This window comes from Bufo gargarizans, unplaced genomic scaffold (genome assembly GCF_014858855.1).
Source record: "Bufo gargarizans isolate SCDJY-AF-19 unplaced genomic scaffold, ASM1485885v1 original_scaffold_1345_pilon, whole genome shotgun sequence".
Lineage (NCBI taxonomy): Eukaryota > Metazoa > Chordata > Amphibia > Anura > Bufonidae > Bufo > Bufo gargarizans.
Window position 1 is genome coordinate 175,205 of NW_025334318.1, and position 285,611 is coordinate 460,815.

Sequence of the window (285,611 nt, forward strand, 5' to 3'; positions counted from 1 at the left end):
TTTTGCTTGGATCCACCACCAGAGGACACGGGCAGCTCTGTAAGTAGCACCACACTACACTACACCCCCACCCTCCCCCTGGTCACTTATTAACCCCTGATCACTCCATATAGACTCCCTGATCACCCCCCCCCCCCCCCTGTCATTGATCACCCCCCTGTAAGGCTCCATTCAGACGTCCGTCTGTGTTTTGCGGATCCGCAAAACACAGACACCGGCAATGTGCTTTCCACATTTGGCGGATCCGCACATTGCCAGAACTATATAGAAAATGCCTTTTCTTGTCCGCAATTGCGGACAAGAATAGGACATGTTCTATATTTTTGCGGAACGGAAGTGCGGATCCGCAATTCCGGATCCAAGCGGGACAAAGTCTGTCCCCATAGAAATGAATGGGTCCGCAATTCCGTTCCGCAAAATGCAATTATATTTGAACAATTTTCCCAGAAAAAGTTAAATACACTTTTGAGAAAATTGCGGTCTATTTTGATTAATATCAGAAAAACGAAAAATCTCAGCAGCAATTAAATACCACCAAAAGAAAGCTGTATTTGTGAGAAGAAAAGGAGTTAAAATTAATTTGGGTGCCAAGTTGCCTGACCGAGCAATAAACCGTTAAAGTTGTGAAGTGCCGATTTGTAAAAAAGGGCCTGGTCTCTATGGTCCTTAAGTGGTTAAAGGCAGAGGATACACAGCAGTCATTGGGTGCATGCCAGTATGGAAATGGGACCATGACTGTTCAAAGGACCACAAGGGCATCCATAACATTCTTTAGTTGTGTGCTGCTGATATGATAAATGACGGTACATAACTATTTATAATAATGAACTTTTTTTAATGACTTAGAGAATAAGACAGCATATCTGTTTTATTGCATCCATTGCTATTCATTCTTATGACTCTGTTATGCCATTCCTTTATTATTCCTGCTAGAAGTTATGCATTGCCCCCCCCCCCCCCCCCCCCCCCGCTCCCCAAACTGATGACACCCATCTTGAACCTTCATTGCAAATTGCTAGCAAAGCATTCATAACTCATAGCAGGAATAATAAAGGACTGGCCTAATACAGTTATAATAATAGATGCTCCTGAATTGTTACATGGGGGAGGAATGATGTTATTAAAACACACCAGGAGAGTTTACAGGTCCTATTTAATCCCAAGCACTAGTATACTATTGTCTTTGTGGTAAAAAGCCTACATGGTAAAGGCAAAAAGATATTCTGCCTGAAGAGTTCTTGTGGGGCATTGAACTAGTGAAAGGGGAAAGTACATGACCCAGTGAAACGTTAAAGTGGACATGTCTTTAACTGAAGAAGTCGTAGCCGGAGAAGCCAGAAGATCTTCAATGCTGACTGCTTTCCAACAGTGTGCAATGTTGCAATGTAACTGGTAATGTCTCAGACTATCAGTAATAAGTATAATCCACGGATTACGCCGATCTTCATTTGGATTTTAATCTCGGTGATGTCTGAAATAGAGACAGATCGATAGTAATGATCATGTACAGTAGGTAATGGTCTTTCTTAAAACCTTAACGGGACTGTGCCATCAAAACAAACTCCTTCGTGATCTGTGGACATCTTTGAAGGGGATCCCCGCTGCAAAACCCCCCCCCCCCCCCCTCCCCCCCAAGACATTGTAGATATATCTGCTAACAAGCAGTGGTGTTTCCGTGTTTGAGCTATCCATGTGTTACATGGATGACCATTCATCTAAAGGCTTTGTGTAATGTAATGGCTACTGCAGGGAAAATTATCATCTGACGGTGCTGATCACTACAGCAGCTCTGGTGTGACAACCCCTTTAATGGCTCAGTCACACTTACGTGAATTTTAGCCCACAGTAGGGGCACAGTACCAAGCAGAGCACCAAATATGGTTCCTTATAACAGTGCATTATAACTTATAACTAGTACACTACTTAAAATGGTGTCCAGTTGACCTTGCTTTATACAGATAAAAATATGTACAAAATGGAATTAATCATCTGCCCCCCTTGTCATTTTTTTTGCCACCCCATTGAAGTGAATAGGTCTGCATCCGGCACGCAAAAAATGTGTAACAGAGGACAAAAAATAAGTTTGTGTGCATGATCCCTGAGAAAGAGATAAAACTGAGGAGCAATTTTTCAACCCTTCAAAAACTGATGAAGAATGACTCCCAATGTGCATCTTACCACGGTGAGGTGCCCATTCTTGGCCTTGTACACCTGGGACTCTGCTGCTGTTGTGAAATCGATAACTGCACTCTTGCTTTGAAATTGAAATTTGATGCTAGAAATAAAAGTAATAATTCTTTATTGTAGAATACACCTTAAATTAACACCAGTACACAGGATGTGAACTGTAAAAACAGTGAGGCAAACCAGCACTGATCTTAAAATTTCATCTTAACCTCTTCAGGACACAGACCATTTTTTGCAAATCTGACATATGTCACTAATAATTTTGGAACGCTTATACTTATTCAAGCCATTCTGAGATGATTCTCTCGTGACACATAGTACTTCATAACAGTGGTCAATTTTAGTCAATATATTTCACCTTTATGTATATAGAAAAATCTAAAATTTACCAAAATGTTTCTCCTTTTAAGGCAAATAGTGATACCTCATACACAGGTCCTTCTAAAAAAAATAGCATATTGTGATAAAGTTTATTTTCTGTAATGTACTGATAAACATTAGACTTTCATATATTTTAGATTCATTACACACCAACTGAAGTAGTTCAAGCCTTTTATTGTTTTAATATTGATGATTTTGGCATACAGCTCATGAAAACCCAAAATTCCTATATATAAAAATTAGCATATCATGAAAAGGTTCTCTAAACGAGCTATTAACCTAATCATCTGAATCAACTAATTAACTCTAAACACCTGCAAAAGATTCCTGAGGCTTTTAAAAACTTCCAGCCTGGTTCATTACTCAAAACCGCAATCATGGGTAAGACTGCCGACCTGACTGCTGTCCAGAAGGCCATAATTGACAAGCAAGAGGGTAAGACACAGAAAGAAATTTCTGAACGAATAGGCTGTTCCCAGAGTGCTGTATCAAGGCACCTCAGTGGGAAGTCTGTGGGAAGGAAAAAGTGTGGCAGAAAACGCTGCACAACGAGAAGAGGTGACAGGACCCTGAGGAAGATTGTGGAGAAGGACCGATTCCAGACCTTGGGGGACCTGCGGAAGCAGTGGACTAAGTCTGGAGTAGAAACATCCAGAGCCACCGTGTACAGGCGTGTGCAGGAAATGGGCTACAGGTGCCGCATTCCCCAGGTCAAGCCACTTTTGAACCAGAAACAGCGGCAGAGGCGCCTGACCTGGGCTACAGAGAAGCAGAACTGGACTGTTACTCAGTGGTCCAAAGTACTTTTTTCGGATGAAAGCAAATTTTGCATGTCATTCGGAAATCAAGGTGCCAGAGTCTGGAGGAAGACTGGGGAGAGGGAAATGCCAAAATGCCTGAAGTCCAGTGTCAAGTACCCACAGTCAGTGATGGTCTGGGGTGCCATGTTAGCTGCTGGTGTTGGTCCACTGTGTTTTATCAAGGGCAGGGTCAATGCAGCTAGCTATCAGGAGATTTTGGAGCACTTCATGCTTCCATCTGCTGAAAAGCTTTATGGAGATGAAGATTTCATTTTTCAGCACGACCTGGCACCTGCTCACAGTGCCAAAACCACTGGTAAATGGTTTACTGACCATGGTATTACTGTGCTCAATTGGCCTGCCAACTCTCCTGACCTGAACCCCATAGAGAATCTGTGGGATATTGGGAAGAGAGAGTTGAGAGACGCAAGACCCAACACTCTGGATGAGCTTAAGGCCGCTTTCAAAGCATCCTGGGCCTCCATAACACCTCAGCAGTGCCACAGGCTGATTGCCTCCATGCCACGCCGCACTGAAGCAGTCATTTCTGCAAAAGGATTCCCGACCAAGTATTGAGTGCATAACTGAACATCATTATTTGAAGGTTGACTTTTTTTGTATTAAAAACACTTTTCTTTTATTGGTCGGATGAAATATGCAAATTTTTTTAGATAGGAATTTGGGGTTTTCATGAGCTGTATGCCAAAATCATCAATATTAAAACAATAAAAGGCTTGAACTACTTCAGTTGTGTGTAATGAATCTAAAATATATGAAAGTCTAATGTTTATCAGTATATTACAGAAAATAATGAACTTTATCACAATATGCTAATTTTTTTAGAAGGACCTGTAATAGTTAGCACTTTACAATTCATATATACATATCTACTTTGTTTGCATAGTTTTGTAAATGTCATTTTATTATTTTAGACCGTTAAAAGGTTTAGAATTTTAGAAGCAAATTGCAAAATTTCCAAAACCAACTTTTTTAAGGACGAATACAGTTAAGAAGTCACTTTGTGGGGCCTACATGACAGACACCACCCAAAAGTAACCCCATTTTAGAAACTACACACCAAGTTATTCAAAACTGTTTTTACAAACTTTGTTAACCTTTTAGGTATTTCATAGGAATTTCAGTTTCCAAAAACACTCCATATTTTGTTGTATAGTCGTGGCAGGGATGAGAAGGCAAGGAGCGCCTTATGGTTTTTGGAGGCCAGATTTTGCTAGAATGGTTTTAAGGTCCTAGGTTGCATTTGACAAGACCCTGAGATATCCTTGCAATGAAACCCCCCCCCCCCCCCCCCAAAAAAAAATGACCCCATTTTGGAAACTAAACCCCTCAAAGAATTTGAGAGGTGTATTGAGTGCTTTGACCCCACAAGAGTTTCATGTACTGTAATTTATAAACACTTGGAAAGAAAAATTTGCTTTATGCCCACATTTTTTTTACTTTAACAAGGGGTAACAGGAGAAAATATACTGCACATTTTGTTACCCATTTCCCCCTGAATATGGCAACATCCCATATGTGGTCAAAAACGGATGTATGGGCACATGGCAGGGTTTAGAAGGGAAGGATCACCATATGGCTTTTGGGAGCTATGTCGCATACTATTACAACCTGAGGTACCCCTCCAGTGGAAAAAAGTGACCCCATTTAGAAAACTACACCCCTCAAGGAATCTTTAAACATGTAGTGATCTACACCTAAAGGTGTTTCACAGAATTTGGAAACACTTGGCTGTGAAAATGAAAAACGGAATTAGTCTTATAAGTAATTCCTTTTTCACGAAGCCTCCATGATGGCACCTTACTTTGAGATTATCCACTCCTACCAGGCAGGGACAGGAAGCTTCAAAAAAGGCCCACCTCCTTGCTACCCTCAGTGTCTTCTGGACTTGACAGGCCCTAAATTTCAACACTCACACCACAGAACTTCCATTCCTTAAGTTTAAAACGTAGAACAAAAGTCAACTAGGTTATACATATTAAATTTCATATATATAAATTACAGAGCCTTTTCTTGACGAAGGACAGCGTACTGTCCGAAATGCGTAGATAGGAATTGTGGTACCCACGACTCGCCGTATTCCGTATAGTGACATCACTATCCGCTTGAGAACAGCGCGAGGTACGAATTTTACACTCGGCATCACACCACCGGCTGGGGCGTGAGCCATAATCTAGTAACCTTAGCCTAACATCCAGCACCACGATAGTTCACACGAAAAAAGAAGGAATAGACACAGAGGAAGCGCTACGGAACAGGTAATTACTTAAAGCCTGTGGTACTTATCGGCAAGTGTGTCGGTGACACCTTTATTGTGTGATAGTGGACTGGCAGAGGCTGGGGAGCGCACGGTGTCATATATATTTATATTCACAGTCTACAGTTTAGCAGCGGTTAGTGCGGTGCCGCTGCGACACCTGCAGCCAAGTGTGTAAGCAGGAGTAAGAAAGCGCCAGGGGTGTTGACTGCTAATTAAGTTTTTCCCCTCGCCTCCATGACGACACCTTACTTTGAGAACTAACAGATAAATAACAGGGTGGGACAACCGCTTGAAGAACCTTTCTCCCGTATGAGAGGTCCCTCCCAGCATCAATATCCACCCTGTAGTGTTTGACAAAAGTATGTGGATTGGACCAGGTTGCAGCTTTACATATTTGATCTAACGAGGCAGATGCCTTTTCCGCCCAGGATGTCGATACTGCCCTGGTAGTATCTCGTATCCTCAAATGGCAATGATGTACCTTTCGCCAATCTGGAAAGGGAAACATCAACTTTAGGACAATTCAAAAATAGATTTAAATCCTCATCATCAAAAGGCAGTCTCTTTTTAATAGTTTTTATGTATCGGGAACACCCTCTTTTTCTTCTTTAATTTCCATTAAAATCGCTATCAGTATCAGAATCACTAATTTTTTTCCCCCAGGTCTGTCTGAAAAATCTTCAGAGGATGAGGATGAAAAAGAGGGTGATCCCTTCCTGGATCCATACTTAGAAGTAGATGGGTGACAGGAAGCTGGTGAAGAAATCCGCCAAAGCGGAACTTATCTCCTGCCTTATTATGCCCTTCATTTTGTCTCTTAAAGAAGGTATTCCTCTCTAACTATGTCATCAGTACATTTTTTACATAGTTTTTTAGAGTATTTATCTGGAAGCCTAGCTGCACACACACCACATCTAAGAGACTTAGATTTTTACAGACACATCCTTGTCATTCTTATACAAAGGAAAGAGAGAAAAGGCACATTAAAGAAAAAACTCTGCAGTTCAGTATTCACAACTTCTGCAGTTCTGAACACTCACTGTCAAGCTGACAGGTTGCTCCGCACACTCCTCTGGTTCCATGTCTCCAGGAGTAGATGGCTTGAGGACTGCAGGAGATCCGCTGGTCAGAGGGTGACGTCCACCTTGATCAGCGCGCCAGAACTTAAAGCCCATCACTGGAAGTAACAAAACCTCTGACGTCATCCGACCAGCGTTCACCCAGGCCAGCCCAATCAGGACCCAGTATGACGTCACCTGCCGGAGCCGAGATTCTCGGGTGGCCAATAGAATTCGGAGGAACTTCATATGAGTGTCCGGATGCCGCGGCAGGCACATAGAGACGGAGCTTACTTGCCCAAGGTAAGCCCCCCAGCAACCGCAAATGTGGCTGCAGCTCCAGCTTTGCCCCTCTTCTTTATGGCCCCTGAACTGAGGATGGCAAGGAGGTGGGTCCTTTTTGAAGCTTGGTGGGAGGAGAATAATCTCAAAGTAAGGTACCATCAATAGAAAGTCACGTTAGGCCCAAATTTTTCACTTTCATAATGGGTAACAGGAGACAATGCACCCCAGTATGTGTTACCCATTTACTCCCGATTATGGCAACACCCCATATTTGCTTGTAGCCTGCTGTATGGGCGCATGGCAGGCAAACTGCAAAATATGGATTTTGCAGGCCTGAATTTGCAGACATGGATTTTAGGTGCCATGTTGCATGTAAAAAAAAATCCTGAGGTCCCCAGAAATTGAAAACCCCAAGAAGCGATCCACTTTGGAAAGTGAACTGCTGTGTGAACTTTTTAAGGGGTGGAAAAGGCACCTTTGGCATAATGGGTGTCTCACAGAAGGTGGAAACACTTGTCAAAGAATTTAAAAGCACATGGCTGTGAAAATGGACAATTACTACCAGACCCCAATTTTTCACTTTCAAAAGGGGTAACAGGAGGAAATGCACCCCAGTATGTGTTACCCATTTTCTCTGGATTAAGGCAACACCCCATATGTGCTTGTAGCCTGCTGTATGGGCGAACAGTAGGCAAACTGCAAAATATGGATTTTGCATGCCTGAATTGGCCAGCATGGATTTTAGGTGCTATGTCGCATGAAAAAAAAAATCCTGAGGTCCCCACAAATTGAAAACCCCAAGAAGTAACCACATTTTGGAAAATGCACTCCAATATAAACACTAGAAAGGGCCCGTTTGACCAAACACATGTTTCATGGAAAGTGCACCCATGTACGAACACAACCTTTAAAGGGTTGAAAGGGCACTTTTGAGCAAACAGGTGCCTTGCAGAAATGAATATGTAAGCTATGCGGACTATCTGAGAAAGTAAGATGGAAAAATTACTGGGAGCATAAAGGATAAAATTAATACTGAATGGATGAGTGGTAGACAGGTTTATCAGGACACGTTTCCATTGATAAGTGGTGTCATTTTGTATCCCCCTTTTGTAACAAACTGCATCTTTTTTAGGTCCTTTCCTTCCTAGCTGTTTGGGGGATTACACCAGGGAAATGTTGCCCTGGTACAACACAGGCCTTGATGACAACCTCTTGGAACTGAAGGAAATTTCCTGTGTTGCCTGCAGATCGATTTAACACTTACACATTATACAGTGCCATCTGTACAATGTGCACATCCAGATTTTTGTACCACACCTTATTTTTTCGTGTGGCACTGTATGGTTTTAGAACTTGATGTGAAAGATCAACCCCTCCCATGTGCCTGTTTTAGTCTGATTTGGTGACAGTGGTAGTGGTACCTTGTATAGGGGCAAGGGAACTGGTGTTAGGGTGAATGTTGGTCAGTACAAGGACTACCCTCTTGTCCTTGTACTTAACCGCCAGCATGTTCTCATGAAGGAGAGCCCTACTGTCGCCTTTTCTGAGTAGTTGCCCTACCATGGATCTGGGGAGGCACTCTGATTTTTGCGTACTGTGCCGAAAGCCACAGTACCTCTGGCAGTTAAGGCTCATTCACATATCCATCAGTGTTTGTGAGCCAAAACAAGGATTGGAGCCTCCACTACCACACCTGGTTTTGGTTCAAAATCACTGATGAAAATCACTGATGTGTGAATGATGCATTAGGGAGTCGGGACATGAATAGGGGGATACTGGTATAATAGTTGTCCACATAGAGGTGGTAACCCTTATCCAGCAGTGGGTTAATTAAGTCCCATACTATTTTTCCACTAACTCCTAGGCCGGGGAGGGGGCATTCTGGGGGTTCAATCCTGGAGTCTTTCCCTTCATAAACCTGGAACCTGTGGGTGTACCCAAAGGTACTCTCACACAGCTTGTACGTTTTAATGCCATACTTTGCCCGCTTTCTGGGCAGGTACTGGTGGAATTTTCACCCTTCCTTTAAAATGTACAAGGGACTCGTCTTTTTCATGGGTGTACACCTCTGCAAATCTGGAGTTAAAATGGTCCAGGACGGTAATTTTAAATAGATGGTCATTTTGGGAGTGGGCATTGTGCATTATCATTGTAATGCAAAAATTTCAAAATATATTTAGATCTTTTGCAGGACATGGCCATATTGAAAATTGGAGTCTGGTACAAAACATCAGAACTCCAATATTGTCTAATCTTTGGCCTTTTAACAATGCCTATATGCAGCACGAGCCCCCCAAAAATTATTATCTCTGCTGCATTTACAGGGGTCCAACCAAGGGGTCTAGCATATGAGGATGTGGGGTTCTGGGTTATAAATTATTGGGTGTATAAATTTGTTTGGGCCACCATCAAAATTATGAACTATTCAGAGAAAAAGACTTAGAAAAATCTACTTCTCTGCAGCCCGCACAATCAATCTGGATTCCTGAGCAGACAACAAACTCAGGGGCACATATTCTTCAGGGGGAGGGGTATATAAGGAATCACTGGGGGGCTACCTCAGCTTCTCTCCAGGGGCGGATGATGATGAGGGAGCAGAGGAATGTGGCATCCTCTTCTCCCTCGCTGGCAGACTCTGTATCAGAGGCAAGATACTCGTATGCCTCTTCAGCTGAGTACATTCTCTGGGATAAATGGGCCATTTTTATTGGTGTTTATGTCATGTATATCTGATTTAACACGTGTAAAGTGTATAGACTTTATTGCAGCCATGCAGCAGGTATTACTGAGTAGGCGTCTTTCACACGAGCGAGTTTTCCACGTGGGTGCGATGCGTGAAGTCACCACATAGCACCCGCTCTGAATCCTGACTCATTCATTTAAATGGGTGTCACCACCAGACATCTGAGAAGCTTTGACAGATGCCTATCAGAACCTCCTCCTTGACCTTACTTTGTTTTGGTTTTCAGTTCCTCATCTCGTTAGCCTCTCTCAGCTGTCATGTAGTTGGACTGATTGCATCCCTTTAAATTCCTCCCCATAATGCATTAGTGTGCGGTTTATACAACTTCCTGGAGTGTGTGTGCATGCTGATCCTATTTCCCAGTCTTCTACAAGATAAGTGTTGTACATTCATTTGTGATTTTCTGTTCGCTGGATCCCAGGTGACCCTGACTTCCTCCGTGTCTTGTGCAGGGAGCCGGTGGTCGTGTCCCCTCACTATTATAGGGTGTTTAGGTGTTATACAGTCGAGGTACGTGGATATGCGATCATCTACCATTGGGATTTTCGCATAGGCTGAGCAGTCAGGGAGAGTGCCAGGTCTGATGCAGGGGTCTCCCTTTTTGTTCCTTAGTTTTGGATCCAGTGAGTCATATATTCATTTTGTGTTGTCTTGTTTCCTGTACACCTTCCGTGACATTATAAACCGCCAAAACCGTCTCAAGCATGGATCTGGTTTCACTTTTGACTGAACGCTTCCAGGGTCTTTCATTGGAGGTAGCTGATCTCCGCAAGACTCTTTCTCAGTTTCAAGTGACCGGTTCAGCTTGCGTTCATGGAGTTTGTTCTGAGCCTAAGATCTCGTTCCCGGATACGTTCTCCGGGGGTAGTGAGAATTTTGTGCGTTTTAGAGAGGCTTGCAAACTCCATTTTCGCCTTCTTCCCCATTCCTCTGGTGATGAGGAACGGAGGGTGGGGATCATTATATCGCTGCTCAAGGGTAACGCTCAGTCGTGGGCCTTTTCGCTGCCGGTGGGGGCACGGCCCCTCCGTTCAGTGGATGAATTCTTTTTAGCCCTGGGTCAGATATATGATGATCCGGATCGTATTGCTTTGGCTGAGTCTAGACTACGTCTGTTATGCCAGGGTAAACAATCCGCAGAGATATACTGCTCAGAATTTCGGAGATGGGCAGCTGATACTGGTTGGAATGATGCTGCACTCCGAAGTCAATTTTGCCATGGTCTTTCAGAGGGATTGAAAGATGCATTTGCCTTTCATGAGAGGCCTATCTCCTTGGACTCTGCTATGTCTCAGGCCGTTCGTATTGACAGGCGTCTTAGAGAGAGGAGAGAGATCACTCCTTCCTATCATACTCAATCCCAGGACAGTGCAGCGGTCTCATTCTGTGCGCAGGGGTCTCAGTCGCTGTCAGCCCCTTCTGAGCAGGAGCCCATGCAGCTGGGGTTGATTGCCTCTGACAATAGAAGAGTCAGCCCTCATGGGAAGGTTTGTTTTTGTTGTGGAGGTATAAATCATTTGGCAAATGTTTGTCCCTCTAGGAGATTCAGGCAGTTTTTTGGGAGTAATAAAGAAACAAAAAGGAAAGAATCTTTTAAAAATGTTCCATCTGTTACTATTGGCAGGGTTGAGGCGGAAATTGAAGGTTTTCCGTTTGCTTGTAGTTCCCGTTTTGTCCTGCCTGCTAGAGAGCAAGAACATTTTTTGTGAGATTTTTGTAGATAGTGGAGCAGCTGTCAATCTCATTGATAATCAATTTGCGATAACTCATGGTTTCCAGGTATGCACTTTGGGAAAGGATATTCCTGTTTTTGCTATTGATTCCGCTCCACTTTCTCAGAAATCATTAAAGGGCATAGTTCACAATATCCGTTTAATTGTGAGTGATGCTCATGTTGAGGATGTGTCATGTTTCGTCCTTAGCGGATTGCCTACTCCCCTAGTGTTGGGGCTACCCTGGCTCACTAAACATAACCCCACCATTGATTGGCAAGCGAGGCAAATAAATGGTTGGAGTGACTTTTGCAGAGAGAATTGCCTCACGACATCTGTTTCTGAGGTTTCTACTAAGACTGTACCATCTTTTCTCTCTGAATTTTCGGATGTCTTCTCTGAGAGTGGAGTTCAGGATTTGCCCCCGCACAGGGAGTACGATTGCTCTATTAATCTCATCCCAGGCGCCAAGCTGCCTAAATCTCGTTTATACAATCTCTCTCAACCTGAGAGGGTCGCTATGCGTGCTTATATCTCTGAGAGTCTGAGAAAAGGACACATATGACCCTCGAAGTCACCTGTTGCCGCTGTTTTTTTCTTTGTTAAGAAAAAAGATGGTTCTTTAAGACCTTGTCTGGATTTCAGGGAGCTGAACAGTATCACTATTTGTGACCCTTATCCGCTTCCTCTGATCCCGGACCTGTTTAACCAGATTGTTGGGGCTAAAGTATTTTCCAAATTAGATCTAAGAGGGGCATACAACCTGGTCAGGGTCAGAGAAGGAGACGAATGGAAGACGGCCTTCAATACCCCTGAGGGCCATTTTGAGAATTTGGTTATGCCTTTTAGTTTGATGAATGCCCCAGCCGTTTTTCAGCATTTCGTGAACAGCATTTTTTATCATTTAATGGGAAAATTTGTATTAGTGTATTTGGATGACATTTTGATTTTTTATCCTGATTTCAAAACTCATAGTGAACACTTACGTCAGGTCTTGCTCATCCTGCGGGAGAATAAATTATACGCGAAACTTGAAAAATGTGTGTTTGCGGTTCCAGAAATTCAATTTCTGGGGTTTCTTCTCTCCGCTTCTGGTTTTCGCATGGACCCCGAGAAGGTCCGCGCTGTGCTTGAGTGGGAGCTTCCTGAGAATCAAAAGGCGCTGATGCGTTTTTTTGGGCTTTGCCAATTATTACAGGAAGTTTATTTTGAATTATTCCTCTGTTGTTAAACCACTCACTGATATGACCAGAAAGGGGGTAGATTTTTCTTCCTGGTCGGTAGAGGCACGTAAGGCCTTTTCTAATATCAAGGAGAGTTTTGCTTCCGCTCCCATCTTGGTACAACCTGATATTTCTCTACCCTTCATAGTTGAGGTTGATGCTTCTGAGGTGGGTGTGGGTGCGGTCTTGTCTCAGGGTTCCTCTCCTGCCAAATGGCGACCGTGTGCCTTTTTCTCGAAGAAACTCTCCTCCGCAGAGAGAAATTACGATGTGGGAGATAGGGAGTTGTTGGCCATCAAGTTGGCTTTTGAGGAATGGCGCCATTGGCTAGAGGGAGCCAGACACCCTATTACCGTGTTTACTGACCATAAAAATCTGGCCTACTTGGAGTCAGCCAAGCGTCTGAACCCGAGACAGGCCAGATGGTCTTTGTTCTTTTCAAGGTTTAATTTTGTTGTCACGTTCCGCCCTGGGGTTAAGAATGTGAAGGCAGATGCCCTGTCACGTTGTTTTCCGGGAGGTGGGAATTTTGAAGACCCGGGTCCCATTTTGGCTGAAGGTGTGGTGGTCTCTGCTCTTTATCCTGAATTGGAGGCAGAGGTGCAGGTAGCCCAGTCAGAGGCTCCTGATCTTTGTGCTCCTGGGAGGTTGTTTGTGCCTCTCGCTTTAAGACACAAGATTTTTAAGGAACACCACGATACTGTCCTTGCTGGGCACCCGGGGGCAAGAGCCACAGTGGATCTCATCGCTCGGAGATTCTGGTGGCCTGCGCTTCGTAAGTCGGTTGAGGGTTTTGTGGCAGCCTGCGAGACTTGCGCTCGTGCCAAAGTCCTTCATTCACGGCCATCAGGTCCTCTCCTTCCCTTACCCATTCCTTCCCGTACTTGGACACATCTGTCCATGGACTTCATAACGGACCTGCCTCGTTCCTCGGGGAAGACTGTGATTCTGGTGGTGGTGGACCGTTTTAGCAAAATGGTGCATTTCATCCCTTTTCCTGGCTTGCCCAATGCTAAGACGCTGGCGCAGGCATTTATTGATCACATTGTCAAATTGCATGGTATTCCTTCAGACATAGTCTCTGATAGGGGCACGCAGTTTGTTTCCAGATTCTGGAAGGCTTTCTGTTCTCGCTTGGGGGTTCGGTTGTCATTCCCTTCTGCTTTCCACCCGCAGTCGAATGGCCAGACAGAGCGCGTCAATCAGAATCTGGAGACATATCTGCGCTGTTTTGTGGCGGAGAATCAGGAGGATTGGTGTTCTTTTTTGTCCCTTGCTGAGTTTGCTTTAAATAACTGTCGTCAGGAGCCCTCTGATAAGTCACAATTTTTTGGTGCATATGGGTTTCATCCGCAGTTTGGGACATTCTCGGGAGAGGGGTCTTCTGGTTTACCTGATGAGGACAGATTCTCCTCGTCTTTGTCATCTATTTGGCAAAAGATTCAGTATAATCTAAAGAGCATGAGTGAGAAATATACAGGGAGTGCAGAATTATTAGGCAAATGAGTATTTTGACCACATCATCCTCTTTATGCATGTTGTCTTACTCCAAGCTGTATAGGCTCGAAAGCCTACTACCAATTAAGCATATTAGGTGATGTGCATCTCTGTAATGAGAAGGGGTGTGGTCTAATGACATCAACACCCTATATCAGGTGTGCATAATTATTAGGCAACTTCCTTTCCTTTGGCAAAATGGGTCAAAAGAAGGACTTGACAGGCTCAGAAAAGTCAAAAATAGTGAGATATCTTGCAGAGAGATGCAGCACTCTTAAAATTGCAAAGCTTCTGAAGCGTGATCATCGAACAATCAAGCGTTTCATTCAAAATAGTCAACAGGGTCGCAAGAAGCGTGTGGAAAAACCAAGGCGCAAAATAACTGCCCATGAACTGAAAAAAGTCAAGCGTGCAGCTGCCAAGATGCCACTTGCCACCAGTTTGGCCATATTTCAGAGCTGCAACATCACTGGAGTGCCCAAAAGCACAAGGTGTGCAATACTCAGAGACATGGCCAAGGTAAGAAAGGCTGAAAGACGACCACCACTTAACAAGACACACAAGCTGAAACGTCAAGACTGGGCCAAGAAATATCTCAAGACTGATTTTTCTAAGGTTTTATGGACTGATGAAATGAGAGTGAGTCTTGATGGGCCAGATGGATGGGCCCGTGGCTGGATTGGTAAAGGGCAGAGAGCTCCAGTCCGACTCAGACGCCAGCAAGGTGGAGGTGGAGTACTGGTTTGGGCTGGTATCATCAAAGATGAGCTTGTGGGGCCTTTTCGGGTTGAGGATGGAGTCAAGCTCAACTCCCAGTCCTACTGCCAGTTTCTGGAAGACACCTTCTTCAAGCAGTGGTACAGGAAGAAGTCTGCATCCTTCAAGAAAAACATGATTTTCCTGCAGGACAATGCTCCATCACACGCGTCCAAGTACTCCACAGCGTGGCTGGCAAGAAAGGGTATAAAAGAAGAAAATCTAATGACATGGCCTCCTTGTTCACCTGATCTGAACCCCATTGAGAACCTGTGGTCCATCATCAAATGTGAGATTTACAAGGAGGGAAAACAGTACACCTCTCTGAACAGTGTCTGGGAGGCTGTGGTTGCTGCTGCACGCAATGTTGATGGTGAACAGATCAAAACACTGACAGAATCCATGGATGGCAGGCTTTTGAGTGTCCTTGCAAAGAAAGGTGGCTATATTGGTCACTGATTTGTTTTTGTTTTGTTTTTTAATGTCAGAAATGTATATTTGTGAATGTTGAGATGTTATATTGGTTTCACTGGTAAAAATAAATAATTGAAATGGGTATATATTTGTTTTTTGTTAAGTTGCCTAATAATTATGCACAGTAATAGTCACCTGCACACACAGATATCCCCCTAAAATAGCTAAAACTAAAAACAAACTAAAAACTACTTCCAAAAATATTCAGCTTTGATATTAATGAGTTTTTTGGGTTCATTGAGAACATGGTTGTTCAATAATAAAATTAATCCTCAAAAATACAACTTGCCTAATAATTCTGCACTCCCTGTAAGTGTGTGGCAGATAAGAGACGTGTGCCTGGTCCGGACCTGAATGTTGGTGATCGATCTGGTGTGGTTGTCTACCAAGAATATCAAAATTGAAGGTTCCCTCCTGGAAGTTGGGTCCTAAGTTTATTGGGCCTTACAAAATCCTGTCTGTCATCAATCCTGTTGCCTACCGTCTTGATCTTCCTCAGACTTGGAAGATCTATAATGTTTTTCATAAGTCCTTATTAAAACCTTATGTTCAACCCATTGTACCCTCGCCTTTGCCTCCTCCTCCGATTATGGTTGATGGTAATCTTGAATTTCAGGTCTCTAGGATTGTGGATTCTCGTGTTGTCCGCGGTTCTCTCCAGTACCTCGTTCATTGGGAGGGTTATGGTCCTGAGGAGAGGATGTGGGTCCCAGTGACGGACATTAAGGCCACTCGTCTCATCAGGGCTTTCCATAGGTCCCATCCTGAGAAGGTGGGCTCTGAGTGTCCGGAGTCCAATCGTAGAGGGAGGGGTACTCTCACCACCAGACATCTGAGAAGCTCTGACAGATGCCTTTCAGAACCTCCTCCTTGAGCTTCCTTTGTTTTGGTTTTCAGTTCCTCATCTCGTTAGCCTCTCTCTGCTGTCATGTAGTTGGACTGATTGCATCCCTTTAAATTCCTCCCCATAATGCATTAGTGTGCGGTTTATACAACTTCCTGGAGTGTGTGTGCATGCTGATCCTATTTCCCAGTCTTCTACAAGATAAGTTTTGTACATTCATTTGTGATTTTCTGTTTGCTGGATCCCAGGTGACCCTGACTCCCTCCGTGTCTTGTGCAGGGAGCCGGTGGTCGTGTCCCCTCACTATTATAGGGTGTTCAGGTGTTATACAGTCGAGGTACGTGGATATGCGATCATCTACCATTGGGATTTTCGCATAGGCTGAGCAGTCAGGGAGAGTGCCAGGTCTGATGCAGGGGTCTCCCTTTTTGTTCCTTAGTTTTGCATCCAGTGAGTCATATATTCATTTTGTGTTGTCTTGTTTCCTGTACACCTTCCGTGACAATGGGTCTGTCTACATGAGGGTTGTTTTTCACGCATCATTTCTGCGTTGCGTGAGAATTGCAGCATGTTCTATATTCTGCATTTTTCACTGAGCCCTCACCCTATAGAAGTGAAAGGGGCTTCCGTGACAAATGTATTGCAGTCTGGTAAAATGCGTTTTTTTAACTGAAGGTTGCTAAGAGATGTTGTTTGTAAATCTTCAGTTTATTTTCACGAGTGTGAAAAACGCATCAAAACGGATTGCACCCGCGTGGAAATAACTGAAATACTGAATGCAATTGTAGACAAAACTGACTGAACTTGCTTGCTAAATGGTACAAGTTTCACTGAACGCACCCTGACACAATCTGTATCCTTCGTGTGAAGGAGGCCTAAGACACAGCTTATTGTAAATTGTTATTTTTATTGAGTCTACACATAGTCCTTGCTTCTTTTTTTTTTTTATAAATAGGTCTCTGAGCTAGTTAGACCCAGCAGCATCTACCCTACAGATAGTAGGCTATACAGAGATGTTGACTATCTTTGTGTATTTACCATCCTTTGCATATGTTGACAGCATCTTGTTTCGAGGCCAGCATGCACAGCTTGGTGACCACCTCAAAGATATGATCGCATTGTAATACAACATCCCCCTGTAGTCAAGAAAGTGAAAAATGTTTAAATTCTCCTACTCAAGTACTAATTCAGACCAAAATATTCTTAAATTGTATTTTTTTTCCCCACAATTTAGAATTTAGAGCTGTTTTAAATCCACACAAAAAGCCATTTTACAAAGCTTTTTTTCTCTGCATTTATCTTGAGTTCAGTTTTACCTCATTAATTTTGGCTTATCATTTATTCTAAAATTGAATTCAGATCCTCCTCCAGTGGCTGTAACCATTATACATATGTAGGTCCTTGACTCTCACCAGCAGCAGTCAGAACAAGGGGTACGCTAGTCATGCACACACAATGGGGCTCATTTACTCAAGTAGATTTGTGGTTTGAGGTTTTTGTGTATATGTGCTAAAAACAGGCTTAAAGGAGTTGTCTCATCACAGACGATGGGGGCATATCGCTAGGATATGCCCCCATTGTCTTATAGGTGTGGCTGCTTGGACCCGCACCTATATCAAGAACGGAGCCCCGAAAGTGTTGGAGAGCGCACTGCACTGTGCATGCACAGCCGCCTCTATTCATTTTCTATGGGGCCGCCGAAAATAGCTGAGCTCTAGCTCGGCTATTTCTGTGGGGCCCATAGAAGTTAAACGGAGCGGTGCTCTCCCAGAGAGCACTTGGTGGTGGACCAGCATCTATAAGACAATGGGGACATATCCTAGCGATATGTCCCCATTGCCTGAGATGAGACAACCCCTTTAAGGGCCCTTTACATTGGGCAATTCTCAGTCAGATGGTTGCTAACAAGTGTTCATAGGAATGCTATGTTAGTGATGATCTGGCAGTGTAAAAGTTCCGCCATCATTCATGCGGTCACAAAAATAGTTGTTTGGTGGTGGCATGTTGTGCTGTGTAAACAGCATCTGCTGCTAGCAAATAATGAGTCTGTATGGAGAAAAGCGATGGCATTAGAGATCACGCCTCCCCATACTGTGAAGGAGATCTCTGCATGTAATAGCAGCGGTCTCCTCCAGCGGTCTCCGAGCAGAAGCTTATCGGGTAGGAACGCTTCCTTCCTGACATTTGCCTTCTAAATTTGCCCTTGTAAAGGGGCCTTTAGATCCCGGCAGCATTTTACTATGCAAAGAGATGCCATGAGAAGCCATGCTGATACCCCTTTTGTACTTTCCTCTTGCAGTAGAATGGTGTTACTGTAAGTAGTTAATTAGTAGAACCAGAAGCAGCAGCATAAGTGCCATTGTTTGCCGTCTGTGAGCTCTGATGCAGAAGAGGGGAAAAATGGAAGCATCAAACTATAGAAACTCTTTCGAAAGAGTTTTCCCAGTTGCATTGGTGCTTTTGCCTGATTGTTAACCTTAGGCCTCTTTCACACTACCGTTTTTTTTTTCCGTTTTGCGGTCCGTTTTTTGCATTCCGTATACGGTCCGTATACGGAACCATTCATTTCAATGGTTCCGCAAAAAAACGGAATGTGTTCCGTATGCATTCCGTTTCCGTATTTCCGTTTTTCCGTTCCGTTGAAAAGATAGAACATGTCCTATATTTGGCCGCAAATCACAGTCCGTGGCTCCATTTAAGTCAATGGGTCCGCAAAAAAAACGGAACACATACGGAAATGCATCCGTATGTCTTCCGTATCCGTTCAGTTTTTTGCGGAACCATCAATTGAAAATGTTATGCCCAGCCCAATTTTTTCTATGTAATTACTGTATACTGTATATGCCATACGGAAAAACGGAACGGAACAACGGAACGGAAACGGAACCACAACGGAAGCAAAAAACGGAACAACGGATCAGTGAAAAACGGAACGCAAAACACTGAATTCAACATACTGTAGTGTGAAAGAGGCCTTAGGGTTCTTTCACACGACTATATGTATTTTGCGGAGTCTGTGCTGCTTTTTTTCTTTTTTTTTTTGCTGACCCATTATAGCAATGACTATTCTTGTCCGCAGAACGGACAAGAACAAGACATGTTCTATCTTTTTTGTGGAACTGCGAAACGAACATATGGCGCGCTGTCCGTAGATTTTGCGACCCCATGGAAATGAATCTGATCTGCAAAACATGGTGGATCGGATGCGGACCAAAAATATGGTTATATGAATGGGGCCCTAGAAAGGTAACTAGAATGATTGTGTCTTAAAGGGGGTTGTCTATTTTTTTTTAATCTATCCTAGCCTCCCTGGGGGTGCCTGTGGAGAAATGCATGCTCACCTGGTCCCCGCCACTCGGTTCAAACTCCTGGGCTGTCTTCCATGGACTTCCAGTTCCAGTCTGTCAGATATGGTTACATGCGCCACCGCAATCAATGACTTACCTCAGCTGTGATATGTCCCCAAATGGCATGTCACTGCTGGGTCATGTGCTACTTGGGGACACGTTAGACTCAACGCTGAGGCCAGTCATTGGCTGCAGTAGTGCACTTGACACCACCTGTGTGGAAGTTGACAATCGGACACCAAAGGTCCAGTAAAACCCTGAGAACCTGGGCGCTGCAACCAAGTGTTGGGGAGCAGAAGAGAATGGATTTTTCCACATGTGACGCTGACTCCATCAACATTTTTTGCTGGTTCGCATTATTGCCGGTGAAGCGTTTATGCAACGCAAGATCATTCTAGTATAAGACAGTGAATTGACATAGTTGCACCTCATTCTAGATAACATAATTTCTACATGTAAAATTGTGTTCAAAAGTAAATGAAGGAGTAACATCTATGACTTTTTTCCTACCTTCTGCTTATTGTCTTCTGGAGATACATGGACGACTAAGAATCCATCACTCAAGTTACTGACAGATATTTCTAGAAATATATATATATATTATGGTCAATATGATCAATTTTACAGTTTACATCATTACACACACTTGCATCCTATTCTTTATACTAGGTAGGTGAAACAGGGAATCGGCGGTGCGCTCCCTCCTTGCAGCACCGCCAGCGTCCCGCTGATAAAGAGGGAGGAGCCAGCATCGGCGCGGCCGGCGTCCTCATCTCCCTGGTAATATCCCCTTGGCAACGAGCAGGGGCAGGAACGAGCGCCGACGGGTATGAGTGGGCGCTCAGGGTTTTGGCTGGGGCTGACGCAGGGTTACATGACGCTGGCCACATCACAAGTTGCCTGTGATTGGTCTTACTACACCACTAGCGGTTTGCTGCATGTGTGATTTTCTGTATTCGCCCTCGGCTTGTATTTGACCTTGATCCTGTGTTATTCCTGTGTACTGACGTGACCGTGGCTTCTGACCTCGGCTTGTAGTTGACCTTGATCTTGTGTTATTCCTTTCTGCTGACGTGACCTCCTAGCTCTTGACCTTGGCTTCCATTTGGTTCTGGTTGTTGCTTATGGTTGGTTATTTGCTTATTTGGTTTCTGACCCAGCTTATGTTTGCTATCTTTGTCTATTGTTTTCTCCCACCTTGTTCCCTCCCTGTAGACCCCTGCATGTACGTAAGCTAGGGACTGCCGTCCAGTTGCGCACCATTGGTTAGGACGGACCGTGCAAGTAGGTAGGGATAGTGGTCTTGGTGGAGCTTAGGGCTGCACTATCCTTATCGGCTTCGTGCACATGACTTTATTTCTTTCGTGGTCCACAAATTGCACATCCACAGATATTGTTCATGTTGCATACGCATTTTTTGCAGAACATTTGATTTTAATGGGTCCGTGGTCCATTTTTTGTGGCCAAGTATAGGACATATTCTATCTTTTTGCAGAACGGACATACGGATGCGGAAAGCACATGGATCATACATGGACCCATTGAAGTCAATAAGTCCACAAAAAGAATGCGGATGGCACACGTATTTTGTAGATTCATGGTTTGTGAATTGGAAAACAGACACGGTCGTGTGCATGAGGCCTAATTATAAGGATACTTAAATTTTTTAGTAATTCCATTGTAAGACTTGCACTAGCTAATAATTTCTAATTATTTGTAATCACACTACAAAGGCCCAGTTGGTTTATTTAAGTGAGGGAATTGTTTAAAAAGTCAATCTATTACAATGAACAGTGTTACAAAGCAGGAGTAACTATGCAGATTGATATATAGTTTGGTGGGAGAAGATTACTTACATTTTATAAATCTAAATCTATTTCATCCTGGGCTCAGGAGTCCAGTGGACGGTCCTACTCAGTGACTGACAGCTCTCTGTATGCATGCTCATACAGGAAATGCTGTCAATCATTGAGTAGCACCGCCCACTGGACTCCTAGGCATAGAAAAAAACAGGAATTTCAACCAGTAAGTTTCATATTATACTGAATCAATTTTCATAAAACTATATATCTGTTCATCTCTTCCTGCTGTATAGCATGATGTCTGTAAATTAAAACAGCATTTTCATGCCTTTAAAAAAATCATGCTCACTCTTTGAGGGAGACTAATCAATACAATTTGCATTGCATTGCATGCGTTCAGACATATTTACAAAGCCTCCCAACATAAAACAATTGTCTATATAGGAGACAGGCCCACATCACATGAACCTTAATCCTTCAACATGGCTTCCAAATGTACAACCAACAGTACCACTGAAATGAGTATATAGCTCTAATCATATGAAATACACCGAAATAATCTCTCAGTATTATCATCACTGTACAAAATTAGCAGAAAAGACCACTTAAAAGTACTCACTAAATCACACATTTTTGGACAATGCAGTGTTCAGAACAAGACAAGGCCATCCAATTAAACCTCAGTCATTATGAATGCTGAGCATGCATCAATACCAGAATATCTATACAATATCTCATTGTAGATTGTCAGTCCATTACACAGACCATCAGCTACCCACCACACATTATCCCGGTGTTCAGAGGCAGACTGGTAACTTAAAGTAGCCCTGGAAAAAATACAATAAGTGGCCCCACTTTGTAGTTCGGTCCAAATTAATGTAAGGCAGGGCCAGCAATACCATATTGGGGCACATTATACCACCCTAACAGAGCCAAATACCACAGTCCATAACAAATACTGCCAGCAGCACAAAATACACCCCCAAAAACTTCTACTGGCCGGCCCCTGGGCTTTGGCCCACCGGGAAATTTCCCTGTAAGGTCTATGGCCAATCTGTCCTGCCGGTGTTCATCACACGTTTTGAATGTGCTTCACCTTGATTAAACATGGCTGCACATCATTCTTGGTAACATAGTTTCTGCACTGCACAGCTACAAATGTAATAAAGTAAATTATGGAAGTAAAAAAAGAATCTATTCAGCGGTTTTTGTAGATTTCAACTGTGGATTCTTGTAAATTTGATGCAGAGTTTGCTGTATATTACAATAACTTATTCCCTCTTGTAATCAGATAAAGATTTGAAACCCAGACATCCTTTACCTTTCAGGTTTGTGTATTCAATCTTTTGCTTGATCTTGGCTAGCTCGGTGACATATAGTGTTGTCTGTGTCAACACGAGATTCCGAGGTCGAGCTTTAAATCCATTCCTGTCGTACTTTATTACTGCAGTGCCATACTAAGATATAGGGACAAGAAGGTTAGGCAGATCTCTAGAATAGACAAACCTGCAATCTGATTCTCATTTACAGGAGAAAGTGTAGTAGGGCTTATGCACACGACAATATGTTCGGTCCATATCCAATCCGCATTTTTTGCAGATCAGATGCGGACCCATTCATTTAATTGAGGTTGCAGAAGATGCAGGCAGCACCCCATGTGCTATCCTCATCCATATGTCTGTTCCGCGGCTCCTCAAAATATATAGAATATGTCCTATTCTTGTCCGTTTTGTAAACAAGGGTAGGACATTTCTACAGGAGTTAAGAAAGAAAAGGAAAGCACGCGGCTGGCATTCGTGTTTTGCAGATACGCAATTTGCAGACCGCAAAATGGGTACAGTCGTGTGCATGAGCCCTAAACCAGCTAAACTGTAACGACTGCTAACTTCCCAAGAGATAACCATGTATGGGTGACTTCACAAATGGCAGATTTTGAAGTAGAGATTTTCTGCAACTGAAAATCTATTCCTTAAAGAGGACCTGTTACCACTCCTGACATGCCTGTTTTAATAACTTCATGCATTCCCCATGTAATAACAATTCTGGCACAACATAGAGCCATAAGAATAGATGTTCCAGAATTGTTATTGTAACACCCCAGAGTTGTGTTACTACACATCTCTACCCCGCTACTATCTTCTAAGAGCCTGTATATTGTCATGTGATATAATTGATATTATGTCTTCACAAATGTGCATCTAATTGTTCAATTGTTCCTGTAATTTTCCAGGTTCACCAGCAGGTGGCAGCAACACTTTGGTAAGGTACAAGTCCCAGTTTAGTGTATCTAGGCTGGAATGGATTATTCCAGCTTAGCTCCCCCTCGTGAGCGAGGTGGGCTGTTCCCACATCCTGCAGCATGGGTGGAGAAGGAAGTAAGAGTTAGTGTAGCCTCCCCCCTGTTAGGGGAAGGCTGTGTGATAGCGTTCAGGAGTTCTCCTGCATAGGGAAGACAGCAAGGATCTAGTCTCGGCTGAGATGATCATATTCCCAGTCTGAGCACCTTCAGCCTCAGCTGGGAGAGAAGCAAAAACCACAGACAATCTCCATAATTACAGGAATTACAGGAAGAAAGTATCCTCTGAGAATCATCTGTGAGTTAAGTCCAGAGACCTAGGAGAAGCCATTCCTCCTCAGCTAGTCTGTCCCCATACAGCAGAAGTTGCAGAAAAGTGCAGAAGATTAATACCTGTCACAATTACAGAGCTACCAAGCAGACGACTTATCCTGCAAGCTCTAAATTGAAAGCAGAAGTATTTATTCCTGCCAATCCTTGCTAAAACCAGCTGGGACCAGAGACAAAAGCTGTATACTGCTTGGATACAAGTTATCTTCAGTAAAGAAACGTTTGAACTTCATCTAAAGGTCTGGACATCGATCATTCTGCAAAATTTCTCCTATCACTACACTCAAATTTATTGCAAGTGAGCCAGGAGTCCAGCCGTACCCAGGTAGGAGACACCGTTGACACAATTACCACTACCCTATAGAGACATTATAGGCCATTACACCACTCTAGCATTCCTAATCTGGGACGTGCTTTATAACACCTTGTAAGGGCCCTGGGACAGTACCCTGTGCACGCTGCAATTGGCGTCACAAACAAATACAGACTATTATCCACCTAACCCGGACACTGCATAAAGTGGCGTCAGTGTACCCGTATCCTGGCCATTGCATTATCACATGGAGAATGCATGATGCTATTAAAACAGGCATGTCAGGAGGGGTGAATGGTCCTCTTTAAATCTGGATGGGGTTTTCTTTTGGCGGGAAGCACATGGATCTCTGCATGTCCCATTCAGGTGAATGGGGATGATTTTCAGTCACACAAAATTTCTGCATCAAAAGCTTCTGCGTGTAAAGGCACCCTAATTGTACTTTTTAAGCATCACGTTAATAGGTATTTGTAAAAAAATAAATAAAAATTTAACCGTTAATGCAGTTAATTTCCTACCTTCATCTTGTCATATAACATGAGCTGATGGACTTTCGGACTGATATCCTGTTCAGCTAAAACATAAAACGCATACAAAATTCAGGTTGATGGCATGATGTTTCTAGTGATGCCCCTCATTGTCTAACCTTCATTATTGTCCCTAATGTCCATATTAATCCCCCCCAAATGTTTAGAGCCGGTCCTGTTTTACTGTCTCACAGAGCCTTAGCCTTTCTCATAACCTCTACACATTCCACGTGAAATGAAATGATTGAGGATCACTACAGGACTACTGTTCACATACTCTGCATGGTTCTGTTTGGTAATGGTATTTTTCCCATTACAAGCGTCTCTCGCAAATCCTGCCTATTTCAATAAATATATCAAGAGGTAGACATTGAGGAGGCCACAGGAAAAGCAAAATGGCGCCTCGGCCTGTTATTGATTCATGTCCCTCAAAACCCTTGTAACAGGAAAGTGTGGAGTTTGTTGATGCTACTACCTTGAGCTGCTTTTCCACCAGAAGCATGGGACAACCTGATCTTGGCTCACATTCCTTCCTGCCTGGCTGCCTCTACACTATATACAGCCTTGACTATAAGCCGCTATAAGTGAAATATATCAGAAACACATCATTTATGTACTATCACTTACTCAACCGCGATTCTTCAAAAGGTTGGCTAATACTTTGCTCATAGCCTTCCTTCTTCCCTTGGAAAAGTTCACTGGCCACAACTTTCTGGCGCATCTGCATATATATAGAAAATAAATAAAAATTCCTAAAGACATTTAGGCAGATTTATGAAAACTGACTTAGTTGCCCAAAGCAACCGATCACAGCACAGCTTTCATCATTCCAGAGCAGAATTTGAAATGAAAGCTGTGCTGGGATTGGTTACTATGGGAGCAAAGGAAAATTTTTTCAGTTTGATAAATCTCCCATAATTAACTTTAATGAAAAGCGCTGCAACTGCTATGTATTAACATGGAAACATGGACAATACCTGGGAATAAGATTATTTTGCAAAGAATACTATAAACCTGGCTATGTCTCCTTCCTAGAGAATAAGAAAAATAATACAAGAGAAGGAAAGTGACCCCTAGTTCCTAGCCCAAAAAAGAGATTCTGTCTTATTTGACTGGAAAAATATCCCTGCATACAGCACTATATTTCACATGAAAACAATGGACCTGATGGACCCCATTTATAATTCATTGGTGACCGTTAGGCGCTCCTGGTGTCTGTCATGTTATGGGTCCAACAGAGCCTCAAAGAGCTAAGTAGCATTACAGCAACAAGTAGATATGTAAAAAAGTAATCATGCACACGACCATTGCCTGTTTTGCGGTCTGCAAATTGAAGATCGGCAAAACACAGATACCGGCCGTGTGTGTTATGCCTTTTGTGGGACGGAACATCTGGGTAATAATAGAACAGTCCTATTCTTGTCCATTATGCAGACAAGAATAGGACATGGTCTATATTTTAGCGGATGCCACAGAAAGGAAATACGGATGTGGACAGCACACAGTGTGCTGCCTGCATCTTTTGCGGCCTCACTGAAGTCAACTACCCTTTCCTCAGAAGCCCTGCCCATTTTTGTTAAGCCCCACTTCCTTGTCAAGCAAGTTGGAAAAAAGTATAGAAATCCTCGATGCGCCAATTAGTATCACTTTTAAGGCCTCTTTCACACTTGCGTTGTCCGGATCCGGCGTGTACTCCACTTGCCAGAATTACACGCCGGATCCGGAAAAACGCAAGTGTACTGAAAGCATTTGAAGACGGATCCGTCTTCAAAATGCTTTCAGTGTTACTATGGCAGCCAGGACGCTATTAAAGTCCTGGTTGCCATAGTAGGAGCGGGGAGCGGTATACTTACAGTCCGCGCGGCTCCCGGGGCGCTCCAGAATGACGTCAGAGCGCCCCAAGCGCATGGATGACGTGCCATGTGATCACGTCATCCATGTGCATGGGGCGCCCTGACGTCACTCTGGAGCGCCCCGGGAGCCGCACGGACGGTAAGTATGCTGCTCCCCGCTCCCCGCTAAACTTTACCATGGCTGCCAGGACTTTAGCGTCCCGGCAGCCATGGTAACCACTCTAAAAAAGCTAAACGTCGGATCCGGCAATGCACCGAAACAACGTTTAGCTTAAGGCCGGATCCGGATCAATGCCTTTCAATGGGCATTCATTCCGGATCCGGCCTTGCGGCAAGTCTTCAGGATTTTTGGCCGGAGCAAAAAGTGCAGCATGCTGCGGTATTTTCTCCGGCCAAAAAACGTTCCGTTCCGGAACTGAAGACATCCTGAACGGATTTCACTCCATTCAGAATGCATGGGGATAATCCTGATCAGGATTCTTCCGGCATAGAGCCCCGACGACGGAACTCTATGCCGGAAGACAATAACGCAGGTGTGAAAGAGCCCTTAGATAGATTCTAGGGGTGGACCCATTAGTAAATCTGTTTCAAGTATTTCAGTAAAGGGGTTGTCCCACGAATAATATTCTACAGTTTTCAAACTAGCAGCTGGATCGGAATTCTTCTGTAATTGCATGTAATAAATTACATCTGTATAGCGCCAACTGCTGTTTGCTATTTTTCTCTGTCCACCTCACTGAGAAGGCCACACATGCTCAGTTCCATTCTTCAACTGCCACTAGCTACAGCAGACAGGACACAACACCGAGAAAGGCCCCTACACTGCAGCTTGAAATAAATATAGCAGAACAATTGGAGCAATGAATAGGGAGATCTCTGGATCCATGTGAGGTACACGGCTGGTTCTAACTTTGTTAGAAAAAGGTTGTCATGTACTAGAATATGTATGATTTTCATTTTTTACATTAATCATGGGATGACAAGCAAACAAACTTTCACACAGTAAGGCCTCTTTGACAGGTACCGTTCCATGATGACATCCATGCCCAGATGGTCAGTGGCACATCCATTAATAACCTTTGTTTGGTCCATGTGTCCGTTTTTTGTTTTACGTGTGTCATCCATATTCCATGGATACTGGAAAGCTGAAAATTTAATTCCAGAGCTTCTCCTAAAAACAATCTATGAAAACTGCAGACCAAACATGGTCAACAAATTGAAGATCTGTGTTGTGTCTGTAAATTGAATTGAAGATTGAATTGAATTGAATTGACAAATTGAAGATCAGGCATCCGTGTTGTGTCCGTGTTTTTAACTGACCCATAGACTATAATGTGCAAGAGGGATCCATAATCACAGACAAAATTGGGCATGCTTCCGTGTTGTCACCGTGGAAAATCAATGATGGAGACCATGGACAGCACACTTGTGTGAATAACTGATGTGTGAAAGAGCAAGGCCTGACATGTAAGGTGCTTAGTGCAAAGTCACACCACACATGATATATAGTTGTAGGCCAAAGAGTGATTGATCTGGTTGTCATACCTGTTCTGTTCTTTGAGGAGTAATTGATCTGCAGTATTTCCTCACCAAATTTCTGATGCACATTTTATGAAGCAATTCTGAGGTCTACAACAAAGGGAGGAAACTTTATGTAGACCAGCAGAGGACCAGTAAGGCATCATCCAACACACGTAAGAGGCGATATTATAAACTACAGTATGCATACATCATAAATAATGTTAGAAATCGAGTAAACTGAGTCTCCTTATTAATTTTCACCTATTTCATTTAGTTCTGTACAGTTACCTGAAATAACATGCTGCCTGATTGTTGGATTTTCTTGGAAGTTCTTGGAAGCTCATCTCAAATATATGTCAGTATTTTTCCTAACTATGTGATAGGATTTTTCTTACCTTTGTCATAGCCATCGGCGGCTGTAGCCAAGTCTTGTCAAGGACATTTTTAGGCACATGGTCCTTCAGTTTTACGAGGTAGTTATAATGCATCATGCAAAGAAAATCTCTGTTTGTGTCACTAGACTTTTTATTCCGGTTTATGAATCCACTGATGAAACTAAAAATTGAGAAAGTGTTTGTTTAGAAAGGTCACAGTGTTGCCGGTAGGTGATCCACACAGTTAGCATTTGGTTTTATCTGTCAGCTGAATATGCTCCCCTATGGCCATTCTCCTATTAGGCAAAACTTCACACAAATATGCCTATTGTCACTCATTAAGGGGTATTCCCATCTTAGAAATGTATGTTATATCCACAGGATATGCTATAAATATCTGATACATCTGAGTCCCAGCTTTGGGACCCACACCTGTATCCAGAACAGGGGATCCTCCCACCCCATTACCCCTGATGAGGTAATTGCAGGCTTCTGCAGTAGAATAAATGGAAAGGTGGTCGTGACACACTCCATTCATTTTTATGGAAACAGTCACGCATACTTGCTTGGCTAATTCCAAAATGGAATGGAGAAAGCCGCATGGTCAGCTCTCCATTCACCGCCTGGATGCTGTGGTCAACAGCCATCCCACCAGTGGGATGTAGGTTGGAGGACCTAATTTATAGAAATAGATGGAAATGCCATAAGTTCAACAGGCACTGTGTAATACTACATTTCCCATTTTTATAGAAAATATTTTCCCATAGAAAATATTCAGCCACCCCCAGTTCCCTTTATTTACTGTAGTGGTTGTTCTCATGGACCTTGGCCTCTTAAAAGGGTTATTTGGGAATTTGATACTGATGGCCTATCCTCAGGATAGGTCATCAATATCAGATCTGCGGAGGTCTAAGTCCCGACACCCCCACTGATCTAGCTGTTCAAAGAGGCTGCGGTACTCCATAAGTCCTTAGGCATCTCCCTAGGCCAGTGACCTTACTGTACATTGGTCGCATGGCATAGGTACAGCTCAGTGGCATTCAAATAAATGGACCTGAGCTGCAATATCAAGCACAGCCACTATACAATGTACAGCTCTGTGTTTGGTACACTGTATTACCGGAGCTTTGGTGGGCTCAACAGCCTCTTCAAAACAGCTAATTGGCGGGGATCCCGGGTGTCAGACCCCCACCAATCTGATATTGGTGCCTTATCCTGAGGATAGGCCATCAATATCAAAATCCTTCAAAATCTATTAAAGATTATAAGATTTTTTTATACAAATTGTTACAGCAACAATTCCCTTACTTCCGTATGATTTGTGCAGCCCATGCTCGCTTCTTGGCAGCTTTACGGCCCATGACTCCTCTCCAGCATGCTTCCAGTTTGATAGCTATGAGAGGTGTAATAGAAATGGTTTGATGAAGGACTAATGATATTGGACATCCATTAACAACAGAAAACTGAGACTCTTAATATGTTATGAAATTACCTTACCGGTATCCTACAGCTCAAAGTTTTATTTTTCCTCTGCTTCTAGCACCATGTCAGCACCAATATATCTTATTTACGTAGTGTATTTAAAAGGTCACTGTCATTCTATAAAACCTCTGACATGTCACAACGACATAGTAGAAATGGTAGTTGATGCGAGTCCAAATCCTGAGACCATCTACCGCTCCAGTATTATAAAATGCACATGGGGCCCCGTTATGGATCTTGCACTGAGAGATTCCAGGAGATTCCATTTGTGTTTCTGCCTGAAAATACCACCATATGCTTAACCACGGGGGCCAACCATTCTACTGGGCACTTTCCCTCTAGCTCTCATTTGTTGTGCACAGCTTTTTGTGGAAAGCCTATCAATGTTGTTGGGAACTGAGGGGGCAGTGTACTTACAGTTGTGTTCAAAATAATAGCAGTGTGTTTAAAAAAATGAATAAAGCTCAAAATCCTTCTAATAGCTTTTATTTCCATCCACACAAATGCATTGGGAACACTACACATTCTATTCCAAATCAAAACATGAGGAAATATTACATTTGTTTTGGTTCTCTAATTTTTTTAAGAAAAGTGAATATTAGACTGTTTAAAAAAAATAGCAGTGTTTGTATTCTTCTTTACAAACTCAAACATTCACTATATAAACTGAAAAATGTCTGAAGATGTTGCTTTCCTTTGAATCACTTAACTACTATTTAGTTGTATAACCACTGTTTCTGAGAACTGCTGTACATCTGTGTTGCATGGAGTCAACCAACTTCTGGAACCTGTGAACAGGTATTAAATCCCAGGATGATTGGACTACATTCCACAGTTCTTCTCTATTTCTTGGTTATGCCTCAGAAACTGCATTTTTTATGTCACCCCACAAGTTTTCTATTGGATTAAAATCCAGGGATTGGGCTGGCCACTCCATAAAGTCAATCTTGTTGGTCTGGAACCAAGATGTTCCACGTTTACTGGTGTGTTTGGGGTCGTTGTCCTGTTGGAACACCCATTTCAAGGGCATTTCCTCTTCAGCATAAGGCAGCATGACCTCTTCAAGTATTCTGATGTATTCAAACTGATCCATGATCCCTGGTATGCGATAAATAGGCCTAACACCGTAGTATGAGAAACATCCCCATATCATGATGCTTGTGCCACCATGCTTCACTGTCTTCACAGTGTACTGTGGCTTGAATTCAGTGTTTGGGGGTCATCTGACAAACTGTCTCCGGCCACTAGACCCAAAAACAACAATCTTACTTTTATCAGTCCACAAAATGTCTCTTTAGGCCAGTCAATGCGCTCTTTGGCAAATTGTAACCTCTTCAGTACGTTTTTTTTTAAGCAGTGACACTTTGCAGGGGGCTTCTCGCAGATAGCTTGGCTTCACATAGGCGTCTTCTAATTGTAACAGTACTCACAGGTAACTTTAGACCTTCTTTGATCTTCCTGGAGCTGATTGTTGGCTGAGTCCTTGCCATTCTGGCTATTCTTCTATCCATTCGAATGGTAGTTTTTTTGCTTTCTTCCACGTCTTTCAGTTGCCATTTTAAAGCATTTGCGATCATTTTAGCTGAGCAGCCTATCATTTTCTGCACTTCTTTATATGTTTCTCCTCCCCAATCAACTTTTTAATCAAGGTACGCTGTACTTCTAAACAATATCTGGAATGACCCATTTTCCTCAGAATTTCAGAGAGAAATGCAATGTAACCAGCATGTACAACATTTGCTGCCTTCCTTTCTTAAATAAGGGTAATAATTGCCACCTGTTTTTCAAAGAATAAATGACCTCACTCATTGAACTCCACACTGCTATTATTTTGAACATGCCCCTTTCAATAAGTGATTGAATGACAGAGAATCAGCAGCATGCATGTCATGACTGTTGGGTCTGTTGGGTTTCTATTACTCTACTACACCTGCTAGTAAATAATTTGCCATGTAGAAATATCATTTCTACCATAAACAGTGATTGATCAGGTTAGTGATGTCTGACTGCTATTATTTTGAACACAACTGTATATCACTTCTTTCTTGTGAATTTTCTGTAACCGCACCCTCAACAATCACAACTTCTAATGTAAGAAGTTTCATAAAATGCCAAAGAAACACATGTACTGTAGGTAGACCAAAAAAAAATCAAAGTACTTGCATTTTATTTTGTTTTGGGGAGGAGGGTGTTAGATAATTACTCAATGCTTTAAGTTTTCACAGTGTTCAGTGGCCCTTTCTTTGGACAGTTTTTGCTCATTTTGGTTTTCTGGGAAATTTTGAATTATCCTCCAGCCAGAGTTAAAAATTAATGCTATTGTGTCTTCACCTTTTAGTTTAGAGTGAGTCACCAGGCAGGGTTGTCCACTGTCCCCTCTGCTTTTCTCAATTATAATCAAACATTAACCAATATGATTTGGGATAATAGTTCTAGGGAGCTTTGATCTCACTGCTTGCAGAGTGAATTAGATGCCGCTTGCTGAATTTGGGAAGCAGCAGAAGATGCATTGCTCAAGCGCTGAGTGATTCGGCGTATGGATCTGAAAGCACTGCTTTCCGAGCTCATCAGATCTACTGCACAGGCACTGGCACGAGAACGCAGGGCTAGACTAAATGTCTAGCCTTGTCATTCAAAGGGGAGGGGACAGTATACAGAGCACAGGGATGTTGCACTAGCGGTGCACCTAGCACTATGGCCAGCCCTTGGTGCTCCAAATAGCTAATTATAAAATGAATATATCTCATAATTTATTACCTCTATAGAGAAAACAAATATATTGTTTTACTCAGCATGATTAACCCTACTAGGCAATATGTCTGGCTCAATAGAGTTGATCATGCTGATGCTCTTTAAATTGTGGGAAGGGTTAGCAGCAAACAAAACTGTTGTTCAAATACTTGTATTGAAAAGGACAAAGAAAACAACAATATATAACAGCTTTGAAGTGTATCAAGTTACTGTCATGATACAGCATTGTATAAATACTAACTGTTCAGAATAAGATAGATTATGCATATCTTACATGAAGCATAATAATAATTGTCATGCATGAGAGGATTGTGAAATATATCATACACTTCATTGTGGGGGTGGGAGAAAAGTGGGAGAGGGGGATATACTTCCTGGCGTACTGTATGTTCTAAAAATAAAAGGAAAAAACAAAAGCATAGGACTTACGTCCAAACATCAGCCTGAGCCAACCTAATTGCGAAAGGCTTGTGGACCTTTAAATAGAATCCAAGGGGTCCACGTTTTAAGGTATCTCTCATCTACTCTCTCATCTTCCGCAGAAAATTCCTCGATTCTGCGGGTCATCTCAAATGTGTTTAGCCACTCTCAAAGGGGTGGTGTATCGGGCGATTTCCAATATCTAGGTACAACCAGGCGAGCGGCCTGCAAAAAGAATCTCAGGAGGCCCTTTTTCAGGGTAGAGATGGAACCTGAGAGAATAGATAGCACAACCTCCTCAAGGGTCCATTGCAAGGCGCTGCCACTAACCTGGTTGTACAAATCATTCAATGCCCTCCAGAAGGAATGCCACACGATCACACTGCCACATAGTACCCAGTTCCTTGCCGCAGCACCAACACAGATCCGGACATGAGAGGTAGAATGAGTGAAGGAGCGCAGGGGTCCTGGATAGGATCTTAAAGTTCTTCTCCTGGAGTCTACAGCTAATGGACAACTTGTGCGACAAAATGAATGCTTTCTCCCATTGGTCCCAGGAGAAAGATCTCCCCAACACTCTCTTCCAGGCCGACACATTAGGCAGGGAAGATGGGGTTCCCCCCAGGGGGGTAGCTATAGGGGAGCAGAGGTAGCAGTCGCTACTGGCCCAGGAGCCTGAGGGGCCGCAAAACCCTTGTGCAGCATGAGAAAATACCGCTATTATAGAAAGTTTATTCTGGTCAAGTAACACCTCTGGCTGGGGTTAGGTCAAGAATTTGGCATTGGGAAAGGGTGGGTGGGAAACATTTAAATTTTTGCCTCAGGCAGCATGAAGGCTATGTGCTTCCCTGCCCCTGGCTACAAAGCTGAACTCTTGCACCGGGCCCAAGCTGAACTCTTGCACCAGGACCAAGTGCCTTTAGCTACACCGCTGGCTCCCCCGTTCCCCTGGATAAATCCGTAGACCAGAGACACCTGATGCATGGGTGGAGTGGATTGAAGGACAGATAGATTTAAAAGGGGTGAGGTCTCTAGAGAGAGTCGAGAGGGGGCCCAAGGAAGAGAGAAAGCTTTTGAGTCTGGCATATTGATAACATGCCCCACTACTGCTCCCTCCAGGGAATGAGTCAAGGGGGCGCACAGCTGAGTCCCTGAGAAAGTGATGTATCCGAGGATTGTCCCCTTTCAGAAGACCCAAAATGGCCGGTTGCCCCACTCCGAGGGGGAAGTGCAGGTCATCTCTAAAGGGATAGTTCTAAAGAAATATAATATCCTTGGAAGAATATTCATTTTTAGTGTATGAAGATGAAGATAAAGGTATTTTCTTCCAAGACTGGAGATCTTTCTTAATGTTTTCAATAAGGGGGGGAAATTTGGTAGAGTAAAGATCAGCTAATCTCGAGGGGATAGCCATGCCCAGGTAAGTGATCTGTCCCTACGGCCACTGAAAGGGGAAAGACGACTGCAACATAGATACAGTACTAGGAGGTATAGATACGTATGTTGTGTATCTCGGATTTGTGGAGGTTGACTTTAAAGTTGCTAAGGTCTCCAAAGGTCGAGAACTCCCTCAAAATATTGGGGAAACCAATGACCGGGTTAGAACAGTAAATGAGGAGGTCATCTGAATAAATAGCTATCTTGCACTCCAGTTCCCCCATTTTGTCTCCTCTGATAGATTCATTAGCCCTGAGGGCCCTAGCCAGGAACTCCATGACCATTATGTATAACAGTGGGGAGACGGCACCCCTGCCTGGTACCATTATGTATCAGGAAGAGGGAGGACAAAGAGCCATTGACTTGAACCTGAACTCTAGGGTTATTATATAGAGCGAGAATACGGGTTCCCATGCAGGGTCCCAAGCCAAAGGATCTCAGGGCTTCTCCCATGAAGAACCAATCCACTCAGTCAAATGCTTTTCAACATCGATCGAGAGAAGACAAAGGGGGAAGGCGGTCGTATGAGCCCGCGCAATAAGGGCCAAAGAGCAAATTGTGTTGTCTCTTGCTTCCCGTTTCGGGACAAAGCCTACCTGCTCGCTATGTATTAAAGAAGGCATATAGATCTTCAGTCTATCGGCCAGAATTTTAGCATAGATCTTCATGTCTATGTTGATCAATGATATTGGCCGGTAGTTACTACAGACCAGGGGATCCTTGCCCGATTTATGAATTACACATATATGTGCAGTCAACGCCTGAGGGGGGAAGGAAGAACCATCAGTGAGAGAGTTTCACATTCTAGTAAAAGAGTTAGAGACACCCTCCAGGAACATCTTGTAGAAGCAGGGTGTGAATCCATCGGGGCCTGGACACTTACCGACCTCCAACTACCTTATGACCCCTGGACCTCTGTGTCACGACCGTAGGCAGGGACACACACACACACAGTGAGCCCTAACTTGAACCCAGCCTACTGACCCTGCCTACTTGCAGAACAAGTCCTAGGCGACAAGTCCACAACTGGTCGACGTTCCCTATACTGGTAAGTGCAGAGATACAATCCAAGTGCCCGCAGAAATACAGGTACCTGTTCACACACAGGACACACAAACGCCAAGGGAAGTCGAGCCAGAAACAGTCAAACCAGGAGATAAATACCAACAGAATCACAAAGCAGAAGGAGGGAGCAATAACAAGCCAAAGGTCAATACCGGACAGGAAAAGGTACAGAATCGCAAAGCAGAAAGAGAGGTCAAGGTATAGCCAAAGTCAAATCCAAAAGCAAAAGTTCAATACACACAGGTAGCAGAGCACAGTAAGGAAAACCTATAACTGGCAAAGGTGATTGCCAGTTGCAGCCTTAAATAGGGAGCTAATCACCAGAGCGCTGACATCACCGGGGGGCGTAGTTCAGGTGTGACCTAAGGGGGCATGACCAAAGTGGGCAATCGACAGGCAAGTTGGTGACACTCCTGCAAGGTTATCTCCCTTTCCAGGGTATCCCTATCAGCAGTGGCGTAGCGTGGGTTGCCAGCACCCGGGGCGAGCCATTTATTGCGCCCCCCCTCCCAACCTGTGGACACGCCCCTTTTACAGATAATGTAGTAGACCTATGTAACACCACAGATAACATGGTGGTAACTCTCTAAGTACAGATGATGTAGTAGATGGGTATAAGGCCCCAGAATTCAGAACACACACACAGTGTGACCTGAAGTCTGGGGCCAGGATGCGGCAGGGTGGGCCAAATTCTCAATCCACCCCCCCAACCCTACCGTGAAACAAATATGTGTTTGGACATTACATACATCACTACAAAATATACAGGAGAATACAGCACCACATACCTCATCCATCCAGTGACGTCTCCTGTGATGTAGACTTTCCTCAGCGTCTTCATTCGGAGATAAGACCGCCATGACACCTTCTTTCAGCCGCGTCTCATCTCTGCAGAGTTTTATTATTATTAGTTATTTTTATATATAATGGCCCCCTCTGTATAATATATAATGGCCCCTCTGTAATATTAGGATATATAATGGGCCATTATATATCCTAATAATACGGAGGGGGCCATTATATATTATAATAATACAGGGGGGGTCATTATATATAGTAATTATACAGAGGGGCCATTTTATATATAATAATAATACAGAGGAGGCCATTATATATCCTAATATTACAGAGGGGTCATTATATATAATAATTATACAGAGGGGCCATTTTATATATAATAATAATACAGAGGGGGCCATTATATATCCTAATATTACAGAGGGGTCACTATATATAATATACAAGGGGGGCATTATATATTATAGTTATACAGAGGGACCATAATATATAATAATTATACAAGGGGGCCATAATATATTCTACAGGGGGCCATTATATATTATAGTTATACAGAGGGGCCATAATAAATGATAATTATACAAAGGTGCATTATATATTATACAGAGGGGCCATTATATATTATACATAGGGGCCATTATATATTATAATTATACAGAGAGGCTATTGATAATGGGCCCTCTGTATAATTCTAATATACTGTATAATGGCCCCCCTGTATAATTATAATATATAATGGCCCCCCTGTATAATTATTATATATAATGGCCCCTCTGTATAATATATAACGGCCCCTTGTATAATTATTATATATTATGGCCCCACAGTATAACTATAAATTATAGTTATACAGTGGGGCCATAATATTTACGGTAATAATTATACAGGGGGGCCATTATATATTAGAATTATACAGAGGGCCCATTATTAATAGCCTCTGTATAATTATAATATATAATGGCCCCTATGTATAATTAATGATGGCCCCCTTATATAATTATTATATATTATGGCCCCAATGTATACCTAGAAGCTGCCACATCAGAACCATGAATGCCAGACTGCCACACCACCTATTTGGCCTGGCAGAGATCTGGCACTTCACTCATTGATTTATTACCATTATTATTGCATGCTGCTCAGTCTGGCTAAGGCTACTTTCACACTAGCGCTTGATGGGATCCGTTCTGAACGGATCCGATCATATTAATGCAGACGGAGGCTCCGTTCAGTACGGATCCGTCTGCATTAATAACTTAGAAAAATTTCGCAAGTGCGCAAGTAGCCTGCGCGGATCCGTTCAGACTTTCAATGTAAAGTCAATGGGGGACGGATCCGCTTGAAGATTGAGCCATATTGTGGCATCTTCAAACGGATCCGTCCCCATTGACTTACATTGTAAGTCTGGACGGATCCGCACGCCTCCGCACGGCCAGGCGGACACCCGAACGCTGCAAGCAGCGTTCAGCTGTCCGCCTGTCCGTGCGGAGCGGAGGCTGAACGCCGCCAGACTGATGCAGTCTGAGCGGATCCGCTCCATTCAGACTGCATCAGGGCTGGACGGCTGCGTTCGGGTCCGCTCGTGAGCCCCTTCAAACGGAGCTCACGAGCGGACCGACGAACGCTAGTGTGAAAGTAGCCTTACATGGCCACCCAACTTAATCACTACACGTCACTACTAGTGCCACTAACTCCCTTTCTACCTCTGCTCTGTAGTAGTCTCAGTCTGGACTGGACTCCACTCTGTCACTCTGGACTCTTCTAGGGCGGCTCAGGGCTCACTCATCAGACTCAACAGTTCTTTGTCTTCTTGACTGGAGTCTGGAGTGACTGTGTGTGACACAGTGCCCACTGCTGCTAGTCACACTGCTGCTGTGAGTGACTCTGACTGCCGCGGCGCCGCCTCCTGCTCCTGCCTCCTGGCAATCTTCTGCTGGCTCTGGCTCCCGCGCTCCGCACTGTGTTTCCCGCCTGGAAAGTGGGCGGAGCCGGAGGGAGCCAGGCCAGCGGCCAGCCTAATGACATCACCCACTAGCACTAGGAGAAGGAGGCGGCGAGGAGAAGGAGGCGGCGAGGAGAAGGAGGCGGTGCCAGCTGCCAATCATGTATGTAATGACTCTAGCTGCTAGTGTAAGTAGTGCGCCCGCCGCGACCGCACAAATCATGAATGAATCATGATCTGCATCAGGGCGGCAGGGCCGGGCGGGCGCGCACTAAACAGCTGAGCTCTCTGGCCGGCCGTTGCGCCGCATGCCACAACGGCGCAACGCAACCTGAAAAAAAACTTAAAACTTACATTATAAAATCTTTCAGCCGGCGCCGGAGCGCCCCCCTGCAGTTTGGCGCCCGGGGCAACGGCCCCCCTGGCCCCCCCCACGCTACGCCCCTGCCTATCAGCAATAGAGAGCTTGGGACCTAGTAGATTCGAGATATAGTCTCTGATTTTTTTTTCTCTGAGTCTTAAGCTCTGTGGAGAGATCTGCAAATTTCTCCTTCAGGTCCTTCGTAGTAGGATTGGAATTCCTGCAGCAAACAAAACTGCACATTATTTTAATAAGGGGCTTCAACCCTATACAGTGTTTCAAATTTTAAAAGCGGGACACTCAGTAAATCACCTTATAAGCATGCTGGAATATCCAAGTTGTGCATTGGCTTTGCGATTTATGAGGAAAAGGCAGATATTAAACCTTTCAGGACCCTGCCATATTTCAGGACCAGGTAGTTTTTTGAAAAATTTGACATGTGTCACTTTATGTGGTAATATCTTTGAAACGCTTTTACTTATCCAAGTCATTCTGAGACTGTTTTCTCATGACACATTGTACTTCATGATAGTGTTAAATTTCAGTCAATATTTTTCATTTTAATTTAAATTTACCTAAAAATTTGAAAAATTTGCAACTTTCCAAATTTCAATTTCTCTGCTTTTAAAACAGATAGTGATACCATATATAATATCTATTACTTTACATTTCCCATATGTCTACTTTATGTCTGGATCATTTTGTGAATGCCATTTTATTTTTTGGGGATGTTAGAAGGCTTAGAAGTTTAGAAGCAAATCTTGAAATTTTTCAGAAAATTTCCAAAAAACACTTTTTTAAGGACCAGTTCGGTTATGAGGTCATTGTGGGGCTTACATAATAGAAACCACCCATAAATGGCCCCATTTTAGAAACTAAACCCCTCAAGGTATTCAAAACTGATTTTACTTTGTTAACCCTTTAGGTGTTCCACAAGAATTAAAGGAAAATGTAGATGAAATTTGAGAATTAAACTTTTTGGGCAGATTTTTACATTTTATTAAAAATAATTCCGGTAATAAAGCAAGGGTTACCAGCCCAAATAAAACTCAATATTTATTACCATGATTCTGTTTACAGAAGCACCCCATTTGTAATTGTAAACCGCTGTAAGGGCGCACGGCAGGGCACAGAAGAAAAGGAGCGCCATATGGTTTTTGGAGGGCAGATTTCACTGGGATAATTTTAAGTTGCCATGTCACATTTGAAGAACTTCTGATGCACCCCCTAGGGTAGAAACACCCAAAAAGTGACCCCATTTTGGAAACTACAGGGATAAGGTGTCAGTTTTGTTGGTACTATTTTAATGTACATATGATTTTTGGCTGCTCTATATTACACGTTTTTTTTGGCACTGTTTTTATTTTTTGATTTTTATGATGTTCATTTAACAGGTTAGATCATGTGCTATTTTTATAGAGTAGGTTGTTACAGATGTGACAATACCAAATATGACTCATTTTTGGGGTTTTTGTTTTAGTTTTACATAATAAAGCATTTTTGAAAAAATATATTTTTTTAGTGTCTCCATATTCTGAAAGCCTTAGCATTTTTATTTTTTGGGCGACTGTCTTATGTAGGGGCTCTTTTTTTTCGGGATGAGATAATGATTTGATTGGTACTATTTTAGGGTGCATATGACTTTTTGATTGCTTGGTATTACACTTTTTGTGATGTAAGGTGACAAAAAAGCTTGATCACCACTGATAGATTGCAGGGGTGGTCTGTAACCATGGAAATGAGCAGTGTATAATGTAATAGAAAAATGAATCTAGCCAGCAAAGGAAGCAATATGGATAATAACAATATATTAGTAAGTGGCTTGTATTAACTTTCTCTACATGATGGATGCCACTTACTGAAGTGAGACAACCCCTTTAAAGGGGTTATCCCATCTTAGACAATGAGGGCATATCGCTAGGATATGCCCCCATTGTCTGATAGGTGCGGGTCCCACCTCTACAACGAGAACGGAGCCGGGAAGAGTTGTGGCTGGAGGACCCCGGGTTTCCCAGGGTCCGTCCACCACCAGGCACAGCTCCCCGCCTCTCCCATTGAAGTGAATGGGAGCGCACCGCTATTTTCGGCGGCTCCATAGAAATGAACGGAGGGCGGCTGCGCATGAGCAGTGCGCCCTCCTCCAGTTTCTCTGCTCCGTTCTCCTTGTGGGTGCGGGTCCCAGTGGTGGGACCCGCACTTATCAGACAATGGGGGCATATCCTAGCGATATGCCCCCATTGTCTAAGATGGGATAACCCCTTTAAGTCACGTCCACCAGTGCCGTACATGTACTGTACTGGTTAACTGCTCCTTATCTTATACACAATTGAAATTCACAAACTTTTAAACTTTTTTTGGAACTCAGTAACAGAAGGCATATTTATTTCTTTTGATGATTTTAGGCAGTTTTTTGTTCATTCTACTGTGCATACAGTTTATTTTATCCAACTCTATCATGCTCTAGGGATGAACACAGGCTCCATGTTGAATTTAATAGTGCACTGGAATTTATAGTTAAGGTACCTATTAACAAAGACATACTGACACTCCAAAGACATACTGACAGGGAACTTAGATTGTGCTTAGATTAGCTCCATTGGGGACAGCTTAATGCTAATGTTTGTAAAGCGCTGCGGAATATGTCAGGGCTATCTAAGTGCATAAAATAAAAAAATAAATCAGAAGTTTTATCTCTTAAACGTATTCAGCTTTGTTGAAGATGGATTTATCAGATGTGAAACCCATATCACAAGCTAATTAGGTAGGAGATAATTGAAGTTATATGTGTTTAACCTGGTCAGAATCCCCTCTTAATTCTACTAATTGTTATATTATTAACCTCAGATTAACCCCTTAGTGACCACCCATACGTGTTTTTATGGCGGTCACTAAGTGGCCTTAGGCTGGGCCGCCGTGTTTTTACGGCGGCCCGGTCTAAGCGCTGCACGGATCCCTCGTGCAGCGGGGAGCACGGACCCGGCTCTCACATTAGAGCCAGGACCCTGCTCTCACATGAGAGTCGGGACCCTGCTCTAACAGCCCGGACCGGCAGAAGTGCCGATCCGGGCTGTTTAACCCTTTACATGCCGGGCGCAATGGCGCCCGCTGCATGTAAAGTGGTGACAGAGGGAGCGGACTCCCTCTGTCTCCCATCAGCACCCCGAAAATAAGATTGCGGGGTGCTGATGTGTTCGGAAGCTTACCTTGCTTCCGATCAGGGCCCCGAGCCTGTCTTCAGTTCTCTCCAGCAGGCTGTGCCTCTCTGGCGCAGCCTGCTGGTCAAGGTTTGAATAGCATTGCTATTGAAATGTAATGCCTTATAGAGATAATGCATTACATTTTAAAAGCAATCAAAATACTGTATATTATAGTCCCCTTGTGGGACTTTTAAGTAGTAAAAAAAATTATAAAAAAATACACATTTATTAAATAAAAAAATTCCATAAAATAAAAAAAATGCTTTTTTTTCCATTGAAAATACGCTTCTCAATGAAAAAAATTGCAAAAAGAAAATATCCCCCATATGTTTGGTATTGCCGCGTCCATAACGACCCGGACTACATAAATATTACATAAATTATCCCCTATGGTGAACGCCGTAAAAAATAAAAATAAAAAAAAGACTGAATTTCTAATTTATTCTTAGTTTCCACCGAAAAAAACGTAATAACAAGCGATCAAAAAGCGCCATTTACTCCAAAATGATACCAATGAAAAATACAAGTTGTCCCTCAAAAATCAAGCCCTCACACAACTCCATAGAAAAAGAAAAAAAAACGTTATGGGTCTTGTGAAGTGGCAATGCAAAATCATTTTTTTGGTTAATAAAAGGGGTTTTATTGGAAAAAAGTAGTAAAACGTAAAAAAAATTATAAGTATTTAGTATCACTGTAATCGTACTGACCCAGAGAATAAAGATATTATGTTATTTGTACCGAAAAATTTACGCCGTAAAATTTATAATGTAAAAACGCAGTGGCAGTATTGCTATTTTCCCCATCTCCCTCCCAGAAAGAGTTAATAAAACTTAATCAGAAAGTTATGTGTACCCCAAAATGGTGCCATTAAAAACTACAACTTGTCCCGTAAAAAACAAGCCCTCATAAAGCTATATAGACGAAAAAATAAAAAAGTTATAGCTCTTGGAACGAGACCATGAAAAAAGAAAGAAAAACGCTTGGTCATAAAGGCCCAAACAGGCTTGGTCACTAAGGGGTTAAATAAAAAATATCCTATTGAACAAGTTAATTGGCTCTCCAGGACTTATTCTAAATGGCTTTTCTAGAAGGTGAACAGGATGGGTTTAATCCACTTGTAAATCTTCCTGGAAGGTTGGTAGTGGGGGCTCACTACACACTGCTTTCGTTACCTTACTACACACTGCCTTCACTCTACAAGGCTGAGATCTCCGGGGTTGCATTATTACAATCTACACTGCCTGTCCAAAAAAAAGGTCGCCACCTGGATTTAACTAAGCAAATAGGTATGAGCCTCCTATTGGATAATTACTGCATTGGCGATTATCTTTCAGCTGGCAACAAGTTATTTAACCCCAACTGGTGCAATGAGTTGCTTCTCATTTCTTAAACAACCATGTCAAAAGACACATCCTGTGGTCGTGGAAAAGATGTTAGTCTTTTTGAGAAGGGTCAATTCATTGGCATGCATCAAGCTGAGAAAACATCTAAGAAGATTGCAGAAACTACTAAAATTGGGTTAAGAACTGTCCAACGCATTATTAAAAACTGTAAGGATAGTGGGGACCCATCGTATTCAAGGAAGAAATGTGGCTGGAAAAAAATCCTGAATGATCGTGATCGGCGATCACTTAAACATTTGGTAAAATCAAATCGAAGAAAAATAACAGCAGAACTCAGGGCTATGTTTAATAGTTAAAGTAAGAGTGGGAACGGAACTCAAGGGAATGGGACTGAACAGCTGTGTAGCCATCAGAAAACCACTAATCAGTGAGGCAAACCAGAAAAAAAGGCCTCAATTTGCTAGGGAGCATAAAGATTGGACGCATCAGGGTAAGAAAGAGAGGCAGATAAAGTGATGCACCCATCATGCCTAGTGCCTACTGTACAAGCCTGTGGGGGCAGTGCTGTGATCTGGGGTTGCTGCAGTTGGTCAGGTCTAGGTTCAGCAACAGTATGTGCTCTAAGATTTAGGTCAGCTGACTACCTGAACATACTGAATGACCAGGTTATTCCATCAATGGATTTTTTCTTCCCTGATGGCACGGGCATAGTCCAAGATGACAATGCCAGAATTCATTGGGCTCAAATTGTGAAAGAGGGAGCATGAGACATCATTTTCACACATGCTGTTATAGCTGAGCAGCCTGCAACCTGTCACTCACCATCTGTTGTACTACAACTCTTACCATCCCATGAAAGTTGCAGGCTAGTTGACTATGTTCTATTGCATTCTGCAGGCATTTTCAATTTCCCATGTGCAACAGACATAAGACAAACGTTGCATGACTTTTATCCTCCCCCCATGGATTAATATTGGTGTATTATGTAAATGCTGTTTCCATGTGAGCAGCATGTGCAATCCAAAATGAGCAGTATGTACAACTTAAGAAACCCATCAATGCATCTGAACTTTATTGGTAGGCTGTGGCTAGCAGCCATAGAGAGGAGTTGCGCTTATAGGTTTTGGCCCCTAATCTCATCGAAACAGAGCACTACTTGTTTCACTGCAAATAATGAAATCCAGAACCACTTACCAGCACACTAATATAGGCATCTATAAAAGAACAAGTTACTGGAGTAAGGAAATAAAAACAGAATCCAGGGGTGACTGTACCTGCTTTCTTCTTTTTCAAAAAAGCTCTCTTTCCTAAACACCCTTTGTATTTGGCTTGGATTTTAGAAACTAAAAATTAAAGAAGAAAAGCATATTGAGGGCAGAAATACAAAAAATACAAACGAAAATGTAAAGTATAGTAATCATTCTAATAATGGTGTAATATAGCCAATGATGAAACTTATAGTGAGAATGACAGGTTTTAGTGACTATTACCCAACTGATGCTTTCTCAATTCAAATGCATCCACGGTGGAAAATAAAGTACGGGGAAAGCGTATGAAAAGTTTCGTCCTGAAAAAGATTGCAACACACAACTCATCAGGACAGTGATTTTTCATTTTTTACTCCCTGCCTTCCATGAGCAATAAAATTTTTATTTTTACATTTACATAGCTGTATGAGGGCTTGTTTTTTGTAGAACAAACAGTAATTTCTAATGTCAAGAAATTATATTGAGATGAGCGAATAATTGAAAAGTTCGATTTGGCTGACTTGCCAAATTTTACAAAAAATAAATTTGCTTTGTGATGAGTTACTTTGTCACGAAGCACATTTTTTTTTGTAAATAGCAGGTACAATGACCGGGAGCTGCAATAGCGCCGCCCCCGTCATTGTACCCCTCAAAAATCAAACTTACCACCTCGCGACAGGGCAGCCGCCGCCATCTTGCTTGAAGATCTGGAGCAAAAATCTTGCGGAAAGCGAGATTACGTCATCACGCCAGCCAGCGTGGTGACGGCATATGTCACCACATGTGGGATTTTGGCCGGGATCTTCAATCAAGATGGAGGCTAGCTGCCTATTGCGAGCAAACGCAGGACGTAAGTTAAAATTTTTTTGTTTTTTACATTATTTCAGGTTAAATCAGTTTGCTAACACGAAGCACGAGGAAATTCGGCTTCGAGGTGAATCTAATTTATTCTGAAATTCGGATCGAATTCCACTTTGTGGGATTCGATTCGCTTATCTCTAATTACAGTGATACCACATACAGTATTTATAGCTTTTCCTGTGTTTTAATACCAAATATAAAAATGTAGAAAAAAACTAATTTTCTGTACGTCCTATGGCAGCACAGTCATGAATGAGGCCGCTAGCCTAGGTACTACTAGACAGAGAAGTCAACATCTGAAGGGATCCATGAATAGGAAAGCATATTTGTTGTATAAAAGTCTTATACCCCACCTTTGGTAACCCGTAAAAATGGCCCTGACATCTATTTCTAGGACAAGGATACTGTGAATCTGACTGAGCCATTGGTGTAAAGATGCGTAAAAGAGATGTCTAGGCAAGCGATCCTACAGAACTTACCCTTATTGAAACTGCACTGAAATTTCTCTGTGATGTGTAACACCCCTGAGTGATGTTGCCACTCCTACACCCTGCTACTGTCCTTAATGGTCTAACATAAAGTAATCTTATATATTTATTCCAGGTCCTCCACACTGTGCATTTCTAATGTTTATAACATGTAATATGCCTGGTTCACCAGCAGGTGGCAGCAAACTAATACATCATACTAATAAGGGGGGAGCTAGTGTAGACTGGGCATAACTATACACCAATGAAAAATAAAATTGCTGGTAACAAGAACCTGTTACATACAAACATCAACCAAGGTAACCCAAAAATCCTAGATATTCACTTTACAGGTAATAGTAATTAAAAATGTATTTTCACAAATGCCAGAAGTCTAGCTAGCAAAATGTGGGAGCTGGAGGCTATGGTACTAGAAGAACACATAGATGTAGTTGGTGTGGCTGAAACATGGTTGGATTTTTCGCTTGACTGTGCTGTAAATATTGAGGGTTTTACACTATTTAGGAAAGACAGGGTCAATACAAAAGGTGGTGGCGTGTGCCTGTATGTGAGGAGTGATCTGAAGACAAGTGTGAAAGAAGCAATTGTGAGTGAGGATGGTGAGGGTGTGGAAACCTTATGGGTGGAAGTTCAAAGGGATATAAACACTGAAAAAATAATATAGAAACATTTTTAGCCCTATAAGATGCACATTGGTCTTAGAGTAGAACAATAAGAATGTATTTTTTTTCAGTACACCTCAGGTCAGACCAGCAATCAGACTCCCAATGTTAATCAGACCTCAGATCAGATCCCCAATGCCTCAGATCAACCCCCAAACCTTTAGCCATCTATCAGCCCCCATGTCAGCTATCAACCCCCCTTGTCAGCCATCAGCCCTTATATCGGCCATCAGCCCCCCATGTGAGCCATAAGCCCCCCATATCAGCCATCAGCCCCCCTATGTCATCCATCAGCCCTTATATCAGCCATCAGCCCCCCAATGTCAGCCATCAGCCCCACATGTCAGCCATCATGCCCCCCATCTCAGCCATCATGCCCCCCATGTCAGCCACTAGCCCCCCATGTCAGCCATCAGCCCCCCATGTCAACCATCAGCCCCCCCATGTCAGCCTTCAGCCCATGTAAGCCATCAGCCCCTTATGTCAGCCATCAGCCATATGTCAGCCCCCAGCCCTTATGTCAGCCATAAGCCCCCATGTCAGCCATCAGCCACTTATGTCAACCATCAGCCCCCCATGTCAGTCATAAGACCCTTATGTCAGCCATCAGCCCTTATGTCAGCAATAAGCCCCCCATGTCATCCATAAGCCCCCTATGTCAGCCATCAGCCCCCCATGTCAGCCTTCAGCCCATGTCAGCCATCAGCCCCTTATGTCAGCCATATGTCAGCCCCCAGCCCTAATGTCAGCCATAAGCCCCCATGTCAGCCATCAGCCCCCCATGTCAGCCATAAGACCCTTATGTCAGCCATCAGCCATATGTTAGCCCCCAGCCCCTATGTCAGCTATAAGCCCCCATGTCAGCCCCCAGCGCTTATGTCAGCCATCAGCCCCTTATGTCAGCCATCAGCCATATGTCAGCCCCATGTCAGCCCCCAGGTCAGCCATCAGCCCTTATGTCAGCGCAAAAGAAAACACAAAAACACACCTCTCCTTCTCCTGGTCACCATCGCGATCCTCTTCATCCTGCTGTCTGCTGTGTATCGCGGCACACAGTGTGAGGTCACAGAGTGACCTCACGCTGTGTGCAGCCCTGCACAGCCGATAGCCGAGCCGAGGACCAGGAAGCGGTGAGTACAGATCCTTCACCGCTTCCTGGTCCTCCTGTACTAATGAAGCGCTTCCATAATGGAAGCGCTTCATTACCACCACATTAAAAACGGCCCTGATCACCGCGGTCCGGCAAACAATCTTCCATGGCCTGGTCCTTGGCCGCGGCCAGGCGGTTGGGGACCGCTGCCCTAAATAATGGTAAAGGAAGATAAGGAAAAGGCAGGGTTACTAAATGGGTTTTTAGCTCTGTATATACAAAAGAAGAGAAAGGAGCTGATATCTGTGGTGCTTGGGCTGTTAGTACATCCAGTAATATACTCAATTGTCTAAATGTAGAAATGGTCCAAGATAAGTTAAATAACGTAAATGTGAACAAGACTCCGGGTCCAGATGGATTACACCCAAGAGTGCTTAAAGAGCTCAGTTCATTCATTGCTGTGCCCCTGTTTATGATTTTTAAAGATACTCTAGGTACTGGTACAGTGCCAAGTGATTGGCGTAAGGCAAATGTGGTGCCCATATTAAAAAAAGGATCTAGACTAGGACCTTCACAAGTAATTATAGACCAGTTAGTTTAACTTCCGTTGTGGGAAAAATGTTTGAAGGACTCTTGAGGGACTATATACAGGAATATGTGACTGTAAATAATATTATAAGTGATAACCAACATGAGTTTACCATGGGACAGAAGTTGTCAGACTAACCTGATTTGTTTTTATGAGGAGGTGAGTAGTAGCCTGGGCAGAGGGGTGGCTGTGGATGTAGTGTTTCTGGATTTTGCAAAGGCTTTTGATACTGTCCCTCATAGGCATTTAATAGGTAAAGTAAGGTCTATGGGCTTGGAATGTATAGCTTGTAATTGGATAAAAAACTGGCTAAAGGACTGTATCCACAGAGTTGTGGTCAATGATTGCTATTCAGAATTGTCTTGAGTTATAAGTGGTGTGTACCCCAAGGTTCAGTGCTGTGCCCTCTATTATTTAATTTACTTATTAATGATATAGATGATGGGATTAATAGCACCATTTCTATTTTTGCAGATGACACCAAGCTATGTAGTACTGTACAGTCTATGGAAGATGTCTATAAGCTACAAGCTGACTTGAACACTCTGAGTGATTGCGCATCAACTTGGCAAATGAGGTTCAATGTGGATAAATGTAAAGCCATGCATTTTGGTAGTAATAATCTCTGTGCTTCATATGTCCTAGGTTGAAACACTGGGAGAGTTACTTACAGAGAAGGATTTGGGTGTCCTTGTAGATGGTAGATTAAATAACAGCATACAATGTCAATCAGCTGCTTCTAAGGCCACCAGGATATTGTCATGCATTAAACGAGGCATGGACTCATTGGGCAGGGATGTAATATTACCACTTTACAAAGCATTGGTGCAGCCTCATCTGGAATATGCAGTTCAGTTCTGGGCACCAGTCCAAAGAAAGGACGCACTACAGCTGGAAAAAGTAAAGAGGAGAGCTGCTAAATTGATAAGGGGCATGGAGGGTCTTAGTTATAAAAAATGATTAAAATAATTGAATTTATTTAGTCTTGAGAAGAGACGTCTAAGGGGGGACATGATTAACCTATACAAATATATACAGTTGCAAGAAAAAGTATGTGAACCCTTTGGAATGATATGGATTTCTGCACAAATTGGTCATAAAATGTGATATGATCTTCATCTAAGTCACAACAATAGACAATCACAGTCTGCTTAACTAATAACACACAAATAATTCAATGTTACCATGTTTTTATTGAACACACCATTTAAAAATTCACAGTGCAGGTGGAAAAAGTATGTGAACCCCTAGACTAACGACATCTCCAAGAGCTAATTGGAGTGAGGTGTCAACCAACTGGAGTCCAATCAATGAGGTGAGATTGGAGGTGTTGGTTACAGCTGCCTTGCCCTATAAAAAACACACACCAGTTATGGGTTTGCTTTTCACAAGAAGCATTGCCTGATGTTAATGATGCCTCACACAAAAGAGCTCTCAGAAGACCTATAATAAAGAATTGTTGACTTAGGGCTCTTTCACACTTGCGTTCTTTTCTTCCGGCATAGAGTTCCATCGTCGGGGCTCTATGCCGGAAGAATCCTGATCAGAATTATCCCCATGCATTCTGAATGGAGAGAAATCCATTTGAAGACGGATCCGTCTTCAAATGCTTTCAGTTCACTTGCGTTTTTCCGGATCCGGCGTGAAATTCCGGCAAGTGGAGTACACGCCGGATCCGGACAATGCAAGTGTGAAAGAGGCCTTACATAAAGCTGGAAAGGGTTATAAAAGTATCTCCAAAAGCCTTGCTGTTCATCAGATCACGGTAAGACAAATTGTCTATAAATGGAGAAAGTTCAGCACTGCTGCTACTCTCCCTAGGAGTGGCCGTCCTGTAAAGATGACTGCAAGAGCACAGCGCAGACTGCTCAATGAGGTGAAGAAGAATCCTAGCGTGTCAGCTAAAGACTTACAAAAGTCTCTGGCATATGCTAACATCCCTGTTAGTGAATCTACGATACGTAAAACACTAAACGAGAATGGATTTCATGGGAGGATACCACAGAGGAAGACACTGCTGTCCAAAAAATACATTGTTGCACGTTTACAGTTTGCACAAGAGCACCTGGATGTTCCACAGCAGTACTGGCAAAATATTCTGTGGACAGATGAAACCAAAGTTGAGTTGTTTGGAAGAAACACACAACACTATGTGTGGAAAAAAAGAGGCACAGCACACCAACATCAAAACTTCATCCCAACTGTGAAGTATGGTGGTGGGGGCATCATGGTTTGAGGCTGCTTTGCTGCGTCAGGGCCTGGACGGATTGCTATCATCGAAGGAAAAATGAATTCCCAAGTTTATCAAGACATTTTGCAGGAGAACTTAAGGCCATCTGTCCACCAGCTGAAGCTTAACAGAAGATGGGTGTTGCAACAGGACAACGACCCAAAGCATAGAAGTAAATCAACAACAGAATGGCTTAAACAGAAGAAAATACGCCTTCTGGAGTGGCCCAGTCAGAGTCCTGACCTCAACCGGAATGAGATGCTGTGGCATGACCTCAAGAAAACGATTCACACCAGACATCCCAAGAATATTGCTGAACTGAAACAGTTCTGTAAAGAGGAATGGTATAGAATTATTCCTGACCGTTGTGCACGTCTGATCTGCAACTACAGGAAACGTTTGGTTGAAGTTATTGCTGTCAACGGAGATTCAACCAGTTATTAAATCCAAGGGTTCGCATACTTTTTCCACCTGCACTGTTAATGTTTACATGGTGTGTTCAATAAAAACATGGTAACATTTATGGTTCAATCATTATTTTATTAAAGCGTACAAATGCAAAACGCACATATATATCCAATATGTATACATGCACACTACAAAGGTCATAAACTGTTCACATAAATAGGTCTGAGGCAGTGGTACATACTAAGGTTAGCGTTACAGAACCCTTATTGCACATAACAAGCCCGTGAGGGCTTCCGGACATGAATCCAAGAGCACACACCGCATATGTTCTCCAAATTTCAGACCCGTAACCACATAGGACAGGGAGAGACATCACAAGACACAACAGACCAAGACAAGACATAAACAGAAGGAGGAAGGGAAGGAGAAGTATAGAATAGAGAGGTTCTGCTTAGTATAGTATTCAAGAGCCGTTACCCGGTAAAACACCCGTCGTCAGCCAGTCATGAAACGATGTGGAGGAGCGAAACTGGTTCCATGGGTCCCAAGTCCCCCAGAAGGCCGAAGCAGATCCCGAATCTACAGCGCCTAACTCATCCATACGGACTAGTGAGTCCAGAGCAACATGGTAACATTTAATTCTTTGTGTTTTATTAGTTGAAGCAGACTGTGATTATCTATTGTTGTGACTTAGATGAAGATCAGATCACATTTTATGACCAATTTGTGCAGAAATCCATATCATTCCAAAGGGTTCACATACTTTTTCTTGCAACACAAGAAAACACATTGGTAGCCAGTGGGCCCCCCTCCTCCCTCCCCTGTAGTTAACTCGTTGGTAGCCAGCTCCCCCCCCCCTCCCTCCCCTGTAGTTAACTCGTTGGTAGCCAGTGGGCCCCCCCTCCTTCCCCTGTAGTTAACTCATTGGTGGCCAGCCCCCCTCCCTCCCCTGTAGTTAACTCATTTGTAGCCAGTGGGCCCCCCCCTCCCTCCCCTGTAGTTAACTCGTTGGTGGCCAGCCCCCCTCCCTCCCCTGTAGTTAACTCATTGGTAGCCAGTGGGCCCCCCCCCTCCCTCCCCTGTAGTTAACTCGTTGGTGGCCAGTGGGCCCTCTCCCCTCCCTCCCCCTCCTAATTAAAATCTCCCCCCCTATTATTGGTGGCAGTGGAGAGTACCGATCGGAGTCCCAGTTTAATCGCTGGGGCTCCGATCGGTAACCATGGCAACCGGGACGCTACTGCCGCTTGAGGTGGGCTAAAGCACATTTGGACAAGCCAGCTTCATTTTGGAATAAGGTGCTGTGGACTGATGAAACTAAAATTGAGTTATTTGGCCATAACAAGGGGCGTTATGCATGGAGGAAAAAGAACACAGCATTCCAAGAAAAACCCCTGCTACCTACAGTAAAATATGGTGGTGGTTCCATCATGCTGTGGGGCTGTGTGGCCAGTGCAGGGACTGGGAATCTTGTCAAAGTTGAGGGATGCATGGATTCCACTCAGTATCAGCAGATTCTGAAGACCAATGTCCAGGAATCAGTGACAAAGCTGAAGCTGCGTCGAGGCTGGATCTTTCAACAAGACAACGACCCTAAACAGTTCTCAAAATCTACTAAGGCATTTATGCAGAGGAACAAGTACAACGTTCTGGAATGGCCATCTCAGTCCCCAGACCTGAATATAATTCAAAATCTGTGGTGTGACTTAAAGAGAGCTGTCCATGCTCGGAAGCCATCAAACCTGAATGAACTAAAGATGTTTTGTAAAGAGGAATGGTCCAAAATACCTTCAATCAGAATCCAGACTCTTATTGGAACCTACAGGAAGTGTTTAGAGGCTGTAATGTCTGCAAAAGGAGGATCTACTAAATATTGATTTCATTTCTTTTTTGTGGTGCCCAAATTTATGCACCTGCCTAATTTTGTTTAAACAATTATAGCACACTTTCTGTAAATCCAATAAACTTCATTTCACTTCTCAAATATCACTGTGTGTGTCTCCTATATGATATATTTAACTGACATTTTTTATCGTAACAACCAACGATTTATACAGGAAAATCATGACGATTAACAAGGTTGCCCAAACTTTCGCATCCCACTATATATATATATATATATATATATATATATATATACAGTACAGACCAAAAGTTTGGACACACCTTCTCATTCAAAGAGTTTTCTTTATTTTCATGACTATGAAGATTGTAGATTCACACTGAAGGCATCAAAACTATGAATTAACACATGTGGAATTATATACATAACAAAAAAAAGTGTGAAACAACTGAAAATATGTCAAATTCTAGGTTCTTCAAAGTAGCCACCTTTTGCTTTGATTACTGCTTTGCACATTGGCATTCTCTTGATAAGCTTCAAGAGGTAGTCACCTGAAACGGTTTTCACTTCACAGGTGTGCCCTGTCAGGTTTAATAAGCAGGATTTCTTGCCTTATAAATGGTGTTGGGACTATCAGTTGCATTGTGGAGAAGTCAGGTGGATACACAGCTGATAGTCCTACTGAATAGACTGTTAGAATTTGTATTATAGCAAGAGTGGCCATCATTACTTTAAGAAATTAAGGTCAGTCAGTCCGAAAAATTGGGAAAACTTTGAAAGTGTCCCCAAGTGCAGTCACAAAAACCATCAAGCTCTACAAAGAAACTGGCTCACATGCGGACCACCCCAGGAAAGGAAGACCAAGAGTCACCTCTGCTGCGGAGGATAAGTTCATCCGAGTCACCAGCCTCAGAAATCGCAGGTTTACCAGCAGCTCAGATTAGAGACCAGGTCAATGCCACACAGAGTTCTAGCAGCAGACACATCTCTAGAACAACTGTTAAGAGGAGACTGTGTGAATCAGGCCTTCATGGTAGAATATCTGCTAGGAAACCACTGCTAAGGACAGGCAACAAGCAGAAGAGACTTGTTTGGGCTAAAGAACACAAGGAATGGACATTCGACCAGTGGAAATCTGTCATGGTCTTACCTCCTTGCTGTTCCCTTCGTTTGACATGTGCTGGCGGCCATCTTGGTTTCTGGGTTTTCTTGTAGCCTCCCACCCTGCGGCTCCTCCTTCCCACTGGGAGGAGCTGGATGCCCAGCTCATATATATAGGAGGTCTGTGGCTTCAGTTCCTTGCTTGGTCCTCCTGTGTTCACATGCTTCCAAGACTGCTGCTGCTTCTGGTTCCTGATCCTGGCCTCGTCTGACTACCCCGTTGGTTCCTGATTCCGGCTTCGTCTGACTACCCCGTTGGTTCCTGATTCCGGCTTCGTCTGACTACCCCGTTGGTTCCTGTTCCTGGCTTCGTCTGACTACCCTTCTGGTTCCTGACCTCTGTCTCCGCAAGACCCTGCTTCGGTTTAGCCATCCGTTCGGACTTTGCTTACGGCTTGCTCTTCAATAAAACCTTCTTATTTTCCACTTATCTCTTGTTGTACGTCTGGTTCATGGTTCCTTGACATTAGGACCAAGCCATGAATTCTGACGGTACAGGGCCATCCTCGCTACCTACGCTGGTTGCCAGACTTGATCAGCAGGATCACCTGTTGGTTCGGTTCGCTGTGGCGTTGCAAACCCTGCTTGAACGCACGGCTCATTTAGCTTCCGTTGCCGATGGGTCGGTTGTCGCTCCTGGGCCCGCTCCTACTGCCGCTCCGGTTGTTGCGCCAGAGTCTACCCTGACACCTGTTGCTGCGCCTGTGGTGTTTCAGGGTATGACCGGTTCTGCCCCCCTTCCACAGCGCTTTGGGGGAGAGCCAACTCAGTGCCGAGGTTTCCTTAACCAGGTGGGCATTTACTTCGAGTTGCTGCCACATGCCTTTCCTACTGAGAGATCAAGGGTGGGCTTCTTGATCTCGCTGCTCTCGGACAAGGCCTTGGCCTGGGCCAGCCCTTTATGGGAGAACAACAATCCGGTGGTTGCCGAGTTTTCCGGTTTTGTTGCTTCTCTTCGGAAGGTATTCGATGTGCCGGCTCGTGCTGCCTCTGCTGCGAAGCTCCTTATGTCCATCAGACAGGGTTCACGATCCGTAGCTGAATACGCCATTGAGTTTCGTACCCTGGCAGCAGAGGTGGGCTGGAATAATGAGGCTCTGGTCGCTGCTTTCTCTCATGGTCTCTCGGATGCCTTGAAGGATGAGGTTGCAGCTAAGGACCTACCAGTGGAGCTCGAGTCTCTTATTTCTTTCCTGATTTTGATTGACACCAGACTCAGGGAGAGACCTTCCTTTAAGGAGAGCCTGCGGAGGTCTCCTAACAGATTGGCGCCTACGTTTGCTGTCCCACCCGTGCCTCCCTCTCCTCCCACGCCTCCTGGGGATGACTTGTCTGGGGGTGAACCCATGCAGCGGGGGTTTGCTCGCCTGTCTGAGGGGGAGAGGGTACTCCGGAGACGCGAGGGCCGATGCATGTACTGTGGTCTCGGTGGGCATTTTCGGTTGGCATGTCCGAACCGTCCGGGAGAACGCTCGCACCTGAGGTCCTGTCGGGGGCAGATCTTGGGTGGAGTCTCCTCGTCCCCGGTTTCCCGTGTTGACAAACCACTGATCACGGTTGTCCTTTCCTGGGTCGGGGGCTCGGTGACGACCCAGGCGTTGGTGGACTCTGGTGCTGGTGGTTTGTTCATTGATAGAGTGTTCGTTGCCGCCAATTCCATTCCTCTGCAGCCTCGAGGTTCCCCACTGGCTCTTGAGGCGATAGACGGCAGACCCCTTCTGCCGCCACACGTGACTCATGAGACCCTTCCAGTGGGGATAGCCATTGGTGCCGTTCACAGAGAGTCGGTCTGTCTCCAGGTTATTTCGTCTCCACACTACTCGGTGGTCTTGGGGTACCCCTGGCTCCAGAAGCATAATCCGACTTTCGATTGGAGATCGGTCGAGATCCTCTCGTGGTCACCGCAGTGTGGGGCTAGTTGCATCCAGGGGCCTGTCAAGTTGCTGTGTACTTCCTCGGACTCTCTGTTGCCTCCTGAATACGAAGAGTACCGGGATGTATTCGATAAGGTGCGCGCGGTTGCTCTACCTCCGCACCGCCCATACGATTGTGCCATAGAGTTACAATCCGGTGCCGTTCCTCCTCGTGGCAAAGTCTATCCACTGTCGGTAGCGGAGAATGAGGCCATGGAGGAGTACGTGAGGGAGGCGCTTTCACGCGGACACATTCGCAAATCCTCGTCCCCGGCAGGGGCTGGATTTTTCTTTGTGAAAAAGAAGGGCGGCGAGTTGAGGCCGTGCATCGATTACAGGGGTCTCAATCGCATCACGATCAAGAACGCTTACCCGATACCCTTGATTTCCGAGCTGTTTGATCGCCTCAAAGGGGCCACGGTCTTTACCAAACTCGACCTGAGGGCGGCATATAACCTGGTAAGGATCAAGGCGGGCGATGAGTGGAAGACCGCGTTTAACACCAGGACCGGTCATTATGAATCCTTGGTTATGCCCTTTGGGTTGTGCAATGCGCCCGCAGTCTTCCAGGAATTCATCAACGATGTTTTCCGTGACCTGTTGCAGCAGTGTGTGGTGGTCTATTTGGATGACATCTTGGTATATTCTGCATCCATGGAGGCCCACATTCTGGATGTCAGACGAGTGTTGCAACGCTTACGAGAGAACAAGCTGTTCGGTAAGCTTGAGAAATGCGAATTTCACCGATCCCAGGTAACCTTCTTAGGTTACATCATTTCCGCTGAGGGGTTCTCCATGGATCCTGAGAAGGTTTCGGCTGTCTTACAGTGGCCCCAGCCCAGTGGGCTTCGTGCCCTGCAGCGCTTTTTGGGCTTCGCCAATTATTATCGGAAGTTCATCAGGGACTTTTCCATGCTAGCCAAGCCTCTCACGGATCTGACCAGGAAGGGCAGTAATCCTCAGGTCTGGCCGCTCGAGGCCATCCGAGCTTTTGAGGCTCTAAAGTCCGCCTTTGTGTCGGCTCCGATTCTGTCGCATCCCAACCCTGGGTTGCCTTTTGTCCTCGAGGTGGACGCGTCTGAGACGGGAGTAGGCGCCCTCCTGTCTCAGCGTAGAACACCAGAGGGTCCTCTGCTTCCTTGTGGGTTTTACTCCCGGAAACTGTCTTCCGCGGAGTGCAACTATCAGATTGGTGACAGGGAGTTATTGGCCATCGTGCAGGCCCTTAAAGAATGGAGGCACTTGCTCGAGGGCTCGGTGGTTCCGGTTCTCATCCTGACGGACCACAAGAATCTGACCTACCTCTCTGAGGCCAAGAGATTGACACCACGTCAGGCCAGATGGGCTCTGTTCTTGTCACGTTTTAATTACGTGGTCTCCTACCTACCCGGCTCCAAGAACATCAGAGCGGATGCCTTATCACGGCAGTACTCCGAGCTGTCCGGGGAGGAGTCGATTCCGACTACGGTCATACCCCCGAATCAGATCCTGGCCGCTATTCGCACCAGCCTGACTTCTCCTCTGGGTGAGCAGATTTTGGCGGCTCAATCTGGTGCTCCCTCTGGGAGACCCAATGGCAGATGTTTTGTGCCTGAGGAGTTGCGCACTCGGTTGTTGCGAACCTACCATAACTCCAAGGCCGCGGGGCACCCTGGAAAGAATCAGCTGTCCTGGGCGGTTTCACGTCTGTTCTGGTGGCCTTCTCTACGTTCCGACATCGCCGCATATGTAGCGGCATGCTCCGTTTGTGCCCAGAGTAAGTCCCCTCGGTACCTTCCGTTGGGCCTTTTGCAACCCATAGCCACCGGGGAGCGTCCATGGTCACACCTGGGGATGGATTTCATTGTGGACCTCCCTGCATCCCGAGGCCATACGGTCATTCTCATGATTGTGGATCGGTTTTCCAAAATGTGCCACTGTGTTCCTCTCAAGAAGTTACCCTCTGCACAAGAGTTGGCCTCGATTTTTGCCAGGGAGGTCTTCCGGTTGCACGGTTTGCCCAAGGAGATTGTGTCGGATCGGGGGAGTCAGTTTGTGTCCAGGTTCTGGCGCGCCTTTTGCTCCCAGTTGGGGATTCATCTCTCTTTCTCCTCGGCCTACCACCCTCAGTCCAATGGGGCCGCAGAACGATCCAATCAGGCCTTGGAGCAATTCCTTCGTTGCTATGTCTCCGATCACCAAGACAATTGGGTTGACCTCCTGCCTTGGGCTGAGTTTGCCAGGAACACGGCGGTGAACTCTTCCTCTGGGACGTCTCCCTTCATGGCCAATTATGGGTTCCAACCTGCCGTGTTACCGGAGGTATTCTCTCCCCAGGATATTCCGGCTGTGGAGGATCACCTTTCCGTCCTACGTGCTTCTTGGGTACAGATCCAGAGGTCCCTTGAGGTCTCTGCGCAGCGCCAGAAACTCCAGGCTGATCGCAGACGAGCGCCCGCTCCTTCCTACCAGGTCGGAGACCGCGTATGGTTGTCCACCCGCAACCTCAACCTTCGAGTGCCCACTCCCAAGCTGGCGCCTCGCTTTGTTGGTCCCTTCCGAGTGCTTCGCAGGGTAAACCCGGTAGCCTATGCCCTTGCGCTTCCTCCTGGCATGCGGATCTCCAACGTGTTTCATGTCTCCCTGTTGAAGCCACTGGTGTGTAATCGTTTCACTTCCTCGATTCCTCGGCCTCGTCCGGTCCAAGTGGGCAATCGTGAGGAGTATGAGGTGAGCAATATCCTGGACTCACGCCTGGTCCGCGGCCGGGTGCAGTTTTTGGTCCATTGGCGTGGTTATGGTCCAGAGGAGCGTTCCTGGGTTCCCTCCGCAGATGTCCATGCTCCTGTCTTGCTCCGAGCCTTCCACGCACGCTTCCCTCAGAAACCGTTCCTTACTCCGCGGAGGAGGGGCCCTTGAGGGGGAGGTACTGTCATGGTCTTACCTCCTTGCTGTTCCCTTCGTTTGACATGTGCTGGCGGCCATCTTGGTTTCTGGGTTTTCTTGTAGCCTCCCACCCTGCGGCTCCTCCTTCCCACTGGGAGGAGCTGGATGCCCAGCTCATATATATAGGAGGTCTGTGGCTTCAGTTCCTTGCTTGGTCCTCCTGTGTTCACATGCTTCCAAGACTGCTGCTGCTTCTGGTTCCTGATCCTGGCCTCGTCTGACTACCCCGTTGGTTCCTGATTCCGGCTTCGTCTGACTACCCCGTTGGTTCCTGATTCCGGCTTCGTCTGACTACCCCGTTGGTTCCTGTTCCTGGCTTCGTCTGACTACCCTTCTGGTTCCTGACCTCTGTCTCCGCAAGACCCTGCTTCGGTTTAGCCATCCGTTCGGACTTTGCTTACGGCTTGCTCTTCAATAAAACCTTCTTATTTTCCACTTATCTCTTGTTGTACGTCTGGTTCATGGTTCCTTGACAAAATCTGGGCTTTGGTCTGATGAGTCCAAATTTGAGATCTTTGGTTCCAACCACCATGTCTTTGTGCGATGCAGAAAAGGTGAACGGATGGACTCTACATGCCTGGTTCCCACCGTGAAGCATGGAGGAGGAGGTGTGATGCTGTGGGGGTGCTTTGCTGGTGACACTGTTGGGGATTTATTCAAAATTGAAGGCATACTGAACCAGCATGGCTACCACTGCATCTTGCAGCGGCATGCTATTCCATCCGGTTTGCGTTTAGTTGGACCATCATTTATTTTTCAACAGGACAATGACCCTAAACACACCTCCAGGCTGTGTAAGGGCTATTTGACCATGAAGGAGAGTGATGGGGTGCTGCGCCAGATGACCTGGCCTCCACAGTCACAGGACCTGAACCCAATCGAGATGGTTTGGGGTGAGCTGGACCGCAGAGTGAAGGCAAAAGGGCCAACAAGTGCTAAGCATCTCTGGGAACTCCTTCAAGACTGTTGGAAGACCATTTCAGGTGACTACCTCTTGAAGCTCATCAAGAGAATGCCAAGAGTGTGCAAAGCAGTAATCAAAGCAAAAGGTGGCTACTTTGAAGAACCTAGAATATGACATATTTTCTGTTGTTTCACACTTTTTTGTTATGTATATATTTCCACATGTGTTAATTCATAGTTTTGATGACTTCAGTGTGAATCTACAATTTTCATAGTCATGAAAATAAAGAAAATTCTTTGAATGAGAAGGTGTTTCCAAACTTTTGGTCTGTACTGTATATATATGTTGTGGAGATTCGCTCTGGTAGTTAGGACTAGCGGATGCAGTATAGAGGCAAAGTACACAGTTCTTAAATCAAACAGCGGTGTTTATTCACACATTGGTGTATAACAAAATGCAGATAAGGTGTATCACAAAACGCAGGTGGCTTGGCGTTTACACACAAGGAAAGTCCATAAACAGTAAAAGTCACCTTTTCTCTTGGGTGTTAAATTTACACCCTGTTAGCAGTTCAGCCTCATCAAGTCTATAGGCAGCCTGTTCGCCTTTAGAGGGCCTAAGTCCTCCAGCCTGGCTCAAATCTCAAAACCCAGCACAGCCCTCAGTTCACAGCACACAGACTCCTGAGCTCCACTGTCAGAGGGAGGTAAATCCACCACACCTGGCAGTGCTGGCTGGTTTTTGTCAATTGTCTTTTTATTGAAAGCATCAAAGAAAAAGCACGACATACAATGATGTATAAGTCAAGGTCGATACATACAATCATGATTGCAATTGACAGGTGCATAGACATTATACTTAAGACATATGAAAGGTGCACTTTTCCATATCTAGGTCAGCAAATATCGGCAATTGACAATCAAAGTGTAACCTGAGATAGGTAAAGTCAACATGAACCTATAGGGAGGGGGGGGGGTTAAGGGGAGCGGGGAAGGGGGAGGGAGGGGGGTACAAAATGTCCTTAGAACTGGACAGATACGGTCTCAGGCTGTTGAGATACATTTAATGATTCCAAGGAAAGGAAGACGGTTGGCTTCTTCCGTTCTCACTAATGTGTCTGACACTACTACGGGACTTTCATAGGGTTGTGGTCAGTCAACAGTCGCTAAGATGCTGAGGTACCATTCGCCCGCCTATAGGCAACCCAGGGGGCCCATAACTTCTTGTTTTTCTCATGTGTTCTAAGTTCCCATCCCGCTAGCTCCTCCATACGGTGTATATGGTCCAGTTTGTTTAACCACTGAGAGATTGTGGGGGGATCTACACTCAGCCACTTTTGGGGGATAAGTAAACGTGCAGCCTGGATCAGGTGTGTAGGAAGCTTGTTCTTTGACGGCGATAGGTCCTTTGTTGGGAGCCATAAAAGAACCAGTTGAGGGGATAATGGCAGGTTAATGTTTAGAATTTCATTAATGATCTGGGAGACGTTATCCCAATATCCTCTTATTTTAGGGCAGGACCAGAAAATGTGAAGAAGAGTGCCACCTTCCTCCCCACATCTCCAACACTTGTCGTGGTCACTCAGGCCACTAAGAAATAGTTGTTTGGGGGTAAGGTACCACTGCGTGAGAACCTTATATGAATGCTCTTGGATCTTCACACAGCGGGAGAAGCCATGCGAGTGCGCGTGCATGCAGAGAATATCCGTCTCTGAGAAAGTAGTCTGAAGGTCATTGGCCCAGGTGTGAACATACTGTGGGGTTATGCGGCGTTGGGGTGAGGTCAAGGCCATATATATGTTGGATATCAATTTGCGCTGAGGGGAGGGGGGGGGTTGCTAACTTCTCAAACCATGTCGAGTTCAATACACATGGTTTCTGGGCAAGTAGCTGTTTCCCAGCAGCTTTTATAGATATTAGATCTAGAAAGTTAGCTGCCTTCCAAACCAGGCTGAGTGGGTGTTGCTCCGACAGGGTGCCGTTTACTTTCCCTATAAATTCGGCTGTGGAGAAACCTCTTAATCTGTGCCAAATCTGTGAAACCTGAGTACCTGGAGGTTGGATAGTGTGTGGTATGAGGTCTGCTGGCATCGCACCGGGAGGGTTCTGTAGGAGCCCGTAAGCCTTGTTGAGCTGTTTAATGACCAGACTGGTGCCCTTTAGGAGCACATGGGAATGAAGTGATGCATTTGATTGACCCCATAACGCTGCTTTCTGCTGTTGGGTAAGCTGTACAAGTTCCAGTTCCGTGCCCAATGTGTGATAGGCAGGGGAGTGGAGCTGCAACCACCTCTTCAGGTGTATAGCCCTATAATATGTAGGTTTTTATGCCTAGCAAAACCCAGCCTGGAACATGGGAGTAGTCACCCACCCAGCACTTTGACTACTCCCAGTAAGAGCCGTCCCGGATCAGCTATAACAGCCATGCCAAATCTCAAGGTGTCAATTAGCAATAGCTGCTGCTGACACATAAAATAGCGGCTCTTACTTCACCGAGGCTAGAAACCTCGGTGACACATACCTTCCATCCACGATAATTCCAGGTACCTTCTTACATACCCCCCTTTTGTTCAACCCTGAGGGGGTGAACATCTGCCATACAGTATACCTGGGACAGGGCATCCGTGTTTCCCTGCAACCAGCCTGCCCTGTGTTCCACGGAGAATTTAAAGTTCTGTAAGCACAGGAACCACCTGGTCACTCAGGCATTTCTCTCTTTAGCCTGGCTCATCCACTTGAGAGGGGAGTGGTCAGTCACCAGGCGGAACTTTCTCTCCAACAAATAGTAGCGGAGAGACTCGAGTGCCCACTTGATAGCCAGTAACGTCCAGGTAAGCCGAAGAGTACCAATGATGTGGTCGCAGCACAATGTCCATTAGCCTTTGGAACATGGCGGGGGCGCCATGCAGACCAAAGGGTAACGCTTTATACTGGTACAATCCCTCCGGTGTGATGAAGGCCATTATCTTATTGGCAGCCTCCGTTTAAGGGTACCTGACAGTACCCTTTGGTGAGGTCCAAAACAGAAAAATACTGGGCTTCTCCTAACCTCTCAATCAGCTCGTCTACCCGTGGCATGAGATACCTCATTTAATTTTCAAAAATCTTTACAAAACCGCAATGTCCAGTCCGGTTTGGGTATCAGTACTATAGGGCTGGCCCACTCACTTCTAGACTCCTCGATTACGTCTAGTTGCAGCATTAGTTGTACTTCCTCAGAGATGGCCTGTCGTCGAGCCTCGGGTACCCGATATGGTTTCAACCAGATTTTGGCCTGAGGCTCAGTGACAATGTCATGCTGGATTATGGAAGTGCATCCAGGGAGGTCTGAGAACACATCCATGTTCCTGCTGACGAACTCCCTGGCCTCCTGAGTCTGTTTAGAGGAGAGGCTGTCAGCAATCTTCACTGTTGCAACCGCTTCCCTTACATCAGACTTAGGGACCAGAACCTCTCCGCCTAGAAAACTCGGCTGCGGGCTATCGTCAGTACTGGTCTCCCTATCCTTCCTAGGTTTGAGTAAATTCACATAGTACACCTGCTCCAGCTTCCGCCTCCCTGGCTGGTATACCTGTGGTTTACTTCTCCAACCTTTTCGAGTACCTCGATCTCCCGAGTTAAAGATCCGGACCCGAGCCTGCCGATTATACACCCAACTTTGAGCTCTCTGAGCTGCCTCCATATGTTCCTTTACCAGCGGCAACAGAGTTTCCATACATTCCTGCATCAGGGTGACGTATTCAACAACACTTTTATATGGTGTGGGTTGTTCCTCCCATGCCTCTTTGGCTATGTCCAACAGACCACGTGGATGTCTGCCATATAGTAGTTCGAAGGACGAGAACCCAGTAGAGGCCTGGAGCACTTCTCACACTGTGAACTTAAGATGGGGCAGAAGGAGGTCCCAGTCCTTTCCATCCTTAGCTACTACTCGTTTTAATATAGTTTTTAACGTTTGATTAAACCTTTCTACTAGGACGTCAGTTTGCCGGTGATAGACGGATGTCCGTATCTGTTTGATATTTAGCAACTTACAGAGCTCCTGCATGATCTTGGACATAAAAGGAATCTCCTGGTCAGTCAGAACCTCTTTAGGTATCCCCACTCGGGAAAACATCTCCATGAACTCTTTTGCAATGAGTTTGGCCGATGTATGTCGCAGTGGCACCGCCTCCGGGTACCGAGTGGCGTAGTCCAGGATGACCTAGATGTGTTGGCGCCCCCTAGTGGACTTCGGTACTGGGCCTATGAGATTCATAGCAATTCTCTCAAATGGTACCTCAATAATCGGGAGGGGCACTAAGGGACTGCGGAACGGGTGCAGGGGGCTAGTGGTTTGGCAGGTCAGGCAAGACTTACAAGTCATCCACCTGTCTAAAGACACTGGGCCAGTAAAACCATTGTAGTATCTGGTCCTGTGTCTTCTGCAGTCCCAGATGACCCCCGAGAACATGTTGGTGGGCTAACTCTAACACGAGTTTTCGATAGGCCCTGGACACCACCAACTGCTCAACGGTTTAACCTGCAGCTGGTTTACCCAATATAGCATATTCTGGTGGACCACAAAACGGGGAAACATCAACTCGGCCCCAGGTTGTTGGGGTACACCATCAAGTATTACCACATTCTCCCAGGCCCGGGAAAGGGTTGGGTCTTGGCATTGGGCTGTACCGAAATTCTCCCCGAAGACGTTGAGGTCTGCCAACCCAGGACCCGGTGGCAACTCCTCCACATCTCCCACCATTACCCTAAGCGGGGTTGTCTCCCCCTCTTCCACTGAAGTGGCACTCACCCTTACTGCTGGCCCTTCGGCCTCAGGTTCCCAGGGTTCTGGCTGTCCCCCTGAACAAGGACAATCTCCTGGGTTTATTCCTGTCTCAGGGGTATCCTTAACTCTCACAACTGGCCATAGGGCAGGGAAACCTGGAAAGTCTCTCCTTATTATGAGTTCATAGTAGAGATTTGTGGTGACTGCCACTTTGTGGGTCCACCTACCGGCCACCGTGGTTAGAGACACCAGCACGGTGGGGTAGTCTTTCAGGTCTCCATGAATGCACATCACCCCATCTTTCCGGCCAGTATACTCAGCGGACCGCACCGGGTAGCCCTTACCAGGGTCACCAAGCTCCCTGAGTCCAGCAGTGCCTCTACTTGAGTGTCTCCCACTTCCACCTGTCACAAGCGGTCTAGAGCCTCCAGGGTACCTGTGGCACACAGTTTCCTAGCATATAGTGATTGTCGGTAACCACAATTAGTGTCCATGGGCTCAACCCGATGAGGACACCGAGCCCTGGTGTGGCCAGCTTCCTGGCACCGCCAGCAGATTAACTGGGTCCGGCCCATAGGGGGAACCTCCCGGAGGGTTTCATTGGCTCATACTGGTGGGCCTGGGGTGGGGAGTTCTGGAGTTTGCCTGCGCTCCTCCCAAAAGAACCCCCCTTGAGATTCTTTGTGGCCTCATAGCATTCCACCAGGTCCACCAGTTTCAGGGCATTTCCAGGAGATACCTGGCCGATCCAGTGCTGGAGAGGGGGTGGCAGCGCCCTCCAGAATTGTCAGCCAATAGTCTATCCAGCATAGCCGTGGGACTCAGCAAATCAGGCTGTAGCCACTTTTGCAAAAGGTGGAGTAAGTCATAATACTGGGGTCTCGTGGGCTCAGCCGGCTTAAACCCCCACTGATGTACCCGCTGGGCTCGGACCAACACTTTCACCCCCAGTCTTTACAAAATCTCACATTTTACCTTCGGGTAGTCGGCCGCTTGATCATCCGGTAAGTCAAAATACACCCGCTGGGACTCTGATGCCAGGAAAGGAGGGACGACCTCAGCCCACTGGTCTCAGGGCAGCTTTTTCCTGGTGGCCACTTTCTCGTACATCGTCAGGTAGGTTTCGATGTCGTCTGCGGGTGTCATCTTAGGGATCACTGCACAGGCTGCTTTGCAGGCATCATGGACGCTTGGGGTTGCTCCTGCTGTCTGCAAAGCAATCACGTGTTGTAGCAGCAACTGGTTGGTCTCTTGCTGCTGCTGCTGCTTATTAGCCTTGTGTTGGTGCAGGTTGGTCTCTCGCTGCTGCAAATTAGCCTCCATGAGGACCTTCACAACTGCCTCCATTTTGTCGTGGGGCACGGGTTGAAATACAGCTGGTTTGATATACAACATACAACTGTGCCCAAAAATGCAAACCCAAAAATATATCAGCGTTCACGCCAGCCTCAATGCGCAAATGCACACATCCTCCACCAATTGTGGGGACTCGCTCTGGTAGTTAGGACTAGCAGATGCAGTATTGAGGCAAATTACACAGTTCTTGAATCAAACAGTGGTGTTTATTCACACATTGGTGTATAACAAAATGCAGATAAGGTGTATCACAAAACGCAGGTGACTTGGTGTTTGTTCACACACAACGAAAGTCCATAAACAATAAAAGTCACCTTTTCTCCTGGGTGTTAATTCACACCCTGTTAGGAGTTATAGGCGGCCTGTTCGCCTTTAGAGGGGCCTGAGTCCTCCAGCCCGGATCAAACCTCAAATTCCAGCACAGCCCTCAGTTCACAGCACACAGACTCCTGAGCTCCACTGTAAGAGGGAGGTAAATCCACCACACCTGGCAGTGCCGGCTGGTTTTTATGCCTAGCAAAACCCGACCTGGAACATGGGGAGTAGTCACCAACCCAGCACTTTGACTACTCCCAGTAAGAGCCTTCCCGGATCAGCTATGACAGCCATGCTAAATCTCAAGGTGTCAATTAGCAATAGCTGCTGCTGACACATAAAATACAGGCTCTTACTTCACCGAGGCCAGTAACCTCGGTGACACATACCTTCCATCCTGATTCCAGGTACCTTCTTACAATATATACAGTATGTATCTTCCAATATTGCTAATTATTATTGCAGGAAAAGTCTGAAGAAGCAGACAGAAGTCGTTCTCCCCTGATGGCCTCACATGGGGCCTGATTCCAGTTTTTGTGGTCTCTCTTGGTAGTTACTGTCGCATATTTTGGACCTTCTCTTCCAGAAGAAGTGTCTTCTTTTTCATCACACAGGTTGCATTTCATGGTGTGGAAGATGAAAAGGACAACCTGTTATACCTAGGTTTTCACTGAGGTTGTTAACACTATGTTAGCTGCCTGAAGACCCAGGATGTTTTTGTATGATTTTTTTTTTAACAAAACATCACTCATGATGCAATTCACCATCAAGACACACAGTTGCAAAGCAAGGTTTCTAACACCATCTTGTCATGTATTTTCTTCAGAGCCTTAAAGAATCTCAGTACAGCATTCATTGCCTGCACCTTCTTGTGGCTGTCTATAGTGTGCAAAGGGGGAGGGGGGGTCCACCATGGGAGCCAGCTGTCCGAGTGGGTGCCGGATGCAATGAGCGCTTCCATCAACACAGATGGAAGGGCTCATTGCTAGAGCGGTCAGCTACTTGCGTTTATTCCCTCCTCCAGCCCTGCAGGCACAGATCGCGCTGATGGATTGTGTAGCAGGAGCCCGGGAATCTGCCTGTGCACTCCTTCCGCACAGTGATGCCGCGCGATCTGTGCCTGCATGGGAGTGCTGAATGCGATGGGATCATCAGGAACAGGACAAAGTTAATAGTTAGTGTTTTTTATTGACGGGCACAGAGACAGAATAACTACTGTGAAGGGGACACAGAGAGGGCATTACTACTGTGAAGGGGCATAACAGCTGTTATAGGGGCACAGAGAGGGCATAACTACTGTGAGGGGGCACAGAGAGGCCATAATTACTCTGAAAACGGCATAGAGAGGGCATAACTACTGTCAGGGGGGCAGAATGAGGGCATAACTACTCTGAAGGGGGCACAGAGAGGGCATATCTACTGTGAGAGGGGCACAATGAGGGCATAACTTCTGTGAGGGGGCACAGAGAGGGCATTACTACTGTGAAGGGGGCACAATGATGGCATAACTACTCTGAAGGGGGCACAGAGAGAGAGTTCTTCCACTTAAAAATCATGGAGGGGTCTGATATTCACATTGTAGGTGCATTCCCACTCTGAGATACAGAATAAAAAAAAATCAGGAGATCACATTGTATGATTTTTAAAGTATTTATTTGTCTTGCACTGCTGAACATAAGTATTTAAACATCTGAGAAACAGCAAGAATTCTGTCTCTCAAAGATCTTTTACTGTGCCTACTCCACTCGTTAATCTAACTTAGTAGCACCTGTCTCAGCTCTCTAAAGACACCTGTCCACCCCACAGTCAGTCAGACGCCAACTACTACCATGGGCAAGATCAAAGAGCTGTCAAAAGACACTATAGACAAAATTGTGGACCACCACAAGGCTCGAAAGTGCTACGGGGCAATTGCCAAGCAGCTTGGTGAAAATAGATCAACTGTTGGAGCAATTATTAGAAAATGGAAGAGGCTAAAGACGACTGTCAGTCTTCCTCGGACTGGGGCTCCATGCAAGATCTCACCTCGTGGGGTATCACTGATGATAAGCATGGGGGTGGTAACATCATGCTTTGGGGGTACTTTTCTGTGAAGGGGACAGGACGACTGCACTGTGTTAAGAAGAGGTTGAATGGGGCCATTTATTGTGAGATTTTGAGCAACAACCTCCTTCCTTCAGTCAGAGCATTGAAGATGGGTCGTGGCTGGGTCTTCCAACATGACAACGACCCGAAGCACACAGCCAGGATAACCATGGAGTGGCACCGTAAGAAGCATATCAAGGTTCTGTAGTGGCCTAGCGAGTCTCCACACCTAAATCCAATAAAACATTTTTGGAGGGAGCTGAAACTCCGTGTTGCTCAGCGACAGCCCCGAAACTGGACATCTAGAGGAGATCTGTGTGGAGGAGTGGGCCAAAATCCCTGTTGCAGTGTATGCAAACCTGTCAAGAACTACGGGAAACGTTTCACCTCTGTAATTGCAAACAAAGGCTTCTGTACCAGGTGTTCAAATACTTATGTTCAGCAGTGCAAGACAAATAAATTCTTTAAAAATCATACAATGTGATTCCTAATATATATTTTTTTATTCTGTCTCTCAGAGTGGGAATGCACTTACAATGTGAATTTCAGACCCCTCCATGATTTCTAAGGCCCCTTTCACACGGGCGAGAACTCTGCATGGGTGCAATGAGTGAGGTGAACGCATTGCCCCCACACTGAATCCGGACCCATTCACTTCAATGGGGCTGTGCAGATGAGCGGTGATTTTCACGCAACACTTGTGCGTTGCGTTAAAATTGCAGCATATTCTATATTCTGCGTTTTTCACGTAACGCAGGCCCCATAGAAATGAATGGGGCTGCGTGAAAATCGCATAGCAAGCAAGTGCGGATGCAATGCGATTTTCACGTATAGTTGCTAGGAAATGATGTTAGTAAATTGATTAAAGTCAATTTACTGTATTATTTTCCCTTATAACATGGTTATAAAGGAGAATAATAGCATTCTTAATACAGAATGCTTAGTCCCGGGTGCATTGACGTCAGCGCAGGTCCTGCTGAATGAAGATAGAAGATCCTTCTATCTTCATTTAGCAGGACCTGCGCTGGCGTCACCACGCTTACCACATGGTGAGCGCGATTACGTCATCAAAGGTCCTTTTGCAGGTCCTCAAAAAAGAAGAAAGAAGACGATGCCGGCTGCGCGATCAAGTGTATGAGGTGAGTTTATTTTTTATTATTTTTTAACCCCTCAAGCAACATTTTACTAAGCATTCTGTATTAAGAATGCTATTATTTCCCCTTATAACCATGTCATAAGGGAAAATAATAACATCTACACAACACCGAACCCAAACCCGAACTTCAGTGAAGAAGTTCGGGTCTGGGTACCACATTCAGTTTTTTATCACGTGCGTGCAAAACGCATTGCACCCACGTGATAAAACTGAACAACACAACGCATTCGCAGTCAAAACTGACTGAAATTGTGTGCGCACTCGCGCCGGTTTCCAGCAATGCACCTGGACACATCCGGAGCAAATCCGGGACGCCCGTCTGAAAGAGGCCTAAGTGGGAGAACTTGCAAAATCGCAGGGTGTTCAAATACTTCTGTTCCTCACTGTATATCCGAAAAACAGATATCTTCAGAAAATCTGAGGCCTTATTTTCATCAACATCAAGGATCCAATAATGGTCAGAGAGAAGGTAATGCCACTAGAACTGTGAACCAGGGGATCTATTGAGACGTGCTACCGGTTTTATCAGTCACTTTACCTGCTCCCCTGCCACCTCCTGAACTGATTTGGGGCACATACCACTTGAACAAATTTGCAATGCGGCCACATGGTCAAAATTACAGGCTGGACATTCTCACTGCCTCTATTTATCATAGAATATTTGTATAAATTCTTCTCTCCCACTCACACTTTGCAAGTCACATTTCTGCCTTTGCTGACGTAGAATGTCCAGGAAAACAAAAAAGTATTTACCTGAAATTTACACTAGCTCCTTCTACCTGCTCAGCTTTATAGGGACCATGGTGATTGATTAATTGATTGATTGATCATTATGGTTTATTAACCTGTCTACCTAGGGGCCATTTGTGAAATTTTGTTTTCTTTGCATCATATTCCAACCCAGTAACTGTTTTATATTTACATATATGGAGCTGTTGTTTTTATTGATACCATTTTGGAATATGTATGACTTTTTGATCAATTTTTATTAATTTATTTGGGGGAACTAAAGTGATAAAAAAAAACAGCAATTTAGCCATTAGCCATTAGACTGTATGGCATAAATATATTTATATATTTAATAGTACAGGCATTTTGGGATGTAGCGAAACTCGTGATCTTTATTATTTTTATTGTTTATTTAGAAATGAGGAAAGGCGGTGGTTTACAATTTTTATGTTTATTTTTTATATTTTTTTAAACTTTTCTATACACTTATTTTAAGTCCCCCTAGGGGACTTTAACATGCTACAGGCAGGACTTGATAGGAACTTCATTGTGGCAGGCTTCGCAGCCTTCAGAAGGCCCAAGGGTACTATAGCAACCAACAGCTCTCTCAATTTCAGCACAAGGGAGCTGTTCGGTCCCTGAGAGCACAGTGCCCCTGGGAAAAGACCACTCAGATGCCGTAGATGCAATTGACCATAGAATCTGAGGGATTAAATGCTGTGATCAGTATTATCACCAATCACAGACTTTACCGCCTTGTGTCTGCTGTGTAAAACAGCACGCACCCGGTGGCTATGGTACCCACTCTGCTCCTGAGGGGGCACCACCTTTAAAGCCCCGTGTTGCATCGCACATGTAGGGCGCAAGTTGTCAAGTGTTTAAATGGGTTATCCTTGCCATAGGTCATCAATATCTGATTGGTGGAAGTCCGACTTCTGGCATCCCCAGCAATCAGCTATTTGAAGAGGCCAGTGACATCATGTTCATCTGTCACAAGGCCTAGGTTTGTTGTTTTCTCTTCAAGTATATCGACCTGGGCTGCAATACCAAGCACAGACACTATACAATGGAGCACCCCAGCTTCTTTAAACAGCTAAAGAGGTGTCAGGCCTCTCCTGGGTATATTCCATCAATATTAAATTACTAATAATAGTTATAATAAATATTTATAGGAAAGATGAAAATAATAGGGAATGTTACAATAACACTATGGGGGAGATTTATCAAAACTGGTGTAAAGGAAAAAAACAATCAGATTCCACTTTTTCAGAGCGCCTTTGGAAATTGAAAGGTGAAATCTGAATGGTTGGTATGGGCATAAATCTCCCCTAATGACTAATATTAATATACAAATTTCAATATTTTAGCAATGATTTATAAAACTGGTGTTCCATTTCCCCCTCTTCTTGTTATCCTACAGACAGTAGAAGAGGGGTGTGAGGCAGTGACAGGAGTCATTTATGATGGGAGATATGTGTCACCCAGAATGCTGCAAAAAGCATTCTACAAGAGGTTTTGTTTGCATCGGGAATGTGTCACCAAGGTGCCCGGCCTTGGTGGAGTAAAGGCCCCTAGATTGTCCACTAAGGTAGTTGGTGGACACTATGATAGATAGCATAGCTGGTTCCAGCTAGTCCTGGTCGGGCTTTTACTGGAAACAGGCAATGTGCTGTGTGGGTGCCTGTTCCCCATGCTCCAGTCCGGGACTTGGGGCATGCTAATGTCCAGGGATTCTATTTAATCCTGCTGCTGGACTTAGGTGTGTCTCAGTCTGGAGAAGAAAGTAGACAGTGTGAGGTAACACTGTTAGTGTGTGCTGTGTTTGTTGGACCTGGCTGTGATCCGTATTTATCGGCTGTACGTATTTGGCAAGCCTAAATAAAGAAGACTTTGATGAACTTTGTGGTGTCCCTGCCTCTGTACACTGGTCAAGTGAGTACTGTTCCTTACAGGGGGTATAAGAGTGGAATAAGATATAACTGCAGGATCAGACTACATAGGGTTTGTTTACATTTTGTAACCATGGAGCTGTGTTCCCAAAACTGCTTACTTTTGTATCCTGCATGCATTAATTAAAGCCATACGTAACAAAACATTGCAAAAGTGTACATTTTTTTGATTGGTAATGTTCTTCTTTTTAATTAGGTAAACCCATGCAAGGTTGCTTAAAATTGTCTTTGTTAAAATTACCTTCCAAGCTTGTATTCATTCGGTTGGTAACCATTATACTTCACCAACCTCTCAACGCCTTCTCGTGCAGGACCAGCCCAGTTTGGCCATGTTTCTGGACACAATGATTTATATCTATATTGCAAACAGAAAATCAGGTTATTTTTTTACGAGTATGCACAATTAATTTAGTAAAATGTACCAATATGTGATAAAGGTTCAGGAGACAGTAAAGTGGCATTCATGCAGTATTTTATCGTGTCGTCTTAATGTGTAAATGTAGGTACCTTGACCTTCTCATATATCCTTAAAAAGAGTCATAATGCAGGTTTTATATGATCACTTTAATACTGTAATGAACGTATCCTTTAACTTCTCAAGGATTATTGTATGTTCTCTACTCAATTAAGTAAGTTACTCTATATGGTGGATTGACAGCAAGTTTTAGTGGCCTCCTTGAATTTCTGACATTGGCTATTTTGGTCTCAGAGAAAGCCACAAGATTTAACCTATTTCTGTCTTCCTCCCTTTGTGTTTCATGGGTGTTGGGCTTCTGGTTACATGCCTCAAATTGTGGGATTCATATATACAATCTGATTTGATAATATTCAACTCAATAGTGGTAGTCTGTAGTGATAAAACCATTCCAGGATTTCAAAAATGGTTTCTAAACCTAGTTTTAATTTCCTATGGTGGTAGGTTTGTCATACTCTTTGAGTGCTTGTACACGGCACGGTCTTGCTGAGGTATCCTCATGCAGATTACCACTAAAGCCTCAATCACACGTCAGTGTCTGTTCAGTGATTTCCTTCAGTGATTGTGAGCCAAAACCAGCAGTCGAGCCTCCACAGACATAAGGTATAAGGCCTCTTTCACACGGGCGTCATGTTTTTTGCCCGGATAAGAGGCGGGTGCGTTGCGGGAAAATGCACGATTTTTCCGCGCGAGTGCAAAACATTGTCATGCGTTTTGCACTCGCGTGAGAAAAATCGCGCATGTTTGGTACCCAGACCCGAACTTCTTCACAGAAGTTCGGGCTTGGGATTGATGTTCTGAAGATTGTATTATTTTCCCTTATAACATGGTTATAAGGGAAAATAATAGCATTCTGACTACAGAATACATAGTATAATAGTGCTGGAAGGGTTAAAAATAATAAAAAAGTTAACTCACCTTCTCCTCTTGTTAGCGTAGATCCCGGTCTGTTCTTTAGCTGTGGACTGAATGACCTGTGGTGACGTCAGATCACATGCTCCAATCACATGGTCCATCACCGTGGTGATGGAGCATGTGATCTGACGTCATCAAAGGTCCTTTAGCCACAGCTAAAGAACAGACCGGGATCTACGCTAACAAGTGAAGAAGGTGAGTTAACTTTTTTATTATTTTTAACCCTTCCAGCACTATTATACTAAGCATTCTGTATTCAGAATGCTATTATTTTCCCTTATAACCATGTTATAAGGGAAAATAATACAGTGAATAGACTGTCACCTAGAACCCATGCGTGAAAATCGCACCGCATCCGCACTTGCTTGCGGATGCATGCGATTTTCACGCAACCCCATTCATTTCTATAGGGCCTGCGTTACGTGAAAAACGCACAAAGAGGAGCATGCTGCGATTTTCACGCAACGCACAAGTGATGCGTGAAAATCACTGCTCGTGTGCACAGCCCCATAGAAATGAATGGGTCAGGATTCAGTGCGGGTGCAGTGCGTTCACCGCACGCATCGCACCCGCACGGAAAACTCGCCCGTGTGAAAGGGGCCTAAGGGAAAGATCTGCACCTGGTTTGGGCTCAAAATCAATAACTCATTGGAAATTACTGACCCAACACTGACGTGTGAATGAGGCTTAATTGGGAGGGTGCACTTGTACTTGCCATTTGAACCAGTAGATGAGCTTTACTAATCAAAATGTAGCACAATTCTGGAGTAATTTGTGCCCAAAAACTTGCGTACATGCTTTGCTGACACTTTTTTTGGGCCTGTCCAAAAAGGTAGTGTGGCTTGGAGGGAAAGAGGCGTAGCTCGTGGTGTGACAATGTGCCCCCAAAAATTCTGGCATAAAGTAAGCCAACTAATTGGTGTTGTAAAGTTAGTGTAATGACCGGCGTCACACACAGGGAGGAAAACAGGGAAAGCCCTGCCCAAGGGAGAGGGAAAGGTGGTGACCCCTAACTCACCTTGCGGCTGGCACCTGACTGCCCTGACGTCCCTAGACGGGTTCCTCACCCGTGCGGCGATCACGTGCCTAAACCCTGGCTTTCCCTGAAATGAGCCCTAGATAGTGAACGGGCCGGTGGGATCGCTAGTCCGCACCACTGCACTAAGAGGGAAACACCAGGGAGAGGACAGACAAATACAAACGAACACAAACACCCAGGTGGGCGACCACAGCAGTCCACAAAGGTCCAACAGGGATCCGGAGGGTAGCGTTCTGAAACAACCATCCGAGAACGCAGCAACACAGCTCCAGTGGGTCAGAATAGATGTCCAGGCAGGAAGCTCTATCTCTGGCAACCAGAGAAGTGTGAGAAAGGAATATAAGGAGGTTTGGGAGTGCTGGACAAGGAACAGCTGAGGAGAAGGAGCTACGGATCCCTGAGTGAGCCAAAAGGGTTTGCAAAGCAAACCCAGAAAGCTACCATAAGGAAAACAGCCCTATCTTAAATAGAGCGTGCAGCCAACCGCTGCGACTTCCTGATCCCGGGTATAACGGAGTCAGGCGTGGTTCTCGATACCCTCGTGACAGTTAGGCTACTTTCACACTTGTGTTTTGGGTGGATCCATCATGGATCTGCAAAAACTGATCCATTACAATAATACAACCACATGCATCCGTCATGAACTGATCAGTTTGTATTATCTGTAACATAGCAAAGACGGATCCGTCATAAACTCCATTGAAAGTCAATGGAGGACGGATCCGTTTTCTATTGTGCCAGATTGTATCATAGAAAACTGATCCGTCCCCATTCACTTACATTGTGTGCCAGGACAGATCCGTTTGGCTCAGTTTCGTCAAACAGACAGCAAAACGCAGGCAGCGTTTTGGTGTCCGCCTCCAAAGAGGAATGGTGACTGAACGGAGGCAAAATGATGCGATCTGAACAGATCCTTTTCCATTCAGAATGCATTAGGGCAAAACTGATCCGTTTTGGACCACTTCTGAGAGCCCTGAACGGATCTCACGAAAGCCAAAACGCAAGTGTGAAAGTAGCCTTAGACTATACAGATGTACCAAATTCAGGGTTGCCAAACTGAATTTGTCTTTTTTTCTGGACAACTTATCCCAAAATCATGAACAGCCACCACTTTTTATGAACAAACTGGAAAACCATAATGAATGATAAAGATTATAAGGAATACAGTTCTCAATATACTGAGATAATTTACTTCTGAGGGGGTTTCGAGTACAGCACAGGGGTGACTGGGACAGGAAGATCCTTCAGAAGGAATGTGAATGGATACACCGGTTCTGGTCCCAGTCCCCCCGCGGGATCAGTGAGAGATTGACCTTCTCTTGTTTTCTCTGATTGTTACTAATAAGGTAGCCGGTGCCCTGTCCTGGCTGTCTCTGTCTGATATGGCTGGGCCCATTGTAAAATTTAGTACAAATTTACTGGCCAGATGCGGGAAGCATCTTAAAATTTAACATTATCTTGATCAATGAATCTGACCGTCTCATTGCTAGGTGTGACACCCTCTACAATTTAAGGAGGGTGCCCATTGACAGTACTAGACTATGGTTCCACTAATCACTGTACCTCCTAACTGTATTGACTTCCTTCCCCCTACCTTTATACCATCAAGAGTGGTCATCTTTGACAGTGACATCCTCTTTATGCATTTATTGCCCTAGTGCACTCCATAAACTTTTTGTGGCTGTTATGTATATGCTCTAGTAAGATAAGGATAGTCTATGTGTCATTCGGTATCTCGATGATCCACACAGCGGTTTTTTAACTATATCTGTACCTGCAGTCCATTGCGCTTCATTATCCGGAATCACGGGACTGGAATTGCATCTGCGGTCCAATGTGTTCCATGCACCGGAAACATGTGACCGGAAATGCGCATACGGACGCGGACGCATTGTAGTGCATTGTTTGTGGGCGGGAACTCTGACTATTAGAAGTGTATTTAAAAAGGGGGACATGGGGCGCATACGGTAGTGGGCCTCTAGAGGAGCTGGGACGCTCTACCTTAGAGATGGACGACTGATTGTAATTAGGGACACACATCCCCCAGGAGTCTTCATTATTCTGACTATATCTGGTGATACTGAGTTTATATTTTGTATGACTTAGGACATCTAAGTGTGTTGATGCCATCTTACTATTCATTGGACTTCTCTGATGTTTGTAGAGACTGTGAGTTCTGTTTTTAATAATGGTGGTCACTGGTGGAGGTGAAGTTTTGGAACCTGCTGTGTTCTATACCATATCTCTTTCTCCTCCACAGATGCATCTATGGAATTGTAACCTCATGGGATATCAACTTCTGTATGCTATGTCCAAATGAGATTGATCTCCTCCTACCATTATCAAATGGCCCCCTCATCATCAATATTAATGTATAACGGACACTAATATATCATTATTGGTGGTCCGCACCCAAATTGCGCATATCACTACATCTTTATTAATATCCAATATCTATGATATCAATTGAGTTTACTAACCCCCTGATGATCCCACATAGTGGGGGAAACACGTTGGGGTATTTTTTACGTCTATCTACTTATAGGGTGTAATTTACTACATATACCTTGATGTACTGTGTACCTTGTTGACTGTCATAACACAGTACTAGGGCTGTATACATAGTCCATCAACTTACCCTATCTTTATAGGGGAGAGTATATGTATAGTATTTCTTTTTTCACTTCTTATCCTCCACTTACAGGTACCTATTCAACCCCTACCACTGTGTTAGGGCTGTTGTAGGATCTTATTAGTCCAGGTTCGAGGACAGGGAGTCCCCACCATCAGAGGGTCATCCTTGGGCTGAGCACTAGACTAGGGCGAGACTATAGGGACAGTTCTCCCCACCCTTCAGGATATCTTTATAGCTGCCTGCTGTGAAACTATCTGAGTTTATTCTCAGTGATTTTTGTTCCGTGTGTCTAATAATCCATTTATTTTAAGGATATTTAATTAAAGTTTATTAATTTTAAGGGTTATAGTAATTGCTGGAGTTGGATTTATGTCTATTAACCCTGATTTAGATTGTATTTCTACTTGCTGGTCTATGACTTACATCCTTGTTTGTCCTTTTTTTCTTGATTTTTTTACTCCTCTCTTTTTCATTTTTCCCTCTCTTCCCTATTCTCAAATCTCAATGTCCTCCAATACCTTGCTTGACTTATGCCATTGTTTGACCTGCTCCCTGTTTGAGAACTCTTTCCCCAAAGACCTTATATTGTTTGGCCTTCCCATAACACAGAAATATCCTTTTTTTTTTTGCTGTTTTATTACACTTAAAAAAATTTAAATCATGTTTCAATGCTTTCAAACAAATTACCTCTGTAAGAATGTCTCGTATTTTCTACGGTATGCAAATCCTGCTCTTCTGACTCTTAAATGCTCCATTAAACCTAGGTATTTTACCTGATGGCGGACCAACATTTCATCAAATTTTCCTGTGGTGAATAGAAGGACATGGACAGTGTTTAAATAGAGAAACCTAATAAACATGTACATTTTTGTGGGGGACATTGAAATAACAGTAACTACCAAGTAATAGAAATATTCTTTATTAGCATTCTCAGTCTAGGCCCGTGGTGGCTAACCTCCGGCACTCTAGCTGTTGTGAAACTACAATTCCCAGCATGTTCTATTCATTTTATAATAATTATGAGAAGAGCAGAGCAACAATGCATGCTGGGAGTTGTAGTTTCATAACAGCTGGAGTGCCGGAGGTTAGCCACCACTGGTTTAGGCAGTGGATTTTGTACAGGTTTCTGACATGTTCAGTAGGTTTATACTGTATTACAGCAGCTGTGCCATACTCCTGAACAGTTCTCCATAATCTTGGGTAATACAGTCAAGACATTCTCCTCCCAGGGACCACAAATTGTCCAGTCTGAAAGGGGCCGTACAGCTTTGAAATTTAATTTTTACTGTACCGAGCAGTACATGTTATATACGTTTCTAACTGACACTGCTAAAACATTTGGTCCAAAGATCCTGGCACGGTATGCACAAAATATGTAGAGTTTTACAATCACTCACCAATACAGCTTTTTTTTTTTCTAGAATGAGATAATTTACTGTAATGTGCTCCAGCGACTGATATACTGTACACTAGACATAACATTAAAACCACTTCCCTAATATTGCCCCGTTGTGGCACCAACACAATTGAAACTTGTTGAAGCATGGACTCCACAAAACTCCTCAAAGTGCCCCGTGGCATCTGACACCGAGACATTAGCAGCAGATCTCTTAAGTCCTATAGGTTGTGAGGTTGCCTCCTTGGATCGGACTTGTTATTCTAGCGCATCCCACAGATGCACCATCAGATTAGGATGTGGGAAATTTGAAGGTCAGGTCATCATCTTGAGTTAGTTGTCATTTTCTTCAAACCATTCCTGAACAATTGTTACAGTGTGACAGGGCGTATTATCCTGCTAAAAGAGACCACTGCCATTAGGGAATACCCCTGCCATGAAGGAATGTAACTGGTCAGCAACAATGTTGGCATGTGTCAAAGTAACATCCACATGAATGCCAGGATCCAAGTTTTCACAGCAGAACATTATTGAGAGCATGACACTGTCCCCAATGACTTGCCTTCTTCTTACAGCTTATCCTGGTGCCATCTGTTCCTCAGGTAAACAATGCACACACAGAAAATGCAATTTACCAGAGCAGGTTCCTCTGTTGCTCCATGGTCCATTTCTGATGCTCACCTGCCTATTGTAGATGCTTTTGCAGTGGACAGGGGTCAGCATGCACACTTTGACTGGCCTGCAACTATGAAGCCTTGTTCTCAGCAAACTGTGATGCACTGTGTGTTCTGACACCTTTCTATCAAGCATGACTCTTTTCAGAAGATTATTAGCTCTTTTATTTGATCGGATTAGACTGGCTAGCCTTTTCTCTCCACATGCATCAATGCCTTCTATGACTCATGTCACCAGTTTTACCATTAGTCCTTTCCTGAACCCCTTTTGGTAGACACTTCAGAAAATTCTCCTGGCTGTCCTGCATCTGTCCCGTATATTATTAAATTTTGAAATAAAAAATTAAATCAGTTTATTTCCTATATAGTGTTGGTCGAGCACCAGAGTGCTCGTGTTCTCTGGTGCTCGAGTAGAACACTTCACCAAGCTCGGGTGCTCTAAAGGGCACCCGAGCACAATGGAAGTCAATGGGAGAACCAGAGCGTAAAAAACAGGCACCCCCTGGTCGGGACTCTAGTTCGGCTTAGGAGTCCCTTCTCTGACTCCATATACGTATAGCTATGTCCATATGTGGAATCAGTGCTTGGGGTCACCCAGTATATTTAAATCTAATTTAGCCTCTATTTCTGAAAAGTTTCTGGCGGGATTCAAACACACAACCTTCTAGATTACAGCCAAGAATCTTAACCACTACAACATAGAGCTGCATGGCCAGTTACTTAAAAAAATAAATAATAATAATACGAGACTTCTGCTGTATAGGAATACTTGCTATATTTATTTTAATTTTTTTAAGTAACTGGCCATGCAGCTGTATAGTGTAATGGTTAACATTTTGGGCTGTAATGTAGAAGGTTATGAGTTTGAATCCCACCAGAAACTTTTAGAAATAGAGGCTAAATTAGATTTAAATACACTGACTCGAGCATCGCGCTCGAGCACACGTGATATTCCGCCAAACAATGCTCACCCAACACTATTCCTATGTATTGGTCTTACCTGGAAGCTTGTCGTTGTTTGGTTTGATACATCTAATATATGCAGGTTCCTTAGACATCAGGATTTCTATCAGACTTGTCAAACTATTCTTGAACTGGGTGGTCACCTAAAAACACACGTACAGAAAACAGCGTGGGTCGATGCAGGTGGATCTACATAAACATGTAGAGGTAATATTGGGTAGATTATTATTTTTATCTAATTGCCCTTTAAGTGGTACTTTATATGTAATTATGGAAAGACTGCTATCTAAAACGGATTGTCTATGGCTAGTTTAATATTTGCAGTTTTGTATTCCGCTTTTGAGGTAGGGGGTTATTTTTATATATATTTTTTAAAACTTTTTTATAGCCCCTCTAAGAGGCTACAATATGCAGTACTAAGATTTATTACAGTTTATACTGTATCCCATAGAATGACAGTACAAGCTGAATGTGCTGATATCCTATGTTGGCCTGTCATCTGCTGGCCAACATAGGAACTGCAGCTCCAATACACTGGGTCTCTTCAGAGAGACTCGGCGTATTAGGATAAATGTCTAGATTCCTTGATCGACCCCTCTGGGTTTTTCACTATTTAGATGCCGTGCTCGCACTTGACCACGGCATCTAAAGGCTTAATTGACTGCAATAATCATTATTGCTGGTCGCAGACATTAGCCGCGGGCCTCTGCTGTTTTTTACTTATCCAAGCCATTCTGATATTCTTTTCTCGTGACACATTGTACTTCATGATAGTGGTACATTTAACCTCTTACGGACACAGGGCGTACCTGAACGCCCTGATGTCCGAGTCCTTAAGGTACAGGTACGCGGTGTGTATTTCCCATCATAGCCGAGTGGTTGGCGGTGATCGGAACAGAGTGCCTGCTGAAATCATTAGCAGCAAACCGCAGGTCAATTCAGACCTGCAGTTTGCTGCGTTTCCGGGTCATTCGGGTCTCCGGTGGTGTGATAATACATCACCAATCACCATCCTTAGATCCTGAGAGGTGAAGGTGACATCACCTCTCAGGATCGCTTCCTATTGGCTGGGCAGGCAGGGGTTAACTTCCCCCAGCTCTGCTCTCCTCCTCCATACTGCTTCCGTTGAGGGAGGAGAGAGGAGCCCGTCATCCATCAGTGAGCCCAGCACCCCCAGCAACCCCATCACCCCACGTGAGCCACCAAAATTCGCAGGGACAGGTTTTAGGGAAACATTAGATTAGGCAGGGAGACTTTTTTTTCCGGCTTCGCCCTGATCGGGTGTCTGGGGTCCACAGCACACTCAGCTGTGCAACCCTAGACCCCTCAGGGGTGCTGCAGCTTGCCCCCCTGCCCCCCCGCACACACACAGTTCTCGGCCAAGGAGGCATACGCCCTGCTTGCCTCTGACTCTGAGAGCCCCAGTGAGGACGAGGAGGACCCCACTTTCCTCTTGTCATCTGCGTCCTCCTCATCATCTAGTGATGATGATGAGCCCTCAAGGGAGCGGAGATGCTGCAAGGCGGAGCAAGGGGACCCCCATGCCAGGGACCCTGTGGCCCATACTAGTATGAGCCACCCTGGGGCTCGTACTAGTTTTCCGGCCCACCAGATAGGTCCACCTGAGCCCCCTACCGGTGAACTTGTCTGGTGTACCCCAGAGGATTTGAGCCCGTGATTCCTGACTTCGTAGGTCAACCAGGAATCCAGATTCCCACAGTGGGCTTTACTGAATATGACTTTTTTAGTTTTTTTTTCAGTGACCACTTTGTGAATCTGATGGTGGAGCAAACGAACTTGTTTGCCAACAGTTCATTGCTGAACATCCAGGCATTTTGGCTAGGTCCGGTGGCTGGACTCCGGTCAGTGCAGCCGAGATGAGGACGTTATGGGGCCTCATGCTGCACATGGGCCTAGTCAAAAAACCCAGTGTCAGGCAGTACTGGAGTGGGGACATCCCCTACCAGACCCCACTCTACTGTTTGGCCATGACACGTTCCCGTTTTGAGGCCATTCGGAAATGCTTGCATTATGCAGATAATGCAGCATGTCCCCCCTAAGGTGATCCTGCCTATGACTGCCTGTACAAAATCAGGCCGGTCATTGATCACTTCGGGGCCAAATTTTTGGAGGCCTATGTACCTGGAAGGGAGGTCGCTGTTGCTAAGTCTCTCATTGCTTTCAAAGGGAGACTCATTTTCCGCCAGTATGTTCCCTCTAAGCAGGCGAGGTATGGCGTGAAGCTGTGCAAACTTTGTGAGAGTACCTCAGGGTACACTTTCAAGTTTCGTGTGTACGAGGGGTCAGATTCTCGTATTGAACCCCCAGAATGTCCCCCCACTCTGGGTGTTAGCGGGAAACTTGTGTGGGACCTTATGCACCCACTGCTAGATAAGGGTTACCACTTGTGTACGTGGATAACTTTTATACTAGTATCCTTTTGTTCCAGTCCCTCGCCGCCAGATCCACGTCCGCTTGTGGGACTGTGCGGAAAAATCAACACGGCCTCCCTATCCACCCCCTCCAGGTACCTATCCCCAGGGGTGAGACCCGTGCCCTTACCAGTGGAAACCTGTTGCTGGTCTGATATAAGTACAAGAGGGATGTCCTTGTACTGTCCACAATTCACGGTAACGGCATCACCCCTGTCCCTGTGCGAGGTACCGCGGCAACGGTCCTCAAGCCCGATTGCATCGTGGACTACAATCGGTATATGGGAGGAGTTGATCTCTCTGATCAAGTCCTCAAGCCATATAACGCCATGTGCAAAACCCGGGCATGGTATAAAAAAGTTGTAGTCTACTTGGTACAGGTTGCCTTGTACAACTCTTTTGTGCTGTCCCAGTGCTGGCAACACGGGAATTCCTGCAGTTCTATGAGGCAGTCCTCAAGGCCCTGATCTTTTCGGACCGGGAAAGAGCAGGCCGGAGTACCTCAGGAACTGGAGGCGCCCGGATCGTCCCTGGCCAACACTTTCCAGGTGTGGTCCCCCATACTGGAAAGAAGGGACAGTCCCCAAAAAAGTGCAGAGTGTGTCACAGGAGGGGGATACGGAAGGGCACCACCACTCAGTGTGACACGTGCCCCGATCATCCGGGCCTCTGCATTGACGGTTACTTCAGGGAGTACCACACTTCCATGGAGTACAAAATGTATAATCCCCTTCCCCAATTTTAATTCTATTTGGCCGCAGACAATTGCCCAGAAAAACAAACAAAACAAAAACAAAACTATGGCTCTCAGACTTTGGAGGCACTAAAACAAAAAAAATGTTATTTGAAAAATATTACTTTGTAAAACTAAAATAAATAAAAAAAGTATACATATTAGGTACCACCGCGTCCATAAGAACCTGAACTATAAAAATACAATAAAAACTGTGTAAAAAATTTCTTTTTTTTTTACACCGTTCTTTTTTTTTTTTTTACTGTGTTCATCTGAGGGGTTAGGTCATGTGGTATTTTTATAGAGCAGATTCTTACCGGACGCGGCAATACCTAATATGTCTACTTTTTAAAATGTATTTAGGTTTTACACAATAATATCCTTTTTTAAACAAAAAAACATTTTAGTATCTCCATAGTTTGCGAGTCAGTTTTTTTAATTTATTTTTAGCCGATTGTCTTAGGTAGGGGCTCATTTTTTGAGGGATGAGAGGACTGTTTTATCGGCACTATTTTGGGGTGCATATGACTTTTTGATCGCTTGCTATTACACTTTTTGTGATGTAAGGTGACAAAAAAATTGTTTATGGTTTTTGGAAGGCAGATTTTGCTGGACTGTTTTTTGACACCATGTCCAATTTGAAGCCCCCCTGATGCACCCCTAGAGTAGAAACTCCATAAAAGTGACTCCATCTAAGAAACTACACCCCTCAAGGTATTCAAAACTGATTTTACAAACTTTGTTAACCCTTAAGGTGTTCCACAAGAGTTATTGGCAAATGTAAATGAAATTTCTGAATTAAAATTTTTTGTACCTTGCCTCACATAAAATGTAATATAGAGCAACCAAAAATCATATGAACCCTAAAAATAGTACTTTTTGGGAGTTTCTACCCTAGGGGTACATCAGGGGGGCTTCAAATGGGACATGGTGTAAATAAACCAGTCCAGCAAAATCTGCCTTCCAGAAACCATATGGTGTTCCTTTCCTTCTGCGCCCTGCCGTGTGCCCGTACGACCACATATAGGGTGTGTCTATAAACTACAGAATCAGGGCAATAAATATTGAGTTTTGTTTGGCTGTTAAGCCTTGCTTTGTTACTGTAAAAAATGGATTTAAATAAAAAATTCTGAAATGTCATCTCCATTTGCCAATAACTCTTGTGGAACACAGGGTTAACAAAGTTTGTAAAATCAGTTTTGAATACCTTGAGGGGTGTCGTTTCCAAAATGGGGTAATTTTTGGGGGTTTTCTATTATGTAAGCCTCACAAAGTGACTTCAGACCTGAACTGGTTCTTAAAAAGTGGATTTTGGAAAATTTCAGAAAAATTTCAAGATTTGCTCATGCATACAACCGTTGCCCGGCCATTCACTTGAATGGGTCCGCAATCCGGAAGATGCAGTGCGGAACGGAAGCACGGATTGGAAGCACTACAGAGTGTTTCCTTGGTGTTTCTGTTCGTGCCTCCTCACCGCAAAAAATAGAACATGTTATTTTTTTTTTACAGTGCGGACGGATCACGGATCCATTCAAGTTGATGGGTCTCAATCCGTCCTGGCTGCCGCACGGATGATGCCCGTGCATTGGGGACCGCAAATTGCGGTGCCCAATGTACAGAACGACCATGTGCATGAGCCCTCAGGGTATTCAAAACTGATTTTACAAACTTTGTTAACCCTTTAGGTGTTCCACAATACTATTAATCCAATACTGGTACTATTTTGGGGGGCATACACCTTTTGATCGCTTGGTGTTGCACGTTTTGTCATGTAAGGTGACCAAAAAATGATTGTTTTAGCAGTTTTTCTTTAATTTTTTTTCTACGGCATTCAGGTGAGGGGGTGGATCATGTGATATTTTATTAGAGCCAGTCTGAGTCCCTCTGCAATGCATTACCATACAACCTGTATTGTAATGCATTGGCTGTCAGATTTTATGCTGACAGCCTGCCTGTGAGACCCAGCTTAAGGGCTGGATCTCACAGGCTTCCGTAGAAGGCAAGCCCCGATGCCTATGAAAGGGATCAGGCTGCCTTCTCTGCCATCGGGTCCCCGCCACTGCAGAGCGGTGACTCGATGGGGAACTGGAGGGCACCCATACCATCTACGAACCCTCTGCATGCCACAGTCAGCTTTGACTGCGGCATACAAGGGGTTAATACGCCAGCATCTGTGTTTTCACTGGTGCTGGGGTATGCAGCAGGAGCCCAGCTGTCAATGACTGCCCGATAAGTCAGCTGTATATGTACGGCGCTGGTCTTTAAGTCACGTCCACCAGCGCCGTTCATGTACGGCGAGGGTCCTCTACAGGTTAAAGGGGTTTTCCAGTAATATTGATTTGTAAACAAGTGTACACGGGGCAATAATTGGGAATTAATGTTTGCACAATTTAGTATAGTATAGCCTGTGAGCTGGTTAATAGAATGTATCTGTATAGTACCACCTGCTGTTTTTTTTTTTACTTATTTTCTTTCCATCTCACTGAGCTGGTTGAATATGCTCAGTTAAAATCTTCAACTGCCACCAGCCAGGGAGAGAGCTGCAGCAGAAAGGACACATCCCCTTGAGCTGCCTGCCTGAAGATAATCTAGCAGAGCAATTGCAGCAATGAATGTGGAGATGGATGTTTGGATCCAGGTGTGGTACAGGGCTTGTTCTAGCTTTGTTAGAAATGTATTGTCATGTACTATATCATGTAGATCAACCAAAGCATAAACCTTTAAGTCAGCACAGAACTTTGTACCTACTAGATTTTTAGAAAGAAGCATTACTTTAAATCACCATAATTCCCACCTAGTATTACTCCTGTCACTCACTGTATGGTCATCAGAACATACTTAAAGGATGCTACTATAGAAAATCAAACTTACAGTCTCAGGCCGCTTTTTGTTGTCCAGTTCTGAAGTGTGAAAGCAGTCCCTTACTATATAATTTTTTGATTTTATAAGCACCTGAAAAATATGAGTTGATGTAAATATGCAGGAAAAATATCAAGTAGATAGATAGTGAATTATAGTCTCATATGGGGTTATTTATCAAACTGGTGTAAAGTAGAACTGGCTTGGTTGTAACCAATCAGATTTCACCTTTCATTTCCAAAGGAGCTGTCAAAAATGAAAGGTGGAATCTGGTTACAACTAAGCCTGTTCTACTTTACACCAGTTTGATAAATGACTCCAATAGTCTTCCTCTTGTCTAATAACATACAGCAAATGATAAGTAAAGCTGTTCTTTACTAATTAATCATTATGAGTACTGTGGGGATTACTCAGAGGCTTAGACCTGCTTCACCTGTATCATTTGTACCCGAACAGCTATTTTATGCTAGGATCAGACACAACTGATATAAGTATACTGCGTGTCAGTGCACAGATCCGGAGTCTGGACTACGGCGCTATTTGACAACTGATGCCCTGGATGTATGAAAGCTATTCCATAGAAAAATTTGGGATCAATTGTAGCTTCAGTTCCGCTCCTGCGTTTTCTGCTTCAGGCTGGAGAAGAATTGAACGGGGGCCTTATCTGTAGGAATATAATTGCTCTAGCGGTACAACTCTGCTTGAGGCTACATTTAGACCACCATAAGTGTTTTGTGGTTCACAAATTGCAGATCCACAAAACATGGGTACCGGCCGTGTGCATACTGCATTTAGTTAAACGCACAGGGCCAGCCCTATATAGAAACTAGTAAAGGGATGATGTCCGATAGATGCACAGTATAGACATGTAAACCGCTTTTTGAGCTACTGTAAATATAGAGTTTTGGTTAATCATTAGATATTCTATGCAAGAATATAACCTATGTACTGATGAGTAAAATGAAAAATCTTTTGTTGTAGGGTTTAGTGCCCACCATATATCCACCAATTGATACTGGTGAAACTGACTCTTGATTTATTTAAAATGTTTAAAAGCTATTTTCACTATTCCTTTGGAAGTGTCCATACCTGGTTCGAGAGGTACGTTAAAATTATCTCTAAAAATCAGAGTTCCTTCTAAAAAGGCATCCAGTTTACTAAAGACGTGTTTGAAGAGAGAACTCTGGTTGGCATTTGGTGCATAAACATAATATAATATATCGACCCTCACGGTCAGCCAGAACATTCTTTGATTTGAAATTAAAGAGGACCTTTCACCGATTATGACACTGTGAACTAAGTATACAGACATGGAGAGCGGCGCCCGGGGATCTCACTGCACTTACTATTATCCCTGGGCGCCGCTACGTTCTCCTGCTATGCCCTCCAGTATCTCCGGCCACTAAGTTATAGTAGGCAGAGATTTCATTCACTAAGTTATGGTAGGCGGAGTGTCACGGCTGAGGATGGGGAAAACCCTCAGCCGTGTGATGCCATGAGATGTTAATCGCTGCTCGGCCAGGACAACAGAATAAGGGAGCAGGTCACCTCCTAACGCATACCTAATCCGACCCTGACTCCTAGCTGCATGAGCCGACCTTGAAGGTAGGAGGGCCCATGCTCAGGAACCTCGGATCCCTACTCACCCTCCACCGATCCCTGAACTAGGAGATGGGTAGACCACCTGTTCCTCCTGGATGCGGAGAAACAGGAGTCTAAACTGGCCGAGCTGCAATGGGATATAAACATAAACAGACTATGGATATGGCAGGAGAGTGAAAGACTTCTACCTCTACCTGCCACAGACACACTGACTGGATCCCTGGACACAAGTGCTGAAGTCCACACACATACATAAAAGGACACAGCACACATAAACACACAGGAACCCAGAACCATAGCTGCAATAATAACAGACACCACATAGACATAAACTTAACATCACATAAACATATAGTATCACAATTTTTGACCACAAGGGTGGCCCTCACTGGCAGATGGTATATGGGACCAGGAGAGTGCCTCCAGCTTACTACAAGGCTGGAGTACCCCTCAGAACTCAGGTCTCAACTGAGGTTAAATAGCCCATGTAGCCACACCCACGCAGACACACCCAGTGCTCACAGACTAGGAAGGGAATTAACCCTTCACACACCAGGGAAGGGAAGACAGCAACTAAAAGGGGAATACACACAATAAACCCCATGCACACCAGACAAGGAAAGTGCACACATAAACACACGTTGCCAAAGACAACCGCATGCATGGACAGCGAGCCGTCCAGCAACCAGCTCAGGCTGCTCCACTGCCCAACAACCACAAGTTGCCAGCGGCAACCACACGTGAGGCAAGATACTAGCCCTCACCTGTGGTTGACAACAATACCAGACCGCGGGCAAATGCATGCGGGTCCCAAGGAGTCACGACCATGACCATGGTCGTGACACTCCCACCCCTCAAAGCCCCCCCAACAAAAAAAAAGAAAGGGAAACTGGTGCGGGACCAAACTAGGGGATAGGAGAAGGGGAATCAGTGTCCTAATATGCACGTCTCCCCAGGACTGCTGCCGGCCCCTGGAGCAACACACAGGGACCAGGAGCTGACTGCCAGGCTCCGGAACAACACACAGGAACCGGAGACCAGCAAAGAAACAGCCCGGGGAGAGCGCACTGACACTGCGTCCACTCTCCACTCACGTCCCCACTCCAGTCGCTGCCAGCAGACACTCCTAACCAGCACACAGCCGGACCACTAACGGAAAGCTGCCAGCAGACGACCAGAGATAGGAACATGGAGAGGGACGAGGGATCACCAACACGGATACGGAAAGTAAGGTGGCGGGGAAAATGCCACCAACCGCGCCGTAAACAGTGATCCCCAAAACGCTCTCCCTCCGGAGAACGCGCATGCAGACCAAAAGCAGATGGCACTGCATGCTGCACCCTCTTTCGAAGGTGTGCAACCACACACCAAATGAACCACAGTGAGGGAATAAAAAAAAAATAAGGGGACACCAAAACAGGCAACGGTGAAGAAATGGCGACACGTTGCCAAAGACAACCGCATGCATGGACAGCGAGCCGCCCAGCAACCAGCTCAGGCTGCTCCACTGCCCAACAACCACAAGTTGCCAGCGGCAACCACACGTGAGGCAAGATACTAGCCCTTACCTGTGGTTGACAACAATACCAGACCGCGGGCAAATGCATGCGGGTCCCAAGGAGTCACGACCATGACCATGGTCGTGACACGGAGTCTGCCCTTGTTCTGCTCTAGCGCTGGCCAATCGCAGCGCAGAGCTCACAGCCTGGGAGGTTGTTTTCTCCCAGGCTGTGAGCTCTGCAATGCGATTGGCCAGCACTACAGAAGAACAAGGGCAGACTCCGGCTACCATAACTTTGTGACCAGAGATACCAGAGGGCATAGCAGGAGAACGGAGCAGCGCCCAGGGATAATAGTAAGTGCAGTGAGATCCCCGGGCACCGCTCTCCATGTCTGTATTCTTAGTTCACAGTGTCATAATCAGTGAAAGGTCCTCTTTAAGTCTACCATTGAAAATTATAGAAACATTTCTTTTTTTAATCGGGGAAGAGGCAATAAAGTCTAGATTTAGAGAATAGGGTGAAAGTCTTTTTTGAAGTGTGTTTCCAGAAAATAATTTAAATCATTTGGTTTCCTTTTCACGAGATGAAGTATTTGAGCTCTTTTGGTTCGGAAGTTTGATTCCATTAGCATCATAAGTAGTTAAGACTAGCCATTATTGAAAATCATATTTCCGAATAATATCCACAAGTGTTTATAGAGCTCAGACTGGTATGACTTTGGGGTAGGGAGACAAATAAGGGGAGTAAACAGGATTACAAATACAACAAACGTACATCTAAATCAGAGATCATTGTAAATAGCCACTGGACCTGACAGAGTATGACTAGAGTAGTCTCTGTGGTCCAGGTTCTTCCAGCAAATATATACTAATGTTCTCTTGTGGGGAAGGGGGGGGGGGGGGGGATTAATTGACAATAAGACAAAAGTCTATAAACTAAAATATTATATATTTGCAATATCAAATACATAGAACAAGAATAAAAAGAAAGAGAAAGTTTCATGTGTCTTCTGCATCTTAGGTCTGGAATGGTAACCGAGTCCATTTTTCTATATGTGGAAAAGGAGTCCTCCGTCGACACTAACTCAGTCCATTCCGGTGCTTTGATATGTTTTGGATTGAGTCTAGAAAGAGCAAGGGAAAGATCCTCAGGGGATCTAATGGAGAATGACTTGTATGAAATCAGAAGTACAAAGGGGAATAGCCATCTGTATTTAATATTTTCTTAATGAGGGCTCTTGTAAGAGTTTGGAAATGTCTACAAAATTCAGCAGTGTACCTGGCGATAGCTTGAAAAATAAGAATTTCTTTATCTTCAGACTCAATTATTTTGGCTTTCTGTAAGACTTCTTCTTTCAAGCTCTTTCTAGGTCTGCAGATTCATCTTTGCCCAGAAATGCCAAAAATATCTGAGTGAGCACGGGAAGAATGTCCTTGTCCTCCCCTTTTTGAGTTAACCCCTTGATCCGTAAATTGTTGTTTCTGGACCTGTTCTCCAGATCATTTGTGGAGCTTCAAGAGATAAGATTATTTTTCGGAGGTGATCATAATCAGGAGAACTCTCCCCCTCCTCAGTATCCGACCAGGTATTGGGTGAAGCAATCTCTCTATCTCAATGTCTGGAAATTTAGTCCGCGGCTTTTGTTATTCCACTAGGCTTCAAATTAAAACAACCTTGTCATCCGGGTTTTGCCTTGTGAACCTTTTTGTCCTGACTGGGAGTTTGTAGGCATCCTTCTCAGGTGAGTCCTGTCTGCCACTTCCAGCTACTATATTAGTTTCAGTTTCACTTGCAGTCATTGCCAGATATAGTCCTTACTTCCAGTGCTATTCTGACCTTTGAAGGAGATCGTTTGACGGTATTGCTGTGGAGCTCTTGTCTGGCGTGGACTGTCGTTATTGGGATCACCTTCTCTGCTCGTGACTGAATAAGTCTATCTCTGTTATAGATTTATTGTTTGTTGCTGTCTTCCCCTGTTGTTCTCCTAGACATGAGTGATGGTGACTAGTGCTCTCATCTGCCTTTCCCCAGTCTAGTCTTGTTAGGGTGACTGAGGGTTTAGGCATCCTGCTCGCCGCACAGGTTCACACCCCGTCTAGGGGATCAGGGCAGACAGGTGCCAGCTTAGGGTTAGTCAGGGGTGGCCGTTCTATTTCCCATCCGTAGATGAGGGGCCCCCTTCCCCTCCGTCTGGTGCGACACGACTGCTGCTGGGATAGCGGTCATGACAGTATATCTGGCCTTTTAAAAAAAATAAAAAAAAAGCTGTTTTGCTTTGTATTTTTCTGTTCCACTATGGATCCGGTTACGGTTTTGGCTAAACAATTACAGGGGTTATCCCTTGAAGTGGCAGGATTAAAAGCAACAGTGCTGCAGCAGCAGCAGCAATCCTTGGGTTCCACCGTTGCTACGGGAAACCAAGGTACCCCTGAGCCAAAAGTGGCTTTACTTGATAGGTTCTCAGGAGGGAGAGACCAATTTGTAACCTTCAGAGAAGCTTGTAAATTGTTCTTCAGGTTACGCCCTAGATCCTCCGGTGGTGAGGAACAACGGGTGGGCATTGTAATTTCTCTCCTGCAAGGAGATCCGCAGGCTTGGGCTTTCTCCCTACCATCAGACTCTCCGGCCTTACGATCAGTGGAGGAGTTTTTTGAAGCCCTGGGTCTTGTATATGATGACCCGGACAGGGTCTCACTGGCTGAGTCTAAGCTACGTAGACTTCGGCAAGAGAACCGGTCTGCTGAACTATATTGTTCCGAATTCCGTAGGTGGGCTACTGATACATTATGGAACGACTCGGCCCTTAGGAGTCAGTTCTGCCAGGGGTTGTCTGAAAAATTAAAAGACACGCTGGCGGTATACGAGGTCCCTGGGTCTCTTGAGGCTGCTATGTCTCTGTCCATAAGAATCGACAGACGACTCAGGGAGAGACTATTAAATTCTACAGAGGCCTCTATAGGGCAGGGATCGGTTTGTTATGATCCAGTCGAACCAATGCAAATAGGGGGCGCCACTAGACGGGTGAATCCTCCTAAGGTCCGCCGTAGGTCAGAGGTTTGTTTTCGTTGTGGGAGGGAGGGGTCATTTTGTAAAGGTATGTCCCTCAGAACCCAAGAGACCACAAACAAAGGAGCCGCCGGAAAACTTGAGTCCCCAGATTGTGCGGAGGATAACAGTCTTGGCGTATTCGTTTCCTCCATACGCATGTCTCAGTTTTTGTTGTCCGCTACCGTTGAGGTGGGCAATAAGACTGAGATCTGTTCCGTCTTTTTGGACAGTGGGGCGGGGGTCAACTTGGTGGATTCACGGTTTGCTCAGGCTCTGGGTTTTACTCCGAAACCTTTACGCAGAACTATCCCTGTTTTTGCCATCGACTCCTCCCCTCTTACTCAGAGAGAGTTAACTCCGATCATCCATAATATCCATCTGCAGGTAGGGGACCTCCATAAAGAGCATATCTCTTGTTATGTCCTGGACGGTCTTCCGGCTCCTATGGTATTGGGGCTTCCCTGGCTGGTGACTCACAATCCAGTGGTGGATTGGCAGGCCGGGGAGATTGTGGAGTGGAGTGAACATTGTAAGGACAACTGCTTGAGTAGTAGGTGCTCTACACTCTCTGTAACATCTCTACCTGCCTTTGTCAGATTTTATGGATGTGTTTTCTGAGAAGGGTTGTCAGGGGTTACCACCTCATCGTCCATATGATTGCCCGATTAGTCTATTACCTGGGGCAAAACTACCTAAAACCCGGTTATACAATCTTTCCGGCCCGGAGAGGAAGGCTATGCAAGATTATATTTCGGAGAGTTTGGCTAAGGGACACATCAGACCCTCTTCTTCACCCGTGGCTGCAGGGTTCTTTTTCGTTAAAAAGAAAGATGGGGGCCTGCGTCCTTGCCTGGATTTCCGGGAAATAAACCGGAAAACTATCCGAGATCCCTATCCTCTTCCTCTCATTCCCGACCTCTTTAATAAGGTTGCTGGTGCTAAATGGTTCTCCAAAATGGATCTCAGAGGAGCCTATAACCTGGTTTGCATCAAAGAGGGGGATGAGTGGAAGACGGCTTTTAATACTCCGGAAGGGCATTATGAAAATCTGATCATGCCATTTGTTCTTACTAATGCGCCTGCGGTGTTCCAACATTTTGTCAACTATATTTGTCTCAAAGTTTTCCTGGAGGGGGTGATGTTGATGTACCAAAGCCTATTTTGCAAAAGGGGGTGGTGGTCTCTGCAATACACTCAGGTTTAGAGGGGAGGGTGTTGGAAGCTCAGGGGGACGCCCCGGCCTCCTGCCCCTCGGGTAAACTGTTTGTGCCAGAAAATTTACGCCTGGAGATACTAAAAGAACACCATAACTCCACACTGGCAGGACACCCAGGTAGTAAGGCAACCTCTGAATTAGTGTCTCGTCGGTTCTGGTGGCCTAAGTGGCGCCAGGAGGTGTTGAATTTTGTGTCTGCATGTGCTACCTGTGCTCGTTTTAAGGTAGATCATACTCGTCCGGCAGGGCGTCTTTTACCTCTGGCCATCCCCAACAGGCCTTGGACGCACCTATCAATGGATTTCGTTACGGATCTACCAGTATCAGCAGGGAAGACTGTTATTCTTGAAGTTGTTGACAGATTCAGTAAAATGGTGCACTTTATTGCTCTTACCGCATTGCCTAATGCTAACACACTGGCTCAGGTTTTTATAGACCACATTGTGAAGCTTCACGGGGTCCCTTCCGATATTGTTTCGGATCGTGGTACCCAATTTGTTTCTAAATTTTGGAAAGCTTTTTGTTCTCGTTTAGGGGTTCATCTGTCGTTTTCTTCATCTTTCCATCCACAGTCCAACGGTCAGACTGAACGTACCAATCAAAACCTAGAGACATATTTGAGATGCTTTGTTTCCGAAAATCAGGAGGAATGGTCATCTTATTTACCGTTAGCCGAGTTTGCCATTAATAATCGTCGTCAAGAATCCACCGATAAGTCACCATTTTTTGGTGCGTATGGTTTCCATCCTCAGTTTTGTACGTTTAGTGAGGGGTGGCTGTCTGGGATTCCCGAGGAGGAACGATTTGCGTCTTCACTTTCATCAGTGTGGCAGAGTGTGCAAGAAAGTTTGAAGAGAATTGGTGGTAGATACAAACGTGTGGCTGATAAGAAGTGCTTTGAAGGTCCGGACCTTGGGGCGAATGACTTGGTGTGGTTGTCTACCAGAAATATCAAGTTGAAGGTTCCCTCGTGGAAATTGGGTCCGAGATTTATTGGTCCTTATAGGGTAATTAAGATCATTAACCCGGTGGCTTTTCATCTGGAGCTACCTCAGACTCTAAGGATCCATAATGTCTTCCACAGAGCTCTGCTTAAGAGATATGTAGAACCTCCTGAACCATTGCCGCTACCGCCTCCACCGGTGGTTTTTAAAAGCAGTCTTGAGTTTCAGGTAGAAAAGATTGTTGATTCACGATATGTTCGCCGCTCTCTTCAGTACCTGGTGCACTGGAGAGGTTATGGTTCCGAAGAGAGAATGTGGGTGCCAGCATCAGAGATAAAGGCGGACAGACTCATTCGGGCTTTTCATAGGTCTTGAAAGGCCTGGTCTTGAGGGTCCGGTGGCCCCTCGTAGAAAGGGGGGTACTGTCACGACTGTGACTGATCCAGACAGGTCTGGGAGGAGAAGGTCGCAGCGACTTGCTACTCGCGATAGCTTGTGAGTTTGTTCCGTGGTTCAGGGTATGTCATCCGGGTTTTGCCTTGTGAACCTTTTTGTCCTGACTGGGAGTTTGTAGGCATCCTTCTCACGTGAGTCCTGTCTGCCACTCCCAGCTACTATATTAGTTTCAGTTTCACTTGCAGTCATTGCCAGATATAGTCCTTAGTTCCAGTGCTATTCTGACCTTTGAAGGAGATCGTTTGACGGTATTGCTGTGGAGCTCTTGTCTGGCGTGGACTGTCGTTATTGGGATCACCTTCTCTGCTCTAAGTCTATCTCTGTTATAGATTGTTTGTTTGTTGCTGCTTCCCCTGTTGTTCTCCTAGACATGAGTGATGGTGACTAGTGCTCCCATCTGCCTTTCCCCAGTCTAGTCTTGTTAGGGTGACTGAGGGTATCAGGGCAGACAGGTGCCAGCTTAGGGTTAGTCAGGGGTGGCCATTCTATTTCCCATCCGTAGATGAGGGGCCCCCTTCCCCTCTGTCTGGTGCGACACGACTGCTGCTGGGATAGCGGTCGTGACACCTGCACCCTGCAAGTTGAACTTTCGTAATGTTTCTTGCTTTTAAAGTAGAAGTCCTCTAGTCTTAACGTAATAAGTTTTGCACTTCGCTCTATCCATGTGCCATCAATATCTACATTAGTGCCCATAACCTACCAGTACCACTAGTTGTGGACACTAATGTTGTCTGATGAGAACAGCCATACAAAAGCAACCTGTCTGACAGTCATGTCCACCGGGTATGTACAGAAGCAGACATTCCTTGCTGCCTGGAATCCTTTTCTCTGTGATCTGCTTGGAAGAAAGTTATCTCCTAGAGGGATCAATGGCATATTGTTTGGCTCCATGCGGTCACATCCAGAGGCACATACGGTCAAACAACTTTTTAACTGAAACAGGTAGAGCCAAGAAGCGCTTAAGTTCAGTTAGAAAAGCCAACTGTGTGATATTTAGGAGCCTCCAGGAACTGCAGATCTCATGTGGATGCATCTATAAGGATTAATTCATTAACCCCTTAAGGACACAGCCTTTTTACACCTTAGGACCAGGCCATTTTTTGCAAATCTGACCAGAGTCACTTTAAGTGCTGATAACTTTAAAACGCTTTGACTTATCCAGGCCGTTCTGAGATTGTTTTTTTGTCACATATTGTACTTCATGACACTGGTAAAATGAAGTAAAAAAAAATATTTTTTTTGCACCAAAAAATTTGGAAAAATTTGGAAATTTCAAAGTTTCAGTTTCTCTACTTTTGTAATACATAGTAATACCCCTAAAAATTGTGATGCCTTTACATTCCCCATATGTCTACTTCATGTTTGAATTATTTTGGGAATGATATTTTATTTTTTGGGGATGTTACAAGGCTTAGAAGTTTAGAAGCAAATCTTGAAATTTTTCGGAAATTTACAAAAACCAAATTTTTAGGGACCACTACAGCTCTGAAGTCACTTTGCGAGGCTTACATAATAGAAACCACCCAAAAATGACCCCATTCTATAAACTACACCCCTCAAGGTATTCAAAACTGATTTTACAAACTTCGTTAACCCTTTAGGTGTTGCACAAGAGTTATTGGCAAATGGGGATGAAATTTGAGAATTTCATTTTTTTGGCTAATTTTCCATTTTAACCCATTTTTTCCACTAACAAAGCAAGGGTTAACAGCCAAACAAGACTGTATCTTTATTGCCCTGACTCTGCCGTTTACAGAAACACCCTATATCTGGCCGTAAACTACTGTACGGCCACACAGCGGGGCGTAGAGTGAAAGGTGCGCCATATGGTTTTTGGAAGGCAGGTTTTGCTGGACTGTTTTTTTGACACCATGTCCCATTTGAAGCCCCCCTGATGTACCCCTAGAGTAGAAACTCCATAAAAGTGACCCCATCTAAGAAACTACACCCCTCAAGGTATTCAAAACTGATTTTACAAACTTCATTAACCCTTTAGGTGTTGCACAAGAGTTATTGGCAAATGGGGATGAAATTTGAGAATTTCATTTTTTTGCCCAATTTTCCATTTTAACCAATTTTTTTCCACTAAAAAAGCAAGGGTTAACAGCCAAACAAGACTGTATCTTTATTGCCCTGACTCTGCAGTTTACAGAAACACCCCATATGTGGCCGTAAACTACTGTACGGCCACACAGCGGGGCGTAGAGTGAAAGGTGCGCCATATGGTTTTTGGAAGGCAGGTTTTGCTGGACAGTTTTTTTGACACCATGTCCCATTTGAAGCCCCCCTGATGCAACCCTAGAGTAGAAACTCCATAAAAGTGACCCCATCTAAGAAACTACACCCCTCAAGGTATTCAAAACTGATTTTACAAAGTTTGTTAACCCTTTAGGTGTTGCACAAGATTTAATGGAAAATAGAGATACAATTTCAAAATTTCACTTTTTTGGCAGATTTTCCATTTTAATATTTTTTTTCCAGTTACAAAGCAAGGGTTAACAGCAAAACAAAACTCATAATTTATGGCCCTGATTCTGTAGTTTACAGAAACACCCCATATGTGGTCGTAAACTGCTGTACGGGCACACGGCAGGGCGCAGAAGGAAAGGAATGCCATACGGTTTTTGGAAGGCAGATTTTGCTGGACTGTTTTTTTTACACCATGTCCCATTTGAAGCCCCCTGATGCAACCCTAGAGTAGAAACTCCATAAAAGTGACCCCATCTAAGAAACTACACCCCTCAAGGTATTCAAAACTGATTTTACAAAGTTTGTTAACCCTTTAGGTGTTGCACAAGATTTAATGGAAAATAGAGATACAATTTCAAAATTTCACTTTTCTGGCAGATTTTCCATTTTAATATTTTTTTTCCAGTTACAAAGCAAGGGTTAACAGCAAAACAAAACTCATTATTTATGGCCCTGATTCTGTAGTTTACAGAAACACCCCATATGTGGTCGTAAACTGCTGTACGGGCACACGGCAGGGCGCAGAAGGAAAGGAATGCCATACGTTTTTTGGAAGGCAGATTTTGCTGGACTGGTTTTATTGACACCATGTCCCATTTGAAGCCCCCCTGATGCACCCCTAGAGTAGAAACTCCAAAAAAGTGACCCCATTTTAGAAACTACGGGATAAGGTGGCAGTTTTGTTGGTACTAGTTTAGGGTACATATGATTTTTGGTTGCTCTATATTACACTTTTTGTGCGGCAAGGTAACAAGAAATAGCTTTTTTGGCACCGTTTTTTTTTTTTTTGTTATTTACAACATTCATCTGACCGGTTAGATCATGTGGTAATTTTATAGAGCAGGTTGTCACGGATGCGGCGATACCTAATATGTATACAATTTTTTTTTATTTATGTAAGTTTTACACAATGAATTAATTTTTAAAACAAAAAAAAGTTTTAGTGTCTCCATAGTCTAAGAGCCATAGTTTTTTCAGTTTTTGGGCGATTATCTCAAGTAGGGTCTCATTTTTTGCGGGATGAGATTACGGTTTTATTGGCACTATTTTGGGGTGCATATGACTTTTTGATCGCTTGCTGTTACACTTTTTGTGAAGTAAGATGACAAAAAATTGCTTTTTTTACACCATGTTTTTTTTTTTTTTTTACGGTGGTCACCTGAGGGGTTAGATCATGTGATATTTTTATAGAGCCGGTCGATACGGACGCGGCGATACCTAATATGTATACTTTTTTTTATTTATGTAAGTTTTACACAATGATTTCATTTTTGAAACAAAAAAAATCATGTTTTAGTGTTTCCATAGTCTAAGAGCCATAGTTTTTTCAGTTTTGGGGCGATTATCTTGGGTAGGGTATGATTTTTGCGGGATGAGATGACGGTTTGATTGTTACAATTTTGGAGTACATACAACTTTTTTGATCACTTTTATTAACTTTTTTGGGAAGTAAGGTGGGCAAAATTTCAATTTCATCATAGTTTTTAATTTTTTATTTTTATGGCGTTCACCGTTTGGGTAAAGTAACATGACCGTTTTATAGATCAGGTCGTTACGGACGCGGCGATACCAAACATGTGTAGGGAATTTAATTTTTTTTATTTTTAATCAGTGATAAATGTGTTTTTTGATTTTTACTTTATTTTCACTTTTTTTCACTTTCTTTTTGACCCAGACCCACTTGGTTCTTGAAGATCCAGTGGGTCTGATGTCTGTATAATACAGTACAGTACAATATATAGTACTTTACTGTATTTTACACTTTGTCTGAACAGATAGATCTATGCCTTTCAGCACAGATCTGTTCAGCACCATGGACAGCAGGACGCCTGAGAGGCGTCCTGTTGCCATGGGAACCTTCCCCGTCTGCTCAGTTATGGTCAGAACTGCGCAGACGGGGAAGGGTAAGGACGGGGCTCTGGGGGGGCTGCCTGGGAGCTCTCTCCCTCTCCATTCGGGGGGCTGCAAAGGCACAGCAGCCCCCCGATGGGAGAGGGAGGGAGCTCCCTGCGCTGTTAACCTTTTCCATACAGCGGTCCGTACGGACCGCGGTATGGAAAGGGTTAAACGGCTGACATCGCAGCACAGATGTCAGCCGTTTATACCAGGGTGCCAGCAATGTGCTGGCACCCTGGTATACCCACTAGAAACCAACGATTATTCAAGGGGAGGCGGGCGGGGGATCGCGATCCCGCCTACCGCACCGCCCGCCTCCCGCACCGCCCGCCTCCCGCACCGCCCGCACCGCCCGCAACCCTCCCCCTGCACCTCCCACCGTGCTCAAATAACTCAGGGGTGCAGGGGGGAGGGATGCAGGAACATTTTTGGAATCCTAAAGTTTCTGATCCCCGCGGTCAGAGACCGCGGGGATCAGAAACTGCAGAAATCGCAGCAAACCGCAGGTCTGAATTGACCTGCGGTTTGCCGCGATCGCCGACATGGGGGGGTCACGGGACCCCCCCGCGCATTTAGCCTAGGTGCCTGCTCAATGATTTGAGCAGGCACCGGGTTCCGACCACTGCCAGCCGCACGGCAGTGATCAGAAATACACAGGGCGTACATGTACGCCCTGTGTCCTTAAGTACCAGGGCACAAGGGCGTACCTGTACGCCCTATGTCCTTAAGAGGTTAAAAGCGTTGTCCAGGTTTAGAAAAACATAGCTCATTTCTTACAAAAACAGCTCAACACTTGTACATGGGTTGTGTCTAACCCAACTCCATTGAAGTGAATGAGGCTGAGCTATAATACCACACACAAACTAAGGACAGGTGTGAGGCTGTTTTTGGGGAAAGAAAAGTAGCCATTTTTTTCTAGTATTGGAGAACCCCTTTAATGGATAGACCAAAGAGGAGATGTCCACTACCTCCAAGAAGCAAAATCTTTTATTTTAAATAACTGCTGCAAAGTATCAACTACTGCTGGCTATAATTCTTGAAAATAATTAGCAGCCGCTAGCTTCTTGATGCAACTCTAAAGAAGCATTTGCAGCATTATAGAACCAAAGACAAATTGGTAAAAAACAAGACCTGAACACTATGGATTGGGGGGGTGGGGGATTTATCAAAAGTGGTGCAAAGGAAACTGGCTTAGTTGCCTATAGTAACTAATTCGATTCCACTTTTTTATTTTTCAAAGCTCCTTTGGAAAATGAAAGGAGGAATCTGGTTGCTATGGGCAACTCAGATAGTTTTCTTTTACACCAGTTTTGATAAATCTACCACCCCAGCCTACAGAAAAAAAAAGTTTAGGCTTAATAGGAAAAAAAATCAGATTACACGTTGTCAAAACATTGCTTACTAATACTTTGCCTTATGTAATTTATATACTACTGCATTTTAAGATATACACTAAAGCCACCAGCCTAATATTGTGTAGGTCATGCTGCTAATTTAGATCTGTCCTATAAAGGCATGGACTATTTTGGTACGACCACCTGGCATGCATGTGGGTCAGTTGTGCTGCAGCCAGTTAGGCTGTAGCTTCTTCTTAGTTAACTAATTAAGATCGCACTGTATAGCCAGTCTGTATTGTTAATGGTCATGTGGTATTGAAGGTGGCACGCAGCCATTGGCAAACTGGCCATAGACCATACAGTGAAATTTGCCGGTATAACAATGCCCAAGGTCTCCTCTTGTTGTTCTGCGCACTGCCCACTTATGTTGCCCCTCCTTCTGTTAATTTAGACCAGCCTACAATGTGAGGCCGTTTTATTTTTTTTTCCAGGGCCACTTTAAGTTCTCAGTCGGCCTTTGTAGTACAGTCAGGAAGCAAGAGCATAGCAGTGCAGATGAGAAGTCTGGAGGACTTTTGATGATGTCATCATCATGTGACCAGAGCAGAGAAATTGTGAACGACCTGTGGGATGTTGATGTGAGGGGGTGCAGCTCATGTATTGTGCATGGAAGAGAGGCTAGGGGTGTCCAGGGATAGCCCATAGACATCCTAGAAAATCTTGGAGTTGTAGTTCTGTCATATTCTATCCCTCTCCATGTAATTTGAACTGATGCCCTTAAACAGTGATGGTGAAACTTTTAGAGACTGAGTGCCCAAACTGCAATCCAAAACCCACTTATTTATAGCAAAGTGCCAACACAGCAATTTAACCTGAATACCAATATAGTATATCTTCCATGTACTTTATCATCTAGTTATAATAGCCTACCTGCATTCAATGTGCTGCATGTGCTGTTCATAGTGCCCCCTGTGCTGTGATGAATGACAGGAAAATTCTAAGGCATATTGGCACACCATAGACTCTGAGCGCCACCTCTGGCACCTGTGCCTTAGGTTCGCCACCCTAGAACAATAGTCTGGTAATGCTGGAAGTTATAGTCTCACTTCGTATACCCCTCTTTCGAGAATTGGCCAAACTGCAGCAGAACAGCCTGCCTGAATTCAGCCTGCCTGTTAAAGTAGCCTAATAACAGTCTGGACATTCTGGGTACTGTTCTCTCCTCTTACATCCATCTCTCTGTAATGTATATTGATGCCCTCTCCCTGTAATGTCCAGTTGTGTCCAATAATAACAGCCTGGACATGCTGGTGGTTGTAGTTTTCTCTTCTTCTACCCCTCCATGTATTGCCCAGAGATTTGCGGTTCCTTTGTCACTGTCATGATGTTCTGCAGAATAGAGGGGGGGGGGGGTGTATTAGACTTTGTTCATATCTGCGCTAGGGACTTTCAAGGTTCTACTCTTTAAAAGGAGCACAAAAATGAAAATCCAGTGTCCAACATTTATGACCTGATCTGCAACTGAAGCCCCTAACACAGATGGGATCAAAGCCTTATGTGTTCTGTGGCATCAGATGTTCTGCAGCACTGGAGTTATGTATTATGAGGTCCTGCAGCAGATGAGGTGTGTATTAGGAAGTTCTACAGTAGCTGAGGTGTGTATTGTGAGGTCCTGCAGCTGCTGGGGTGTGTATTAGGAGGTTCTACAGCAGATAAGGTGTGTATTAGGATATTCCATGTCAGCTGAGGTGTGTGTGTTATTAGGTTCTGAAGCAGGTAAGGTGTGTATTAGGATATTCCGCAGCACATGAGGTGTGTATTAGGATATTCCACAGAAGATGAGGTGTGTATTAGGATATTTCGGCAGCAGCTGAGGTGTCTGTTAGGAGGTTCTGTAGCAGCTGAGGTGTGTGTTATTAGGTTCTGCAGCAGCTGAGGAGTGTGTTAGGAGGTTCTACAGCAGCTGAGATGTGTATTAGGTTCTGGAGCAGCTGTGGTGTGTGTTAGAAGGTCCTTCAGCCGCTAAGGTGTGTATTATGAGGTTTTGCAGCAGCTGAGGTGTGTTTTTTTGGATGTTCTGCAGCAGCTGAAGTGTGTTAGGCAGTTTTGCAGCAGCTGAGGTGTGTATTATGAGGTTCTGCAGCGGCTGAAGTGTGTGCTATGAGATTCTGCAGCAGCTGAGGTGTGTGTTAGGAGGTACTGCAGCAGCTGAGGTGTGTATTCTGAGGTTCTGCAGCAGCTGTGGTGTGTGTTAGGAGGTTCTGCAGCAGTGAGTGACTGGATTAAATCCATTTCTATTCTGTGTCTGCACCTTGTAAAATGTTTTAAAATAAAATTTATTAGTAAATAAGGTAGCTTTTAATTATTTATACAAGGGGGGGCTATCTACCTAATCTGCCTGCGGCACCAAAATACCCTGTCCTGGCCCTGTTCCTCTGCCAGCACGCATCGCACTGTGACCTGACTGAACAGTCCGGACCTTACCTAATCCAGCAGCGTCCCCAGTTCAGGCTCCAGTCTAACATTGTGAAGACCTGCACCAGGCCCTGGATGCACTCTGCCACAGTGACACCATGGCTACAGCAGCACAAACAGTAAAGCAGTTTTGGGGGAGAGACTAAACAGCAGCAGGCACAGTTTATAGGATGATATGACACACTAAATAATAGGCAGCAGCTGGCACAGTCCATTGGGGAAGGATTGCACACTATATAAAAGGTAGCGGCACAGTTTATTAGGTAATGTTAGGTGCACACTTGCGATCAGATTCTGGTATTCTGTTCCAGCGTAGCCAGGGCAGGTAGTGGAAGGGCCTAGGGGTGGGTAGACGGAAGGGCTAGGGTGGGAGCCCGATTCATATTCTTGCTATGGGGCACAATGATTTCTATGTACACACCTTCACGGGTTCCATGTGGTACATTACCTTGTCACTACAGTTCAGCCATTTAAGTCCTCATCCTCACTAGCATGTATGGGTGCCATGCTCTATGGTTTTCTCCATTGCTCTCACAGACTCCCTGACCCTGTAGAGGTGGAGCTGTACAGAGCAGTGGCCAGAAGATGATCAGATCTATATCCAGAGCTGCAGGGGCTCTGGTGTCCCTTTTGGGTAAGGCAAGAAAAATCCACCCATGTCGCACATAGCTAAGACCAGCCCTGAGCACCATTTACTTTAGCAGTCTTTTGCTGTCCCTGTCCCAACTATTTGGAGATGCATTGCTGCTGAATTAATTTTTTTCATGTCTCACTTTTTGAACATCTGACATGTTCTATGATCTATTTTGTATAAAATATGGGTCTGTGATTTGCAAACCATTGCATTTTGCTTCTATTTACATTCATTTACATTTTTCACGCTGTCCCAAATTTTTTGGAATTGGGGTTGTGTGTATATATTATTCTGCACTCAATTCCCCTTAATGAAAAAGTGAAAACAGAATTTTAGAAATGTTTGCAAATGTAGTTTAGTTTGGTTTGCAAACTAAACTTTCACATGGTCAAAGTATTCAGACCCTTTGTTATGACTTTGAGATTTTTCTAGATCCTCAATGCAGTACACCTGTAAGTTCAGTTGATTGGACATGATAAAGTCTCACAGCTGACAATCCATTTCAGAGCAAAAGCCAAGTGTCACGGCGGACGTACACTTAGTATCAAAGATAACACACCAACCAGGCTCTGGACGAGAGACAGGAGAAGGGTCACCTCCTAGCTTATCCCTGACCTCTTTCCCTGCACTGCTCAGCCCACAGTAAACCTTGAAGGTAGGTGTACTAGTGTCCTCCAGCCTGGGCTAACAAAAACCCTGAACTCCCTAAGATGGTGAAGTGGGGAGATAGGAGCAGTCTGCTCGCACAGAACCTGGATGGACAAGAAGACACAAACAACCGAACAAGCAATGACACTTATCTCTGAGAGCAGGAACAGACAGCCAACCTTCTCTCCAAACTTCCCAGACAGAATGAACAGTATAATCCGCTCAGGGCACTGGGCAGTGTGCTATTTAACCTAAAGACCCCACCCAGTGCACCTGAGAGAGGCGGATCCAGCACGGCTCCAAAGAAATCACTAAACTCGTGCTGCTATCCTGGCTGACCTCCGCACATGGTCAGAGTGGGGCATGACAGTACCCCCCCCCCCCTTCTACGGGTGACCTCCGGACACCCCGGACCAACCTTATCCGGATGGGACCTATGAAAGGCCCTCACCAGTCGGCTGGCGTTGACATCAGATGCCGGAACCCACATCCTCTCTTCAGGACCGTATCCCCTCCAGTGCACCAGGTACTGGAGGGAGCCCCGAAGAACTCTCGAGTCGAGAATCCTCGACTAGAACGGGAGGAGGAGGCAATGGCGATGGTACCACCGGTTTAACATATTTTTTTAGCAAAGACCTGTGGAAGACATCATGGATCCTCCAAGTCTGCGGAAGATCCAGCCGAAACGCCACCGGATTTATCACCGCAGAAATCTTATACGGACCAATAAATCTTGGACCCAGTTTCCAAGATGGCACTCTCAATTTGATATTCTTAGTGGACAATCACACCAGATCACCCACACATAGGTCCGGACCAGTCACACGTCTCTTGTCAGCCATTCGTTTATACCTCTCACCCATCTTCTCCAAATTCCCTTGAATCCTCCGCCAGATGGAGGATAAGGCAGAAGAGAATCTCTCCTCCTCTGGCATCCCAGAGGAACCAGTCCCAGAAAAGGTTCCAAACTGAGGATGGAAACCGTATGCGCCAAAAAATGGCGACTTACCCGTGGACTCCTGCCTACGGTTATTCAATGCAAATTCTGCTAAGGACAAGAATGAGGACCAGTCCTCCTGATTCTCAGCCACAAAGCACCTCAAGTAGGTCTCCAGGTTTTGATTGGTACGGTCCGTCTGACCATTCGACTGTGGATGAAAAGCCGACGAGAAAGAAAGTTGAATGCCAAGCCGAGAGCAGAACGCCCTCCAAAACCTGGAGACAAACTGCGTGCCCCTATCAGAGACCACATCCGAAGGAACACTGTGCAATTTCACAATATTATCTACAAAGATCTGCGCAAGAGTCTTAGCGTTAGGCAGACCCGTTAGTGGTATAAAGTGAGCCATTTTACTGAAACGGTCGACTACCACCAAAATCACTGTTCTCCCGGAGGAACTCGGCAGGTCCGTAATAAAGTCCATGAACAAATGCGTCCAAGGACGAGATGGAATAGACAATGGAAGAAGTGAACCAGGCGGTCGAGTATGAGCAACCTTTGACCGAGCGCAGGTTTCACAAGCTGTCACGTAATTCTCAATACTCTTACGTAACCCTGGCCACCAGAACCTCCGGGACACCAGATCACAGGTGGACTTACCATCAGGATGTCCAGCGAGAACAGTATCGTGATGTTCCTTGAACACCTTGTATCGTAGGCCCTCAGGAACAAACAACCTCCCTGGAGGACACGAACCAGGAGCCCCCTCCTGAGCTCCCAATACCTCCATCTCCAATTCAGGGTACAGAGCGGAGACCACCACCCCATCCGCCAAAATCGGCGCCGGATCTTCTGAATCACCTCCCCCAGGGAAGCTGCGAGACAAGGCATCTGCCTTGACGTTCTTGACCCCTGGGCGAAAGGTAACCACGAAATTGAACCTGGTAAAAAACAATGACCATCTGGCCTGTCTAGGGTTCAGACGCTTGGCAGATTGCAGGTAGGCCAAATTCTTATGGTCTGTATACACCGTAACGGTGGGACGCCCCCTCTAACCAGTGACGCCATTCCTCAAAGGCCAACTTGATAGCCAATAATTCCCTATCTCCAACATCATAATTCCTCTCGGCGACCGAGAGCTTCCTGGAGAAGAAGGCACACGGGACCCACTTGCCAGGAGAAGAACCCTGCGAAAGCACCGCCCCAACCCCCACCTCTGATGCATCAACCTCCACCACGAATGGCTGAGATACATCCGGCTGCACCAGAATGGGAGCAGACGCAAAACGCTCCTTAATGGCCGAAAAGGCCTGCAATGCCTCATCCGACCAGACAGAGACATCAGCGCCCTTCTTGGTCATATCAGTAAGGAGTTTGACTAGGGTGGAATAATTCAAAATACATTTTCTATAATAATTCGTAAACCCCAAGAACCGCATCAAAGCTTTCTGATTCTCCGGTCGGTCCCACTCCAGAACTGCCTGGACCTTTTCGGGGTCCATACGAAAACCGGAATCAGAAAGCATGTATCCCAAGAATGGAAGCTCTTGCACCGCAAACAAACATTTCTCTAGTTTAGCATATAACTTATTCTCTCGAAGGATCGTCAAAACCTGTCTCACACGATCCTGATGGGTCTTCAGATCAGGAGAATAAATTAAGATGTCATCTAGGTAAACTACTACGAACCTCCCCACCAAGTGATGAAAAATATCATTGACGAATCGCTGAAATACCGCTGGCGCATTCGTCAACCCAAAAGGCATTACCAGGTTCTCAAAATGACCCTCGTGCGTATTGAAGGCCGTCTTCCACTCATCCCCCTCCTTGATCCTGATCAGATTGTATGCTCCCCTCAAATCCAACTTGGAGAACACCTTGGCTCCAACAATCTGATCAAAAAGATCAGAGATCAAAGGCAGGGGATATGGATCCCGGACTGTAATACGGTTCAACTCCCGGAAGTCCAAACACGGTCTCAGAGATCCATCTTTCTTCTTCACGAAGAACAAACCTACTGCCACTGGAGACTTAGATGGTCTGATATGACCCTTTGCCAAACTCTCGGCGAACATACTTTCGCATGGCCTCTCTCTCGGGTTGAGAGAGGTTGTAAAGCCGAGACTTAGGCAACTTAGCCCCCGGAATAAGATTCACTGGACAATCATAGTCTCGATGAGGGGGCAATTCCTGAGCCCCACCCTCCGAAAAGACATCCGAAAAATCCGAGAGATACTGAGGCAAGGCCGTAATGGACACTTCAGCGATAGATGTGACAAGACAATTATCCGAACAAAACTTGCTCCAACCAATGATTTGTCTTGCTTGCCAGTCTATAATTGGGTTATGTCTAGACAACCATGGCAACCCCAACACTATTGGCGCTGACAAATCCTTCATGACAAAACAAGAAATAATCTCAGCATGTGAATCACCCACCCTTAAATGAATACCATGAACAATGTGAGTAAGGCTCCTTTGAGAAAGAGGGGAAGAATCAATTGCAAAAACAGGAATCTCGTTCTCTAACGTGCAAGTACTTAGTCCCAGGTCCTGAAGAAAAAGAAAGTCAATTAAATTCACCCCAGCACCACAATCAAGGAAAACATCAACAAACACATTTCTAGACTCTAGCGCCACCATAGCTGAAAGGAGAAAACGGGAACTGCAGGGAGCTTGCATACCCGTCTGCTCCACCACACCATTCATACAACCAAGTATGAGGGGAGGTTTTTTTTTCCTTTTTCTTTTTCTCTTCTACCTGTGGTTTAACATAAGGACAAGAAAAATAAAATGACCCTTCTTCCCACAATAGAAACATAGATTGTGCACTTTTCGAAAGTCTCTACTATCAGAATGGCCAGAAATCTGACCTAACTGCATGGGTTCCTCCCCTACCCCAGAGTAACAAGCAATATCACCCTGGGCAGCTGGTGAAACAAAACCACACGCGGGAGGAATCCCCTGCACCGAGGGACCCTTACACCTCTCTCTGATACGTCTATCCAAGCGTATAGCCAAAGACATTGCATTCTCCAAAGTATCTGGGTATTCATGAAAAGCCAGGGCATCTTTCAACCTTTCAGATAACCCCTGACAAAACTGACTACGTAACGCGGGGTCGTTCCACCTCGACTCAGTAGCCCACCTCCTAAACTCTGTGCAGTAAACCTCAGCAGTATGTTTACCCTGTAGTAAGTTACGTAATTTTGATTCTGCCATCGAAACTCGATCTGGGTCATCGTAAATCAATCCCAAGGCTTTAAAAAAATTCCTCCACCGACCGGAGGGCCAGAGAACCGGGCAGCAGAGAAAAAGCCCAGGATTGCGCGTGACATGATGATACCCACCCTCTGATCTTCATTACCTGAAGAAAATGGGCACAATCTAAAGTACAACTTACATGATTCTTTGAAGCGAAAAAAATCATCAGTACCCCCTGCAAATTTCTCAGGAAGAGCGACTTTAGGCTCCCCAAAAATTTGACCTGTACCTGTTGCCAGCACCTTCTGACACTGTGTTACCGAACTACGCAGATCCGCAACCTCTAGGGATAAACCCCGCATGCGGTCAACCAGTGCATCAATTGACGCCATCACAAAAGCGCTAAGCAATGGCCGTCACAGTGTGGCGGATTATAATGTCACGGCGGACGTACACTTAGTATCAAAGATAACACACCAACCAGGCTCTGGACGAGAGACAGGGAAAGGGTCACCTCCTAGCTTATCCCTGACCTCTTTCCCTGCACTGCTCAGCCCACAGTAGACCTTGAAGGTAGGTGTACTAGTGTCCTCCAGCCTGGGCTAACAAAAACCCTGAACTCCCTAAGATGGTGAAGTAGGGAGATAGGAGCAGTCTGCTCGCACAGAACCTGGATGGACAAGAAGACACAAACAACCGAACAAGCAATGACACTTATCTCTGAGAGCAGGAACAGACAGCCAACCTTCTCTCCAAACTTCCCAGACAGAATGAACAGTATAATCCGCTCAGGGCACTGGGCAGTGTGCTATTTAACCTAAAGACCCCACCCAGTGCACCTGAGAGAGGCGGATCCAGCACGGCTCCAAAGCAATCACTAAACTCGTGCTGCTATCCTGGCTGACCTCCGCATATGGTCAGAGTGGGGCATGACACCAAGCCATGAGGAGGAAACTACTGCCTGTAGAGCTCAGAGACAGGACTGTGTGGAGACAAGAGCACAATAGTCACTCTGGCTGAGCTCCAAAGATCCTGTGTGCAGATGGGAGAAACTTCCAAAAGGTCAACAATCACTGCAGCATTTCACCAATCTGGGCTTTATGGCAGAGCGGCCAGATAGTAGCCTATCCTTAGTAAAAAAAAAAAAAAAAGCACCTAAAGGACTTTCAGACTGGGAGAAACAAGATTCTCTTGCTTGATGAAACCTAGATTGAACTTTTTGTTTTGGCCTGAATTTTAAGCGTTATGTTGGAGGAAACCAGGCACTGCCCAATACTCCCTACAGTGAAGCATGGTGGTGGCAGCATCATGCTCTTGGTTGTTTTTCAGTGGAAGATAAACAGAGAGAAATCAGAGTTGAGGGAAAGCTGAATGGAGAAAAATACAGAGATTTTCTGAATGAAAACCTGATGTAGAGTGTCCAAAGGCTTACCTTCTGACAAAACGCCCTAAGCACACAGCTAAGCTGTCCACTGATGGTTCCCATCCAACCTGACAGAGCTTGCGAGGCTCTGTAAAGAAGAATGGCAGAAAATACCCAAATCCAGGTGTGCAAACCTTTGGCATACCCAAAAAGATTGGAGGCTGTAATCACTGCTAAAGGTGCTGCAACTAAGTACTGAGTAAACGGTCTGAATACTTATGTGGATAAGCAAAGATTTTGAATATTCTGTTTTTCCTTTGTAATTATGGGGTGTTACGTGCAGAATGATGGGGAATTTTTTTTATTTTTTTATTTTAGCACAAGACTGCAATATAACAATATCACAAAAAAAATGAATGGATCTGAATCCAAATGCATTTTAAATATACAGTGATCCCTCAAGATACATTTGGCCTCAGTAAAGAACCTGTATTGATTGTCTAAAAGGTCCTATTTACAATACAGTGTGGTACTACATGTCCTGTACTGTGGGAGGTCAGGTAACAGCGGCTCCAATTTATTCTTCTGATATACTGTGCACTATACAGGCCCTGAATAATCTCCTGTCCTCATCATAAAAAGTGATTTACAGATTCCAGCAGCTATTCATAACTGTTATATTTAAAGGACTTGCTGTATCACTCTTTATCTGCTTATTTTTCATAAATCTTAATTTCTCTTATCTTGGGATGACATTTAGGGGCTTTGGAACCAATTACTAGTTTTCCATAGAGTTGTGGCCTCAAGTTACAATAGTTTCAACTTACAATGGTTGTCCTGGAACCATCTAATAGTGTAACTTGAGAGACCACTTAAGGCTTAATAAAGAATATTGTAAAGTATGTAAATTTACATTTTTACAACTACTATGATCATGCTAATAGTATGCTACATAGTATAACTATGTATATGCCTGCTTACCTCCTTGAGATTCCTGTAAAGCAAGTCATTATTTTTCTCCAAAAATCCTAAATAAAAAAATGAAATAAATATTTTAACTCTGAAATAAAAAGCAAGAGGTTCTGCAAAGCTATTAACAACTAATTACCAATAATACAGCAAATATTGAGGACTAAGGGGTTTGTACAAGGGTTTATATTGATGACCTATCCACAGCATAGGTCATCAATATTAGATCAGTGGGGGTTCGACTCCTGGCACCCCTGCCGATCAGCTGTTTGAAGAGGAGACGGCGCTTATGCGAGCGCTCCTTCCCATTCATTAATGGAATCAACTCTTGTAATTACACTGCGCCGCTGCTGCTGCTTCTGCAAGCTAGACGACATGCAGTGTAATATTGAAGAGGAAGCAGCGTTCACACAAGTGCCACCTCCTCTTCAAACAGCTAATTGGCGGGGATGCTGGAAATCAGACCCCTGCTGATTTGATATAGATGAGTTATCCAGGGAATAGGTCATCAGTGTGAACCCCCTGCACCACTCCTTTTAAGCCTCAGATGATGACAATACTTAATACAACATGTGTTTCTTAGCATTTACACCAATTTTGTATGCATAAGGAAATAGTGACACAATACCTAAAGGCCTTAGGGGTTGTTACACTAATGCTAGCAGCAGTCGGTCCCCCAAGCCTACATCCAATTTGCGTTGGCTAAATCAGGGGTTCCCTGGTTTTCACCCTTTAACCTCCTTACAGGGATTTGTTCTTTACTGTAGGGTATTCCCATGTTACAATGTCATACTAGTCATGGTTTGGCGGCGGTATTATAGTACTATAGTACCGTAGAAGTCCAGAGGGGAACATAAGAAGAAAGTCAATAGCAAAAACAGTCAAACAACATCAAACACCAGAAAACAAACTGCTAGAGAAATAACTATAATTAGGTGGCATCCATAGAATAGGATCAAAGTTTTAAGGGATTGTGCCACCATTAAATATTAAAACTAGTAGTTTTGTAATTCAAGGGAGTCTGTCACCTGCGACCTTGCTATTCATAGCCATGCATAGACACATAGCTGTCGTTCACCTGACCAAAGCACTGTTTTTCTTTTGCTGATCCAAGGCTCTGCTTCCGCGTTATAATACTTTTTCCTAATATGCAAATTATGTTTTTGGTGCAACAAGTGTGTCACCGTTGCTGTCACTGCATCCAAGCTTCACTCCTTTCGGTGGCCAGTCCGTCCCTCACTACTTTGCCACTGCCTAGCCCTGTCAATAAAGAAGTGGCACGGCTGGCCAAAAATACAAGCAGAGCTTCGATGCAGTAACAGCAGCGGTGACATGTTTGTTGCACCAAAAACATAATTGGCATATTAGGGAAAAGTATCATAACTCAGTAACAGAGCCTCAGATCAACCTAAGCTTTTCAATCATGTGAACTACAGCTATGCAAATGGTTGGATAGGGAGGTCACTGGTAATAGACTTTCTTTCAGTTTTTAGATAATATCTTCGATATAATGGTGCCCCCTGGTGTTTCATCTGTATAGTAACGTGCACGTCCATCTACTGAGTTGGTCACACATGTTCAGTTCCATTTTTCAACTACCACCAGGGAGAAAGCAATAGCAGAAATGACATTTTGAGCTGTAATAGAGAGAGAGAGAGAGAGAGAGAGAGATGTAACGGAAAGCACACCCCCACCTGAGCTGCTAGCCTAAAGAGGATCTAGAAGAGCAATTGGAAGAAATAAATGAATGGGGAGATCTCTGGGTACATGTGAGCTACAGAGCTGGTTGTAGCTTTGTTAGAAAGGTATTGTCATGTACTATGTGATGTCTGTTTTAAATTTTAATTTTTTTACATGACTCAGGGCATAACCCCTAAATAAATAAATAAACCATTTCACCTTAGGCACTGGTTGACTTGGCCAGTTGCTACTGTGTGGGACAGCTGGAATGGAGCTTTCTAACAGGAACATGATAGGCGGGCACTGCTGGTCAGTGTGGGGATAACGTCTGAGATGTAGTGCTGTAGCCTGGTATGGTTACTGGCAGGGGTGTATAACCTGTGTGGCTGGATAGGGCGCACCACTTCTCCCCAGTAAAGGGGAGTTCTGTGTCTGCAAAATTTTTCCTGGAGGCAGCACTACTGTATATCCCATATCTACACCCAATATATAAAACTTGCAGGAGCCATAATATCAGCTAACCTAGAATTGCAATAAAATAGCAAAACATGACAAAATTATATTATAAATAATATATATACCGGTATATGTTTTTTAAGCATTCATAGCTGTAGAGACATCAACTGTAACCTTTACAACCTTCATAAAAGACACCAGAGCAAACACAAGGGGCTTTATAGAAAAAATAAGAAGGGGGAAAAAACTAAGGAACTCATGAGAATAGAAGGATCAGAAAAAGGGATAAAGCGGTCATTCATGTTGGGCAGCCCCCAGAACCCCAATGGTCATTGGTTTTGGGATACATGTAGTTAAGAACATACTAAGAAAAACCAACATTTTTCATCTGTTTGCTACCTTATAGATGTATAATAATTGCTTGCTTGAATATGTATTATTCTCAATTATATATCTTAACTATCCCTGATTCTTTTACCTCAGACTCTTCTTACTATTGTAATTTTGTCTGCCATAGACATAAAAATAATAATTTTGATTGATGTTTAGCAGCAGCCGGGATTGTGGCATTGAAGGCTATTTGAGAAGTGCCAAACAGGTTCTAGAATGTGAAGTGGTGAAGTCTATGAATACTCATTTTTTATCAATAGTCTAAGAAATAACTTTCTCACAACTAAGTGCACACAAATCAGTAAAAAAGGAAAAAAAAAATAGATATTTTTTAAAATGTAATTTTTGCTACACTTATGGAAATCAATACCGCGTCTTGCTTACCTACAGCACAATATGTAACTTCTCCCGCATAGTGGATTAACTGGAAATCTACCCAGTCTATTGAAATCCTGGCTCCAGGGCCGGCAAGTTTGCGGCTGTGAAGTACACATCAGATGATCAAGTATCTCAGCAGTACTACACAAAAAGCTGCTACTGTACATGTAGAATAAAACTAATGAAAGCCATTTCTGTCTTCAATCAGTCAATGAAAGAAAACTAGATGGCACAAGACAGGTCACCATGACATGGTGCGGTAGTAGAGTTGACGTAGGAGACAGTGCTATGTTTTTTTCTATTTTAGTGCATATGAGGAAATAAGCCATCTACTGTAGGTTAACACCAACTGTACATACAGTATTCTATAAATGCATTGTAGTCTGTGAGGTCTTATATGTTTCTTATATGTTGTCTTTTCTGTGAACAATTTTTGTTAACATGCTTTTACTAAAAGTTTTTATACCTCTAGATAATAATATAATCCTGAAGACCAAAGATCTTGTGCTTACGTCGTAAAGTGAGGGTGATCTCCAACCTTTTCTTCCAGCTTTGCTAGAAAGCTAAGATCAGTGGCTTCCCCGGGACGCAAACATTCTTCATCCTACAACAGAAGCAGAGGCAACATACTCAATGGCCTAGATTTACTAACTTATCTGCTCCTACAATCTGCACTTTTTGTACAATTTGATGCAACTAGGGTTTCTGACATTTTTTGTCCTGCTCAAAAAGGTGATGGAACTTAGCAAATTAGTGTGTTTTTGTGTGAAAGGGAACATGGCCTAAGATGTGGCTTTTGCGTCAAAATTGCACCATAATTCTGGTGTATAATGCTGTCTCAAAGTAAGTGTCTATCTCTGCTCCACATTTATTATCCAACCTGAGCTGGATACAAATCTACTGCAACAGATAAACCATAGCCTGTTAGATATCATCCTAGGGTAAACCTTCCAATACGGATCTGACAGGTCATGAATGTATAAAGCACTGGTATGTACAGGGACATATAGTACTTGCTATACTGTACATTGGTATACACCACCTAGAGCTGTGGTACTCACTCTCTGGCTGTTATGAAACTACAACTCTCAGCATGCCCTGACAGTCTCCACATATTGGAGATCTTGGAGATCTAGTCATATACACTGCTGCAAAGATATTGGCTAATATAGAAACAGGGCCGTTTCAAGAGGCGGGCGAGGGGTGCGACCGCACGGGGCGCTTCCCTCAGGACAGAAGAGGGGGGCGCCGTCAGCAGGGCTAAGGGCCGGAGGGGGGCCCTTTCTGTCCAGAGGCAGCAGGAGTGGAGATGAGCGCTACCATTGTGGAAGAGCTCATCTCCAAATTTATTTGTATCACCGTCCTCAGGACAGCGATACAGATGAACAGTTCGGAGGAGCAGGGGAAAGGCGTCTCCCTTACCCCTTCACTGACAGCAGCATAAGGTAAGTATATGTGTTTATTGTTTTTATTATTTATAGTATACTGTGGCAAGAAGGGGGGTGGGGGCCCTATGAACAGGCACAATATGGAGAGGCACTATGGAGAAGAGGGGAAGCACTATGGGGGCCACTATGGAGAAGAGGGGAAGCACTATGGGAGCCCTATTTACTGGCAAAATATGGGGGGCCACTATGGAGAAGAGGGGAAGCACTATGGGGGCCCTATATACTGCCAAAATATGGGGGGCACTATGGAGAAGAGGGGGAAGCACTATGGGAGCCCTATATACTGGCACAATATGGGGGGCCACTATGGAGAAGAGGGGAAGCACTATGGGGGTCCTATATACTGCCATAATATGGGGGAGTATTTTATACTGTCACAAATTATAGGGGCACTATGGGCACCTAAGCTCAACTGGGGGCACTAAGTGTATTTTCTAGTGGCACGCAGTACAGGTCATTGGAACACATGAGGGCATTCTGGGAACATTGGCTCTACTGAGGGCACTAAGAGATTTTATTTAACTTTTTTACTGACACAACGGGGCATTTTTTGCACTGGCGCACACAATAAATAGAATTATTACTACCAGGGGCATTATGGTGGGCTTTATTACAACTGGGAGACTATGGGAACATTATTACTTCTGGGGCACAATTACTGTTGGGGGCACTGTAGGAGCACTATTGCTACTAAGTACACTCTGGCACAGAATTATCACTATTGTTGGGATTTGTGGGAGCACTATTACTGTGGGGGCACCCTGGCACAGTATCAGCTTAGCACAGTTATTTTTGGGGGACATTATGGTTATACTATTAGTGTCAGGGACACTATTTGCTGGGTGCAGTTATTTTTTGGAGCATTGTGTTCCAATAATTATTGAAGGGGGCGCTATCTGTGTGTAATTTGTATTTTTATGGGGTTTATCATTTTATGCAGTATAGTTTTGGGGGTGCATAATGGGATGTTGAGAAGGTGGGATGATGATAGAAAAGTATGAAACTAAGATGTCTGTCAAACTCTGCAGAGAAAAGAGATGGCTGAAAGAAATCATCATGGCAGTCTGGTCTGAATTGAGAAGATAAAGAAAGAGAACATCTACATCAAAGGAGATATCACTGGATGTAAGAGGTATGTGGGGCTGTATTAGGCTACTTTGACAACAGTGTAAGTGATTCCGGCAGGCTGTTCCAGCTGAGAACAGCCTGCCGGAATTCACTGGATCCGGCGCTGCTGGATGCAGACTGAATGCCCGCCACCCCCATCAACTACAATGGGGTACGGCAGAGATCCGGCCACAATCCGGGAGGGGCTACTTTTTTTATGTTTGCCCTGTTGGTAAATTTCCCTATATAGAAATCTATATAAAGGACATATGTATGTATGTTCTGTGATCACTCAAAAACGCAACCATCGATTTCAATGAAACTTGGTATACACATCCCTTGCTACCTGAAAATAAATCTTGTAGGAGTCACAGCTCTCTAGGACAGGATATTCCCCAAGAAATGACCTGCAGTAGCCAATACAAGCCTGCAAGTCTTTCTCTTCATATCCCAACTGCCATACACACGGTCACATGTCCCTTATCAGCCAATAGAAGCTCGCATGGCCCTTAGTCTCCACATACACACAGTTTTACTCCAGGTTTCCATAACAACCCAGCCATTTTTCTTCACTGCTGTAGGTCATCTTCAGGCAAGGGCTACACGATGACATGTGTCAGGCAACCTTGATTTGGTCTACATATGAACCCTACACACGTAGAGGCTTAAGAATGTTTATTTACATTTAGTCATTGACTACTAATTGCCTCATCTTGCCATGTGTTTTTCTTATTAATAATACTTACCTTTTATTAATTGATTTAGTTTATTATTTCTATCTAACCACGCGGGATTATCAACATGATACTTTTATAGATAAGGTAATTACGGACGCGATGATACCAATTATGTGTACTTTTATTTTTGTTTTCATTTTTTAATGACATATATGAACGGATATGAGAAAAGACAATTTAAATTGAAATTTTTATTTATAAATATTTTTTTTATTTACACTTTTTTTTTGGCAACTATCGGCCACTGTTAGGGATAAGCGAATAGACTTCGGATTAAACATCCAAAGTCGATTCGCATAGAACTTCGTTCTAATACTGTATGGAGCAGGAGCTCCGTACAGTATTAGAATGTTTTGGCTCCGATGAGCCGAAGTTATAAGCAATAACTTCATAGCCAATACATTCTAATACTGTATGGAGCTCCTGCTCTGTACAGTATTAGAACAAAGTTTTATGCGAATCTATTCGCTCATCCCTAACAGCGGCCGATGGTTGCCATGGCAACGTGACGTCTTACAAAGGCGTCCAGACTGCCATGTACCTAAGGCTGATCAGACCCTGAGGGTCTGATCAGGCTTAGTGCAAGTGTAATACAGAGTATTGCAATAGATGACTATTGCAATGCACTGTATAGCCATCAGGCCCACTGGATCTTAAAGATCGCTCATCCCTAGCCGCTGCCATTGCAGAAGCGGTGACCCAATGGAAGAGAGAGTGGGCTCCCTCCCTCTCAACCACATGGATGCCGTGGGCGGCTACTGACCGCGGCATCTATAGCGTTAAACGGCCGAGATCGGTGCCAGCACAGATTTCGGCCGTAGCAGCAGTGTGTCAGCTGTAAATTACAGCTGACACTCTCTGCTGATGGCAGTGGCTTTGTTCCTGAGCAGCTGCCATTACAGCCGGCACAGAAGAAAATGCGGCTGAAGGCATCAGAAACAATGGGGGCATATGAACGACAATGGGGCATCTGGAGGCACTGAAATTATCAGGGGGCACAGTGGCAGTCATGCCTGATTTCAGGCTTCAATCTCCAGCGTGGAGATCACAGTCTAAAACTGGCATTTTCTCAATGAAACGCTCAGATTGGTTAGTCTGCAGAGACCACACTGATTGGTCCCTTGCCGGCTTCCCCAGTGTCACAGATCCGGTAAGCAGATTGGACGTGACTGTACGTCCAAATGCAGTAAATTACTTGCAATTTGGATGCAAAGTTACGTCCAAATGCATGCAGGGGTTAAGGAGATAAATACATTATTAAATAAATATTTTGTTTTTTCATATAATCACCAATATTTTATAAAATATCAACAAATGTTTTGTTGTAAAAGTCTGAATTTGATATTTAGGAGCCCTTACGACAAGATATGATGAGCACATTCTAACTCCTGCTTAGTAACAGACAATGTGGGTCACAACATCCCTCATTATTTCATAGAAGTTCTACAAGTACTAATCTCAGCTTCATGGGACCGCAGAGCTTGATTACAGGCTCGTGATTACTTTTTGTATAATGGAGGAACAGGAGGAATTGTCAGCAGGATTAGAGACTAAAGTGTTATATATTACCATTATAGCGATGATTCCCTTGTGCTTCTCTTCAATTAAGTCACAAATAATTTTGTTGTCAAAATACTGCACGGGTTCCCACTGTTAAGAATGAACACATTTATTAACTTTTGTCCATATCAAATATCATATAGCTGCAAACTGTACTTTAAAGGGGTTCTCCGGGAATTAAGAAAATGGAATTAAGTAAAAATTACTTTATTATAAATATATTCCCAAATACCTTTCATTAGTTATAATGGCTCGTTTTGTCTAGGGAGCAATGATTAGGAGAAACAAAATGGTCGCTGTCCTATTAGTGCACACAAAGCCTGTCCTTATCATACAGGAGGACAAGTTACTTCACAACACTGACGTAAAGAGCTGCCTCATCCTCCTCTCCTACTTCTCAGGGATTATGATCCTGAATACAGATGAGAAGATCTTCAGCTGAATCTCTGAAGGAATGGAGTGCATGAGGAGACATAAGGTGCAGAGAGGATGGACAAGACAGACTGTGGTAATGTGGGTCTGTGGTAATGGAGACTGCATACACGTGCTGCTGCTTATTAGCCACATCTGCCCGTGAGCTCCATTCCTACAGATATTCAGCTGAACATCATAATAAACTGTATTCAGAATCATAATTAGAGATGAGCGAATCAATGTTGACAAAGTAGAATTAGAAGGAATGTGTAGAGTGGCCCTGTCCATTGTGAGTAAACCCAAAAACTTGGGTGGTATAGGCTTCACGGACATAGTAAATCTATACAAGTACATTTGACTAGGATATTAGATTGGTATAAATTCCCTTCATACAAATTATACGTACGAAGGCCCCTCTCTCAATATGGTTCACAACTTCCTTCTTGACAGGTTCACAACTTCCTTCTAACCCTTTGGGAACATCCCTCCCCGCTTCTCAGTTTGGGTGATTTTTTGGGCCTAAACAGGCCCTTCAAAACCACTGGGACTGGCAACCAGAGGATACTAAATAGATACAAGGTGGGTGATATGCTGGTGGATGGTACTTTTCCAGAATTAGATGTTTTACAGTCCAAAATTTCACAGATTAAGATTGATCCGCAGACTTATTCCCAGTTTTTATTCAACTTTAAAAATATACCAGTAAAAGTTATGACACACATGTTAGAAAGAGAAATCATGATCTCGAAAGATTAGCTGCACACACAGCAACCATACCGAAACTGATTTCCAACATCTGCAAAATACAAACAAAACATCTAGAGCAGTGGTTCTCAACCTTTCTAAAGCCGTGACCCTTTAATATAGTTCCTCATGTTGTGGTGACCCCCAACCATTACATTTTTTTCCTTGCTACGTCATAACTAATTTTGCTACTGTTATGAATTGTAATGTAAATATCTGATATGCAGGATGTATTTTTATTGCTACAAATTGAACATAATTAAAGCAGAGTAATTAATCACAAAGACAAAATGTTGGGTACCCCTCAAATAAATAAATCAGTGGTGCTTCAAGTCCCCCCCAAATAAATAAATCAGAAGTGCTCAGGGTCCCCCAAATAAATAAATCAGCGGGGCTTCAGGTCTCCCCCAAATAAATAAATCAGCGGTGCTCAGGGTCCCCCAAATAAATAAATCAGTGGTGCATCAGGTTTCCCCCAAATAAATAAATCAATGGTGCTCAGGGTCCCCCAAATAAATAAATCAGTGGTGCATCAGGTTTCCCCCAAATAAATAAATCAATGGTGCTCAGGGTCCCCCAAATAAATAAATCAGAAGGGCTCAGGGTCCCCCAAATAAATAAATCAGCGGTGCTTCAGGTCTGCTTAAAATTTAAGCAGACCTGAAGCACCGCTGATTTATTTATTTGGGGGACCCTGAGCACTTCTGATTTATTTATTTGGGGGGACATGAAGCACCGCTGATTTATTTATTTGGGGGACCCTGAGCACTTCTGATTTATTTATTTAAGGCTTAAATAAATAAATCAGAAGTGCTCAGGGTCCCCCAAATAAATAAATCAGCGGTGCTTCATGTCCCCCCAAATAAATAAATCAGAAGTGCTCAGGGTCCCCCAAATAAATAAATCAGCGGTGCTTCATGTCCCCCCAAATAAATTAAGCCTTGCTCAGCCAAATAATTAAAATAAAATTAGCCAGGCTCAGCCAGGCTCAATTAAATCATTGATGGCAGTGGTGCTCAGCGGCGGTGTCATTAACGAAAAAACTCGGACCTCAGCAGACAGGCGGCCCGACTTACCCGTCCAGACGTCAGGCTCCTTCAAGCACAGGCAGTGATAGGACATCACTTCCTGTGAGCGAGGATAAGGGGCCGCTGCCGTTGTGCGGGCGACCCACAATAGGAAGCCGCAGGCGACCCCCCAGAAAGGGCCGATCGACCCCCAGGTTGAGAACCACTGATCTAGAGGGTCAGACTCCCGCATATATTGACGCGTGGGAAAGAGAACTAAATATCAAGCTTTCTAAAGATGATATTTTAAACATATACAAAAACTCATGTGGGCCATCTAGATGTATTACTATGCACGAGTCTTCATACAAAGTAGTTAGTAAATGGTACAAAACTCCAGTGGTCTTACACGCTATGAACCCCCTTATACCCGCATCATGCTGGAGATGCCAAAGGGAATCAGGAACATATGATGGGAATACACCTTGATAAAACCATTTTGGATCAAAGTGAAAATGGTAATAGACAAAGTATGTCCGAGATCTCCGTCCTTGACACCACAACTACTATTTCTAAATGTACTGCCTGTCAATGTCACTCTCTAGAAACAGATGATTCTAATTGCTAAAAGCATGATACCACTATATTGGAGACAAACAAAGGCGCTTTGACACATTGGATGCAGAAGGTGGGTCAGTTAGCCAGGCTGGAGTGTAACGGAACACCTGGCACCCCGACTGAGTACCTCCGTTGCTAGATGCTCCTAGTGCTTTCCGAGGACTCCAAGCACTCCACTTGACACCGTACGCACTGCAGACCCCACGAACCGCCGTAGCTTGGTTGGGGTCTCACCGTCCTCCACCCACGCTGGACCTACTACAAGGCTCCAGGCTCCAGTGGGTGAACCTCTCCTAAAACCAGAGATCAGGAACAGCTCTTACAAGAGCTAGTAGTTATGCAGGGGGAGTATAGCAAATCTTCAGCGTATAGCAATCCCCCAGTTTGATCAGTTATCCAAACACCAGTCTCAACATGATGAAGGATAAAACAGGAACACTTTATTGAGGGTTACCCGCCTGTATTTATGCAGGCCCCCATCTGGTGGACACGCCCCCAGGGGACCAGAATGGAGACTGTGACACACAGAACAGATACAACACATCCCCACAATGCATCATGGTTTCCTCCTCTCTGCCCCAGAGACAACCGAGGAATAATCCAATTATCTCTCAGGACAGAAATCACCATTTAAACACACAATGTCACACCCTCCCAGCAACCACAGACATTTAACATATCCCCAGATAGCTCAAGTCTGAGTGCATATCATTAGGCGAATGGCACTCAGACCACACAAATACAATTAAACTAGCCATCTGGGTACCCTCACATAACAAAATACAATTCCAAAGACAGATTTAAGCTGTGCGGCCGGCCTGTCTTCTTTAAAGTTTGTATGGGCCATAAACCTGAGGCAGGAGGCTGGCAACCAGCCCCCTCCAAAACACAGTGGCGAGGTTGGTTTCGTCACATGGAGGAACTGGGATCAATTACAAGAGCGTGCGCGGCCAGATATGATAGGATCTGGGAACCATGGCAGAATTTTACTAGAAGCCATGATATTCATCAATTTGTGACAAAGTAAATTTGGAGAACTATCATTTCACTTGAGTTCAAGGGAACTTCCTCGCACATCTCTATATATATTTTGACCCTTTTTTGCATAAGGCATTCAAGTTGATTATAATTAACACCGTAATTTACAGGTGGATTTCTTTGTTAAGAGACAGTTAATTGAGATAGATAGCTCCTTGCTTAACATGGAGACGTGTATAATTTAACTCATGCGTCCTTTATTTTCCATGTATGTAACAATATAAATTTTATGCCTTTGGTTATAAAAATAAATAAATAAATAAAATGAGGCAGACAATAATTATCTGTGAGCTCCAGTTGTGGATTATATGATCAGACTGCAGCTGCACTGAAGGAACATAAGCAAAAATATGCAAACCTGAAATCATATAGTATACATTTCCAGAAGACCACTACAACAATTTGGGATCTGTGGGGATTCGCTCTGGTAGTTAGGACTAGCGGATGCAGTATAGAGGCAAAGTACACAGTTCTTAAATCAAACAGCGGTGTTTATTAACACATTGGTGTATAACAAAATGCTGATAAGGTGTATCACAAAACGCAGGTGGTTTGGTGTCTGTTCACACACAAGGAAAGTCCATAAACAATAAAAGTCACCTTTTCTCCTGGGTGTTAATTCACACCCTGTTTAGCAGTTCAGCCTCATCAAGTCCATAGGCGGCCTGTTCACCTTTAGAGGGGCCTGAGTCCTCCAGCCAGGCTCAAACCTCAAATCACAGCACAGCCCTCAGTTCACAGCGCACAGACTCCTGAGCTCCACTGTCAGAGGGAGGGAAATCCACCACACCTGACAATGCTGGCTGGTTTTTATGCCTGGCAAAACCCGGCCTGGAACATGGGGAGTAGTCACCCACCCAGCACTTTGACTACTCCCAGTAAGAGCTGTCCCGGAACAGCTATGACAGCCATGCTAAATCTCAAGGTGTCAATTGGCAACAGCTGCTGCTGACACATAAAATACTGGCTCTTACTTCACCGAGGCCAGGAACCTGGATGACACATACCTTTCATCCACGATGATTCCAGGTACCTTCTTACAGAACATAATTTAGAAAGAATTGCTACTATTGCTATAACAAATATTCCCCAAAAATATGCAGATATTGTACAGTACCTCAATTCCCTCTGTTTCATATTCTTCTTGCTCTGCCTTTAGTGTCATATCAATGAAGAGCTGCTGCAGTTTTTCATTGCAGTAATTAATGCAGAACTGCTCAAAGCTGGAGAAATTGATACAGTATTACAATGAAATTAAAATATATATAATATATATATATATATATATATTTACTATTAGCAATAAAAGTAGAAATAATAACATCATATTTTAACTGTATGACTTAAAGGGTTTATGCAAGAATGGGGGGAGGGGTGGACCTGTGAAGGAAAGAATGTCCGGTTTGACATCAGTGCAGCCAATCACTGCCCATGGCAGAAACCGAATTCACTTGCACCATGTAATCATTTGTCACATGATTTAAGTGGAACTAGTCACTGCCACAGCCAGTGATTGGCTGCAGCGATTTCAAACCAGATGTTGACATTGAGAGAGCCCAATGGAGCATTGCCGCCCTGGAGAAGAAGGAGCAGGGAGCCAGCGCCAGCAATAAGGTAAGTAATCTTTCCTTTACAGGTCTGGCCAAATGTGAGGATTGACAAAGCCCCACTCCCATTCTTTCACAACCCCTTTAAGACTACACGACAGCGTGACCTTCTCCGTGACTTACAATGAAATTAGGGCCCTTTCACACTTGCGTTGTCCGGATCCGGCATAGAGTTCCGTCGTCGGGGCTCTATGCCGGAAGAATCCTGATCAGGATTATCCTAATGCATTCTGAATGGAGTGAAATCCGTTCAGGATGCATCAGGATGTCTTCAGTTCCGGAACGGAACGTTTTTTGGCCAGAGAAAATACCGCATCATGCTGCGCTTTTTGCTCCGGCCAAAAATCCTGAAGACTTGCCGCAAGGCCGGATCCGGAATTAATGCCGATTGAAAGGCATTGATCCGGATCCGGCCTTAAGCTAAACGTCGTTTCGGCGCATTGCCGGATACTGAAAATGCTTTCAGTGTTACTATGGCAGCCAGGACGCTATTAAAGTCCTGGTTGCCATAGTAGTAGTGGGGAGCAGGGGGAGCAGCATACTTACCGTCCGTGCGGCTCCCGGGGCGCTCCAGAGTGACGTCAGGGCGCCCCAGGCGCATGGATGACGTGATCGCATGGCACGTCATCCATGCGCATGGGGCGCTCTGACGTCATTCTGGAGCGCCCCGGGAGCCGCGCGGACTGTAAGTATACCGCTCCCCCTGCTCCCCACTACTACTATGGCAACCAGGAGTTTAATAGCGTCCTGGCTGTCATAGTAACACTGAAAGCATTTTGAAGACGGATCCGTCTTCAAATGCTTTCAGTACACTTGCGTTTTTCCGGATCCGGCGTGTACCTCCGGCAAGTGGAGTACACGCCGGATCCGGACAACGCAAGTGTGAAAGAGGCCTTATAGATAGGGAACCTATCAGAAAAAAAAAAAACATGCTGACCATTTTGGAGTTTTTGGGGTTGTTGTATACAATTTTGTCTCCCACAGTGAGCCACTTGCAAATGACATAGTGGTGCCCTAGCAGAACATAAACCAACTAAAAATATAGATGGCTAACTGTACATTTTTACAATATGTAGTGTTTTACAAAATGTAGTGTTAAAATCTAAGAATAAAAAAAGGTAAATATAGTTAAATAAGAAAAAATTAAGATATTATTAGAGCACCAATAATTTAACAAAACTACAGAATTTAAGTGGAGTTAGCAACTTACCTGTTTGTTTCAAAAACCTCAAAGCCATAGATGTCCAAAAGTCCAATTACAGCTTTCTTTGGTGGTTCCTGTTAATTTCAATTTCATAGTAAGTATTATCACAATGTCATAGAAGATGTCCAACATAAAAGTTGCATGTAATTTATACCAGAGTTGTGTTAAAGAGGACCTTTCACCTTGAAAAACATTGTGAACTAAGTATCCTGGCATATACAGCGGCTCCCAGGGATCTCACTGCACTTACTATTATCCCTGGGCACCGCTCCGTTCTCCTGTTATGCCCTCCGGTATCTTCGCTCAGTAAGTTATAGTAGGCGGAGACTTAGGACTCTAGGTTATAGTAGGCGGAGTTTGCCCTTGTTCTGCTGGGCGTCTCCTCCTCCTAGGCTGTAGCGCTGGCCAATCGCAGCGCAGAGCTCACAGCCTGGGAGAAAAAAAACTCTCAGACTGTGAGCTGTGCGCTGCGATCGGCCAGCGCTACAGCCTAGGAGGAGGAGACGCCCAGCAGAACAAGGGCAGACACCGCCTACTATAACTTACTGAACGAAGATACCGGAGGACATAACAGGAGAACGGAGCGCGTCCAGGGATAATAGTAAGTGCAGTGAGATCCCTGGGTGCCGCTGTATATGCCAGGATACTTAGTTCACAATGTCTTTTAAGGTGAAAGGTCCTCTAAATATACAACCACATTCAAATATGAATAAGACAAGGATAAATCACCACATCACCACTTGGCCACTTCTAATTTATTGACATATTTTCTACATGACTGATACAGGAATATTTAAAATATATTATCTCTATTTTAGTGTTTCATGGTCACACAAATTCACCCAGTGCTCAGGAACAAAGTATTTTACGAGAAATCGAGAGTTATACCTTGTTTCTTCCTTTTCCAGAATGAAGGCAGCAGACATTAGTTAAAGAGGAGGGGAGGTATGTGAATACGTTATTGGTTTCAGAATTAAGGTGGACTGTCCATTCCTTGTTTTGGAGTATTACAATTGGATTGCACTAGGTTGAGCTCGCGGACGGGTCGGGGGGGGGGCGTGGGGTTCTGGGTATCAGCGACTGCAGCCAAGAAAGGAAGGGGGGTGGGGAGAGGGGGAAAAAAAGGGGGGGTTGGATTAAATATAACAGGTTAGAATTTACAGATCTGGACTTAATGTTATTGTGCATTATTGTGTTAGGATTGTATTAACATTTATTATATATGTCTGTAAGTGTCCCTTTTTTTTCCGTTTTGTAACTACTTGGAAGAAAATAAAAAATAATAAAAATAAAAAAGAGCAGAATGTTAAATGTGATTGGTAAATGTCGTAACTTTAAACATGGCGCCTGTTCAAGAGGCGAGCAGGTGCCATAACCACCGGTTTTCTGCTGTTTTACACAGCAGACACCCAGGGCTACTGTCTGCAATCAGCAATATTTAACGGATCAGATGCCGTGGTTAGTTGAGACCACAGCATCTAAGGTGGTTTTCCATAGGAGCGATGCGCTGAGATTGGGAAAGCTGTTCATTGGTGATGATAGGCTAGAGCCTCTGCGAGTTATATTCCTATGGAGGTCTGCAGGTGGCACTGCTACATTAGAATATACTGCATAAATCAGAGTAGTCTATGGGAGAAGTGATCTAATGATACATGTTCAGGTCCCTTAGAGGGGCTTAAAAATTTTAAAAAGTCATTTCTTTTCCACATAACAAAAATAAACTATAGAAATAAATAATGCACTGATACATCCCAAAAAACTTGAACAATTCAAATATATAAGTGTTTATCCCATACCGTGAATGTCATAACAAAAAAATAAAAATGGCAATTTTGCAATTTTTTTTCTTCGCTTTTTCTATCCCAAAAATTGAATGAAAAGTTGTTAACAAGATCATACACACCCCAAAATGATATTATATTATGAAAACTACAGACTGCCCTTCAAAACAAAATGAGCTCTAACACAGCTCCTTAGACATAAATATAAAAAAGTTATGGGGGTCAGAATATGGCTATGAAAAGAAAAAGCAATTCAATTTAAATTATTTTTTTATTTTTTTAAGCACAGGAAAAACAATACAAATGTGGTATCGCTGTAATTAGACTGACCCAGAGAGTTAAAGGGATTCTGTCACCTCCCCTCAGCCAAAAAACGATTTAAAAGCAGCCATGCAGCACAGCTTACCTGGATTAAGCTGTGCTCTTTTATCTTGAAATCCGTCCAGCAGTTACTGCAAAAAACGACTTTGATCGATATGTAAATGTGTCCTGAAGGTGCCCAGAGGGGCGTTTTTTTTTCTTCTTAGTGAGCCCAGTACCGCCCCTCTTTCAGTGCCCAGCCCGCCTTCCTTGTACTTTCTAACCGCCGCCCCCAGCCTGCCACAGCCTCCCCTCCCTCTCCTCCCCCTCCCTCACGCCGAACGAAGTCTCGCACAGGCGCAGTACCCACTGAGGGCTGCGCCTGTGTGATCATCAGGAGACTGAGGGCGGCAGCTTCATCTTCGTCACTGGGTATGCGCCGAGCCCAGTGACGTCCGATGTTAGCTCTTTCCCTCAGTCAGCCTGGTAGGAAGCGCAGAGGATTGCCGATCGGCTGCTGCACCCTGCGCTTTCTCCAGTCTGCCTGCCACAGTGAAGACGGCCAGCGATTTCTTTCCCCACCCTCCCTTCAGGAAAGAAATAACTATTTGTTTTTGCTCAGTGAAAATGTATAAATTCAGTAAAGCTTTACTTAATATAATAATACCTAATTCGCCCCAACAAATACTTATTTCTTTCCTGAAGGGAGGGTGGGGAAAGAAATCGCTGGCCGCCTTCAGGACACATTTACATATCGATCAAAGTCGTTTTTTGCAGTAACTGCTGGACGGATTTCAAGATAAAAGAGCACAGCTTAATCCAGGTAAGCTGTGCTGCATGGCTGCTTTTAAATCGTTTTTTGGCTGAGGGGAGGTGACAGAATCCCTTTAAGGGCGCAGCTCAGGTTTACCACATAGAGAACGCAGTAAAAACAAAACCCATAAAACTGTGGTGGAATTACATATTTTTTCCAATTCCACCCCAGTTGGAATTTTTTCTAGCTTCCCACTACATCTTATGCAATATTAAATGGTGCCTTTAGAAAGTACAATATCTCCTTCAAAAACAGGCCCTCATATGGCTATGTGAAAAGGAACATAAAAACATTATGGCTCCAGGAGTCTACAATAAAGTCAAACTGGGTATTGCCAGTTGGGAGTGTGTCCCTGCACAGTCTGACACTATCCATTAGTGCTGCCAGTGTCAAATTGTGCAAGGAAACCCTCCAACTGTAAATGCCCAGTCGGACTCCATTGCAGACTTCCAGCAATTAATTCATATACTCCTAGGAGGAATAATAAAGGAATGGCACATCACAGAGCCGTAACAATAGATGCTCCAAAATTGCTATTGCATGGGGAATGCAAGTAGTTACTAAAACAGACATGTCAGGAGAGGTGACAGCTCCTCTATAGGGCTATGACATATTTTTCTGTTGGCCCCGAACAGAATCAGAATACGCACTGGATTTCTGCATGAAATTTCCATCATGTGGACCCTTATTCCACAACAAAACCACAAGGTATACATAGAAAGATGTTCATATGTTACATGCAGATTCTGAGGCAAGTTTTGCCATGGTTTGCCCACTGATTTTGTTCCTTGCATCCTAGGTTGAAATTGAAATCCACTGTGAAAATCTGTGGCAAGTCTGTGACATAACAGGCATACTGTGTAGAGTTGAGCGAACACCTGGATGTTCGGGTTCAAGAAGTTCGGCCGAACTTCCCAGAAATGTTCAGGTTCGGGATCCGAACCCGACCCGAACTTCGTTCCGAACCCGAACCCCATTGAAGTCAATGGGGACCCGAACTTTAAACACTAAAAAGGCTGTAAAACAGCCCAGGAAAGGGCTAGAGGGCTGCAAAAGGCAGCAACATGTAGGTAAATCCCCTGCAAACAAATGGATAGTGAAATAAATAAAAATAAAAATAAAATAAATAAAAATTAACCAATATCAATTGGAGAGAGGTCCCATAGCAGAGAATCTGGCTTCACGTCACCCACCACTGTAACAGTCCATTGTCATATATTTAGGCCCCGGCACCAAGGCAGAGGAGAGAGGTCCCATAACAGAGAATCTGGCTTCATGTCAGCAGAGAATCAGTCTTCATATCATAGCAGAGAATCATGCTTCACGTCACCCAACACTGGAACAGTCCATTGTCAGATATTTAGGCCCAGGCAGAGGAGAGAGGTCCCGTAACAGAGAATCTGGCTTCATGTCAGCAGAGAATTAGTCTTCATATCATAGCAGAGAATCATGCTTCACGTCACCCAACACTGGAACAGTCCATTGTCAGATATTTAGGCCCAGGCACCCAGGCAGAGGAGAGAGGTCCTGTAACAGAGAATCTGGCTTCATGTCAGCAGAGAATCAGTCTTCATGTCATAGCAGAGAATCATGCTTCACGTCACCCAATACTGGAACAGTCCATTGTCAGATATTTAGGCCCAGGCAGTGGCACCCAGGCAGAGGAGAGAGGTCCCGTAACAGAGAATCTGGCTTCATGTCAGCAGAGAATCAGTCTTCATATCATAGCAGAGAATCATGCTTCACGTCACCCAACACTGGAACAGTCCATTGTCATATATTTAGGCCCCAGCACCCAGACAGAGGAGAGGTTCATTCAACTTTGGGTTGCCCCGCAATATAATGGTAAAATGAAAATAAAAATAGGATTGAATGAGGAAGTGCCCTGGAGTACAATAATATATGGTTAAGGGGAGGTAGTTAATGTCTAATATGCACAAGGGATGGACAGGTCCTGTGGGATCCATGCCTGGTTCATTTTTATGAACGTCAGCTTGTCCACATTGGCTGTAGACAGGCGGCTGCGTTTGTCTGTAATGACGCCTCCTGCCGTGCTGAATACACGTTCAGACAAAACGCTGGCCGTCGGGCAGGCCAGCACCTCCAAGGCTTAAAAGGCTAGCTCTGGCCACGTGGACAATTTAGAGACCCAGAAGTTGAATGGGGCCGAACCATCAGTCAGTACGTGGAGGGGTGTGCACACGTACTGTTCCACCATGTTAGTGAAATGTTGCCTCCTGCTAACACGTTGCGTATCAGGTGGTGGTGCAGTTAGCTGTGGCGTGTTGACAAAACTTTTCCACATCTCTGCCATGCTAACCCTGCGCTCAGAGGAGCTGGCCGTGACACAGCTGCCTTGGCGACCTCTTGCTCCTCCTCTGCCTTGGCCTTGGGCTTCCACTTGTTCCCCTGTGACATTTGGGAATGCTCTCAGTAGCGCGTCTACCAACGTGCGCTTGTACTCGCGCATCTTCCTATCACGCTCCAGTGCAGGAAGTAAGGTGGGCACATTGTCTTTGTAGCGTGGATCCAGCAGGGTGGCAACCCAGTAGTCCGCACACGTTAAAATGTGGGCAACTCTGCTGTCGTTGCGCAGGCACTGCAGCATGTAGTCGCTCATGTGTGCCAGGCTACCCAGAGGTAAGGACAAGCTGTCCTCTGTGGGAGGCGTATAGTCATCGTCCTGCGTTTCCCCCCAGCCACGCACCAGTGATGGACCCGAGCTGCGTTGGGTGCCACCCCGCTGTGACCATGCTTCATCCTCATCCTCATCCTCCTCCACCTCCTCCTCCTCATCCTCGTCCTCCTCGTCCTCCAGTAGTGGGCCCTGGCTGGCCACATTTGTACCTGGCCTCTGCTGTTGCAAAAAACCTCCCTCTGAGTCACTTCTAAGAGACTGGCCTGAAAGTGCTAAAAATTACCCCTCTTCCTCCTCCTCCTCCTGGGCAACCTCCTCTTCCATCATCGCCCTAAGTGTTTTCTCAAGGAGACATAGAAGTGGTATTGTAACGCTGATAACGGCGCCATCGCCACTGGCCATGTTGGTGGAGTACTCGAAACAGCCCAACAGGGCACACAGGTCTCGCATGGAGGCCCAGTCATTGGTGGTGAAGTGGTGCTGTTCCGCAGTGCGACTGACCCATGCGTGCTGCAGCTGAAACTCCACTATGGCCTGCTGCTGCTCGCACAGTCTGTCCAGCATGTGCAAGGTGGAGTTCCACCTGGTGGGCACGTCGCATATGAGGCGGTGAGCGGGAAGGCCGAAGTTACACTGTAGCGCAGACAGGCGAGCAGCGGCAGGATGTGAACGCCGGAAGCGCGAACAGACGGCCCGCACTTTATGCAGCAGCTCTGACATGTCGGGGTAGTTGTGAATGAACTTCTGCACCACCAAATTCAGCACATGCGCCAGGCAAGGGATGTGCGTCAAACCGGCTATTCCCAGAGCTGCAACGAGATTTCGCCCATTATCGGACACATCAGGCCGGGCTTGAGGCTCACCGGCAGCAACCACTCGTCAGTCTGTTGTTTTATACCCCACCACAACTCCTGTGCGGTGTGGGGCCTGTCCCCCAAACATATGAGTTTCAGAATGGCCTGCTGATGTTTACCCCGGGCTGTGCTGATGTTGATGGTGAAGGTGTGTGGCTGACTGGATGAGCAGGTGGAAGAAGAGGAGGAGGAAGCTGAGTAGGAGGAGGTGGCAACAGGAGGCAAAGAATGTTGCCCTGCGATCCTTGGCGGCGGAAGGACGTGCGCCAAACAGCTCTCCGCCTGGGGCCCAGCCGCCACTACATTTACCCAGTGTGCAGTTAGGGAGATATAGCGTCCCTGGCCGTGCTTACTGGTCCACGTATCTGTGGTTAGGTGGACCTTGCCACAGATGGCGTTGCGCAGTGCACACTTGATTTTATCGGATACTTGGTTGTGCAGGGAAGGCACGGCTCTCTTGGAGAAGTAGTGCCGGCTGGGAACAACATACTGTGGGACAGCAAGCGACATGAGCTGTTTGAAGCTGTCTGTGTCCACCAGCCTAAATGACAGCATTTCATAGGCCAGTAGTTTAGAAATGCTGGCATTCAGGGCCAGGGATCGAGGGTGGCTAGGTGGGAATTTACGCTTTCTCTCAAATGTTTGTGAGATGGAGAGCTGAACGCTGGCGTGTAACATGGTTGAGATGCTTGGTGACGCAGGTGGTGGTGTTGGTGGTACATCCCATGTTTGCTGGGCGGCAGGTGCCAACGTTCCTCCAGAGGCGGAGGAAGAGGCCGAGGCGGCGGCAGCAGCAGAAGAGGCCGAGGCGGCGGCAGCAGCAGAAGAGGCTGAGGCGGCAGCAGCAGAAGAGGTAGCAGGGGGAGCCTGAGTGACTTCCTTGTTTTTAAGGTGTTTACTCCACTGCAGTTCATGCTTTGCATGCAGGTGCCTGGTCATGCAGGTTGTGCTAAGGTTCAGAACGTTAATGCCTCGCTTCAGGCTCTGACGGCACAGCATGCAAACCACTCGGGTCTTGTCGTCAGCACATTGTTTGAAGAGGGAACTGCCAGGGAACTCCTTGAAGCTGCCTTTGGGGTGCTCGGTCCCAGATGGCGGCGGTCAGTAGCAGGCGGAGTCTCTTGGCGGCGGGTGTTCTGCTTTTGCCCACTGCTCCCTCTTTTGCTATGCTGTTGGCTCGGTCTCACCACTGCCTCTTCCTCGGAACTGTGAAAGTCAGTGGCACGACCTTCATTCCATGTGGGGTCTAGGACCTCATCGTCCCCTGCATCGTCTTCCACCCAGTCTTGATCCCTGACCTCCTGTTCAGTCTGCACACTGCAGAAAGACACAGCAGTTGGCACCTGTGTTTCGTCATCATCAGAGACGTGCTGAGGTAGTATTCCCATGTCCTCATCATCAGGAAACATAAGTGGTTGTGCGTCAGTGCATTCTATGTCTTCCACCGCTGGGGAAGGGCTGGGTGGATGCCCTTGGGAAACCCTGCCAGCGGAGTCTTGAAACAGCATAAGAGACTGCTGCATAACTTGAGGCTCAGACAGTTTCCCTGGTATGCATGGGGGTGATGTGACAGACTGATGGGCTTGGTTTTCAGGCGCCATCTGTGCGCTTTCTGCAGAAGACTGGGTGGGAGATAATGTGAACGTGCTGGATCCATTGTCAGCCACCCAATTGACTAATGCCTGTACCTGCTAAGGCCTTACCATCCTTAGAACGGCATTGGGCCCCACCAAATATCGCTGTAAATTATGGCGGCTACTGGGACCTGAGGTAGTTGGTACACTAGGACGTGTGGCTGTGGCAGAATGGCCATGTCCTCTCCCAGCACCAGAGGGTCCACTAACACCACCACGACCATGTCCGCGTCCCTTACTAGATGTTTTCCTCATTGTTGTTCACCACAATACCGTTCACCACAATATCAAAAATATTATTTGGCCCAATGTATTGAATTCAAATTCAGGCCTTTTTTTACAGACACCTAACTCTATCTGGCTATCTATTTAGGTACCGTATTACACTAATAAAGGCACAGCAGTAACGACAGATTTAGCTGAATATAAATTTGAGGCCTAGTATTTAGGCGCTGGGTGACAGGTATACGTTTACACACAGAATTAGACTTGGAATTGCACAGTAGCGTGTATGTGAAGTTATTGAGAATGACCCTATCTGCACCTTGAATCTTATATACCCTTTTAGGGATAGATTTAAAGTAGGTCTGATACAGCAGAAACCACTAAATTAGGAAATTGCTAAATTGGGAATTGTATTTTAACCCAGAACAAAAACTGTGCTTTGACGGACACTAAATAACTTGACCAGCCACAGCAATAACCACAGATTTAGATGAATGTAAATTTGAGGCCTAGTATTTAGGCGCTGGGTGACAGGTATACGTTTACACACAGAATTAGACTTGGAATTGCACAGTAGCGAGTGTGAAGTTATTAAGAATGACCCTATCTGCACCTTGAATCTTATATACCCTTTTAATGAATAGAATTAAAGTAGCCCTGATACAGCAGAAACAACTAATTTAGGAAATTGCTAAGTTGGGAATTGTATTTCAACCCTGAACAAAAATATATCCTTTGCCAGACAGCAGACAGTATTACAATTGGCTGGCCACAGCTGAAACACCAGATTTAGGGTACTGCTATTTTGGCAATTGTATTTCACCCCTCAATAAAATAGCAAGCACAGCCAAGCCCCTGATGTAGGATATAGCCAAAAAAAACACACTATTGATGGTTAAATGCACTTGGTGACAGCTTGCCCCTGATGTGGGATATAGCCAAAAAATAACCACACTATTGATGGTTAAATGCACTTGGTGACAGCTTGAACCTGATGTAGGATATAGCCAAAAAATAACCACACTATTGATGGCTAAATGCACTTGGTGACAGCTTGACCCTGATGTAGGATATAGCCAAAAAATAACCACACTATTGAGGGTTAAATGCACTTGGTGACAGCTTGACCCTGATGTAGGATATAGCCAAAAAATAACCACACTATGAATGGTTAAATGCACTTGGTGACAGCTTGCCCCATATGTAGGATATAGCCAAAAAACAACCACACTATTGAGGGTTAAATGCACTTGGTGACAGCTTGCCCCATATGTAGGATATAGCCAAAAAATAACCACACTATTGATGGTTAAATGCACTTGGTGACAGCTTGTCCCATATGTAGGATATAGACAAAAAATAACCACACTATTGAGGGCTAAATGCACTTGGTGACAGCTTGCCCCATATGTAGGATATAGCCAAGAAATAACCACACTATTGATGGTTAAATGCACTTGGTGACAGCTTGCCCCATATGTAGGATATAGCCAAAAAATAACCACACTATTGATGGTTAAATGCACTTGGTGACAGCTTGACCCTGATGTAGGATATAGCCAAAAAATAACCACACTATTGAGGGTTAAATGCACTTGGTGACAGCTTGCCCCATATGTAGGATATAGCCAAAAAATAACCACACTATTGATGGTTAAATGCACTTGGTGACAGCTTGACCCTGATGTAGGATATAGCCAAAAAATAACCACACTATTGATGGTTAAATGCACTTGGTGACAGCTTGACCCTGATGTAGGATATAGCCAAAAAATAACCACACTATTGATGGTTAAATGCACTTGGTGACAGCTTGCCCCATATGTAGGATATAGCCAAAAAACAACCACACTATTGAGGGTTAAATGCACTTGGTGACAGCTTGCCCCATATGTAGTATATAGCCAAAAAATAACCACACTATTGATGGTTAAATGCACTTGGTGACAGCTTGACCCTGATGTAGGATATAGCCAAAAAATAACCACACTATTGATGGTTAAATGTACTTGGTGGCAGCTTGTGCTGGCGCACCACAAGACACAAAATGGCCGCCGATCACCCCAGAAAAAAAGTGAATGAAAAAAGTGAATGAAAAACGCTCTGGGCAGCCTAAAAACAGTGAGCAGTTGAATAGCAGCAGTTCAATGATCCACAGCTGTAGATCGATCACTGAATTAAGTCTTTTGGAGGAGTTAATCACTGCCTAATCTCGCCCTAACGTGGCAGCTGCAACCTCTCCCTACACTGATCAGAGCAGAGTGACGTGCGACGCTATGTGACTCCAGCTTAAATAGAGGCTGGGTCACATGCTGCACTGGCCAATCACAGCCATGCCAATAGTAGGCATGGCTGTGACGGCCTCTTGGGGCAAGTAGTATGACGCTTGTTGATTGGCTGCTTTGCAGCCTTTCAAAAAGCGCCAAGAAAGCGACGAACACCGAACCCGAACCCGGACTTTTACTAAAATGTTCGGGTCCGTTTCACGGACACCCCAAAATTCGGTACGAACCCGAACTATACAGTTCGGGTTCGCTCATCCCTAATACTGTGGATTTCAAAGTCCACAGCATATCCTCCAATCCACAGTGGAAAAGTCTGCTACACGTGAATGGGGTTTATGAAACATGTATTGTACTGCACCTTGCTGTGTCTGAATGTGGCATAACGGTGTCCTGTGGGACAGGCAGGTGACCAGTGGCAGACTGGGAACTTGAAGTGGCCCTGGAAAAAATATTAAAAGTGGCCCCGTTTTGTAGTTGGGTCCAAATTGATGCAAGGCAGGACCAGCAATACCATATTGTGGCACATTATACCACCCCAATAGAGCCAAATAAAATACATCACAAAATACTGCCCCCATCTGCACAAAATACATCCCCAAAAACTTCCACTGGCTGGCCGTTAGGAGGGCTCAGACAGCCCCCTAGGCATCAGCTCACCGGGAAATTTCCCTTTAAGGTCTATGGCCAATCCACCCCTGACCAGTGGATATGTGGAAACATCACTTTGTCAACACAGTTCTGCCATCAAGATATGAAGCTATGGTACCTCCTGCCAAGGCTTCACCTGACCTCTGAGTAACTTAGTAGTGAGCCAAGGAAGGGGACTGGTGGGTAGAGATACCCCTCAGATCTCGCCTATTTGGAATATACCCTTTTGAGCGCCAATAGTGGTTGATTGTTACTGGTTGGTATTTGGGCTTTGTGTTGGTGTGAGGAGCAAGTTTTTTGGATGTAGGGGTGTGTATATATGTCTCGAGCTGTGAGATAAAAGCACATATAAGTTTACGCATATATAAACGCGTATAAAAACCTGCAAAAAAAGGTCAAAAGATTGTATCTATATAAAAAGTCTAAAACATTTTTACACGGGTAGGATTACTGCAAACTGTCTCAGGTGCTTAAGAGACTGTGTTCTGCAGCATCGTGCGCTGTATGGTATGGTACAGTAAGTAAATCAATGGGTTAAAAATCTGTGTCAAAGTATGCCATTATACATATATTTATAATATATATAATAAACAATATTTAAAATGTAGTAACGTGGGTTCAGTTACTCACTTCACGAGGGGGGCGGTTTACCAGGATAAGCATAAAACACCTGTAAACCAAGTACCCCCCCAGCCTGGATCGCTTCTAGAGTATTAACCGATGAAGGCAGCAAATCACACGGGTGCTTCTCTTCAAAGGTCTTTATTTGCATATGTAGGTAAATCCGGCTCAACGCGTTTCGGGACAGGCACGTCCCTTCATCAGGAGCAATTGGATATTGCTCCTGATGAAGGGACGTGCCTGTCCCGAAACGCGTTGAGCCGGATTTACCTACATATGCAAATAAAGACCTTTGAAGAGAAGCACCCGTGTGATTTGCTGCCTTCATCGGTTAATACTCTAGAAGCGATCCAGGCTGGGGGGGTACTTGGTTTACAGGTGTTTTATGCTTATCCTGGTAAACCGCCCCCCTCGTGAAGTGAGTAACTGAACCCACGTTACTACATTTTAAATATTGTTTATTATATATATTATAAATATATGTATAATGGCATACTTTGACACAGATTTTTAACCCATTGATTTACTTACTGTACCATACCATACAGCGCACGATGCTGCAGAACACAGTCTCTTAAGCACCTGAGACAGTTTGCAGTAATCCTACCCGTGTAAAAATGTTTTAGACTTTTTATATAGATACAATCTTTTGACCTTTTTTTGCAGGTTTTTATACGCGTTTATATATGCGTAAACTTATATGTGCTTTTATCTCACAGCTCGAGACATATATACACACCCCTACATCCAAAAAACTTGCTCCTCACACCAACACAAAGCCCAAATACCAACCAGTAACAATCAACCACTATTGGCGCTCAAAAGGGTATATTCCAAATAGGCGAGATCTGAGGGGTATCTCTACCCACCAGTCCCCTTCCTTGGCTCACTACTGTATTCCCTACAGGCAGACATCTTGTCGACCTGACTATACCCGGAGCAGCCTTTAGCTTTCAACACCCAACCTTCTCTCCATTTCCACTCCTATAAACCCGAGGCGCCTCAAGTCTTTCAGATCTAGTGGAACCCCTTTCCAACAGATCGGTCTGACCCTCACACTTTCTTTCTCTCTTTCTTATACCCACTCTGAGTAACTTTCCATCCAACCATTCACTCTCTGAATTCCCAAGCCCACTTTTTTGTCTTTCTCACAGAGTAAAGAAAGTAATAAATGTTATTTTAGAAATATACAATGAGAAGTATAAAAAAATAAGATGTTTTACCTTATTAACTAGAGATCCGTTAATTTTATTAACAAGCCAGCTGAAGGATCTCCCATACATTGCTTTGGCAAGGGCATCACGGGCATAGTATGCCAACTCTAAATTCAGAGGACTGAGAACCTGGAAGTAACGATAAATACCTGAGAGTGGAATCATGATAAGACATACTTAGAGCTTAAAGGGGTTTCCAGGATTACTGTGCTTTTTAACATGCTTGAGAAAAGTCCCAGTAAGAGGACTGAAGCATCGCTTTGGTGATCAAAGAACACGACATTTGATCTACATTTCTGGGAGTGCCGTGGAATTTTTTCATTTTATGGTTTTTAACAGATATGCCCGGAAGATAGGAGCAATGAAGGTAAAATAAATAAATTATTAAATTACAATTACATTCATAAAAAATAATTTTAAAGGATGTTGATGTAAACTGGAAAATTCTTCTAAGGGTCCTTTTATATGGTACAGTGCCGGACATAAAAAGAGCCAATCGACAATATAGCGCATTAATTGGTGTTTATTTAAAGGGAGTCAGTGACCACTCAGCAGCGACCTATCCAACTCTTTACATACACACATAGCTGTGGCTCATCTGATTTACAATCTTCTTCTTTTGTTGATCCAAGACTGCGTTCCCGAGTTATCATACTTTTTCTTAATATGCAAATGAGGCCTTTGGTGCAATGAAGGTGTCACGATTACTCTTGTTGCACCCACGGTCCACTCCTTTCTGTGGCCAGCCCCTCCCTGGCTGCTTTGATTGACAGGACCAGGCAGTGGCAAAGCATGAAGGGAGGTGCTGGTCATAAAAATGAGTGGCGTTTGGGTGCAATTGAGAGCAATGGTGATGCCTACTAAAGGCCTAATTTGCATATTAAGAAAAAAGTATGATAACTCGGGAATAGAGCCTCAGATTAACAAAAGAAAACCAGAGTTTTAACCAGATGAACCACAGCTAGGTCTAAGTCTATGCAAACAGTAGGATAGGGAGGTCGCTGGTGACAGATTCCCTTTAAAGAGCCTTTTCATGGACTGATGCAAACTGTATGGGGGACAAGCGATCGTTGCTATGACCTTTCATCCCCATAGAGTTTGCACATTGTTAGCGGCACATTCCTTGTTTACATGGTGAGAGCGAGCCATTCCATGCCCATAAAAATTCTGGCTGATCAGTGGAATGTTTAGACTGGCTCATGATCAGCCAATCACATGTTCTTACTAACTTTTATTCCTGATCATCAGCCCATATATTTTTTTTTATGTTGTATTGTGCTGGGGGTGCTGTTTAAACATAATAAAACCGTATTCATCCCACAGATTTCCCACCACTCCTGTAGTGATGCTGCCTAGTTGCCCATCCAGGGGCGTAGCTATAGGGGAAGCGGCTACTTTGGGGCCCTGACCCAGAAGGGGCCCATCCAGGGGGAGGAGGACTAAAAGATTTGGTCAGGGCCCTCTCAACAGTATTACACAATGAAATTAGATACAGTGACAGCAGGGCCGTCTTTAATATTGATTGGACCCTGGGCAAACATTTACTTGGGCCCCCTGGATCCCGCCTTCCCCCACCTTAGCAGGCAATCACGCCCTCCACCACAACACACACACAAAAAATCCACACATCTGGTAGAGTACAGTGAATGACTGTAAATACTTCCAGTTCTGAAGACTCCAGCGGCTCAGGATCAGTGCTCTGGGCAGCTGGGCTCAGGCTGGAAGTGGGCACCGCTCTGCAGGAAGGAGACCGGGGCTCGGCTCACCCTAGTTTTACAGTGCACCCCAGCACCCCACAGTATGCAGTATAGCACCCTATAGTATACAGCACCACACTGTATGCAGTATAGCACCCCACACTATACAGTACCCCACAGTATATAGTAGAGCAGTATAGCAGCCCACAGTATACAACACCTCACAGTATACAACACCTCACTGTATACAGCACCCCAAACTATACACGATACAGCCCCCCACACTATACAGTACAGCAGTATAGCACTCCACACTATACCGCACCCACAGTATACAGACCCCCACAGTATACAGTACAGCAGTATAGCACTCCACAATATACAGCCCCCCACACTATACAGGCCCCCCCACAGTATACAGGCCCCCACAGTATACAGGCCCCCACACAGTATACAGGCCCCCATACTATACAGCCCCCCACACAGTATACAGCCCCCACACAGTATACAGCCCCCCCAACACAGTATACAGCCCCCCCACACAGTATGCAGACCCCTACACAGTATACAGCCCCCCACACAGTATACAGCCCCACCACACAGTATACAGCCCCACCACACAGTATACAGCCCAGCACACAGTATACAGCCCACCACACAGTATAAGGCCCCCACACAGTATACAGGCCCCACCACACAGTATACAGCCCCACCACACAGTATACAGCCCCACCACACAGTATACATCCCAGCACACAGTATAAGGCCCCCACACAGTATACAGGCCCCCACACAGTATACAGCCTCCCCACACAGTATACAGCCCACCACACAGTATAAGGCCCCCAAACAGTATACAACCCCCCCACACACACACACAGTATACAGGCCCCCACACAGTATACAGCCCACCACACAGTATACAGGCCCCCCACAGTATACAGCCCCACACAATATACAGCCCACCACACAGTATACAGTCCCACACAATATACAGCCCCCCACAGTATACAGCCCACCACACAATAAACAGCACCCCACTATACAGTAGTTTACAGTATATTAACAGAACAGCCTCTGTCACCTTTTTCTGATGTCATCTTCACACAAAAAAGCTCCACAGTTAACTTCTGCAACACTCCTGATAGGACCTGTGATGACCTCATAGCCATGTGATCAGTAATTGCTAGGTTACTGGTCACATGGTGATGATGTCATTAAGGTCCTAGATCACAACGTTAAAGTACACAGACAGCTTGACACCCGGAGCAGTAGCTAGCAGGGCTCAAGAGGCAGCTGCCTTGGGCCCCCCAGGAGCAACTGGGCCCGGGGCAGCTGCCCCTTTTGCCCCTTGGTAAAGACGGCCCTGAGTGACAGTATAGACAGTGTAGGAAACGGATGGAACAGCTGCCGGCCCTGGTCTGAGAGAGTGATCTTTACTAGCCACAGGAATGGGGGTGGCATGAAAGGAAGGGGTTGCACAAAAAAATTACTGGGGGAGGGGAGCCCCATTCAAAAATTTGCTGTGGGGCCCAGTCATTTCTAGCTACACCACTGCGCCCATCACTATCTGCCTGCTGGTCCAGTATTCTGACACAGAGGCATGTTACTGCTGCAGCCAATCACTAGCTGCAACGATGACCTGCTACAGATACAGTGGTGACATAGTGTTGAAAAGTCGAGCAAGCAGAGATCATCGAGACATCAGGTATTGTTGGTATTGAAGCCCTACAAAAGCGTATTCACTTTTTGTTGGAGGGAACTATAAATGATCATCCAACACATAACCTTATAAAACAAACCTGCTCATATCTAGCTTCAATCTTCTTGTGTGTTAAAGCCTCTTGTAACAGGGACACAGGAATACCAAGAAGCTGTGATAAAAAAGCAGAAAGCAACACTTAGGCTAGTTCTTTTTTTTTCTACCATATGCAGTTTGTCACAGTTCTTCAGGAGTGGTTTTCATCTCTCCCAGTATATATGTTTAATTCCTGATGAAATAATAGCCACCCTATTGGCATTCTACTCCTATATTTCCAGAAGAAATAAGAGATAAACATCACAACACAGAGTTATTGAAAAATATACTCCAGATTTGTTATTTCATTGGGAATCCAAGTATTTACTGAAGCTGATATGGCAGGAGTGCCTGTTATGCCTAGTAAAGGGTCTGACTACTGGGATCCCCAGCAATCCTGAGAATGGAGAACCCCAAGTACCATGTTTAAATGGGGTGGTTGTGCGCATGACAGTCCACTGCTACATTCACCTGTACAGAACTGACAGAACACTGTCTACATCAGTCCCATACAAGTGAATGGAACTGTGTACAATATATTCACAATGCTTCATTCAAACAGGGGACTCAGGGACCCTTCTCCTCAGGAACACTGGGGTTTCTAGAAATTAGACCCAAGTAGTCAACCTCCAGAGATTCTACATGTATCACCTTGGGATAACCCCTTTAAGTAAAAATTATTTTCATTACATAGGATTATACCTACCTTTGATACCAGCTGGATTTGTGTGCCATTCTTAATTATGGCATGGCCATGGCTGTCTTCCTCATACTTTATGTTCCCCAGATGCAAGACACTGGCTATTAATCCAAAGAGATTCTAAATAATTGAACAAGAAATTGAGCGAAAATAAAATGCAATGCTTTTTCATTCTGTAGTAGTCAACACAGAGAGAGAAAACTCCCTTACAGGTAGGCAATCCATTTTTATTTGACTATTGTTCTCCTGATAGGCCTAAATAAAGATGTCCACAGAAAGGCATTACACTTATCAGTGTAATGCATGATGAGGTATTTGAGTCACTCATCCCCTTCCCTCTCTCGTTGCAACGAATGGTCTGACTGAGGTCAAACTAGGCTTTTTGCGGCAGTAAAAGTCCAAACAAAGGAGGAAGTTAAGAGCCAGGGCAAGAAGTCGAATACATGGAGTGTTTTCAAAAATTTATATCCAGAAAACTATCCACTCATTTTTTCATAAAAATGATTATATAGTAATTTATGATTAAAAATTTTTTATAGTGTCCCTTTAAATATAATTGCACAATGTTAGTGTTTTAACCCCGTCACGCATCTGGATCTAACTGTATGTCCAAGGTGCACAAAGAGTGTATAGAGAGAGCTCAGAAGCTGAGCCCAATTCATAAGCAGCATGTGCTGGCTGTATAATACAGCTAACATCTCACTGGAAACAACTCCTATCCTGGTCATTTAACCTTTTTTATGCTGCAGTTGCCATGACGACCTGGGCCCTGTTAAGCCTGTGGTAGGTCTTAACAGGAATTACAGAGAATTCCCATAGACTGCAGTAGTAAACTGGGGGGGGGGGGGGGCTTTATTTAAGTTTTAAAATGTTTTGAAAATTATAAAAAACAAGAGAATCAAAAATTTAAATCACGCCTTTTTCACAATTTTACATATGAAAATAAACAATAAAAATAAATAAATAGAATTAGTATTGCCTCTGAAAATGTTTAAATTATTAAAATATAATCGTATATTTATCCTAAACGTTGAATGTCATAATGGAAGAATCAAAATGGGTGAATCACTATTCTTTGGTGACCCTGCCTCCAAAAAAAAAAAAAAAATAAGTGGAGTAGAAAATGATAAATGAGATGGCCCTGCTGACCTAACCCCTCCCACCCCACACCACGCCCTGTTTTTTAGACCTGGCGTAAGCAAAGAAAAGTCGCAGATTGCAGTGCAAAGAACCTTTGCGCAGCAATCTGCAACAGATTTATACTAGAAAACTGGCAAACATCAGTTCGTAAATGACCTACTAAGTCCGACAACTGGCACCCCGCCGATCAGCTGTATGAGGAGAAGGTGCACGTGCCGTCTCCAGTCTCCCTTCCTGTTCACTGCTGCTGTTGTCTATGGCAAAAACAGCAGCAGTGGACAGGAAGAGAGAAGGGAGACAGTATGTGCGCGCCGTCTCCTCATACAGTTGATCGGCGGGGGTGGCCGGTGTCACTCCCGCCGATCTGATATTGGTGACCTATCCTGAGGATAGGTTGTCAATGGTAAAAAGCAGACAACCCCTTTAATTTCATTCTAGTACAAAACAACAAAAACTTATTTTTGCGATTGTGATTGTATGCTAGCATGGTACGAATATTTGTGCCCTACTTGTTCATTCACCAAATTAAGTGGATTACCCACAATCAAAATGTACCAGCTATCCACAGTGCCAATTATAAATGTTAGATCTGAGGGGGCACCATGGTTGCCACCCCAGTGATCACTAGTGCAGGGGTTTAAAGTTTCCCTTTTATTTGTACATAACTGTGGGCACTTTTCATGGTGCTGTGGTCAAGCCTGCATGCTGATTTTCTTACAAACTCTATAGGAGTTGCAGAAACGGTCAAGTGCTCTCCAATTTTTGTACCTCTCGTATAGTTGTATGGAGTGCTTGACTACATTTTATATGAATCCAGCCCCCCTACACACATGCATGCACAGTGGCAGACTGGCCATAGACCCTACAGAGAATTTTCCTGGTGGGCCAATGCCCACATGGCCATGCAAGTCTTCCTCTGCTGCTGGCTGGGTCCATACTACTGGGGGGAGTGGAGAGAAAGTCCAAGAAACATGCTAAGGGTAAAGACATTTTCTGGGGAGGTATTTTGTTTTGCATTGGAATATTTGGTTCTGTGGGATAGTATTCTGTGCTGCATTATGGTATTACTAACCCAGCCAAATTGTACTGGCCCCATCTACTTGTGTTGCCCCACCTTCTGTCAACTTGGATCCATCTACAACATTGTGGCCACTTTTAGGTTTCTTTCCAGGGCCACTTTAAGTTCTCAGTCCGCCCCTGTGCAACACACATCGTCATGTGGTTAAAATGATCTAAGTGATCCTGTGGATAGCAGATAATTATTGATTATGTGAAAACCCCTTTAACTTAGCTATATGAACATTGAGGACATATGGTAATTTGACAATTGTTTTAAAGGGAAACACAAGACACATTCTGCATGTCAAGATCGATTGATATATGTGGCATTTCAGGTCAGGTACAGGGCAAACATTAATTTTTACCTTGGGTTGAAAGGCATATGTCGTTCAGAAAAGGCTCCATTCACACAACCGCAATTTTGATCCGCATCCAATCTGTATTTTTTGCGGATTGGATGCAGACCCATTCATTTCAATGGGGCCACAAAAAATGTGGACAGCACACCTATGTCCGTTCTGCTGTCCCGCAAAAAGATACAACGTGTCCTATTCTTATCAATTTTGCTAACACGAATAGGTATTGTTACAATGGATCCGCAAAAAAAACGGATGCAACCCGGACATCATCCATATTTTTACATACACATAGTTGTGTAAATACACTCTTAATAGGAATATTTGAATACCTCTAACATACAGTCATTTGCAGCAATGTCTTGTACACCCACTATTTTCAATCTTCTTTTTCTGTCATTTACTTTATTGTGATGAGAAACTATATGGTGAACAGGCACATCATCTCACATGTTTCTTACCTCGATGTCCGCCTCAGTGAGCTCAATGATAGTAAAAGCCCTACGTACCAGCTTCCAGTTTGACTTGTCACAGATGGTACTGACTTTGGCACATTCACCCTTGTTAGGGAAAATAAAATACTGTAGATATATTTTATTCAAGTTAATATAAAAACTTTAAAAAAGACCCATAGATTATTATGTTCTTACTTGGACAAGGTAGCTATAAAGCTCAGGTTTACGCTCCAGGCCCAACCAACGTATCAGATGATCTTCTCCTCCCTCCAATAACTGATAGAATATGTGGAAGTTCCTCTCACCTTGATTCTGATGGACCACCCGTGACTTCTCTATCAAATAGCTAAGAATATGTCCTCCAGCCGGCGCACCCTGCAGAACCATGAACAAAGATGAAGGTGACAATGAAGAGGCTCTGAATCGTAACAGCCTTAAAGGGGTTATCCAACACCTATAATGCCTCATACAGGTTATACTTATACTGTATGAGGTGCCTGGGCATTTTGGGGGGCATTATAGGGGTTGGATAACCCCTTTAATCCCCTCCCAATCTTATTATCTCAAATGTTTTCAAATGAAAGCTCCTTCTGAGACATGGAAATGGACTTGATAAGAATGAAGATGTTTTATTTTACCTTGTAGTCAAATTGTACATCCATATATTTTCCAAATCTGCTTGAGTTGTCATTACAGAGAGTTTTGGCATTTCCAAAAGCCTGACAAAAATCAGTATGAAATATTTGTAAAAAGTGCTTAAATCCATAAAACATATATAGAATGTATAAACAGTACTGTAGTTACCTCCAGGACAGGATTTGAAAGGAGAAGCCTGTCTCTGATTGTGTGAAGCTTCTCTGTGGTTGGACATGCCATAGCCAAGTACTGAAGGGTTTTCTTTGATGTCTCTGTTTTTCCAGATCCACTTTCTCCGGATATCAGTATGCAGTGATTGTTCCTCTCTGTGCACATCACCCTATAGGCATTATCTGCAACTGCATATCTGAAGAAAGGCATTAAAATAGACAATACAAAGAATGATACAGTCAATTCTATGTGCACATAAGAGGACATTTATCAACCCATTTATACCAGAAAACTGTAATCAGAAAGTCACAAAGTTTGGCTCTCTCCCACTTTAGTAAAATTTTGTGATTTTGGGGGGGGGGGGGGGGGGGGTTCGCCAATATATCTAAAAAATATATCCAGATTTAGTAAGAGCCTTTTACAATGTACAAAGGCCTGAATGAGGCAGGAGAGAAAAGTGCCAACATGTTCACAAACCTAAGAAACAGACAAGAGCAGCAATATATGCATTGATTTGAGATTATATATAAAGGTACCATGATGGTTTTTATAGGGCAGTACAACATAAAATGACTCTGCAACTGATATGTATACGTAGTTTTAATAAGTGCAGTCTTACATGTGTGGAGGCAGCTCAATTAAATTTACACCTTGGTACATGTTCATCTGATGTTGGGTATACAGATCAAGATCCATATATGGGTTCATAGAAACCAGCAGTGTCCCAATATACGTCTGAGAAAAAGAAAAGGATTTATATTTTCATATGACACTGTATAGGTATTATAAGTGATCACTACATATAGTCATAACTGATAATTCATTGACACATTCAAACACATTCCATTGGCACATCGAAGGTTCTATATCAAAATAAATCTTGTGCAGTTTAAAGAAAATTAAATGTGACTGGTAGTGCATTTACAAGTAATTTTGGCAATATAGTGTAAGTGCACTATAGTTTATGTAGATGAGGCTTCCTTCATCCGACACATTCACCATAATTTACATAAAATTGGGTACATAGCTAGCGCATATTTCAGTTTGTTTCACACGGACAGCAAGATGTGACAAATTTGTAAAGAGGTTTACGCCTGTTAATAACTTCAGCAGATTTGATGGCAGATCCAATGCTTCCATTTATTTTTATTTTTATGTTCATATACAGGTCCTTCTAAAAAAATTAGCATATTGTGATAAAGTTCATTATTTTCTGTAATGTACTGATAAACATTAGACTTTCATATATTTTAGATTCATTACACACCAACTGAAGTAGTTCAAGCCTTTTATTGTTTTAATATTGATGATTTTGGCATACAGCTCATGAAAACCCCAAATTCCTATCTAAAAAAATTAGCATATCATGAAAAGGTTCTCTATACGAGCTATTAACCTAATCATCTGAATCAACTAATTAACTCTAAACACCTGCAAAAGATTCCTGAGGCTTTTAAAAACTCCTAGCCTGGTTCATTACTCAAAACCGCAATCATGGGTAAGACTGCCGACCTGACTGCTGTCCAGAAGGCCATCATTGACACCCTCAAGCAAGAGGGTAAGACACAGAAAGAAATTTTTGAACGAATAGACTGTTCCCAGAGTGCTGTATCAAGGCACCTCAGTGGGAAGTTTGTGGGAAGGAAAAAGTGTGGCAGAAAACGCTGCACAACGGGAAGAGGTGACCAGACCCTGAGGAAGATTGTGGAGAAGGACCGAATCCAGACCTTGGGGGACCTGCGGAAGCAGTGGACTGAGTCTGGAGTAGAAACATCCAGAGCCACCGTGTACAGGCGTGTGCAGGAAATGGGCTACAGGTGCCGCGTTCCCCAGGTCAAGCCACTTTTGAACCAGAAACAGCGGCAGAAGCGCCTGACCTGGGCTACAGAGAAGCAGCTCTGGACTGTTGCATGTCATTCGGAAATCAAGGTGCCAGAGGGATGACGTGATGACGTAGACAGAGTACGTCACGCTCTCCGCCCTCCCCGCGGCCCGGCTGCCTGCTGCTCTGAATCTCCTGGCGTCTTCGTGGTGATCTTCGGCCGTGTCCTCTTTATGGTCGTGGGGCATGTGTTGCTGCCCTGATTGCTGAACGTGTGTGGAGTTTGTCCTCAGCTTCTGCCGATCCTCTCTCCTCCTCTCCGTGCCGTTGTGGTTAGTCCTGTGTTGCCCTGATCGCTGAATGTGTGTGGAGTTTGTCTTCAGTCTTTGCCGATCCTCCCTCCTCCTCCCTGTGTCGTTGTGATTAGCCCTGCTGTGCTTCTCTCGGCTGACGGACCGCTGGAATTCATTTGGGACTTCTGCTGATCGTCCGACATATACCTGACCTCTCCCTCGTGTCTCCAGTTTCTACCGATCCGTTTCCCCTCCTCCTTGCTACCGTTGTGATTAACCTCCCTGTGACTGTGACTAATCCTGTGTGGAGATTGACGGGCTGCTGGAGGATTCTTCAGGGGCTTTGTATGATCTCCTTGTTATATCCGAACCCCTCCTCGTGCCTCTAGATTTCGTTGACCATCCTCCCCTCCTCCTTTGCACTGCTGGGATCAACCTTACAAATCTTATTTTGACAGGCTGTTGATTGTGATTTCTTCTTTTTTGCTGCCGGTGCGTTTCATGATTCTCCAATCCTGGGATGGTCGGGGAAGGTTGAAAACCGGTGAGATTGTTCCTTTTTTTTGTCCTCCCTCTGTTGTCTCCCATATGTCCTCTCCCTCGGATGATACTTATTAACTAAAACTACTTTACCATCTTAGAACATATTTAAGGCTTATTGGTACCCATTCTCATTTCTGAGGAAAAAAGCGAGGTGGCTACAAATATAAAAGGAATAAACTATAAAGTATAAGGTGGAAAGTGGAAAAAAAAGAGAAAAAAGGGGAGAAAGAGCATAAAGAAGAGAAAAAAAAAGGGGGAAAGGAACACAAAATAAAAAATAAAAAATAAAAGGAAGGGGGGAAAGAGGGATAAGGAGCAAAAAAGGGAAAGGAAAAGAAAAGGAGAACAAAGAAGGAAGAAGAAAGGAGAGGAAAAAAAGAAAAAGAAAAAGAAGAGATACAAATATAAAAGGAGAGAAAGAGGCGGAAAAAAAAAAGGGAGGAAAAGGAGGAGAAGAAAAAGAAGGGAAGGGGAAAGGATAAAAAAAGAAAAAGAAATAATAAAAAAAAAAGGATATACAGGAAAAGGGTATGGCTCCAAAAGCTAGTAGGCGCTCGGTTGACCTCTCCAGTCAGAAATTGGGGTCCAAAACTTTTGAAACAACAAAAATAGACCAGTTCCTGAGGTCTCCGAGGGTTAATACGAGGGGCGGACAAAAGGAACTTGTCACAAAAAAAAATGACGACTCAGAGGTGACTGAGATAGAACCACAAAAAGCCTCCAGATACCCCGAAGAGGAAGACGGTATAATGGGGGAAGTTATCCCTAATGACAACTCCTCGCCGTTAGAAGAAATACTGCTAGCGGTCAAACAAAATGGGGATTTAATACAGGCTGTTACAACCCAACTTGGGTTTATCCAAGTTGATGTGGGACTAATAAAAGATGATTTGTCAAAAATGCGAGACAGAGTTAACAACCTCGAGAGCTCCGTTGCCCTGATACAGAATGAATCCAAAAAAATAAACACTGAAGTCTCCACACTTAAACTAGAGTGTAACCTTCTGAAGAAAAAGGTGGTGGACCTTGAGGATAGGTCACGAAGATATAACGTGAGAATAATAGGGATTCCAGAGGGTGCGGAAGAGAAGAACTCAACCCAATTCATACAGAAGTTAATTTTTGAGAATTTTGGGAAAGATTCGTTTTCCCCTTTTTTTATGATAGAAAGAGCTCATCGGGTCCCAGGGGGTAAACCAATCCCAGGGAGACAACCTCGGACATTTCTTGTTAAGTTACTGGCCACAGGGGATAAAGATATTCTTTTGAGAAGGGCGAGGGAATGTTCACCGGTTGTATATAATGGTAACAGATTGGCCTTTTTTCCAGATTTCTCAAAAGACATACAAGAAAAGAGACGCACATTTATGACTGTCAAAAAGAGGCTAAGAGAAAGGGATATTAAATATTCTCTTATGTTCCCAGCAAAATTGCGGATTATTTTCAATGACAAAATTCTATTTTTTGACACCTCGGAAGAAGCCGTGGATTGGCTTGAACGAAATAATCTATGATTTAATTGTTTTAGGATGTGGTGGGAACAATAATTGTTATAAGGGGCTTATACCCCTAAATTTCTTTTTCTCCACTTCCTAATATATATTTTTTTTTGACTTGACTCAGGTCCACTTACCAGCAATAGTATGCTTGTTAGAGACCCATCTCACTGAAGAGACCTCTAGGGTGGTCGACAGGGGATGGGCTGCGCACACGTATCATTCTACTTTCTCCAGTTACTCGAGAGGTGTTACTGTCTTGATACATAGACTTATTGATTTCGTTTGTGAGGCATCCTCTGTCGACCATCAGGGGAGATTTATCTTTTTATATTGTAGGTTAAGGGGGAAGATATGTATTTTGGCCTTTGTCTATATTCCACCGCCATTTTCCTTTTCGGTTCTTAATTCTTTGGTATTATTTATGGATAAATGGCCAGAGTGTCCAACACTGATTATTGGTGATTTCAACTGTGTCATTGATCCTCTACGTGATAGGGTCTCTATGAGTGTCAGGAGTGATAGTCCGGTTCAGGGGTCTCCCCTGGCACGGTTTTGCCTGGAGGCTGGTTTTGAAGATGTTTAAAACTAGTATCAAAATAATTAGAAAAGGCTCCACCAGCAAACTACTGGAGCTCAGCCTCTCAGTTACCAGCTGAAAAGGAAGATAAATCAATACTAATAATACAGGCTGGCTCACAGTATTTTTGCGTAAAATTTATTAATACACCAAATCAATAATAAAATTTAGTATCAGTATCAGCATACATACATAAACAAATAGGTACAAATGTGCGGAGCTCACGCACAGACCTAGATAACCGGAGTACTCCTATACATGAGACTTAATGGCTAGAGTTATGGTGCAGGAGATGATATGTTGAACCGTTCAAATGTCCATGATTATAGTTACCGATTCACCGGATAGTTGAAACCATAGATTCAGGATTGTTGTAATTTCCCACACGGGGACTCTGTGTTTAAATGTTGTCTGGCAGTTCGTAACCACACTTTCTCCAATCTGTGGGGCTCCACTTACTTGTTCCTTGCAGAGCAAACCATCCGACCCGCTCGCTCAGTGTCCCACGTGTCCAGCCAGGTAGTTACTCGCTGGTTTGTGACGCAGGCGCCTGAGCCGTGAGTGAAGATTGCGGCTGTGCAACTAGTTCAATCCGCAATCCGACCCATCCTTTGTAACAAACCCAATTAGGGTATATAAAGCAACAATTCGTGTCTGTATCTAGCATTACACAACTATCTACTGAGGAAGGAACTTGTTTCCGAAACGCGTCTAGTGTGTATTGAGACTTGGCTATCGGTGCGGCTTTTTCAGAAACGCAAGAAGATTTTTTCAAAACGAGATACCGCTACAAAGATTCCGTTCACCAAGAATCCACTAAGTGGACTGAAACTATGTCGCTACATCTGTGATTACCACAAAACACAAGGTAAATCCTGTTGTGTTCACTCTCCTTGACCTGACAAGTCCAGGCAACTACCAGCTCGACTTAGCTATACCAGCTTCCGTCTAGCCTGACGGCTCAGGCGCCTGCGTCACAAACCAGCGAGTAACTACCTGGTTGGACACGTGGGACGCTGAGCGAGCGGGTCGGATGGTTTGCTCCGCAAGGAACAAGTAAGTGGAGCCCCACAGATTGGAGAAAGTGTGGTTACGAACTGCCAGACAACATTTAAACACAGAGTCCCCGTGTGGGAAATTACAACAATCCTGAATCTATGGTTTCAACTATCCGGTGAATCGGTAACTATAATCATGGACATTTGAACGGTTCAACATATCATCTCCTGCACCATAACTCTAGCCATTAAGTCTCATGTATAGGAGTACTCCGGTTATCTAGGTCTGTGCGTGAGCTCCGCACATTTGTACCTATTTGTTTATGTATGTATGCTGATACTGATACTAAATTTTATTATTGATTTGGTGTATTAATAAATTTTACGCAAAAATACTGTGAGTCAGCCTGTATTATTAGTATTGGTTTTGAAGATGCTTGGGAATATCTAGGACAGGGAAAAAGGGCTTTTTCATGTTTTAGTAAAGCAGGTAAATCAATGTCTAGAATAGATCTTGCACTGATAAGTAGTAAACATGTGAAACTGGTAAAGCGAATGAAATATGAAACGAGGTCAATATCGGATCACTCTCCGTTACTACTTGAACTCTGCTTATCTCAGGAAAGATACACACAAAAACCTCCCTTTAGACTAAATCCTTATTGGTTATCAGTTATAAAGACACATGAAATAATCCAAAATGAAATTGGCCGATTTTGGGATAATAACTATGGCTCAGCAAAAATTCAAGTGGTATGGGATACTTTCAAGGCGTATATGAGGGGATTGATGATTAGTAACATCGCGAACCTCAGAAAGGAGTACGGGAAAAAACAGAAAAATCTAGAAGAACGTGCATCACTGGCGACAGAATCCTTCTATATGAATAAGACGGAGGAGAATAGGGAAAATATGCAAAGAGCCACACAAATATATTCTAATTTTTTATTGGACAAGGCCCAACAGAGCCTTTTTTTTAAAGGGCAAAAATACTTTACAGAGTCAGGGCGACCTGGTAAATTTTTGTCCAGAGTAATCTCAAGCCAACAATCCAAAAAATATATAGATAAGGTTCGACTGACTGATGGTAGGATGGTCACTAGACAGGGTCCGGTAGAGAAGGCCTTCGTGGACTATTTCCTTGATTTGTATAAAGCTGAATCCAAGATCACAGATGATAAGATGGATTCCTATCTTGACGGGATCGTCTTTCCAACTATTACTGAGGCGCAAAAGAAAGCACTTGAACTAGAGGTCTCAATTCAGGAACTTGAGGGAGCTATTAAATTATGCTCAGCCAATTCCACTCCTGGTTCAGATGGACTCCCATATGAATTCTATAGTAAATATGGGGACTGTATTCTCCCTAGACTGTTGGAAGTCTTTTCTGAATCAATGGAGGATGGGAAGTTGCCAGATTCAATGATGGAAGCCGTAATAACATTAATTCCAAAAAAAGGCAAGGACCCTTTAGATCTAGAATCTTATAGACCAATCTCACTGCTTAATGCAGATGTAAAGCTTCTTGCGAGGGTTCTGGCTACAAGGCTTTCTAGGGTCATTTCCTCTATTGTCCATCCGGATCAGAGTGGCTTTATTCAAAACAAGGGCACACATCATAATTTGCATCGGCTCTTTTCTAATATTCAGGCCCCTGGGGGGACCGCTCGCTCTATCCTGTCATTGGATGCCTCCAAGGCCTTTGAAAGGGTGGAGTGGCGCTTCCTCTGGAAGGTCCTGGCAAGGATGGGCTTTGGGGAAAAGTTTATAGGTACTCTCAAGTTATTGTATAGATCTCCAAGGGCAAAATTGAGTCTTAATGGAATCCTGAGTAGTAGTATTGATTTAAATAGAGGCACGCGGCAGGGCTGTCCACTATCCCCCTTGTTATTCGATATTTATACCGAACCCCTTGCGATGGCCATCAGGCAGGACGATCAGGTTAAAGGATTTGGTACGTTAGGATCACAAGACCGTATCTCCTTATATGCGGACGATGTTCTTTTTTTTATAGACCATACGGAAATTACTCTTCCTAGGATTATTCAAATGGTTAAAGCATTTGGTGAGGTGTCCGGTCTTCTTATAAACTGGGCCAAGACCAGTTTGATGCCAATAGACCCCCTGCCACAGAAAGAGGTTCTTGTGACACAGTTGGACATTGTTGACACTTTTCAATACTTGGGTTTGACTATATCACCCCGGGTTGAAAATTTTGTACAACTTAATTTGATCCCCATAATGGTAAGGATTAGAGCTAAAATAGGGATCTGGCTGAGACTTCCCCTATCCAGAGCTGACCGAGTTTCACTGGTTAAAATGGTGATATTACCACAATTTCTTTATGTACTCAGGAATACACCTATTTGGATACAAGACAAGTATTTTAAACTCATGGAAAGAATAATTAATGATTTAATATGGGGAAGAAAGCGAGTTCGAATAAAGTTGGAATTTTTGTATAAATCAGTGGAGTGCGGGGGTTTAAATCTCCCTTATTTTAAAGGGTATTTTATTGCAGCCCAGTTATTGATGTGCTATGAATCAGAGAACCGCGCACTGCTGGGGAAGTTGGTAAACAGTCACGCTCATAATAATATATTTACCCTGTTAGAATCCGGGCTATTGAAGAGCTATGAGCGAGGCTACAGAGAGACTATAAAACTACTCCTGAAAGTGTGGGCTATAACTAGGACATGGTTGAAGGTTAAGGGTTCACTTACATTTACGCCTCTTTGGCATAATGTGTATTTACAAAGGCTAGATGATATTGCAGCCGACACATTTTGGCAGAAGAATAAAATTTTGTATATTTCACAGGTAGTTAAGGATAGAGATATTAAACCATTTATAGAGATGACACATAATATAGAAAACCTTTCATGGTTTAGGTATTTTCAATTGCGCTCAGCACTATCCAGTCTGGACGATAAACTGGTGTTGGATATAGATAATTCATCTTTTTTGAATGATTGGGTAGGGGGTACATTGTCTAGAATAAAGATTTCAAATATATATAAGTTACTACTTAAGGCACGGTTTAGTGATACACAGTCACCAGGACAAAGAGCGTGGGAGGTGGATTGTCCGAATTTACAATTAGAAGGGTGGGAGAATATCTTTGGGAACTTAGGCTAACTATCCCAGAACTTCAACCATGTTTTAGTACAATTTTATATTTGCCATAGATTATATATCACTCCTTTATGGATGAATAAATGTGGATTAAGAGACACGTCTAACTGTCCTAAATGCGACACTGCAGGAGCGGATTATCTTCATATGATATGGACTTGTCCAGAACTCATAAACTATTGGAATACTATAAATAATTGTATTAGGTATAAACTAAAAATACGAATCCCTTTTGAACTACAAGTATTCGTGCTTAATGATCTTTCCAAAATAAATAATCACAAGTATCAAAAGTTCCTCCTGAGTAGGATACTGATGTTGGCCAGAGTGTTGGTCAGTCGGACCTGGTTCGCTCGATATACTCCAGATATAAATACATGGATAAATCTAATTGATAAGGTAAAAAATTATGAGAAAATCATGTATAAACAGAGGGAAGCTGAGGAGAAGTGGACTAAGATATGGGGTGGTTGGAGGACTTGATTAGTTGTGATAAATTTTTTCCTCTTTTTTTTTTTTTTTTTTTTTTTTTTTTTTTGACGCACCACAGGTAGGGGGAGAGGGGAGGGGTTAGGGAACTGGGGTTGGGGGGGAATTGCATCCTTTTTTTTTATTTGTAATGTTTTGATACATTAATTAATAAAGATAATCAAATTCAAAAAAAGGTGCCAGAGTCTGGAGGGAGACTGGGGAGAGGGAAATGCCAAAATGCCTGAAGTCCAGTGTCAAGTACCCACAGTCAGTGATGGTCTGGGATGCCATGTCAGCTGCTGGTGTTGGTCCACTGTGTTTTATCAAGGGCAGGGTCAATGCAGCTAGCTATCAGGAGATTTTGGAGCACTTCATGCTTCCATCTGCTGAAAAGCTTTATGGAGATGAAGATTTCATTTTTCAGCACGACCTGGCACCTGCTCACAGTGACAAAACCACTGGTAAATGGTTTACTGACCATGGTATTACTGTGCTCAATTGGCCTGCCAACTCTCCTGACCTGAACCCCATAGAGAATCTGTGGGATATTGGGAAGAGAAAGTTGAGAGACGCAAGACCCAACACTCTGGATGAGCTTAAGGCCGCTATCGAAGCATCCTGGGCCTCCATAACACCTCAGCAGTGCCACAGGCTGATCGCCTCCATGCCACGCCGCATTGAAGCAGTCATTTCTGCAAAAGGATTCCCAACCAGGTATTGAGTGCATAACTGAACATAATTATTTGAAGGTTGACTTTTTTTGTATTAAAAACACTTTTCTTTTATTGGTCGGATAAAATATGCTAATTTTTTGAGATAGGAAATTTGGGTTTTCATGAGCTGTATGCCAAAATCATCAATATTAAAACAATAAAAGGCTTGAACTACTTCAGTTGGTGTGTAATGAATCTAAAATATATGAAAGTCTAATGTTTATCAGTATATTACAGAAAATAGTGAACTTTATCACAATATGCAAATTTTTTTAGAAGGACCTGTAATGTTCATTAAAATAATAGCAGTATTCTTTTAGGCTACATTCACATGACTGTATGTATTTTGCTGTCCGCAAAATGCGTTTCCGCAAAAAATACGGATGACGTCTGTGTGACATCTGTGTTGTATCAGTTTTTTTTGCAAATCCAGTGTAACAATGCCTATCCTTGTACGCAAAACGGACAAGAATAGGGCATGCTCTATATTTTTTGCGGGGCTACGGCATAGACATACGGATGCGAACAGCACACGGTGTACTGTCTGCATTTTTTGTGGACCCACTGAAATGAATGGGTCCTCATCCAATAAAAAAAACGGAACGGACATGGAAACTAAATACGTTTGTGTGAATGTAGCCTTATGGTCATGAAAATACCGCAAATAGACCCCATATCAGCACAAGGTTTTACTTGTTTCAGTGCTGGAGAAGGGGGATAACAGCCTCAAATTAGTGTGTGAAGGTATATTCACACGCAGCCGATTTGTTGCCGAAATGTTTCATTTCCTCATTGTCCTCAGGCAGCAAAGAGTGGGATATTCTGTCTCCTTGTTTCCACCCTAGAACATGGCCACCTAGATTACTAAATTAAGAATTAGCATAATTAATTGCTGGTGCTATATAAACAATTTCTTACAGCTCATTCATGTGTTTTCTAGTGTCTTGATTATGTCAGGTGCAGGTTGTCTACACAAGCAGCCTTTGGTTTTATCTTGGATTTTGCCCGTTATAAGGCACATAGCTCTCCATGAGTTTTCTGGCAGCAAGCTCAGTATGGTTGGTACTGTAGATTTTTTTTCTTACATCAAGTTCAGACTACACAATGTGATTTGTCCTCTGCAACAAGTTCAAGCAATGTAGGCTAGATGCACACTGTATGTGTTTTGCGGCCCACAAATGGATGATGTCCGTATGGCATCCGTTTTTTTTTATGCTGATCCATTGTAACAATGCCTATCCTTCTCCACAAAATGGACAAGAATAGGACATGTTTTATTTTTTTGCGGGGCCAACGGATGCGGACTTCCAATGGAGTGCTGTACGCATCTTTTGCGGCCCCATTGAAGTAAACCAAACTATGTTTGTGTGTATGTAGCCTAATTGAAATGTTTTCTGTGGTGTGTAATTAGTGCCTGCAATAAGTACAGGCGTTCATTATGTATTCTCTACATTCTTGGAATGTCAAATAACCAATCAAATTCTATTATATGGTAGACGGGGTCGTCTCCTTTTCCAGAAAGGGCCTGATCTGCCCGTTCAGCTTCCACTCCTGGGGCAGAGAGGGACATATTTCTCTTAATTGTCATTCTGCAAAATTTACCCTCCCTTTCTTTTTTGCTATTCACATCCTGCTCTCTGCTGCCTGAGGACGATGAGGGAATAGAAAATTTGTCTTACCTGTAATTTTACTTTCCTCGAGTCTGAAGGCAGCACATACATACTCTCCTAATCATTTTGGACCCATTCATCTATTTTTTTAACACATGAGTGAGCGGTAAGAAAGTGTTCATATAGCACCAGCAATTAATTATGATAGTTCTTAATTTAGTAATCTAGGTAGGCTGGTCCTAGGGTGGCAACAAGGGGACATCATATCCCGCTCTGTGCTTCCTGCAGACTCGAGGAAAGTATAATTACAGGTAAGACAAATTTTCTATGCATTATGGAGCACAAAAGCACATAACAGCCACGTTACAGAATGCAGGTCTTCCTCAAACTTGTGCTAAAATCTGCCTATTTGCTTTTGTGCTGGACACTAAAGCACTGACAAATATATCTGGCTGTGCCTTGGACTCTTCTTGCATACTGGACTTCTTTTGTGGAAGCCACCAAGCTAGCAGGCCAGATCCCTACCTATTTGGATACACCAAAGCAACCATTTCAGATGAATGGAACAGATTTTCAGTACAGAAATTTCTTCAACAAATTTGCCAGGTATGACTATAACATTAGCCTTTGCTAATCCATTATATTCCCTGTCCTCTTCCATGCCAAGTAGTCCTCATCCCACAGGAATATATTGCTGCATGACACTAGTACCACCACCAAGGTATAAAAAACATTACATAGATAAGATTCTCCTGGAACCGTTTGCGTAGATTTTCAAGGAAAGCGGTCTCACTGGTGTGGGAATCTAGCAGCACAAAATCTTGCACTCCAACCTTCTCACGGGCACTTAGGGAACCCTCAATGTGCATATCTGTGTCCTTCTCGTTACCATTTGACACCTGTAAAAAAAAAAAGATAGGATTGTACAAAAAGTAAGAGAATACAAGTGAAAGCATATTAAGGCTACTTTCACACTAGCGTTTTTATTTTTCAGTATTGAGATCCGTCATAGGATATCAATACCGGGAAAAAAAATGCTTCCGTTTTGTCCCCATTCATTGTCAATGGGGAGAAACTGTAACTGCACAGAACCGAATGCTCCAAAATGCATTCCGTTCTGTTCTCATACCAGAGAGCCAACCGCAGCATTCTATCCCTGGACAGGATGGGATTTGCTGCGCCTATAAGGCTGGATTGCAGGGTAATCCTAACCCCTGGAAAGAAGCAGCGTATAACGGGATGGAAAAATTAATCAAGCCAGCAAAGGAGGCACTATGGAGAATGACAGTACATTAGTAAATGCCTGGTGTTAACTTTGTCTACATGATAAATGTCATTTGCTGAAGTGGGATAACCCCTTTAGTTGCTACAAATGAGGCATTGTTGAAACATTGTCACAGCCACTAGATGGCGACTAAATATTTCAAAACCAGTACATTAAACATTTTACTGTTTTTCTGTTATTTCTGCTGTTCCCCCAATTTAATCTACAATACCTTTTAACATACACTATCACATATTGTGATCACATTATTATTTTTCAGACACATTTGGCTTTTTATTCTAGAAATCAACAGTATTTTTTTCTCAGCAATTTACAGGCAATACCCAAAATGGACAAAGTAAAATCAAATTTGTTGAAAAAATGGAATACATTTAAACTATTTGCTATGATGCTCAAATGCTCAAAGAGAACCTGTCCGGCTTTTTTGTGATTAAACTAGGGGCATGGTGCTATAGGACTTTTAAACAGTATTCCAACCATATCCTACAGAAAATGAACTTTAATAATGGCACATGCAATATTACATGCAAATAGCTTACCCAGTGTTGGAGCTTTGCAGAGTCATGAACTCTGTAATCACACCCAACCTACGTGACTGACGTCCCCCTTTCGGTCTGATGTCAGAGCTGCTTTGAAATGGGCTATTATGCTTCATTCACTAGTATGCTTTGGGCATATGTGTCGAGCCACTGCTTCATCAGTTTACTCAGCATGTCTGGAGTGTATGAGTACAGACAAATTGATACAAAATTGAAGGTTCCGAACAATGTCGGCACCCAACCCCAATATCATCACTAAAGGGGTTCAGCTCTGAAATCGGACATACCCAGAATTTCACCCAGGCAGCTCCTTGTTATGAGCATCAGAGCATTTCATCCTCCGATGCTCTCCTTTGTACTGCGCTATATCAAAGGCATATTATGGAGGGCAAAGGCATTTTATGGAGTTCCGGTGACATACTTGGCTATCCATAAGGATTGCTAGCTTGGCTTTAGCCCACCCATCAGAGCCGGTGACATCACCGGGAACAATGCTGTTGCTATAAATAAATAAAAACTTGCCCTAAGCGATCCAGCACAGGGCAAGGGAAAGCATCAGTGGGCTGCTTGGGTGAAATTCTGGGTATGTCCGGGTTCAGCTCTGAACCTGGACAACCCCTTTAATGTCTAAAAGGTTTTGAATCAAAGAAATCAACCCTAGTGGCAAGTGATTGGCTCTTTAGGCAGTCAAATGTTTTTTTTTCTCCTGGATATTTGGGGCCCATTATGGCATCAGAGCCTGGGCCCACAGGAAGATCCTCTGGTACTCTAGTTCCAAACAACATGGAAGAAGTTCCAAAAAAAACCACAACTCTTCCTGCAGCTTGACCCCTAACCAAATTGAGTAATAAAGGAAGAAGGGCTCTGGTCAAAGAGGTGACCTAGAACCCAATGATTGTCACTCTGACAATGAGAACCTTCAGAAGGCCAACCATCTCTGCAGCGCTCCACTAATCAGGCTTTTTTTGGTAGAATGGCCAGACAAATCACTTTTAAGTGACAGGGAAGTGACTTTTCCAGAAGGCTCTTAAAGGGAACCTGTCATATTGAAAGTGCAGTCCTTTCTGTAGACAGCATGTCACAGAGCAGAAGGAGCTGGGTAGATTGATGTATAGATTGGTGTGGAAAGCTTGAGGAAAATTTGTAAATCACTGACTGAAATCTTTGCTCTTTCTGACCTTAAAAGTCCAGTTCAGTGATTAATGGCTATCGATGTATGTAAACTTATACAGGAAACCCGTCAACCATTAAAGGGGTTGTGCAGTCATGTTAAAATATATAGCCATGAAAATAACTGCAATAAACAAGCTACTTGATACTTTTTTCAGGTTTGGGTTCCATCTGCCCCCACAGGCCTGTGGTCACGTGACAGTATATGGCGGACAAGTCAATGATGTGGCATAACGCCTCTCTCATAGGCCCCTTAGATGGAGCAAACAAACGCAAGTCAGAGGGTCTCGCTTTCCATTTGTAGCCCTGCTGTTAAATGGAGTGTGGCTGTATCTTAGCAAAGTGCCAGCCCCTTAGGAGTATCTTAGTTTGAAAGAGTTGTCAGTTTTCATAATATTGATGACCTATCCTCAGGATAGGTCATCAGTACAAACACAAATTCCCTTAGGAGAGTATTATATAGGGAGCTAAAACATAACCTTTACTTATAATAATCAATAAAACATAGACATTCTGAGCCTCAAAACCACGCTGGGGCTGTCGTGTGGGGTACGCCTGAATTTGGTAAGAGCGTTCAAATATCTTTTAAATACTATATATGTACATCGTCTACTGATTGTGGTGCTACGTTTTATTAATTATTAAAGTAAAGGTTATGTTTTAGCTCCCTATATAATACTCTCCTAAGGGAATTTGTGTTTGCGCTCTTGACTCCGGGAGTATAATTATCTATACAAAAGTTATTATTATATTTTCTTAGGTCATCAGTATCAGATAGATGGGGGTACAATTCCGTGCTTCCCCACCGATCAGCTGTTTGAAGGAGCCATGGCCTTCATACAAGTGCTGTGTTCCCTTCAATGCTGTCCTGCACCCCTGTTACAATGTAGGCATCATGGCTCCTTCAAAATACATCAAGATAATAAAGGAATAATTTTTAATATGTGTTAGGCTACTTTCACATTTGCGTTTTTGCCTGATCCAGCAGGGATCAGCAAAAACGCTTCCGTTACTGATAATACAACTAGCTGCATCTATTATGAACAGATCTGGTTGTATTATCTTTAACATAGGAATGACGGAAAAACGGATCCGTCCCCATTGACTTGCATTGTGGGTCATGCTGTTTTGCTTCCCATTCCATGACGGAAAGCTTTGGTTTCCTCTCTGTTATGGAAACGCAACCAAATGGAATAGAATGCATTTTGGAGCATTCTATTCTGTTCAGTTCAGTTTTGTCCCCATTGACCCAATACCGGAAAATGTAAGCGCAAGTGTAAAATAAGCCCTAATTTTATAGGAAAAAAACCCTGTAATGTAATAAAATGTGTGATAACCGCGCAACAATGATTTTGCTACTGAGAGAAAAACATGTCATTTATACTAAAATGAGCGCACAGATTCCAAATATAAACTCAGAATTTGCCTGACACGTCTAGATTTGAACCCCTTAAGGACCCTGGAATTTTCCATTTTTGCGTTTTCCTTTTTCACTCCCCAGCCTTCCCATAGTCCTAACTTTTTTTATTTTTCCATTCACATAAGGGCTTATTTTTTGCGGGACAAGTTGTACTTTCTAATGGAAAAAAAATTCTAAATGGGGTAGAATTGGGAAAAAACTGATAATTTTTATTTATTTTTTACACTGTACACTATGCGGTAAAATTGACCTGTTATCTTTATTCTCCAGGTCAGTACGGTTACCACACTTGTATAATTTTTCTTGCGTTTTAACACTGAAAAAAAAATTAAAACCTTTGAGGGAAATTTTTTTATTTTATAACCATATTCTGACCCCTATAACTTTTTTGTAGTTATGTGTACGGGGTTGTGTGAGGGCTCATTTTTTTAGGGACGATCTGTTCTTTTCAGTGATATCGATTTGAAGTGTGTGTGACTTTTTGATCACTTTTTATAAAAAAATATTGGGTAGTTGAAGTGACAAAAATGGCAAATTGGCAGTTTTTATATTTTTTCCTGTTACGCCATTTGCCGTATGCCATTAATATTGTTATATTTTAATAGTATGCACATTTTCGCTCGCGGCAATGCCCATGATGTTTATTTTTTCATTGTTTATTTTTATTTTAAGGAAAGGGGGGCGATTTGAACTTTAATTTTTTTTTATTTGCTAAAACTTTTTTTTACTTTTTTTAAGTCATCTTGGGTGACATTAACTGGCAATTATTAGATTGTCTATTGTGCTCATTGATGTCTATATAGACACCATTGAACACTTCATTTGCACTATACCAATACAATGCTGCTACCTAGTGGTCTGTATTGGTATAGTCATCTAATAGGCACTGAAGCCTACTTGAGGCTTCAGCCTATTAGATCAATGTACTCCGCTTCCGGACTGCACAGATGCCATGGTCACATTTGACCACGGCATCTGAAAGGGAAAATGTATGCAATCAGCCTTATGCCTGATCGCATACATGTGCCGCGGGTCTCTGCTATTTAAAATAGCAGAAACCTGGCGGCTATGGTCCTTAAAGGGTTAAGTTACACATGCAAAGCCTATTCAGTTATAATATTAATGCATTATATTGGAGATATTCCAATGGACATGTCCAGACCTGTTCGGACGCACTCAAGCTGATGTAAGCAGTAAGTATATAAGGCAATCTGGACAGATTTTGATAAAGTGATCTGTTATAGTGCTATCAGTTTTGAAACTTAAGATGGATAAACGCAAATGTGTTAACAATCCAGACAATTTCTGCTACATATGTGGCAAATACACTACTTATGATCAGAGCAAGAATCTGACAAAGCTAGTACGTCTTGCAGCTTGGGATGCATTTGTGGTAGTAGTGCAGAACTTCCTTGGGAACAGACAAGCTGCAAACTATGCTGAATTAGTAGACAACATGCTTACAGCATATGAACAACTTGGCTGCCGAATGTCATTGAAAGTACATTTCTTACATTCCCATCTTGACTTTTTCCCACCCAATTTGGGACACGTAAGTGCCGAACATGGAGAGCGGTTCCATAAAGCTATTTCTACAATGGAGAATCCCAACATGATGGGGGACTACTGCTGGTTTTTGCAACGGGAAACTATGACCGTTCACAAATGCAAAAGCAGATGCCTGAAGCACTTTTAACAGTACTGGGCCTTGCTCAAGTAAGACTTTTAAACTGAAAAACTAGACTTTTTGAAATGTTATTCCATTACATTTTCATACACTGTTTACTATGCAAACTTTGATGTAGATCAGGTAATTGTTGGAGTAAAACTTGTTCTGTTCAAAATTATTAAATGCTTTCCAAGTGCTTAATTCATTTAGGCATACTTATGCATAGCAAAATTTTGTGACGTGTTACAACAATTCTGACTTCAGATGTGTAATCCGCACACTCGATTTAGTATAGGACAAATTATTTTTGTCCAGTAGCAGACAAAAAGTTATTTTGTTGTTGCGTGGTATAAGTGAAGGGGTCTGAATACTTTTTTTATTTGAGCTAAATAATTTCTAAACATTTCGCTCATGTATTTATATTATTATTAGCAGTAGTATTTATGTTTATGCTACAGTTACGTTCATGAGTTTGGAGTTATTACATGTATGCTAAACTAGGACTGGTTAACTAGAAAACCTAAAGTTCAGGCACCTTTCTTCTGGGGAAGACACCTTAAATGGACATACAGTAGGCGTGCGTGCTGGCCCTATAAGAGTCAGCAGGAGCATGCGCCCTAAAGGTCTTGGCAATAGATAAGCGAGCTTGGCTGCTTTCCAAAGTCTTATAGCAGTAAATGGAGAGCAAGCCATGTATGCTTGGCTATTCCTTGCACTTATTGCTGTGGGACTTCTGAAAATAGCAAAGCCAGTGCTCAGCTATTTTTGGAAGTTCCATAGAAGTGAATTGAGAAAGCTGCATATGTGTGGCTTGCTTTCTATTCACGGCAGGCCCCATTTGTCGCCACTGGGCATTGGAGAGGCCTGGCTGCCCGCCTCCTACCTGCTGACTATGGCCCCTGGTGATTTGGTACGTTTGAATGCAATATTTGGGCATGTGGTATTTTAAATTTCTGCTACTGGCCCTTTAATGGCCATGTTATGACTTTTAGGAACAATGCCCCTTTAAGACTGTGTAGCAGATTGCATTCAGGCTGTCTTAAATACTATGTATGTTATTATGTGTTCGGTTACATTGTATCTGTGTATGCATCAAGAGGATTTATCTGCTTCTTCGGTTTGGTGATTGTGGTGTCTGCCAGAGTGCTTGGAAGCCTCAGGAAACGCTAGGCGCATCCGTAAACGGAGGTACTCAGTCGGGGTGCCAGGTGATCCGTTACATTGGTGGCAAGCAGTGGGATGGCGTCCTGGTGTGAGAGGAACAACACCCTGGAGACACAGGAATTATTATGGAGCGGCATAGAACCAGCGAGTCCCTGGACGACGCTCGAGGTAGAAAAGGAATGGAACCGGAGGTTACAGAACCTCTTGGCACCACTGGTCAAGCCAATAGGAGAGGCAACCAGGTTGGACTGCAGAGAGAGCGCCCGACAAGAGATGTGGGAAGAAACCCTAGAAGGTGTCCAGTGTTGGCGAGGTGAGCGTCTTCCCAGCAAGGAGCAGCGGTTACAAGCCAGAGTGGCCCTACGGATACCTATGCTGGGAGAACAGGCCCAGGAGGAATTGGTGATGCAACTTAATTCACTGGCATGGAGGGAACTGGGTCTCGATGATGCATACCAAGCGCTACGTTGGTACGCGGTTCAGCGGGTTCCCGGAATGGCCAAATTTGACAAACCCGAGGGCATGGATTATAATGGCCCTGGCTTATTATGGGGGGCCTTTGCAGAACCGGAATTTGGGAGTGCGGCAGAGTCACGGCTTTGGGACATTTTTGACTATAGAGAGGCCGTGCTGGATCTCCCTATGGCCGAAGACCTAAGGCCAGACCTGATTGAACTGGCTGTCCAGGAATGGGAACTGGAGCAGGATTACCAGCACCTGGTCAGCTCCAGTCAGTCACCCTATACCCTGCAAGTACCACCAGAGCAGTGGGAGATCAAACAGAATTATGCGGACTTATATGATCAAGTGACACCGCCTGTCTCTAACCTGATGGGGCTTATGGACTGTACACCATTGGGAGCGTTGAGTTTCGTTCCCCCTCCCCAACAACTAAGCCCGTCATCAGGAGACCTGCATTCGGTACCTCCTACTCCCCAACCAGCCCCAGAAATGAGGGACCTTATCGACTGGTCCTGGGAAGACCCACAGATGGCAGGTGGAGATGGGACCGAGATCTCTCTACCGGCCCTACAGAGATGCTGGGCAGCCGGCCCAGATCTCCAACTCCAGCAGCAGTACCAGGAGGAGGAGGTAAGCAACCCCTCCCCTCCACAGCCAACTCCAAACCAGGTACTGGGGTCAGTAGAGGAGTCGTTAGCCCCCTCTGGCCCCCTCCCAGCAGAAGAGCTGGCATCTGGGCAGAGCACCGCTGGCCTCTGCCCTACTTGTCCCCTTACTACCCAGCAGGACTGTACTCCAGTCCCTCCAGCAGAAGAGCTGGCATCAGGGCAGAGAGCCGCTAGCCTCTGCTCCACCGACCCCCTTGTTACAGGGCTGGCTTGTACCCCCCTCGCCCCAGCAGAATTGCTGGCATCAGTGCAGAACACCGCTGGCCGCTGTTCCCCAAGTAGCCCCAGCGGTTTGCCTAGCACACCAAGGGGAGACAGTAAGCCCCACAACAGTGCAGATGGGACCGTAGTCTCTGCACCTGCACCACTGGAGATATGGACAGTCTGTCCTGGTCCACAACAACAGGACAATGTATTGGAAGGAGAGGCAGTCTGTTTTCCCCTACAACAAGGGAGGGTGTCGCAGAGAGAGGAGCCTGTTACCCCTTCCCCCCAGCAACAGCTTTGTTCAACCAGGGGAGAGGGCACCCTGGTTACCTTCCCCCCAAGTCATGGATCTACAATTGGGCACAAGTGGCAATGTCTGTGTATGCATCAAGAGGATTTATCTGCTTCTTCGGTTTGGTGATTGTGGTGTCTGCCAGAGTGCTTGGAAGCCTCAGGAAACGCTAGGCGCATCCGTAAACGGAGGTACTCAGTCGGGGTGCCAGGTGATCCGTTACACCATTCTTGAGAGGTGTGTGCCCCAGAGGTGCGACCTGCATCTGTCAGACATTTATGGCATATCGTATCGATATGGCATAAATGTCCAGATGGGAATATCCCTTTAATTAGAAAAAGTGTTAAGAATCCCAAAACTATGGATGTAACTGTAACATAATAAATACTACTCCTAATAATAATAGTATTAACACATGAACAAAATGTTTAGATATAGCTGAAATAAATGTAAAAAAAAACGAATTCCAGCTCTTCACAATAAAAGGCTTCTTTATTCCACTTCTTTAAAAACAGACATCAAAAGCAAAGTAGTATGCTGTGACGCGTTTCGGGCTGTTATATCTTAGCCCTTCATCAAGACTTGGTAGAGTTCAGCCTTAAGAAGTGGGGTCACATTGCACAATCAGACTGCCCCTTCTAATCTCTCTCGCCAATCTTCTAATAGTAGGTTAGATTAATTCAATTTTGGTAGTGGTTCAGCTGTGCTCCCACCGGAATCATTGAGTCAGGTTGGAGGAAGATGGTGCTCCGTTTGTCGCCATACTTCAATCCATCCTCCCGGCTATGCCAAATGTAACATTGCAAATAATGGTGACAATAACACTGAGGCAACAACAGTTCTTTAATATAGATAACAGTATGATTTAACAAATAACATGGCAGATGCAAACAATAAAAAACTAAAAATGTCTTTTAAATTTCTGATTGTGAACAGTCTCTAGAAAAACTATTCCATCATCAGGCCAACCACTGTAATGCAAATCTGTAAATATTCTATTTAGGATACAGTTCAACAGTTGTTACACCAGATACCCTTTATACGTGATAACAGACTCACTCTGTGTTGTAATCAAGTGCTTGTGCTCAGGTCACACTGCTACTGTTTTGCAATCCACTTTCCTCTGCTCAATCCTGTATCTTCAACTTGCAGCTCTTCCTCTTTAATTCTGCAGGTCACTACGTCTGTAGATACCTCTGCTGTTTCTCACTGTAGAACACCTCACAGATTCAAATTGAAAAGTTTGTGGATAGCTCACCACCCTCCTCAATAAGGTAAGGGTGCTCTAGTCGAAAAACTGCTCACTCAGTCAGTCCAAAAATGATAAATAAAATAGAAAAACGGCTGGCACTCACTAGGTATGTGGTTCGCATCAAACAACTATTTATTTACCGCCAACTCAACAATGGAGTGGTAGCAGCAATGGATACAATTTAATTAAAACAATAATATCACTATAAAAAAAACCTAAAAGAAATAAAATGCAATGCACTGGTTATATAAATAAATGCAGAACCGCAATACAATAAGATCTCCTGGATAAGTGTTGGACTCTGTATATCGCAACAATGTTCCTTTGCCCAATGGCAATATGTATCCAAATCACTTGTGTTGGGGATACTGTCTCTTTAAATAGGAAATGTTACCAAGTCCATTCAGTGTCCACAATGTATTAGCTCAATTGATCCGGATCCCAAAAAATTTCCACAGGCTGCAATGGCTTAAAATATTGAATGCTGCTAGAGGATGCCGTTTCCCTCTATATATTTATCTTAGCAGTCCTTTAGCCAACTGATATTACGGCTTTCAATAGCTTTGCATATTGTATGTTGCAGGGAAATATTGCTTACCCATATAGAAGAATCTTTGGCAGTCGGATTTGACCGCTCGCTGCACCACTCACTTTCGGCGTCCTCGCACTCTGGTGTTTGTCACGTGGTATCCCAGAGATATCGCGGGACTTGGAAGCTTTGTTCCGATATTCCTATGAGAGGTGCTTAGGTAAGATGAAAAAACTGGAGCGCTCCACTTATGAAAGATGATCTAAATCTTATCGATCATATCCAAAATCTTGCTGTAGACAGGGATATAACGCTAAACGCGTTTCGAGGACTTCAATCCTCTTCCTCAGTAGCTATATCCCTGTTGATACGTCATCTCCATTTATATCGCCACAGGCAGTCCACAAAATCTGGGCTGGAATCTCTTTTTCGCATAGTGCGATTTTGGTGCATTTTTGATGCGGTCTTGAAATCGCATGTGCGTTTTTTGTTGTATTTAAACCGCAACCTCTTAATACATACTCATATACCAAAACACAATGATAATACAATTTAAAATATAGAAATAGTCTACAAAATGTTAAAAAATATTAAAAATACTAACATATATAAAAAAGGAAGTAAATGCTAATTTAAAAACTGATGAGGACTAGACGATGATTCATAAAAAAGACTTTGGTGCATGAAAGGGCGTCATCCTATACATCTTATAATCTCATGTTTCTCCTGAAATTGATAAATGTAGTATAACAATAATAGATGTAATGCAAAGTAGATGTAGTGAAAAGTAGCAAAAGGGGAGGTGGGCCCATCGACAAGAGGGGATCACAGCGCCGGTAAACGGCCAAGCATGTGATCCCTAATTGAATGAGGGGCACACCGCCCAATCTATAGGAAGCCAAAAATTTAGAGGAAGCCAAAAATTTCCAGTTCCGCATTTAAACCGGCTGGCTTAAGGCTTCCAAAATTATAGATTTGCTTGGATTCTGCCCTTGACATCCGCTCAATGTGGTTTCCACCCCTCCAGTGTTTGTCAATTTTTTCTAGAGCCACAATGGACAAACCTCTAGGGTCTTGTCCGTGGACTTCACCTTACAGATTCTCTCTCTTTCTCAGACCAGGACCTGTGGTGTGCTCTCCTAAAACTTCCTCAACTGTCTACGGAACATTGGTTCCACCTCCAGCTTGCTGACACAACACATAAACACTCTGTCAGGCTCTCAATGCAGGGGGAGTGCAGCTTCTCTAGTTGTTACAGATCTATTATTAGATTAGGTCATCAGTATCTTATAGGTTGTGTTCAGACTCCCAACACCCACATCGATCGACCGCCTGAAGGAGCTGCTGCACTCTGGAACAGGCACCAGAACTGGCACAGCTCCATACATTGGTTAACTTCTTAAGGACACAGCCTTATTTCACCTTAAGGACCAGGCCATTTTTTGAAAATCTGACCAGTGTCACTAAGTGGTGATAACTTTAAAACGCTTTGACTAATCTAGGCCATTCTGAGATAGTTTTTTTTTCGTCACATATTGTACTTCATGACACTGGTAAAACGGAGTCCAAAAAAATCATTTTTATTTATAACAAAATACCAAATTTACCAAACATTTGCAAAAAAATAGCAAATTTCCAAGTTTCAATTTCTCTACATCTATAATACATTGTAATACATACAAAAATAGTTATTACTTTACATTCCCCATATGTCTACTTCATGTTTGGATCAATTTGGGAATGATATTTTATTTTTGGGGGATGTTTCAAGGTTTAGAAGTTTTGAAGCAAATCTTTAAATTTTTCCGAAATGTTCAAAAACCCACTTTTTAGGGCCCAGTTCAGGTCTGAAGTCACTTTGAGGCTTACATAATAGAAACCACCCAAAAATGACCCTATTCTAGAAACTACACTCCTCAAGGTATTCAAAACTGATTTTACAAACGTCGTTAACCCTTTAGGTGTTCCACAAGAGTTAATGGCAAATGGAGATGAAATTTGAGAATTAAAATATTTTGCTAATTTTCAATTTTTATCAATTTTTTCCAGTAACAAAGCAAGGGTTAACAGCCAAACAAAATGCTATTGTTAGTGCCCCTATTCTGTAGTTTGCAGAAACACCCCAAATGTGGATGTAAACTACTGTACGGGCACACGGTAGGGCATAGAGGGAAAGCTGCGCCGTATGGTTTTTGGAAGGCAGATTTTGCTGGACTGGTTTATTTACACCATGTCCCATTTGAAGCCCCCATGATGCATCCCTAGAGTAAAAAATCCATAAAAGTGACTAAGAAACTACACGCCTCAAGGTATTCAAAACTGATTTTACAAACTTTGTTAACCCTTTAGGTGTTTCACAAGAATTGATGGAAAATAGAGACAATTTCAAACTTTCACTTTTTTGGCAGATTTTCCATTTCAATAATTGGAAACAAAACTCAATATTTATGGCTCTGATTCTGTAGTTTACAGAAACACCCCATATGTGGTCGTAAACTGCTGGACGGGCACACGGCAGGGCACAGAAGGAAAGGAATGCCATACGGTTTTTGGAAGGCAGATTTTGCTGGACCGGTTTTTTGACACCTTTATGTCACATTTGAAGCCCCCCTGATGCACCCCTAGAGTAGAAACTCCAAAAAAGTGACCCCATTTTAGAAACTACGGGATAGGGTGGCAGTATTTTTGGTACTAGTTTAGGGTACATATGATTTACTCTATATTACACTTTTTGTGAGGCAGGGTAACAAGAAATAGCTGTTTTGGCACCGTTATTTACAACATTCATCTGGTTCAGTTGTAAAGAGCAGGTTGTCATGGACGTATACTATTTTTTTATTTATGTAAGTTTTACACAATGATTTCATTTTTGAAACAAAAAAAATCATGTTTTAGTGTCTCCATAGTCTGAGAGCCATAGTTTTTTCAGTTTTTGGGCGAATATCTTAGGTACAGTAGGGTATGATTTTTGCGGGAGGAGGTGACGGTTTGGTTGGCACTATTTTGGGGTGCATATGACTATTTGATCGCTTGCTATTACACTTTTTGTCATGTAAGGTGAAAAAAAATGGCTTTTTGTACACTTTTTTTTTTTTTTTACGGTATTTACCTGAGGGGTTAGGTCATGTGATATTTTTATATAGAAGATTATTACAGACACGGCGATACCTAATATGTATACTTTTTACATTTATGTAAGTTTTACACAATTATTTCATTTTTTAAACAAAAAAAAAATCATGTTTTAGTGTCTCCATATTCTGAGAGCCAAAGTTTTTTTAGTTTTTTGGGCGATTATCTTAGGAAGGGTCTCATTTTTTGCGGGATGAGGTGACGGTTTGATTGGTACTATTTTGGCGTACATACAAATTTTTGATCACTTTTAAAACCCCTTTTTGTGAAGTAAGGTGGGCAAAATTTCTATTTCATCATAGTTTTTTTATAAATTTTTTATGGTGTTCACCGTGCGGGTAAAGTAACATGACCGTTTTATAGATCAGGTCGTTACGGACGCGGTGATATCAAACAGGTGATAAATATGTTTTTTGATTTTTACTTTTTTCATTTTTTTACATTTTTTTGACCCAGACCCACTTGGTTCTTGAAGATCCAGTGGGTCTGATGTCCCATGGACAGCCTCTGATCAGTACCATGGACAGCCGGACGTCTGTGAAGGTGTCTGGTTGCCATGGTAACCATCACTTGCTGCCACAGCAGAGCAGTGGGTGATGAGGAGGGAGGGGGGCCCCCCTCCCTCTCCCAACGGGGGCTGAAAAGGCACAGCAGCCCCCGATGGGAGAGGGAGGGAGCTCCCTATCTCTTAACCTCTTCCATACAGCGGTCCCTACGGACTGCGGCATGGAAGGGGTTAAACGCCTGACATCTGTGCCAGCACAGATATCAGGCGTTTCAAGCAGAGTGTCAGCAATGTGAGGACACTCTGCAAACCGCTTGGTTATCTTGAGAGAGGGGGTGGGCGGATGATCACATGCCTGCCCGATCCCTCCCTGCCCCCCCCCCTCGCTGCACCCGCCGGCAGATAACAAAGAGGGCAGCGGGGGGGGGGGGGGGGCAGGGAGGGATCGGGCAGGCATGTGATCATCCGCCCACCCCCCTCTCTCAAGATAACCAAGCGGTTTGCAGAGTGTCCTCACATTGGTTGGCACTATTTTGGGGTCCCGAACCCGAACCCCATTGAAGTCAATGGGGACCCGAACTTTTCGGCACTAAAAAGGCTGTAAAACAGCCCAGGAAAGGGCTAGAGGGCTGCAAAAGGCAGCAACATGTAGGTAAATCCCCTGCAAACAAATGTGGATAGGGAAATGAATTAAAATAAAAATTAAATAAATAAAAATTAACCAAAATCAATTGGAGAGAGGTCCCATAGCAGAGAATCTGGCTTCACGTCACCCACCACTGGAACAGTCCATTCTCAGATATTTAGGCCCCGGCACCCAGGCAGAGGAGAGAGGTCCTGTAACAGAGAATCTGTCTTCATGTCAGCAGAGAATCAGTCTGCATGTCATAGCAGAGAATCAGGCTTCACGTCAGCCACCACTGCAACAGTCCATTGTCATAAATTTAGGCCAAGCACCCAGGCAGAGGAGAGAGGTCCCGTAACAGACAATCTGGCTTCATGTCAGCAGGGAATCAGTCTTCATATCATAGCAGAGAATCAGGCTTCACGTCAGCCACCAATGCAACAGTCCATTGTCAGATATTTAGGCCCAGCACCCAGGCAGAGGAGAGAGGTCCCGTAACAGACAATCAGGCTTCACGTCAGCCACCAGTGCAACAGTCCATTGGCATATATTTAGGCCCAGCACCCAGGCAGAGGAGAGAGGTCCCGTAACAGAGAATCTGGCTTCATGTCAACAGAGAATCAGTCTGCATGTCATAGCAGAGAATCAGGCTTCACGTCAGCCACCACTGCAACAGTCCATTGTCATAAATTTAGGCCAAGCACCCAGGCAGAGGAGAGAGGTCCCGTAACAGACAATCTGGCTTCATGTCAGCAGAGAATCAGTCTTCATATCATAGCAGAGAATCAGGCTTCACGTCACCCACCACTGTAAGAGTCCATTTTCATAAATTTAGGCCCAGCACCCAGGCAGAGGAGAGAGGTCCCGTAACAGACAATCTGGCTTCATGTCAGCAGAGAATTAGTCTTCATATCATAGCAGAGAATCAGGCTTCACGTCAGCCACCAATGCAACAGTCCATTGTCAGATATTTAGGCCCAGCACCCAGGCAGAGGAGAGAGGTCCCATAACAGACAATCAGGCTTCACGTCAGCCACCAGTGCAACAGTCCATTGGCATATATTTAGGCCCAGCACCCAGGCAGAGGAGAGAGGTCCCGTAACAGAGAATCTGGCTTCATGTCAGCAGAGAATCAGTCTGCATGTCATAGCAGAGAATCAGGCTTCACGTCACCCAACATTGGAACAGTCCATTGGCATAAATTTAGGCCCCGGCACCCAGACAGAGGAGAGGTTCATTCAAATTTGGGTAGCCTCGCAATATAATGGTAAAATGAAAATAAAAATAGGATTGAATGAGGAAGTGCCCTGGAGTACAATAATATATAGTTAAGGGGAGGTAGTTAATGTCTAATCTGGACAAGGGACGGACAGGTCCTGTGGGATCCATGCCTGGTTCATTTTTATGAACGTCAGCTTGTCCACATTGGCTGTAGACAGGCGGCTGCGTTTGTCTGTAATGACACCCCCTGCCGTGCTGAATACACGTTCAGACAAAACGCTGGCCGCCGGGCAGGCCAGCACATCCAAGGCATAAAAGGCTAGCTCTGGCCACGTGGACAATTTAGAGACCCAGTAGTTGAATGGGGCCGAACCATCAGTCAGTACGTGGAGTGGTGTGCACACGTACTGTTCCACCATGTTAGTGAAATGTTGCCTCCTGCTAACACGTTGCGTATCAGGTGGTGGTGCAGTTAGCTGTGGCGTGTTGACAAAACTTTTCCACATCTCTGCCATGCTAACCCTGCCCTCAGAGGAGCTGGCCGTGACACAGCTGCCTTGGTGACCTCTTGCTCCTCCTCTGCCTTGGCCTTGGGCTTCCACTTGTTCCCCTGTGACATTTGGGAATTCTCTCAGTAGCGCGTCTACCAACGTGCGCTTGTACTCGCGCATCTTCCTATCACGCTCCAGTGCAGGAAGTAAGGTGGGCACATTGTCTTTGTAGCGTGGATCCAGCAGGGTGGCAACCCAGTAGTCCGCACACGTTAAAATGTGGGCAACTCTGCTGTCGTTGCGCAGGCACTGCAGCATGTAGTCGCTCATGTGTGCCAGGCTGCCCAGGGGTAAGGACAAGCTGTCCTCTGTGGGAGGCGTATCGTCATCATCCTGCCTTTCCCCCCAGCCACGCACCAGTGATGGACCCGAGCTGCGTTGGGTGCCACCCCGCTGTGACCATGCTTCATCCTCATCCTCCTCCACCTCCTCCTCATCCTCGTCCTCCTCGTCCTCCAGTAGTGGGCCCTGGCTGGCCACATTTGTACCTGGCCTCTGCTGTTGCCAAAAACCTCCCTCTGAGTCACTTCGAAGAGACTGGCCTGAAAGTGCTAAAAATGACCCCTCTTCCTCCTCCTCCTCCTCCTCCTGGGCCACCTCCTTTTCCATCATCGCCCTAAGTGTTTTCTCAAGGAGACATAGAAGTGGTATTGTAACGCTGATAACGGCGTCATCGCCACTGGCCATGTTGGTGGAGTACTCGAAACAGCGCAACAGGGCACACAGGTCTCGCATGGAGGCCCAGTCATTGGTGGTGAAGTGGTGCTGTTCTGTAGTGCGACTGACTCGTGCGTGCTGCAGCTGAAACTCCACTATGGCCTGCTGCTGCTCGCACAGTCTGTCCAGCATGTGCAAGGTGGAGTTCCACCTGGTGGGCACGTCGCATATGAGGCGGTGAACGGGAAGGCCGAAGTTACGCTGTAGCGCAGACAGGCGAGCAGCAGCAGGATGTGAACGCCGGAAGTGCGAACAGACGGCCCGCACTTTATGCAGCAGCTATGACATGTCGGGGTAGTTGTGAATGAACTTCTGCACCACCAAATTCAGCACATGCGCCAAGCAAGGGATGTGCGTCAAACTGGCTAGTCCCAGAGCTGCAACGAGATTTCGCCCATTATCACACACCACCAGGCCGGGCTTGAGGCTCACCGGCAGCAACCACTCGTCGGTCTGTTGTTCTATACCCTGCCACAACTCCTGTGCGGTGTGGGGCCTGTCCCCCAAACATATGAGTTTCAGAATGGCCTGCTGACGTTTACCCCGGGCTGTGCTGAAGTTGGTGGTGAAGGTGTGTGGCTGACTAGATGAGCAGGTGGAAGAAGAGGAGGAGGAAGTCGAGTAGGAGGAGGTGGCAACAGGAGGCAAAGAATGTTGCCCTGCGATCCTTGGCGGCGGAAGGACGTGCGCCAAACAGCTCTCCGCCTGGGGCCCAGCTGCCACTACATTTACCCAGTGTGCAGTTAGGGAGATATAGCGTCCCTGGCCGTGCTTACTGGTCCACGTATTTGTGGTTAGGTGGACCTTGCCACAGATGGCGTTGCGCAGTGCACACTTGATTTTATCGGATACTTGGTTGTACAGGGAAGGCACGGCTCTCTTGGAGAAGTAGTGCCGGCTGGGAACAACATACTGTGGGACAGCAAGCGACATGAGCTGTTTGAAGCTGTCTGTGTCCACCAGCCTAAATGACAGCATTTCATAGGCCAGTAGTTTAGAAATGCTGGCATTCAGGGCCAGGGATCGAGGGTGGCTAGGTGGGGATTTACGCTTTCTCTCAAATGTTTGTGAGATGGAGAGCTGAACGCTGCCGTGTGACATGGTTGAGATGCTTGGTGACGGAGGTGGTGGTGGTGTTGGTGGTACATCCCCTGTTTGCTGGGCGGCAGGTGCCAACGTTCCTCCAGAGGCGGAGGAAGAGGCCGAGGCGGCAGCAGCAGAAGAGGTAGCAGGGGGAGCCTGAGTGACTTCCTTGGTTTTAAGGTGTTTACTCCACTGCAGTTCATGCTTTGCATGCAGGTGCCTGGTCATGCAGGTTGTGCTCAGGTTCAGAACGTTAATGCCTCGCTTCAGGCTCTGATGGCACAGCGTGCAAACCACTCGGGTCTTGTCGTCAGCACATTGTTTGAAGAAGTGCCATGCCAGGGAACTCCTTGAAGCTGCCTTTGGGGTGCTCGGTCCCAGATGGTGGCGGTCAGTAGCAGGCGGAGTCTCTTGGCGGCGGGTGTTCTGCTTTTGCCCACTGCTCCCTCTTTTGCTACGCTGTTGGCTCGGTCTCACCACTGCCTCTTCCTCCGAACTGTGAAAGTCAGTGGCACGACCTTCATTCCATGTGGGGTCTAGGACCTCATCGTCCCCTGCATCGTCTTCCACCCAGTCTTGATCCCTGACCTCCTGTTCAGTCTGCACACTGCAGAAAGACACAGCAGTTGGCACCTGTGTTTCGTCATCATCAGAGACATGCTGAGGTGGTATTCCCATGTCCTCATCATCAGGAAACATAAGTGGTTGTGCGTCAGTGCATTCTATGTCTTTCACCGCTGGGGAAGGGCTAGGTGGATGCCCTTGGGAAACCCTGCCAGCGGAGTCTTCAAACAGCATAAGAGACTGCTGCATAACTTGAGGCTCAGACAGCTTCCTCGGTATGCATGGGGGTGATGTGACAGACTGATGGGGTTGGTTTTCAGGCGCCATCTGTGCGCTTTCTGCAGAAGACTGGGTGTGAGATAATGTGATCGTGCTGGATCCACTGTCGGCCACCCAATTGACTAATGCCTGTACCTGCTCAGGCCTTACCATCCTTAGAACGGCATTGGGCCCCACCATATATCGCTGTAAATTCTGGCGGCTACTGGGACCTGAGGTAGTTGGTACACTAGGACGTGTGGATGTGGCAGAACGGCCACGTCCTCTCCCAGCACCAGAGGGTCCACTAACACCACCACGACCATGTCCACGTCCGCGTCCCTTACTAGATGTTTTTCAAATAAAATATTATTTGGCCCAATGTATTGTATTCAAATTCAGCTGAATATAAATTTGAGGCCTAGTATTTAGGCGCTGGGTGACCGGTATAGATTTACTGACAGAATTAGACTTGGAAATGCACAGTAGCGTGTGTGTGAAGTTATTCTGAATGACCCTATGTGCACCTTGAATATTATATACCCTTTTAGGGATAGATTTCAAATAGCTCTGATACAGCAGAAACCACTAAATTATGAAATTGCTAAATTGGGAATTGTATTTCAACCCAGAACAAAAAATGTGCTTTGACGGACACTAAATAACTTGCCCAGCCAGAACAGTACAGCGGTAATGACAGATTTAGCGGGATATAAATTTGAGGCCTAGTATTTAGGCGCTGGGTGACCGGTATGGATTTACTGACAGAATTAGACTTGGAAATGCACAGTAGCGTGTGTGTGAAGTTATTCTGAATGACCCTATGTGCACCTTGAATATTATATACCCTTTTAGGGATAGATTTCAAATAGCTCTGATATAGCAGAAACCACTAAATTATGAAATTGCTAAATTGGGAATTGTATTTCAACCCAGAACGAAAAATGTGCTTTGACGGACACTAAATAACTTGCCCAGCCAGAACAGTACAGCGGTAACGACAGATTTAGCGGGATATAAATTTGAGGCCTAGTATTTAGGCGCTGGGTGACCGGTATGGATTTACTGACAGAATTAGACTGGGATATGGCCAAAAAATAACGACACTATTGCTGGTTAAATGCACTTGGTGTGAAGGCTTGACCAACCACACTACTGAGGGTTAAATGCACTTGGTGACAGGCGCAGCTTGCCCCTGATGTAGTATATGGCCAAAAAATGAACAGACTATTGCTGGTTAAATGCACTTGGTGTGACAGCTTGACCAACCACACTACTGAGGGTTAAATGCACTTGGTGACGGGCGCAGCTTGCCCCTGATGTAGTATATTGCCAAAAAATGAACAGACTATTGCTGGTTAAATGCACTTGGTGTGACAGCTTGACCAACCACACTACTGAGGGTTAAATGCACTTGGTGACGGGCGCAGCTTGCCCCTGATGTAGTATATGGCCAAAAAATGAACAGACTATTGCTGGTTAAATGCACTTGGTGTGACAGCTTCACCCTGATGTAGGCTTTAGCCAAAAAACAACCACACCATTGAGGGTTAAATGCACTTGGTCGCAGCTTGTGCTGGCGCACCACAAGACACAAAATGGCAGCCGATCACCCCAGAAAAAAGTGACTGACAAACGGTCTGGGCAGCCTAAAAACAGTGAGCAATTGAGTATCAGCAGCTCAATGATCCACAGCTGCAGATCGATCAATTAATCAAGTCCTTTGGAGGAGTTAATCTGCCTAATCTCGCCCTACTGTCGCAGCCGCAACCTCTCCCTATGCTGATCAGAGTAGAGTGACGGGCGGCGCTATGTGACTCCAGCTTAAATAGAGGCTGGGTCACATGGTGCTCTGGCCAATCACAGCCATGCCAATAGTAGGCATGGCTGTGACGGCCTCTTGGGGCAAGTAGTATGATGCTTGTTGATTGGCTGCTTTGCAGCCTTTCAAAAAGCGCCAAGAAAGCGTCAAAAAGCGCCAAGAAAGCGACGAACACCGAACCCGAACCCGGACTTTTACGAAAATGTCCGGGTTCGGGTCCGTGTCACGGACACCCCAAAATTCGGTACGAACCCGAACTATATAGTTCGAGTTCGCTCATCCCTAACTACCACTAATCAATGTATGGAGCTCTGCCTGTTCTGAATCACCATGGCTCCTGCAGCGAACTAATTGGTGGGGTTGCTGGGAATTGAACTGATATTGATGACCTCATCTATTTTAAGGAAGGTCTCCTGTCTTTGCATCCTAGCCTTGTTTACATTTTTAAATATCAGAAGCTACTCAAAGGCAGTAACACAGGTCTTCCAGAACATAACAATGGTAATAATCAGGGAGGACCCAAATATCTGCTGGTCAAATGCTATTATTTTGTCTGTGGCATCAGATGCAGAGCTTGCTAAGAGCTCATTTGCATACCTTCTTTCCAGAATTCCATAGGAGCACACAGAAGACTCCTCACATGGATTAAGGCGCTCTCTATAAAGCGATATAGTACACCCAAAATTTTGAAATGTATTTTATTACTAAATTTTTATTATTTAATTATTAAAGAGTAACTAAACCTTTACATAAACTTTTAATATGTTGTCCCTAAGGCCGTAATAAAACAATCTCTAATATACTTTATTAATAAATTTTCTATTTTTACTACACTTTTCTTTGCCTAAAGCTCACTGGTGTGTTTAAAACTCTGTTCTCTGTACACCGCTGACACCTCAGTGGTGTACGAAGTACGGAGTACATTTTATCAATGGGGCCCCAGCAGCGCCGTGAGTACGGGCAGGAGCAGCAATGTGCTCCCTGGATGATTACTAACTCTTGGCATAGCACATAGGTACCCTGCACCCACGTACTATGCCAGGATTACCTGAGCGGAGCAGGCTCCTGCTTCTGCCTGCTCTGCTAAGCTAAGAGAGCTGACATGTCTAATTTACTGTAGTCACCTTCAAAAACCACCAGCAGATTACATGAGCAATTTACAGTAGCTTCTACATAATATTCTTTGTATACATTACTTTCACAAACTGTAGCAATGGCTGTCAGCACATCATGAAACCTCTAGCTACATTGCATTGAGAGAATACAACCTAATACTCAGAGCAATGGATCTAAAAAAAATAAAGCTGCCTTAGATTCTAAAATTTCACTGCTGAAACGTTCAACCTGAGGTGCTTGCAGAGTTAGCAAATCACCTTAGGAACAGAGATCTGGACTTTGCTGCAGGGGGACCACCAGGCTGCTACCTCCTGTGAACTCTGTCTCTATGATTGACAGCTAACTCATGGGGGTCAGAGACACCAGTGCAGAGTGGCACAGTATGAATAATCTGATTAAAACGTCTGAGGTCAGGGCAGGCAGCAAAGGGTCAAAATCCAGGAAACAAGCAGGTCAATACATGGGCAGAATATGAATACATCACACCTTTTAGGTATTAAAAGGCTAGGAACCTATTGCTCAGGCACCTTCCCATGATGGTGACAATTAGTACATGTGCACGATGACTCTTTAAGAGCCGGAGACAGTCTGCTCACGCTATAAGCAGAGAAAGAGAGCAAGCAGGCCGCAGCCTATGTGGAGGAACACAACAGGCTCGGTGGCCAGACCTGCTGGGAAGAAGAGAACAGCGGAAGTTGGGACCACGCTGCCTTGGGCCAGGGCAGGTGAGCAGAACAAACAGCTTTTGCAGTGTCGTAGGGTAAACTATCCTGCTTAAAGGGGTCACTGCCTTTAGGGAATACCACCAAAGTGCCATCCAAATGAATGCCAGGACCCATGGTTTATTAGTAGAACAATGACCAGAGCATTACACTGCCTCCTCTGGCTTGCCTTCTTTACCTAATGTATTTTGTTGCCAAATCTTCTCCAGGTAAGCGATGTGCACAAATCTGGCCATCCAGCTGATGTAAAATAAATTGTGATTCATCAAACCAGGCCACTGTGTTCCATTGCTCCATGGTCCAGTTCTGATGTATAGGTGCTGTCAGTGGTAGATAGGATTTAGTATGGGCACACTTACCGATTTGCAGTGGCATATGCAGCAGGCCCCAATGCACTGTGTTCTGACACTTTTCAACAACTGCTTTTTCAGCAAATTGTGCTACAATAACTCTTCTGTGGGATCAGATTAGACAGGCTAGCCTAGCTCCTCATCCAGATCAATGAGCCCTGGGTGGTCATGACTATGAGGGTATGTAACACTGGCATAAATCAACTGCCGAGAAATCTGTAGTAGATTGGCAACTGAAAATAGGTATTTTTTGAAGGCAGATTTGAAGAGTTTTTCAAATCGGCTACTGAAAAAAAATCTACTATTTTTACATTGTGTGCACAAGGTAGAGATTTTTTTTTCCATTTCTTACATTAAATCAGTGGGGAAATTTTGAATGTGCATTTAGCAGTAGAAAACACAAGTTTTCCGCTGCTGAATCACTGGCAGATCTTAGCCATGTGAATACGCACTGACACTGGTTCACTGGTTGTCCTTCTTTGAACCACTTTTGGTAGGTTACTTTTGTCCATTTCTGCTGCTTTCACTACATCAGCTTCAAGAAATGACTGTTCATTTGGTGCCTAATGTATCCCACCACTTTGCAAGTGCCATTGTATTAAAAGTCACTCACGTCAATTGTTGGTGGTTTTAGACTGGATTTACATGTTGCGTCTTTGTTAGGGTAAAAAATACGCAACAAGTAAACCCAGCCTGACTATTTTCACTCTTTGGTATACATTTGCACCAAATTCTCACAATTTTCTACATTCTGTGCATTTGCCAAACATACCATAACTATTGAATTATATTTGCCAGCAAAAATTGGCCCGAAATAGTGTAGTGCCCTGGAGCAAGGGAACTTTGGAGCATGGACGTTTGTAGACATTGACCCCTATTGCTGCTATGCAAAGCCATCAATTCCCTATTTTACTGAACATTGAAGGGTTAACTTGCACTATGATTTATGCCATTGTTCACACTTCTTTTCTGTAGTTGAACTACATTATATATAGAAGTAAATGGAAGACTCATGCACGGTGCGCCCTGTGTCACTTTGCAGGCTCCGTTGTAAAGATAGGTGTGGGTCCCAGAGGTGGGACACGCACCTATTAGATATTGAGGGCATAGAGGTGGGACACGCACCGATGAGATATTGAGGGCATAGAGGTGGGACACACAACTATAAGATATTCGGGGCATTTCCTAGCAATATGTCCCCAATGTCCAAGATAGGAAAACTCCTTTAATGCACAGCCAGCAAATACTGACAGACTTCGGGACTTTCCAGTCTGTCAACTGAGAAACTAGTAATTTCCATTGCTGTAATAAGGGACTATAAAGAGCTGACTTTTGGAGGGGGAAAAAACAGACACAGTGAACTTTTGATGGACTGGTTTAGCTCTGTCAGATGGTGGTTTATGTTTGGAAACAGCTTAATTATTTCCATTTGCTTGTATTGAAGCACAATACAAGTCTATGGCAACTATGAACTGCAACATTGTTCCTGTTAGGCGGTACATCTCCAGCTTCACCACTCACACTAGAAGGTTCTGAATCAGTTAGAAATTGTATAAAAGTAGAGCCCCTAAGGTTCTGAAAATAGGGAACAGTTTTTAGCAGGAGAGACCAGACTTCACAAGTGACCAGAAGACACTGAGATGGGGATACCCTGCCTGTCAGCTGAGCAGCAGACTCTAGTCCACCAGCCCTTTTGGCCAGGGTAGCAGCCTTCTGAGACAGAGGGACAACAAGCTCAGGCCTTTCCTCAGCATATAGCCTTCTTCTGTCAAAGAGGAAACTGGAGAAGCTAGCTCAGTGTGTTGCCTGTATTGTTATGCACTTCAGTTCCTCCAGTAAAGAAGCACACTGGTTTACTACTAACCCTGACTCTCTGGACTTATTTCCCAATGGGTTGCACCATGCCTTGACATGACCAATAGAGAGCAACAACACGTGGTGACTCAACAGTATTTAGGGTATCTAGGGTAGTGTTGGGGCCACATTAAACTCTGTTACAACAATAATTCCATTTGTATATGTGCTTGTTGAGGCACATATATCAGTGTAATTAGGTCAGGCTAAATACATAATTATCAAGTCCTCCAACTCTCACAACTTTTCCTGACACTTGAAAAGTTTAAAGGGAGTCTATCAGGAGTTTTGACCATGCTAAATCACTGACAGCACTAGTTAGGAACTGAGGAGGGCAAGAAAAACATGCCCTTTTGTAGAAGTAGTGAGAATATGGACTTTTATTCCTCCAGGTCCTGCTGGAAGTGGCACTGGAGGCAAAGCTTCACTGTGAGGTACTCTCTCTGTTCTCTGCATTGAGCTGTTTCATACAAAACTCCACTGCTCTGCTCTGAGTGACAGCTGTAGTGGTCTTCTGGTTGGATACTACAGTTTTACATGTTTAAAACTGCTGACAGACTCCCTTTAATAATTCCACCACTTTTCTGCATTGTAGCTCAGAAATGGTATTCTTCAATTGGTGTGCTTTGCTTTGAGAGATACAGCACATCCCTCAGCAGTGGCGTACTAACGGGGTGGGGGGGGGGGCAATCCGCCCCAGGTGCCAGCTCTCAGGGGGGTGCCAGAAGCAATGAGCGCTTCCACCAATACAGATGGAAGTGCTCATTGCTGGAGCGCTGGGAGCTGCGGTCCTGTCACACACGGCTCAGCTCCCGCGCTCCTCCCCTCTTTCAGGACGGCGGCGCACAGAATGGTGAAGCAGGAAGACTTCTCCCCGCTCCACCACTTATCCTGCAGGCACAGATCGCACTGCCGGCCTGTGTGGGCGGAGCCTGCAGCCTGGAAATATGCATAAGAGAGGTATGTGAGCTTCAGGAGCGGGACAAGATGAGTAGTTACTGTGGTTTTTGTTTGTTTTTTAATACAGTGGGGTCACAGAGGGCTTTATTACTATGGAGGGGCACAGAGGGCATTACTACTATGGAGGAGGCACAGAGGGCATTACTAATGTGAAGGGGCACAATGGGCATTTCTACTATGGAGGGGGAACAGAGCCAGAGGGCATTACTGTGAAGGGGCACATTGGGCATTATTACTGTGAAGGGGGCACTATGAGGATTTCTACTATGGAGGGGGCAGAGAGGGCATTACTAGCACAGTGGGCATTACTACTATTAAGGGGGCTCAATGGGCATTATTACTGTGAAGGGGGCACAATGGGCATTATTACTATGAAGGGGGCACAGTGGGCATTACTACTATTAAGGGGGCACAATGGGCATTATTACTATAAAAGGGGCACGATGGGGATTATTACTATGAAGGGGGCACAATGGGGATTATTACTGTGAAGGGAGCACAATGGGGATTATTACTGTGAAGGGGGCAAAAAGAGAGCATTACAACTGTGAAAGGGTCACAGAGAGAGCACAGTGTGGGCATAACTACTGTGAGGGGGCACACATCTGTACAAAACTACTGTGAAGGTTGTTTGGCAATTCTACAGGTGCCAAACACCCTATGCACGCCACTGTGCCTCAGTAAAATTTCATAGTACTATGCCAATATTAGTAAATATGACATTCCTTGCAGAGTATTTCAGATTCCTTGAGATTCCTCTACAGACCTGCTATTAGATGTTATACAGTCTATGGAATGGCAGCTTGCATCCCACTGAAGGTCCTTTAGAACAATTATGAGAAATACAAAATTCTTTAGATTGCTTGGTATCTGCAGTTGCAGTTTTGATAGTTGTTTTAGACTGCAATATATTTTACTTGTTTATTTACCTGAAAGACACACATAATCCCAGTGATTTCACTGACCATTGGAAGAAGATGCTCGGTAAACCCCTTTTCCAGTCTAGCAGTGTACATGGAATACAGATGACAGAAGGGCAAAAATGAGCACACAGCCCAAACATGGATCCTTCACGTACATCTTTACAGAAGAAACAAAGGCCATCTTGTCATGGATACGGAAGAGTGAATAAGGCATTATTCACACATCAGTGTTTGGTCTGTGATTTCCATCAGTGATTGTCAAAAATACAGTACGTGTGAGTATCTTTCCCTTGTACCTTATCTCTGTTTACCATTCACTGCTGGTTTTGGCTCACAATAACACATGGAAATTAATCATCAAACACTGACCAACACTCTTCCGTGTGAATAAAGCCGTATTCACATATCTGTGAATCAGGGTTGTGTGCTATCCGTGTTTTCCATGGACAGCACGCACAGATATCCACTGATTTTAGTGTGTTTATTCACACATTCTTGATTTTTAACAGTGGGTCAGTGGAAAAACGACAGAGACAAACACTTCTTTGGTCCGAGAAGCCCATTCATCCATCACAGATACACTGCTTAGAAAAATGTTTAAAAAGGTGTAAAAAAATTAATCATCAAAATGGACACAGGTAAATGTGTAAATGAGACCTTAAGGGCACTTATTTTTGTATGTATGTATGTATGTATTTTGCATGCCCTGAACTATGCTCAGTGTCTAGACATACACATTGTGTTATACTGTTTGCAGAATGAATAGCAAATTTATTTAGACACTTCTGGATTCCACTATTTTGCATGACCATTAATCACTGGGCATTTTAAGAAAAAACGTTAATCAGCTTAATAGAAAACAAGTGGTCGTGCTATACCTACAATATATTTTGGCCTTCAGAAACACTGGGAACTAGTCTGATGACTTGAAGAAAAAGAGGGAAATCATTCATTCCTCGCAGCTCAAAATGCAGGACGGGTTTTCTGACTGCCCTCTTGAAATCCTACTTTACTGCCAAAGCCTGTCTTTGATTCTTGTTTTGGAATGCCAAACCATCAGATCAGCTTTTCAGATCCACAACCCCCTCCCTCTCTCCATTACAAAAGCTCTCCCACAACAATTACCATGCTTGTGACGGATAACATTTTTTGTACTCCGTATAAAACGTTTTAACGCTGTACAATCCATTACACATATATTGCTGAATTCCCTTTGAGTAATTATTCATTAGAAAACATTTAATGTCGCTGTGGATTTCACACTGGGCAGTCCGCGGACAAAGACTCAGAGTAAGCCCATTCTGTAGGATCAAGACTGCTTCTTTTTCCCTAACTCTCTCTGTCTAATCTGAGAAAGTCCAAGATGAAGAGCCCGCCCTTCACAAGGTGGGGAGGGAGGGCTAAATTGTGCAGTTAACGGTCAAAGCACCCCCTGTGTGATCTGACACTCATTTCAAGATGATGGGAAACAATAGAGAATTGTTAGGAGCCTTCCCTTCTTATTTGGTGAAGACACAGGCAGCGAGAGAGACAGTTCAATACATGGGGCAAGCTATTCCACCTGCCAATGGTATTGCCTCCCTCTCTCATCTCCCACCCTTCCACTGAACCTCTCCTCTAGCAAGTTTAACGAAAAGAGACAGGTGAAAACGTTCATTAAAAGAACACCCTTCCGAGCGCCAAAATGTATCAATCCATTCTTGCTCTCGACTGTTGCAGAATCGAAATTCTTGTCCTGGGAACATTTTAAAGATAGAGGATGTTGGGACAGTTAAAAAAAAAAAACACTTTGCCATATGGATCTGACTTAGAAAATTGTGTACTTAAAGTTTAATTGTAATAAAAAAAACTAAAGTAATGATTGTAAACACATTAATATATCAGATTTTACAGTAGATTTAAAAATGCAAATACATAGAAGAACTTCTCTGGACTGCTGCTGCTTACTGGCAAGCTGATTATTATGTCAAGCAATACAAAACTATGGGACAATTTCATAAAGTTGGCTGTAGTTGTCCAAACTTTTAGCTGATCATCTGGTATGCATGAGGAAGCCCTGATGGCAAAACAAGGATCAGGCAAGTTTGCCAATCATTCCCCCCTGTTAGATAAACTCTGCCAGACACGTCAGAGATATTGAAATAAACATGCACTTCTGACCGACTAAGGGCCCCATTACATCAGGAAGATAGATATTCAAAATCACTACTCCCTCATTAGCTGCATTTACATACGGTGATATATGGGGATGAACAATCGTTACTACAATTGTTCATCCCCATAGAGTTTCATTGTTTGATGGCAGCAAAGCCATGTTTACACAGGATGATTTGCTGCTGACAAACAAGGAATTTTTTAATCTGTTACACACTTACACAGGCCAAAATTACATATTATACAAATGGCCATATTGCTCAAGCACAGTATAGGAACACAAAATAGAAGTGTTTCTGCTATAAATAGGGTTAACTTAATTCACATGCTGCCTGTGGTCATTTGGTCTCTGCTGAGATCTCGTTTTACACTAGAAACTCAACCATACAGCAGACTGTGTACATAATAGCAGCATGTCCATCGCACCTTCTGTATGGATGAGTGTGTGACTGTCTGCTCATCAATGGTCCTGCCATGTCACAGGACATACTGTATATTACCAAGTAGCTAAATACTGAGAGCCAAGATAAATAAAAAAAATGGAAACTAGATAACTACATTTTTGAAAACATTCAAAAGCTTGCATAACATCATTACAGATAATGGAATATATAGGTAATACTGCCAAGTATGTGGTATTGCAGTTGTATCTCCTGCCCATGATACATGACAAGGCACAGCCAGGAGATGCTGCCAAGCATATTGTGTAGTAGTTGTATCTCCTGCCCATGTACCAACAGACCAGTGGTGTTAGGTTGTATATATTTTTCATACAGAATATTTTTTTATTTTTCAAATTAAGCATAATAGATCAATAAAGTACAATCTAATAAAGTTGAAGTGATCTACACTTTACTCACTATACAATGCTGGTGCAATTTTATTATTTCATAAATATCAATATCATATTATATAAATCATATTTCTTCAAGCAAATGATGTAATACCAAATACTGGCATTTTATGTAGCTATCATAACACAAAAATAAAGACAAATAGCCATTAAAGTTACCTGTTTCTCCATTCTGGCTCCTCAGGAAGGAAGATCTAATAAAGTCTTTAGCACACACTTTTGCAGTCACTGCATGAGAGTAGAAGCGCCGTTCTCTTAGGAAGATTCCTTAATAATTCACACTCAGAGACAGAGGCTCAGCCTGTGGCTACATCCTTCTATAAAACTAGCCTGACTGCTATGTAGATAAGAAGCAGTAACTCTACCTTCTTCTCGATTGAGTTTCAACCACTCTTGATCCTTCATTAGGCCCGTTTCATTACAGAGTAATTAATCTAGTTTGGGAGGAAAGAAGGCTTGCCACCTCAACAGGATTATGTCACAAGAGGATTATTTTCTGAAATATAATATTCAGCACAGGTGTTAATAGTTTTCTTGTTTAGAGATATTTAATATGAAAGCTACTGTGTTCACATTAAATATAGGATATGCCTGATCAAACAGGCTAGAGGATTTCAGAGGATTTCAAAGGAAATCATTATTTCCCATTACATCTCAGTACTGTATATTATACAGAATATCCTAATGACACATCAATTAAATAGCTTATGCTGGCTATAGGAAGAACTGACTTGAATATACAGTATAATACATCATAAATAAAACCTATATGGAAAAACAGAATTAACTCTCAAATATTTAAAACAAAATGTTATAGAAAAGAGTGTTGGGTTTAAGTTACAATATATCATATTTTTTGGATTATAAAACGCACTTTTCCCCCAAAAGTGAGGGAAACGTGTCAGTGCATCTTATAGTCCAAATGCTAATGACTGCTTCCATTTTAGAAGCGGTCATCAATATGCTGGAGGCACTGTGAGGTGAAGGCAGCACTGCGCTGGCTGTACTCACCCTCCCTGATCTTCTTCTGGGTCCTGCTGTGTACTGTGTCTTGACCAGGCACAGCGTTAGGACATAGTGAACGTAAGTGCGTACTGACCTGACGCTGTGCGACTTTAGGTTACAGTGCAGCACAGGCTGGTAGAAACAGTGCGGGGAGCGGGAAGTTCTGGAACTGCAGTGCCGTCTGGAGCAAGTAAGGTAAGTTTTTTTATTTATTTTTTTAATGTCTGATCAGAGGTCTGATGGAGGTCTGATCTGAGGCTAATGGAGGCTGCAGGTTCTGATCTGAGTCTGATGGGGGCTGCTCTGAGGCTAATGGAGGCTGGGGGTGTCTAATCTGGAGTTACTGAAGGCTGGGGGTATGATCTGAGGCTGATGAGGTTGGGTGGTTTGATCTGAGGCTGATGAGGTTGGGTGGTTTGATCTGAGGCTGATGGAGGTTGGGGGGTCTGATTTGAGGCTGATGGAAGTTGGGTGGTCTGATTCTGGGGTCTGATATGAGGTCTGATTAAGAATGGGGATCTGATGACGATTGGGGGTCTGATGAGGGTCTGATCTGAGGTCTGATGAAGAATGGGTGTCTGATTTGGGGGCCTGCTCTGAGGTCTAATGGAAAATATTTTTTTTTCTTATTTTCCTCCTCCAAATCCCAGTTGCGTCTTATAGTCTGGTACGTCGTATAGTCTGAAAAATATGGTAATGTAAAAAGCTCCATAGTCTCCGGTAACAGTTTATTTATTAACCACTGGTAAATTATTCCAACACTAGCACAGCAAGTTTTCCAACCATAATTTTTCTTTTTTCTGCACAACTTATCCAAAAATCGCAGACAGATATTTTTTACTGACAAATTGTAAACCCATAATGAATGATAAAGATTATAAGGGATACATGTCTATAGCTCAATATATTGATAAGAACTTATTACCAGCATTTACTGTGAGCTGTAAAATTATGATAATTACTACCAAAGTAACCTACTCAAAAACCACCATTTTTACAAACTATCCAGAAATTTCTGGATGGTTGGCAACCCTACAGGACAGAAAGACAAGACTAGATTGTATGTGCTCTGCTTGCTCAGGTTCAACACTAATACAGTAGAGGGGTATTCTAACTTGAACTATCAAGTGGATAGGGGGTCAATGTTTTAGGCTGGAATATCCCTTTAGCTGCATCTAAATATTATCAGTCTATCCACCATTGCCCAGTTATGTAGATAGACTAAGTATAACACTTATCTAAGAGCAATGCTTCCTTTTATAAGCAAACATTTAATGTCCAAAGAAATGTAGAAGAATGGTGGCAGAAAAAGACCACGCAGACATGGTCCATCTTATCTGCCCTTTTATTATTTACCGTACTTTTTTTACTTTTCTATTAGAATAGATATAGGTTTGTCCTAGGCATGTATACATCTATTTACTGTGGATTTCCCCACCACATTTACTGGAAGTTTTTGATCTTCCCCCTAAATCGTTTCAGGCTGTGTCCTCTTGTTTATGTGTTAGTCTCTTATTACCAGACTATGTTATATTATGTAGGACATATTTATTATAAGAAGACTTTATTACAAAAGACAAATATATTCTGAAACATTAAAGGGGTTGTCTCACCTCAGACATTGGTGGCATATTGTTACGATATGCCACCAATGTCAGATAGTTGTGGGTCCCACCTCTAGTACCTGCTCCTATCTCAAGAATGGTACCCCAGAACTATTCTTATGGGGGTTCCAAAAATAGCCGAGTACTGGCTCTTTCTGGCAGTCCCGTAGAGATGAATGGAATGGTGGCCACACTTGCGCAGTGCAATCTCCATTCAGTTTTATTGGACTTGCGAAAACTCACATAGAAATGAAATGGGTGCTCTCTCCTTTACTTTCGGGGGCCCATTCTGAAGATAGGTGCGATATGCCACCAATGTCTGAGCTAATAAAACCCCTTTAAAGAAAGAAAAGTGAGAAAATGGACATACAGGGAGTGCAGCATTATTAGGCAAATGAGTATTTTGACCACATCATCCTCTTTATGCATGCTGTCTTACTCCAAGCTGTATAGGCTCGAAAAACTACTACCAATTAAGCATATTAGGTGATGTGCATCTCTGTAATGAGAAGGGGTGTGGTCTAATGACATCAACACTCTATATCAGGTGTGCATAATTATTAGGCAACTTCCTTTCCTTTGGCAAAATGGGTCAAAAAAAGGACTTGACAGGCTCAGAAAAGTCAAAAATAGTGAGATATCTTGCAGAGGGATGCAGCACTCTTAAAATTGCAAAGCTTCTGAAGCGTGATCATCGAACAATCAAGCGTTTCATTCAAAATAGTCAACAGGGTCGCAAGAAGCGTGTGGAAAAACCAAGGCGCAAAATAACTGCCCATGAACTGAGAAAAGTCAAGCGTGCAGCTGCCAAGATGCCACTTGCCACCAGTTTGGCCATATTTCAGAGATGCAACATCACTGGAGTGCCCAAAAGCACAAGGTGTGCAATACTCAGAGACATGGCCAAGGTAAGAAAGGCTGAAAGACGACCACCACTGAACAAGACACACAAGCTGAAACGTCAAGACTGGGCCAAGAAATATCTCAAGACTGATTTTTCTAAGGTTTTATGGAGTGATGAAATGAGAGTGAGTCTTGATGGGCCAGATGGATGGGCCCGTGGCTGGATTGGTAAAGGGCAGAGAGCTCCAGTCCGACTCAGACGCCAGCAAGGTGGAGGTGGAGTACTGGTTTGGGCTGGTATCATCAAAGATGAGCTTGTGGGGCCTTTTCGGGTTGAGGATGGAGTCAAGCTCAACTCCCAGTCCTACTGCCAGTTTCTGGAAGACACCTTCTTCAAGCAGTGGTACAGGAAGAAGTCTGCATCCTTCAAGAAAAACATGATTTTCATGCAGGACAATGCTCCATCACACGCGTCCAAGTACTCCACAGCGTGGCTGGCAAGAAAGGGTATAAAAGAAGAAAATCTAATGACATGGCCTCCTTGTTCACCTGATCTGAACCCCATTGAGAACCCGTGGTCCATCATCAAATGTGAGATTTACAAGGAGGGAAAACAGTACACCTCTCTGAACAGTGTCTGGGAGGCTGTGGTTGCTGCTGCACGCAATGTTGATGGTGAACAGATCAAAACACTGACAGAATCCATGGATGGCAGGCTTTTGAGTGTCCTTGCAAAGAAAGGTGGCTATATTGGTCACTGATTTGTTTTTGTTTTGTTTTTGAATGTCAGAAATGTATATTTGTGAATGTTGAGATGTTATATTGGTTTCACTGGTAAAAATAAATAATTGAAATGGGTATATATTTGTTTTTTGTTAAGTTGCCTAATAATTATGCACAGTAATAGTCACCTGCACACACAGATATCCCCCTAAAATAGCTAAAACTAAAAACAAACTAAAAAACTACTTCCAAAAATATTCAGCTTTGATATTAATGAGTTTTTTGGGTTCATTGAGAACATGGTTGTTGTTCAATAATAAAATTAATCCTCAAAAATACAACTTGCCTAATAATTCTGCACTCCCTGTATAAATCACGGGCAAGCCAAGGAGAAGCCTAAACACTCTAACTCTAACAGAAGTTGGTATATTCTGGGTTACTATAATTTCAGAATACAGATCTAATACAGATGTAATATACAGTATGGTTGAAATTGCCTTTTCACTAGTGTAAAGGTATCACTCAGGTGTTTGTGGTATGTTAGGGGTTTCAGTTGTAGATGCATTGTTTGAAGCCCACTACCATAGAAAAAATACTCAGGTATTGATGTCCTTCTGTTAGAAAATCTACTATATCGAAGCATCGGAACTTTAGAGTTAGTGCTAAAGGTCCATCAATTAAGTTACCGTACTCAATTTAAAAATTCAGTGTAAATTGGTAGTAATAGGAGGCAGCAGTAGTGATAGTCTGAGTATTTAAAAAAAAGAAGTAAAATAAAGCTAAAATATATTTTTGGCGGAAATAACCTCGCCACTGTGCTTTGGAGGGGTCTGTTTGCCAGCCTCTTGCCTCAGGATTATGGCCCATATACTACAACTTTGAAGGAGAAAGCCTTAATCTGTAGAACTGTTTTGGGCAGGAAAGCCATGCTTGCGGATGGTCAAATGTGATTTCCATGGAATTCGGGAACCCCTGCTCGGATCTGGGTGATTTCTGGATATGTTGTTCGCCCAGATCAGAGCTATCCATGGATGTATAATTTATGGGGATATGTGGAGCTTTGTTTTCTGTGTTTTGGGGAAAAATGTGTGTTTTCTGCCTGTGAGTGATTAAGTTAGCCCATTGTGTTTGGTAATTGTATCACAGGCAGAGGCCATTGTGTTTGTTAATTGTATCACAGGCAGGGGAAGGGGGGGGGGTTGTGTATAATTGCTGGTAGTGTTTCCATACTGTAAATTCATGTGATTGGCTAATGTATAAACTGGGTCCCCAGGGTGCGTGTCCCTTGCTGGAAGACCTGCATAAAAGGCTGAAATGTAGCCCCATTAAAGAGTTCCTGTTTTACCCTCAACATAGAGCCTCGTCTCATGTGTGGGGGGAAAGGATGCATCTACACTGGGGATTGCTATACACTGTATACTTCCCTGGCTATAATCACTGAGCTCTTTTAAGAGCTTGTTCCCGCATCGTTCTCTGAATGAAGAGAGGTTCCCCCACTGGAGCCTGGAGCCTTGTCGTAGGTCCAGGGTGGGTAGAAAATGGCGAGACCCCAACCAAGTTGCTGCGGTTTGTGGGTTCTGCAGTGCTTATGGTGTCAAGTGGAGTGCTTGGAGCCCTCAGGTAGCAATAGGAGCATCCATCAATGGAGGTACCCAGTGGGGTGCCAGGAGATCCGTTACAGTGGTGGCAGGGGTGGGATGGCATCCTAGTGCGAGGAGAAGCAGCTCAGAGACACCGTTTGTGGATTTACAAAATTAAGGGCAACGCTTGTCCCCGTACAGCGCCCCTGGCTACAGCAGTATAGAACCAGTTTGTAACCAAACAGCATCACTAGACGAGGAGGAGGACCTGATCGATCGGGATACAGTCCGGGATGGCATCTGGTATGAGGCCCTGGAGGGCTTACAGCATCGGCAGGGCGAGAGACTCCCCAGTGAGGACCAGCGATGGCAGACGCGACTGGTCCTCCTGGGAGAGCAGCCCCTGGAGGAGTGCGTGAAGGAGCTCGAGCTCCGGGTGCGACAGGAGCTGTGGCTGGAGAATGCCTAACAGGCGCTCTGGTGGTATACCGCTCGGCATACACCCTGGACAGTGAAGCACGACAACCCAGAGGGGTATGATTACGATGGCCCTGGCCTGTTGTTGGAGGCTTTCACAGAACCGGAGTTCGGGAGCACTACCGAGACATCTACGACTTCAGGGAGGGTATGCAAGATTGGGCTGACCCCAAAAAGGTGAGACCAGACTTGGAATATCTAGTGACACTGGAGTGGGGGCTGGAGCAGGACTACTGACATCTGCTCCACGTAATTGAGAATACCCGGCTGAGGTAACCCCTACTTCACTACCAGCTACAGAGGAAGGGGACCTGATAGACGGGTTCTGGGGGGAACTCCATATGGGAGGTGAAGATGGGACTGAGGTCTCTCCACCGGCCCTACAGGGATGCTGGGCAGTCGGCGTTTCAGGGAGTAGGGACAGTCAGTCCTACTCCCCAGCGGCAGTATATTTTGTGGGGAGAGGAGAGCATCATCTCCCGTCCCCAGTGGCAGTGTACTTTGCAGGGAGAGGAGAGCATTGTCTCCCTTCCCCAGCAGCAGTGTACCTTGCAGGAAGATGAGAGCATCGTCTCCCTTCCCCAGCAGCAGTATACCTTGCAGGGAGAGAAGAGCATCGCCTCCCTTCCCCAGCGGCAGTGTACCTTGAGGGGGAGAGGAGACAACCGGTCTCTCTCACCAACCACAGGGGGACAGCACCCCTAACTTTGATGGTGCAGATGGGACCGCGGTCTCTGCACCAGACCTACAGGGATGCTGGATGGCCGGTACAGATCCCCAACCAAGCCCGCAGGAATGCCAGGAGCAGGTAAGCGATCCCTCCTCTCCACAGCAGATCCACAAACAGGTCCTGGGGGTAGGATTCCCTGACCACATCCCAGCAGAAGAGCTGGCATCTGGGCAGAGTGCAGTTGGCCTCTGCCCTCCCCGATTCTCTTGTCCAGAGACAGACTCCCCATAGGCTACCCCAGCAGAAACGCTGGCATCCGGGCAGAGCGCGGCTGGCCTCTGCCCTACCTGTCCGTTTGTTACCGAGCAGGACTGTGCACAAGTTTGCCCAGCTGAAGCACTGGTACCAGGGCAGAGTACCGCTGATCCCTGCCCACAAAGCAGCCTCCACTCCCAGCCAGAGAGCAACACAGAGACCGGGAGTACCAGTTACCCACACAACCTTGGTGGACTCACTGGACAGCACTAGTGGAGTGCTTGGAGCCCTCGGGTGTCACCACCAGACATCTGAGAAGCTCTGACAGACGTTCTTCAGAACCTCCTGTTTGAGGTTCTTTTGTTTTGCTTTCGTTTTGATATCTCTCCTCCCTCTCCCAGCTGTCATGTAGTTGCACTGATTGCATCCCTTTAAATCCCTTCCTATACTGCATCACTTTGCGGTTTATACAACTTCCTGGAGTATGTACATGCTGGATGCTACAACTGATCCTTCTACAGATAAGTCTGTTCATTGATTTGTGTTTTCCTGTTTGCTTGATCCTAGGTGACCCTGACTCCCTCCGTATTAAGTGTAGGGAGCCGGTGGTCATGTCCCCTCACTATTATAGGGTGTTCAGGTGTCATACAGTCGAGGCACGAGGGCATGCAATTTTCTATCATAGAGATCTTTGCATGGGCTGAGAAGACAGGGAGAGTTTCAGGGCTTAAATAGGGGTCACCCTTTTGTTCCTTAGTTTCGGATCAAGCCAGTCGGATCCTTATTTGTAACTTCTTGTTTTCTGTTACACCATCCGTGACATCAGGAAGCACAAGGAGCATCCATCAACAGAGGTACCCAGCGGGGTGCCAGGAGATCCGTTACAGTATTTCTCTGTTGAAGATTAAAGTTGACCACTCCTGACATGCCTGGTTATTAAATACTTAAATTCTCCAAGAGATAATTTTTGAGAATCTTTTCTCAAAACTAGTGTTGTTTGAGCACCAAAGTGCTCGGGTGTTCGGGATGCTTGAGTTCTCTACCGAGCACCCGAGCACAATGGAAGTCAATGGGAGAACCCGAGCATAAAATCAGGCACCCATGCTCTGAAGAGCAGGGGGTGTCTGGTTCATAAGAAAAGGTCAGAAATTGATAGAAACACCACCGAAATGGTTCAGGAACAGCATGGGGAGAATGTCTGGATGCATCTTGGACTCCCAGATCGCTGCTGGGAATGATGTTGTCCGAGTTGTACGCCACTTTTACAGACTGACAATAATACGCACAAAACCGAAGTTAAAATCGATTTTAGAGGAAAAATTGTTAGGAAACACTGTCATTTATAACTGTAAAGCAAGCAATAAATGACAAAAAGAAAGCATATAAATCACTAAATCAGGGGGGTAGCACGGAAGCACTGAAAAACTATAAGGAAATAAATAGAACATGTAAAAAACAAATAAAAGCGGGCAAACTAGAGACCGAGAGATTAATTGCCAAAGAAAGTAAAACTAACCCTAAAATGTTCTTCAATTATATAAATGTTAAAAAGTATAAATTTGAAGGTGTCGGCCCTTTAAAGAGTAATGAGGGGGGAGTCGCAGAGAGCGACGAGGAGAAAGCAAAGCTGTTAAATATTTTTTTCTCCAATGTATTCACTGAGGAAAATAAACTGTCGGATGACATGCAGAATGTAAAAATAAATTCCCCATTAAAAGTGTCCTGTCTGACCCAGGAAGAAGTACATCAGCGACTTAAAAAGATTAAAATAGACAAATCGCCAGGACCGGATGGCATACACCCCCGTATCCTAAGGGAATTAAGTAATGTCATAGCCAGACCCTTATTTCTGATATTTGCAGACTCTATACTGACAGGGAATGTCCCACAGGATTGGCGCATGGCAAATGTGGTGCCAATATTCAAAAAGGGTCCAAAAACAGAGCCTGGAAACTAAAGGCCGGTAAGTTTAACATCTGTTGTGGGTAAACTGTTTGAAGGTTTTCTGAGAGATGCTATCTTAGAGCATCTCAATGGAAATAAGCAAATAACGCCATATCAGCATGGCTTTGTGAGGGATCGGTCATGCCAAACTAATTTAATCAGTTTCTATGAGGAGGTAAGTTCTAGACTTGACAGCGGCGAATCAATGGATGTCATATATCTGGACTTCTCCAAAGCATTTGACACTGTACCACATAAAAGGTTAGTATATAAAATGAGACTGCTCGGACTGGGAGAAAACATCTGTATCTGGGTAAGTAACTGGCTCAATGATAGAAAACAGAGGGTGGTTATTAACAGTACACACTCAGATTGGGTCACTGTCACTAGTGGGGTACCTCAGGGGTCAGTATTGGGCCCTATTCTCTTCAATATATTTATTAATGGTCTTGTAGAAGGCTTGCATAGTAAAGTATCCATTTTTGCAGATGACCCTAAACTGTGTAAAGTAATTTACACTGAAGAGGACAGTATACTACTACAGAGGGATCTGGATAGATTGGAGGCTTGGGCAGGTAAGTGGCAGATGAGGTTTAACACTGACAAATGTAAAGTTATGCACATGGGAAGGAATAATGCAAGTCACCTGTACATGCTAAATGATAAAACACTTGGTAACACTGACATGGAAAAGGATCTAGGAATTTTAATAAACAGCAAACTAAGCTGCAAAAACCAGTGTCAGGCAGCTGCTGCCAAGGCCAATAAGATAATGGGTTGCATCAGACGGGGCATAGATGCCCGTGATAAGAACATAGTCCTATCACTTTTCAAATCGCTAGTCAGACCACACATGGAGTACTGTGTACAGTTCTGGGCTCCTGTAAACAAGGCAGACATAGCAGAGCTGGAGAAGGTCCAGAGGAGGGCAACTTAAGTAATAACTGGAATGGTGCAACTACAGTACCCTGAAAGATTATCAATATTAGGGTTATTCACTTTAGAAAAAAGACGACTGAGGGGAGATCTAATTAATATGTATAAATATATCAGGGGTCAGTACAGAGATCTATTCCATCATCTATTTATCCCCAGGACTGTGAATGTGACGAGGGGACATCCTCTGCGCCTGGAGGAAAGAAGGTTTGTACACAAACATAGAAAAGGATTCTTTACGGTAAGAGCAGTGAGACTTTGGAACTCTCTGCCTGAGGCTGAACAGATGGAATTAAACTTCCATGGGTACTACCCTCTGTAGTGCCAATATTCAAAAAGGGTCCAAAAACAGAGCCTGGAAACTATAGGCCGGTAAGTTTAACATCTGTTGTGGGTAAACTGTTTGAAGGTTTTCTGAGAGATGATATGTTAGAGCATCTCAACGGAAATAAGCAAATAACGCCATATCAGCATGGCTTCAGGAGGGATCGGTCATGCCAAACTAATTTAATCAGTTTCTATGACGAGGTAAGTTCTAGACTTGACAGCGGCGAATCAATGGATGTCGTATATCTGGACTTCTTCAAAGCATTTGACACTGTACCAAATAAAAGGTTAGTATATAAAATGAGAATGCTCAGACTGGGAGAAAACGTCTGTATGTGGGTAAGTAACTGGCTGAGTGATAGAAAACAGAGGGTGGTTATTAGTGGTACACACTCAGATTGGGTCACTGTCACTAGTGGGGTACCTCAGGGGTCAGTATTGGGCCCTATTCTCTTCAATATATTTATTAATGATCTTGTAGAAGGCTTGCATAGTAAAGTATCCATTTTTGCAGATGACCCTAAACTGTGTAAAGTAATTAACACTGAATAAGGACAGTATACTACTACAGTATATGAGGTTTAACACTGACAAATGTAAAGTTATGCACATAGGAAGGAATAATGCAAGTCACCCGTACATACTAAATGCTAAAACACTCGCCAAATAACGCCATATCAGCATGGCTTCATGAGGGATCGGTCATGCCAAACTAATTTAATCAGTTTCTATGACGAGGTAAGTTCTAGACTTGACAGCGGCGAATCAATGGATGTCGTATATCTGGACTTCTTCAAAGCATTTGACACTGTACCAAATAAAAGGTTAGTATATAAAATGAGAATGCTCAGACTGGGAGAAAACGTCTGTATGTGGGTAAGTAACTGGCTGAGTGATAGAAAACAGAGGGTGGTTATTAGTGGTACACACTCAGATTGGGTCACTGTCACTAGTGGGGTACCTCAGAGGTCAGTATTGGGCCCTATTCTCTTCAATATATTTATTAATGATCTTGTAGAAGGCTTGCATAGTAAAATATACATTTTCACAGGTGACACTAAACTGTGTAAAGTAATTAACACTGAATAAGGACAGTATACTACTACAGTATATGAGGTTTAACACTGACAAATGTAAAGTTATGCACATGGGAAGGAATAATGCAAGTCACCCGTACATACTAAATGCTAAAACACTCGGTAACACTGACATGGAAAAGGATCTAGGAATTTTAATAAACAGCAAACTAAGCTGCAAAAACCAGTGTCAGGCAGCTCCTGCCAAGGCAAATAATGGGTTGCATCAAAATGGGCATAGATGCCCGTGATGAGAACATAGTCCTGCCACTTTACAAATCATTAGTCAGACCACACATGGAGTACTGTGTACAGTTCTGGGCTCCTGTAAACAAGGCAGACATAGCAGAGCTGGAGAGGGTCCAGAGTAGGGCAACTAAAGTCATAACTGGAATGGGGCAACTATAGTACCCTGAAAGATTATCAAAATTAGGGTTATTCACTTTAGGAAAAAGACGACTGAGGGGAGATCTAATTACTATGTATAAATATATCAGGGGTCAGTACAGAGATCTATCCCATCATCTATTTATCCCCAGGACTGTAACTGTGACGAGGGGACATCATCTGCGCCTGGAGGAAAGAAGGTTTGTACACAAACATAGAAGAGGATTCTTTACGGTAAGAGCAGTGAGACTATGAAACTCTCTGCCTGAGGAGGTGGTGATTGTGAGTACAATAAAGGAATTCAAGAGGGGCCTGGATGTATTTCTGGAGTCTAATAATATTACAGGCTATAGCTAGTAGAGAGGGGACGTTGATCCAGGAAGTTATTCTGATTGCCTGATTGGAGTCAGGAAGGATTTTTTTATTCCCCTAAAGTGAGGAAAATTGGCTTCTACCTCACAGGGTAGGGTTTTTTGCCTTCCTCTGAATCAACTCACAGGATGACAGGCCGAACTGGATGGACAAATGTCTTTTTTCGGCCTTCTACTATGTACTATGTTACTATGCTACTATGTTACTATGTAGCGGAGGCAACCGTCTCCTGCTCCTCCTCCTCATCATCATCATCCAATTTGTGCTGAGAAGACAAACTAAGTGTGGTCTGGCTATCACCCTGTGTAATGTATTCCCCTATTTCCACCTCTTCCACATGCAAAGCGTCAGCTTTAATTGTGAGCAGCGAGCGTTTGAGTAGACACAGAAGTGGGATGGTTACGCTGATAATAGCGTTATCGCCGCTCACCATCTGTGTTGATTCCTCAAAGTTTCTTAAAACCTTACATAGGTCTGACATCCATGCCCACTCCTCGCTTGTGAACAGCGCAAGCTGACTGAAAAGGCGACCATGTTGCAGCTGGTATTCCACTACTGCCCTCTACTGCTCACAAAGCCTGGCCAACATGTGAAACGTGGAGTTCCAGCGCGTGCTCATGTTGCACAACAGTCGGTGAGCTGGCAATTGTAAGGGCTGCTGCAGTGGTGACAGACCGGCGGAAGCTGTCGATGACTTGCGGAAACTGCTGAAAAACTAAGTTAAAGACTTGGGCTAGGCATGGGATGTGTGTGAGCTTGCCGAGCTCCAAAGCCGCCACCAAGTTACGGCCATTATCAGACACAACCATGCCTGGTTCTAGGTTGAGTGGCGAGAGCCACAGCTCAGTCTGGTCTCTTATCCCCTGCCACAGCTCTGCGGTGATGTGCTGTTTGTCACGAAAGCAGATCGGCTTAAGCACGGCCTGTTGACGCTTCCCCACTGCAGTGCAACACTGCTTCCAAATACCGACTGATGGCTGACTAGTGCTGCAAGAGGATAAGAGGTGGAAGTAGAGGAGGAGGCGGAAGAGAAGTGGGGGTTGGAGCCACTAACGTAGGTGTTGGCGAAAACCCTGATGGAATTAGGGCCTGCAATCCTTGGCGTCAGTAGCACCTGTGCCATCCCAGGGTAGGACACGGTCCCGGCCTCCACAACGTTCACCCAGTGTGATGTCAGGGAAAGATAGCATCCCTGGCCGAAAGCACTTGTCAATGTGTCAGTGGTTAAGTGGACCTTCCCAGTAACTGCGTTGGTCAGGGCATGGGTGATGTTACGGGACACATGCTGGTGTAAGGCAGGCAGGGCACACCGTGAAAAATAGTGGTGCTTGCGAAGGTCCAGGTGCAGGACGGGAGACAAACGGGCCTGTGCCTTCAACAGGGGATTGGCCAACATGTAACACAGGGGAAGAGGAGGCAATGGTGTGACCCGCAGACACAGATTGTGGACCCAGGCGTTCAGCCCACCTATTACGGTGCTTTGATGACATGTGGCAGATCATGCTGGTAGTAGTGAGATTGCTAGTGTTCATGGCCCTGCTCATTTTTGTATGGCACAGGTTGAAAATTACAATTCTTTTGTCGCCCGCGCTTTCCTCAAAAAAGTGCAATACTGCAGAACACCTAACCCTTGGCAATGGAGATTTCCGCAAGGGTGTGCTCCGGGGAACAGTTGCCGGCCTGTTTGGTGCGGCCCGCCTTCTCCCTTTTGCCACCCCACTGCCTCTTCCGGCCTGTTGTGATGCTGCGGATCCCGCCCCCTCTGTACTGCTGTCCTCTCTCGGCTTGCCACCTTCCCAGGTTGGGTCAGTGACTTTATCGTCCACCACCTCCTCTTCCACTTCCTCACTCTGCTCAGCCTCCTGACTAGTTGACCTAACAACAACGTCAGTTATCGACAACTGTGTCTCATCCTCATCATCAACCTTTTGAGACACTAATTGCAGTTGACTTATTGGCAACTGTGTTTCATCATCATCATCCACCTCGTGAAACACTGATTCCCGTTCCCCACTGTCATCTTCTTGTGACTGTGGATGCTCAAGAGTTTGGGAATCAGGGCACAAGATCTCATGTCCCTCTTCAAGCGGGCTTGTCGAGAGGCCCAAATGAAGGAAATGTGCTGAAAAGAGCTCCTCGGAATATCCGAGTGTGGAATTACTTGTTTGGCAAGACTCTCCATGGTGGGAGGAAGGAGGATCAGGGTGAGGATTGTGTTGACCAGACTCTTGGCTACTGAGACTGGATTTGGTGGAAGACAGGGAGGTGCTTAACCGACTGGAAGCATTATCTGCCGCAATCCAACCGACCACCTCATCGCACTGGTCTGATTTCGAGAGCATTGTCCTGCGCCGCCCTGCAAACTGGGACATGAAGCTAGGTATCGTGGATTATTGTTTTTCTTGTGCTCTGTTTCAACATGCCCAGGGCCACAGCCTCTGCGTGCACCATCAGCATCACGGTCACCTCCTTGTCCCTTACTGCTCGCCTTCTTCATATTAAATGTTATATATGGTTGAAAGTATGTCACACGTATAGGATTTGTAAGCGTATGCACAAAAAAAAAGGTATTTGGGACGTGGAAACGTCACACAGGAGAAATACAGCAGATAATGTCGCTGATGTCAGCAGCGACAAATATAAAATTACAGGGAATGTCACAGGTATTTTGGATGTGGAAACGTTACACAGGAGAAATACCGCAGATTATGTCGCTGATGTCACCAGTGGCTAATATAAAATAACAGGGAATGTCACAGGTATTTGGGATGTGGAAACGTTACACAGTAGATGTACCCCAGGTAATGTCCCTGTCCGCAGCGGACACCATCTAAGGAAAAAGTACACTGGATGTCACAGATATTTTTGGGATGCGCACACGTTACACAGGAGACATAGCGCAGATAATGTCGCTGTCTGCAGCGGCCTAACTATTGCTCGCTATTTAGCGCAGGATCTGCTAAAAATAGATATTGCTGCCACACACAATAGTCCTTAAAAGGACTTTTGGGTCTGTAAAGTTTTAGCAATTTAGCACAGGTTGCGCTAATATATATATATATATATATATATATATATATTGCTGCTGCCACCCAGCAATATTCACTCCCTACACTATCTTTCCCTTCTTCAGTGACTAACACTGAGCTGAACACGTGTCATCGGGTGCTATGTAGCACCCGATGATGTGTTCCTGCAAGCCAATCACTGTAATGCCAGTAACCAACATGGCTACGGCATTACAGTGAAGGGCAGTACTTACCTGTACGTTTATTGGCTGGTGTTCGGCCGAGCATGCTCGATCAACACTATTCAAAATCTTTAAAGTTTATTATTTTTTAACAAATAGCAGGATGGACAAAGTTTAAAAAAAAAAGAGGAGCAGCAATAATTAAAGGCTGAGCTGATATATAGTTTTATGGGAAATGATTCAGCAGAACTTGCAATTTATTATTCCGGGTTGGGGTACTTTCACACTAGCGTTGTTAGAATCCGGCAGGCAGTTTTTTTTGGGAAATGAATGCCGGCAAGTGCGGTAGTGCTCCGAGATTTGCACCAAATTCATTACCATGCGCCACTGTCATAGCAACTCCATTCTAAAAACGAACCTCATATACAACTACAATTATACATTCCCACCCTTTATGTTTATGGAGTAGAAGATTTTCTGTTAAATTATACAGCAGTCTGGGAAATGAGTCACTTGATGAGGTGTTAGGTTTTTTCTTAAGTTAATAATGTATATTACTCGGCATCCAATATCACTCACTATGCCTTTGTTTGAGCACTGCATCAAAGTTTTAGGAAGCAGAAACAAAACAAGCAAGGAACTTCATGTATACAAGGCATCAGTTTAATATTTCATGTACAAATACAATTACACTGTCTCTGGCCACAAGTTTGCCTTATTCACTGTTACAAGTAATCATATCACATTTACAAATTTCAGTATTTTTTTTTAGCAATGTAATGATAAAAAAGAAAGAAAGCTCTGTTCCTAAAAGAGAAGGACATAACAAGGAGTCATTATGTACTCCTGGAGGAGCGGCTGAAGAAGAAACATTTATGGTGTCTTAGCTATAGAAGCCATGGATTTTGATAATTAATATGGATGTCACATAAACTCTCCTTAGGGGAACATTTTGGTGAAGATTTTCATTGTTATGATTTTGTTTTGTTAATTACTTCTGGCTTCCAAATTGTGTGTGTATACAGTACAGACCAAAAGTTTGGACACACTTTCTCATTCAAAGAGTTTTCTTTATTTTCATGACTATGAAAATTGTAGATTCACACTGAAGGCATCAAAACTATGAATTAACACATGTGGAATTATATACATAACAAAAAAGTGTGAAACAACTGAAAATATGTCATATTCTAGGTTCTTCAAAGTAGCCACCTTTTGCCTTGATTACTGCTTTGCACACACTTGGCATTCTCTTGATGAGCTTCAAGAGGTAGTCACCTGAAATGGTTTTCACTTCACAGGTGTGCCCTGTCAGGTTTAATAAGTGGGATTTCTTGCCTTATAAATGGGGTTGGGACCATCAGTTGCGTTGAGGAGAAGTCAGGTGGATACACAGCTGATAGTCCTACTGAATAGACTGTTAGAATTTGTATTATGGCAAGAAAAAAGCAGCTAAGTAAAGAAAAACGAGAGGCCATCATTACTTTAAGAAATGAAGGTCAGTCAGTCCGAAAAATTGGGAAAACTTTGAAAGTAAGGGCTATTTGACCATGAAGGAGAGTGATGGGGTGCTGCGCCAGATGACCTGGCCTCCACAGTCACCGGACCTGAACCCAATCGAGATGGTTTGGGGTGAGCTGGACCGCAGAGTGAAGGCAAAAGGGCCAAGTGCTAAGCATCTCTGGGAACTCCTTCAAGACTGTTGGAAGACCATTTCAGGTGACTACCTCTTGAAGCTCATCAAGAGAATGCCAAGAGTGTGCAAAGCAGAGTAATCAAAGCAAAAGGTGGCTACTTTGAAGAACCTAGAATATGACATATTTTCAGTTGTTTCACACTATTTTGTTATGTATATAATTCCACATGTGTTAATTCATAGTTTTGATGCCTTCATAGTCATGAAAATAAAGAAAACTCTTTGAATGAGAAGGTGTGTCCAAACTTTTGGTCTGTACTGTATATGCAGAACTTAACTTTTATGTCTAAGGCAGATATGTGAATTATTATATTTGTGGTCTGGTTAGACACTGGGACTTGCCACAAGAGGGTGTAAAAGTGCTTCCCCAGCTGCCCTCTAAATAGGCTCTCAGAGGGAACTTTTGGGTAGTGTACTTCTTGGTGAGAGATTGTTAACTGCTAGACATGCCTCTATGACGCACATACAGACCTCAATTCAGATGACCAGCACATCACTACTTGGTAGGCCAGAAGACATGCTGTATAGGTCTCCATCGTGACTGGGCTGCATCTGCACTGGAGACAGGTCTTGAACAGCTCAATCACATACAACAGAGGTAGGTGAAGGTTCTGCCTACTAGTGCTGCTTGGCCATTGAGCAGACTGAGTCCTCCCGTGGGGCGGAGCACTAGATGTAAAAGGAAAGGCAAGATGTCAGCCACTCACCATTGCCATTTTTACCCTGATATCGACACTATACTGCCTTGTGTCTCCTTGATAAGCCAGAACATCTCAGAAGTGAAACACATAGGAGACAACGGTCTGCAGAATCTATGTAGTCAGGGATTAGCTTCCAGTACTGGACTGGGCTTACCCTCTCAGGGTGGGTGCTCCACTTTGCTGGTGTTAGGACATAGTATACAGCAGATTTATACCCAGCCAGCTACAGGACTTGGCAGAGACACCAAAAATCTTGTCCAAAGAGAATTCCTATCCTGATATTGCACTGGCATTTACCAGGTACTTCTGAAGATATTTTTTAATGACTATGTTATATTTTAAACGATTGCCACTTCCTTCTATAATACATGCTATTTAAAACAGGAGGTGGATATTGCTGCTGACACAAAAAGTTGGTAAAAGAGGTCACCTCTCCTGACATGCCTGTTTTAGTAATTAATTCTGTTCCACATGAAATTACAATTCTGGAGCATCTATTGTTATGACTCTATGTTGTGCCATTATTCTATTATTTCTGCTAGATGTTTTTGGATAAAGGTACAGAGGGGAGTTACCAGTTGGGCTGGGTGTGCCTGCACACTCTGACCTTGTCCAATCAGTACTGATGGTAACACCCATCAGTACCTTTATCCAGGAATAAGAGAAGAATGGCACGACATAGAGTCATAATAGTAGATGCTCCAGAATTGTTATTACATGGCGTATGCAAGTAGTTACTAAAACTAAAAAAAAGACTTGTCAGGAGTGGCGAGAGCTCCTCTTTAAGAGGCATCAGCTGTTTGTTACCATCCTTCAAATGATTGGACACTGCAGACTTTGACACATCTTGGCCATTACTGAAGATATACCTGTTCCCAGCTAGGAGATACCTCCAAGAAGATTAGAAAACACACAAGATACTTTCATTAATATGAAATTGTTTGCTATTATTTAGTAATTACTTTCACACAACATAAGAAGCTGCTTTCTTTGTTGCAATAGTTTAAAAACTAAACATGGTAGGATTTTCCGATTAGAAATGTACAGTAAGTGAGAGATTATATGTTGCTTTGGGATGTACAAGACAAGTCATCTCCAAAATGACACCTGTTCAGTTCCCACAGACAGGTTATTTACTGTATCATGTGTCTCCTATTGTGATCCTGAATGTGAATGATGAACACAGTAGAGTATCTGTTTCCTCTTGAAGGTCACAAGAAATTTTTATTCCTCATGATTACCAAATCCTTTAGAATGTAATAGATCATCAGTTTAGGTAGGGGTAATATGCAGATGTAGAAATTCTCATCTCGATGTTTAACCCCTTCTTAACATCTGTCATACATGTACGGCACCTATCTGACATTGATGGAATATACTAGTGCTATGCCATCAGTCTCTGAGATGGGAATACCCCTCTAAAGATGGCACAAACTCAGGAGCTGAGTTTTACCCAGCAGACACCTGAGGCAACTCTGATCATGGACTATTAACCCCTAAAATGCCATGGTCAGTTGTGATCATAGCATGTGAGTGATTATTTAACGGGAGCATGATTCTCATGGTGACCAAAAGCCCCACACAATGAGATCACAGGAGCTGTTGCAATGGCAGTGTGAGGCTTTCTGACGGCTCCCAGGTATGCATTAAGTTCCTATTAAGCTTTGCCTCACGCAGTGCTTAAAGGGGTTATCCAAGATGCAGCCACAATACTGTGCTGTGCATTTGGCACGTGAGAACAGCCTGGGATTACAACCTGCAGTGCATGCATGAGTCTGAATCTTTCACTAGCACTTTAGTTAATTGCAATTCTGCTATAGGCTGCAATAGTATATTATTGCAGTCTATGGTATAAGTGATCCAACGATCACATATGTGGGAGGGAAGGGGGGGTTGGCAAAAAAAAAAAGTCGAAAAATGTTTTTAAAGCTGAAAAAAAGATTTAATAATTAAATCAACCCTCGTTCTCTATTTTACAAAATAAAAATAAAAATCTGAAAATGTCCAACCTATTAAAATATAATATATAAGAATTTATTCAGTATAGTGTATGGCACAATAGTAAAAAAAAAAAAAATACATACCCCAAAATGGTATCAATAAAAACTACTGATTGGCCTGCAAAAAAGAGCCCTCATTTAGCTCCATAGACAGAAATCTATAAACGTTAGGTGTCAGAATATGTGATGTAAAGAAATGTTGCTTCAGATTTTGATATAAGGTTATGGTTCTTGGAATGAAGAGAATAAAAAAAATGGAAAAATATGGCTGCATCAGGTAGAGGTTAACAAGTTAAATAAACATTGCAAGAAACTGAATTTGTCAGTGTTTTCAGTCTTTTGAGACATGATGTCAGGTTCAACTTAGAAACTGTTCCATTGTAGCATTAGAAATATAATATCTATCTGTTTATCTCCTTCAAATAACAGTTTTCCTCAGATAGGTCATCAGTATATGATCGGTGAGGGTCCAACAACCAGGACCTCTGCCAATCAGATGTTTGTGAAGGCAATGGCACTCCCCATAGAAGTGAATGGGGCTGGGTGCAATACCAAGAACAGCTGCGATACAATGTACAGCGCTGTGCTTGGCAAGCTGCGTGAAGGCAGCGGCATTCACAGGAGTGCCAGTGCCTTCTCAAACAGCTGATTGGTGGGGGTCCAGGGTGTCGGACCCCACCGATCAGATACTGATGACCTATCCTGAGGATGGGTCATCTGTAGTAAAATCCCAGAAGACCTCTTTAAAGGCCCCAAATACATTAAATTGTAGGCCAAACCTGCTGTTTTTGGCCAGACCAGCCAATAATATAATGTGTACAGGTAGGTTCTGACACTCCTTGACAGATGATGTCAGAAGAGAAGGATCGAGTGTGAATTTCAACTCCTGATCCCTTTATTCTCTAAGGAGATAAGCCTCTGCCAGAAGTGTCTCGCAGTGGCTATCTCCACAATACCTATTGAAAGGGACTGTGCCAATGTGACATGGTGCCAAAGAACCATTCCAGGAAAATCTGCACTCCAAAAGCCAAACTGTGCTTCTGAGCCTATACGTGTGCTTATTCAGCAATTTGAGACCACAAATTGTGAGGTGCTATTTTTCCTATTAGCGCTTGTGAAAATGAAAACTCTAGGGTTAAAACAACATTTTATTGGAGTAAATAATTGTTTTCATTTTCATGGCCCAGTGTTAATAAATAGTATGAAACCTTTCTGGGGAAAATGGCTCACTATACCCATAGATCAATTCATTGTAGTTTCAAAAATTGGGTCAATTCTTGGGGATTTCCATTGTAGGGGTACCTCAGGGCCACTGCAAATGCAACATGGAACTCAAAAGCCATTCCAGCAAATTCTGAATGGCATTTCTTCCCTGCTGAGCCCTTTTGTGTGCCCATGGAACAGGGGTGGACTGAGAACTTAAAGCGGCCCTCGGAAAAACCTTAAAAGTAGCCCCATATTGTAGGTAGGTCCAATCTAAAAGAAGGTGGGACAATACAAGTAGGCAGGGACAACAGAAATAGGCAGGGCTAGCAATACTACAGTGCAGCATGAAATACCACCCCAGCAGAACCAAATCCCACAGTGCACTGCATTGGAAAAAATTAAATTTTGCATTTTCATGGCCCAATTTTAATATATTCTATAAAACACCTGTGTAACCAAAACACTCAATACACCCCTAGATAAATTCCTTGTGTTGTGTAGATTCCAGTATGGGGTCTTTTGAGGGGTGTTTCATATGTTTTGGCAGCTCAAGGCCTCTGTAAACCTGACATAGTGCCGGAAAAACATTCTAATAAAATCGAGGCCCTAAAATCCATAAAATGCAATCCATAAGGTAATCCAGTAAAAAACTCAAATTTACAAAATTAGAAATTCTTCCAAATTTTCTGTAAACGTTAAATATATTGACCCAAATTTACCACTAACATAAAGTACAATGGGTCATGAATAAACATTCTCAGAATCACAAGTTATTACCACACAAAGTGACATGTCAGATCTGGAAAATGAGTATAATTCAATAAGGGGCCCGCTGTACTAACATGTACTGAAGCGCTGTGACGGGGCCTGGCATGAAGTACAGTGACAATGCCGGGCCCCGTCAGGGCGCTCCATTGCATGTTTAATATGAGGCAAGGTGGGGGAGGTTTGCGCAGAGGGGGGGAGGAGGAAGAAGGGGGACGCGCGCATTCACTCACATACACTCGGCCCGGCAGCTCCTGCTTCCAGATCATCAGTGAAGCAGGAGCTCTAGTGCTCCCTCTGCTGGCTGCACATCGCGCTGCTGGCTGTGGGAGGAGCTCTGAAGGCCCAGGAAACTGCCTTCAGTACAGCCAGCAGCGCGATGTGAGTGTGGCAGCGCAACATCAGGGAAGAGGGTAAGTATGTTTTATTTTTTATTTTCCTAACACTACAGACTGGGGGCAAAGGGGAAGGGGGGTGTTGATGGGCACAACTAGAGTGAGGGAGCACAAAAGTGGGCATCTCTACTGAGGGGGCACCTAATCTGCCATAACTACTGTGAGGGGGGCACATATAAAGGCATAACTATGAGGGGGCACATATATCAACTACTGTGAGGGGGGCACATAATCTGCCATAACGACTGTGAGTGGCATATATGTGGGCATATTTAATGTGAGGGGCACATAATCTGGCATGACCACTGTAGAGGGGCACATATCTGGCCATAACTACTGTGAGGGGGAACATATCTGGCCATAACTACTGTGAGGGGGCACATATCTGGGCATAACTACTGTGAGTGGGCACATATCTGGGCATAACCACTGTGAGCGGGCACATATCTGGGCATATCCACTGTGAGGGGCACATATCTGGGCATAACTACTTTGAGGGGGCACATATCTGGCATAAATACCATGAGGGGGCACATATTTGGAATAACTACTGTTAGGGGCACATATTTGGCATAACTACTGTGAGGGGCACATATCTGGGTATAACTACTGTGACAGGAACAAAGGTGGGCATAACTGCTGTGAGGGGCCACAAGAAGGACATAACTTTTGTGAAGGGACCACAAGGTGGGCTTAATTACTGTGAAAGGCCACAAGGTGGGCATTAGTACTGTGAGGGGCCACAATGTGGACATTATTCCTGTGTGGTAGCAGTTAGAGGAAATGTCCTAAATTACCCTCCTATACATTGGCATAGCTCAGTCTACCAGGTCAGCACAGCGCCCCCTGCTGGTAGTTTCATAGGGGCAGTCACCATCCCTTCCTTATGTGATTATTATTTTTTTCTCTATCACCACAGGGACCTTAGGGCTCTTTAACACGTGCGGATCCCGTGTGGCTAATTCGCTGTGTGAAAGAGAGCCAAGCCCCGCTCCGGACAGCAGAGACACGGAGCAGTAACATGATTGATAATGCTCTTTGCCCCTCTATGATCGTTTTGCTACAAAATCACGGTGACAACTTTATCTCACTGTGATTTTGTAGTAAAAAGATCACAGGGAGGCACGGAGCATCATCAATCATGTTACTGCTCCGTGTCTCTGCTGTCCGGAATGGGGCAGCGGACTAGCCGCACGGGAAAGAGCCCTTAGTAAGAAAATCTGCCGCTTTTTTGTAAAAATGGGGGGGTGCCCGATCCAAAGTTTGCACTGGGGCCCATAACACTCTAGTTACGCCACTGCCTTTAATGTGCCCTCTCAATAATAGTGCCTCCTTTCAGTAATGGTGCCCCGCAATACCCCCTCTTATTAATGGTGCTCCCCACAGCCAGAATCCCTGCATGGGCCAACCCGATGTTAGGACATTATTGCACTGACCTGTGCAGGAGTTTCATCCGCGCATCTCATAGGCTGCAGACCAAGCCTGTGAGAGAGAATGGAAGAGCAAGGAGCTGACAGAGGACGTGGGCACAGCTTAAAGTAGCTATTGCCCAGACATTCAGGGCACTGGCACAAAAATCCTGGGGCTAATAATACCCTGTGTTGACGTTCCAATGCCATAGCGGTAACCCACCTCAACCAGAGAATAGCTGAGCAGACTCATATCTTGGCATTTCCATGGTCATGAACAAGGACCAGGGAGCGTAAAGCAGTGGAGACTGCAAGAGGATTGGAAAAGCAGCAATGGGAAATTGGTGAGGAAGGGTGAGAATGACCCTTTTTCATATTTAACCCACTGTGAGCCATATGTAAAAAGAAAAATGAAAAGCAATGGACAACCGTTTTATGACCTGCACATGATAAAAATCATGATTGGTCACCAACACTGCAAGTAACAGAAAGGAAAGAAAAAGAGAGAGAGAGAGATGAAAAAAAGAAAGGAAAAAGAGAGAAAGAAAGAAAAGAGAAAGAAAGAAAGAAAGAAAGAAAGAAAGAAAGAAAAAAGAGAAAGAGAGAAAGAAATGAGAAAGAAAGAAAGAAGAGAGAAAGAAAGGAGAAAGAAAGAAGAGAGAAAGAAAGAAGAGAGAAAGAAAGAAAGAAAGAGACCTATACTTTCTACATGACACATGTGAAACCCAATTCCTAGTGAGGTAGTGTACAGCAGACTATGCTTTGATTACAGTGGATGAAATAATTCAAGAGAAGGTTGGGACTTAACGGCTATCATGGTAATCGGAGCTCACAAGGAAAGAGCTTGCTATCATCTAGCCTAGCAACGAAGAGTAGCATCTGCTTGCAGCATTCCAATGCGGGTAGCGGACATCACTTATTGTATTATCCTGGCATGATACCTTCATTTGTATATTTGCATTTCAATGTGTTCAGCTGCAAGGGAGCAGTCCAGATTTACTATGCAAGAGAAGAATTTGAATTACTGTACTCTGTACTGCAGAGCTAATAGCTCTTGTTTTATGTATCAGCTTATTGACATTTATAATATTTTTGAGTTGCATAATCTATCATAGGATCTGAGAACATCGCTCACAGCAATGTCAGACAGGGGCTCAGAAAGTATCAGTTTTCCACTGAATAGCTGCTAAACGTCAGATGGGTAGAGTTCTGACCACTGCACCCTATAACGTCTGCAACTTTTGCTCTTTTCCAGATCTTTATGTTCACATGATGTATGCTTGTGCTAAGCCTATCCATATGGCTGCATTCACAACTGCGTAGATTTTGAGTTTCAATGAGAGCCTATCAACATTGCCCATTGTATGAGTATACAGTGGGATACGCTGCAGGCTTCCATCAGAGGTATAGTTTGGGAGTTTTTGACAACGTATACATGAAAGAGACTGAAAACACTGATGCAAATGGAGCCTAACCACAACGCAACACAGCAACTGAATACCAAAATACACTACTACTTGCTAAGCAGAAATAAAATGCTTCCTGAGATTCTAGATTATACTCTACTTGCCGGTCGGACTAGATTTTATCACATGTATCCATGGAAAGACAAATACAAGTTGTCTGCAGTTAATTTTTCTGGCCCAATTAAAATTAATGAGGACTGTCCCTGGCTGTCAGTCCTTATCAGGGGTAATAGGAGGTGATAAGGTTTGGATGACATGCAGATTTTGTCAGGACGGAGAGCTGGAGCCAGTGTCTTAGCAGGACATATTTGACAAACAAAGGTCTTATAGCAATGGCTTATGGATCTTCCCAGGTATACAGACAGTAAAGAATAAAAGGAAGAATCGTTAGTACCATTAGGGCTGTCATAGTTCTGGAGGCCGAAAGTTAATTTCAAGCAAATAGATCCTTGAATGAAATATATGTAAAGTATAACTATTAAGTCTTTAAATAGTTATTTGACGGGATTTAGAGTTGTAATCTATCATTAAAAGGATTACATTTTAGGCTACTTTCACACTTGCGTTTTTGCTGGATCCGGCAGGGTTCAGCAAAAAACGCTTCCGTTACTGATAATACAGCCATCTGCATCCATTATGAACGGATCCGGTTGTATTATCTTTAACACTGCCAAGACGGATCCGTCATGAACAGTCAATGGAGGACAGATCCATTTTCTATTGTGGCAGATTGTGGCAGAGAAATCGGATCCGTCCTTATTGACTAGCATTGGGGGTCATGCCGAATCCGTCTTGCTCCGCATCCCAGGATGGAAAGCAAACTACAACACGTTGCGGTTTGCTCTCCGGTATGGGAACGCAACTAAACGGAACGGAATGCATTTTGGAGCACTCCGTTCTGTTCAGTTTTGTCCCCATTGACAATGAATGGGGACAAAACTGAAGCGCTTTTTTTCCGGGATTGAACCCCTATGATGGATCTCAATACCGGAAAACTAAAACGCTAGTGTGAAAGTAGCTTTAGAAAGAATAGAATAAAATAAAATAATATTATAGTGGTGGCAGGAAGCATATTAAAGGCACTGTATAAACTGGGTTCCAGAGTCATAGCTGTGCTTTCCTTCACTGGTACTCACTGGCATGTGGCACCTGAGGTACATAGCCCACCAGCTCATCAACCAGCTTAATCTCTGATGGAGACTATTGGAGCTTGTTTTGGATAACTTTCAGTTTAAGTTGGATTATTCCTTATTCCTCAGTCTTGGGTGATAGCTAAAGGTGACGAGCTGTCCCTCCCAATCCCCCACACACATGCACGATCGGCCAAGCATGCTTGCTTTCTCGATGAGGAGAGGGCCCATCACAAGTTTAAACATTCAAAACCTTACATAATTACCGCCAGCCCCCTCTTCTCCCGAAATGGTGTCTTTTTGATTTCTCTGATTTTGTCCAGTCATTGTGGACAGCATTAGACTGACCCCTAGTCCAACGTAGCCTTGCTAAATGAGGTATATTTCTTTATATCACATTGAAACAGATCGCTCTGATGCTGTCTGTAATGATTGGACAATATCAAAGGAGAACTGTAAACTTAAAGAAATTTAAAGTGTCCCTGGAAAAAATAAAATAAAATGTCCCCATGTTCTAGGAGCGTTCAGACTAACTGAAGGCAGGCCAACATAAGTAGACAGGGACAACAGAAGTAGGCGAGGCCAGCAATACTGTAGTACAGCACAAAATACCACCCCAGCAGAACCACATATTGCAGTGCAGCATAAAGTACTGGCGCCTCCACTGCAGTATTCAACTGTATCACCTTCCTGAGAATGGTGATACAGTAGAATCCAGGAGGGCATCTGCGACAGCCGGTCAATTGTATAAGTACCTGATTCATGAAAATACGCACTATAGGTAAATTTCCATGCAGCCAATTTTCCCACTATGTGCATGAGATTTTGAAAATCTACTTAGGCATGTGTCCCACAGCTGGCTCTTGTCAAACTAATGAGACTGCTCTGCATTGTTAATGGATACACAGCACCTTCAATACCACAAGGCCATAATAACGCAGAGTGACTAAGGCTACTTTCACACTTGCGTTGTTGTTTTCCGGTATTGAGATACATAGTAACATAGTATATAAGGCCGAAAAAAGACATTTGTCCATCCGGTTTGGCCTGTTATCCTGCAAGTTGATCCAGAGGAAGGCAAAAAAAAAACTGTGAGGTACAAGCCTATTTTCCCCACCTAAAGGGAACCTATCACTGGGATTTTGTGTATAGAGCTGAGGACATGGGTTGCTAGATGGACGCTAGCACATCCGCAATACCCAGTCCCCATAACTCTATGTGCTTTTGTTGTGTAAAAAAAAAACAATTTGATAGATATGCAAATTAACCTGAGATGAGTCCTGTACGTGAGATGAGTCAGGGACAGGACTCATCTCAGGTTAATTTGCATATGTATCAAATAGTTTTTTTTACACAATAAAAGCACACAGAGCTATGAGGACTGGGTATTGCGGATGTGCTAGCGGCCATCTAGCAACCCATGTCCTCAGCTCTATACACAAAATCCCGGTGACAGGTTCCCTTTAACCCCTTAGGGACACAGCCTTTTTACACCTTAGGACCAGGCCATTTTTTGCAAATCTGACCAGTGTCACTTTAAGTGATGATAACTTTAAAATGCTTTGACTTATCCAGGCCATTCTGAGATTGTTTTTTCGTCACATATTGTACTTCATGACACTGGTAAAAAAAAGTAAAAAAAAAAATTTTTTTTTGCATAAAAAAATGTCAAATTTACCAAAAATTGGGAAAAATTAGCCAATTTCAAAGTTTCAGTTTCTCTACTTCTGTAATACATAGTAATACCCCTAAAAATTGTGATGACTTTACATTCCCCATATGTCTACTTCATGTTTGAATTATTTTGGGAATGATATTTTATTTTTTGGGGATGTTACAAGGCTTAGAAGTTTAGAAGCAAATCTTGAAATTTTTCTGAAATTTACAAAAACCCAATTTTTAGGGACCACTACAGCTCTGAAGTCACTTTGCGAGGCTTACATAATAGAAACCACCCAAAAATGACCCCATTCTATAAACTACACCCCTCAAGGTATTCAAAACTGATTTTACAAACTTTGTTAACCCTTTAGGTGTTGCACAAGAGTTATTGGCAAATGGGGATGAAATTTGAGAATTTAATTTTATTGCCTAATTTTCCATTTTAACCAATTTTTTCCACTAACAAAGCAAGGGTTAACAGCCAAACAAGACTGTATCTTTATTGCCCTGACTCTGCCGTTTACAGAAACACCCCATATGTGGCCGTAAACTACTGTACGGCCACACAGCGGGGCGTAGAGTGAAAGGTGCGCCGTTTGGTTTTTGGAAGGCAGGTTTTGCTGGACTGGTTTTTTGACACCATGTCCCATTTGAAGCCCCCTGATGCACCCCTAGAGTAGAAACTCCATAAAAGTGACCCCATCTAAGAAACTACACCCCTCAAGGTATTCAAAACTGATTTTACAAACTTTGTTAACCCTTTAGGTGTTGCACAAGAGTTATTGGCAAATGGGGATGAAATTTGAGAATTTCATTTTTTTGCCTAATTTTCCATTTTAACCCATTTTTTTCACTAACAAAGCAAGGGTTAACAGCCAAACAAGACTGTATCTTTATTGCCCTGACTCTGCCGTTTACAGAAACACCCCATATGTGGTCGTAAACTACTGTACGGCCACACAGCGGGGCGTAGAGTGAAAGGTGCGCCGTTTGGTTTTTGGAAGGCAGGTTTTGCTGGACTGGTTTTTTGACACCATGTCCCATTTGAAGCCCCCCTGATGCACCCCTAGAGTAGAAACTCCATAAAAGTGACCCCATCTAAGAAACTATACCCCTCAAGGTATACAAAACTGATTTTACAAACTTTGTTAACCCTTTAGGTGTTGCACAAGAGTTATTGGCAAATGGGGATGCAATTTGAGAATTTCATTTTTTTGCCTAATTTTCCATTTTAACCCATTTTTTCCACTAACAAAGCAAGGGTTAACAGCCAAACAAGACTGTATCTTTATTGCCCTGACTCTGCCGTTTACAGAAACACCCCATATGTGGCCGTAAACTACTGTACGGCCACACAGCAGGGCGTAGAGTGAAAGGTGCGCCGTTTGGTTTTTGGACTGGTTTTTGCCGGTCCATGTTTTGCTGGACTGGTTTTTTGACACCATGTCCCATTTGAAGCCCCCTGATGCACCCCTAGAGTAGAAACTCCATAAAAGTTACCCCATCTAAGAAACTACACCCCTCAAGGTATACAAAACTGATTTTACAAACTTTGTTAACCCTTTAGGTGTTGCACAAGATTTAATGGAAAATAGAGATACAATTTCAAAATTTAACTTTCCCATTTGAAGCCCCCTTGATGCACCCCTAGAGTAGAAACTCCAAAAAAGTGACCCCATTTTAGAAACTACGGGATAGGGTGGCAGTTTTGTTGGTACAAGTTTAGGGTACATATGATTTTTGGTTGCTCTATATTACACTTTTTGTGAGGCAAGGTAACAAGAAATTTTATAGAGCAGGTTGTCACGGACGCGGTGATACCCAATATGTATACAATTTTTTTTATTTATGTACGTTTTACACAATAATTTCATTTTTAAAACAAAAAAATGTTTTAGTGTCTCCATAGTCTAAGAGCCATAGTTTTTTAAATTTTTGGGCGATTATCTTAAGTAGGGTCTCATTTTTTGTGGGATGAGATGACGGTTTGATTGGCACTATTTTGGGGTGCACATGACTTTTTGATTGCTTGCTATTACACTTTTTGTGACGGAAGATGACAAAAAATGGCATTTTTTACACCGTTTTTATTTTTATTTTTTTACGGTGGTCATCTGAGGGGTTAGGTCATGTGATATTTTTATAGAGCCGGTCAATACGGACGCGGCGATACCTAATATGTATACTTTTTTTTTTATTTATGTAAGTTTTACACAATGATTTCATTTTTGAAACAAAAGAAATCATGTTTTAGTGTTTCCATAGTCTAAGAGCCATAACTTTTTCAGTTTTTGGGCGATTATCTTGGGTAGGGTATGATTTTTGCGGGATGAGATAACGGTTTGATTGTTACAATTTTGGCGCAGATGCGACTTTTTTGATCACTTTTATTACCTTTTTTGGGAAGTAAGGTGGGCAAAATTCCAATTTCATCATAGTTTTTAATTTTTTATTTTTATGGCGTTCATCGTTCGGGTAAAGTAACATTACCGTTTTATAGATCAGGTCGTTACGGACGCGGCGATACCAAACATGTGTAGGGAATTTTATTTTTTTCATTTTTAATCAGTGATAAATGTGTTTTTTGATTTTTACTTTATTTTCACTTTTTTTCACTTTTTTTTTTGACCCAGACCCACTTGGTTCTTGAAGATCCAGTGGGTCTGATGTCTGCATAATACAGTACAGTACAATATATATTGTACTGTACTGTATTTTACTTACACTTTGTCTGAACAGATCTATGCTTTCAGCACAGATCTGTTCAGAACCATGGACAGCAGGACGCCTGAGAAGGCGTCCTGTTGCCATGGGAACCTTCCCCGTCTGCTCAGTAGTGTTCAGAACTGCGCAGACGGGGAAGGGTAAGGACGGGGCTTGGGGGGCTGCCTGGGAGCTCTCTCCATCTCCATTCGGGGGACTGCAAAGGCACAGCAGCCCCCCGATGGGAGAGGGAGAGAGCTCCCTGAGCTGTTAACCTTTTCCATACAGCGGTCCGTACGGACCGCTGTATGGAAAGGGTTAAACGGCTGACATCGCATCACCGATGTCAGCCGTTTATACCAGGGTGCCAGCAATGTGCTGGCACCCTGGTATACCCACTAGACGCCAACGATTACGCAATGGGAGGCGGGCGGGGGATCGCGATCCCGCCTACCGCCCGCCTCCCGCACCGCCCGCAACCCTCCCCCTGCACCTCCCACCGTGCTCAAATAACTCAGGGGTGCAGGGGGGAGGGATACTGGACAAAATTTTGAATCCTAAAGTTTCTGATCCCCGCGGTCAGGGACCGCGGGGATCATAAACTGCAGAAATCGCAGCAAACCGCAGGTCTGAATTGACCTGCGGTTTGCCGCGATCGCTGACATGGGGGGGTCACGGGACCCCCCCGCGCATTTAGCCTAGGTGCCTGCTCAATGATTTGAGCAGGCACCGGGTTCCGATCACTGCCAGCCGCACGGCAGTGATCGAAAATGCACAGGGCGTACATGTACGCCCTGTGTCCTTAAGTACCAGGGCACAAGGGCGTACCTGTACGCCCTGTGTCCTTAAGGGGTTAAGGGGGAAAACATTCCTTCCCGACTCCAATCAGGCAATCAGAATAACTCCCTGGATCAACGACCCCTCTCTAGTAGCTTTAGCCTTTAATATTATTACACTCCAGAAATTCATCCAAGCCCCTCTTGAATTATTTTATTGTACTCACCATCACCACCTCCTCAGGCAGAGAGTTCCATAGTCTCACTGCTCTTACCGTAAATAATCCTTTTCTATGTTTGTGTACAAACCTTCTTTCCTCCAGACGCAGAGGATGTCCCCCCGTCACTGTCACAGTCCTAGTCCTGGGGATAAATAGATGAAGGGATAGATCTCTGTACTGCCTCCTGATATACACTCACCTAAAGAATTATTAGGAACACCATACTAATACGGTGTTGGACCCCATTTTGCCTTAATTCTACGTGGCATTGATTCAACAAGGTGCTGATAGCATTCTTTAGAAATGTTGGCCCATATTGATAGGATAGCATCTTGCAGTTGATGGAGATTTGAGGGATGCACATCCAGGGCACGAAGCTCCCGTTCCACCACATCCCAAAGATGCTCTATTGGGTTGAGATCTGGTAACTGTGGGGGCCATTTTAGTATAGTGAACTCATTGTCATGTTCAAGAAACCAATTTGAAATGATTCGAGCTTTGTGACATGGTGCATTATCCTGCTGGAAGTAGCCATCAGAGGATGGGTACATGGTGGTCATGAAGGGATGGACATGGTCAGAAACAATGCTCAGGTAGCCCGTGGCATTTAAACGATGGCCAATTGGCACTAAGGGGCCTAAAGTGTGCCCAAAAAACATCCCCCACACCATTACACCACCACCACTAGCCTGCACAGTGGTAAAAAGGCATGATGGATACATGTTCTCATTCTGTTTACGCCAAATTCGGACTCTACCATTTGAATGTCTCAACAGAAATCGAGACTCATCAGACCAGGCAACATTTTTCCAGTCTTCAACAGTCCAATTTTGGTGAGCTTGTGCAAATTGTAGCCTCTTTTTCCTATTTGTAGTGGAGATGAGTGGTACCCGGTGGGGTCTTCTGCTGTTGCAGCCCACCTTTCTTTCCCATTCTGACATTCAGTTTGGAGTTCAGGAGATTGTCTTGACCAGGACTACAACCCTACATGCATTGAAGCAACTGCCATGTGATTGGTTGACTAGATAATCGCATTAATGAGAAATACAACAGGTGTTCCTAATAATTCTTTAGGAGAGTGTATTTATACATAGTTATTAGATCTCCCCTCAGTCGTCTTTTTTCTAAAGTGAATACCCCTAATGTTGATAATCTTTCAGGGTACTGTAGTTGCCCCATTCTAGTAATTACTTTAGTTGCCCTACTCTGAACCCTCTCCAGCTCTGCTATGTCTGCCTTGTTCACAGGAGCCCAGAACTGTACACAGTACTCCATGTGTGGTCTGACTAGTGATTTGTAAAGTGGTAGGACTATGTTCTCATCACGGGCATCTATGCCCCTTTTAATGCAACCTATTATCTTATTGGCCTTGGCAGCAGCTGCCTGACACTGGTTTTTACTGCTTAGTTTGCTGTTTATTAAAATTCCTAGGTCCTTTTCCATGTCAGTGTTACGAGTGTTTTACCATTTAGTATGTACGGGTGACTTGCATTATTCCTTCTAATGTGCATAACCTTATATTTGTCAGTGTTAAACCTCATCTTCCACTTCTCTGCCCAAGCCTCTAATCTATCCAGAACCATCTGTAGCTGTATATTGTCCTCTTCAGTGTTAATTACTTTACACAGTTTAGTGTCATCTGCAAAAATTTATATTTTACTGTGCAAGCCTTCTACAAGATCATTAATAAATATATTGAGATATAGGAGAATATGGCCCAATACTGACCCCTGAGGTACTCCGCTAGTGACAGTGACCCAAACTAAGTGTGTACCGTTAATAACCACCCTCTGTTTTCTATCATTGAGCCAATTACTTACCCAGATACAGACGTTTTCTCCCAGTCCGAGCATTCTCATTTTATATACTAACCTTTTATGTGGTACAGTGTCAAATGCTTTGGAGAAGTCCAGATATACGACATCCATTGATTCGTCGCTGTCAAGTCAAGAACTTAACTCCTCATAGAAACTGATTAAATTAGTGCCATGTGCATATACCCTAAACATGACCGATCCCTCATGAAGCCATGCTGATATGATGTTATTTGATTGCTTTCATTGAGATCCTCCAAGATAGCATCTGTTAGAAAATCTTCAAACTGTTTACCCACAACAGATGTTAAACTTACCGGCCTATAGTTTCCGGGGTCTGTTTTTGCACCCTTTTTTAATATTGGCACCACATTTGCAATGCGCCAATTCTGTGTAACACTCCCTGTCAGTATAGAGTCTGTAAATATCAGAAATAAGGGTCTGGCTATGACATTACTTAATTATCTTAGGATACGGGGTGTATGCCATTTGGCCCTGGCGATTTGTCTATTTTAATATTTTTAAGTCGCTGTTGCACTTCTTCCTGAGTCAGACAGGGGAATTTACTTTTACATTCTGCATTTCATCTGACAGTTTATTTTCCTCAGTGAATACAGTGGAGAAAAAAATATTTAATAGCTTTGCTTTCTCTTCGTCGCTCTCCAGCAGAGGATCTCAATACCGGAATAAAAAACGTTTCCGTTTAGTCCTCATGCAAACAGTGCAATCATTAGTTAACATAAGCCAATTGTAGCCTGTACATCCATGCAGTGTGGTCATACCCTTATTTTTTAGATATATTTTGTTATTTATCTTGTATTGATCCTATATGTGTTAAATTCCAGAGGTCCAGCCACCCTTATGCTGGTTGATATTGAAATCAGTTGGAAGGCACATCGCTATGGGTTTATCTGAGCTCCTAAAGTGCAAGGTAACAGTTGTTTCTTATAACAGATTGCTGAACAGGTGTAGATACACTTTAGAGGTGCCCATACACCTTTAATAGCTTGTTTCGCCAACAGCTATCTCTCCCTATTCCTCCCAACATCATCTGTAAGGGGAAAGTCTGGAGTGATGGCTGCATCTTTGGGGCCCTATTGAAGTGAATGGGTCTGCATCCGAACCGCAATGTGGACCCAAACAATGGTCGTGTGGATGAAATAAGGAGAAAAGTAGAGAATGCAGGGAGGTAACTATAACTGATATGGCCCAAAGCAAAATAAATTACAACCCCTAACACCTATTTTAAGAAAATTAAAACAGCGGCATAAGTAGCAATAATTACTATACATTCAATATATTACTTTACTGCACTGGTCTCCAACCTGTGACTTTCCAGCTGTTGTGAAACTAAAACACCCACTATGATTGGCTTTTAGAGCATGCTGGGAGTTGTAGAATCTCACCAGCTGGAGAGCCACAAGTTGTATTTCATCTTGTCAATAGGCACTTTCATCCTATTTGTACAAGACCACATTCAATTCTTTCCAATGTAATATTTAATTGGGAACCAACCCAATATTTGACATAAGTTGATGTAGTCCCCGGTCACACCCCTGTTTACTATGTTGCACGTTATGGTCTAATAACATTTTGACATGAAAATAATAGACTACAGAATTTATGTTGTGAGCTCAGCTTGCTAATATGTGCTTGCCAATGCAATTCTGCCAGACACTAAATGTATGCAGTGTCAGAGTTAATGTTGCACACTATTGGCTGTTTACTCATTTGTGACTAAATTATAGCTAATGTCATTTTCAATGAAAGAGCAAATGCTATGCAATCATCAGTGATTAAAGGCACATTTGTACCACCGACTGAGCAGCAAATTCCTTCCCAATGATTGCCTGCTCATCAGTGGAGGTAAAAGCTGCATTTACAGAACATACAGCAATCACCTCCACCAGCGATAGCTACTGATATCGATAGCTACTGATATCACCCCTCCTCATAGAGATTCATTGTTTCTGGTCAGCAGATCCCTGTTTACACAGCATGATCGCTGCTCTGAAACGATGATTTAGGTGACGAGCGGTTTGCTTGTTCATCGGGTGATCAGCAGCACCTTTACAGGGGCCAGTTATTGGGAACAAGCATTCGCACTAACATTCGTTCACGATAATTTTGTTTCTGCATTACACATACAATTGCCAATGTAAGACAAAATTGTATTGGTGCCTATCTAATAGCTGACTACAATGCAGAGAGAATAAGATTCTTATTCGGGCGCTATATAGTGCTACTGTTTCAGCATTATATCATTACATAACACAATCATGCTCTGTATGTCATTTCTGTACTACTTGGGGAGGTGGGGGAGAGATTTACCAAAGTTTAAATGCAAATTGCCCCAAGAAAATCAGTACATGGAATTGAAATTTACAGAATGATGGGGGTCATTTAAGAATAGATATACGTCACAAAATCTGGTGTATATTCTATCGCACGATATGCTGCGGCAGAATCTGCGACTTCTTCCCCGCTTACTCCAGGTCTAAAAAAAAGGGGGGCGTGGGCGGGAAACGGGATGGTAAGCCTGTCTCATTCATCAATTTCTACACTTGGTTTAGGCATAGAAAATGGTCTAAATGTAAGACAGCAAGGAAGCTGTCTTACATTTAGAATTGGCAGTGGATATGCCAAAGTTAAAAAAGACCTTTCATCGGTCCAAACATTGTGAACTAAGTGTCATGATCTGTACAGCGGCGCCCAGGGATCTCACTGCACTTACTATTATCCCTGGGCGCTGCTCCGTTCTCCCGCTATGCCCTCCGGTATGTTCGGTCACTTGGTTATAGTAGGCGGAGACTGCGGTGCCTCCTTCTCCTAGGCTGTAGCGCTGGCCAATCGCAGCACCGAGCTCACAGCCTGGGAGAAAAGAAACTCCCAGGCTGTGAGCTCTGCGCTGCGATTGGCCAGCACTACAGCCTAGGAGAAGGAGACGCCCAAGAGAACAAGGGCAGTCTCCTCCTACTATAACCAAGTCCCCTAAGTCTCTGCCTACTATAACCAAGTGACCGAAAATACCGGAGGGCATAGCAGGAGATGGAGCGTGCCCAGGGATAATAGTAAGTGCAGTGAGATCCCTGGGCGCCGCTGTACAGATCATGATACTTAGTTCACAATGTTTGGACCGATGAAAGGTCCTCTTTAAGTAGAGGTTAGTGCCTCTACAGGGGCTTAATAAATGTTTTAGATTCTTACCTCAGAGTTTTGAAAAGTGTCTTAACGGTGGAAGAAAAGTTGTAAGTGTGCCAAAGACATGAGTGTAAATGTAAGCCAGCCATAAGATGGCATAAGGCCCCAATCACACGACCATAAGCTGGTCATGTGAATTCCGTATCACAGATGCGGACCCATTGACTTGAATGGGTCTGCAATTCGCAAGATATGGAGTGGACTGGAGGCATGGTTCGAAAGCCCACGGAAGCACTATGAAGTGCTTCCATGGGCTTTTGGGTCCATGCCTCCACATGGCAAAATACAGGACATGTCCTATTTTTGGCTGTATATTGCGGATCATAGACCCATTTAAATAGTTTGTCTCACTTCAGTAAGTGACATTTATCATGTAGAGAAAGTTAATACAAGCTACTTACTATTGTTTTTATCCATATTGCTTCCTTTGCTGGCTGGATTCAATTTTCCATCACATTATGCACTGCTCGTTTCTATGGTTACAGACCACCCTGCAACCCATCAGTGGTGGTCATGCTTGCACAATATATGTTAGTGTTAGGTACCCATCAGCAGAAGCCACCTTGATGCCTGGTAGATGGGCCAGACACACATTTGATAAAAATTGTGCGCAAGTTGATATGGAGCTCCTACAAAGGCGTTTTTTGTTATTTTGTAAAATTTAATCTGATGAAAACTTTAATAAAATCTGATTAATCTAAAAATGTGCGCAAAGAGCTTCTATTCTTTTAATTTACAGTAGGTATATTACCACTTTAATTTAGAATGATCCTCATTTTTCAGTTCTATTGTTTGTGTTCTCTCTTTATACACGTTCACATAGTGTGCAGTCTGACATTCAGCATAAACCATACCTGCCTTCCAAATAAGAGGACTGTTCTTTGTAGTCTAACTTGTTTATTGGTAAAACAGGAGTATTTGATGGTAAAACTATAAGAATACTGTCAGGGGCGTAACTAGAAGTGACTGGGCCCCACAGCAAATATTTGTAAGGGCCCCCCTCAGCGCACTTCGCACCTCCCTCCTCCTGTGTAAACCCCACTCCTTTGGCACAGTGTAGCGGTATACTGTATATTGTGTGGCACAGTATAGAGGTATACTGTATATTGTGTGGCACAGTGTAGAGGTATACTGTATATTGTGGGGCACAGTGTAGAGGTATACTGTACATTGTGGGGCACAGTATAGAGGTATACTGTACATTGTGGGGCACAGTATAGAGGTATACTGTACATTGTGGGGCACAGTGTAGCGGTATACTGTATATTGTGGGGCACAGTGTAGGCTATATGTGCATAACATAAACATACTCCACATGAACACTTACAGTTACTTGGCTCGGCCCTTGGGGATCTCGGACGCCACTTCCACACTTTGGCCGGGGGCTCGGCGGAGCTGATGTTGTGTTTTATCCTAATGAGAAAGATTTTATAATAAGGATTTGGAGAAGGGGCAGTGGGATAGCAAAGCAGGGAGAGGCCGGTGCTGCTACTAGGGGGTCATACCATGGGGGAGTAATAAAACCCACCATAATGCCCCCCCCCCCCCCCAGTAGTAATAATTCTCCTTATAATGTGACAGTGCAAAAAATACACCCTTGTAATGCCCCCAGTTGAGCTAATGTCCCCATAGTGCCCCCATAATGTGCCAGTATAAAATACCCCTATATAGTGCCCCCAGTAAATTCCCCCATAGTGCTCCTCTCCCCCCTTCCTGCTAGTGCCCCCCAAAATGTACCAGTATAAAATGCCCCATATATAGTGCCCCAGTAGATGCCCCTCAGTGTCCGGCCTCTGATAGGCTGCCAGCCTAGTGTCCCCCATAATGCCCCCCAATAATGTGCCAGTATCAAGTGCCTCTCCCCCCCCCCCACATGTCCCAGTATCATAGTGCCATCTCCTCCCATGTGCCAGTATCAAGTGCCTCTCTCCTTCCCACCCCCCATGTGCCAGTATCAAGTGCCTCTCTCTTCCCCCATGTGCCAGTATCATAGTGCCATCTCCCCCGCAAAAAAGTGCCAGTATTAAGTGCCTCTCCCCCCATGTGCCAGTATCATAGTGCCAACCCCCCCCCCCCACATGCCAGTATCAAGTGCCTCTCTCCTCCCCCCCCCCCATGTCCCAGTATCATAGTGCCATCTCCCCCCCCCCCCACTAAAAAGTGCCAATATCAAGTGCCTCTCTCCCTCCCCCCTCCCCATGTGCCAGTATCAGGTGCCAACCCCCCCTCTCCCCTCCAGGTGCCAGTATCAGGTGCCTCCCCCCCATGTCCCAGTATCATAGTGCCATCTTCCCCCCCCCCCCACCACCACCACAAAAAAAGTGCCAGTATCAAGTGCCTCTCTCCCTCCCCCCCCCCCATGCCAGTATCAGGTGCCTCTCTCCCCCCCCCATGCCAGTATCAGGTGCCAACCCCACTCCCCCCCATGTGCCAGTATCAGGTGCCTTCCGCTCCCCCCATGGCAGTAACAGTCGGGTATTAAAAAATAATAATAAACACTTCTACTTACCTCCATGTCAGCGATGCGATGCAGCCTCTTCCTGTGTCCCGGTGTCCCGCCCTGTATGTCCTTATATGGACTCAGTGCTTGTATTTCAGAAAAGAGTCTGCTGGGATTCGAACCCACAACCTTCTGCTTCAGAGGCAGAACAGCTAACCACTAGACCATAGGAGCTGCCTTGATGCTGACTGAAAAAATATGAGACTTCTACTGTTATAGCTGGCTAAGTGTACATCTATACACATGGCAGCTGCTCATATATAGAGATGTAGCAGAGCTGAATGTGCTGAGACAGCTGTCATATACAGATATAGCAGTATCTCAGATATATCTCTATATGACAGCTGTTCCAGCACACTCAGCTCTGCTATATCTCTATATATGATAGCTGTCATGTGTATAGATGTAGCAGAGCTGGGTGTGTTTAGGCATCTGTCATGTGTATAGATGTAGTAGAGCTGGGTTTGCTGGGGCAACTGTCATATATAGAGATATAGTAGAGCTGAGTGTGCTGGGACAGCTGTCATATAGATATATAGCAGTGCTGGTGTGTTGGGGGCAGCTGTCATGTGTATAGATGTAGCAGAGCTGGCTGTGTTTCGGCAGCTGTCATGTGTATAGATGTAGTAGAGCTGGGTGTGTTTGGGCATCTGTCATGTATAGATGTAGTAGAGCTGGGTTTGCTGGGGCAGCTGTCATATATAGAGATATAGCAGAGCTGAGTGTGCTGGTGCAGCTGTCATGTGTATAGATGTAGCAGAGCTGGGTGTGTTTAGGCATCTGTCATGTGTATAGATGTAGTAGAGCTGGGTTTGCTGGGGCAGCTGTCATATATAGAGATATAGCAGAGCTGAGTGTGCTGGGACAGCTGTCATATAGATATATAGCAGTGCTGGTGTGTTGGGGGCAGCTGTCATGTGTATAGATGTAGCAGAGCTGGCTGTGTTTCGGCAGCTGTCATGTGTATAGATGTAGTAGAGCTGGGTTTGCTGGGGCAGCTGTCATATATAGAGATATAGCAGAGCTGAGTGTGCTGGGACAGCTGTCATATAGAGATATAGCAGTGCCTTGTGTGTTGGGGGCAGCTGTCATGTGTATAGATGTAGCAGAGCTGGCTGTGTTTTGGCAGCTGTCATGTGTATAGATGTAGTAGAGCTGGGTTTGCTGGGGCAGCTGTCATATATAGAGATATAGCAGAGCTGAGTGTGCAGGGACAGCTGTCATATACAGATATAGCAGTGCTAGGTGTGTTTTGGCAGCTGTCATGTGTATAGATGTATTTTTTTTTTTTTACAGTCAGTTGTAATGCAGCCTTTATGGCTGTGAGGGTAAATGCTTTGCCACTGATTCACTAATAGATTGGAGGTTGTGGGTTTGAATCCCAGACCAGGAGACTTTAGCAGACAGTAAAATTAGATCACACTAGCGGCTGCTGTGAAGGGGGCCCTGAACATGATATTTAACTAACTTGAAAATGAACACAATATTTAAGCCGGGGCGCCGGGCCCCCTTGGCAGCCCGGGCCCCGAAGCAGCTGCTTCCCCGGTAGTTACGCCACTGAATACTGTACTGTAACATTTACATAACACTGAAGCAAATGGTAAAACTGATGCCTATACATAGATTGCATGGCTATCTAACAGTATTAACATGCAGCATGGTGGCTCAGTGGTTATCACTGTTGCCTTGGTGCGCTGGAGTCCTAGGTTCGAATCCGACCAAGGGCAACATCTGCATGGAGTTTGTATGTTCTCCCTGTGTTTGCGTGGGTTTCCTCTGGTTTCCTCCCACATGCCAAAGGGACCTGATAGTGACCTTAGATTGTGAGCCCCATTGGGGACAGCTGGATAAAATATGTCTGTAAAGCGCTGTGGAATATAGTAGCGCTATATAAAATGCATAAAATAAATAAATAAACTCCCTGAAAAACAGTTCTAACTAGCTGAACAGCTCTGTATAACATAATGTCCCTGAAACAAAGATAGATCTCTCACCAGATATGATTTTACCAGGATGATGGAGATATGCAGTTCTGTATTGTGTCCTGGAGACTTCTCTTTCCCCGGATGATTTGCACTCCCACAATGCTTTGCACCATCTACAATACAGCAGTCTTTGAAACCAGAAAAACAAGGTACAATACAATTTAAAACCGCTAGATGGTGCTATTACCACATTAATCGCTATAGGAATACCAAACCCTGACTGGTGTGAAATTGAATCATTCTCTAACTCTGCTGGGCAGAACACTCCCCATTTGGCATCAACACACGCCACTACTGAATCCTTTTTTCGTAGCAACCAATTTTGGTCAATGATGGGATCAAGCTTTTTCAAAGCGCTATCTTTGGAGACTGCTTGGCCCTCGCTGAGGTGGTCTATTTATTTAGCATAAAATTCATGTTGCATAGTGCAAATTATTATTTACTTAGCCTTTTCTAGATTAAGAGCGGTAGAGGCATTTTTGCAGTGATGCCAACCTTTGCAGGGCTTCTGGCTCACAGGTAATATCGATTTGTAAGATTGAGCTATATGAACTACACAGGCTATAGCACAAACTAGCAACATCCAGGTGGAGAACCTGTTGAAACAATGGGATTTGAGTTGGTGGTTCGAAGTCATTGTACGTAGAACAGACACTTCAGGTCGGATCTCTTCATCTGCATCTGGGTCTACCAATTCAAATGTGTTGGCACTGGTACTGCAAGATGTTGAACGATACAGAAATGCAGGACCTTTAAACCATGTTGTGTCCTTAATGTGGCTTGGTGCAACGGATCTAGTCACATGATCCGTAGGATTATGCTGTGTAGGCACATAGTGCTACTGTTTAGGACAAGTGGATCTCCTGATGCTTAGCACCCTATTGCAGACGTAGACATAAAAGCGTCTGGTTTCATTGCAAATATATCCTAGGACTACCTTGCTGTCCGTGTGAAACTCAACTTTAGGTTCATTCCTGATATTATAAGTTCAGCCAACTCCACTGCAAGCACAGCAGCGCAGAGCTCCAGTCTGGTAATTGTGTGTTCACAGAGTGGCGCCAATTTGGTCCAGCTCATGACAAACCCTATATGATATTATTCTTTGACATCAATGGTCTTTCTACGGCTGCAATTGCCTTGACTGAAGCATCACAGAAGATATACAGTCTTTCCATCTTGACTTCAGTTGATGGCACGGTAGCATAGGGTTGTGCCACATGAAGGCTGGTCAAAGCTTTGAGAGACTTCTTCCAACCTGTCCACAGGTTCTTTTTCTCCACGGGAAGCGGATCATCCCAATCAGACGTCTTTGTGGTTAAGTCCCTTAGCATCATTTTACCTTGGATGGTAACAGGTGCTACGAATCTCAGAGGATCATATAAGCTGTTTATATTGGACAGAACTCCTCTACGTGTGAATGGCTTTACTTCCTTGCTGATTTGGAAGGTGAATGTGTTTGCCTTTAAATCCCAAAGCAAACCGAGGCTACGCTGCATGGGAAGGGAGTTGGTGCTAAGATCCAAGTCCTTTAGAGCACTTGAATGGTCATGGGGTGAGAAGGCCTCCATTAACTCACGGCTGTTGGAGATGATTTTGTGCAACCTCAAATTAGATAGAGCGAGCATTACTTGGGCCCTTTTTAAGAGACTGATTGCGGTCTCGTTCATGGGTGTGGATTTCAAGCAGTCGTCCACATAGAAATCCTTTTCCACAAAGGATCTGACATCTGACCCATACTTTGTTTCACCCTCTCGGGCTGAACATCTGAGACCATAGATAGCGACTGCAGGGGAAGGACTGTTTCCGAAGATGTGCACTCTCATTCGGTACTCTACAATGTCTTCATTGGGGTCGTTGTTGTGGTACCAGAAGAACCTCAAGTAGTTTCTGTGTTCTTCCTTGCCGAGGAAGCAGTGGAACATCTGTTGTATGTTGGCCATAAATGCTACGGAATCTCTGCGGAAGAGTAGAAGTACCTCCAGAAGTCTGTTGTTGAGGTCTGGACCAGGCAGTAAGACATCATTTAGCGAGACGCCTTTGCACTACTCGTATCCGCCCTGTTTTTTTATGATGATACACACCGAATATGGGTAAGAAGTACCCACACTCCTCGGAGTCTTAGGTCATGGTTGTTCTGGAATATTCTTTCCATGAAGGTAAAGAAATGTTCTCTCGTCTCTGGTGTCATCTGAAGTTTACGTTTGAGGGAGATAAATCGACTGTATACAAGTTCTTTGTTGTTAGGTAAGCGCTGTCCCCGGGGTCTAAATGGTAAAGGTGCGACCCAGCTTTTTTTACTTGTTTTTTACTGTTCCTTGATCCATGATCTCCAAGAATAGCCTGTCTTCTATGGACATTGCAACCCTGTTGTCTTTTCTTGTCCTGTGGAAAACTGTGCACCCTAAGTGATCTTGCTCACCATCGCAGGTGTGGTCTTCAGAGGAGGTATCTGCAAAAGGACAAGGCACAGGAGCACTGTGTGGCAGTTCTTTTATCAGGAAACTACTGTGACATGGCTGAAATAGGGAAGGACATCCATTTTCAAGTGTGCTGGTGAGCATACTGTTGACTGAGGTCGGCTTGTGTGCTCCTCCTAGACAGACGTCGCCTATGATGACCCATCCTAGGTCAAGTTTAGCTTAGGTGATGTCACCCGCTCTCCTCAGCGAGCACGAGTAAAAATTCCAACTTGAAAGTAAAGGCCGTGCCACCGGCCGGAGCCAGCCTTGGAAAGCACTTTTTTGGAAAAATACTTCAGTAGAATTTTGCATGTTATCAGCAGCGGAGAGAACCCCCGAAGCCCGCCAAGCAAGTGTTCAACTGATACCGCCATACCTCTAACCACTGCATCAGCTGAGCTATACTTAGCCGCAAGGAGGACATATAAAGAATATCCATAAAATAAGGTAAAACATCTGTATTCTTATTAACCCCAATTATTCCCCTTTGACTTCATTTATATATGTGCGCGGTGCCCTCATACCCCATCCTAGGTAAAGTCTCTGGGCGTATGGAAAGTTTTGGGGGCCGGTAATCTGTCCTCTAGCTTTATGAACTCATAGTATGTCTCTTTCAAGGAGTAAGACTATCGGGGCTTCTGTGTCCAGTTCTGGTATCAGGTGAGCTATGCTTCTCAGCTGGGGTTGGTATGCTGCTACCTCTGGTGTAGGTATCTCTGACCGGTTGTCAGGAATGTGATTGCATTCCAGTATGGCTGGCAGGGACAAGCAGGTCTGACCATCTATGGACTCTGCCTTGTACCCAGTTGCCTTCCTCCCCACCATCTCAACGGTACCTGCACATGTCCTTAAGGAGTAGGGAGAACCGAGCCCTACGATGTTGAAGGTGTCAAAGAAGGTGGATTTAGCTAAAGACCTATTGCTTTGATCATCGAAGATTGTGTATACCTTGATCGCCTTATCTCGGTGACCGCCCTGATAAACTCTAACAAGGCAGATTTTTTAGCAGGACTTCCCTCCTGCGAGTCCTTTACAGATCAGTACAGTGAGAAGTGACTACTGTGGTGTCTACGTCAGCGTCTATAGGCATGCTCCTCTGCTTGGAGTGATACCTGAGAGGGTGGACCAGGGTGTAAAGCTGTGGTGTGTCCTGTGCTACCGCATTCTGTGCATGTAACACTGACCTTACAGTTCCTGGTGAAGTGCAATGTTGTAGCGCAGCAACTGATGTATTCTTTGAGGAATTATTTATGGTCCTCTAAAAACTTCTCCCTGAAGGCTCTGCACCTTAGTTCTTTGGTAAGATCTTTGAGTTTGTTCTCTTCTTGAGAAGACTTAAATGGCCTGTAAGGAGAACCTGTGGATGCAATGTTTTATGAGATTTGACACCAGGGGTAGTGTGACATGACAATGTAAAGTCAAAACTGGGATTGTTTCTGATCCTTGCCTGTTGAGTAACAAAGTCTACAAACACCACAAAGGGGGGGAAATGGTACATTATGAACCTGTTTATAATTAGAACCATGCGTGATCTACTTCTTCTGTAGGTTATAAGGGAGTTTTTGGACGATTGGGTTGACACCTCTGGCGGTGTCCAGGAATGCTAGCACTGGCACATCTCCCTCTGCCTGAGCAACCTGTACCTCTATTAAAAAGTCGGTAAGTTCCCTGAGCTTATTCTGGGAAAGTTATCAATTCTCTTATATAAAGCATTTTCTATAGCTTCTACCCATAACACTCATCAAGTCTTTCCCACACCATTTTTAGGCCTTTGCCCGGTTAGTTAATGTCTCTGATTCTTTTGGCGTGTTCAGCAGACTCGCTTCCAAGTCACTTTACCAAGAGATCTAAATCCTCACTACAGGAAATATCTAAGTCTCTTATGGCATTCTGGAAGGAGGCTCGCCATGCCCTGTAGTTCTCGAGGCGATCAGTGAACTTTATAAGTCCTTGGGTAACCAGCTCCTCTTTAGCAAAGAACTTAGCGAAGTCCATGGCGGCCTGGTTGGCGCCAATACTACCTGGTGTGTTGTTGTTATGCTGCATGTGTGGTGTATCACCATACAGTTTAGGGGTTTCTGGCTTAAAAGAGTCTGTATAATACTATTCTGAAGCGAAGGGTGTCCCTTTAAGTCGAAGCGAAAGTTGTAGCTTTTGCTCTGTAGGGCGGTAGTTGTGGTCAGCATCGCCTTGTCATATACCGTCCTGCTTGAGGTACTGTGGTTCAAAGTAGGATCTTTGGCACTCTGTATAAGCTGGCTGATATACTGGATCACAGTTGTCATCTGTCTTGGGATGCTGATGGACATATTCTGAGATGCGCTGTGCTGGATCTTGTTGATCTAGGTCTGGCCCAAGTACTTGGCTGTGTTTCTCGGATTTGGGGAAGTCCAAGGCTTCCAGGCACTCTGCTTTGGCTATTGCGGCTGCTGCTTCTTTCTCTGTGGCAAGGTTTTCTAGTGACGCTTGAAGAAGTACTCTATTTCCATTGACGCTTGACGGCGTACTTTCTCTTCTTACAGGCGTACTCTCTCCTCTTCCAATGACTCTTGCATGCATACTCTCTCCTTTTCCATTGACGCTTGCACGCATGCTCTTTTTGTTTCTTGATCTGCTTGCCTTAGCTTTAGTTGCATCTCTTGTGCAGCAAAGGAAGACCTTACTATTGCAGCCTCAGCTTCTGCATGGGCGAGAGCAGCCTTTTCTTTTATTGAGGACTTGCTAGAGCAGCTTGCTTGTTACCTGGTCCTGTATGATAATGCCTGGCTAGCGGACATTGTGTGTCTTTGCTGGTTGCTTAATGTCGCTGTGCAGATTCAGTCTGAGTAGAAACAGACTTCAGCGTGGTCTGGATCGTGCTGCACTTGCTGGGGGGCTGCACTCTCACTTCTTGTGACTGTATGGCAGCCGGTTCAATCTTATACACAGGACCGCATGTGTGATGGTGGCTCCGTGTAGTCAGATCCACTATCATTGGTTACTAGCATCTGTTTTACTGTTTTGTCTTGATACACCTTCACACAGTGTGCAGTCTGACATTCAGCATAAACCATTCTTGTCTTCCAAATAAGAGGACTGTTCTTTGTAGTCTAACTTGTTTATTGGTAAAACAGGAGTATTTGATGGTAAAACTATAAAAATACAAATAACATGAATAAGCATATAGCATAGCATGTACTGTAACATTTGCATAACACTGAAGCACATGGTAAAATGGCTGCCTATACATATATTGCATGGCTAGCTAACAGTATTAACAACTCCCTGAATAACAGTTAAAACTAGCTCAACAGCTCTGCATTATATAATGTCCTTGAAACAAAGATAGATCTCTCACCAGATATGATCTTACCAGGATGATGGAGTTTAAAGGGTTTCTACCACCAGAAATACTGTTATGGAGCTGACTGAAATTACCGATGCGCTAATGTCAGCACTACATAACAGTATGTTTTTGACATGTCTCCCTGCAGCCGTTTTGGTAAAATAAGCACTTTTATAATTTGCTAATGAGCCTCTAGCTGCTATTTGGGCATAAAATCAGCACCTAGAGCAGTGATGGCGAACCTTTTAAAGGCCGAGTGCCCAAACTGCAATCCAAAACCCGCTTATTTATTGCAAAGTGCCAACAAAGCAATTTAACCTGAATACTATAGTCCAATATAGTATATCCTCATTTAGCTATTAAAGCCTGCCTACATTCAGTGCGCTGCCTGTGCTGTTCATAGTGCGCCCTGCACTGATGAATGGCAGGAAAAGTCTAAGACATATTGTACACCATAGACTTTTTTCCAGAGTGCGGGTGCCCACAGAGAGGGCTCTGAGTGCCGTCTCTGGCACCCGTGCCATAGGTTCGCCATCACTGACCTAGAGGCTCCGTCTACTCACCCTTTATCCCGCCCAGGTCCCCTGTTCTGCCCGCCCTGCTTCTCTTGATTGATGTGACGGTTTGCAGCATCGTTGACGAAATCCCGCACCTGCGCCATTCACTTCTGTATTCAGCGCAGGCGCAGTGAGTGAATGATGCGCTCCTGGTGCCGGACTGCGCCTGCGCCGACTACGTCACAGTAAGGAAGCCAGCACCAGGAGAGCGGCCTTCACTCACTGCGCCTGCGCCGAAGACAGGAGTGAATGGCGCAGGCGCGGGATTTTGTCAACGATGCTGCGAACCATCACATCAATCAAGAGGAGCGGGGCGGGCAGGACAGGGGACCTGGGCGGGATAAAGGGTGAGTAGACGGGTTAGCATATTATAAAAGTGCTTATTTTACCAAAACGGCTGCAGGGAGACATGTCAAAAACATACTGTTATGTAGTGCTGACATTAGCGCATAGCTAATGTCAGTCAGCTACATAACAGTATTTCTGGTGGTAGAAACCCTTTAAGAAGATATGCAGGAGGATAGCTCTGTATTGTGTCCTGGAGTCTTCTCTTTCCCAGGATGCTTTGCACTCCCACAATGCTTTGCACCACCCACAATACAGCAGTCTTAGAAACAAGAAAAACAAGGTGCAATACAATTTAACACCGCAAGATGGTGCTATTATCACATTAATCACTACAGGAATACAAAACTCTGACTGATGTGAAAAAGAATCATTCTCTAACTCTGCTGGGCAGAACAGTTTGCATGTGAAATGTTGTGCAGCTATGCTTTTATTAGTTCTCTGTATGATTGCTTTATGGATATGCACCTGTGACCATGAATGTGCTAGTCTACATTTTCTTGCACAATATAGGAAAAAGCAATAGCCTATGTGCGCTCCCATGGTCCGGGCCACCAGAGAGGCTGACGTTTTTCCTATAGTGTGCAAGCACGACCACTACTGATGGATTGCAGGGTGGTCTGTAACCATGGAAACAAGCAGTGTTTAATATGATGGAAAAATGAATCAAGCCAGCAAAGGAAGCAATATGAATAATAACATTATATTAGTAAGTGGCTTGTATTAACTTTCTCTACATGATAAATGCCACTTGCTGAAGTGAGACAACCCCTTTAAGTCAATGGGTCTGCACAGCAATACGGGATTGTGGACAAGTGTTTTGGTATACCTTTAGCAGGTCTGTATTACTCATTAGGTAGTAAGCTTCTCCACCCTCTCCAAATGTGACATACACTTATAAATTTAAACAGTTGTCTATGCTTTCAGCTTTTTTTACTATAGCAAATTTTCAATACTTTTGTTCAATTGAAAACAACAGGGAATGTTTTATCCATAAATTGCCCAGAAATTGACACATCTGAAAACATCTTTTGCCAAGCATGTTAAATTATTAAGACTGAATTATGACATTTTTCTTTCTGACCCTTTTTACACATGAGTCTACTGACTACAAGCTGACATGATGACAATTTCTGATTACTTCTGTAAAGCCTGAACTGTGTGGCTGAATGATCTATGAAGGGTGGATGGGTTCACACTCATAGATTCCCCTCCTAAACTATGGACAAGGCAATATACCTTCCCTTTCTAGAAAAGTAAACCCCTGCTATTCCCCATAAGATGATAATTCTGCAATCAGATTTGCTAATCGTGTGTAATATTTAGACAGCACAAACTTAGACCAGGCATTGTAAATATGAGGCAGATGTATGACAGTATGATAAATTTTGTGCAACTTGCTAGAACTGAAAACTCTGTTGCATTTTACACCACCTATTCATTGGCCCACTGTACACCAAAATGTTGGTGCATTGTAATGCATTTTAAGCCATGCCTCTTCTCACCGAGCCACAGCCTTCTTTCCAGTTAAGCCACTCCCCTTGTCTAGTGAGGCATAAAAATGGTCAAAAACACATAATAAATATTGTGCACGGCATGCACTGTACACAATTTTTTGGGGCATATTGAGGAACAATTCTGATGCACTTAACTTAGAAAAATTTCCCCTATTGCGGTAACAGAAATATGAAAATATTTGTATGCACTTCTAAAAATGATAGGAAATTATATATGGCATCGATCAGTTAATTTAACTGGCCAATACGTATAAAGCCCTCCAAATCACTTTTTTTGGTACTTTTTCTATGTAGATTATTTCTTACACAGGTTTTTGTGATAAAGTAAAAATGTGCCACTTTCTGATTCATTAGCCAAGTGCTAGTCATTATGGGCAGGGTTAATACTTATACACATTAATAAATAGCAATTTTCATTTTTTTCAATTTACAATAGAACTGTATCTGACTTCCACCAGCAGGTGGGGTGCAAAATGTAAACCAACTAAATCGAAAAAATAACACACTTTCTCTAATACAAACTGCCACAAATTTCAGAAACGGTATATGACACTTGATCCATTTTTCACAAACTAAACTTCAAAAAAGTGCTAATAAATAAAATATAACTGACACAGAATAAACCAGTAATGATACATGTGGGCTCTTGTGTATACGGTGAAAATTGAGGGTGCCTTTACATACGGCAGATTTTATTGAAGAAAATGTCTGCAACTGTAAATCAGTTCCATTCACCTGCACTGGGCTTGCAGAAATCCATGTGCTTACTACAGAAACAACCTCATTCAGATGAATGGTACTGATTTTTAGTCACAGAAATTTTCTGCAGCAAAATCTGGTGTGTGTAAAAGCACCCTTAGGCTACCTACATACCGGTATGGACTGTTTTGCAGAAGTTCCGCACCAATTTCCATGCAGATTTCTGCACGTTTCCGCACCAAAAACTTGGTGCACATTTGATGCGGTTTTGCCGCAGATCTCACCCTTGCATTGAAAATGGTGAAATCCGCACAAAAGAACCACACAAAGAATTAAGATGCTGCGGATTAAAAAATCGACACGGCAGGTTAATTTTCATACAGAATTAAAAAAAGCAAAGTGCAAATGAGATTTGTTTAATCTTATACACGTTGCTGGCACATTACACAGTGGGTTTTTCCGCAGGAGAATCTGCACCATGTGCAGGCAGCTTTAGGATAACTGCACGAGGCAGATTACATGTGATTTTTCCGTGTGGATTTTTGAGAGGAAAAACTGCAGCGTACCAGCAAAGAGAATGATATTTGCCAAATCCCATGTACACTTTTTGTATTTTTTACATGTGGAAATTAACCTGCCGTGTAGATTTTAAAATATGCAACATGCCAATTGTTTGTGCAATTCTACACCTTCTATTTAGTGGTTTTCCTCGCAAACTTTAATGAGGTTGTTAATATAAACAGAAAATCCGGACCAAATAAACTCATAAAAACCACACAAAAAATGCACCAAAACTACTTTAACATTTTAACTTCTAATAACTGGCAAATAAAAAAGGCTTTCTTTGATAATCGTATTTCTCTGAAAATGTTGCCTTTCAATATGTGGATAATTCAATCTGTCAATCTTATTGTTACATAAATGTATAAGTAACACTGTCTTGTTCTCTTTTCCTTCAAAGATGTGTTCAACCTTATCAGTGGACAAATCAGGTTGTTCTTGTGTGGAAATAGCCCATAAAAAGCTGATCCATTCATTGGGTTTTGTGAACCTCAAGGCCCTGTAGGTCACTGAGCAAATCCTACCCCGCTGAATTGTTGACAGGTCTTTGCAGGGTTCCTTACTAAACACCAACACTTAATTGACTGTCTTCCCTCTAACCATGAAATGATTCAGAAAATGTTCGTTTTTAAGCCTATTATCCTTCACAAAGAATAACTCAGTCTGTCCCCATGACGGTGTCTCAGTTATGATTACTATAAAGAGTTGAACGGGATGAACAGATTTAAATGTTATCACTCAGGAACACACTGGTACTTGCTTTACATAAGCTTCTTTTTGTGTAGGAGGTCTGCAAACAAATAATTATGTTTTCTTTTACCTGCATTTAAATGAGTAGATTGAATATTTACCCAGAACCAAACATTGTAATTTATATAAGATATAAAAACAGGAAATATAGCAATTCCACCTAAAATAATGCAACAAAATGTATTTCTCCATTTCTAAGGGAAGGGTAAAAAATTTAATTTAGAGTACATGAAATACACATATTTGAAACAGTATACCAATGAGCAATAAAACACAAAACCGGAATACTGTTGTACAACACGAAGAAAACGCAAGGGTCAAAAATGAATAGCTCCTAGATGGGACAAGCCCAGGCACTCAGCATATACACAACTATAATACACAAATGTATATCCAAAAATATATCTTTATTGAAATCGATAAAACAAATAAATAGATCCATAAATTGGCAAAGACAAACACAACCACATGGAGAGTGCACAAAACACGTCGGGACATCAAGTTATAGCATTGCAGGCAATGGAGAAGGTGGCATGGAAAAACAAGTATAAATAAATACAAAATCTAACCATTTGGCTCCCCCACCTAGATAAAAAAGCATGATTCAAAACATATACACAATACAGACCCGGCTAGTGGCACCTCCTAGAGACCCCGACACGTGTTTCGCACCAGCCTTCTTATCTACTCCGCCCTTAGGTTTAGTCCAAACCGCTTAGTTGGCACAGTGGGTCCACACCCACTTACCGTTACACAGAGCCAAGGTCCATCGGGGTAAAAGGCCAGCTCCATGGGTGGTGTCCACCCCTCATGTAGAGTGCCAAAAGGTATTGGGGGGGGGGGGGTCACAAATAAAGAATGAAAAAAAGGTGCAATGATCAGGGAACCAGTGAGAATCATGGCAGGTAAGTCATTTTGATTCCCAAAAGTGATTACAGGTCCTCTCTAACCACTAAAAGACCGTCCAATGTCTTTTGACAGTGGATGGTGAAGGGCCTCAGTCTGCAGTGACGTCTCTTGGCACTGTTGCACTAGAGGGGGTTACCGGCATCAGGGGCACTGCTGCACTAAGAACGGATTGTTACTAACAGCTCAGGTTCTAAGTGCAGGCTTCTGCTTCATAACTTGGATCAGAGGAAGCTGTTAATTCTTTGATTGCCATGGTTCATACTATGGCATTATGAAAATAGATCCCTCCCTATGATTGGGTCACTGGGGGAGGCATCTCAAGTGTTGCCCAGCCGGTGTCATAAATACACAGAGCATAATGTATTAGCATACTGGAAATAGCAATAGTAAAATAGTAATACCATAATGAGATTTTTTTTTTTTTAATCAATAATATAAAGTTAAAAAGAAAATAAAAAATCTGTAACCCCCCACCCAAAAAAAACTTAAAGGGAGTCTGTCACCACTATATGACCATATACAGCACTTACATGGCGCTGTAGCACACCTATACATGATTCTAATGGTACCTTTGTTATTTTCTTTAGACATCCAGAAGCAGGAAAAACAACGTTTATTTCATATGCAAATGAGCACTCGCAAGTGCCCAGGGGCGGTGTTCCATGTGTAGGTGCCCAGGCTGCCCTGCCTTTTTAACCGTTACTCCTCCCCAAGCCTCTTCCTTTGCCCGCCCTCCTATTCCCTTGTATCATCCCTAGGTCCGGCCGAGATCCCGTGTCTGCGCACTGCTTCGCCGGCTGCCGCATGCGCACTAGTTGCATTGATGCTGTACCCAAAATGGGGATTGCAGTGTGCATACCCCGGCCCAGCGAAGCAGTGTGCAGGCGCGGGATCTCGGCCGGATCTAGCGATTTAAATATAAACGAAAAACATAAAGTGCATCGGGAAAGTAGCCCAAGTACTTAGCATATTACAAAAACATAGCAATACAATGAGAGGTCAAGATCATACCTTGAGCTTACAAAATATATAGGAGTATTTGCAGTATGCGATGATATACGTCTTTAAAATACAAGATATTTGTCTACGCATGTATACTGCAAGAAAGCACTGAAAAAAAGACATTCCTTGCGCTATTGCGCTGAAAAATTGAGGACAGTGCTTTATGGATCGACTGCCAGAAGAGACTGAGTCTGGGGCAATCACAAAAAATGTGTAGCATCGAACCCAGGGCTGAGTCACAGCGCCAGCAAGCTGGGGACGCGGATGGAAACATTTTCTGTAATCTAACCGGGACATAATACCATCTGGACATAATCTTATACCCCGCTTCCTGGAATCTACTCGCAATAGATGACTTGTAGAGCAGGCTGAACAGTTTGGGCCAATGGTCAGGGGGATCTCAACTTCCAACTCAAGCGACCACTTTGTTGCATAAGGGGGAAGATAGTCCTGTCTAGGAGCCACTAATGTCTGATAGCACTCCGATAAGGAATGTCTATATGCGCCCGGGCCAACACATGCTTTCTCAAATACGGTAAGTGACCTGTCATAGCCTGCGGAAGCCGGAATTGAAGAGAGGAAATGTGCCAGTTGTCTAGATCTCCAAGGTCCCAGGGGACAAGGATCCATCAACCTCAGTAACTCGTCATACGTAAGCCACCTGCCCGAGGTTCTAAAAAAAGGGGCGCGAGACCTACCATTAACGCACCATTGCAGAAACGGACCACCCCGGCAACTCACCGGGAAGCTGGGATTTCCTAGAATTGGGAGCATCGGAGAGGGAAAGGGTGAGATCAGGGGACATTCTTTGACCTTATGAAATTGTGCGATGGTGGGCCCTATTGTGGGATGATTAGAGAGAACTGACGTGAGTTTCTGATCTACCCAGGGCAGGGAGGCCAGAGGAGAGCTCGAGTACAGCTGTTCGATAGATACCCACTGTTTGTACTGTGTGTGCCGACACCAGTTTACAATCCTTTGAAGCAGGGAGGCAGAGTAATATTTACGTAAGTCTGGTACGCCCAACCCTCCTTTGTCCCTTGGAACGTGTAAGAAGGATCTAGCCAATCTCGGACTGCCCCTCGCCCAGATAAATCTGAATAAATCACTGTGGATCCTATCAAAGAAGCTAGCTGGGAGTCTAATGGGAAGGGTCTGAAAGAGGTATAACACACGCGGAAGGATGTTCATTTTGAAAATGGCACATCTTCCAAACAATGTGTGAAGGCCTTTCGACCACCGCTTAAGATCTTCTCTGATCCGATCTCTGAGAGGGGTATAATTTCTCTGGAATACCTCTTTCAAATCTGTAGGGGATATAGGTGCCCAGGTATTTCACTGCCCCGGAAGCCCACTTGAATGGAAAGGATGAAACCAGATCGGATAAGAGAGTATCCGGTAGTGATATATTCAAGGCCTCTGATTTCTGAAGGTTGATTTTTAAGTTAGAAAGGTCTTGAAATGTGTGGAATTCCGACATTAGGTTCGGAAAGGACAGTGTAGATTGTATATTTCAAGCGCAGAATACAAATTGAAAATTGGGCTCTGATTGGTTGCTATGGGCAGCAAAGATATTCATTTTAGACAGTTTCATAAATCTACCCTTTAGGCCTCATGCACACGATCATATGAATTTTACAGTTCTGCAAACTACAGATACCTGCCGTGTTCATGGTGCATTTTGCTAATAAAGCTGCCTAGACGCAGACAGCACATGGATGACATCCGTGTGCCGTCCACATTTTTTGCAAACCCATAGAAATGAACGTATCTGTGTAAAATTTACAAAAAAAAACGGATTGGAAATACAGTTGTCTGCAGGAGGCCATAATGAAAAAAAGCTGCAACAAAAAACTTGTTTTTCAGCCTTTGACTGCTATGTACAGTAACGTGGCCACTGTAGGAATTTAAGGCTGTATTACACTAGCAGATAAACGTGCAGATCATCGCTAACTAGCGTTCGTAGGAAAGGAACAAAGCTGCCCCATGTGAATCTTTAGTTAAAGGAATGTATAGCTGGAAGATGTGACTGCTAAATGAAGCTAGTAGAATGTAACACAAATTGCGTCATTAACAATTCAGTGCCCTATGAATGCCAGTCTTTGACTAAATAACCAATAATGACAAAGTAAGTCATTAGAGGGGACTTGACTTTTGCCTCCCAACATTCAGCCATGCTTGATTAGACCACTAATGCCTTTTTGTAGACTTTATTTGTTTTCTTTGCTTGGTGTTGTTCTTTTGTGTTTGTTTTCTATAGTGTTGAAGAAATGTAAAGGTTAACAATCATCTAACATTACCATTCACTGCAAAAGCAATCTAACACCATTATGATATGGTTTTCCAATGCTATAGCTTGATGGTTATCAGTATAATAGAAACTGGAACAAAATACACGAAATAGGAAAGCTTGAAAGGATACACACATAATTTGATCTAAAAATACATACAGGACTGTATACAAAGAGAAAATGGAGAAACGGGCTAAAAGGCAGAAAGTATCACAAAAACCTAAAACCTCAAGGACATGCAAATCTTCTGTGCAGAATGTCTTTCATATGGAAGAACTCTCCGTTTGGGAAGCCCCAGTACATCATAAATATCAGAAGGTCTGGGCAACCTGGAAGATCTTCTGCTGATCTACAGAGTTTTTATCTAATTATACTGTAGATAATGCTTTATAGCTACAAACATAGTACACCACCATTATCTCAACAATTTAGAAGGAATACCTTTCCCTCCACTCCAACCCCATTTCTTCCCCCTTACCACTATCTTTACTACCTGTTCCATACTATACTACCACTTTAATCTCCTACATGTTCTTATTATATATTGTATTCTAGAGTCATTGACTGGTTTATTATAAAACTTATGGTTTATCTTACATTTCAATAAAAATAATTAGCAATAAAAAGTCATACCAAAATACAGTGATTAGCTGTTTTAAAGTAATTTACAGTGTTTGTAGCAGTGTTTTCATAATTGTTTAGCTCTGGGCTGAATCTTTCTCCTTCCTCCTATGGCAGCTTACAGCATGGTCCCTTCTGTGCAGAGACCTGGCAGTGAGGAGAACGACTGAAGATACATGTCCAGTTCATTATGTGGACATGCATATTGCTATACACATTGATCATTATGTGGAGCCATACAATGAAACAACATTTACCATGAATGAGTGGACCATTGGAGCATTTCATGTTCCGATGCTCCCCCTTGCCTTGCGCTGAATTGCGCAGGGCAAGGGCTATTTGTTTACATTTGGACACTGCTAGGCCTAGAAGTGTTGCAGGTGATGTCACCGGCTCTAATGGGTGGGCTTTAGTGCTGCCCTAGCCTGTAAAAATAGCGCGAAAGCCTGCCCATTAGTGGCAGTAAGTCACCGGGCTCACTGCTATGCGGAAGCCTCTGCCTAGCTTACCCATGGAGAGCCCGATACGTCACCCGATCTCTAGAAAATCGTGTAGGGCAAAGTAGAGCATTGGAGGATGAAAAGCTTGGATGCTCCACTCATTCATGGTGAATAAGTGCAGATCAGGTTGTGTCCGGGTTCAACTCTGGACCCGGACAACTCCTGTAATGGTGTAACAACCCTTTTAAATCTGCAGCACTGAATATATACAGAGTTTGGTGAATAGCTGAATGGACAAGGCCGTTTTCATTTCTCTTATTTAACATACAGTACACAGCACCAGGTTGCTGAATGAGGAGGTTGCTGATGGGTCTAAATAGACTAGCCAGACTGAAAAAAACTTCACTTTACTAGGGATGCTACTATAATAAAATGTACAAAATAATAAAGCCCATTATTGGACATCCTACAACACAGTGAAAGCCAGATATCCCTCAAAGGAAGGAAAACCGAGCAAAGGGGTGTCCTCATTACAGAAATCACCAAATCCACCATATTAAGTGGCCCCTATGTCAAGATCCCACTCTTTTACAAGCTTTAAGGATGTGACGGGGAAGACCTAAACCAGTTATCCATCCACAGACAGCTGTTTCGGGGTGTTGCCCCTCATCAGTGTGGAGTAGTATTCTGGATAACCGGGAGCAATGCCTTGGAGACTACTCAAACAAAACAATAGCTGATCTTAAAGGGAACCTGTCACCGGGATTTTGTGTATAGAGCTGAGGACATGGGTTGCTAGATGGCCGCTAGCACAACCACAATACCCAGTCCCCATAGCTCTGTGTGCTTTTATTGTGTAAAAAAAACGATTTGATACATATGCAAATTAACCTGAGATGAGTCCTGTCCGTGACTCATCTCAGGGACAGGACTCATCTCAGGTTAATTAGCATATGTAGCAAATCAGATTTTATACACACTAAAAGCACACAGAGCTAAAGGGACTGGATATTGCGGATGTGCTAGCGGCGATCTAGCAACCCGTGTCCTCAGCTCTATACACAAAATCCCGGCGACAGGTTCCCTTTAAAAATAAAAACATCCCAAAAATTTTAATAAATACAAATAAATCCCCAAAATAAAGAAAAAAAAAACACAAATCACATTATCACATTATTGAGTCAAATAAACAAAAGAACTTTAATTCTTGTCTAAACTGTGTCTGGTCCTGAAGGTATTACATTAGCATTAAGGCTTATAAGGCCATGTTTTTTCATGTAACATGAATGTGTTTCTGTGTTTTCTCCCTTTTCTGACATGTTATACTTAAAATGCTTGTATATTGTAATGTTAATGTTTCAATGAAATGAAAAATAATCATTTGTAATAAATGACCAAAAAAACATAGGCATTAACATATCATAAAAGAGTTTAATCCACGTATCGAAATACACTGTAATCCAGTGTTTACTGGTCATAATTGTCAAATTACAGAAACATTTCACAAGGATACAAGACCAAACCACAATCCCCATGGGATGGTACAGATGGTGCCTGTTACTCCTACAATAGGCACAATCCGATGACTAAATAGATGGATGTAACTGAACAATGTGAGGAGGGAAGGAAAGAATTAGACCTGTCCAGCGCACAGGTTCAAAAGATGCACTTATCCCTGACTTGCTGACTACTGCTAAAGGAGAAGTCTGGATTTTTGTGGCCAAGCACGAGTAGAAAAAGAGCATTTGTTTCATCTACGACACATAGTGAGTTCAGTCACAAATGAAAAATCTACCTAGTTCAGATGTAGAATTTGTAAAGTGCTATTTGTTACTATTTTTTCAGCTATAAATGATGTTACATATGTTTAATTATCTGTTCACATGTGGACAAATGTCCATCATTTTAATCTACAAAAGATTTACTTGATGGTACAGAAACAGCAACACAATCATTTAAAAAAGTAAAGAAAACCGAAAGAAAGCAAAGCATCAGCATTATCATAATGGGCTGCAATCTATCTGCATTACAGCTCATGCACACAATGGTATTTTTCTTCAGTGTGCTATCCATCATTTTGTGGTTAGCACACTGACCCATTCACCTGATCCATTGTGACCTGAGGATTTTGCATGAGGCAGCTCCCTGCACGCTTGCATTGTTAATAAGCCATCAAGGATGTTGCGCCTCTTGCACAACAGGGCAAGGTGAGCACCTGACTGTATATTGTGCAGTTCCGTTCCGCACCATTCCGCATTTCCGGACCCATTGAAGTGAATGGGTCCACATCCGTGATGCGGAATGCACACGGAACGGTGCCCGTGTATTGCGGAACCGCAAATGCGGTTCGTGTGCAATAAGCCTTAAAGGGGTTCTGCACTTTGTTTAAAATGATGATCTATCCTCTGGATAGATCATCAGCATCTGATCGGCGGGGGTCCGACACCCGGGACCCCCGCCGATCAGCTGTTTGAGAAGGCAGCGGCACTCCAGCAGCGCCGCGGCCTTCTCACTGTTTACTGCTGGCCCAGTGACGTCACGACTAGTATCAACTTGCCTGGGCGGGGCTAAGCTTCGTTCCCTTGAATGGAGCTTAGCCCCGCCCAGGCCAGTTGATACAAGTCGTGACGTCACTGGGCCTGCGGTAAACACTGAGAAGGCTGCGGCGCTGGTGGAGCGCCGCTGCCTTCTCAAACAGCTGATCGGCGGGAGTCCCAGGTTTAAACAAAGTGCAGAACCCCTTTAAGCATCTATATGTAGAAATGTATATATGATACCTACTCATAATGATAATATAAGGTAAGTGATCAATTTAAAACTTAACATTTAATACACACAATATAGAAAATTTGGTCCCATGATGATTGGATACAATTATAGAAAATAAAAGGAGCAACGCTGTGGTACACCCACGGAGAACAGGTGCAAACAACTAGAGCCCAAAAACAGAAAATGGTGCTCGGCGGCACTCAAATTAAACCCGGTGGTCCTACCGCTCAGATGAGAAGCTCCTTGGAATCACGACCGCCCGTCCAGTGCTGATAGATATACACACCGTTTGGTGACGGCAGACGTGTGCATCAGGGTGTAGGAATGTTAGGATTGCTGGCCCTAATATCACCCTCGGGCCCTACAATGGCCTAAATGGCGTGACCACGGTTTCCCGCGATCAGCCAATGCAGGAACCTACCCCTGGAATTGGTGCGCCCTAATAAGCCCTCAGCTGCCTAGTCCCTACACGCATGTTTCGCAAACATAGAAGAGTGAATGACTCATCAGGGGAAACACGGAGCCTGGGCTGAGACTGTGCAGGGAGCGCTGACAAATGTTGACAGCGGGCACTGCACAGAGGCAAAGTTTAGACCACAGTCCAGATAAAAGGAGAATGTGGCCAAACCTAATAAACAGTGAGAAGGACAAACTGATACTCGTCCTAACCACTGCTAAACACTAATGGCGCATGGGCTGGTGTAGCCTACTCATAATGATACCTATGATACTTGTTATTTAATTACATTTACAGCGGCATATTCCATAGATACGCTATAAATGTTGGAAATACCCCTTTAATGTCATCTATATATTAAAGTGACAACGGAGACTATTTCTTTACAGTGCTTTCTGTGTCATGTCACATATTGTGTTTTATATTGTACAGACCGACAATGGAAGTGACAGTTACAAATAATGCATCTATTTGTACAAGAGACAGCACTTACCGTATGTGTGTGAGAGATCCATGGTATTTCTTTGCCAAGAAAAGGGTAAATGTAAATGGAGAAAAAAAATGGCATTATAACATTATTATACATTATTTATCTAGCTATTGTTTAGAAGTGCACACCTCCCAGAGCAGCACATATGGCAGCTGTTATGGGGCCCAGTGAATAGGGGCCCACCTCCTAGGTTAACGAAATACAAGAGGTGGGATTACACTGGGTTATTCCCAGTGATCTTTCACTGTGGAAACACTGAGGTAGCGAGATGTTATGATGAATGAGTTCCATGAAATCCTATTCACTCATTAAAACTTACATGTATGCGGTTTCAAGGGTTTGTTGCATCTTTTATTTGGCATCGTGTCCTTTTCTTCATGTTATTGTTGTGGCTTTTCTGTCAATAAATTCAATGGGCGCAACCAGTAACAGTTACAAAATGATGGCAGCTAGCGGTAAGTCAGCATGTAAAGTGTACTAGTATAGTGAATTCTGCTGTATATAATAGGGAAGCTATTTTTAGAGCAGGGGTACTCAAGTACTTTGTGAAAAGGTCAACATACCTGGGTCTACCATTGGGTGAAGGTCCAAGCAGAACAAATGTGGGACAGGATTAGTGGTGCATAGTGCAATGATATGTTTTTTTTTACTATAAGCCATGCCTCTAATCCCGCCTAATACCCTTTCTGCCCCATACAGTAATAGTACCCCTTATTACCATGACATGATTAATGTTGGTGGGGTAATTAGGATTCTCACGATGGGAGCAGCACTGCAGTACCACTCATGGCCACTAACCAGTGCACAGCGCTGTGCTGATGCCTATTTCACAGCAGCCAATTCAAACAGCTGATTGGTGGAGGCTCTGGGAATTGGAAAGAGTGATTATAGTCCTGAAAGACCTAAACAGTGTTAACCTAGTGCTTTGTGCCTGCGATTCTGTCCCCACACGCAGGTACGGACGCTGGGCTTTCTCACTCCCTTACACTGCTGCTCGCCATGCTGCATGGGCAGCAGGGTTCTTTGCTGTGGTCTGCACTCCTGCCACCCGCATCTCCCCCCTGGCTCTGAGCGGAGCTTGCACTCTGGCTCACAGTTCCTTGTGTGCGGGTGTGTCTCTCCTCCTTATATAAGGCAGCATGCACACACCTTCTATCTGGTCTGTAGGATGTATTTAAAGGCGGCTCCTTATACAGGAAGGCGCCTGAGCAACTTAGTCACTAGTTAGTCTAGAACTATTTTGTGACTGTGGTTAGTGTGATTCTGCTTTAATGTGTATTGTACCCTGCTTCTTGTTTAAACAGACGATGCCTATTTGCTGCCTGCCCTGGCCTAGGACTACGTTCACGGACTCTGCCTCATTGCTGCCTGCCTTGACTTCAGCCATCCTACCCTGACTACGCTTCCACCTGATCAGCGCCCTCTGGGTGTTCTGTACCACCTGGAGGTCAGTCCAGTGGGTCCAAACCCAGGTCCCAGTTCCCTCGTGTCTCCAACGCCCCTCGGAGGTAGCACCTGGTACACCCCTCGTGAGAGTCTATCCTCAACACATAACAAAAGAGTTGTCTAACCCCGAAAACATTTTTAGCGAGGGGCAGGAAAGTGTATAAAAGAAAGAAAAACCTCTCTCCAACCTATCCTGAAACCTCTGTCCAATTTATCCTCAGTAAGGCAATCAAGCTCATCTTTCTGTCAGTTACATCAATGCCGGCTATTTTCTGTGCCAGATCTCCTCTCGGCCAATGATCTAAGACTAACCTTCTCCAATCATCTCAATACTCATCTCCAAGAGTCTGCACTAACCCAGAAAAATAAGATTCATTCCCAGCATACACGGTTCCAAAGGAGTTTTAATGGGTCGTTCGCTCGATCAGTGGCAGTGGTTACTAATAGCCTGGCCCCTGCTGTATCCGATGGCATGGCTGAAAACTATGATGCTGGTGGATTAGCCCCTTAGATGCTGCGTCTAAGGGTTTTACAGAGGGAGGGAGCTCCCTTTCTCACCCCATGAGCTCCCTATGATGAGATCGCAGGGTGCCGATGGCTGCTATGTCGGCCTGAGGCCTTACAAAAGCCTCCAGGCCTTATAGCTACGAACTGTCAGTGAAATACTGATAGGTACAATGCAGTACAATACAACATGTATTGTGCTGCATTATAAAAGTGATCAGACCCTCAAAAGTTGAAGTCTAGTGAGAGAAAAATAAAAAGCAAAAAAGTGTTTTATAGAAATAAAAACATAAAAGTTTCAAGTTTAGGTATCGGCACACCTCTATCGACCGGCTATATAAAAATATCACATGAGCCCCCCCCCCCAGTCTGGTGAATGGCATTAAAAAAATAAAAAATTTAACAGAACAGCCATTTTTTGGTTACCTCGTCTCCCAAAAACCATAATATCAAGCAATCAAAAATGTACCTAAAATGGTAACAATGAAAACGTCATTTAATCTCGCAATATAGCATGGCAATAACAAAACTCAAAAAAGCAATGGCAGAATTGCTGCCTTTTTCGTTATCCTGCTTCCCAAAAGGCAAAATAAAAAGTAATCAATAAAGTCACATGTATCGCAAAATAGAAACGATAATGAGGGCAACTCAAAAAAAATAAGCCCTCACACAGCTGTGTCGATATGTATGGTTGTCAGAAAATAACTGTACTGATAACAAAAAATGGAGTATAGTCCGGTCCTGAAGGGGTTAATAACAACACAGCGCCTGTACAAAATCTGTGCTGCAAAAAGGTGTTTTTTCCCTTCTGAACCCTGCAGCATACCCAAACAGCATTTTACGTCCACATTTATTGCATTTCCTAGTAGAACCCCCAACCCACCTAACAATTTAAAGAGCGTGGTGCATCTCAGAAGGCCCCACCTGGGTGCAACATATTGGGCACTGAAACGCCATGTCTGTGGAAAACTTGCAATTTTCACTTTGCACAGTCCACTGCAAATTCACTTCAGCAAAATACCTGTGCTGTCAAAATGCTCACTCCACCCCTCAATACCTAGAGGGGCCGAGTTGCCAAAATGGGGTCACTTCTCTGGGATTCCATTTATTATTTCACCCCACAGCCTCTACAGTTGTCAGTAGGGATGAGCAAATTTCATATTTTGAACGTCGAGTTCGTGTTGTGATATGAGCTAAATTGCGTTATGGATTCCGTTACCACGGACCATAACGCAATTCCACAATGCATTCCGTCATGCAATTTCGTTATGGTCCGTGGTAACGGAATCCATAACGCAATTCAGGTTATACCACAACACGAACTCGACGTTCAAAATATGAAATTCGCTCACCCCTAGTTGTCAGCACAATGTGAGTAAATCACCAGCTCAAAATGTAAATGGTGCTTTTTTACTCCTGAGCCCTCTCACACGTTCAGGCAAAAGATGTAAGGCGTTATTAAAACCAGGAAGCAAAATCTGCGTTTCAAAAGTCAAATGGAACTCTTTCACTTCTAAACCCTGTGGTGTGCCCATACAGCAGTTTATGATCATTTTCATAGCCAAGTGTTTCTAAATTCTGTAAAACACCTTTTGAGTCAAAGTGCTCACTATACACCCTGAAAAAAATTGTTGAGGGGTGTGGTTGCCAAAATGGGGTCACTTTTGGGGTATTTACACTGTAGGGGTACCTCAGAGTCTCTTTAAATGCGACACAGTGCCTCAAAACCATTTAAAGGGGTTCTGCACTTTCAATTAATTGATGATCTATCCTCTGGATAGATCATCAGCTTCTGATCGGCGGGGGTCCGACACCCGGGACCCCCGCCGATCAGCTGTTTGAGAAGGCAGCAGCGCTCCAGCAGCGCCGCGGCCTTCTCACTGTTTACCGCCGGGCCGCCCGCCCACTGACGTCACGACTTGTATCAACTAGAGTGGGCGCGGCTAAGCTCTGTTCACTTGAATGGAGCTTAGCCGCGCCCACTCTAGTTGATACAAGTCGTGACGTCAGTGGGCGGGCGGCCCGGCGGTAAACAGTGAGAAGGCAGCGGCGTGACTGGAGCGCCGCTGCCTTCTCAAACAGCTGATCGGCGGGGGTCCCGGGTGTCGGACCCCGACCGATCAGAAGCTGATGATCTATCCAGAGGATAGATCATCAGTTAATTGAAAGTGCAGAACCCCTTTAAGCAAAATCTGCCCTCCGAAAACCATATGACGCTCCTTCCCTTCTGAGCCCTGTTCTGTGCCCATTGAGCAGTTTACATCCACATATGGGATGTATCTCAATCAGATAATAACTATCAAGCAGAATTAGGCCTCATGCACACGACCGTTGTGTGCATCCGTGGCCGTTGTGCCGTTTTCCGTTTTTTTTTCGCGGAATATGCACCGTTTGGCAGCCGCATCCGTGATCCGTGTTTCCTGGCCGTGAAAAAAATATGACCTGTCCTATTTTTTTCACGGCCAACGGTTCACGGATCCATTCAAGTCAATGGGTCCGTGAAAAAACACGGATGCACACAAGATTGTCATCCGCGTCCGTGATCCGTGTCCGTTTTTTCCTATCATGTCAATGGCAAACTTGACTTAGAATTTTTTTTCATTTTTCATGTTCAAGGATCCTCCAAAATTCAAGGAAGACCCACGGACGAAAAAACGGACCCCGTTTTTGCGGACCTTAAAAAAAAACGGTTGTGTGCATGAGGCCTTAGGGTAATAAATATGGTATGTTTTGAAGTTAACCCTTGCTGTGTTACAGGAAAATTTACTTTGCTTTAATTCCTGTGGAACACCTAAAGGGTTAACAAGGTTTCTAAAATAAGTTTTAAATAAAGGAAATGTGACAGAATTTTTTTTCTGCAAGGTAAAACCAGATAGCAACACATATTCTTTTTTTATTTTCTCATTGAAGATTTTATTTTTTTACTATTTCCTGAACATGATTAAGGTGGCGGCCATCTTGGTTGAGCTGTTCTTAACAGTATTTAGAAAGCAATAAGAAAATTGCTTTATGGTAGCCACATGGGCCATGGACACAATGGTCTGGAGGGGACCCCATTGACTTTTATGGGATAGTTTTCTAGTAATGCTTTGTGACCTGTGAAGAGGTCAGGAGTGAGTAAATAAGCTTTGACAATCACCCAATGTGAATGGTGGATCCTGTGTTATCTATACGAAGTGGCGATATGTGTCATTCTAATCTTACCTGTAATAATAAGCAGATAACTGCAGTAAAGTGGTGCCTATTATTAGGCTTAGTGGCCAGTGGAAAAATGCCAGGATTTTATGTTTTTTGTTTAAAAATAGAAATTGACATGGAAAATAAACACATTATCAAAAATTCACTAAACAAGGATAGTACTGTTCTATTAGGGGGGCGGCTGTTCCGCAAAATATGGAATGCACAAGGATGTCATCCATATTTTTGGCGGATCCATTTTTTTGCAGACCACAAAATAGATACAGTCGTGTACATGAGCCCTAAAACAAAATTTACAAGAAAATAGCAAGTTTTTCCAAATTTCTTGTACATTTTAGATTTTTTTTTTTACATACATATCTGCTACAGGGGTCGCTACAAGGCTGCCCATGTTCACTATTGACCAGGATCCTCTCTTACAAGTTTGGCACATAGAGGGGCTTCCAGATAAGCCCTATATGGCATAGAAATGCCCACAGAAAGGCATGTGGACAGGAGTTGTCCTACAGCCATACGTAACAAATTGTTCTCATTGATTTGTATTTTGCTGCAGATTTGCATCTAAAAGCCACATCCCGGATGAATTTAAGCTGCAGTTTTTTTTTTTTTTTTTTAAGCATGTGAAAAAAAAACACCTCATGTTAGTACTGTAAAACACTCCAGATTTGTAAAAAAAAAAAAAAAAAAAAAACATAAAAATACAATAAAAGCACAGTATAAATGTGAGCTTTATTGAATTGTAAAAAATAAAAATGAGCAATCATTTATTTCCCCCATATTAATAGGGTCCTCCACAATGGTCACCTATGCACAGGATAGGCGATTGGGCCCCTATCGCTGGGGGCACATATAATATTACATGTGTGTGTGTGTAAATAAATAAATATATATATATATATATATATATATATATATATCTTATATCGTCTTGTTTTGGCCAGGACTGCCCTTACATACAGGACTTTGCAGGCGGTGTATACATGCTGGTCTATGGCACGTACTGTGCACTGCGCCTGCAGGTAGTAAGCAGTACACGGGTGTAGTACGTGTAATGACAGTCTGTCTATGACTCCAGGGATAATTATTTGTTTTCCTCTGGTGGGTGAGCGCCTCCCGTCCCTCCCTTTCTCTCCCCCTCCTGCTGCCGCCTTCCCAGCTGCCTTTCCCGGGCTGCGGCGCGGGTCTTGCGGCGGGTATGGCCAGCGCGGGCCGGGCGGGCTCATTGACTTGCCAACGGCTGTGCACAAGCTGTGAGGAGGAGAGCAGGGCTGCAGCTCTCACACAAGGGAGCAACCTGCGCGGCAGACACACCGGACGAAGCCACAAGGGCAAACACCCCCCGAACTGGCCTGGACCAACTGAACTTTCAAAATCGCATCGCTTGTTGTGACAGCGGGCACGTACCATCGCCAGCACTGCGAGGGGGGCTCTCGGTGAAGAGGTAGAGAACATTATGGAAAGGTGTAACGTCCCGGACAGAAGTGCTTAGATGACAGCAGCTGCCGGTTGGCCCCGTGTGGTACCCTCGTGCGCTCACATGACAAAGTGCCGCATGAAAACACTGACACAAAACGCTCCCTGAACGTAAAGCTAAAAGAAAGAGCATCTCCACGTACTTATACCTCATGTGCCGTAACATGGCGATTACAGTGGCATAAACAGAGGAGAGGACGCTTGGCCCAGGGTAGTCACTAGTGGGCACAAAGGCGACCATGTTGGGGGCAGGAGGTGAGGGCGTACAGAGCAGGGAGCAGAACGAGTGGCCTTGCCTGCCCTACTAGTGACCCAGGCCTGAAGTGCGCATGCGCGGTGCTGGACAGCTCCTGAGAGGGAAATTTAAAAACGGTTTGGGGAGCAGAGAGAATTCACATTACAAAGAAGAGAGCAGCGCCCAGGAGCCAGAGAGCTGCCACACTGCAGGTGCCCAGCCTCCTCACCGTGCCAGCTCCTCCACCACCAGTAGGTACCCCTGTGCTTTACTGTATTTCTACAGATGGAAGTCCTGTCTGTTCTGGGAGCATCCCCTGATCATATGTGTCAGGAGGTGCCTGCACCTTGTAGTGCTTTATATGTGGCACACGCTTACAGGGTTAATCTGTCATCTATCTATCTGCATGTCATTCCATCCGTATATTTCTCTAACAGCAAATTTCCACTCTTAAAGGAGATGATAGACAGCGACATCTCCGGAATTATGTCTGGGATCATCAGGACATCGGAAGAAAATCACTCTCCCAGTCAGGAATACAGGTACCGGCTTCACCTCTGTCCTGGAAGTGTTACATGCATAATGTGTGCTAAATGGATCTGTCAGCATCTGTTTTATTGTATTTCTCATATGTCTCATCTATCTCATATCTATCATCTATCTATGTCTCTATCTATCTATCTATCTATCTATCCATCCATTATCTATCTATCTATCTATCTATTTATCTATCCATCCATTATCTATCTATCTATCTATCTATCTATCTATCTATCTATCTCTATCTATCTCATATCTATCATCTATCTATCTATCTATCTATGTCTCTATCTATCTATCTATCTATCTATCATCTATCTATCTATCTATCTATCTATCTATCTCTATCTATCTCATATCTATCATCTATCTATCTATCTATGTCTCTATCTATCTATCTATCGATCTATCTATCATCTATCTATCTATCTATCTATCTATCTATCTCATATCTATCTATTATCTATATTTCTATCTATAAATCTATCTCTATTATGTATCTATCTATTTATTATCTATCTATCTCTATTTCTATCTATATCTATCTATATGTCTCATATCTATCTCTATTATCTATCTATCTTTCTTTATATCTATTTATTATCTATCTTTCTATCTATCTAAGTATCTATCTATCTCATATCTATCTATCTATCTAACTCTATATCTATCTATCTATCTCATATCTATCTATCTAACTCTATATCTATCTATCTATCTATCTATCTATCTATCTATCTATCTATCTATCTCATATCTATCTATCTATCTATTTATCTATCTATCTCATATCTATCTATCTATTTATCTATCTATATATCTATTTATCTATCTATCTATCTCATATCTATCTATCTATCTATCTCATATCTATCTATTTATCTATCTATATCTATGTGCTAGAAGTTATATTTATTTATGGTGATGTAAATAGCAGGATTATTATTTTTCACTTTCTTTTATATGATTAATTTGCTTTGCCAGCAAGTACCTACCTCCCCTAGTGCTGTGAGGGGGTCATCTGCACCAGACATTGGAATGCAGTATCATTTGCATTATTGATCTTCCAACTGCTATAGTCACAATTTAATGGACACATCTGTAACCCACCCTTACCACGGCCCCCGAAATCACTGTTGCTTCTCCTATATTTCTTATAAACTAAGGAAAGTACAATGACTGAAGCAATTGCCCTGCTTAGGATTTTTCGGCTGCCCATCTATGTAAACATGTATTGCAATGTAAATGGAAGATAACCACAGAACACTTTGGCAGGAATAATTAGAGAATGGCGCTCTAAGTGACTTTCTGTAGTCAATGGAATAGATTTTAGAATATTTTATTTGTAATACCTCTAATGTATCACCATTCATTTGCTGGAATTGTAAGTTTCTATTCTTGGTTTTAGAACCGTTAATAAACAAATATTTAAAAAGAATAGAACAGATTGTTTCCTGTTGGTGACTGGAAACTATCAATTGTTAGTTTAGGGTGAAGATCTTAGCGCCCCCTAGTGTGCACAAGGTAGAATACTGTAGAATGGCTTGTAATAGAGGGGAGTGTGTATGTCTAGCATAGAGGCAACAGATCTGAGGCTGGAATGTTACAAATGCTTTATTATGAATAAATGTCACAATATTCTGCTGCGACCAGCGTGTTAACAGACCTGGCGGCATGCCCCATTGGTAGCTATAGCGCGGCGGATAGCCAAATTGTCATTTTGTCAGGTGTCCTTTGCCTGACCCGGATACAACTGATCTGTGTTAACCCAGCCATAGATATTGTTGTCATGTGTGTTCCCAAACAGTTTCTATACCTGACCACCCCCTTAAAGAAAGGTATAAAGCCTCCTTGAGGTTTTTATGAACTTCCATGTTATTAGAGGGTTAATGTCTACAGGTATTGGATGCATACTGTATTTTAGAGTATATGCACATGGTGCGTATTATGCATGGATTTTATGCGGAAACTCTGCAGCATAAAGGTACACGCACATGGTGTCTACTACACATGGATTTTCCAGCAATAAATCCACAGCGTAATACAGTACCAGCTGAGAAGATGAGATTTTCAGGGTGGAGTTCACCCATAGCAATGCAAAGGTTGAGAACTGAGGCAAATCCGCAACAAAATCTGCAAGTAACACATACGGATTTTGGTTCCGAAAAACAGCTGCGTGGATTTTTGTGCCATTTTTGCAGCATTTCTGCACCAAAATCCACATGCATTACTTGCAGATTTTGTTGTGGATTTTTTCCAGATTTCACCCTTTGCAATGCAAAATCTGCACTGAAAATTCGCACAAACAATTGACGTGCTGCAGATTTCAAAATCCACACCACAGGTTAATTTTTGCCCCAAAAATGTCCACACGTGTACATGAGATTTTAAAAATCTCATCTACTTTGCTGGTACTGATTTACACTGCAGATAATACGCACCGCGTGTACGTAGCCCTATATTTTACACATACAGATAAGTTTGGCGTCTGTTGCCACGAAGCATAAAAGAAGTTATTAAAACCAAACTTTTCTTAGAATTGTAATATTCACGTGACAATTTAATCGGATAATGAAAGGAGAGAAAAATGGGAAATTGAAAAGGAAACAAAAATGGGAAAACGAAAAGGATAGAAAAATGGGAAAATGAAAGAAAAATGATAAAATAAAATAAAAAATGGAAAAAATATAATGAAAAAAATTGGAAAATGAAAGGAAAGAAAAACTGGAAAATGAAAGCTTGGTTTTATGAATGAGATTTGTGCTGGGAAGTCTGTACAGTTACAAGTGCAGCTTTTTAGTTTAGTATATGCTGTGAAGGGATCCATTTCTTGCTCTTCGCTCTGCAGTTTTGGTTTCTCAGTCAGTGAAGTTATTCTAGTAATATTTCTGCACACTTATGTCTTTGACTGCGTAGTCCGTTCACTGAAATCGGGGAGCCACCATTGTACTTCTTTTCCAGTAGTTGTGATTGCTCCTGAGAGAGCTGCGTAAATAATGGCGAGTTTTTTTCATGAGGCCTGACAGAGGAAAGAATAGAGCTGTCACTTTGTATGAGCGCTGTTTACACTTGCCCTGTCACAATGGCACATAACGGGATCGGAGGATCACCACGGGGTTGCTCTGCAGTCCCACATAACAGGAGGGGGAAGAGAATGGCTCCCAATTAAAGACAAGGCCTGTGTGAATTTGCCTCTGTGAAGGGATCTCTAGGAAAGCATCTTTTGGAGCAGTCAAAGCATATTTACGGTATGACTATTCAAGCTTTAAATGATGTACGAGTGGTTTGTCCTAATAACTGCAATAACAAGCTCGAAATATCTTAAGTGGCGTGAAAAGAGACTTGGTCATTGTCCAAACGCAGCAAAATTGCTGGAATGTAGAAATCCGCTCTACAGATGTTCATGGCTAGCCATTTACAAGACTAAGTGAAAAGGGAAATGCTGATGAGAAGAATGGACTGAGCTAAATGAGTAAGCAGCAAAATCCTGTGTATCACATAAGTAATGCAGCAATGTCCCCAGGAATGACAGAAGGCTGGGTCTAGACTGACTGCAAGTTCCCACGCATTTGAAATAAATCCCATTTGTCATAAAAGTACCTTTAAGGGATTGTCTAGGATTTTCAGGCTGGCGGCCTATCCTCAGGATAAGCCATCACTATTAGATCGGCATAGGTACGACATCCTCACTCCCCTGCTGATCAGCCGTTTCATTGGAGCTTTGGTGGTGGAAGTCAGCCCCCGCACTACATAGCGCTGTCCGTTATGTAGTGGATGCAGCTGGTTACTGCAGTAGTTTCTTCAATAGGAGCCGCCCTGCAGTGACCGGCTCCGTCCACTACATAACGGACAGCGCTATGCAGTGCGGGGGCTGACTTGCGGCAAAGGAGCTACCATGAAATAGCTGATCAGCAAGGGTGGGAAGGTGTCGCCTCCCCACCGATATGATATTGATAGTTTATCCTGAGGATAAGCAATCACTTTTAAAATGATGGACATCCCCTTTAATATCCTGACAGTCTCTCAGGCTGTCTTTTCACTGGAGAGGTGACTGTGCTTGTGCAGTAGTACATCAATATAAAAGGTTCTCTCATCACTCCTGATATGTCTTGACTACAGAATACTTGTATTTCCCTTTTCTCAGAACATTGTATTGTGATGTTCCTCTGTTATTCCTGCTAGAAAACTGACTACTGAGTGTCATCGTTCTCCTTGTCAAAGGGGTGTGTCCCTACACATTCTGACTCTGCCAACACTGATTGGACAGGGTAAGAACACCCCCACCGAAATGTACCCAAATGTCGATTTAGTCATGCATTTCTAGAAAGAATAACAGAGGAACAACACAATAGAGAGTTCTAGGAAAAGATGCTCCAGAATTGTTGTTTCATGGGGAATACAAATATTTACTAAAATATATAAGTCAGGAGGGCTGAGAGGTCCTTTTGAATGAAATGGTAGTTACTAGAACCAGTGAGTACATGCAGCTATCTGTTAGTCCTATTCATTTCTCTGGTGAGTATCCATAGACAATTTGGATAGTTGTTGGTTGAATAATGTTTCCTGACTTCCCCTTGTCTATTTGGCTATGTTATTTCTATGGATCGGGATATAAGAGGCCACCATACTCCTGTGATGCTGCTTATTCCATTGGATACAATAGGATTGCTTCCATTACCAGAGCCTGTCCTGTCTGTCCTCTCTGTACTTCATGTCTCCTCATGAACTAAATTCCCCAGAGATTCAGCTAAAGTTCTTATCATCTGTATTCAGGATCATAATCCCTGACAAGTAGGAGAGGATGAGGCAGCTCTTTACCTCAGTGTTGTAAAGTAACTTGTCCTCCTGTGTGATTAGGACAGGTTTTGTGTGAGCTAATGGGACAGCGGCCATTTTGTTTCCCCTGATGATTGCTCCCCAGACAAAACGAGCCTTTATAAATAATGAAAGGTATATGAGAATATATTTATAATAAAATAATATTTAATTTCATTTCCTTAATTCCCGGAGAACCCCTTTAAAGGGTTTTTTATCAGCTCTTCACAGGATAGGGGGGACGCCCTTATTGTGGTGGTGCAGTGAGGAGGAGCGGTTTGAGGCCCTTATTCTAGCAAATTTTAAAGGGCATCTGTCAGCAGATTTGTACCTATGAAACTGGCTGACCTGTTACATGTGCGCTTGGCAGCTGAAGACATCTGTGTTGGTCATAATGTAGCGTGGGTCATAATTTCCTATCAGTTTTTGGCAAACATGTGGCTGAAATGTTTTTTTGCAAAGCTTTTTTGCATTTTTGTAGAAAAAGAACTGTGTGTGATTGACGCTGAACTGTAATACCAGACATAGCACTTTTTCTGGAAAGAATTAAAATCAGAGCCTTATTTTCTAGTCCTGGATAGCCCCTTTAAAGATTATTTTAGGGAATCACAATTACCTAATATAATGTCAATATTAGATTTTCCCCTCTTTTATAAATAGAAGATCTGCTAAATATCCATGGGGGCCGAATAAAAGGAACATGTATTTTATGAAAATAATGCCAGTTTCACACAGTCATATTTTGCCCACAAAATATGATGATGATGGGTTTTGGTTCAGTAGGCCCCATTGGGGGAGGAGGGGGGGTTATAGGTGTTACAATACTGATGCTAAAGTTAAGATACATTATGGCCATGTGAAGTTGGCTTAAAGCTGGTTATGCACCTTAAATAATATTTTGCTGACAGATGCATCCCCTGTTTCCCCCATAAGCATGCATACTTAGATTGCCAGGAGTCACTACCAGACATAGCCTTAACCTCCCTCCAATTATGCTGGGCATCAGTCAGAACTAATAATGTTACACCCAGACACCAGTCATTGCTTACATTGTTCCTCCCAGGCAGATTCATTTCATCAGGACCACCCTGATTCAGACGTCCACAAAACGTCTGACATACCAAGGAACAGCACAGTACCATGGGAATGCCAGCATTAGGATTGAGGTTTTGGCAGGGGGACCCTATCCGAATCCTAATGTTTTGGACTGGACAGGGGTAGGTCCTGACTCCACCCCAGTTATTATTGGAAGTCATTGATGGCTGAAAGTCTCACTTAAGTTGATAATTTGTGTATTTCGGCTTTCACTTATGCTGCCTCAATATGTATACTAAGTCAAGTATCTATAGCTTTACATAGTTGATACATGTATAGATGTCATACATAGAACATAAAGCTGGTTCTATCAGGTGGTTCCTCTATTTTCTTATATACTCCATTCAAATTATAAAGCAGTCATCCTGGCAAAACTTAAAGAAGCACTCTCACTGATTAATTTTCATTCTCTGGCCTATTAGAAAGGTACATTCTCTAAATTGTAGTGAAGGTGATCTTCTTACCCGTGGCTATAGTCATGAGTTAGCCACTTCCTTCTGGTCCTCCGCTGTGTCATGTGACCAACACTCTGACTCTCCAACTGACACAGCGTCTTATGTGTGGACATGATGTCACTCCCATAGAAGTGAATAGAGAAACTGACTTTACTGTTGACACACAAGACGCTGTGTCAGTTGAAGAGTCAGTGTCAGTCAGGACCAGAAGGGAGGGGAGGGGATATCTCACAACTATAGCCACCGGTAAGAATATTACCTCCACTACAATTATATATAATATAATTAATTATTAATAATAATAAATTATATATAATATAATATCAATTATGTGCCTTTCTAACGGGTCTGAGAATAAAAACAACTTTATGGGTGTGCTTCTTTAAAAACAGAGTTTTGTGCCGAATACTGGAACTCAGTTCAGTGATCCACCAGTAACGTTTCATTGTTTGTTGCCTAAACCATTTACAGTCAGCCATTTTTCAAACCACCAATAAACGATTCAAAGGTGAGAAAAATTGATAAAATGTAGTTTGAAAATTGTTTGACTGCAGCTGCATATATCCTGTAAATGTGGACAGACATGTCCATTTAAAGGATACAATTAGACGGGTCGTGCCATAAATGACTTTTCACTATATAGTTTATATTTATCAATTACTCTAGATCTCATTCCTCCTTAGATTGTTATTTATAAAAGAAAATTACCTCATTTGCAGTTTTTTCTTATCCCCCATGCTTGAATCCTACTTCCTGGTTTGTCATGTGACTGCTGTACCATCATGCCTTAGGGCAGTGAGTTGTCTTCAGACATCAGCAGATCACGTGACACCAACCACGCTCCTTGTTCTTACCAATGACGCCTCTCACATCCTATATTACATGGCTCTAATACAGGACGTAATGAACAGCAGCTGACTATGAAAACAGATGTGCCATAGGGTGCAATGATAGACTAATAACATTAGAATAAGGCCATTTTGATAAATGGTAGTATTTGGGAAGAGTGATATACCAGAGATATCTGTTGGGCGGGACACATTTATATTAGTGGCAACAGCCCCTTTAATGATGGCAGTGGTTTTCATGTATACACAATCAGTGGTAATTGATAGTTTTATCACTTTCTCTTTTTGTCCACTAAAGGCTGTATTACACCTGCTGATTTTTCAGTAGATGAACGCTAACATCTTGCAGTGTAATAGTGCCATTAATTGAGTACGCTTAAAAATCATTGTTTCCCGGCGGCTGATCGTGGTGTCTAATTATGATCTGCTGCCGGCAAACCCCTAGACAGCATGAAGATGAGCAATGGCATATCGATTGCTCCTCCCCATGCTGCTGTCACGCTCGTGTGTGGGCAGAAAAGACCACACCGAGCATAGAAGGAAAAAGGGGAAACAACACAGACGTCATTTGATCCAAAAGGAAAAAATGTCAGATCAAACCACGTGTTGCCAGTCTCACAGATCTCCTGCCACTTGTTGCGGGAATGTCCGTGACAGTTGCGGAGGAGATTGCTGCATATAATAGCAGCGGTCTCCTCCGCTAGCGAGCAGGCGATTGCCGAGAGGGAACGCTTCCCTCCTGACTATTGCTTGCTCAATTGGCCTGTGTAATACAGGCTTTAGATTTGTCAGTAAGAGCGTTACAATTGCTCATAAATGAAGGAATTGTTAAAAACATTGTTCCATGTTAATGGGCCTTGATCTGTGGCCTCCTCCAGCAGTCCAGAAGGGAGCATTTTCTATGTAACTCTCTTAATGATCTGCGATACACACAATGCAGAGCTCAATGGGGTGTCACAAAACGCTCCCCTAGGCCTAGAATTCGTGCTGGTCGTATGACTAGCACTTAGAGACTGCTAGTGATTATTTTGAACAGATTCCACAGGAGCAGGTTAGGGGATGCACCAGTCATCCTGGCAAAACTGTAAGTTTATTCTGAAATATTAAACTGTGTGGACATACAGACGTGGACAAAATTGTTGGTACCCTTTGGTCAATGAAAGAAAAAGTCACAATGGTCACAGAAATAACTTTAATCTGACAAAAGTAATAATAAATTAAAATTCTATAAATGTTAACCAATGAAAGTCAGACATTGTTTTTCAACCATGCTTCAACAGAATTATGTAAAAAAATAAACTCATGAAACAGGCATGGACAAAAATGATGGTACCCCTAACTTAATATTTTGTTGCGCAACCTTTTGAGGCAATCACTGCAATCAAACGCTTCCTGTAACTGTCAATGAGACATCTGCACCTCTCAGCAGGTATTTTGGCCCACTCCTCATGAGCAAACTGCTCCAGTTGTGTCCGGTTTGAAGGGTGCCTTTTCCAGACTGCATGTTTCAGCTCCTTCCAAAGATGCTCAATAGGATTGAGGTCAGGGCTCATAGAAGGCCACTTTAGAATAGTCCAATTTTTTCCTCTTAGCCATTCTTGGGTGTTTTTAGCGGTGTGTTTTGGGTCATTGTCCTGTTGCAAGACCCATGACCTGCGACTGAGACCAAGCTTTCTGACACTGGCTAGTACATTTCTCTCTAGAATTCCTTGATAGTCTTGAGATTTCATTGTACCCTGCACAGATTCAAGACACCCTGTGCCAGACGCAGCAAAGCAGCCCCAGAACATAACAGAGCCTCCTCCATGTTTCACAGTAGGGACAGTGTTCTTTTCTTGATATGCTTCATTTTTTCGTCTGTGAACATACAGCTGATGTGCCTTGGCAAAAACTTCGATTTTTGTCTCATCTGTCCACAGGACATTCTCCCAGAAGCTTTGTGGCTTGTCAACATGTAGTTTGGCATATTCCAGTCTTGCTTTTTTATGATTCGTTTTCAACAATGGTGTCCTCCTTGGTCGTCTCCCATGTAGTCCACTTTGGCTCAAACAACGACGGATGGTGCGATCTGACACTGATGTTCCTTGAGCATGAAGTTCACCTTGAATCTCTTTAGAAGTCTTTCTAGGCTCTTTTGTTACCATTCGGATTATCCGTCTCTTAGATTTGTCATCAATTTTCCTCCTGCGGCCACGTCCAGGGAGGTTGGCTACAGTCCCATGGATCTTAAACTTATGAATAATATGTGCAACTGTACTCACAGGAACATCTAGTTGCTTGGAGATGGTCTTATAGCCTTTACCTTTAACATGCTTGTCTATAATTTTCTTTCTGATCTCTTGAGACAGCTCTTTCCTTTGCTTCCTCTGGTCCATGTCGAGTGTGGTACACACCATATCACCAAACAACACAGTGATTACCTGGAGCCATATATATAGGCCCAATGGCTGATTACAAGGTTGTAGACACCTGTGATGCTAATTAGTGGACACACCTTGAATTAACATGTCCCTTTGGTCACATTATGTTCTGTGTTTTCTAGGGGTACCATCATTTTTGTCCATGCCTGTTTCATGAGTTTATTTTTTTACATAATTCTGTTGAAGCATGGTTGAAAAACAATGTCTGACTTTCATTGGTTAACATTTATAGAATTTTAATTTATTATTACTTTTGTCAGATTAAAGTTATTTCTGTGACCATTGTGACTTTTTCTTTCATTGACCAAAGGGTACCAACAATTTTGTCCACGTCTGTATAGCTAAAATGCAGATACATGGCTATCGGAACGTTACATACATGATGACTACTGAGAAAGCGTTTCTGGTTTAGAGAATAGAGTCTATGTCATATACCAGTGATGGTGAACCTCTTAGAGACCGAGTGCCCAAACTGCAACTGAAAACCCACTTATTTATCTCAAAGAGCCAAGTCCAGACTACAGTCCAGTATAGTATATCTTCCATGTACCTTATCATTTAGCTATAATAGCCTGCTTACATTCAGTGCGCTGCCTGTGTCGTTACTAGTGCACCCCGCACTGATGGATGGCAGGAAAAGTCTAAGGTATATTGTTGCACCATAGACTTTTTCCAGGGTGCAGGTGCCCACAGAGAGGGCTCAGAGTACCGCCTCTGCCACCCGTGCCATAGGTCTGCCACCACTGTCATATACCATCCAAATTTTAAAATTGTTCTGGCCTATAGATAAAATTATCAAGGTACCTTGTAATTTCAGGTCCATGCTTACTACTTGTGGCCCTTAACATATGACAATGTCTGGAAGTGACTGGTAATGATGGATATTACTGTAGTGTTGATGCTATTGTTCTTCATATTTGTCAGAGATACTCAGTATGCAGGAAAATGTATTGTTAACAGGATGATTATGTTACAGATTTTTTTATATTTCTAATGCTTCATATAAAAATACCATGAGAATGTTTATAATGCTGATATGGATGGACATGTATAGATAATGTATATACCTGACATATAGTGTAATAAAGGACACAAATAAAATTAGTGCGCATGCTCCATTTTATTGATGGCTATGGAAGTCTTATTGTCTAACTACCAAAGAATAAGACTGGTCCCTGAAGTGACTGTAAATAACCAGAACTTTAGTAAGTACTTAGAGCATCAGTAAATACCCGGAACAATGGTAAATACCTGGAACAATGATAAATACCCAGAACAATGGTAAATACCTTGAACAATGGTAAATACCTGGAACAATGGTAAATACCTGGAACAATGATAAATACCTGGAACAATGGTAAATACCTTGAACAATGGTAAATACCTGGAACATTAGCAAATACCTGGAACATTAGCAAATACCTTGAACATTGGTAAATGCATCAAATACATTGAGAATTAGTACATACCTAGAACAGTGGTAGATACCTAAAACATAAGTACATATCTAGAACATTGGTCTACCCAAGTAAACTAAATGCCATTGAGTATGGGTCCTACTGTAACATGTGATAAAAGCTCATTTTAGGGATTTCTTATGTACTACAAGCTTTATAGATTCTGTTGCAAAATGTGATGCTTATTATATGACATTACCTGGCTTAATATTTTAAAAGATATCTGTCAGCAGATTTGTACCTATGACACTGGCTGATCTATTACATGTGCGCTTGGCAGCTGAAGGCATCTGTGTTGGTGCCATGTTCATATGTGCCCGCATTGCTGGGAGAAATGATTTGTTTTAGTATATGCAAATGAGCCAGCGTTCTGCTTAGAGGGTCAGCTCTTTCTGCAACTACAGCACCCTCTGCACTTTAATTGACAGGGCCAGGCAGGCGTGATCATGTTTTCACTGCCTGGTCCTGTCAAAGTGCAGAGGGCGCTGTAGTTGCAGAGGGACCTGAGCCTCTAGGTGTAACGGTGATGCCATTGTCTCAGCAATGCGGGCACATGTGAACATGGGACCAACACAGATGTCTTCATATGCCAAATGCACATGTAACAGGTTAACCAGTTTCATAGGTGCAAACCTGCAGACAGAACAGATCAGAGCTGAACCCGGACATACCTCCATTTTCACCCAGGCAGTCCCCCTGACTTGAGCATCGGAGCAGTTCATGCTCCGATGCTCTCCTTTGCCCTGCGCTAAATCGCGCAGGGCAAAGGCATTTTTTGGAGATCCGGTGACTAACTGGGCTCTCCATGGGTCTGCCAGGAAGCCTGGTGACGTCACCGGCACTGATGGGCGGGATTTAGCGCTGCCCTAGCCAGTAACATGGCTAGGGCAGTGCTAAAGCCCGCCCATCAGAGCCGGTGATGTCACAAAACACACTGCCAGGCGGAAGCTTCTGCCCGCCAGTGTGTTATGATAAACAAAAGAGCCCGTGGCCTGTGCGATTTAGCGCAGGGCAAGGAAGCGCATCAAAGCATGAGATGCTCCGATGCTAGCCTCAGGGGGGCTGCCTGGGTAAAAATAAGAGTATGTCTGGGTTCACAACCCCTTTAAGTAAAGTAATAAAAGTTTAGCTTATTTTTTACCATGTCTGTGATGTGCCATACGTAGAACCCATTCCTAATTCCTTCGCTCCCTCTTGCGCTCTGCCAACCCTTTCTCTGTTTATCTAATGCTGCTGTGACATTTGCAGACATAAAACAGTAGTACTAGCACCTAGAGAAGCCTGTCTGCGGTATCTACATCCTGCTATTTCATCTACAATGCCTGCAGTATTTCCCCTCTGCCTGCCCTGTATATCCCTTCAGTCTCTTCTGAGGAGGACCTCTCCCTCAGTAAATGTCCTGCCGTTCTTACTTATCTATCTGTCATTCTCATAACAGTAGCCTTTCACATCCCCATGACTGAGGCTATCCACATTCTCTCCCAACCTTTCCACCTTTCTTTCAGTATTTGGCCTTGTCTCCCTACAGTAATCCTTTCATGGCGCTCTGTACACTCTGTGCAGTGATTTACCATCATCCCCATCCTCTCCCATATATAATTCCTCTTAGAGTTCTTCTGTATTAATCCCCAGCCATCCATACACTAATACTTCATTGACCTGTTCTACTTTCCACAGTAATCTTCTACTATATTTCTCCTATACATTTAGTAGACTCCCCACTGAGCCCCATTTATATATTTCTTACTGACTTACCTACCTGTAATAATTTCAAACTGTCCATCTATGATTTTTAATTACTAGATGGACTCTTTTATTTAGTACTTGCTGAACCTGTCACCACCATAATGGCCCCAACCACCTGAAGTTACCTCACACCTCTGGTCTTCATGTCCCCAATTATATTTTTGTATAGTTTGTCCGATAGATAATTTTGCTGCAGAACCACTTTAGGCTACTTTCACACTAGCGTTTCTGTTTTTGGGTATTGAGATCCGTCATAGGGTCTCAATAAATACCGGAAAAAAACGCTTCAGTTTTGTCCCCATTAATTGTCAATGCGACAAAATGTAACTGAACAGAACGTAACAGAACGGAATGCTCCAAAATGCATTCCGTTCCGTTTGGTTGCGTTCGCATGCCAGAGAGCAAACTGTCCCCTATTGACTTTCAATAGAGTTAATGACGGATCCATCTTGGCAATGTTAAAGATAATACAACCAGATCCCTTCATAATGGATGCAGATGGTTGTATTATCAGTAACGGAAGCGTTTTTTGCTGAACCCTGCCGGATCCAGCAAAAACGCTAGTGTAAAAATAACCTTATTCCCTCCTTGCGACATATGCAAATGCTGTATTTTAAGTAAAGGGAGTCTTGACACTCCAAGCTTGGCACAGCCCCACCTCTTCTTTCTGACGTACACAGATCACAGACTTTCATCAAGAGAAAAGAGGTGGAACTGGTTCATAGCAAGCTGAACTTGGATATGAATTTTGAGATATTTTATACAAATATCATATTCTAATGATTGGGTCAGTCAAATCAGTGTAATAAATTGTTACACAGCATAATACCTTTTGTTTTGCCATGATTATTAGTAGCTTATTCCAGATCGCTATAATAAAAGGCTTGCAGACAATAGAAATACTACACCATTGTCTAACCAGAAGACTGGTTCCCAAATACTTTAATGAACCCGCTTGCGTCTCCACTGAATGGAAATTATATTTTGGTAGAGGGATATACGTCTTTGGTGCTGTTTATTTCAGGGGGAGAACAAACGTTCTTTTAGGAAAATTCCAACCTGTCCCATCCATATTTCCCCTTATAGACAATAAATTAATGACGGATCAATTCGGAGGATCCGTAAAAGAAAAAAAAATGACTAACTTTAGACTAAGGCAACAGAACAGCAAAGCAAATCAGGAACTTCTTAATGTGAATTTTGCGTTATATGCTGGTCCGTATGAATGCAGAGCACACGCGTGTATCATGTGGACATGAGCGGCCGGGGGCACATGTGTGTAATGCATGTAGACTGCCCATTGCTGGCATAATAAATAGAATGCAGTTCAAGGTTCATTCAGAACTGAACAGCTGCCTTTCTTACTCTGATCTCAGGGCCAAAAGGCTACGGACACCTGGGATGCAGCGTGAGCAATTTGTATTCATGATAAAAAGCCGTTCATGGCAAAGAGAGATATTGTAAACAGCAAAGACACGTTAATGGGTGAATATTGCTGCAGCCAGATGAATGCCATATAGTTTGTGCCCCTATCTAGTGAGTTTGATGGGAAGTGTTAACACGTTGCTTGATAGGGTTTTACAATCCTAGAAGGAGGTTTACCACATGACAGGAGGCATTTGCACAGGGTTTTGACTCTTAACACCCCTTATCCGACCTTTCGATTTAAAATCAGGAAAAATCACAAGCCTCTTCTTTCAGGCCAGTAGGCACCAGGCGGGTGGCAGATGGCATGTTTTTGTGCGTTACTTGTCTGCTGTCATTCAACGAGATTAATGCAGGGTCTGTGTGGAGGGGTGAAGGAGAGGGGGAGGAAGATGAAAAAGAGAAACAATTAACCTAAAAACAAAACAATGGGGACACGTGTCGGCCGGCTCTAGCCGTTTGGGGACACAATAGGCAATCATCTTTCAATAACAGAACCAACTGTTGCAACCCAGCCGGGCCTGGCCAGCTTTCAAATGAGATCGTTTGATCTTGTTTGTTTATGATCCAGCCAATGGGAGAGCTGCAATAAAGGTCAGCTGGGCCCGTGTCCCCCCCTTCCCCCTCTTTCACTCTGCAAAATTGCAAAGGGATATTATGAGCATGAATGGTAAAGCATGCTGCCGTGATACAAAAGCCGCTCCAGTGCACTGTACGGAGAAGAGTGCATGGCGAGAGCTGGGCACCATGAATCAGTGCATAATCGTCAAACTAGGTTTAGTGCACTCAGTAAGAAATGGGAAAATATAAAACTACTGCAAGCACAGTATTCATCTAATATACACAAAGCTTACCTGAGGTTTTCAGTTTCAAACTCCATGTCAATTTCTAAAATGAGTACATGAATTTTTGTGACCATTAATAGTTTATACTGAACTGTGACCTTCTTTCTTTTATATTCTTTATATATATGTTGTACATGCATGCTTTTTCTTACCTATAGTATTATTGCTTGCAGGCTTCTGTCCTCTGACACCTCCCAAATGCGAGATGATGATCTTCCGTGCGACTTACAGTCTCTCTCATGGCTGACCTCTGTGGATGTGCCCAGGTTACAGCAAATGACCAGTGGAAGGATGGAATACAGTATGAACTCGCAGAACATAGTGATACCCCAGCAAGGTAGGCTTCTTGTTAGTGGACACGGATTTACAGATCTGTATGTAGTAGTGTGTTATTGTATGTGTGTTGTTTGCCATCTCATATATGTTCTCCTTCATAGGTCAGCTCTCAAATACCATGGCGGGACAATTGATTCATATACCAGCAAGTATGCAGCAGAGCATCCTGGGTCTTAACACCATGACCTCCAATGTAAGTGGATAGATAAGCTATCCATGTAGATGTTTTTTGGCTCAAAAGCGAGATCATTAACCTGTTGGTTTTTTTCCCTTACCAAAAGATCAGCCAGTACACTATGGGTGGGCATCAGTCTCCTGGCCTCCAGTCACCACAGCCTATGTACCAGTCCCATTCCCAGCAGGTCTATGCGCTATCTCAGGGCTCTCAGCAGGTAAGCCAATCTTATTTGGATTTACTTTGTGAGACACTGATTGTTCTGTAGTTGTCTGGTTTCAAGTTAAAGGATCTAAGTGGTAAGTAATGCTTCTATTTATTGAATTGCCTGCCAATATCAGAATTTAAAGGGGTTGTTCAGTCTTGGAGCCGAGAACTCTTGGGTTCCTCCGCTATCCCCTGGAACATCACCACATACACACACCAACTCACCAGTCTTGGTCCCATTGCTTATCCCTTCCCCAACACTCCTGGTCACCGCAGGACCTGAAAACGGCTTTGTCCAGTGAGCGCTGTGGTCACTGACAGGCCTTTTACGTCACAGTAGTGATGTACTGTTCAAAATGGTTGGTCATGGGACCAAGTCACTTCTTGGTTCTTCAGGGACCAGAAGTGTCAGGAACACGAACAGATGAGTGGGTTTTTTTATGATCAGAGAGACAGGGGAAGACCCCAGGAGTTGTTGGCTCCAAGGCTGGACAACGTGTTTAATTTGAAACTGGACAGCCCCTTTAAATATTTTAACCCTTTCATTACCAGAGAAAATGTTTGCCTTTAAAGTGAACCTGTTACCATGGAAAAGCAGTACAAATTGCAGGCACCATGTTATAGAGCAGGAGGAGCTGAGCAGACGGATATATAGGTTTATGGGAGAAGATTCGGTAAAACTTGTAATTCATTTAATTAAACATTTCCCCTTTCTATGCTTCATGCGGGCGGTCCAACTTAAAGTGGTTGTGCAATAAACTACTTTTCACTCTAAAGTTTTTTTTCATAAAGTACTCTAGCTCCTATTCCTCCTTGGATTGTTTCCCAAATGTTTTATTTATTTAACTCATTTGGAGTTTATTCTTATCCCCCCTGCTTAAATCCTATTTCCTGGTTTGTCATGTGACTGCTGTCCCATCATGCCTTAGTGCAATGAGATGTTTCTGACATCAGCAGGACATGGGACAATAACCAGTTCATTTTCTACCTCCACATATTCAAAATGCTGTGTTACTGGATTTATAACAGATGCAACTGGTTCTAATATCCATCATTTGTTAAAGCAAAATGCATCTTATCTGTCTATTATCTGTCTGTCCATCCATAACTGACACTGTAACTGACACTGCCTAGAGAGGATTAGTTATTGAAAGGAGGGAAAAGAAGCGCCTGTGCTCCACTACAGCACATAACCAACAGCAACTGGATATCACAACAGATTTGCCACAGGGTACAATGGTAGACTAATAACTTTAGAATAAGGCAGGTTTCATAATTGATGGTATTTATTGGTGATATAACAGCAATATGTGTTGGGCAGGATACATTTATAGTACATGAAAATCTCTTTCCCAAAGCTAGAACCAACCCTGCACCTCGCATGGATCCAGAGATCTTCCCATTCATTGCTCTGCTAGATATATATCAAGCTGGAAGCTCAAGGGGAGTGTCTTTTGTGCTGCAGCTCAGGGGGCGTGTCCATGCTCTCCCTATCACAGCTCAGGGGGCAGATGAAGAATTAGGGTCCATTCACACGTCCGTTTTTTCTTTCCTGATCTGTTCCGTTTTTTGCGGAACAGATCAGGACCAGATCTGGACCCATTCATTTTCAATGGGTCCTGGAAAAAATCGGACAGCACAATGTGTGCTGTCCGTTTCCGTTGTTCCGTTCCGCATGTCTGTTTAAATATAAAACATGTCCTATTCTTGTCCGCAAAATTCGGATCCTGGTACAATACAAAGTCAATGGATCCGCAAAAAACGGAAGACATTCGGATGTCATTCCGTATGTCATCCGTGTTTTATGCGGAATCCGTTCCTGGAAACAAATAACAAATTTTTATTTATTTATTTTTTTCTATTTTTTTTCAAAGAAATCCAAACAACTTTATTTGATTATTGAACTTTATACATGTTTCCGTTTTTTGCGGATCCGCAAAAAACGGATGACATACGGAAACATTTTCAGGAACAACGGATCCGCAAAAAACGGACCGAAAATCGGGATATAGGAAAATACTGACGCGTGAATGTAGCCTAAAACTGAGCATGTGTGGCTTTCTCAGTGAGCAGGTCAAAGAAATAAGAAAACAAACAAACAGCAGGTGGAGCTATACAGATACATTTTATTGAATAAATCAGTGGCTATGCTAAATTTTTAATTACATGCAATTACAAAAGTATTCAGATACAGGTGCTGGTTTGAAAACTGTAGAATATTTTTCTTGGGACAACCCGTTTAAGTACTGCATTTTCATGGTGACAAGTTTTCTTTCGAAATGCTGCGACGTGCTTTGCTCTGGACTTTTTGTCCAACAAGGAAATGATTGGAGTGGGGCTGTTATTCTCTCCTTGGAATTAACAGTCACATATAAATCACTGTTTTATGAGGTAGCTAGTCTAGGTGATGTTTTTCTTATCCTCTGTGTCTTATGTTCTTTCTTTTCATTGTAGTGTTCTCCTGCTGGGATATATAATAATTCCTACAGAGCACAACCTCCGTATTCTCAAGCACGCCTGGCAGCTCACTCTACACAGGACCTACATCCTAAGAATTACCCTAAGCCTATATATTCATACAGGTGAGGTTCTCATTTGTGTACAGATACAAGTAGGAAAAAAAGCAGTTTTCTAAGATTGCAGTTATAATTACTATTTGTTCCTTGGTTGTTACAGCTGCCTTATTGCAATGGCCTTAAAAAACAGCAAGACAGGCAGTCTGCCCGTGAGTGAGATCTACAGTTTCATGAAGGAGCACTTCCCATATTTCAAGGTAAGAGAACTGAAAACAGATAAACATGAGTTATACAAGTGGCACACAGGGAGTGCACACCTCAAACCTTCAGTTGAATTGGCACCACTAGCAGACCATACTGGGTTCTGTTACATCTGTCCATGGACGGAAGCTACACTGGTCCTACGCCTGCTCTGTCCCCCTTTAAGAGAAATTTAGCTACTCACCTAATACTAGCGGCGAGACTACTTATACCACAGAGATGGCTTAGTGAAAAGCCGCCGACATTTTCTCACTGGATAACCAAGGTGAACCATATATGTTGTTTGGAGGAACTGGCGAGCTGGGAGACCAGACGGCATGAGAGGCATTTAACGATATCAAGACCATGGTTAGCATTTAGATCATCAGTCCTAGATGACAGTTAAAGTGCTCCTATTGACTGGACTAGCGGGTAGGCCCTAATCCTTCAGACCACTTACATAACAAATATATTTGTTAACTCCCAATGTAAGTGGTCTGAAGGATTAGGGCCTACCCGCTAGTCCAGTCAATAGGAGCGCTTTAGATGACGTTTGACTCGTGGGTGTCACCAGCTTTCACTGCCTCAAATTGGAATAGATGTCTAAGTAAGATGTATAAGTGTCCGGGAGGGCCTTTTTCCCTAAGGCCTCTAACCTTCCTCCTACTTTTCCGCCCCTCACATACCCCTACTCCCCTCCCCTCCCTTCCTTCAACTCCCCGTTAACACTAAGTTCAGATGCACTTCACATCAAGTGTCTTCAACTAAGTAATTCGGTCCTTTATGGACCAATATCCTTATGGTTTGTGTATCTTATTCTAATGTTACTACATGCAATGTACTTCAGTATGTTTTTTTTGTATACATTACTAATGCCTTTACATATACTGTACTATAATGGGATTATTCCTGTGTGCATTTCTTTATATTGCTCAATAAAAAAAAAATTGACAAGAAGCTACACTGGTCCCTCACTCATAAAAACGAGTCAGCTAAAGATCAAAAATTCATTGCCTGATCAGACATGCCTTCATGTCTGCTGCACCCAAAATTAATGTATCTATTCTACCATCAGTCAATGTTTAATTGCCACACAGGCCACTTTCAGTATAATAACCATTAGACACTGTATACAGTATATGCCACAGCCTGCCTCAGTATTGTTGCCGACCATATACTGGCACTGCCAGTAGGATATAGCATCATTTCATAAACAGAATATCATATGAAGCTGGCTCCACAAAACAGAGCTTACTTCTGTAGCCTGCCAAAATCTCAGTCCAACAGAGTGCTAGCGGTGAAAAGACTGAGTCAGAACAAGAATGTAACACAACTGCCATGATGGCCGGAAGGATTGCAGTCACATCCATTTTGTTTTGTAATATGCATTAGCATTGCAGTGAAATGCATGTGTACTAAATTCCCTACTTGATTTAACACCTAATAAAACATATTTTAAGAAAATATAGACCATTGACTTGTATGGGTCGGGAAAAAATGCGGTCATGCTCGCAGCCACTTAGGCTGGGTTTCTATGTTGTATTTTTTTTACTTGGTTTTTGAAGTAAAAGTTTGGAGTGGATCCAAAAAGAGGTCCTCGGCTGGTTTCAGCCTTAAAAAAGCATTTTGTCATTTGCCTTTATAGACAGCACCTGATGGTTGGAAGAACTCAGTGAGACACAACCTCTCCCTGAACAAATGTTTTGAAAAGGTGGAAAATAAGTTGAGTGGATCTTCTCGCAAAGGATGTCTGTGGGCATTGAATCCCGCTAAGATAGAGAAGATGGAAGAGGAGATGCAGAAGTGGAAAAGGAAAGACCTACCAGCCATTCGAAGGAGCATGGCTAACCCAGGTAACCATGCACTTACAAACTGGCACAATCGGTTGACCTTACCTAAGACTACACTTGCGTATAAATGCATATATTTAACTCTAAGCTTCAAGAAATCTTATTTTTTTTTGTTACAGATGAACTGGACAAACTTATTATGGACAGACCTGAAAACTGCAAAGCTCCAACCAAGTTGGCAACCTCAGAACCACCAGTAATGACAAATATTGGAAGTATCTCCATTCAGCAAACTCAGCCACACCATGTCATGACACTGTCTTTACAGTCCTTACCTTTACATCATCACATTCAGACTCAAGCAAGGATTGCATCAAGTTCTCCTGCACCAGCCCAAAGCCCTCCTCTCCATGTGCTTCCGGACATGACTCAAAGCCCACTGCACCAGCATATTATAAGCAGAGGGGCTTCGGACTTTCTAAGCATTACCTCAGACATGAACACAGAGGTGGATTCCATTGACCCTAGCATCATGGATTTTGCTCTTCAAGGTAAAATATTAGTGTTAAGTAGCTAGGAGGAAAGAAATTAACTTCCAGTATATAAACCCGATGAATATTCACAAAATAAGACTTCAAATTAAATAAGACTTCAATTACTATTATTAAGTAGCCAAGTTAGGAGGTCCCTTGTTATATGTATTTGCTTTGTATACAGGGTTATGTAGATAGAGAAAATGGGTTCCTAAGGAGCTGTAGTCATCTGGGAGAAAACAATTTGTCTTGAACATATTGCACACCGATGGGCATACAGGGAATGGTCTGACCAGGATCAAGTCCAGTTCTAGTTCTTGACCAGGAACATGACTTCCTGTCTCCAGTTCAGTACATGTGAGACTGCATATTTGTATAGCTCTGTAATGAAGAAGGCTGTAATAAATTGTAAATGTGACCAGCAATTAACGGATGCATGATAATAAGCTGCACGTTTATTGGTCCATCGAGACATTATATAAAAACGGCAACACAGGGCTTTGGTTGGTCCTATGGATAAATAAGGGCAAATCTTATTGTATTCTTAGTGCCCTGGATTTTCATCATGTGGACCACTGCATGGATACCCACAGCCAAGTGCAGTACAACAAAGTATTCTTCTATCAGTATTATGAGCATAGACAGAAATCTGTCCATATATGCACAAATGAATAAGAAATTGCACTATATGAGCTGTAAGTTCAGCCATGACTCCAAGGACCATGCATCATTTCCCCAGGGTCGTTCATAGGCATATTGTGTGTAATGCACATTTTGAAATGCAGGAAGATCAGATTTTTTTTGTTAGTTTCTCAAAACTGCATGGGACTTGATAAAATAATTAAGCACTTATACTCACGCTCCCAGGCTTCTCTGATGCAATGCTGCTGCTACACCCCCTCCCCAGGATATAGCCAGTGATGTATTGTGACTGAAGTGGTGATGTCCTGTATACTGCTGCAGCCAATCATTGGCTTCAACAGTGAACGGCACTTGACTGCTGAGGCCAGTGATTGGAAGCAGCAGTCTACTTGACGTCAACCCTCGTCATCAGCTTATGCCTGGGGAGAGTATGGAGCAGTGGTGCTGGATCAGAGGGGCCTGGGAAGGTGACAGTAAATGCTTCATTATTTTATTAGGCCCCGGTCGTTTTGAGAAATAAAAAATGATGTGGACAATCCTTTTAAGATTCTCAGAGGTACCATGCCATCCTTAGACATGACATTAAGCATAAGCTATACCCTACAGATGCAAAATATTATCATTATTATATATTAATGTCAAATACTATGTGGAGTGAAATGAGTAAGTTTTACAGTATTATGTATTTGACACCTGTCCATATGCACATTACATTTCTATAATATTATTTTCTTTTCCCAAGGTAACATCTGGGAAGACATGAAGGATGACAGCTTCAGTCTGGATACATTGGCAGCATTCAGCAACTCTCCCCTACAGCTGTCAGACTGTGATTTGGGGACCATAGGCCTGACACCAGTGTCTAGTAGCAGTGATCATTCCTTCACAGACTTCCAAGTAACCAGCTTATATACTACATATGCCAATTTGGACAATTCAGCACCCTCCCAGTGTGTGACGGGACAGGGCAATAAACCCATTGCTCTGTTGTAGATCTGCCAGAGACAGCATATGCACCAGAACCAAAACGACTAGGAACAGAATGTGAAAGTGAACACAGTTTACACATACTACTGTCCACATTTCCAGTGCTGCCTTGTTTTTCTGGGTTCACATTTTTGACAAGCAATGTGCATAACTTTTATCTATTTTCTTGTACCATTTTTTCTTGAAGTAAAAAAAAACGCCTATTTTGGGGTATAGAGATTTTTTTTTAAACTGGGATCTATTTTCTCTACTGTAAGGAAATCGTTCCGCAATAGACATTTCTTGTGATCATCTGCTGTGAACGGCTCTAAAGTATTTACCACTTAGACTTCTGATGTGACATTGCATCCTGCACTGAGCCTTAAGTGCTTCAATGACGCCAGTTAAAACAGAAAGACAATGATATCAATAGCACTGTATTGATAATGATAAAGTGTTTCGGAGAACCTAGAATGTATCACTACTGAGCTGTGATTCATGTATGTATCCACTGAACTGACTGTAAGGTGTCAGTGTGTCACTGTGAGTAGCTCTTACCCGAACCTCCGTATATACAATGAAGGAATCATTACAGCCACCTTACTTACAAGGATAGGTTTTTAATCTCACCGCTATTGTACTAAAATCAATGTGCTGTAATTAGTGTGTACAACAAAAAATAGATTGAGAAAAACTCAAACTTGATTAAGTTCAGAGGCCTAAAGCACATGCAGAAGGCTTTACCGTGCCGTGATTTTTTTCTTTTGGATTTCTAAGAAATGTGACAGTAGCTTATGGACATACCGTAAGGCTCCATGCACCTCTCAGTATGGCTCTGTAGAATATGAGAGCCATGTGCAGGAGGCCTAATCTGTATTAGAACCGCACATTTAACTAATTGCACATGTAATGTCTGATAGGGGAAAATCAAACATTAGGAAGACCGTGGTCCGAAACTACAGGGACACATTTATTCAGTTATTCACTTTTTTACTTAGTAATCTTTTCCAAATTCAGGAAATTTGGCCTACAAAAGAGATACATCTGAAGAACTTTCTGGTGTGATTCACCGGCTCATTTACTGTACAAAAATCAGGCCATTTCATATGGGTTGCCTTCTCCTTTTCCAATCCATGGCAGAAATCCAAAGCTGATACTCGGATTTCTGCTGCAAATGTGCCAGAAGATCCACACATGGATGAGCCCCATTTTAATTCAATGGAGGTCATCTGTACAGAATCCATGATAGTAATGGATTTTAAAGGGAACCTGGCACATTGAACATGGTGTTTGAGCTGCAGGCACCATGTTATAGAGCAGGAGAAGCTGAGCAGATTGATATATAGTTATAAGGGAAAACATCCAACAAAACTTGTAATTTATACATTTAAATTCATACTCGTTATTGGTTTAAAAGTCAAGGAGGCGGTCCTATCAGTGACAGCCTTCCCTCTATAACTGTGTATACAGAGATAGCTGTCAATCACTGATAGGACCGCCTCCTTGACGTAAAAGCCCAGAATGAGCAGGAATACAAATGAATGACGTACAGGTTATACTGAATCATTTCCCACAAAACAATATACCTGCTCTATAACATTCCTGTCTGCAGATTAATTTGCATATTCATGGTATAAGGTTCCCTTTAAGTTCTGCACTGTGTTCATTATTCCTCATTCACTTGTATTTGAATGTCAGCGGATTCATTGAGGCTCGTTAATTGTGCCTAAATCCTGATCATGTGACCATGGCTTTACAATACATAGAAAAATATCTGATTACATCAGGACATTGAAATCATAAAATCCACTTTGCCAAAATGTTTATGGACTTTTTTTTAGTCAATATCACTGTACAAGACGTATTCTCCTCCGGCTGTTCTCCAGCATGTAGAATAGGTTTACTTTGTGTAATAATATTGTACTAGGCAGTATTATGTGTAAATTTATTTATATTTATTATTTTTATCAGAACTATGTAAATTAAGCAGTTAATTATTTCTGTGAAGCGTTTGTTATGTTTTTGAATTTTTATGTCTTCTACTATTAGTAAAGACTTTATTCAAAATGATGTCGTTTTATTGTCTGGGGTGTAGAGAAAACTGTCAAAGGGCCCATTCACACAGCGTCTTTTGCCACCAAAATCTTGGTACGGATTCTGCGCCAAAATCCCTGCAGTGGCCACGTGATTCCCCCACTATTTTCAGTGGGAGGCCACACTGGTTTTTGCACTGCCAGCAGTTTAAAGCCATGACTGCACCAAGAACGGACATGTGTCTTCTTGGTGCAGTGCCTGGACAGATTCTGCTGGATGCTATGGAGGGTGTCAGCTCGCTGTATAGCTCCAGTCAATAAGGCTAAACTGCGAGCGGGTCCACGACATTCAAGGTGAGAAACCGCAACGGTTTCTGCCGTGGAATATCTGTTGTCAAAATCTGCCGTGTGAACAAGCCTTAAAAGAAAACCTTACTCATAGCAACCAAACCAAATTTCCAGGCATAAATGTTGAGAATCGGCTAGACCAATACCACATGCAGCTGTATTTGTCCAGCTGAAAGCTGGAAATTATGCTGGAAAGCGATTGTATCCCATTATAGTCAATGGGGATCTGGCAGTGCCGGCTCTTCCGAATACGTTAACTCTGGTGATCTGTTTCTCTGCTGGAACAGACTACTGGATTATCTTCAGCGCAAATAGGAACCTACCCTAACCCTACTTGTCACATTGTGCATGCGGTACTATCTGTGGGCAGCATGTTATAGAGCAGGAGGAGCCGAGCAGATATATTGTTTTATGGGAATGATTCAGTATAACTTGTAATTTATTTATTTAAATCTCTGCTTATTTTCCCTTAGGAGTCCAGTGGGCAGTTCCTATTCAGTGACTGACAGGTGTCTCTATGCAGTCATATAGAGAAGTCTGTCAATTACTAAAGCCTTTACTTCGTACAAACCAAGCAATTGTTTGGTGGCCCAGAGATCAGGGCCATAATTGGTTGGCTGAAAAAAACAACTAAGGCTACTTTCACATCTGCATTTTACGCAAAAAACGCATCCGTTCAATAATACAACCATCTGCATCCGTTCAGAATGGGTTCAGTTGTATTATCTCCAAAATGAACAAGATGGATCCAGCCCTAAAACCACTGTAAGTCCATGGGCGCCGGATCCGTCTTTTTTCGTGTCTGAAAAAATTAATCTGGCACCATTGACTTACATTGTGTTTCATAGCAGATCCATCTTGCTCAGTATCCCATGCCGTACACAAAAATGCTGCTTGCAGTGTTTTTGTATGCGGCATGGGAATACAACGGAACTGACTGCATTCTAATGCATTCTGTTCAAGTTCGTACAGCTTTGTTCCCATTGAAAATGAATGGGGAAAAAACTGAAGTGTTTTGCTGCAGTTTTGAGATCCTGTGACGTATCTTAAAACCGTACAGCAAAACGCAGATGTGGAAGCAGCCTAAAGGGGCGGACATACAGCCTGTGCACAGGTCCCCAGGGAGAGAGTGGGGCCTTCCCAGCCATAGAGCAGTGGCAGAAGTGCCCATTCTCCGCTGCTAAGCAGAGAGTTGAGCTTAGCGGGCTGATAGGGGAGGAGCTTTGTGGTACGACAGGGCTCCAGAAATGCAAAATCTGCTGCTATAAGCAGAACCGCCCGCTGGACTACTTAGCATAGAGATAAAAGAAACATACAAGAAATTGCAGAAAGTTTGTGTGAACACAACCTTACACATAAACATGACACTAGCTGCTGTAGAACACATACCTTCTGATATTAACTGCCAAATGTTATACTGTACATTATGTTGATAAATTGCACTAATATTCTAATTAGTGCATTACTTCTAATGAACTGTTTGTGTACTGTGTACGGATCCTGCAGTAATTTTGGTATTCCTGCCTCTAGTTTCTGACAGCTCCCATTTTGTCACCTCTGGTGTAGTCTCATATGTCATTGAGAGGGTCCTCTGTCTTATCTCTCCCTGGCATCTACAGTCATAAAACTAACCCCCTGATCCCTGGGAGATATGCCTTATTATCTGTCAAATATGATTCTCATCTTGTTATATAGGACCATATAACAGACTATGGGGGGGGGGGGGGCTTTGGTGCGTCCCTTGTAGTGTCCATCATAATAATTGGGCACTGTCATTTTTTTAAATAGTTGGTGGGGGTTCATCAACCAAAACCTCAATTTAAGTGCCTACTGCATATTATTGTATTATTGCCCAGGCTTGTGTAGAGTGAGAGGTGAGAAGGAGCCTAAGGGAGTCTCCCCAGCTGCCCACACAAAGTGGCTTTGTTTTTTGGGCAGATGATTGGCTGGATGTAATTGAGCTGTTGACTGGTGCTTGAGATCCTGCTGGGATTTCTTGATAGAGGAGAGGCAGACAGCTGCTTCATTCAATGGCTACTGCAGTAACCTGTACAACATCAGTAAATTAAAAAAGTAAAAGCAATTAATGGGTCAATTTTAGAATTAGTAAAGTAGCAGCATGAAAACCAGCACAGTGATACTGAATTTACACAAGGCATTACTCAGCTAAGGCTACTTTCACACTAGCGTTCGATCGGATCCGTTCTGAACGGATCCGCTCATATTAATGCAGACGGTGGCTCCGTTCAGAACGGATCCGTCTGCATTATAACTTAGAAAATTTTTCTAAGTGTGAAAGTAGCCTGAGCGGATTCGTTCAGACTTTACATTGAAAGTCAATGGGGGACGGATTCGCTTGAAGATTGAGCCATATGGTGTCATCTTTAAGCGGATCCGTCCCCATTGACTTCCATTATAAGTCGGAACGGATCCGCTCGCCTCCGCACGGCCAGGCGGACACCCGAACGCTGCTTGCAGCGTTCAGGTGTCCGCTCACTGAGCGGAGCGGAGGCTGAGCGCTGGCAGGCGGATGCATTCTCAGTGGATCCGCCTCCACTGAGAATGCATTAGGGCAAGACGGCTGCGTTCAGGGCCGCTTGTGAGCCCCTTTAAACGGAGCTCACAAGCGGACACCTGAACGCAGGTGTGAAAGTAGCCTTAGGCTATTTTCACACTCGTGTTTTAGATTCCGTTTCTGAGATCCGTTCAGCGATCTCACAAGCGTTCCAAAACTGATCAGTTTGCATTCTAATGCATTCTGAATGGAAAAGGATCCGCTCAGAATGCATCAGTTTGCATCATTTCAGTCTCCATTCCGCTTTGGAGACGGACACCAAAACGCTGCTTGCAGTCAATGGGGATGGGTCCATTTTCACTGACACAATCTGGCACAATAGAAAACTGACCTGTCCTCCATTGACTTTCAGTGGTGCTCAAGACAGATCCGTCTTGGCTCTGTTAAAGATAATACAAACGGATCCGTTCTGAACGGATGCAGATGGTTGGATTATCTGAACAGATTCACCCATGACAGATCTGCACAAAACGCGAGAACGTAAAAGTAGCCTGAGCCACACACTCAAGCTTTTACAGTGACATGCATGTAGTCACCAGTGATGGTCCGTTCGCAGTGTTCGCCAGCGAACACATGCGGGCTGCCATCTTTAGTAAGGTAGACTTACCCGTCCGGCGATGTACAGGTAAGCCCTTACCTGTGCCGGGAGCCGGTCTGAAATCAAATGCGGTCACCAGGAGCAGGCAGCTCCGAGAACAGCCCCCGGGGGCCTTCATCGGGCTGTTCTCAGAACTGCCTGCTCCCGGTGACTGCATTTTATTTCAGAACGGCTCCCGACACAGGCACAGGTAAGGGCTTACCTGTGCATCGCCGGACGGGTGAGTCTACCTTACTAAAGATGGCAGCCTGCATGTGTTCGCTGGCGAACACTGCGACCTGACCATCACTGGTAGTCACTGATATATATCTTGATTATATTCTAGTTTAGGTATTTACATAAACTGTACTCAAAGTCCATATTTGCAATAACAATAAAATAATAGTACCATACAGATAGTCCCCCCACTATAGTAAAAGTGCTCCTAGACACTACTGTTGTTCTGCTACCCTCACACGTTGACAGGAGAATGAGTTGACAGGCAGCTAAACTCTTTCCTAACAATTCACTGAGGTAGACCCTGGGGGTCCTTTACAGCTTTTATTTAAAGGATCAGTGTAAAACTACAAGGAAAATAACATTTGCTTACTATGAGGCAAATATATACATAGCATAACAAAGAGCATATGTAATATAAACATAGAAATACATATGGCATGAATAAGACAGATGTAGGCAAGATTTCTGACTAATCATGAGGGAGGCTGACCACATGGTATAACATGGGTACAGCAAAGTGCACAGTAGGATGATTAGAAGGGTAGTAAGACTCACTGACTGTGCTATGGTAGGGTAAACATCAGGGTGAAACAAATGGTAGAGAGACAAACAACATGTCTGGCTTCCATAAGGACAAGATGGCTTCTGCAAGAAGAAGGGGCAGGACCCAAGGGCAGATGGGAAAACTAAGTTGGCTGGAATGGCCAAACTTTAGAGAGCTCAGCAGGAGCTAATTACTAGTATAGGAAATGGTATAAAACCAAGCTGCCTCATAACAGTAGATGACGGGGTTGGCAAAGTTATTAGCAAGGGTAATACATTACAATAGGGAATATGAAATGCACACAATAAAAACAGATATTAATGCTTGTGAAGGCATGACACTCCCAGTCTGGTATCTAGGAATACCACATATGAAAACTTGAACTAAGATCAACAAGATAAGTTCAGAAAGGGGTCTGAGAAACAGCTTTCTGCCTTGCTTGGGAATCTTGACCTCCACTTTTTTTACTTTCCCATCTTGGCTTGGGAACACTTTACTCACCAATCCTAAAGGTGTCACGGCTGTACTGAGCAACAAGAGCCTACACAGTGAATAGCAATTGACCGGACCCAAACTAGGGAGGATAAAGGGTGACCCCTGTCAGACTCTAAAAGCTCTCCCTAAGCTGCTAAGCACATGTCCGGATCCAGATGGTGGATCGAGACATGCCCGCGTACCTAAGGCTGATGACCACTGAAACCCCTACAATAGTGAAAGGGGCACGGCCCCCGGTGCCCTGCTCAGTATATGGACGGAACCGGGGTCGCCTCGGATCCAGTCAGCAAAGAAACAGAAACACACAATGTCTGAACACTTAACTGAAGGAGCTGCAGCTGCAGTGAAAACAGATCCAAAGTCAGCAGACAATATCTGAAGTACTTGCTTCAGCAGAACACAGATCCAGTGAAAAGATATCACACAGGTGAAGATACTCAAGCGAGAGATACAGCTCAAATGAAAAGTATAATCCGCACCTCTACAAAGGAGGAGGGGTGATTTAAAAGCAGCGAAATCAAACACAGGAGGAACAGCTGGGAGGAAGGAAACAGAAAGTAAAGACCTCATCACAGGGGCGGAGAAACAGGGCAGAGGGAACTCCTCCAAGCTCTAGTAGTGACATCATCACAGGGGTGGAGAA

The 285,611-nt window shown here is 43.7% G+C and overlaps 2 protein-coding genes across 2 annotated transcripts; one reads left to right on the top strand and one right to left on the bottom strand.

The window, feature by feature from the left end:
• Positions 1–1,444: 1,444 nt before the first annotated feature.
• Positions 1,445–158,840, bottom strand: MYO1H (myosin IH). The gene is made up of 31 exons (XM_044273928.1): positions 158,709–158,840; positions 146,930–147,045; positions 146,308–146,506; positions 146,142–146,222; positions 145,699–145,878; positions 145,510–145,608; positions 142,500–142,613; positions 141,798–141,869; positions 138,308–138,427; positions 125,291–125,358; positions 123,591–123,696; positions 118,662–118,742; positions 114,313–114,404; positions 113,807–113,901; positions 110,909–110,955; positions 86,206–86,286; positions 80,207–80,312; positions 77,824–77,941; positions 72,314–72,427; positions 44,888–44,964; positions 44,672–44,740; positions 29,910–29,994; positions 28,623–28,782; positions 28,252–28,335; positions 25,481–25,574; positions 24,845–24,900; positions 22,709–22,844; positions 20,096–20,166; positions 17,277–17,374; positions 2,179–2,275; positions 1,445–1,471 (listed from the first exon to the last, which is right to left on the bottom strand). The coding sequence occupies exons 1-31, from the start codon at positions 158,838–158,840 to the stop codon at positions 1,445–1,447; spliced, it is 3,075 nt and encodes a 1,024-aa protein (XP_044129863.1).
• A 95,911-nt stretch (positions 158,841–254,751) lies between these two features.
• On the top strand, positions 254,752–278,183 carry FOXN4 (forkhead box N4). Its single transcript, XM_044273937.1, has 10 exons — positions 254,752–255,356; positions 255,562–255,647; positions 270,925–271,088; positions 271,189–271,280; positions 271,369–271,479; positions 273,924–274,051; positions 274,146–274,242; positions 275,871–276,078; positions 276,195–276,566; positions 277,933–278,183. The coding sequence occupies exons 2-10, from the start codon at positions 255,565–255,567 to the stop codon at positions 278,181–278,183; spliced, it is 1,506 nt and encodes a 501-aa protein (XP_044129872.1). The 5' UTR covers positions 254,752–255,356; positions 255,562–255,564.
• The last annotated feature ends 7,428 nt before the right edge of the window (positions 278,184–285,611 follow it).

Coding starts and splice junctions, on each gene's coding strand:
- FOXN4 (XM_044273937.1), top strand. CDS start 255,565: ATGATAGACAGCGACATCTCCGGAATTATGTCTGGGATCATCAGGACA. Junction 274,243..275,870: donor AGCACTTCCCATATTTCAAG/GTAAGAGAACTG, acceptor TTGCCTTTATAG/ACAGCACCTGATGGTTGGAA. Junction 276,567..277,932: donor CATGGATTTTGCTCTTCAAG/GTAAAATATTAG, acceptor TCTTTTCCCAAG/GTAACATCTGGGAAGACATG.
- MYO1H (XM_044273928.1), bottom strand. CDS start 158,840: ATGCACATTGAGGGTTCCCTAAGTGCCCGTGAGAAGGTTGGAGTGCAA. Junction 114,405..118,661: donor AGGGAATCATCGCTATAATG/GTAATATATAAC, acceptor CTTCTGTTGTAG/GATGAAGAATGTTTGCGTCC. Junction 25,575..28,251: donor CTCCTCAAAGAACAGAACAG/GTATGACAACCA, acceptor ATATATATGCAG/ATGCGCCAGAAAGTTGTGGC.